Source organism: Kogia breviceps, chromosome X, assembly GCF_026419965.1.
Source record: "Kogia breviceps isolate mKogBre1 chromosome X, mKogBre1 haplotype 1, whole genome shotgun sequence".
In the NCBI taxonomy this organism is placed as follows: domain Eukaryota; kingdom Metazoa; phylum Chordata; class Mammalia; order Artiodactyla; family Physeteridae; genus Kogia; species Kogia breviceps.
The window spans coordinates 102,435,070-102,723,427 of NC_081330.1; the positions used below are offsets into that span (position 1 = coordinate 102,435,070).

The following is a 288,358-nucleotide window of genomic DNA, read 5'->3' on the forward strand; positions in this document are numbered from 1 at the left end:
GAGTGCAGCCTCTAGGCTTGCCCAGCCAGGAGCCCAGACAGTGACTCTGCAAAACCTTGGAACCCCGTGCACAGACTCGCCTGCCTTTGGAGCCCAGCATACAGCCCCCTGGATGGCTGAGCAGATTTCCCGTTGTGTAAGCTGTCGAACTACAAGAGTAGCTATTTCCTGATCTTTCAGTTCTTCCATGTGCTATCAGTTCCTTCCTCACAATTGCAGAGATTTGCTGGGTATGCTATAAATACTAAAAATGGTGCTATAAATATTTTCCTTACTTCAAGGCCTGGCCTTTGTTATACATACTAAAGATTCTTTCGTTGCTCAAACGATAGGTTGAAAAGAGGACAACGTCCTTATCCTCTGCTTAAATGGTAAGGGGTCAGGAGAGCATGACATGGGTATCGCTGGCCATGATATCCAATTCTACTTGGTTTGTGGTTTTTACATCCTTCCAGAGTTGAATTTAATTTATCCCTGCTCCTGCCACAAGACTGACAAAGCTGTGGTGGCTGCAACAGGCGAGATGGAAGAGCAGGGTACACAACTGGTTCCAGAAGACGAAAGTCCATCTTTATGTTTCCTTTCCTAGAGGCCCTGGTGCTGGGAATGTCCTTCCTCTAGTTTCAGTGGTGGGGGTCCAAGGTTTCAAGGTGAATATTTCATTGTCCGTGGTATTGCTGAGTGTCAGTGTGGAAATAATACACACAGCTAGAAGACTTTGACCTCACACTTGACCTTAGATAATTCAGTTACCTGGAGTTTTTTCTCAGTTATAAAATGGAGAGAATAAGTCTTTTGGGGTCTCTCTGCATTATAAACCTCACAACAAACAAAAAGCCCCCCAAAGATTGTGAATGGGCATTTTGAAAACTTTTAAGTAGCTACACTAACACAGTAATACATCAGGCTCTGCCTAATTCCTCCTCCTTCTAAAAACTATGGAATTTGAAGTCTCCCTGGTGTTAAGAAGTCTAAATTCTGTTTGCGTCTGTTTATATCTGTATGACAACTAATACCAATGTGGGTAACTGCTGCAGTGAAGGGACCCATATAATTTCTCCAAGGACAATTTTATTTTCACCAATAAGCGATAGGAGGCCTTATCAGTGACTCTTATTTTGCAAATGCACATTTTCATCTTAAGCAAAAGCTAGGATTGAGTGAGGTTTAGTTGAAGGCTATCACCCTCGATAAACACCATCAAAAAGTGTTTGTTTTTTTTTTTGTTTGTTTTGTTTTGTTTTTTTCTTGGCTTCTTTCCTGGGTACCTCTTTAGGACCCTTCTTCCTTACTCCCTCCTCTTTCCCAAATGTATGCTGAGTATCTGTTCTGTGATGTTGGTGGTATTAGGCACTTATATAAAGTAATCCTTTAATTTTCAGCAGAGTTTGAGTTTGCTAATATAGCCTCCATTGCATAGATGAGGAGACATGCTTCTTGAAGTACAAGGTCCCATAACCGAAATATGGAAAAGAAGATATTCCAGTGTGTGTCTTCTGACTCTAAATGTGTTGCTGTTTCTATGACACGTGCATATCCTTTAATGCACTTTTGAAATTGAGGAAATTGTAGATAGTTGATTCTACTTTGGGTTAAATGGGAGACTTAAATCTCCTTTCTTAGCGGTCTTGCACATCACAGCTCTTCTAATGAACTACTGCCCATGGAGTCGTTTCACACTACAGTTTGATTTACCTGATTTATTTATTTCAAAGATAAACTCATTCATTCATGCAGTTGAGTATTTGAGGGCCTGTGACTTAAAAGGGGGTGATTTGTGTTAGAATACAACGGGATGAAGTAGATAATGAGCACATTGACTGGGACATGTAGTATTAACCTTATAGGCAAAGGAAATGACACGCAGCCCTCGTTTTGGATGTGACTGCAGTGGAAACTCTGAGAAAGGCATGGCTTATAACACGAGAAACTCTGATAAATTGTATTTGATGAGTAAAAAGAAGGAAAATGAGTGAGATCTTTTGAAGAGGAAGAGACCACTTCTGGTAGGGATTGTTTCACATTATGGGAAAAGAAGGAGATGAGGGTAGAACGGGTTTTCATTGTTAAAACGTGAGGGGAAAATTGTAGACCCTTAATAAATCCTAGTATTTTAAAAAGCATCTCCTCTATTAATTCATTCAGCAAATGGTTATTGAGCATCTACTTTGTGCTCTGCGTTTTCTATGTAGTGGGAACTTAGAGGCTAATTTAAAACGTCTCCGTTTTCACAGCGAGAGGGTTAAGCCTAGAGAAGAGAGGAAATACAGACATAAACATAGATAAACATACCACATCTCGTAGAGATAAATTTAAAGATAAAGCAGGGGAAGGTGGTAGAGAGTGATAGACGGTGCTCATTGGGGTGTGGTAAGTCTGAGAAGGACTCTCCAAAGAAGTGACATTTGAGCGATACCTGAATACAGTGAACCGTATGAACATCTAGGAAAAGAACGTTGCAGACAGAAGGAAGAGCAAATTCAAAAAGCTCTGAAATGGGGTATTTCTCATTCTCTATGGAGACTTTAGATTTTTCTTCCAAGTGTACTGGGGAGCCTCCTGAGCATTGTAATTGGGGAGGAGTGTGGCCTGATTTTGATGTTTAAAAGATGACTCTGGTTTACTGTGTGGAAAATACCCTACAGTGTGAAGAGAATTGCAGTCGGAAAGCAAGGTAAGAGGCCCTTGCTATTGTGTGGCAAGATGTGGTGGCTCAGAGAAGAGCAGTAAGGGTAGAGATGGTGAGAGGTGCTCCCTTTGGGAATATATCGTGAAGTTATATCAAACTTCAGCATGGAATTAGAGAAGTCAAGGCTAGCCTGAGCAATTGGCTGAGCGGTGGTGCCATTTACCAAAATGGGGAATATGGCAAGAAGAGCAAATTGAGAAGTAGAAATTTATGTGTTCTTGGGATAATGCCCTTTCTTTCTTTCATTCATCGAAGTATACTTGATTTATAGTTTTGGGTGTACAGCAAAGTGATTCAGTTCTACATGCATATACTCTTTTTCAGATTCTTTTCCATTATAGGTTAGTACAAGATATTGAGTATAGTTCCCTGTGCTCTACCGTAGGCCCTTGTTGTTTATTTTTTTATTTTTAGTAGTGCATATCTGTTACTCCCTAACTCCTGATTAATCCCTCCCTGCCCCTTTCCCCTTTGATAGCCATAAATTTGCTTTCTATGTCTGTGAATCTACTTCTGTTTTGTGAATAAGTTAATTTGTGTCGTATTTTAGATTTCACATATAAGTGATAAAGAAGATGTGGAATTAATACACACACACACACACACACACACACACACACACACACACACACACAATGGAATATTACTCTGCCATAAAAAAGAACGAAATAATGCCATTTGCAGCAACATGGATGGAACTAGAGATGATCATACTAAGTGAAGTAAGTCAAACAGAGAAAGACAAATATCATAGGATATTGCTTATATGTGGAAGATAATGCTTTCTTTTAAATTCCTATTATACATGCTAGTAGAGGTGTCATATGGGCAACTGATTATAACAATCTGGAGTTCACCACTGAAGATAAAAATTGGGGAGGGGGGTCACACCTAGAGGGGTGGGATAGGGAGGGTGGGAGAGAGACGCAAGAGGGAGGGGATATGGGAATATATGTATACATGTAGCTGATTCGCTCTGTTATACAGCAGAAACTAACACAACATTATAAAACAGTTATAATCCAATAAAGATGTTAAAAAAAAATAAAAGTATCTACAAAAATTTTTTTTAATGAGGAGGGGGGGTCAGTCGATATATAGGGATAGTAGACAAAATCATGCTCTTCTATTGAATTACCAGGGGAGTTAGTCCCAAGACTGAGCTCTGGGTGAATCCAGCACTGAGGTCAGAAATAGGAGACTTTTGAAATTCAAGTTTCAAACTGAGAAGGAGCAGAACAAACAGGAATTGTGGTGTCAGAAGAACAGAGAAATGGGGGGTCCAGAAAGCAGTGAGTTACTTATCAGGTCCAGTGCTCTTGAATAAGATGAACATATTAATTGCATTTTGCCATGACACCTTATTGGTGACCTCGACAAGAAAGTTTCACTAGCAAAGTAGAACAAAATTCTGATTGGAATGAATTCAAGAGCCCCTGAGAGATGAAGACATGGAAGCAATCTTTTTTTTTTTTTTTTTTTTTTTTTGCAGTACGCGGGCCTCTCACTGTCGTGGCCTCTCCCGTTGCGGAGCGCAGGCTCCGGACGTGCAGGCTCAGCGGCCGTGGCTCACGGGCCCAGCTGCTCCGCGGCACGTGGGATCTTCCAGGACCGGGGCACGAACTCGTGTCCCCTACATCGGTAGGCGGACTCTCAACCGCTGCGCCACCAGGGAAGCCCGGAAGCAATGATTTATAAACGACTCTTTTTGGTAATCGTTCTACAAAGTGGAGCAGAAAATATAGAATGGTAGCTGCAGAGAAGAATTACGTCAAGAGAATTTTTATTTTGTTTTCTTTGGTTCTTTCGGATGATGTGAGTTATGAGAGCCTTTTTTGGTTTTGGTTTGTTTGTTTGCTTTTTAATGACAGGAATTATCCCCCGAAAGACAGAGCAATAATGTAAGGAAAATAAGGGGGCAAATACGGGACAAGTATTTATTTTGGCAAAGTGTTGGGATCCAGTGCACAAAGGAAAGGCTTTGCCTCAGTAGAATGAAGAGTTCATCCTTTGTCTCCGAGGGGATAGAGAATACGGGTACAGATGTCACTGGCCTGGTAGATGTGGCGATGGGAGGAAAAGACGGTTCTCTTCTAAATTTTTAAATTTTATCAGTGAAGTACAAAGCAATGCTTTGAGAAGGAGAAATGGAAACAGGGTGTTGGACAATTGATGACAGAAATAAGATGATCATTGGAAAAATGGGAAAATATATTGACGAGGGAAATGGGGCAGAACTTTCAGCTAGTGTTGAAGGCTCACTTGAGATTCATGCCGTATGTAACCAGTCAGTGTGGTATGTGTTTTTTCTCTAGCCATATTTAACTCTTTGGGTGCAAGTACAAGAATGGCAGAGGTTCAGATTTCACCAGGACTGGGGTTTTCTCAGAAGAATCTAAGAGCGGGGGAGAGAGGCAAAGGAGTTAAAAGTAGACTCAAAGAAGGGATAGTAGAGGCCGGCGGAGTCTACGCTGGGAAAGTAAGGAACTGAAAGCAAGGCACAGTTAATGCCGAAAGAGTGGTAAGGGTCCCTGGATTTGGAAACGTGCTGGAATTGAAGAACCGGAGGTTTGGGGATATGAAAAGGGGTGATCAGCTAGGTCAGAGGCAGGGATCGGAAGGTGGAATAATTGAAATTGAGATTTGAGGTTGGTGTAATTATTGCCCCAAACAGAGTCTAGGGTCTGACTGTAGGGATTGGTGTCTCTAGTGAGATGAGGACAAGACGAATGGCGCTAATGCCAGGGTTTGAATGGATAGTCTTTGTGAATATTTAAATCGAGAACGTTGATGAGAGTAGTCCCAGGGGGCAAGTCAGGAATTCAGACACTACGTAGGGTAGGTGTGGGGCGCGGCAAAGCGTTGCCGCAAAGCAGGATAGGAAAAGCTGAGTCATCCATCCTGTAGCCAGTGCGCATGCGTTAGAATATGCTAACAAGGTGTTGAAGCAGTAACCAGTCCGAAGGTGACGCGTGGCCTTGCCTTCGATATGAACCAGTCAGAGACTTGCACAGTACCCCGAATCTTATATAGGCAGCTGCCGTTAAGGCTGCGGGGTCTTCCTTCCATCTTTCCATGACCAAGCTGTACTCCGTGATACGAGAAGAATCTAGCGTGTGGTGACTGTTATTCTGCTGGTCAGACGCAGCTCGCCATAGGTAGGTACTGTAACCTCAGTGAAAATGGGGAAGTGGGTGAAAAGGGAGTAGTTGATTGCAGTGAGGATGTTGGTGAATGCTACACCCTGATGGCTGTGTTCCCTTCTCACGGGGGTGGAGTATATACACATACTTCGATTTATAGACAAATTCCTTCATTACTGGAAACAGAAGTGTGCTGCAAATCTGTGCTACAGATCTTTCCGGCTACAAATTTCCTGTCCCAGACAATTTTACCTGTTATTTTGGAAATGTAAAGAAGTTGCTTGATTTCTTATTTTACATTTATGAGTGAGTTTCAAATCGCTGTTCGTGAAATGCAAAGATTAATCTTAACGTGAATAATCTTACCTAAATGGGTGGATATTTGACGGTGCTGTGTAGTTTTGTTCGCACAGACCTATTTTGCCCACTAGATTTGCCAAGAACTTGAAGCTCCCTGTTATTCTGCGCCTGTGTTATATGATATGGAAGCACTCTTTCACAGTGCATTTTTATGAATGTGGTAAAAAAATTTTAAGTATGTTCAGTTGGGAAGCATGACAAAAGAGCATAGCTAACGTTTCAGCTGTAATTTTGGTAAGTAGTTTTCAGTCTGTTCTGGGGGCTTGATGCAGTCCTCATGAGGGGGATAACCATTTCATTATGAAATGGGGCTAACATTATTTGGGCTACCGATTTCAAGTTTTGCTTAAGGTAGTAATCGTCATAATTGATTCATTATAATTTTAATACAGGTAGAGCTCTCTGACTCCTTTTTCTCAGCACAGTTATTTGGAAATTTATCCCATTTGGTAGCCGACCTAACTAGATCATACTTTTTTTTTTTTTTTTTTTTTTTGTGGTACGCGGGCCTCTCACTGTTGTAGCCTCTCCCGTTGCGGAGCACAGGCTCCGGGCATGCAGGCTCAGCAGCCATGGCTCACGGGCCCAGCCGCTCGGCGGCACGTGGGATCTTCCCTGACTGGGGCACGAACCCGTGTCCCCTGCATCGGCAGGCGGACTCCCAACCACTGCGCCACCAGGGAAGGCCCTAGATCATACTTTTAAAAAGTCATTCTTCTGTTTTTTAATGGTTTTACTTTTACAAATAATTGATACACAATGTAGTATTCACAACATTATAAAAAATGTGAGGAGTATAGGTGAATATTGATTTCATAATTGATAAAATTTATAGAATATGGATGAACCCAAGCAGAAGGTCACTGAGAAATATTTATAAGCATGAGGTGTTAAATTGACAGATGTAGAATCAGAGTTGTACATACACGGTGGGGTGGACACTCACCGTGAATTCTGACTGATATTAAAGTGAGAGCGAGAAATAGCCAAGTAAGTAGTAAATAGAAAACTGTCTGAACATCTTCCCGTGCATCATCTCCATTTTGGCTGATTTTTATCACTTTGTGTATAGGAGTCTGAACAGAATCACATTTCCATCCCTTGCTGAGGAACAGCCTCTCAAGGATGTCTGGTATCCTGTAGCCCTTGCGTAGAATGAGATCTTTCAAGGCTATTGTTCCCTAAGGATCTTCAAGAGTGTCGTGTTCAGGAAGCTTCTTTCTAAAACTCCCATCTTCAAGTAAGACGTTGGGGTCAGTTGAAGGTTCGTCATTTACTAGCTTTTTTCCACAACTTGGCCTTCAGGTACCATGCACCATACCTCATCTCCACCGACTGGGTTTAGAAGGATTCTGTGGTTTCTGGGGTTTCCTCTCCCAGTTTCCTTCCTCTCTGGATAATTTTATCTTCTCCATTTTCTCTAGCCCGATGCTGTACTTTACCTCTGAAGGGAGCTGGGTTACTTTCTTCATGTAGACTGTATCCTGGGCTGGTGGCCACTCACAGCCAACCTCACACAGTTTCATGATGAGCTCTTCATCAATGCCCAGGTTTCCAAAAGCAGCAACCCACTTGAAGGATTCACGAATCGCTTTCGGTACTTCTCTGTGAACAGGAGGATCCGTGAGTGAATCCTTCCTGCTTGACTTCTTGTCTTCGTGAGGCAGACTGGCTGGATGTGACAGTCTTCTGGCTGGATGTGGAGCCTTCTTTGGAGGTTCCGGGTAGACCTTGGCAGGATGTTTTGTTGCGAAGCTCTGTGGGGGACTTCGTTCTTTTCCTGGGGCCCTGACGATAAGCCCATGTGTCCTCCAGCTTCCCGTCAGGATCGAGCACTTCTGGCACCCTTAATAAGAGGTCTGCAGGTAGACCTTCCTCCAGATTCGGGTGGAGAGCCAAGGGATGCTTGGTCAGGTGGGCTTCGATGTTCTCCACGAATGCCTTCCGTGCTAGCTGGGCTGGCGAGAGCGTGGAAAGCAGGTCTGCTTCCTCGGGCAGCTTTTTCTGACTCTTTTCGGGGGCATGCTGGGAAACTCTGTGAGCAATCCCGGGGAGGAGGCCCTCCTTAGGGCTGCGAGTGATCATATCTTCGCAAGGTGGGCAGCCCTTCTGGAAGTCGTCCAGCAGCTCTTTCACAAATATCCACCGCCGGCTGTCCAGGGAGGTGGGGAACTTCGGGAGCATCTTCTTGTGCTTTGTGAAACACTTGGAGGGGAACTTGTCTTTGTGCCAGGGCTTGCAGGTCATGTCCAGGGGCATCGGTTCCAGTGGCCCCGGTCCTAGCAGCCACTTCTTGTCCACCATGGTTCCCCTGGCCTCTGGGGAGGGGGGGCGGGGACCACTGCTTCAATAGTTTGCTGTTCCGGCCTCTCCGGTTGCTAGGAGACCGTGGAGCCAGGTGCAGCCAGGTTCCTCCCGGAGGTGAGGCGGGCCAACGCAGGTGCCCTGTGAAGCCTGCATTTCTCCCAGGATGGGCGGTGGGTGCAAGCACATTCCTTTTTGTTGTAGTTACTGTTCCGGTGTATGGACATGGTGCCATTTATTTGTCCGTTCACCTTTTGATGGACATCTGGGTTGTTTACAGTTTGAGGCTATTATAAATAAAGCTGCCACAAATATCTGTGTTCCTGTTTTTGTATGTCCACGTACATACTTTCATTTCTCTTGGGTCAACTTTAGCTGTGAGTGGCATGGTGGGAGCAGGTGATGGTTTAGGTTGTAGACCACCCCCAAACTTTTCCAAAGTGGTGGTGCTAGTTAATATTCCTTCTAGTTGTATGTGAGAATGGCGCTTTGTCTACATACTCCCTAACACTCGGTAAGGTTAGTCATGTTCATTGTGGCTGCTCTAATAGGTGTGTAGTGGCACCTCATTGTGGTTTTAATTTGCATTTCCCTAAGGACTACTGGTGTTGAACATCTGTTCACGTGCTTATTTGCCATTCATGTGTCTCCTTTGGTGAAGAATCTGTTCAAACTTCTGCACTTTTCAAAATTGTTCTGCTTGACGTCTCTTGTTTTGAGGATTCTTTGTGTATTCTGGATGCAATATGATTTGTACATCTTTTTCTCCCTCTGTGGTTTGTCTTTCCATTGTCTTAACACCGTCTTTCAGAGGGCAGTTGTTACATTTGATGAAGTCCAGTATATCAGTTTGTTCTTTTTATGGATTGTCTTTTTGTGTTGTATATAAGAAAACTGCCTACCCGTAGGTCATGAAGACTTTTTTCATTCTGCTGAAATTCGTGTGATCTTAGGTTTTACGTTGAGATCTGTCATCTATTTCAGTTTAACTTTTTAGATGATGAATGATATGGATCAAAGTTATTATTTTTAGTTTTATTTTTTGCCTGTGGATATCCAGTAGTTCCAGAACTTTTTTTTGCAAAGAGGAGCTTTTCTCCACTGAATTACTTTTGTAGCTTTGTGAGTGTACGTTGTCCCTATTTTTGTGGGTCCATTTCTAGACACACGTTTCTGTTTCATTGAATCTTCTGTCTTTACACCAGTTCTGCTCTGGGTTGATTATATTTTACAGTAAGAAGTTTAACATTAGGCTGTATTCGTCCTCCAACTTCTTTATTCTTTTACAAAGTTGTCTTAACTCTTGTAGGTCTTTTGAATTTCTGTAGGAATTTTAGAATCAATTTGTCAGTGTCTTAAAAAACAAACCTGTGGGGATTTTGATTAGGAATTTATGGAATCTACAAATAACTTTTGAGATAATTGACAGCGTAACAATATTGAGTTTCCTGACCCATGACAAAGGTACATCTCTTCATTTACGTTATGTATTCTTTCATTTATCGGAGCAGTATTTTGTAGTTGTCAGGGTATAGGTCTTTCACGTCTTTTTTTTTTGTTCGGCCTCTCTGAACTTCTGTTTCATCTCTTTTTGCCTTTAATTTCTACTATGGGAAGATATAAAGTTTGTTCTTGCTGAACTATCAAGAACGCCCTTGTTTTATTACTTAAATAATTAAATGGAAAGAGCATGACAGTGAAAATTTATATCATTTCCAGACTTGCAAAAGACACCACAACCAAGCTGACGTGTTGTGTAAAGCACGTTGGACTTTAATAAAAGAAACAAATCAGCCACTATAACTTATAATTGGAAGCGTACTAGAATAATGACAAACCAAACGTTTTATGAGTTTTAGGAGTTAAAGAATTACGTCGTTGAAACTCAGCTTTAAACTCTCAGGAGAGGCACGAATTATTTCCTGTAATAAATGCACTAATACTTGGTCTAGGGAACGATATCAAAGGATAAACTATCATTCCCGATTTCACGAAGGAGAAACATTTCACAATGGTACCTTGGTACCATTAACGAATCCACCTGGGATTAGTTCCAGGACTCCCCTCGGATACCCAAAGGCACAGATGTTCAAGTCCCTTATATAAAATGGTGCAGTATTTACATATAACCTATGTACATTCCTGTATACTTTAAATCATCTCTAGATTACTTATAATACCACTTGCGAAGTAAATGCTATGTAAGTACTCGCCGGCGTGCCGCAAATTCATGTTTTGCCTTTGGGGATTTTTTGGAATTTTCTTTCTCCAAATATTTTCCATCTGAAGTTGGTTGAGTCCCTGGATGCAGAACCCAAAGATAAGGAGGGCCGACTGTACTACGCCATTTTATACAAGGGACTTGAGCGTCCACGGATTTTGGTACCTGCGGGGGTCCGGGAACCAATCTCCTTCAGCTACTGGAGGACAGACGACCGTATTCTTCTTATGGACTCTGTTCTTTCTAGCTCATCTCCTCTGCTCCACACGGATGTAGAGTCTTCCTTTTTTAACTAAGAGCTTTATTGAGATATAATTTGCATATTAACAATACACTCATTTAAAGTGTACAATTTGATGGGTTTTAGTGTATTAACAGGATTGTGCAACCATCGAAACAGTTTTGACACATACTCATGAACCTCAAGAGGAACGGCATACCCATTAGCAGTCACCTCGTCCATCCCCCAGCCACCTCAGCCCTTGACAGCCACTAATCTACCTTCTGTCTCTTTAGATTTACCTCTTCTGGACATTTTATATGAATGGAATCGTAGAATATGTGGTCATTTTTGACTGGCTTCTTTCCTTTAGCATACTGTTTTCAGGTTTCATCCATGGTGAAGCATGTATATGTACTTCATTTCTTTTTATTGCCAAATACTAATCGATTATGTAGATATACCATATTTAACTTATCCGTTCGTCCGTTGAGGAACATTTGGGTTTTTCCCCTTTGTTGTTGTTGTGAAGAATGTTGCTATGAACCTCGTGTACAGAGCTTTTTTTTCTATTCAGTCTTTTGAAATGTATTCATCTATTTTCCCCGCTTTAGTGAGGTACAAATTGATAATGTAAAATTTCATATTTTTAAGGTATACAGCTTGGTAATCTGATAACCATACACATAGTGAGACAGTCACCACGGTCAAGCTAATTAACATATTCATCGCCTCAGATAGTTACCATCTATTGTTGTGGGTATTGAGCACACTTAAGATCTACCCTCTCAGAAAATTTCAAACATACAGTATTGTTAACTATATTCACTGGGGTGTACATTAGATCTCCAGAATTTATTCATCTTAAATGACTGAAAATTTGTACCCCTTGACCCAACAACCTTCCCATCTCCCCCTCCCCCCAGCCTCTGACAACCAACTCTGCTACTACTATTCTCTGCTTCTAGGAGTTTGACTCTTTTAGATTCAACATATAAGTGAAATCATGCAGTATTTGTTTTTCTGCATCTGGATGATTTCACATAGCATGATGTCCTCCAGATTCATCCATGTTGTTAAAAGCAGGGTTTTCTTCTGTTTCAAGGCTGAGTAATATTCGTGCGTGTGTGCCTGTGTGTGTGTGTGTGTATACCTCATATTTTCTTTATCTGTTCGTCTCCGAACAGATATTTAATTTGTTTCCGTATCTTGGGTATTGTGAATAATGCTGCAGTGAACGTTGGAGTGAGTATATCTCAATATCCTGGTTTCATTTCCTTTGGATGTGTACCCCAAAATGAGATTGCTGGATCATCAGGTAGTTCTATTTTTTAATATTTTGAGGAATCTCCACACTGTTTTAAAGAATGGCTATCCCCTGTTCTTGGATCGGAAGAATCAACATTGTGAAAATGACTCTATTATCCAAAGCAATCTACGGATTCAATGCAACCCCTATCAAACTACCAATGGCATTTTTCACAGAAGTGAAACAAAGAATTTCACAATTTGTAGGGAAACACAAAAGACCCCGAAGAGCCAAAGCAATCTTGAGAAAGAAAAACGGAGCTGGAGGAATCAGGCTCCCTGACTTTGGACTGTTCTACAAAGCTACAGTAATCGAGACAGTATGGTACTGGCACAAAAACAGATATATAGATCAATGGAACAGGATAGAAAGCCCAGAGATAAACCCACACACATATGGTCACCTTACTTTTTGATAAAGGAGGCAAGAATATACCGTGGAGGAAAGACAGCCTCTCCAATCGGTGGTGCTGGGAAAACTGGACAGCTCCATGTAAAAGAAGGAAATGAGAACACTCCCTAACACCATACACAAAAATAAACTCAAAATGGATTAAAGGCCTAAATGTAAGGCCAGACACTATTAAACTGTTAGAGGAAAACATAGGCAGAACACTCTATGACATAAATCAGAGCAAGATCCTTTTTGATCCACCTCCTAGAGAAATGGAAAGCAAAACAAAAATACACAAATGGGACCTAATGAGACTGACAAGCTTTTGCACAGGAAAGGAAACCATCAACGAGACCAAAAGACAACCCTCAGAATGGGAGGAAATATTTGCAAATGAAGCAACGGACAAAGGTTTAATCTCCAGAATTTACAAGCAGCTCATGCAGCTCCATTTCAAATAAAGAACCCAGTCCAAAAATGGGCAGATGACCTAAGTAGACATTTCTCCAAAGAAGATATACAGATGGCCAACAAACACATGAGAAGAATGCTCAACATCACTCATCATTAGAGAAACGCCAATCAAAACTACAATGAGGTATCACCTCACACCTGTCAGAATGGCCATCATCAGAAAATGTACAAACAACAAATGCTGGAGAGGGTGTGGAGAAAAGGGAACCCTCTTGCCCTGTTGGTGGGAATGTAAATTGATACAGCCCCTAGGAGAACAGTATGGAGGTTCCTTAAAAAACTAAAAATAGAACTACCGTATGACCCAGCAATCCCAGTACAGGGTATATACCCTGAGAAAACCATAATTCCAAATGAGTCATGTACCACAGTGTTCACTGCAGCTCTGTTTACGACAGCCAGGACATGGAAGCATCCTAAGTGTCCGCCGACAGATGAATGGATAAAGAAGATGTGGCACATATATACAATGGACTATTACTCAGCCATAAAGAGAGACGAAATTGAGTTATTTGTAGTGAGGTGGATGGACCTAGTGTCTGTCATACAGAGTGAAGTAAGTCAGAAAGAGAAAGACAAATACCGTATGCTAAGACGTATACATATATGGGATCTACAAAAAAACCAAACAAGGTCCTGAAGAACCTAGGGTCAGGACAGGAGTAAAGACGCAGATGTAGAGAATGGACCTGAGGACACGGGGAGGGGGAAGGGTAAGCTGGCACAAAGTGAGAGAGTGGCATGGACTTACATATGCTACCAAATGTAAAATAGGTAGCTAGTGGGAAGCAGCCGCAAAGCACAGGGAGATCAGCTCGGGCTGCGGTTGTGACCCCCTAGAGGGGTGGGTTAGGGAGGGTGGGAGGGAGGGAGACGCAAGAGGGAAGAGATATGGGGATATATGTATGTGTGTAGCTGATTCACTTTGTTATAAAGGAGAAACTAACACACCATTGTAAAGCAGTTATACTCCAATAAAGATGTTAAAAATTTAAAAAGAATGGCTATCCCAATTTACTTTGCCACCAACAGTGCACAAGGGTTCCATTTTCTCTACATCCTCCACAACATCCTCCTCTTTTGGCTTTTTGATAATAGCTATTCTGAAAGGTGTGAGATGATATCTCACTGCGGTTTTGATTTGCCTTTGTTTCCCTGGTGGATTAGTGAGGTCAAGCGCCCTTTCCTACCTTTTGGCCATTTGTATCTCTTCTTTGTAGAAATTTCGGTCTTCTGCCCATTTTTTAATTGAGGGCTGTTTTTCTTTGGCTGTTGAGTTGTATGACTTACTTATAAATATTGGGTATTGAAGCCTTATGAGGTATACGGTTTGAAAATACTTCCCCCCATTCTGCAGATCGCCTTTTCACTCTGTTGATTGTTCCCTTGGCTTTGCAGAAGCTTTTGCTTTTGATACAATTTCGCTTGTCCGCTTTTGCTTTTGTTGCCTGTGCTTTTGCTGACCTATCCACAAAATAACTGCCCAGATCAACGTCAGGAAGCTTTTTCCCCGTGTTTTCTTCTGGTAGTTTTACAGTTTCAGGTTTAATGTTTAAATCTTAATCCATCTTGAGGTTTTTTTTTTTTTTTTTTTTTTTTTTTTAATATGGGGTGAGATCATCTCAGTCTTCTGCATGTAGACATCCAGTTTTCCCAGTGCCATGTATTGAAGAGAGTATCTTTTCCCCGTTGGGTGTTCTTATAGCAGCCTTGTCAAAGATCAGTTGACGATAGATGTATGGATTTATTTCTGGGCTCTCTGTTCTGTTCCTTTGGTCTCTATGTCTCTTTTTAATGCCAGTATCATGCTATTTTCATTACTGTAGCCTTGCCGTATATTTTGAAATCAGGAAGTGTGATTCTTATTTCTCAGGCTTGCTTTGGCTACTTGGGGTCTTCAACTTGTTAAGATTTGTTTTGCGACCTAACGTGATCTATCCTGGAGAAGGTTCTGTATACACCCGAGAAGAACGTGTGTTCTTCTCCTCTTGGATGCTAACTACTGTATATGTCTGTTATGTCAGTTTGGTCTATAGTGTTCTCACATCCGCTGTTTCCTTCTTGATTTTCTGTCTGGATGTTCTATCTACTTTCATAAGTAGAAGTCTCCTATGATTGAAGTCTCCTACTATTACTGTCCTGCTGTCAGTTTCTGCCTTTAGATCTGTCAGTATTTTTTCCAACTTAATGGTTGCATGATTGACAAGTAAAAATTTTGTATATTTAAGACATACAACATGAAGATCTATCAATATCTGCTTTATGTATTTAGGCGTGTATATATTTATAAATGTTATATCACCCTGTTGCATTGACCCTTTTATCATTATGCAGTGATCTTCTTTGTCTCCAAAGACAGTTTTAGACTCAAAGTCTATTTTGTCTGATATAAGTGTAGTTTACCCTTGCCAGGCTGGAGAGGCTGAGCCAAGCTGGACAGGGCTAATATGAGAGCATCCCTTTGGGGGCCCCAGCCTGTAACCCCACCTTTTAAAACTATGGTGCTGCTCCACCAGGGTCAAGGACAGGAACGTGGCACTCTCCATGCTCCTACTACACTCCACCTGGCACCAGCGTCACATGAAAAAAAAAAAAAAAAAAAAAAAGAGCCAGTGCCTAGAATTGCCTCTCTTTTTCTCTCCTACAGCAACCTAAACATATGTCCAATAAATACATATCCATGTCAACCAGCTCTTGTGGGAGTAATAAGTTGACATGAGCAAAAGCTAATACATGAGTTTCATGCTAAGGAGGCTTGAGAGGCTAATAGGCTTTTCTGGTTTTTTTTTTTTTTTCCCTCAACTAATATGTTGACCTGTACCTGTGAATCCATACGGCTCACGTATGCCACAGAATCTAACAGGAGGAAGGACGTGCAATGCAAAAAAAAATTTAAAATGGAGGAGGAACAAACGAGGCTGTCAGAGGAGATATGGGTATGGATTTATCGCAGTATTTTTGGGTGGCTGTCAGTGGATCAGCTCAGAATTCAGTTCAAGATTCGGTATCTGGGCATTGTCCTATGTAGGCCCTCCTTACGTAGCTCTCAGAGCTTGTAGCCCTCCAAAGAAGCTCATGATCCAAAAGATTTCTCAAAACAGCTTGTGTATAATGATAAGAAATGCTTTGTGCGCTCCCTTTTTTAAAAGCGTATATATACATTTAGAAAATAATAGACAATCTAGAGCTGTTGCCTTAACCTTTGGGGTCCTCTTCTCATGTGTAAAATGAAGTGGTTGGAGCAGATTATCTGGCTTTGTGAACCAAGATAATTTCTTTTGTTCATTCGGGTTTTTTTCTAAATTGAAGTATAGTTGCTGTACAGTATTACATATGTTATAGATGTACAGTGTAGTGATTCACAGTTTTTAACGGACCGAGATAATTTAAATCTGGAAGATTTTTTCATAAATATCTGAAAAATCTGGGTGTGAGGAGACTATATTAAAGTGTCATCTTAATGATCTCTAACCAGAAACAAAGAGCTTTACCCTTTCATTCAGAACAACATGAAGTTCTTTTACCTTGGAGATAAGCAGACTTTTTAGGAGCTTGGATCCATGCGTTTAGAAAATAATTTACTCCTCTGTATTAAAGAGTTCCTGGTTTCCAGGCAGGGGTGCAGCTGCCTCCCAAAGTATAAGCCTTTTGCCCCATTGTCACCCAAGATTAGTGCTCTAAGGAAAGAGTTGTTTGCTCTCCTTTTAAACAGTCACCTTATTGTTTCTTTCTTTCTTCCACCCCCCCACACCCCCACCCCCCCCACACCCCCAATCCAAACAGTAATTGAATGAGGCACTCATTTATCTGGAGTTTAATTGTCCGTTGCCATCTTGCCTCCAAGAGTTTTAAATGTTCAAATGGGTTACTGAAACAGCACTTTCTGTTAGGGAAAAAGGTTACATTGACTGCCCCCTCCCTCTCAGAACATATTAACTCTATGTATTAAGGGACTGGCTGGAGTTTTTTTTCCTAGTCAACACCAAGAATGGCGTGGATCAGTGAACACCTCGATAGGCTTGAGAGCAAAAGTATTATACAGCCCTTAATATATATTTTAATATTTATCAACTATTGCTTGTCAGTGTTGTATCCCAGTATCTCTGATTCTTTCACTTACCCATGTAAATGGACCAACCAAATTCAATGGAAAATTTGAACAAAAAGCACTTTTTATTGAAATATAATTGATGTACAATATTATTTAAGTTACAGGTGTACAATATAGTGATTCACAATTTTTAAAGGTTATACTCCATCTACAGTTATTATAGAATATTGGCTGTATTCCCTCTGTACAATATATCCTTGTAGCTTCTTTTATACATAATAGTTTGTACCTCCTACTCCTCTATCCCTATGTTTCTCCTCCCCCCCTTCCCTGTCCCCGCTGGTAAACACTAGTGTCACTAGTGTGTCCTCTCTGTCTGTGAGTCTGCTTCTGTTTTGTTATGTTCACTAATTTGTAATTTTTAGACTCTCTGTATAAGCAATATCATACAGTATGTGTCTTTATCTGACTTATTTCACATAGCATACCCTCTGAGTCTATCCATGTTGCCCCAGATGGCAAACTTTCATTCTTTTTTATGGCTGAGTAACATTCCATTGTATGAGTGTATGTATGTATGCGTACGCACACGCACGCACACACACACACACACACACACACACTACATCTTCTTTATCTGTTCATCTGTTGATGGACACTTAGGTTGCTTCCATATCTTGGCAATTGTAAATAGGTCTGCTATGAACATTGGAATGCATGAATCTTTTCGAATTAGTGGGTTTTGTTTTTGTTTTTTTTTTACCCTATGTCCCAGCAATTCCCAGTGGAATTGCTGGGTCATATGGTAGTTCTATTTTTAGTTTTCTGAGAAACCTCCATACCGTTTTCCACAGTAGCTGCACCAATTTACATTCCCTCCCACAGTGTACAAGAGTTCCCTCTTCTCCATATCCTTGACAACATTTGTTATTTGTGTTCTTTTTGATGATAGCCATTCTGACAGGCATGAGGTGATACCTCATTGTGGTTTTGATTTTCATTTCCCGGATGATTAGTGCTGTTGAGCACCTTTTCCTATCGGCCATCTGCATTTTCTCTTTGGAAAAATGCCTATTCAGGTCTTCTGCCTGTTTTTTTTTTTTTTTTTGGTTTGTTTATTTTGTTTCTGTTTTTCAGTTTTTTGCCTGTGCGGCACGTGGGATCTTAGTTCCCCGACCAGGGATCGAACCCGCGTCCCCTGCGTTGGAAGTGTAGAGTCTTAACTGCTGGACCACCGGGGAAGTCCCTTCTGTCTGTTTTTTAGTTGGGTTTTTTTTTTAATGTTGAGTTGTATGAGCTATTTATATATTTTAGATATTAACCCCTTATCAGTCATATGATTTGGCAAATATTTTCTCATTCAGTAGGTTGTCTTTTTGTTTTGTCGACAGTTTCCTTTGCTGTACGAAAGCTTTTAAGTTTAATTAGGTCCCTTTTTAAAAAATTTTTATTTCCTTAGGTTTAGGAGACAGATCAAAAAATATTGCTGTGATTTCTGTCGGAGAGTGTGAGCAAGAAGGAATTTGAATTATCACCAGTAGAATGGTAGACTACATACATTTTAACGTTATGAAACTGTCTTTAGAAGCAAGAAAATACGATCTAATTAATTGTCAAGCACTAATAAATGTTTCTGGTTTTTTAAAAAATTAAATTTATTTATTCATTTATGTTTGGCTGTGTTTGGTCTTTGTTGCTGTGCGCGGGCTTTCTCCAGTTGCGGCGAGCGGGGGCTGCTCTTTGTTGCGGTGCGCGGGCTTCTCATGGCGGTGGCTTCTCTTGTTGTGGAGCACGGGCTCTAGGCGCTCGGGCTTCAGTAGTTGTGGCTCGCGGGCTCTGGAGCGCAGGCTCAGTCGTCGTGGCGCATGGGCTTGGTTGCTCCGCGGCATGTGGGATCTTCCCGGACCAGGGCGGGAACCCGTGTCCCCTGCATTGGCGGGCGGATTCTTCACCACTGCGCCACCGGGGAAGTCCCAGTGTTTCTGTTTTTAAATACGCTCCTCGGTTCCTGGTCCCCGCTGACCCCCTAGCCTGGCATTGCTGCCCAGATCTTGATTTCCTTAGAGAGTGAGTAGAGATGGGGGCTAGAAGGAATCCTAACAGATCCTGAGGAAGAAAACCAGTGAATGTTCCTTCTGGTTTTGCCACTGGTATGCGGAGTGCATGCATTTATACACACAGAAGAGTGCCCGGAGTCTTCACTTAGAGTCATTCTGTGTCTGATTGCTTTTTAAAGGAATCTGTGTAGCTACATTCACAGATTCACTCTTTTGTTATCTGAAAGGAGAAAATGAATGCAGTAGTGCAATTAAGAGCTCACATGTTAGGTGTGAAAAGAAGAAGTGCCGATGGTGGTACTTGGTTTGTTGCACGTGTTAGAGCGTGTTTGATCTTATTTCTGAGAATAGCGTTTAAATAATAAGGTTGGTCATTTCATTTCATAGTTATTTGGTTTTTACATGGGTTTGGACATCTACATTAAGAATCTCAAAGCGCTTTTTAAAATATATTTTCTTGGCCGCTGCGCCGCGCAGCACGTGCGTGCGGTCTTAGCTCCCCGACCAGGGATCAGACCCACGCCCCTTGCGTTGGAGGCACGGAGTCTTAACCACTGGACCACCAGGGAAGTCCCTCAGAGCATTTTAAAAAGTAGGTTCATTGGCTCACTCGTATTGGGGAATGAATTAGGGACAGCCAGTTGTCAACCATCCCCTGAAAAAGATGTTCACATAAAAGTAGCAAAAATTGGGAGTTCCCTGGCTCCCCGGTGGTTAGGACTCAGTGCTTTCACTGCCGAGGGCGTGAGTTCAGTCCCTGGTCGGGGAACTAAGATCCCGCAAGGCACACAGCAAGGCCGGGGGGGTGGGGGAGCAGAAATTGTAGAAGGGGGAAAAGACTAAAGAAAATACACAGTGACTGCGTAGGGGACAAGGATGTAAAAAACTGGGGTATTGTGTGATGTTGGGACAATGCAGATCGCTGGACTTTTGTATTACATTTACTTTATCACAGGTCCCTTGGTTAAGAAAATCTTTGCACGCGGTCACTTCTCTCTCAGTGTGCCTTCTTCAGACAGTGACCCCCCCAGGCGAGTCTTTAAAGGAGCAGTTGCACAAATTAGTTACATTCAAGGACTTTGATTTCTTCGGTTTAGCCCAAGGCTCTTTAACCTCAGCAGCAGAGTATGTCTGAGACTGGTGCACTCAAGGAGTGTGTCACCCCAAGACAAAAAAGCAGAGTGCCGTGCATCCATCGCTTCCTGTGCCACTGCCCGCGTTCTAGGTCTTAATACCTTCGACCCGTGGCCAGGGCTCCTCATCTGGTTGACTTCCCTTTAGTCTCTTTCTCACCCCTCCAGTAAATCCTCCATGCTGACTCTAATTGTGCAGCTTTCCAGAACCAAGACCCAGCATGGCATTCTTCCTTCATTGGATTTCTGCAGCTAGAAAAAAAAAACCCAGCTTCTCAGCTGGCCATTGAAAACCTCCCACAGTCTTCCCCTGACCTGCCTTTTCTACTCTGTCTTCTTTACTCCCTGCGTTCTTACACAACTCCATGCTGTTGTAGCTACCGTTTCTGAATGCATCCTGCTCTCATCCACTTTCTGGGTCAAGCTCAAGCTTGCTCCTCAGCCTTGCTGCTAACCCCATCCCTTTACTGCCATTCTGACCGTGGAGTCCTGCCCGTCCTCCATGACCTCGTTCACATAATTCCCTGGAGAACCCGCCCAGATGTCTGCAGTTGGAAGCAACCTACCTTTGGCTTATATTCCCAGAACGGCTCGCACATTTTTCAGAAAGCTCTTCAACAGCTGGCCTTTTCGTCAGTTAACTACCACTGCCTCCCTCTCGCCAGATGATGAGCGCCTTCGGGGCAAAGTCTGTGCTGTAAGCATCATTGTGTCCCTGTTAGTACCTAGCACAGCATGGATATTTGATGGGGATTCAGGAAACATTTGGTGACAACCTAAGATGAGATTACAGGAAGAATATCACACAAGTAATATCCAGGAGGTAATACTGAACATCCTGTTTGTTAGTTTTAATGGTACCTTTATCTCTGGCCCCATCTGTAAGACTTAGGCAATAAAGAACTTGGTAGGTAAAACACTTCTATCCCCTTTACTGAAGATTGTCATTCTAGCTACTTATGCGAAGTCTTTATTAGAAGGGTCAAAGTCAAATAGCAGAAACAGTTGAGATTGGCATTTTAAATAGAATTTGGTGTTCCCCAGGTGTAACGAAGATTTCTAGTATGTGATTATTGAAAGTCAGTTCTCCTACCATTGTGTAATATATTTTTTAGCTCATTGGTCAGATGTTCCTCCTTGTTTGTTTTTAGAACCCTCTCCCTCCCGTACCATGGCAAACAGGCCAGAGGGAGGGTTAGTAAAGAGTACTGGTAACTGTCACTTAGGTATCTTTTTATCATGTTCTGAGCACTTTACTGTATTTTTAGGTGGTTTAAACTTTCTAAAATCTCTTCAAGGAAGGACTTGTTTCCCTTCTGTGAATGATGAATATCAGGCTCAAAGAGCTTAACGTTTCTCGTCTCAGCTCTAGCAGTCAGCAAATGGCAGAACCAGGTTCCAATCCAGATTTTCTGACTCAGAATAGCCCACTACTTGACCTTGGACGAGGGAATGAGGAAGAGTTGGTCTGTAGAAATATCATCTGCAGTCCATCCCCAGACCCGGCCGATAGTCCCAGAATATATCTAACCTCGAAAAAAATCCTTGTAATGACTAGGTTTCCCTGTATAACCAAGCTTATCTCTTTGTGTTTCAGCAATACCTGTATTACACTAAAAAATACCTGTGACCATTTTCCAAGATTTAGTGGGGTCTGTTCTCTGGAAGAAGGAAAAAATTATACCAGCGCTTATTAGAGCTCCAGAAAGGGGAAGATGGAGTTAATGCAAGTCTTTTTGTAAATTATCAAATTATCTTGACCTTCAAGAAAAGTTCAGAAGGAGCTTCCTTCATTCTCTCTTTCTATTATTTTCCGTTTTCACCACCTTTTTCTCAACACCAAAGAAATGTTTCTGCGGAGCCCCACTCTTGAGAGCAGCCTGTCCAGGTCCTTAGCTCCGCCTTCTCCCGTGTTCAGAGCCATCCATATCTTTGCCTTCATGATCCTCCAATTCAGTATTTATTAGGGAGCCTTTCCTTGGCTCTCTTTTTGTTCTTCTCCTCACGGGACCAGCAGGTCATGAGATGCCCTCTCTCTATGTCTGCCAACGTAGCTGTACTTCCCAAGTCCAGATTGGGCTGTGTGGTGTGGCAAATACAAGCATGCTCTTCGAGATAAGGGAAAAGGATATTAAAATTGAGATTGTCCCAGATCCTTTGGATGTATGGCACCATACCCATCTGTGTATGCTTTGTGTTCCTTTATTCTGTAGCTGTAACTTAACCTTCACATGAGAGCAGAGGAGAGGGACTTGGATACCCCCACTCCTGACTAGATATGCAATTTAATTCCGTTACTTCTTCTTATTCACAACACCTCTCCACAGATTCCCTTGGAAAATAGAGACTGGCTAATGTAGACGTGTTTCACGGATATGTCATCACTCTCTTTAGAGTGACCTCACTCCAAATTCTTGCACATGGCATTCAATACATATTATTGTTGAATGAATGAACGGACGAATTAAATATTGTTGAACGAATGAATGAACGAATTGAAATGAAGCTGAGTTTATTTTAACTGCAGCACACAGGTGCTCTTTGTGGTTAATATTCTTCTGTTGTCCATTCGCTGATCTTGGCATGCGCGGCCGCAAAGGTGAGGCAAAAGCTAACCCAGACTCTGAATTTTCCTGATAGTGTCTCTGGTGAGGTTGGGCTACTTAGTGACCTTAGTGAGATGTAAAAATCTCAAATGCTTCTGATCTGCATCTCTCTCCCTCATCCGCACTGATGACTCAGCCCCGGTTTTATGTGATGGAGACCCCTGGGATGTTGGGAATTTCCCCACTCTGCATCTTTATCACTGCAGGCTTACACCAAGACTCAAGGTGCTTTTGTTTTATGACTTAAATCTGTATTATCCAGATGCTGACCTGTTTTTCTCTTCACTAAGTGAACTCAGACTTGCCCTGAAACTCAAGATATGACCCTAGAAATGTAAAAGGAGCCTTTATGAGAGGCAAAAACACATCTTCATTCTGCTGCCTGCCCAGCAAATTCGTTAGCGCGTTCCCACGTCTAAAAGGAGGGTAAATGCGGAAGGTAGATGATTCACTGTGAAGTGTAAAGTTAATTAAAGTCGTTGGCAGATGTTATATGACAACAGGGGACTCCGTGGAGTCTTAGTACCTACTCAGTACCTTTCATATGTCTTGTGGTTGGGTGGTCAGACATGACGCAGCCTACACTTGAGTTGTCTCTTGCTCCTTTTCATTTCTTCCAGTGGTCATGCAAGATTGTTAATGTTGTTTTCAAAGAAATTCTAGATCGGTTACTTACACCGCTGAATCAGGCTAGCTGGAGATCACGATCCTTTTGCTTTCCCTTGTCAGTGATGTCACGACTGGGCCCGAGGCTCACGGTTTTCGGTGTTTGCCATCTCAGGACGTCTTTATCCCACGTTCCTTCCTTAGGTCTTTGTGTGAGTCTCACGTGATGGTGAGGATATGGCCGAGACGAAGGGAAGCCGTAGGGGCTCAGGAGTGGGCATTCCAAGCTGAGCGAGGAGCATAAACAATGGTGTCAGGGAGGAACAGCACAGGATGCTTGGGAAACTGCAAACAGTTGCGCGACTTCTGTAATAAGTCCAGAAATGGGAGGAGATGAAGCCGGACAGGTCGGCAAGGCCAGGTGGGGAGGGACAGGGCCAGGCGGGGAGGGACAAGGTCACAGTGCAGTGCTGTGTTGGGGCCTCCTCATCTGGTACAGGAGTCCCCCAGGGGTGAGCCAGGAGCGATGCTGTTAGACTTACACTTACCAAAAAAAATAATAATAAAAAAAAATTAATTTAAAAAGCACCAGGGAATTCGCTGGCTGTCCAGTGGTTAGGACTCCATGTTCCCACTGCAGGGGGCCCGGGTTCTGTTCCTGGTCGGGGAGCTAAGATCCCGCAAGCCGCGCGGTGCAGCAAAAAAAGAAAAAACAATTACACTTACGTGCGTGACTCAGGCAGTTGTGTGTGTGTGTGTGTGGGGGGGGACTTTGAAAAGCACAGGCCTGGAAGAAGGAAGTCCGATGGGGAGGGAGCATGGAAGCCCAGGAAAGAGATGATAAGGGCCTACTACAGGAGGGTAATAGAAATGGGGAGGATGGGCTGAATCTGAGGGATATTTGAGGGGGTGGAGGGGCGGGCGGGGGGCGCCTGTTTGGCTGGCTGGTTGGGTGGATCTGGGCAGGGAAGGAACGACCCCCAGTTCTGGCGGGTACAGGGCGGGACCGCGGCTGTTGGCAGCTGGGACCGACAGCTCAGGAGGGGCAGCGGCAGGGCCGTCCTTCAATTCAGCAGGATTGACAGAGGGGCTTCCTCGAGGTCAGGTAGCTGGAAGACGGTGAACGGGGCGCAGGAGGCGTTGGGTTTGAGGTTCTGCTGACATACCCACGGACAAATGTCTGACGGTGGGGAGCGGAACTTTGAAGCTGGCAGGAGGGGTGTGGGCCAGAGATAACAGGTCTGGGCGTCACCAGCTCACGGCTGGTATCCGAAACCGAGAGTCCATTTATCTACCCAGGGAGCACGTGGCAGAAGGAGAGCAATGGGCTCGGTAAAACTCCAGAAGGTGTAAACATTGAAATGTTTATATAATTCCCTTTACCGTTTAATAGGTAATCATCCGTGCGCATTATATGAAACCCAAAGGGTCTGAAAGGCACGTAGAGAACAGTGAGTCTTTCTCCAGCCTTGTCCCCTGGCTGTAGTGCTCCCAGCGCTGGGGGCTGCCTGCCCCCTTTATTGGTCTCTTGTGTATTGTTTCACAGGTATTCTCTACATATGCAAATATTTGCAAATATGTTTGTGGTTGTTGGGATTATTTCACACAGTGCCGTCTGGTGTTCATTCTGGTCGAGCCGCGGTCCTGGGGACCCACCCATGGGCCGATGTCTTGACAGTCAGTGAGAACTAGACCTCTGAGGCTTGCAGGAGAGGTGTCAGCCAGAGATAACAGAGGTATAAGGCATCAGCTCACAGGTGGCAGTTGAAACAGTGAGAGTGGATTATCTAGTCACGGAGTGCTTATTTCCTCCTAGAAATGCAGCAGAGAGGGGGAAGAGAGGAGTGCGCGACGGAAAGAAAAAGGGGGAGAGAGGGTGTGAACCCGAGGATGAGTGAAGAAGAGGAGAGAGGGACGTTATTGCTTTTAAGAAAATAAATTGTTAGAGGGGAAAAAAAGAGAACGGTTCATGTTGTGTTTTGTTCCAGGTAGCCAAGGGGGGTGGGGGAAATAAAGCATTATGATAAAACGGAAAGCATAGGGCTTTGGGAAGAGGTGGAGGGACAGACGCCACGGAGACACACTTTCTCTGCTTGTTTAATTTCCTTAAGACTGAACATTCTGGGAAGTCTCGCGAAGCCTTGCAAACTAGAGGCCTCTCAGTAGTATGCACTGAAAATACATGGGACGTTTTCCTTCTAGAAACATTCTAGCGACATCCTCCTGCATTTGAATGAAGCGGCCTCATGATGTCAGAAAGCAGGGCGCTCCAGCTCGGAGGACGTTCTGGGCAGTGGCTTGCTGGCCTCTAGCGGCCAGGAAGGAACCTCGCCGCTGCCGGCTCCGCCTGGCTTCACTGTGACTTCAGCGAGGAGAGGGGGATGTGGACAGGGGTTTATGCGAAGGGTCTTATTTACTAACCACGTGGAGGGCTTCTTGGCAATACCGGAGACTGTTGGCTTCTTTATCCAAACCCCCATTTACCTGGATAACAAACTTGCTTTGGCCCAGAACAGCTTATGGAGGCAGCATTTAGGCCCAGACTCCAATTCCTTGTTTCTGAGATGTAGGCAGTATTCTAAAGAGAGCGCTTTCCAGTTTCTCTGGTGAAAGGTGCCGAAGTAGATGGCAGGGAAGATAGGTTTGGAGCAGACTCGTGAGCACGGGAGGAAGAAAGTCAAACGGAAATAACGTAAACCAAACAAGTGTGTGAACTACAGAGGAGGATATACATAGACAGCATTATTTGGGGGAAAACTCAGTGATCGTGTGGCCTCCGTCATAGTTTCTTGAGCAGCCTTTGCAACTTCTCCAAGCTTCAGCTTGCCCGTCTGGGAATAACGGTACGTCCCGTGTGTGTGCGTCGCCGAGCTTACACGAGTCGAAAGGCGAAGGGCTTACTTGACCTTTCACCGTGCAGGAGTGACACTCATGAAAGTTTTAATAAATTTAGCTATGAGCATCCTTTTACTGCTTTAGTAGTAGTATTCTCTAGGAGATACAGTCCCATCTTCAGTTTTAGGACAGACCGGGAGAATCTTTCCCTAAATGGAACTTCTGCTTGACAGTTTATACAGGTCTTCAAGTACATGTTGATCCCACTTAATTAAGGCAGCGCCTAAAATTCCTCATAAAGTGCTCCTCGAATAGATGGAATGCTCCTTCTTCTAAGGGGAAGGATGTACTTGAATGGCCTCTTGACAGGAAGGTGCTACAGAAGGGATCTAAGTGGGCTTTGAGGGGGTTGACAAAATGGACTTCTTAGCCCCTGCAGGCCTAAAATTTTAAATCGCACGGCTCTCCGACCTGCTTATTGCCTGCAAATTCATGCGCGGAGGTAGACAGGCAGCAGAGGAGACCGAGAGACACACCTCCGCACAAGCCCGTGGTTGACCCCGCCTTCCACTCTGGAGGGAAACTCCATTCTTTCCTCCTCAGAGAGGGGCACTCCGGTCCCTCCCCTTTCACACAGGGGTGCTCCTGCAGTGGCACAGAGGATGCCCGTGACAGCAGCCCCCCTCCCAGCGTCCCGCGCCAAAGCATGCTTTCCGAGTGGAGGAAAGGTGGGCATCGGGCCGAAGGAAATCAGACGAGTAAGACTTTGCAGGATGACTGGAAAAACGAAGAGACCTAAGTAAATGACTGATGGTGGAACCTGGCAGGGATGATTTAGATGTCAGTCTGATCTTTGCATGATATAAACGTTATAACTTCTAGTGTCCTGGCAGAAAACAATACCAATAATGTCACATAATCTGTCAGTGCTGTCTGATGGCAATAGCGGTAATAGAACGCTGTGATTAGTGTGCAGAGGGAGAAACTATACATGCTTGTATTGTGACACAGAACCCGCATATACTTCGTTCTCCTTTATGGAAGGGTAGACTAACAAGTTGGTGATTTGACTGTAGTAAACAATGATGATGGACTGTGAATTCCTGAGGAGAATCCATCACTATAAATCGGCAAGCATTTCAGTGCAGAAGACCTTAGAGGCTGGAATTACAGGGCAGAGTCACAGTAATATCAAAAGAGCTCATATTATTGAGCACTTAACCGAACACGGGATGCTGTGCCACGTGCTTTCCGTGCGTTATCTCATTTATTTGCTCCTTGGGACCTGTAGCACGTGTTCATATTTGGCAGCTGTGGATACTGGGGTTCTTTGGAGAATTTCTTTCTTTCCCTTCATACATATAACTTAGCACAGTTCACAAGGATATATTTATTTGTTTGGGTACTTGATTGGCGTCCAACATTACAATGGCAATGTAGGTGAAGCCTTTTCTTGTGCCATGTAGCTGGGTCCATTTTCCTGGCTGGGGAGGTGGGGGAAGCAACACAGGCGTTGGCACCGAGTTTCACCCCCTGCTCAGAGCGGCGCTAGCCTGGGTTTTGCTGCCCGCAGACTGAGGACCCGTCTACCCCTCCCGATTCCCAAGTGCTGCCTCTGAATCCTCACTGCACTGCAGTCTAGTGGCCTCTCCCTCCCCCACCTCCACCCTCACCCTCAAGAAGAAGAGCTTCCTCTTCAGCAGCCGTTCTTCTCATACGTTCAAGTCCAAGAAGAACATCCCTGAAGGAGCTCATCAGTACGAACACCTAAAACCTGCAGAAGCACCATAGGAAGTGAGAACATGAAGGGAACTGTCATGTTGTCCTCAGGAAGAGGACCCCAGTCAGTGGATGACAGTTAACACTGTGGGTTTCTTCAACCAGATCAGAACTGTGCGCTGAAACAAGCTGTCTAGTCACGGCTGCAGGTCCAAGATCGGAAAGCCATTCGGAAGATGGTGCTAATTTTGACACCGGGCACAAGCTCTGCTCCGAAATAGATTGACCCTTTGATGATTTGAGTTCAGGATGAACTTGACCGGGCAACTCTTTTTCCTTCTAAGACTGGTGTCGCATTTCCCCCAAGTCTTATATCGTGTGGTAAAGACCGATTAAAAAAAAAAAAAAGCTGCCGTTCAGAGTTTACTGCCCATCTTTCTTACCGGCACTGTGATTCTGTGATGCAGCTGCCAGAAAAGGCCCACCGTAACGTGTCCTTTAAGTATTTTATCTTATTGGTTCAAGAGTTCAATTTGATTGATAGATGAGAGTTGGCACCACTTCAGCAATTCATTGAGAAGCTTGCATTGAAAGACTGATTTTTTTTTTTAACATCTTTATTGGAGTATAACTGCTTTACAATGGTGTGTTAGTTCCTCCTTTACAACAAAGTGAATCAGTTATACATACACATATGTTCCCATATCTCTTCCCTCTAGCGTCTCCCTGCCTCCCACCCTCCCTATCCCACCCCTCTAGGTGGTCACAGAGCACCGAGCTGATCTCCCTGTGCTATGCGGCTGCTTCCCACTAGCTATCTGTTTTACGTTCGGTAGTGTATATGTGTCCCTGCCACTCTCTCACTTCGTCACAGCTTACCCTTCCCCCTCCCCATATCCTCAGGTCCATGCTCTAGTAGTTCTGTGTTTTATTCCCGTCCTACCACTAATCTCTTCTTGACATTTTTTTTTCTTAGATTCCATATATATGTGGTAGCATGCGGTATTTGTTTTTCTCCTTCTGACTTACTTCACTCTGTATGAAAGACTCCAGGTCTATCCACCTCACTACAAATAACTCAGTTTCATTTCTTTTCGTGGCTGAGTCATATTCCATTGTATATATGTGCCACATCGTCTTTATCCATTCATCTGTTGATGGACACTTTGGTTGCTTCCATGTCCTGGCTATCGTAAATAGAGCTGCAGTGAACATTGTGGTACCTGGCTCTTTTTGAATTATGGTTTTCTCAGGGTATATGCCCAGTAGTGGGATTGCGGGGTTGTATGGTCGTTCTATTTGTAGTTTTTTAAGGAACCCCCATACTGTTCTCCGTAGTGGCTGCATCAATTTACATTCTCACCAGCAGTGCAAGAGGGTTCCCTTTTCTCCATTCCCTCTCCAGCATTTGTTGTTTCTAGAGTTTTTGATGATGGCCAGTCTGACCGGTGTGAGATGATATCTCATTGTAGTTTTGATTTGCATTTCTCTAATGATGAGTGATGTTGAGCATTCTTTCATGTGTTGGTTGGCAATCTGTATATCTTCTTTGGAGAAATGTCTGTTTAGGTCTTCTGCCCATCTTTGGATTGGGTTGTTTGTTTTGTTGTTATTGAGCTGCCTGAGTTGCTTATAAATTTTGGAGATTAATCCTTTGTCAGTTGCTTCATTTGCAACTATTTTCTCCCATTCTGAGGGTTGTCTTTTGGTCTTGTTTCTGGTGTCCTCTGCTGTGCAAAAGCTTTTAAGTTCCATTAGGTCCCATTTGTTTATTTTTGTTTTCATTTCCATTTCTCTAGGAGATGGGTCAAAAAGGATCTTGCTGCGATGTATGTCCTAGAGTGTTCTGCCTATGTTTTCCTCTAAGAGTCTGAGAGTGTCTGTCCTTACATTTAGGTCGTTAACCCATTTTGAGTTTATTTTTTGTGTGTGGTGTTAGGGAGTGTTCTCATTTCATACTTTTACAGGTAGCTGTCCAGTTTTCCCAGCACCACTTATTGAAGAGGCTGTCTTTTCTCCACTGTATATCCTTGCCTCCTTTATCAAAAAATAAGGTGACCATATGTGTGTGGGTTTATCTCTGGGCTCTCTATCCTGTTCCATTGATCTGTATTTCTGGTTTTGTGCCAATACCATATTGTCTTGAGGACTGTAGCCTTGTAGTGTAGTCTGAAGTCGGGGAGCCTGATTCCTCCAGCTCCGTTTTTCTTTCTCAAGATTGCTTTGGCTGTTCGGGGTCTTTTGTGTTTCCATACAAATTGTGAAATGTTTTGTTCTCATTCTGTAAAAAATGCCAGTGGTAGTTTGATAGGGATTGCATTGCATCTGTAGATTGCTTTGCATAGTAGAGTCATTTTCACAGTGTTGATTCTTCCAATCCAAGAACATGGTATATTTCTCCACCTATTTGTATCATCTTTAATTTCTGTCATCAGTGTCTTATACTTTTCTGCATACAGGTCTTTTGTCTCCTTAGGTAGGTTTATTCCTCGATAGTTTGAAAGACAGGTTTCTTTCACACCGTTACCCTCTTGCTTCATGTACTGCTCGAGTTACCTTATTGTTAATCTGTCCTAGACTTGTGTCAGAGATTGAATTGCATCCCCCCCCGGTCCCCCTGCAACATCATATGTTGCAGTCCTAACCCCCAGTACCTCAGAATGTGACCTTATTTGAAAATAGGTTACTTGCAGATGTACTGAAGTTAAGATGAGGTCGTGCAGGTAGACGTGCACAAAGGGAGAATATCCTGTGGACGTGAAGACAGAGAGCAGTGTGATGTGTCTGCAAGTCCAGGAGGGAAGCCATAGTAGATCCTTCCCTCACAGCTCTCACAAGGAACCAACCCGTCCCATACCTCGATTTTGAACTTCCAGCCTCCAGAATTGTGAGACGATGCATTTCTGTTTCTCTAAGCCATCTGGTTTCTGGTACGTTGTGTCCTGGCAGCCCTAGCTAATACAACTGGTGATACAAACTTTGAGAAAACAAAGACACCCATTGTCTGTGTTTACTGATAAGAGTATTCCCAAGGTAGGCTGGCTTCAAAGCAAGAACTGAAGAGCATAGCTGACTTTGATGTACTCTAAGACCTGTTGTTTCACGAGATCACACTTGGCTGTAATACGGGGTGACTAAACCTGTACTTTTATTAGTTTACCCATTGTTCCTTTGCTGAAGAAGTTGATTGACTCTGTTTCAGGTGACAACATAATGGATAATGAGCATTTCGGCCAGTAATTTATTAGTCTCCAAAAGTTTCCAAACCAAATTTCCTAACAATGCAGTCACACAATCAGAGAGGTTTTTATTGCACTTCAATTTAGACATTAAAGAGAGACATGTTTACGTTTGCTTAACATTTAGAACGTTGTAATACTTTTTTTTTTTTTTTTTTTCCCGGTGCGGGCCTCTCACTGTTGTGGCCGCTTCCGTTGAGGAGCACAGGCTCCGGACGCGCAGGCTCAGTGGCCATGGCTCACGGGCCCAGCCGCTCCGCGGCATGTGGGATCTTCCCGGACCGGGGCACGAACACTGCGTCCCCTGCATTGGCAGGCGGACTCTCAACCACTGCGCCACCAGGGAAGCCCTATTATTTTGTATTTTATTTCCAAGTTTGTATGGCAGTGCTTTTGTAGATAAGAATCTACCCATTTATCTCTATCTGTCTACATATCTATCTTAAAAAAAATCCATGCTTGCCATTTTAATAATCATCATATGGCATGTGTGGTGTGGGAGCAACCAAAATTTTTTCCTAAAATTCCTTTTTTAATTTTATAATCTTTATGTTAGATTTGCATCAATATAAACCTATCTACATTGTTAGGAGGGCATATATGTATATGTCAGAAATGCTATCTTTTACATCTTCTAAGGATCATCTTACAGGTTTTTATTTTGAAATGCCTCATTGAAATTAATTTTAACATATGAAGAGTTTGGTTAAGAGAAAAAAAAAAATCTTCCAAAAGATGATCACAAACATAGTTTGTCAAACAAGAGCTTGTCTTAGTGTCAAAGCTACTATTTTTATTCATGTTGTAGTGTGGGAGTCCACAAGCTTTATGCCAATGAAGGTAAATTAAGGAAAACCACAGTAAAAGTCATGAAGGTGTGGAAAACTCCTAGCACAGCTAAGTGTTTATTTATAGAAGAAGGATAAGTAAAATACCTTCCTTCGTGTTGGTAATATACAAAGGCTGAATTGAGCCCTCATAGGAGGGTTCTTCTTTTTACCTGTTGTTTGTTTTTGTTTTTTGTTTTTGTTTTTCTTTGTGGCACCCGAGCCTCTCACTGTTGTGGCCTCTCCCGTTGCAGAGCACAGGCTCCGGACGCGCAGGCTCGGCGGCCATGGCTCACGGGCCCAGCCGCTCCGCGGCACGTGGGATCTTCCCGGACTGGGGCACGAACCCGTATACCCGCCTGCATTCGGCAGGCGGACTCTCGACCACTGCGCCACCAGGGAAGCCCCTTTTTAACTGTTTTTGTGTCCAGAGCCAACTTAACTTTATTTCAGTTGAGATGAAAAGGATCTTCCCCTTTCATAAGAAAACACCTGCTTTTCATTTGGGTCCTAGGACTTGGTAAAACTCCGGCTAACTGTTTTTAGAATATATATATTGAGGCACAACAGGTGTACTGGAAGATGTGCCAGACGGAAGAAGCTTTAAATTCCCCTACGTTCTCTATTTCAGAGCTGTGGTTTTTGTCTTCACTCGTGGACCTCCTTGATGGCTTTGGTGAAGATTAGATTCGATGGTACTTTGTGTTATTTATTTTTATTATCCCACTAGACTATAAAGAAAATGGTTGTTTAGAAAACTCCATTTTTTAAAAAACTCAATTTTAATAAAGTCTCAAACACATATGGAGTTTAAAGGAAAAACTTTTCATCTAACTTACATCATTATTTGTGGCGGTGAGGAGTGGGTTATCAGTTGTGAAAAAAGAGAAAAGCCCTGCCTGAAACATTCCACGATGAATGTTGAGGCTAATCCAAGGTTCCCTGTCAGCCATTCTGTAGGGTTCCATTGATCACTTAGGAGCAGGAAAGCGGGCGTCTGGATACTGTTTCTAATGCTACTGCCTCTCGGGACTTCCGTGGTGGTCCAGTGGTCAAGACTCTGCCCTTCCAGTGCAGGGGGGCGCGGGTTCGGTCCCCGGTTGGGGAACTAGGATCCTGTATGCTGTGTGGCGTGGCCGAAAAATAAAAAGAAAAATAATTAGAAGAAAAGAATCTTACTGCCTCCCAACTTTAAATACACCTCGTTAATCACCTTTATTTTTCCAGAAGAAATTAACTTACAGTTTTCAACTAGCGTTGCATTTTCATATTCGTTTTTAATATTTCCGGCGTTCTCAAACACAAGGGTCCTCACTTTTCTCCGCGTGTTTTCAGAATAGAAATCCTCTCTCTCCTCATGTCTAAGCTTCGAACCACACGTCATCGTATCCCAAAGACAGATGCATTCCTAGTTAGACCCAAATCAAAAGAAGTTTGTTAGTAACTTGACACTTACAGTGTCCTTTATTATCTTGAAAAAGTACCTTATCACCAGATACACCAAAACACTGATGTTAACATGCCTTATTTGCATGTTAACATGCAACAAGGCCGCCCCCCGCCCCGCCCCCGGCACCAAGAGTAGGACGAAAACTGGAAGTGGAGAGAAAGGGAGAGGATGACATCTTCCTGACTTGGCTAAGGAGCCAAACTTGGAGGAGTCGCAGGAAAGCCGTCTGTCTTTGACTCCTGTCTCCCTTTCCATGTATCTCCCAGTGCCCTAAGCCAGAGTTTCTTGTTCCCCAACTCACACGCCCCTGGCGCCTCCACATCAGAAGGCCTCTGTTCTCAGTATCTGTGGTCTTTGCTCCTCGTACCTAATCACGCTCACGGGGTGGCTAGTGCTTGCTACCTTGTGCAGTTCATCTGTGGTGCTTTCATCTTCAGGCCTTTAGAAGGAAAGCAGAAAGTTGTGGATAATGCTGCCATCATGGGTCTTCGTTTGAACGTGGGCGGTTCCTTGTGCCACAGTGTTTGTTTTGGCAGCCAGATGGATCTTAGTCTTCTTCAGACTGCGAGTAGATGTGGAGACTTTACAGGGCTGCCAGCTCACGAAGTGTTTCCTGTTAGGCGTGTAGAGTCCTCGCTCAGGTGACTTCCTCGTTACCCTAGACAAGCAAATCTGCGCTCACCGTGACATTCATGACAACGAAGGGAAAAGGTTTTCTAGTATGGCAGAGGCCACAGGGACAATTCTACTGGTGATTTTAAGTCTGCCAAGCGCTGCTGAGTTTTCCTTATTATTCTCTTGGCCTTCTCTCTGAGTGGCGAGGTTAAACTAGAAGTGGAGCTCCTTAATCATAACATCACTACCTCATCAGCGGAAACGAGTCAGGCCCGAAGAGTATGAGTCCTAGACATTTGTTTCCAAGCAGCCTCGGTGGTGGTGCCGCCCTGTCAGCGTAGCAGCCCAGCCGGAGAAGTCCTGGCCTGGACGGTAAGTTAAACAAGGAGGCCGCTGGGCCGAGGGGGCTCGAAGGCCACTGTGGAAGCCGACTGAAGTCTAAGCCTGCGTATGCCTCGAGGCTACTAAATCGAAACCTAAGGGCAACCGACCACACACAACGAGCCAGCTAGGCTTTAAGCTGGTTAACCCATCGAAGCATTTCCTTTTCTCTGCTTCCACGCTTCTCTTGTATGATCTTTCAGCAGCGCGCCCCTAACAACTTCCGGTTTGGCACTGTGCCATTGGAATCGGTTTTTGCTCAGAAAGGCCCTTAAAACTTTTAATATACCTCAGTTTATCGTTTGACGACACCGAACGCCGAACGCCTTCAGACGGGGACGTTTCTTTCCTCCCGCGCATTCAGTTCAGTGAGCAGATTGGATTTCTGCTACGGTAGAGTTCTGGCAAACGGGGAAAATAATCCTCTCCCGTTTACAGTCTTTCTATGTTTTGCATTATGTCTTCGATGTACCAGGGCGTAAAAGGCTTCCAACAGTAATAGGGACATTACGTGAGGTGGCAGTAATTTTACTGAAGCGAGTGCATTGAAATTCACTGGAGGTTTTTCTCATTATCAAATTCTGTGCCAAATGAATATTCCATAAATCCAAATGGATTACCGCTGGGATATACACTTGTTATGGAACCACATTACATCTTTGGGTCTACATCAGAAATAGTAAGCCTTGTTTGCCATCGAAAATGTCTTTAAATGTTCTTTTTTAAACTTTTTAAACCATTTTTAATTGAAGTATAGTTAATTTACAATGTTGTGTTAGTTTCAAGTGTACAGCAAAGTGATTCAGTTACATATATATATATATATATATATATATATACACATATTCTTTTTCAGATTCTTTTCCCTTATAGCTTATTACAAGATATTGAGTATATGGTTCCCTGTGCTGTACCGTGGGTCCTTGTTTGTTATCTATTTGATACATAGTAGTGTATGTCTGTTAATCCCAACCTCCTAATTTATCCCACCCCACACCCCCATCCCCTTTGGTAACCATAAGTTTGTCTTCTATGTCTGTGAGTTTATTTCTGTTTTGTAAATAAGTTCATTTGTATCATTTTTGTAGATTCCACGTATAAATGATATCATATGATAGTTGTCTTTCTTTGTCTGACTTAATTTGATAATCTCTAGGTCCATCCACGTCGCTGCAAATGGCATTATTTCATTCTTTCTTGTGGCTGGGTAGTGTTCCATCGTGTGTGTGTGTGTGTGTGTGTGTGTGTGTGTGTGTGTGTGTGTGTGTGTGTGTATAGACATACACGCATACCACACCTTCTTTATCCATTCCTCTGCCGATGAACATGTAGTTTGCTTCTGTGTCTTGGCTGCTGTGAACATTGGGGTGCAAGTATCTTTTCAAACTAGAGTTTTGTCTGGATATATGCCCGGAAGTGGAATTGGGGGATCATATGGCAACCCTATTTTCAGTTGTTTTTTTTTTTGAGGAACCTCCATACTCTTTTCCATAGTGGCTGCAGCAATTTACGTTCCCACCCACAGTGCAAGAGGGTTCCCTTTTCTGCACACCCTCTCCAGCATTTGTAGTTTGTAGACTCTTTAATGACGGCCATTCTGACCGGTGTGAGGTGGCACCTGCTTGTAGTTTTGATTTGCGTTTCTCCAATAATCGGGGATGTTGATCATCTTTTCATGTGCCTCTTGGCCATCTATATGTCTTCTATGGGAGAAGTGTCTGTGTTTAGGTCTGTTCTTCCCGGAATGTGCGTCTTAACTATCTAGGGCCCATTTTCCCAAAGCACACAATGCCTCATCCTGTTTTTTTTTTTCATCCTGTTTAACTCCCCTCAGGGTGCACTGTCGGTGGGTGACTGCAGTGGGTTGTGTCTTAAACCTGGTATAATGGATGATGAGCTACACTCTTTGTTCTTTTGTTGTTGTTGTTCACGGTCTCTTCCTCAGAATAAAATACACTGTAAGAAAAAGAATTGCCAATAGATGTTTGTTGAGAACAGCGGCTATTACTGTTTTGCTAATCTACGCACTCAGTGCATAGCAGTAAATATTTATCGAGTGGATGAGACTCAGAGGATCAAGTGAAGTGCTCATCGTCATTGAAGTGGACCAGAATTTGCCACCCCAAAATGTGCCTCTGTGGCGTAAGGGTTGTCTTGAGCCGATGATTTTTTAAGAGACGGCAGGGGCGGGAGAATCTCAGAAAACAGAGTAGAAGTTGTCCTTTTGTCAGAGACATTTACCTTTGTAAGGGAAGTCTCCATTTGTAGGGGTGTCTCCCTCACTGTACCAGGACGAGGAGGATAAACTAAGTCTCTAGAAACGCTCGTGAAAGGAGACGACGACGACGACGGCATGGACTGAAGTCTGCATAGCAGCCTTACCCTTGCTTACTGTGCTTTTCCTGATAGCCTCCCCGAACGGGCTCCCCTGGCCCTCCGGTAACTTCTTTTGTCTCTAGCTGGAGATGGTATTTTAAGGTGGTGGCTTGGGCCATGTCGGGGAGTTATTCAGTTCTCCTGGGTCTCTCCCGTGTATACAGGAGGTCTCCATGTTATTAAACTTCTGTCTGTTTGTCTCCTGTTAATCTGTCTTGTATGATGTGGGGGGTTCTCAGCCACGAACCTAAAAGGGTGGAGGGGAAATTAATTTCCTCCCCTACATACGTCACTTAGCTTTGAGAAACCTTGTCTTGGGAACCATTAACTTTTGGATCCTCTCTCTACACCGCCTTGGGTCCGCAACATAAATGGAGCTGGGGCAGCCGTCTCATCATCACAGGAGTCAACCAGGAGAAGAAAAGTCAAATGGGGACAGGATGCTGGTTCTGAAATTGTCCAGTTTCCGGATCAGGGCCAACCGTGTACCTACCTTCAGACTCTCTGTTATGGGAGAAAAATAAACGTCATCTTTGCTTAAGCCGTTGTAAGACAGGTTGTATGCTGCTTGCAGCTTGACATACCGATGGACTCACCTTTCCCCAGGAGAGCCGCAGCTCTTGTTTAAGCTGCTCACACGGAGAGGAGAGGAGAGGAGAGGAGAGGAGAGGAGAGAGGAGTCTGGAGCACTGGCTTGGAACAACCAACCAAACAGCTCCTACGTGGTCAGGACCAAATGATTTCACCTGACAGTTAGGGAACTGGAGGGCTCCTTGCCCTGTGTGCTTTTGAGGTCAGGAGGCAGGCGGGGAGGAAGGGAGGGAGGGAGGAAGGGATGGAGATATTCTAGATCAAAGTTTAGGACTCCTCTCTAAAGACTGAGACTTAAAAACTCCCAGGTGTATTCCAAAATCTCCAGTGCAGCGCTAGATTGACCAAGTGTTGACTCAACACAGAGCCCGGAGGAGTACGGAGAGGAAGAGACGTGAGGGCGGTTAAATGCAAGGGGATGTGGAGTTGTCCTGGAGACGCGGAATTTTCTCTCCGGCTGAGTGGCTTGATTGGCGTGGGTGCCATCGGGGTTGAGACAGTGAGGGGTGATGTCCCAGTGCGGGTCAGAAGCAGGAAGGAGTGCGAGCCACCGGTGAGCCGGACAAGCTGGTGTCCCTCGGCGCCTGAGAGCCCCAGGAAGCCGGCTTCATCATTCGTACGCATGAGGTGCGTCCACGTGCACGTGTGCGTCGCGCTGAGGACTGGCTCCACCTGGAACCGCACAGCTTTTCACAGGGATCTGGGACCCGAAGCGTGGTGCAGACTCCTGGTCTGGTCAGCCCGACGGACTACGGAAAGCAGGGGAGCGGTCATTCCAGCCACAAAGGGGGTGCTGCCCAGAGATACACAGCCAAGGCTCAATTATGGAACTAACACCAGTCGCGGACGACTGTAACCTTTTGGTGCAGGTGAAGCTTTGGATTCCTACCCTGCTCTTTTCCCTGTGTCCCTTGAACTTGGGATTGGTGTCTGCAGGGTGGTAAACGTGTTAACTAGGTGCTGGTTACGATTGCTCCTGCCTCCTGTTTTAACCAGAACTGGGGGGTGTTCAGGGTCCCTCCTCCGTTTCTACGGCCAGTAACGTGTGGATTCTGTGGTACTGGCAGAGCTCACGTGGACCCACGGGGCCACAGGTTGAGAGAAGACCTTAAAGGCAAATCTCCCGTTTTCCACGTGAATAAACTGAGGCCCAGAACTGTTACAGAGCTGATTTGAGCGCAGACCAACAGCGTGCGTCTGTGCGGCGCTGTGCTTACATCACATTCTGCCTCTCCTGGCAGCAAGGGATCCCTGTTCAGCGTCGTCTAAGAGGCCCCTCGTTGGACTGCACCAACCCACGGTTGTAGGAAGCCTTGGTGACGTATGGGATTGTCATACTCCTTGTCATTGCGAGTGACCCCTTGGGAGGCAGCAGTGATGGGAGTGGGTCAGTTAGCTGAAAGGAGGTGGCTTGGCAATGCAGTCATTTGGAAAGCCATCTCATTTCGCTTGCTGCTAACTTCAGGTAAGAAGCATGTGCACAATCACCTAAGACAGGAGGACCGCTTAACATTTTTTCCAGGTGCTTAAATATCAGCACCGAGTGGTGGTGACCTCTTTGTCGTGCCTGTGAGAAAACACACAATCACATGTGTTACTGAGCTATTAAACGGGATTGTGTTATAAGGGTTTCAAAATAAATTGGATATTTTAGTTTCTCACTTAGGTTGTTTCTCTTCAGTTTTCAAATATGATTATTTAAAACAATAATAGATTTGTGATCCTTGTTCTGATGAACAGCAAAATCGCTCAAGTGCTGAAAGAAAATGATTTCCCACCAAACAAAATTTTTATTTAACCAATTAAATAATTTCCCCATGTTATACTAAGAGAAGAAAAGAGAGGTAGAAAATAACTTTGAGGTTTTTAACGTGAGCAACTCAAGAGGATGAGTTCCTGTCATTAGGAGTACCATAATAGTTATGGAAGATGATTACAGGCGTACCTCATTTCGTTGTGTTCTCTTTTTACGGGGCTTCCCAGATACTGCGTTTTTCACAGATTGAAGTGATGTGGCAACCCTGCATCGAGCAAGTCTGTCGGCGCCATTTTTCCAACCGCGTTTGCTCACTTCCTGTCTCTGTGTCATCTCTCGGTAATTCTGACCATCTTTCGTACTTTTTCATTATTGTTATTATCTTTGTGATACTGATCTGTGATCAGGGATCTCTGATGTTGCTACTGTGACCTGCTGAAGGTTCAGTTGATGGTTGGCATTTTTTTTTTTTTTAGCAGTCACGTATTTTTAATGAAGGTACGTACACTGTGTCTTAGACGTAATGCTGTTGCCTACTGAATAGACTCCAGCATAGTGTAAACATAACTTTCATATGCATGAGGAAACCGAAAAATGTGTGTGAGTGACTTTATTGCAATATTGGCTTTATTGCAGAGGTCTGGAACTGAACCTGCAACATCTTCGAGGTATGCCTGTGTTTGTGAAAAAGACTGCAGTAATATCCTCCCACTGTCCATACCCATGAGCACATCCCTCCCGCGCCGGCTCTGTGCTTGCCCGCGTGACTTACTTTGGTTAAGGAGACCATAGCAAATGTGACATAAACGGAGACTTGAAAAGTGCTTGCCCTCTTTTGCTGCTCTCGGGAACCCTGTAATCACCACCATGACTCCACGAGAATAATTTCCACGTAGATGATGAGGGACACATGGCCAAGTCATCCCCTGCCTCACCTGACACAGAGCCGACAATCAGACACGTGAAGGAGGGAGGCCATCTGGAACTAACCAGAGAAAGAAAATGTGAGATAAGATCTGAAGCCTAATAGGAGTTAGCCAGCAGGTCTCTCTCTCTCTCTCTCTGCCAGCCAGTGCCCAATATCAATCAAGCCAGGAGCTGCCTCTCAAAGAAGGTGGGCTGGTGTCAGACGTGTAACAGGACCCTCCTCAGGAGAATAATAGTTAACGTATAGTGCCCGCACTGAAGGATCCCGGTAGATAACCTTTGATCAAGTGGTCACCTGGCACAGTCATGTGTGTAATACTCATGTGATAAACTGTATTCAGCATTTGAAGCTGTAGTAAAATGATAGCTCAAAATTAACTTAAATCTGAGATAACTTTATTTCTTCCTTAATAAAACCACAGGGTCATGCTATAAAGAATTTAAATATGCGTGAATCTGAACAATTTCTTTTATCACGGTGAGCATGCAAGTGTCTACAAGATGAGCACTCTTAAAATTAGGGCCAGATGGCTTCAATTAGCTGGTTCCAAGTTTCTTTTAACTCTTGATGTCTTGGAATAGAATCTCGAGTGAAGAAGTCCTATATGTGGCAATATCTTAACACATTTATTTCTCTCCCAAGAGGCCTAGTTACTACTACAGATGTGAATAATTCTAAACAGCGGTACATGATTTACGTAGCTTCTGTATTTGTAAACTGGGAAAGGGAAGAAAAACAAAAAATATGGAGTCATTTTTCACATCATTAATTGTTGACTCTTAGTAAAAGTTACATATGGCCAGAAATATACATGGGATACAAGAACAGTAAGAAAAAGACCTGCATCTTATTCCACTTAATCATCCCACATATAACAAATAATTGTAACTTTTATTGATATGTCATAAAACCAACTCTTTCACTCCCTTTCAAGTCCTCAACTTCATTTTCTTTCTTTTTAAGGGAACTTTATTTATTTATTTATAAACGTCTTTCCTGGAGCACAGTTGCTTTACAGTGGTGTGTTAGTTTCTGCTATATACCAAAGTGAATCAGCTCTACCTATACATATATCCCCATATCCCCTCCCTCCCACCTCCCCCATCATCCCACCTCCCCCATCATCCCACCTCCCCCATCATCCCACCCCCACCATCATCCCACCCCCACCATCATCCCACCCCCACCATCATCCCACCCCCACCATCATCCCACCCCCACCATCATCCCACCCTCACCATCATCCCACCCTCACCATCATCCCACCCTCACCATCATCCCACCCTTCTAGGTGGACACAAAGCACCGAGCTGATCTCCCTGTGCTATGTGGCTGCTTCCCACTTGCTAGCTATTTTACATTTGGTAGTGTATATATGGAACTTTACTTTTATTTATTTATTTATTTATTTATGGCTGCGTTGGGTCTTTGTTGCCGCATGTACGCTTTCTCTAGTTGCGGCGAGCGGGGGCTACTCTTCGTTGCGGTGCGCGGGCTTCACTTTGCGGTGGGTGGCTTCGTTGCGGAGCACGGGCTCTCGGTGCGCCGGCTGCAGTCGTTGTGGCTCGCAGGCTCTAGAGCGCAGGCTCAGTCGTTGTGGTGCACGGGCTTCGTTGCTCCGCGGCATGTGGGATCTTCCGGGACCAGGGCTCGAACCCGTGTCCCCTGCATTGGCGGGCGGATTCGTAACCACTGCGCCACCAGGGAAGCCGTCAACTTTATTCTTCAATCCCTGCTGTTAGCTTCATGCTTGGGACTTGCCAGCTTAATGACTTTATAACCATAGTCTTCTCAGAAGGAATTGTGATTAATTTTGGTAGATTGTGTAGTGGGTTACCACCGCCTTTCTTTCGTCTCCCCTACCGTTTGATTCAGCCAGGCCATAAAGCTTGTGAAGGATATGTTTGCTGTTTCTTCTTTGGCCTCTTCAGCACTCGATACAGTATTTGGTAGGAGCTTAGTAAATGATGGTTGACTACTCAGATGAAGTACCTAATCTGTCCCTTCTCTTCCCTGACTTCCGCTGAGTCCTCGGTAAGTTTGGGCAAATACGACTGAGACATGCTCAGAATCTGCGAGGGGGTGTGAATAGGGATGCTTTAATGTCTCTGCACTTGGCCTCCATATTTTCCTGGCTGTAATTCCATGACGAGTGACAGTCCCCTGGAGATCTGGACAGCATGCTTTCTTCTTGCTATCCCTCGCGCTCTCTCTGTGAATCCCCATCCATCCTGTGCACCAGGGCCAGGGCTGAATAACGTGGGTAGCTTTACCTGGGTCGATTTTGCAAATGGTAAGGAATTTGTTGCTTCCGTGATTTGGACGGAGCAGTTCGGGTGGTTTCATGCACACATTCAAAACTGTGCCCATGTAACCATTGGAAAGAGTTAGCAAGGAAGGAGGCAAGCCTGGGAGAGATGGAATGCACTTACATTTTTCACTTCCCTCTGCATAAATACGTTTCATAAGTACATTTTCTAAAATTTCTCTGGAGCCTTCCTCTTTCACTGGATTGTTTAGAAGTGTGGTGTTTAATTTCCAAATGATTGGAGATTTTCCTTTCTGTGAATGATTTCCAGTTTAATTCCATTACGATCGGGGATTTTAATTCTTTGACATTTGTTCATGTTTTAGTTATGACCCAGGATGTGGCCTGTCTTAGCGAAGATTCCCTGTGTGCTTGAGAGGAACGGGTATTCTGTTGTTGTTGGGTAGAATGCTCTGTAGGTGTCAGGTGGATCCCATTTGTTGATGTTGTTCAGTTCTTTTATACACTTGCTGATTTTTTTTATCCAGCAGTTCTACCTACCGGTTACTGAAAGAGAGGTGTTGAAACTCTCAGCTATAATGTGGATTTGCCTATTTCTCTTCTCTTTCAGTCATGTCAGTCTTGGTTTTGTGTATTTTGCAGCTGTGTTGTTTGGGGGTATACATGTATGTAGGATTGCTACATCCTCCTGGTAGACTGATCTTTTTATCATTATATAACGTCCCACTTTATCCCTGGTGATTTTTTCTTTTTTCCTCTGAAGTCTACTTTATCTGATATTGGTAGGTCACTTCTGCTTTCTTTTGAATGGTGTTGGTATGATGTATCATTTTGCATCCTTTTATTTTTAACCTACCTCTCTCATTATATTGGAAGTGAATTTCTTGTAGGCAGCATGTATTGGGGTTTGAGGAAATTATAATTATTCTTTTTTCTGCTCTTCCTTCCTGTTCATAATCTCTCAGTCTCCTATTTTCCCATTGTACTTTATTTGTACTTAGCGGTATAGCAGTTTATCACATTTTGTCTTATGGACGTATTCGAATGTGATTATAGAAGCAGTTTCTTATGTATTTGAATGCGATTATAGAAGCCGTTTCTTATACCTTTGATCCCCCATATGGAAGACAGGCAAAGTTTGGTGACCTGAGTTCAGTATAGTACTATTTTTAAAGTCGCTGTGCTCTGTTACCTGGTTTTCTTTCATTGAAGTGCAGTTGACTTACAATGTTGTGTTAGTTTCTGGTGTACAGCAAAGTGATTCAGTTATACATACATATATATATACACACACACACACACACATCCTTTTTCATATTCATTTCCGTTATGGTTTATCACAGGATACTGAATATAGTTCTGTGTGCTATATATACATCAGGACCTTGTTGTTTATCTCTCTTACCTGTTAATGGGAAACTTAAAGTGTAAAATCCACGACAGAAATGAGATTTTACATTTTGAAAAATCTCATCCTTAGTTTACTTTAGGAAGGCATGTTGATGTTTGGTTGCTACCCATAAAAATGCTTATGTAAAAGATTTAAAACTTTATTTTTAATTCCATCAAAGGGAAATATTATATCAGAGAGTCATAGTCTCGAATTCTGAAATCTGGGAAGTCTAAACTTAAGCAAATGCAAACTAGAGTGTATTGGACATGAGAACTTCTTGGGTGAATTAACGTAAGATTGTTAGAGGATGAAGAACTGTGGTCAAGGAGGGGAGTAGGTGGGAAGAAGCAAGTGAGAACCCCTTTCATTGCCAATTCATACCCCTTCTCTGCAACAAATCCAACATTCTTACTCCCTAATTTAATGTCAATGCTAACATTGCCCCTCATATGTGTGTGTATATATATATATATATATATATATATATATATATAAAATTTTTTTGGAATGTAGTTGATTTACAAGGCTGTGTTAGTTTCAGGTGTACAGCCCTCATCTATTGATAATAGCAAAATATAGGGATTTCCGTTGGCTCATAAAATAATAGCCTCATTGATGAGAACTCATCATTTTCACAGAAGCGTTTTAGTAACATGTGGACTGTGGTTACATCAGGGAACATTTTGCTTTTCGTTCAAGGGTTACAAACTCCACCGCCCGCCTGCGTCAGGGAGGTCATTTAAATGTGTGAAATGGGTCAAGGGTTTACCAAGGAATGTTGAGGACTCTGGTAAAGTAGCAAGCGCACGCCGCATATAAAGGCGTGCCATTTAAAACATTTAAAAAATATTATGGGGCTTCCCTGGTGGCGCAGCGGTTGAGAGTCCGCCTGCCGATGCAGGGGACGCGGGTTCGAGCCCCGGTCTGGGAAGATCCCACGTGCCGCGGAGCGGCTGGGCCCGTGAGCCATGGCTGCTGAGCCTGCGCGTCCGGAGCCTGCGCTCCGCGACGGGAGAGGCCACAGCGTTGGCGTATCGCAAAAAAAAAAATTATGAAGGACTTACAAACCATGTCTCCTGGCCAAGCCACCTTTGTGCGACCTCCAGTTAAATTACTTAGCCATGTCAATGGAGAAGAAAACTAGTCTGTCTTTATCATGTTCAGGGTGCCTTTACCTCACGTGTAACTTTCTCGTTTTGGAGTCATGTGGAATCTCTGGATATGGAATCATCATATGGGGAGATTTTACAGTACGCGGTGACATGATAAGACATGATGCTATGCCTCAGGAATTTCTGGCCCCTAGTATCTTAAAATCAATAGGCAGATGAAAAGTATCAGGGTTCCAGAAAGGTCTAAATAAATAGTCATTTTTACTTTAAAACTTATATTGTATATGAACATGTATAATCTTTCTTTAAAATTAAGAATGGGACTTCCCTGGCGGTCCAGTGGTTAAGACTCCATGCTCCCCCTGCAGTGGGGGGTACACGTTTGATCCCTGATCGGAGAGCTAAGATCCCACATGCTGCGTGATGTGGTCAAAAAAAAACCAAAAACAAAAACCAAAAACCCCCAAAACTTAGGCTAAAACAGCAATTATTTTTAAAAATTAAATTAAGAATGGCATCAATAATTCAATAATATATTTTGCTCTAGATCAGGGGCCAGCAAAATTTTTCTGTAAAGGTTCAGATAGTAAATATTTTAGGCTTGCAGGCCACGTGATCTCTGTCACGAGTAGTAAATTCTCTCATGGTAGTACAAAAGTAGCCACAGACAATATATGTGTGTGACTGTCTTCCAGTAAAAGTTACTTATGGACTTTGTGATATTTTCCAAGAAAAACATTGGGGTACTAGTTTTTTTAAAAACAAATGGGTAAAACCATTAATAGTTACCCAAACCTTTAATGCTCAGCCAAAATTAAGTTGATATGAATCTAGTTTCTGGAGTCTGAAGTGAGCTCAATTTACTATCAAAATCCCACAGGATACTTTCCAGTTGTTTTGGAAAGAAGGCAATATCATGCCTCAGAGCCAGCCCAGTGGCGTACAATGACCAGGCAGTGGGAGTGTCTGGCCACGTGGGAAGGCTTATGACTGGCGCTGTTTTGCTGTGCATAGTGATGGTAAAATGCAGACAGATTGGAGTCCGGTTTTTTTATTATTCTTGAAATTGTCTGTAGTCAGTGAACCCTATTGTCGGCTGTACTCATTGCCTACACCAAGGGGCAGACTGCTCCCGCTGGCCCATCCTTGCAGTGCCACATGGGGCCAGCCTCCATGATGTTTGCCCCCATGGTATCATTGGAGGGCTGTAGGAAAGCCTCAGACAGGTCTACCAGAAAACACCTGAAATTCTGCCATTCATAACAGAAAGAATAATGGTACAAGTGGAGAATTACCATTCATTGACTGTCTACCATGTGCCAGAAGCTGTGTGTTAAATGCTTTATTTAAATTTGAAAGAAGAGGAAATGGAGTTTCTGAGAGGCGAAATAACTTATCGGAGGCCACAGAAGGGGAAGGGGGCCAGATTCGGGGGGATTCGGGACTGGGTGCCGGGAGTGAGTAGGGTGGAGAAGGCGATGTGAGAAACCTCAGGAAGGAGGATGCGTAAAGTCATGAGAAGAAATGGTCATGAAGAACCTAGGGGCAGGAAAAAAAAAAAAAAAAGAAAGAACCTAGGGGCAGGAGGGGAATAAAGACGCAGACCTACTAGAGAATGGACTTGAGGACGCGGGGAAGGGGCAGGGGAAGCTGGGACGAAGTGAGAGAGTGGCATGGACATATATATACAACTACCAAACGTAAAACAGATGGCTAGTGGGAAGCGGCCGGCATAGCACAGGGAGATCAGCTCGGTGCTTTGTGACCACCTAGAGGGGTGGGATAGGGAGGGGTGACCTGGAGGGAGACGCCAGAGGGAGGGGATATGGGGATATATGTATACATCTAGCTGATTCCCTTTGTTATAAAGCAGAAACTAACACACCACTGTAAAGCAATTATACTCCGGTAAAGACGTTAAAAAAAAAAGAAATGTATGTGAACAAACAGCTCATGAGATGGGAACTTGAAGTGGCTATTAAAAATTGGTGGGGGGGGGGCGGGGGAAGAAAAAAGTCGTGACAAGAGAGAGTTGCATGAGAAGAATATGAAAGGGTAGGGTTGAAATGAACGAGTGTGTCACACGTTTCCCATGGCTGCCTTTGTTCCCCAGTGTGTCCTTTCTCCTCATCTTGAGCAGTTTATGTACAGCTAACAATATGCAGAATGCTTCCAGATTGCTGCTATCACAGGAGCCAGGGGTTTTCTGTGTCAGCTGAGCCTGCGGAATGCTCACTTGTTCAGTTTGTCAGCTATGCTGCAAACAAAGACTGTGAACCACGTGACCAACCGTCATATCGAATTGCTCGAGAAGTTAAAACTTACTCCGTACACGTTCATAAAGAAGCTTAAGTAATCATTCAAGCCTTCTTCCTAGCACTTTGACACAATATTAAGAAACAACAACAACGCTGAAACAACATTCACAAGCATCACCATGTTGTAGAATCATTAGTTACCGTAGTTTGATTGTTATATGAGGTCACCTTTTCTAACCCCTAAAAACTATTTGACACCTTTTGAAAAGTGAGGTGATTGCCTAAGAGGTAAAGGTGGTTTGGGTCTCATAGAAAGATTTCAGCATTTAACCAGGCTCAGGGCCTTCCTCGTTCAAAAGAGGTGTGTCTTATGTCGGCAACCCAGATCTTTTTCCTGCGACTCTGTGAACATGTTAAGTATGGCCATAGCTGTCATGTAGTAAAAGACCTCGACTAAGATGAATGCTAGGAGCACCTCTAGCGAGAGAAAGAAAACGAAAAGAGTAGGAAAAAAATAAGATGAAAAGCATGTCTACAATTGGTAAGAAGGGAAGGGAGAGGCAGGGAAGTTATCGTCCTGTTCACTGACATTGAAAGCAAATGTAAAATGGACAGAAAGTTTTAAACTTAGGAGACTGAAAGTGGTCCTGCCACTTCAGTGTGCATCTCTATCACCTGGAGGGATTGTTAAAACACAGATCACAAGTCCTCACCCTGAAAGTCTCTGATTCAGAAGGTCTGGGGCAAAGCCTGGTAATCTGCATTTTTAGCAAGTTTCCAGGTAATGCTGATGATGCAGGTGTGTGGGGACCACCCTTTGAGAACTATTGGACCAGTGCAATGCTGCTTTACTCTTTTCAAACTAACTACTCCTGATAGCAGAGGAGAGCAGGCAACCACGGGCTGCACGTGTGAATCCTGCATCTACCAACTCACCAATTGTATGCCCTTGGCCTAGGTACTGGTCTGCTCTGTGACTTTTGCATTCTACTCTGTGACATATCCCTGGTTTGGTTTTTTTCATATCAGAATGACACCCCCTTAAATCTTTCGAGTAAAATGTTAAGTTCTAGGGTACGGCACTGATCTTCAAACCCCACAGCACCCTAGAATCACCAAGGAGGCTCGAAAAAATACTGATGGCTGGTACCCATCCCCAGAGACTCTAAACGTATTAAGTATAGGGTTAGCTTGGGAAGAGGCATTTTAAGGAAGTGGTTGGTGTAGTTATAACAAACAGTACATGGTATAGATCAGTGAAAATACACAAGCCGAGGCTACATGCATCTACGTGGAGAAATAAATAAACCCTCAAAAAGGCAACAGGAAATAATCACATTCTGGCACAATACTACTTCTGTAAGGATCAAACACATTGAAAACAATTCCACATACGTAGATGGCAAAAGTGTGAGAACTTGGACAGGAAACCTAACCTACACCCCCAAGGTGATATTTACCTCTTGTTAGGAAGGGGCTTGGAGGGTGCCATTGAAGCGGCATACAAAAGAAACTTCTGGTGCAAGAATATTTAATTACTTTTAAAAAAAGAACGGGAGCAAGTGTGACCAAATGTTTACATCGAATACATCTAGGTGGGAGTTAGATGAGTCATTTTTATATCATTATGTGCATTTCTGTGGTGTATTTGCAAGTCATAGCAAGGGAAGCTACGTCTTCTATGCTCAGGGAGTGTGTCGGTTGTGGGCCCTGCTGTGTGGTAGTGAAGAAGACGAAAGACAAAAAAAAAAATTCTCATTGCACTGAGAATTCTCACGTATACTTGACACGGGGCCCTTTTGTTCGAGGAGAGCCTTGTAGGATGAGAGCTGTCAGAACACATTTGGGAAGCACTGCTTTGTTGAATGGTGGACACCGTCATCCAACGTTGGGTGTCATTATACGTCACCCCCAATGAGCGAAGACACAGACTTAAGCTTGTGAAGGATGGACTGTCATAGTCATGCTTGGGCTCCCACCCCTGCTTGATAGTAGGAATCAGGCGATTTAGATCTGCAGGTAGTTCAGAGTCAGGAGGTAGGTCACGGGTCCTCAGTGTTGCACCCACGTTCAGAGATTGTCTAGGATTCTTGGAAAAGGATTCCTGGGAATCAGCATATAGTTACAGTCGGGGCTGAGATTCATCACAGCCATGCCGTAAGGGTACAGAGCCAGATCCTAAGGGGACAAACACAGGCGGAGTCTGGAGGAATCCATGTGTGCGCCTCCCATGAGGGGCCACACACGACATCCTCTTCCCCCCAGAAGTTAAAATGCAGCATATCACGTGGGCGATGCTTTTGCCCAGGGAAGCCCTTTGAGACTCAGTTTAGGGTTGTTTTTGGTTTTTTACCGGAGGCTGGTCACATAGGCACACCTCGGCCCATCATGTAGCAGAAGTCCAGACTTCCGGAAGGAAAGTAGATGTCAGAATAAAAGACGTGGTTTGTATACGGTCCAGGCCCAGTAAAAAATTCGTATCAGTTTAGGGAGTGTTAAGTACCACCCCCCCCCACCCGCCGCCCCCCGAAATCGAAGCTCCCAGACACCAGCCGAGGGCCAAGTTTGCAAACAGGCCTTTCTGAGGGTACCAGTCTCAGGACTGCTTATGTTCTTGTGTCTGCAGAGGACAGTTGGCGGAAATCTCAGATACTACCATCGCTAGTATTAAGGAACCCTACGGGATAGAATGATGGGGTGAAACCAACAAGGTGAAGCCTATTAAGGGAAAACAAGAGCTTTGCCTTAAAATTCCAAAAGGTCAATTCCGAGTACTGGCTGGAGGAGACCCAGCTTGACAGCAAGGAATGTGAAAAAACCCCCAGGGGGTTTTGCTGCTCAATATCAATTAACAGTGTTAACTGAGCCATTGGAAAAACGAATGGAAACTTATTCTGAGTTAATGGGCGTGTCCTGTCCAGGTCAATGGATGGAGAACTCCCGTGGTATTCTGAAGCGGCCAGACATCATCTGGAGCAGGCATGCGCTTCTAAGGCTTTTATTCTAATGCATGGATGAATAAATAAAAGATGTGCAGGAGTTAGTGCGGGCTGCTGGAGTGACACATGTGTGAGCAGCCTTATCATTTTTGAAATGAGGCTTTGAAAATTTTGAAACGAGTCTGGGAGATTCTCTTTTGCTGCATTTGGCAGAGTTGAGACCAGTGGAGGCGGCTCTAGGAGACAGATAGGGAGACAATATCAGAAGGAATGAGAACAGCCCAGCTATGGAATTCGCGGACTCGGGCAAGCATGTCTTCCCCAGTAATGGAAATGTACACACAGCTGGATGAACATGTGTCTCTAGACTGGATGAGACACTGACACTGAAGATGATCTGTTAGAGTCTCTTTCTACCCTACACTGCTTGACCCTGTGGTCCTATTACTTTAGACGTTTCCACTGTGCCCGTGGCTCGGTGGCTGCTGAATGGACAGTCAAAGGAAGAACAGGAGTCATGTCCTTTGCCCAGTGTCTCAGTCTCATTTTGAGTGTTGCTGCGGGAACCCCGGGGATGCTCTCAAGCCCTGGGGGCTCATTTCATAACATTGCCTCATACAGGCGGGCCCTAAAAGTTTTGGAGACAAAACTTTTCACTGGCAAGATTCATGCTTGAAATTTCGCCTCTAGAATTAATCTTTGAAGGATTCTGTGACAGACATCAAGACACTACCTCAGGGAAGGACTCTGTTAAATTTGAGATGCCATTTCAACATACACCAGGAAGTTCCTTAGTCCCAAGTGACCAGAGCTCCTCACGTTTTACCATTAAACATTGATTTTTCTGCATCTTACTAATATGTCAACTTTCACAAAACACCCACTAAAAATAAATACCCCTGGGTGAAGGAGCGCTTTAGCTAATCTCATGTAAATCAGGGTTCTCTAAATGTTTCATATTATGTAAAAAAACATTGATTTCTATCAGGAAAAATTCAGTTGTATCAGTAAAAAAGAAAAAAAATTGTGTCCCCACCATGCCTATATCTATTTTATTTCCTCATATACTTGACTCCCTGGACTCAAGGCTCATTCAGACTTACTTCCTTGAAACAACCAGAACCCTAGTCACAGCCAGCTCTCTGCCTGCCCCGCAGCTGTACCCTGCTAGTGCCTTTGGCCGGAGTAAAAACTCACCGCCATGCAGACGGGTCTCTCTTGGAATTCGTAGTGCAAAACCTCACGTGGGCCCTTAATGCAGCTGGGCCATCAGACTGTTCTTCCCCAATCTGGCCACTCTCCCGAAAGTATCTCTCAGACTTGAGTGTGCCGTCAGCCACCCGGGGGTCTCGATACACACACTTTCTGGTCTTGCCACTGAGTATGAGAGCCTGTGTTTCTAACAGGCCTCCAGCTAAGGTACAACACTGGTGACCCTCGAGTAGCAAAGTCCTAGATGACTATTTCATACTTTATTGTCTCTCTTCAGGCTTCTAACACTTGCTCCCCGACCCCTTCAGCCAGCTAGTGACCTGCTTCTTACCGTACCGAGCAAGTGGTAGGAATCGGAGGAGGGCATCACAGGCTCCGTCACCTCTCACCTACTGACCTGCCAGCACCTGGACCCACACATTCCGCCTTCCCGTCTGTTAACAGACATCTCAGACATACGTTGCTCAGGAGTGAACTTCTGATGTTGGCCCTACTGTCTCTTCTACCAAGTTCCTTGTGCCCGTCCCTGCTGACGTCCTTGTCATTTCTCCAGTTGCTGAAATCAAAAGCCTTGAAGTAATCCTTTCTCGTGTTTCTTTCCTTCATACCCTATGTCCAGTCCCGTTTGCTTGACCTTCAAAATGCCTCCATAGTCTGACCACTTCTCGCTACCTGTACTGTCACCACCCCCTGCAGGATATCTGGATCACCATAATCATCTGGTAAATGGCCTCCCTGCTTCTAACCTTGCCCCATTAGGGCCTATTGAAAACTAAGCAGTGAGAGTGATCTTATTAAACTTACCATATGCTATTGAATCTAAGATGCCATCAATTGTAGGAAGCAGCCTTATTTTATGTATAAGTAAGTAAAGTAAGGGACATTGCCCCGCACTAAACCGTGATGCTTTGCCTCAATAATAATCTTGTGCAAAACATCACTTGGTCTCACCAGCGTCTGTCTGCTTTGGAGATACTTCACATTTCCAGGATATGGGCCACTTTTTACTGCATCCAGGTTCGTTCATCGCTTGATGGAATGGTAGGCGACCCTTTCGGATGTATATCACGAACAAAAGAAAACCCAACTCCATCTACTCACTGATACATTTTTAAAGCACTTGCTTGGTAATTGCTCTGCAAGAAGTTATGGACTTTGAATCATTCCTCCAACAATGAACATTCATTTCACTAGTATCCAATTTTTACGCCGCTGCTGTGTTTCCCTGACTTTCTGCCGCACCTTAACTTTTTGTTTCAGTGCCAAATCATCATATAATCTTCTGGAAGGCACTTGAAAAAGCAGTTAGGCTCAACATGGGTAGGACGGACAATGCACAGAACTCGCCTAAAGGGGGAGGGAGATGAGAACTTTCCTGAACAAGTCCCTCTGTGCAGGCCATGACAACTATGCCTGAACTGCCGCTTGCCAGACAGGTATTCGAGTACAGTTTCTACAGGGATAATCCCGATAACCCCAGTGATAAAATGTAGGGAAAAGGTGATAAAATTCAGTACATCAGATCATGCCCCTCCTACACTCAGAACTCTCAAAGGCTGTCCATTGCACTTACCAGCATCCGTACCGTACCCTACAGAGTGTTAGGCGTGAGCTCCCTGGCCCCCACCACAAGCACCTGGGTCTTTGCCCTAGAGGGGGTTTGTCATTAGAATAACCAGGTGGGTGTTTGGAATCTAGCCACGAGGATACTGAGTTGAGGATATATTTAGTTTGGATTTCAGAGCTGTATTTCAGTGGTTCACAGTCCTACCTACTAGAGGTAAGCTACTGCTAGCTTTCCCACGTATGGAGTGGCTTCCAGAAATTCTCCTCATGTCCGCTGTGCTGACTCACCTGTGTTGGGACATGAGGATGCAAGGCCAAAGGCTGTTTGGTAACATAACCACGTGCTCTGGCTCCTGGCACCGGGAAGAAGGGACGGACTGGCAGAGAAACAGTTATCGAAATGGATGGTGCCAGAAGCTAGACCGTGGGAAACTTTTCTAATCACTACAGTGTAAAATTGTAGGCAGGGTGGTTTACTCACATCAGTGCTTGTCGAAACAGAAGTTCTCTCCTATCAGGAACATACATGAAACTGCAGCCATAAACGCCACCCCATACTTCAGGATTCTCAGTGTGTGTGGTGTTTGTCGGCTTTTTAAGGGTGGTAATATATTGCAGTTTCCTTTGTCATTCTACAGAAATCTTTGATTTTGTGCCTAATTTTGTATTTGTGCCTTTGGAATTCTTTTTTTTTTTTTCCTAACACCTTTATTGGAGTATAATTGCTTTACAATGGTGTGTGAGTTTCTCCGGTATAACAAAGTGAATCAGCTCTATGTATACATATATCCCCATATCTCCTCCCTCTTGCGTCTCCCTCCCTCCCACCCTCCCTATCATCCCACCCCTCTAGGTGGTCACAAAGCAGCGAGCTGATCTCCCTGTGCCATGCGGCTGCTTCCCACTAGCCATCTGTTTTACAACTGGTAGTGTATGTATGTCCATGCCACTCTCTCACTTTGTCCCAGCTCACCCTTCCCCCTCCCCGAGTCCTCAAGTCCATTCTCTATGTCTGTGTCTTTATTCCTGTCCTACTCCTAGGTTCTTCAGAACCTTTTTTTTTTTTTTTTTTAGATTCCATATATATGTGTTAGCATATGGTATTTGTTTTTCTCTTTCTGACTTCCTTCACTCTGTAGGACAGACTTTTAGGTCCACCCACCTCACTACAAAGAATTCGATTTCGTTTCTTTTTATGACAGAGTAATATTCCATTGTATATATGTGCCACATCTCCTTTATCCATTCCTCTGTCAGTGGACACGTAGGTTGCTTCCATGTCCTGGCTGTTGTAAATGGAGCTGCAATGAAGATTGTGGTACATGACTCTTTATGAATTACGGTTTTCTCAGGGTATATGCCCAGTAGTGGGATTGCTGGGTCCTATGGTAGTTCTATTTGTAGTTTTTTAAGGAACCTCCATACTGGTCTCCATAGTGGCTGTACCAGCGTACATTCCCACCAACAGTGCAAGAGGGGGTTCCGTTTTCTCCACACCCTCTCCAGCATTTATTGTTTGTAGACTTTTTGATGATGGCCATTCTGACTGGTGTGAGGTGATACCTCCTCGTAGTTTTGATTTGCATTGCTCTAATGATTAGTGATGTTGAGCATCTTGTCATGTGTTTGTCGGCCATCTGTATCTCTCCTTTGGAGAAATGTCTGTTTAGGTCTTCTACCCACTTTTGGATTGGGTTGTTTGTTTTTTGATATTGAGCTGCATGAGTTGCTTGTATATTTTAGAGATTAATCCTTTGTCAGTTGCATCGTTTGCAAATATTTTTCTCCCATTCTGAGGGTTGTCTTTTGGTCTTGTTTATGGTTTCCTTTTGCTGTGCAAAAGCTTTTACGTTTCATTAGGTCCCCTTTGTTTATTTGTGTTTTTATTTCCATTTCTCTAGGAGGCGGGTCGGAAAGAATCTTGCCGTGATTTATGTCATAGAATGTTCTGTCTACGTTTTTTTCCCTCTAAGAGTTTGATAGTGTCTGGCCTTACATTTAGGTCTTTAAGCCGTTTAGAGTTTATTTTCGTGTATGATGTTAGGGAGTGTTCTCATTTCACTCTTTTACATGCAGATGTCCAGTTTTCCCAGCTCCAGTTTTGAAGAGGCTGTCTTTTCTCCATTGTATATTCTTGCCTCCTTTATCAAAGATAGGGTGACCATACATGTGTGTGGGTTTATCGCTGGGCGTTCTATCCTGTTCCATTGATCTGTATTTTCTGTTTTTGTGCCATTACCATACTGTCTTGATTGCTGTAGCTCTGTAGTACAGTCCGAAGTCAGGGAGCCTGAGGCCTCCAGCTCCATTTTCCTCTTTCAAGACTGCTTTGCCTATTCGGGGTCTTTTGTGTTTCCATACAAATTGTGAAATTTTTTGTTCTAGTTCTGTGAAAAAAATGCCATTAGTAGTTTGTAGGGACTGCATTGAATCTGTAGATTGCTTTGGGTAGTAGAGTCATTTTCACAGTGTTGATTCTTCCAATCCAACAACACAGTGTATCTCTCCATCTGTTTGTATCGTCTTTAATTTCTTTCATCAGTGTCTTATAGTTTTCTGCATACAGGTCTTTTGTCTACGTGGGTAGGTTTATTCCTAGGTATTTTATTCTTTCCATTGCAGTGGTAAATGGGAGTGTTTCCTTAATTTCTCTTTCAGATTTTTTCAGCATTCGTGTATAGGAATGCAGGAGATTTCTGTGCCTTAATCTTGTGTCCTGCTACTTTACCAAATTCATGGTTTAGCTCTAGTAGTTTTCTGGTACCATCTTTAGGTTTCTCTAGGTATAGTATCATGTCATCTGCAAACAGTGACAGCTTTACATCTTGCTTTCCGATTTGGATTCCTTTTATTTCTTTTTCTTGGCTGATTGCTGTGGCGAAAACTTCCAAAACTGTGTTGAATAGTAGTGGTGAGAGTGGGCAACCTTGTCTTGTTCCTGATCTTAGTGGAAATGGTTTCAGTTTTTCACCATTGAGGACGATGTTGGCTGTGGGTTTGTCATATATGGCCTTTAGTATGTTGAGGTAAGTTCCCTCTGTGCCTACTTTCTGGAGGGTTTTTTTTTTTTTTTTTCCCATAAATGGGTGTTGAATTTTGTCGAAAGCTTTGTCTGCATCTATTGAGATAATCATACGGTTTTTCTCCTTCAGTTTGTTAATATGGTGTATCACATTGATATTGATATTGTTTTGCGTATATTTGAAGAATCCTTGCATTCCTGGGATAAACCCCACTTGATCGCGGTGTTACGATCCTTTTAATGTGCTGTTGGATTCTGTTTGCTAGTATTTTGTTGAGGATTTTTGCATCTATGTTCATCAGTGATATTGGCCTGTAGTTTTCTTTCTTTGTGACATCTTTGTCTGGTTTTGGTATCAGGGTGACGGTGGCCTCGTAGAATGAGTTTGGGAGTGTTCCTCCCTCTGCTATCGTTTGGAAGAGTTTCAGAAGGACAGGTGTTATCTCTTCTCTAGATGTTTGATAGAATTTGCCTGTGAAGCCATCTGGTCCTGGGCTTCTGTCTGTTGGAAGATTTTTAATCCCAGTTTCAATTTGAGTGCTTGTGCTTGGTCTGTTGATGTTTTCTGTTTCTTCCTGGTTCAGTCTCGGAAGGTTGTGCTTTTCCAAGAATTTGTCCATTTCTTCCAGGTTGTCCATCTTTTTTGGCATAGAGTTGCTTGCAGTAATCTCTCATGATCCTTTGTGTTTCCGCAGTGTCAGTTGTTACTTCTCCTTTTTCATTTCTAATTCTCTTGATTTGAGTCTTCTCCCTTTTTCTCTTGTTGAGTCTGGCTAATGGTTTATCAATTTCGTTTATCTTCTCAAAGGACCAGCTTTTCATTTTACTGATTTTTGCTATCATTTCCTTCATTTCTTTTTCATTTATTTCTGATCTGTTCTTTATGATTGCTTTCCTTCTGCTAGCTTTGGGGGTTTTTTTAAAAAATTCTTCTTTCTCTAATTGTTTTTGGTGTTAGGTTAGGTTGTTTATTTGAGATGTTTCTTGTTTCTTGAGGTAGGATTGTATTGCTGTAAACTTCCCTCTTAGAACTGCTTTTGCTGCATCCCACAGGTTTTGGGTCGTCGTGTTTTCATTGTCATTTGTTTCTTGGTATTTTTTTATATCCTCTTTGATTTCTTCATGATCTCTTGGTTATTTAGTCGCGTCTTGTTTAGCCTCCATGTGTTTGTATTTTTACGGTATTTTTCCTGGAATTGATATCTAGTCTCATAGCACTGTGGTCGGAAAAGCTACTTGATGTGAACAACCAAACCGAAAAAGAAATCCTGCAATGATAAAAAGCGCTAAAAAGTGTACTAAGGGAAAAAAAAAATAAGAGAGGATAAAGGACAGACAGAACCCTAGGACAAACGGTAAAAGCAAAGCTATACAGACAAAAATCACACAAAGAAGCGTACACTTACATACTGACAAAAAGAGAAGAAGGAAAAAAAAATGTATATATACATATATATAAACACAGAGAGCAACCAAAGCAATAAACAAATATACCAATGATAATAAGCTCTAAATGCTAAACTGACATAAACATACAACCAGAGACAAATTAGATGCAGAAAGCAAACCTCAAGTCTACAGTTGCTCCCAAAGTCTACCACCTCAATTTTGGGGATGATTTGTTGTCTATTCAGGTATTCCACAGATGCAGGGTACATCAAGGTGATTGTGGAGATTTAATCTGCTGCTGCTGAGGCTGCTGGGAGAGATTTCCCTTTCTCGTCTTTGTTCGCACAGCTCCTGGGGTTCAGCTTTGGCTTAGCCCCGCCTCTGCGTGTAGGTCAGCTGAGGGCATCTTTTGGGAAGTCTGAGGTCTTCTGCCCACATTCAGTAGGTGTTCTGTAGGAGTGTTCCACACATGGGTGTATTTTTTTTTTTGATGTATTTGTGGAGACGAAGGTGATCCCCACACCTTACTCCTCCACCATTTTGAAGGTCCCTCCTAATTCTTTCTTTTAATTGTGCAAGATTCAGGCCCCATGAAACCTAGATCTGTCCGTGCTTTGACGTCTATACCATCACCCTTGGGCCCCAGTCCCCACACCCTTGCCCTGAGCTCCTGCCATGCTGGCCTCCTCACCATTCCCCAGACAATTCTGTCGTTCCCTGGTCTCTGCACTGGTCCCCCTGCCTGGAGCCCTCTTCCGCCAAACACCCACATTGCTTGCTTCTTCCCCTTTCAGAAGTCTTTTCTCAACATTCATATTCACAGGGAACTATACTCAATATCCTGAGATAAACTATAATGGAAAAGAGTGTATTTTTAAAATGTCTATGTATAACTGAATCACTTTGCTGTACAGCAGAAACTAACAAAACATTGTAAGTCAACTATACTTCCGTGAAGAAGAAAGAAAAAAATAATTCACCTTCTCCGTCAGGCCCTCCCTGTCCTGTCCTCTCCTTTTGAATATGAAGTCCATGTCTATACACACTCCTGAAACTTCTTATTCCACTTCCGTTGTCTCCTTTCTGTAGCATCTTTCACACTCTAAAGTAGATCGATTGATAATGATTGATCAAGCAATAGATAGATGATAGACACGATCAACAATCAGGTTATTATGCTTCAAGCTAATTGCCTGCCCCTCCACAAGAATGTACTCAATAAATATTTGGTAAATGGACGAAACACTTCTTATATCAAAACCTGTGAATCATTTACTTAGGTCTCACACGCACACACACACACACACACGACACACACACACACGACACATACACACACTCACACACACACGACACACACACACTCACACACACACACACAAAATGCTCTTCTAAACCAAAAGGATAACAACTTATAGGACCTTAAGTGAAATGAAAATCAAGATGGAGTCACTGTTGCTAAGAGAGCTCTCTAAAATGGAGCCGGGAAGCCATTAAGGAAGTGTGACTTATGCATGTCTCAGCCTGGATGGAATCTGATCTTTTGGCCTGATGAAGCCTCCCAGAACACCGGCCAGAAACTCAAGATACGTATCCGACCGTGACCCTAAAATAACTCGTGGCAGTCTATCTATTATCGGACCCCTACCCTAAAACAACTTGTGTTCCTTAAGGGCAAATATTTTCTGACTCAAGTCAGAGTCAGTCACCGTTCTCTCCAGGCAACCTTTAACCAACCATCGTGTGGCTTTTTGTCTCTATAAGCCCCTGACTCTTTCTCTTCCCCAGAGCATTCTTTAGGGGTTACCCAAATGTGGGGGTCTCCCGAATTGCAATTCTTAAGACCCCCGGATAAACACTTTTCTTATCTGCAGCCTCCTGCATTATTGTTATTATTATTATTTTTGGTTGACACCCTTTACTGTGCCTTGTAGAAATTTAATATCAGCATGATACTCTGTGCCCCAAAATGTGAAAGTGTGGAGAAAATGCGACTCTTTGATTGAAAAGGCCCAGGGAAATATTGTGGGGTTTAGTTGTAGTTGGTGGACGCATATTCTTTTTGGGTTGTGTGAGGATTTTTCTTTTAAGACGATTTTTTTTTAGAGCAGTTTTAGGTTCGCAGAAAAATTGAGAAAGGTACAGACTTTTCCCATATACCCCCTGCCCAGAGGTTGCAGGTTCTTAACTACAGAAAAAAGGAGAGGATGATTTTTGTAGTTGAATGACTGCAGGACAAAAGACAAAAGCTGCCTTTGAAATAAAGCTTCTCAGACACATGGCTCTCGGTTCAGGAAACCAGAGAATTCTATGGTGGTCATTATTTAGAACAGTAAGGAAAATGAGTACGGAGGAAAATATGGAATGCCCTGAGCATCGGATACAAGCCAAACATTGGAAATGATTGTTTATTAACTTCTTTTCTGCCTGAGTTTGTTTAGCTTTTTTTTTTTTCTTCTTCTTCTTCTTCTTCTTTTCTCGCCTGAGAAGTGAGGATCATTTTTCCACACCTGCATGATAGGGTAGCATCCAGGGCTCCATTTCCATCGCAGTGCAGGAGGGGATGGCGGCAGGATCCTGACAGGTGTTAATTTCGCTTCTGCCTCAGAACTTCACGTTTCAGGAAAAATCTTCCTCCTTGTCAACAGCAAATTAAGTTAGAGTTAATAGCTGTGTTTCTTGTGTCTTCCCCTGGCTGTGGGCAGCTTCGAGCAACTTCTGTCACTGTGTGAGAGGCTGGACGAGAGACCACGCTTCTCCTTCTCGCTGAAACGAAAGATTCAGTCGTAATGTTTTCTGCTTGGCTTAGCACATACCCTGGCATGCTTACATATTTTGCACGGCGATTCTAGGGGAATTTTAATGTCAAGAGCAGGCATCCCCTATGAGGATCAGTTGTCGGGGTGGTTTGTTCTTCACTTATAGTTTACAGAGCTGTTTGTAGCTTTGGTTCATGTCTGATACTGAGCCTTGCCAGTTGTCAGAGAGCTGTCGCTTTCTGTTCACAGCGTGATGGACTGGCAGGAGGGGGGCCTCCAATGGGCGCGGATGGCTTGTGGGGGCCGAGGGAGGGGCCACACGTGCCAGGGCCTATGAGGGCTTATGAGGTGTGTTACTTTGTTATCCAAGTGAATAAGACGCTAGTCTTACTGCCATCGTCCTGGCGCCCACACAGCAGGCTGAGGGACCCTGTTGAAACCAGAATCAGATCGTGTCACTCCACGGCTTCGCACGTTCCCTTGGGTTCCCATTTCACTCAGAGGAAAGACAGAGTCTTCACAATGGCCCCCAAAGCCCTCCTCGATCGGGCCCATGCCCGCCTCTTACCTCCCCAGCCTCTTCTGTTATCCTCCACCGCCCTCGCTCCATCCACTTGGGCCACACTGGTCTTCTTGCTGGGCCTAGGACACATCAAACCCATACCCTCCTCTGGTCCCTTGCATTTGCTGTCTCTTCTGCCTGGAATTCTCTTCCCCCAGATTTCCTCAAGGCACCCTCCCTCATCTTCCACAGATCTCTGCTTAGAAGTCATCTTGTCACGGAGACTTACCCTGGCCGCTACATTTCAATTAGCACCCTCCAGACACCGCCCTCACACATATATACCTAACTTTTCTCTTCTCTGCTTTCATTGTCCCATAGCCCTCTGTCATCATTTACCATTCTAGATGATCTTTCTTGATTGTCGTATCGTCTGTCCGTCTTTCCTACCGTGTATACGGCGTAAGCTCCAAGAAGGCGTTGAATTTTACCTCGATATGATGTTCACTGCTCTAGTCCAAGCCCCTGGAATAGCACTTGGAATATAGCCAGGTTGAGCATCCATTACTGGTTTGCCAGGACCCGTCCCAGTTATGCCTGAGGTCCGGGTGTGATTATTAACGGCACTCCCTTCACTGTGCAAAGTGTTAGATGATTAGATTTATGGTCACTGTACACAGAGGAGAGGCTCAGTAACTATATCTTAATTGAGAGGCTGCTGCCTCAGGGGTAGAGCCTTTTCTAGTTGTGGTTCAGGCAAATAGTCAGGACTGGGGAAAAAAAAAAATCAGAGCACTCACCAGGATAAAGCAGCTGAGGCTCAGAAATGGTGGTATAGAAGAGCAGCTGGCAGCTGGAAGGTCAGTCTTTGGGCTACAGTCCATCAGTCTCTGATATTCAGGAGCAGGGTTCCAGTTTCCTACGAAGAGCACAGTGGAGTCCCTGCTCCTGCAAGAAGCCTTGGGGACTAGAAAGTTGACCAGAGCAGAAATGTAGAATAGCATCCAAAACAGAAATCTAGCTTTAGAAACCGGGGTAGCAGCCAGGTAATCACACGCTCAGTTGAAAACGCAGCTAATGAAAAGGATCCTGGGGACTTCCCTGGCGGTCCAGCGGTTAAGACTTTGTCTTCCCACACGTGGGGTGCGGCTTCGATCCCTGGTCAGGGAGCTAAGATCCCACGTGCCTCGTGGTCAAAAAACATAAAACAGAAGCACTATTGTAAGAAATTCAATAAGGACTTTTACTTTTTTTTAGTATTTATTTACTTATTTAATTTTATTTATTTTTGGCCGCATCGGGTCTTCGTTGCTGCACGTGGGCTCTCCTCTGGTTGCGACGAGCGGGGGCCACTCTTTCTCACGGTGCGCGGGCTTCTCGTCGCGGCGGCTTGTCTTGTTGCGGAGCACGGGCTCTAGGCCCGTGGGCTTCAGTAGCCGTGGCACGTGGGCTCGGTGGCCGTGGCTCGTGGGCTCAGTAGTTGTGGCTCGTGGGCTCTAGGGCGCAGGCTCAGTAGTTGTGGCGCACGGGCTTGGTTGCTCCGCCGCACGTGGGATCTTCCCGGATGGGGGATGGAACCTGTGTCTCCTGCACTGGCGGGCGGATTCTTAACCACTGTGCCACCAGGGGAAGCCCTCAATAAAGACTTTTAAAATGGTCCACATCAAAAAAATAAAATAAAATAAAAAAGAAGGGAAGAAAAGAAGGATCCTTAATGCTTTATTCTCTTGAATGAACCCTTTGAAGCCTTTACGTATATTCACAATCCTCCTTTTCTTAATGAAGACTGTGGCTCCCCTTCTGTTTGCCTTGTTAGTCTGTGACTTTCCCTTGTTTCAGAATATGTTCTTGAATATCTTTTAAAATGTATCTTTCACTTTGATTTCTCTTATTCCCTGTGTTCGTTTTCTGTGGCTGACCTGGCAGCTGGCCACAAGCTCTTAGCAGCTCAAAACAACACAAGTGTATCATCTCACGGTTCTGCAGGTCAAAAGTGTGGGTTGGATCGGCGGGTTTTTCTACTCTGGGTCCCACAAAGCTGAAATCAAGGCATTGGCTGGCCCGGGCACTTACATGTGGAGGCTCTGAGAGCTGTTCCCCTGCCAGGCACATTCAGGTTTGTAGAGGGATTCGGTTCCATGCTGCTTTAGGACTGACGCCCCCATGTCCTTGCCGGCTGTTGTCTGGGAGTCGTTTGGAGCTCCTGGAAGCTGCCCACATTCCTTGGTTTGTGGTCCCTTTTGACCTTCAAAGCCAGCAAGAGTGGGTCGACTTCCTCTCCCAATTGGAATCTCCCTGACCCGTTCCTCCCTGGCATCTCTCCTCCATTCTCCTCTGCTGCTGCATCTCTCTGGCTGACTTTTCAGCCATCCTCTTTTGTTCCTCTGGATTCATTTGTTTATAATGGGCCCACACAGATGACAACCCAGAATATCCTCCCTATTATATAAGGTTAACTGATTAATCGCTGTTAATCAGTTATCGATGAACTGGTAATTTGTAATAGACTGTAATAACTGTAATAAACAGATTAATTACATCTGCAAAGCCCCTTCACAGCAGTACCTAGATTAGTATTGGGTTGAATAACCAGGAAAGGGGACTCTTTGGGGGAGTCACCTTTAAGAATTCTGCCCGTCACACTCCTCACGCTTTTGAAAATGTATATTCGAATCTCTCCTCAAGATGTTTACTGTCAGGCACTTGAGGTGTTTTTACTTGTGAGTGTGAGTGCCTCCCTGCCCTGCAGCTCCCCAAACGATGCCTGCGAAGGCGGTAAAATGGGTGGGTGGGCAGAATCTTGGGCTGGACTTAAAAAGTAAACTCATTTGGTGAGAGCTGATTTGTGAGAGTCCTCCTCCGGCTTCTGGCTGGTACCCGGTAGCTTCATTCCTTCCTACCAGCAGAGTGTTTAGTAAATAGCGACATTCGATGCCGACAGTATGTCTCCAAGTCTCTGATTTCCAAGGCAGGGGAAATGGGTAGGAGGGTGTGCACAGGGCTTAGAAAACTCCAGCACGGGAGCATAATTATCAAAACGGCGCACCCGGGAAGTGGCGGTGGGAGGATCCCACGGAACCGAACCGAGGCCCACCAGATAGATAGATGTGAGTTGTGACAAGGGACACGTGGGTGATGATTCTGAAACTGCCGCCGTAACTCCTCTCTGGAGCTAGGATAGGTCAAAGGCGGTGGTTCTCCAAGTGTGAGTCCTAGACCAATCAGCGTCCCCTGGGAACTTGTTGGGGGCGTCCGTTCTTGGGCCCCATTCCCGACCTGTTGAATCAGAAACGCTAGGGGTGGGGCCCAGGTGTCCGTGTTTTAACATGCCCTCCAGGTGATTCTGATGCAGGCTGGAAGGAGTCCAACAGTGATTTCCAAGGGATTCCAAGTGGTTCCCCTTTCTGCAGATGAGGCGGCTGCTCTCAAGGTAGTGGAGAGAAAGGAAACGGGCTTGCTCCCTGGTTGGGGTCCCCTTCTGTTTAGCCATCACGCTGCACAAGAAACGGAAAGAGACGCAGTATCTGCAGGGGGTAAGGGTGTAAGGTTAAAATATCACGGACATTCTCAGTTACCTTTCATGCATAACACCGTGTTAGTGATTTTCTGAGAAGACGTGAGCACAGAATCCTTTCCTCTAGGAATTTATATGCAAGACGCAGTTCCTTAACATCGTATTTCAACATTTCCTCTAGAACGGGAGTTTTGGTTGCCCGGAACCTCTGGGAACATTTTCCCGCCTCAGTCATCTAGGGCTATACTTAGTGCCCAGGGGCCAGGATATTTAAAATTTGAAAAACATTCCCCAGGCGATTCTGATCAAGTTCAGCGTTTCTCTGGCCCTGGTGAAAGCCACGGAGGAAAGAGTGTTCACGTCAGGGTTCCAGCCTGAGCTGAAGGTATTCCTGAGTCGTTCAAGTGAGGCCCTTCGTGCCTGTCAGCTTCTCACTCACGACCCAGGGTGTGGAGGGCCGCGTTACCGATTATTTGGCTGCTAAATGGCTGGTGCCGAATACAAGTCAGGGTCTAAACGGCAACAGTGAGCCCTGTCTCTCTACAGTGAGCTTCTCCTTTGGTTGAACTTGGATGTGGGGCTGGCAAGTTGCCCAGACCATCAGAGAGTGAAAGAATTTATTGTGAGTAAATGCTTGAGGCGGAGGGAGTGGAAGAGGTCAAGGACAAGGTTGAACTCAGACGCGGGCTTGGCTCCATAAAGAGAGGAGGCGTGGGCCATGTTAAAGGAATTGAGGCTTTTGTCCTCTTTTTCGTTCTTTGCTAAATGCTGATCGACTCCCTTTTCACTGAGGCGCGGTACGCGTTGGCTTTGGTTTTCCTCCGTTTGGTTTTTCGGTCGGCCTGGAAGCTCCATGACCAAAAGAAATGGCTTTTCTTGAAGTTTTGACATACCCGAGTAGCAACTCCTGAAACTTGTTCCTTGAGAGCTGCCTGCCCCCCAGCTCTGCCATTTCCAAGCTCTGTAAGCTTGGGCAAGTCACTTAGCACCTCAGCGTCTCATCTGCAACATACAGATAGAATGGTTCTTAGCTCACTGGGTGACTTTAAGGGCTGAATGAGCTCGTAAATGGCAAGTGCTTACGACCGCGCCCCCACATAGAATAGGCGCACGGGCAGATATGAAAATTCTTATTGCTGTTGTGGTGGCTGTTTGCCCTGCCCTGGATCTCTTACTTCTCACACTTCCCGTCCTTCACCCAGTATGTACCACGTGCCTGGTGGCCATATCTAGGGGAGAGGACAGACGCCGTGGATTGGAGGTGAAATAGTTCCCCAAAGGCCACATCCCACCTGCATTCATAGTACCTCCTTGTCTTCTCTGACTGACCCTGAGTTCCGTGATGAAATGGTAGGAGAGTGAAAGAATAGCCAAGAATTACTTTAATGACCTGAAAATGTGGCCTTTTAAAAAGCATCTAGAAATGTAAACAGTAGAAACTAGCACAAACAAATTTTAAATCATTCCAACAAAACGTACAGACCGTGTCAGTCAGAATAGGCAAGGTCTTGGGCAGGGAAGCCCAGCATTGTAAGAATGTATGACAACAAGGGCTTATTCCTTGCTCACATAACCAGTCTGTCCTGGGGAAGCTGGGCCCCTCCTCCATAGCTCTCTTCTCTGGCCCACTTGGGCTGTGAGGGCGGCCAGCACCTGGAGGGTTGCTGTATTGTCACTATGGCACATGAAGAAGGTCACGAGGGACTTCCCTGGGGGTCCAGTGGTTAAGACTCCGGGCTCCCAATGCAGGGGGCTGGGGTTTGATGCCACATGCTGCACCTAAGAGCCCGCACACATGCTGCCACTAACGGTCCCGCCCGCCGCAACGAAGATCCCATGTGCCGCGCTAAGACCCGGCGCAGCCAAATAAATAAATAGATAAAAGAAATATTTTTTAAAAAAAAGAAAAAGAAAAAAGAAAAGTAAAGCTTAAAAATAGGATAAACAACAACAACAAAAAAGGAAAACGGTCACGAGGCACATCATGTGCTCGCTCTTAAAGCTGCAGCCCAGAAATCAGCCACTTTTCCTCACGTTCCTTTGGCTAAAGCAAGTCAGCTGTCTATGCTTAACTTCCACAGGGTACGTTTAATCTTTGAAGCAATATCCTACAGACCATAAACATTGTAAACTATTGCTTCAAAAGAAAGAATGAAATATATTTCATATTTAACAGTGTAAGGACACAAATGAACCTGAAGTGAATCATCTCAACCGCGAGTGCAAATTATATCAAGTCATTTTTTTCAGTCTTAACTCCCTTTTGTTTTGGCCACACTGTGTGGCATGCGGGTTCTCAGTTCTTCGACCGGGGATCAAACCCGTGCCCCTGCATTGGGAGCGTGGAGTCTTAACCACTGGACCACCAGGGAAGTCCTTCATGTAATATTTACATGCTTAGTATACTTTTTCAAAACCATCACCATAAAAACAACAACAACAACACAACAACCATCACCATCAGCAGAATGATACAATTTTCAGACATTTCGGTTGTCTAAGAAAGAACTGCATAAAAAGATCAGTCTCCTTCCGATTTTAGGACAATAGAGAGATAAGTGGAATTTTTCTCCCTGACTTATTTGTATTATCCTACATTTGTAGATATATAACTCCTAAAGTGTGTTTTTCTGTAATGTCTTTTGTTCCTGGTGTTCAGTGTATGCATATATGTATTCCAATTGCTTTAATTCAAAGAAACTACTTAAAGTTTAACGAAGGAAATATCTTCTTGAGAAAGTCTATCAAGTTTACTAGGTTGTAAGCATGGACTAGAGCCGTTGGTAATTCCAGCTGTATAATTCAGTGTCTGCATTTGAAGCCAACTCTGAATTATCCACAGCCATGAAATGAGAATAATAATAAACAATGTCTTAAATTACTAAGTTTTATATACTTATTTGATCCTTTCACTGCTCAGAAGGAGGTGCTATTATCCCCCCCCCCGCCATTTTACAATTTTAGTGATTGAGGAGAGGCTAAGAGACTTAACCAGGGTGACACAGTAAGTGGCAGAGAGAGCATGCAAATCCTAGTCTCCCTGGGCACCGGAGTCGGTGCTCCTAATACCACTCTATGCTCAGGCACTGACCAAGCCCCCCCCGCCCCCCCCCCCGCGCCCCCAAAGTGAAATCAGACCATTCTGATTATCCAACTGAACTTATCCACATGGAATCCCTGAATATATAAAACACAAACAGGATTACTTAGGGCCAGATAAAAATACATCCCAATGAGTTAAGAGTAGGTATAATTTACGCAAAAGCATAATGATCACCTACCCGCACTAGTAGAATGAGTCCAATACAACGATATCTATGTTTAAAGTATGTAAGTAGGGAGTAGCGGGCTATTGTAGGCTGAACCGATGAAAAAACAGTTGTGCTTCTAGATGAGCAGCTGAATTCTTAATATTAAAGGAAAAACAGCTATTTAAAAAATTGGGTTAAACCGGGAGGTATGTCAAAGGCTTCTTTAGTAAAAGTAGAGATGAACAGCAAGGAATGTGCAAATAGCTTCAACTCACCTGTTAACCCATGAACCTCCAGGCCTGCCAAGAGACTTAGAGTGGCCAAACGTGTCATGATAGGCTTTTAGTTTTCAACAGGATCAGGGAGAAATCACATTTTAACTCCAATTAATTCCAACATCCTGTTAATTGAATACCTTGGCAAGCTGGTTAATGAGACCGTGGACGGAAGAACATAAGATCATTTGTTTTTTTACTGTGGCTTTTCAGTTTACATTTCCTTCATAAAGGAAAGCTGCTAAATTACATTGGAAAAATCTGTATTTGTGACCAGAAAATAAATTGCTATTACAGTAACTTTGCTGCGGTAGGTAGGCTACAGTATAAAGGGCATTTATTTTTAGGTAGCTTGCTGGTGTTCAAAAATGTTCTATTTGGAAGGCTAGCTTGGTTAGCCGCTATGCAGAAGAGAGTTAAGATAACATGCCTGAGACTGCTTTCCTAAGAACGGTCTGTGAGTGAGGTTGGACCTTGCCTGGCATCTGGGAACTTGGATGTTGGGAGGGTTCCCACCAGTCCCAGAACTGATAAGGGTGACTCACTGTGTCCAAGTGGCTTGTGCAGTGTAGTTCCTGCTGAACTCTGCTTTCCTTCTGGGGGGAGTTCTGACTGACAGAGGGTACCTCCGTGACCAGCCCCCAATGAAAAGCCCAAATGCTGAGTCTCTAATGGGCGTCCCAGGGCAGTAACATCACACACGTGTTGCTGCATTTTTGTTGCTGGGGGAAGAGTGCGCTCTGAGTGACCCCTCATGGGAGGAGTGAAACCAAGTAGGACCCTGTGGGCCCTCCCTGGTAGAAAAGCGTCTCCGTGTCCCCCGTTTCTTGTCTGTAGGCAAAGGCTGTAGTCTCCTAGACCTTTCGTGAGTTCCAAAGAGCAGACTCAAACATTTGCTAATTAGGGAAGTGAGGGGATGCAGAAACAAAGGAAAAGCAGTCAAGCAAGAAAAATAATGACAGCTTAAACAGTAGTTCAGCAATAAAACAGAGTCTTAGTTCCTCCTCAAGAGACCCACATAATAATCTGACGTATATCTTTGAGTTGTTCTGCAAAAACTAAGACTCCCCACCCAGGCGGAAGGTGGTGACTACACGCTGACCACAGGCAAGTAGACCTCAGACTGATTGGAACCAGAAGTTTGATTTACCGAAACATCACCCTGTTACCTCAGCACCAACCAATCAGAAGAAAGTCTTGCATCCTGCAGCCCTCGCCCCAAATGTTGCCTTCAAACCGCCCGCCACCCCCCACCCCCCACCCCCGCCCGGCCCCACCCCACCGAGAGCCACCAAGGAGTTCTGATCTTTTGAGCGTGAGCTGCCCATTCTCCTTGCTTGGTGTCCTGCAAATAAATGCTGTACTTTCCTTTACCACACCTGGTGTCGGTAGACTGGCTGTGCCGCGCAGTGGGCACGCGGACCCAGATTTGGTTTAGTAACAGGAAGGGAGTAAAAGGAAGCCCGCCCGTGGATTCCTCTAGAGTCTGCTTGCGTCTTTTCCCCTTGTGATCTGGCTGTCTATCCATACTGTATCACCGTAATAAATCTGAAGCCATGTGTGCCACTACATGCTGAGTCCCGTGAGTCCTTCCAGTGAATCTGAATGTGGGGATGGTCTTGGAAACCCTTCAGCACAGCTACTTTCCACAGGCATTTTACGTCCACAGGCTTTAGTTTGAAAAGCAGTGCTAAGTACATGTGTTTCATCAGAAGGTTGTAGAGAGAGGATGTCTCGCCCCTGTTCTGACCAGATAAATAAAACAAACTCCAAATATATTTGCAATCTTTGATTTCAATACATCAGCCCGCAACAAACATTTTACACAGTAAGAAGCTCTGGAAGAGAATCAGGAAGGCAGTGAGTGCACACAGCAGAAACAATAGTTCACTTTTAAAGAAAAGTAAGCAGAAATGTCATTGTTCCTTTAGCCTTGGGGCACAATTATTCTTTGTTCTGAGAATTGTGAAAAAAAGAAAAAAACCCAAGAAGCCATATGAAGATCTCCTGTGGACTTTAAAAAATATCAGCCAAGGGAGAAAGTGGGCAGAGATAGAGGGATCATGCTATTAACAAATGTTGTCCTTTTTGTTTGTTTGTTATTTTGTGATGTTTTTTCCTTCTTCTAAAAATGTTTTGCGCTTTGTGAATGTTGTCTTTTAAAATTGCAATAACATTACCTTCACTACAATATCAGTATGTGTTTTATCTACTCTTCCTTTTAGATACTGGAGGGCTGTTAAGTATTTGTGAACAAAGGAAGAAAAAACATTCACACAGTATGTTTTGAAATGGAATTGAAAACAAAAGAAAAGAACAAAGCAGAGCATTCACTGAGATCATCACATGAAAAGAAAAGATGCCTGACAGGATTAAAATGCCAATGCTTGGCATCAGGTAAAACTAAAATGTCAATTTCATAATAAATATGTCATGAAGAGATCCCGTAACACAGTATGAAATGTTAGAAAACGACGATGCAGTGCGATGTACATCTTCGGAGCATCACTGTAGTTTTTTTTTTTTCTCATCCTTTAAAGCAATGTGATTTTTCAGAATGCATAAAATACAATGTTATGACAGCATTTAACACGTTTCATATAGTTTCACAGGGTATTTCCAGAATTTGAGTAATAACTTAAGAAAGCTATTTCATCTACTGAGAGTATGGTTCGAAACTCTCTTCCTTTCCTCTACGATGCCCGTAACATTTATGCATCTTTGGCATCGGGCCTCCCTTGTTTTTCCGCTCGCCACCCACTGACTACTTTGTAATTAACTTTACTGTTTTCTCCACAAACTGAAGATTTCTTAATGGAAGAAATGGTAAAAGACTGGCCTTAAGGGGCAATGGGTTTTGCCAGTAAGTTTCAAGAGGATAAGGTTAGAAAGAAGAAAGATAGTGAGAGTAATAAATAGTTTGAGGACTAGAGATGGCATGGAGTTACTCTAATTGCAATGTGAAGCCTATTGAAATGATCTGTCGTTAAAATAGAAGTGATGTGACAAATAACTGTGTCTATCAAAGAACTTTAATATCGTCTCGAAAAGGATTATTTTCCAATACTCTCAGTCCAGTTAGAATATATAAACCATTTGCAGCAAAGACATTTTTATTTCCGTTCCATTCCTCATAATAAAGGTGAGTAGATTTGGCTTCACAGAATTATTTCTAAGACTGTAAACTCCTTTAAGGAAGGGAAGTGAATCCATTATTCCTTACTTATATTTTTCTCCCCACACCCTCAGGCTCTTCTCAATGCTTAACTTCATAAAAGGAATTTGGAGAAAAGTGGAGGGGGTGATGGGGGCAGTTTGCTCCTTTTGTCGCTAGGTCGACTTGAAGAAAAATGCACTGTAGAAGAGTTGTGAGTTTGGTGTTTGCTTTTAACTTTTTATTTTATACTGGAGTATAGCTGATTAACAATGTTGTCTTAGTTTCGGGTGTACAACAGTGATTCACTTATACATATTACATGGACCTGTTCTTCTTTTTCAAATTTTTCTTCCCAGTTAGGTTGTTACAAAATATTGAGCAGAGTTCCCTGTGCTACACAGCAGGTCCTTGTCGGTCATCCATCTTAAATATAGCAGTGTGTACCTGTCAAGACCTTCCTGGGGACTGTTGCCCAGGAGACAGCCTCTCAGTAGTTCTGAGGGAACTGCTCTGAAGAGGAAGAGGAAGAAGCCTAGTTTATATATGATTTTTGGCTAGGGAATCTGTGCAGTCAAGCATGCATCTCGGTAAAAGATGACCGCTATTCACAAAGAGCGGGTATCTCAGGTTAATGATTTTCGTGCTTTTCTGTGTATGGGTCTAACTATCTAAGGGGCTTGTTTTTTTCCAAAGCACAGAGTGCCTCATCCTGGTTTTCATCCTGAATTCTTCTCGGGGTACACTGTCAGTCAGTAACGACTTAGAGCTGGCTGCTGAGCAATGCTCTTTGTTCTTCTTTGTTTACAGCTATGTTATAAAAAATTAATTTTACTTTGTAATTCATAATTGAGAGGTGGACTGCAGCTCTATCTGATTTCAGTTCTAGAATTTCCACTGGGTTCTATTTATAGTTCGTACTTCTTTGCTGAGAGTCCCTGTCTGTCTATTCATTGTGAGGGTATTTGTATTTACTTCCCCGAGCATAATTAAAATAGCTCCTTTAATATCCTTGCCTAATAATTTGGACAACTGAGTCATCTTAGGGTTGGTCTCTGTTGGTTAACTTTTCTCCTAAAAATTGGGCCACGTTCTCCTGTTTTGTTGTATAATTTTGGATTTTACCCTGGATATTGTGAATGTGGTGCCATGGAGACTCTGGATTCTGCTATAGTCTCCTGAAGAGTTAGTTGATTTTGATATTTTGCTTGTTTGTTTCTTTTTAAATCGGGTATAATATCATTTGGCTGGTTTCAGACTTCATGGTCTGAATCTCCTGAGGTGGCAACATCTCAGATTTCAGCTCTCTTAGATTTAGCTGTGTTAATTTGAGCCTGCCCTAGCACCTGTGCAGTTCAGGGCTCAGCCACAGAATTGAGCAAAATTTGCAGAGAGAAATCGATGCACTCCCCCTCTTGTCTCCTTTCCATTGTCACCCCCTTGCTTTCCAGTGGCTGTGGTTGCCCTGCATTCTATCCTCTATCTCTTCAGGCCAGAAATTCTGCAGATTGTCTTGAGTTTTAGCCACTCCAGGTAGAGATATGTTTGTTGTCTCCTCAGCCTAATGGATGGAAAACCGGTACTGTGCTCTGTTCCTTCTTCCCGAGTTTCGAATTCCCTCCAAGATCTACTGTTTTTGTTTATTCTCCTATGCCTCCCAGTCACTGCTTGTTTTATATTATTTTTTGTTTTTTGTTTTTTTTCCCCCAGCATCTTAAATTGTTTCCTGTGGCAGGGTTGGATCCAGTAGAGCTACTCAGCTATACTAATAGCAAAACTGATGGCTCTATGTGATTTCAGATATGACAACTATAAAATGAACTCTGTGACTGTAAAAGTTTCTATGGTGTTTCCGCTAGTGGGATATTATAATAAAAATAATCAACCTAGCTATTAAAAGTGAGCCTACTAGATACAACTTCCCTATAAGCTATTTAAATATTTTAGAAAGAGAATTTTCAAAAGCAAGTAAAATAAAAATAAGAAGTAAATAGGACAATAATTACTTGGAAATTCATATTATACGTTAAGGATATTTGAAGGAAGAATAAGTGGCATTACAGAAGACATATGGTGAGAAGTAAACACAAAGGCTGTGACCTTGATTCTAAGTCATTATAGATCAAGACATTGGACTTCAGTATAGGTTTTCTCCCTCAAAGTCTGATGTGGGTTGGCAGGGGCTCTCTTCCATCTAGTGACTCCGGGATCCAGGTTCCCACCACCTTGTGATGTTGCCACGTAAACACGTGGCTTGCGTGACCTCTGCTATGGGGAGAGAAACAGCCCAGAGAGTTGCTTGCACACAGACTTTTTATAGCCGGACTTGGAAACGGCGTGCCATTATTGTCTACATTCCATTTGGCAAGAACTCAGTGAAATGGTCCCGGTCCGTCTGCAAGGGAGGTTGGGAATGTTGTCTTTCTGTGTGTCGAAGAAGAGGAAACGGTATGGTGAACGCATGGCACCGTATGTGCAACGCTCTCCTTTTAATCGAGGCTACAAGAGGGGGAAAAAAAAAAAAAGATATGGTCTTTAGTCCATATTTCTCTTCTTAATGGGAGAGAAAGTTGCTGCTTCTTGCATATTACAAGAATATTCATAGGATCAAGATTACCACAGAAAAGTATTTATGCAGTTGATCCAAAAGGAGCAAAGGGGCCCACTTACAGTAAAGAGTAATATCTCTAGTTATAGACAGACTGGTATTTGCGTGCGGGGGCGGTGTTTTATAAGATGTTCTTTCTGCTCCCTTTTCTCGGTAGTTTTAGCAACCTGCTCTATAGTATAAGGGCAATACGGAGTCTGTAGTTCTTGTACCATAAGAGATATAGGATATGTAGCTCTTATACACAAGAAGGTAATCTACAGCCTATATGGAGGGTAGGAGCACTGAGAGCTTGCCACTGAGGCTTGGTGCAGCTGAGGCTACCCTCATGCTGATTGTCCTTCAACCCCAGGGAGGCTGGTGGGCTGGGCTTTGACCTGTCTCTCCTGGGGCTCTCTGCCCCGACAATGTGGGAGTGGCCTCCGTGTAATCCATTCAGGAATCCCAAAGCTTGAAAAGTTCTCCATGGATTACTGATTCTCCCTTCAAAAGTATTCCCTACGTCAGATTTGGGACTTCTGGTGCATGGTTTGTTTTATTGTTACAGTTGGGTTTTAATTCTTTTTTTTTTTTTTTAACTTAGACTGTCTTAGCTGATCTTTCATAGTTTCTCTGGTGGGGTTCTTCATATTATTGTAACGAACTTTAACCTCTTTCCTCGGTTTTACTAAGTAAACGTTTAACACAGTTTTTTTTTTTCTTAGCTCCTTTCATACCTATATACAGAGAGGGAGAGAAGTGGAGCGAGAAACCAAAAGGTGTAGGAATAGATGGCACTTTCTGTATACGATACAGGATTTTTGTGCAGAAATGATCAAAAACTATTTTCTGGAAGAGCCAATATCTCTGTCACAATCATTGGATGAAGAAATTATTGTATTATTTTAATACATGATGTAATATTTTCTGGAATTTATAATATATATGATAATATATTTCTAGAATTATAATACATTAATGTATTATTGTATATTAATACAGTATATATATCATATTTTCTAGAATTTATACAATATAAAGTATATGGAAAATGCCCCAAAAAAATCAGAAAGAAAAAAATTGCCCGCAGTCCCATCATTCAGTCACTGTTTCCAATTTAGAAAATGTATGCACTGAGAACTTGATGATATTTGAGAGGAGACAGAGGGCAAGTCCGTTACAAAATCATGAACAGCTGGGTTAGCTGAGGAGGCAGTCCGTAGAAATGGAGAGAATGGAAGATCTGAGACAGTGATATTAGAAGAGCATGAAGCAACTAAATGAATGAAGAGGCGTCAGAGAGGAAAAATTCTTCCTCCACCCTTCTGAGTTCTCCTGGCTGGTCTAAGAATTAATCTGACATGAGACAGATTAACAGCAGAAAAATCAAACAAAAATGTAGTAACATGTAGACGTGGGAGAGACCCAGGAAAATTGAGTAACTTGCCAAAATGTCTGAAGCCCTCACCTTAAATACCATCTTCAGCTAAAGACAAAGGAGGGCGCTGGGGGCAGTGGCTTGGAACTTCAACGGGGAGGAAGGCAGTTCACACAGAGATGGAAAAGCAAATGTTTGCTAAACAGATGTTTGCTGGGCCTTGCAGAGGTGATGCAGAAACAGAGTGGACCGTGATCTCTAGGCCCTGCTGAGTTTCCCCAATACATCTAGCCTGTGTTCTTTAGATATCTCTAGTGATAGCTCTATTCTGGGAACAGGACTTCTGTCGAAATTCTTTTAGGCAGTGAGGTGGAAGGTCAAAGATTCTTCCTGAGTCTTTGGGGCCTTGATGGTTTTCAGCTTGAAATAATCCGCATGTCAAAGAGACACATTCTGGTGTGGCGAATTTTGTTCCCCTGTAGAGTAAAAGTGTTATAAAGGTATACTGTTAATATTTTTAAGGGGAAGAAGCCACAAACAAAATCTCTCAGATCAAGAGAAAGCCCTAGTGCTAGTTCCCTGATAGAAAAAAAAAAAAAAAAAAAAAAAAGCTAGAGATAGCTCATAAGCCCCCAATGTGCAAAAACTAATGTCAGCCCAAAGACTGATAACATTAGCCCTAAAAGCCCTGTGGGACTTCAGAGTAGCCAGAATGCTCCAGAAATAAAAACAGGATGAGGTCAAACTAATTCATCTAATTTATGGCCCACGTTGGGCAAGAGCAATCTGGCAACTTCCTCACTGGATGCAAGAAAAATAAATTATTCTGTTTTATATTTACTTTGGTTATATATTTTATATGTAAGTCTAGCATCTTTTTTCAAATAAGAACTGCCCTTCCGTTTAGGATTGATAACAGAGAAAATCAAGCTGGGGTTTTCTTTCTTATTGAGCTTACAACCGAACAAGAAATGACTGTGAAAGCTCAAGAACTTACAGAATAGACTCATGAAATAAGTTACAGAGGCGTGTAACTGAGAAAAGGAAGGGAAGAAGAGTGAGATGGAGATAAGAGCAAGGAGGGAAAGAGGGAAGACAGAAGAGATGGAGGATTTTTTTTCTTAAGTTTTAAATAGATTTTTGTTGTTGTTGTTGTTGTTTAAGAAATGAGCCACGTACGCCACAAGTTCTCAGGTTCAATCTGAGACTCTCCATTACCAAAATTCTTAAATTGCTTTTAAAAGTGAAATAACTGTTTAATTCTTCACAGTTTAGGCGTTCTAGGCATCCCTGTTGAGAACACTGACCTGATTAGTTTTTCAGTTTGCTTCTGGAAATTAGTTCTTTATTCTGTAATTAAGCCACGTGTCGTAGACTGAATAATGAACCCCAAAGATATTCACATCGCAATCCCTGGAACCCGTGAACATATTACCTAACGTAGTAAAAGGGTCTTCGCGCAGATGTGATTACTCTCAGGATCTTGAGGAGGGGAGATGAGCCTGCGTTATTCAAGTGGGCCTTAAATGTGATCGCAAGGGTTCTTACGGGGGAGAGAGGAGGCAGGAGATTTGGCAACAGAAGAGGGGATGCAAGAATGGAAGCAAAAGGTTGGAGTGATGTGAGGAAGGGGATGAAAGGGACCACTAGCCAAGTGATATAGGAGACTTCTGAAGCTTGGAGAAGTCAAGGAGACAAATTCTCCCCTGAAGTCTCCAGAAAGAACACACCCTTGCCAACACCTTGATTTTAGACTTTTGCAGATTTTAGACATTTCTGGCCTCAAGAACTATAAGAAAATAAATCTATGTTGTTTTATGTCAGTAAATTGTGGTAATTTGTTAGAGCAACAATAGGAAACGAATACAGCAAGTTGGTTTGAATGGATCTGAAAGTCAAAACAAAACAAAACAAAACAAAACAAGGCTCTATGTAATGTGTGTGTGCATGTACACATGCATATATATGTTCATATTCATATATAAATATATAAACTTGTATATTAAAAAGCTATTGATATATATCCATATATAAAAAAAGGCTATTCGCATATATATACACACACACATATATGTATGAAATCAAGTATCTGACATGTTAGACTTTTAATAAAAATGGAAAATACAACACATTCCTCTGGAATCATGTGAAGGTGATGTGCATAATCACTATACCACTTTTACTACACTTTTTACTACACTTCCTCTTTACTACACTTCCAGAAAACCGAGAAGCAATTCCTGTCCTGCTTGTGACTATCGTGAAACACAGATGAGGTTTAAATGTGGCAGAAGCTCTTCTTCACCGACCTCCTCCTGAAGGAGTTGTGGATGAATTGATGATCATTTTAACTGGAAAACGTACTAACCCATGTCCACATCACAATGAATACTCTTGGGCAATAATACCCATGCCTCCTTCTGTCCCACCAGTTAAGTGGTCTGCTCTTCGTTGGGTTTGTTCCCAAACCTATTTATTTCAAGTACACATCCGTAACTTGATCACAAATATTGTAATTCTGTATGTACAATTTAAATTCCATAATTTGACTAGACATTTCATAAACGCATGACATATAAATTGGAATTCATGAAATTCCAATTGTTGTGTTCATGAAAATACTTGGGAAAGATTTAATGCAGATGAAGGGCTCGTAAAATTGCTGTTAAAATAGGTATGGGGGAGACAACTTTAAAGTTTTGGGGAAAAAAAAATCATAAAATCTAGGATTCTGTACTTAGACCGCTTCACAAATGCCTTTAGTTTCTTACAAGCTCTTCTCTAAGGACGCCCAGAAGTGGAAATTAGAGATGATGTTGTGCTGGTTAAGAGTGTAAACTTGGAAGACAGACAACGTGTGTTTTAATCTTATCTCTACCATTTACTGACTGTGTAATCTTAGGCAAGTTTCTTACCCTCAAACATAAAATGAGGATGATGATAATCGCTGCCTCAAAAAGACACTGGGAGGACTAAAAGTACATGACACATTGTAAGTGCTCAAATGTTATTATTAATACTGTTACTGCTACTATGCGTATGGTTTATTCAAGAATGACTACGGGGACCATCTATTGATGGAGCCATACTCAAAGAAGACCCCTGGGCTTTAAGTCAAAAGACTGATAAATAAATGTACATATAGCTTTATGTTAAAATGAAGTTTTCAATTCTCCGCTTTAGCCAGCTTTGCCAATTACCAAACCAATTCCGATCCTAATTGCTTTTGATGAGGGAATTCTCCTACAAGTTGGTTTCTTTTTCTGCAAATTATTAGCTTAAAAACACAAGAATAAGGCCCAAATCCTATGAAAATACAAAGCTCCCATGACAGATCAGTATCAGTTCACTCAACCCTTCCTTCCATAGTTGTTTAAAGATTAAAAGTTTAACACAGTAAAGCCATGTGCCTGTGGCCCATGGCATCCTGTACCAGTCCGGCTCCACCCTTCTGCCCCTGTTCAACATGCATCTTACAAAACAAGGGCCAAGGTCATTTCAAGCTGAGGTTGCCTTCTGTAGCTGGTGCAGGATCCCGTTACACCTTGCTTTCAAACATCTCAGTGTTGCATCTCTCTTGTTATCTTACCTTAAAAAAAAATCATACTGAAGTAAATGGTGTCAGAACTATCCTGAGACCTAGCCTATTGTATTGCCCTGGGTCACCCAGAGGGGTCTACCCACGAGAAATGAGGGAAATTAATCACTACCTCCCGACAAAGTAAACAGAATTTCCTTTTTCTTATTCAGGATCATATTAATAACTACTTCTGGTTAGACTATAAAGGGCTCAAGTGAAGAGGGCAATGGAATCCCAGGTTGCTTCTGGTAGAATCATCTCAATGTTTTAGTAATTAGCAATTGGGCTTTTCTCCAATGTCTTGTATGGAAAATTTGTAACTATTGGGGGGAAAATGTTCCCTATTTTGGGGGTCAGATTGGGAGAAGATACCCCAAAGTCTACAGCTGTTGATCCAAAGGGAAGACAAATAAGAAGGAAACAAATATCATCCAGTAATATTTATTAAGGTAGGGCTCTGTTGGGCTTCTTCCCAAAGGTAAAAAGAGACTCGGCCCCTCTTCTCCCGGTGCTAATAGATTTAAGAAAATCAACTCAGATTGTGATGAAACAAAAGACGTATTAGAGCTGAAGACAAAATGGCCAACAAACACTCAGACCAAACAGAGAGCAAATACAGAAAGCTGGATATATGTTTGACTATAGGATTTCAGAATTCAATCAAACGTCTTAGATTAAGAATCGTAACTCTTAGCCTTAAAAGGGATGCTCATGATTTAGAGGCAAGAGCACAACATGAGGTTTCAGAAGACCTGAATTCTAGTCCCAACTCCATTCTGTATTGAGGTGAAGACGCTTAACCTCTCAGAGCTGAGGGAATTAAGATCAGACACTTCTTGGGTTCTAATCTAGTCCTTGACCCTTAGCAGCCATGACCTTGGGCCCAGTGCTTAACCTTCCCTAGCCTTGGATTGGCTATTTGCAAAACAGGGATAATAATAGAACTAAACTGTAGTAGGTAGAAGTGATGATTACATGGAATAAACATATGTAAAGAGCATAGCACTGTGGCCAGCATAAAAGTACTCAACAAATATTAGCTGGAATTTACTTATTCACTTGTTTTGGGAGATGGTTAGAGAGACTGGCAGGAAGGAATGAGTGTGTCAGAATCGGTGGCGTTAGCTCATTGAAAGGGAGCTTTTTTTTTTTTTTTTAAATTATTTACAATTTTTCAGCCTCTAAAGAAATGCTGGTACCCTAAGGCATAGTCCTGGGTGACCACACCCTAGTCAAATCTCTCCTAACAGATCTTGCTCTTTTGCATGAAGATCCAGGGTCTGTGACTGCCTTCTGTGTAGCACTCATTCTGTTTAACCAGAAACTAGACAATTAGCCTGGGGAATAAAAGAGTATGCAGAAGTGCAATGTATATTTATAGTAATTGTTTTAGCTTTTATTCCAGTATCGACAATGCCATATTAATAGTATCCTTTTCCAACAATTGAGAACTGTTTAGCCACCAAAAAGATGATCCAAATGTAATGCGCTTAGGGCTTAGAGAGTGCCTGTTTGGGACCTCCAGGAAGTCAACTCTGAGACAATCAGGATAACAAGAGGTTTGGGGGAAGGACGGAGAAGTAACGTCTCTGAAAGGTAAATGGCGGGGGTGGGGGGTGGGGCTGAGGGGGAAGGCTTGGGCAGAGAAATCCTTGATCCTGAGATGCTGATTTGACACTTCTGAAAGGAAAGTGAAGAGCTTCAGACCGAAATGCAGATGTCATCAAGTTTCAGCCAACCCAAGAGGGAGCTCCAGAGCAAAGATTGCTCCTTAGAGGAGTCCCACATTGGGCAGGAAGGGCCAGGTACCAGTGACCCACCATGCTCATTCACATGCGTAGCCTCTGCCCCCACCTCCAAAGTTGAGGTGCATCCTGAAGGTGATATAGCTGGAGGCTGCCCGCTAAGCCTACTGTCTGTAGCTGAGCAACAGTTTTCTTTCTTTTTTTTTTTTTGCGGTACGCGGGCCTCTCACTGTTGTGGCCTCTCCCGTTGCGGAGCACAGGCTCCGGACGCGCAGGCTCGGCGGCCATGGCTCACGGGCCCCGCCGCTCCGCGGCATGTGGGATCTTCCCGGACCGGGGCACGAACCCGTGTCCCCTTGCATTGGCAGGCGGACTCTCAACCACTGCGCCACCAGGGAAGCCCCCAGTTTTCTTTCTTGAAGGAAGATCTGAGAGGCATACCTGAATGGCTGCCAAAGAGAGTTCCCATAATATACACACCCTCAATATATTTTATTAGAATACAGATTTTTCTATTTTTATACCTTACATCATTTAATGTTTTGTAATTTAAATCTTTATATCTGTTCTTGAAAATTTTTTGACCCAACTCTTGAGTAGTTAAATTGAAATAGCAAATTACGAATTATAGTAAAGGACTTTAAAATATATATTTAAAAATTGATTTATTTTATTTTTAGAGGCAACTAAGTAAATATTCATTCCTGTGTTCCCAAGTATACCGATAAAGTTGGCATTTAAAACGCTGAGGTACCTAACCATAAAATTTCATTTATATTTTGTATTGAATTAAAATTCGTACTTTTGAAGTCACATTTTTGATATTGCAAGCACACGTTAGATGCAAAAACAGCATTCTCTTTTAGTTTTCAGGTTCTTTGAGGCTAGGCATTGTATCCATATTGCCAAGTATTTTCCAAGAGGTTCTGTAGCCCGATTATAATGAACAGAGAATCACCTCATTTCTTGAATGTGATGAAGGATTATTTAAAATAGACCTTTAACATTAGTGAGATACATAAAACATTCATTGAAAATGAAATATGGTTTTTACTTAACCTTTTAGTGAATTTAGGAGGATGATAGACTATGCTTTTGGATCACTCTGTGATATAATGAAAGTTGTAAACAAAATGAGCCATGGACATTAGAAATGAAAAGCTGTACTCTCTCCATCATGACAGTAAACCAGAGGATATGCTTTCATATATATTTTTACAGACATGTATGGACAGACAGATTGAATTCTGTAGATATACGTTAGAATTTCCAGTGTACTTTAAGACCTTTTTAAAAATGTGAATATTGGCTCCCTGGATTAGCTAAAGATTTAAATAAGTTAACCTGCTGCACATACATGGCAGTCATAGTTATTATGTAACTAACTTTGGTATTCTGCAGCCAAAAGAAATTCCTGTATTCTGATGAGACTCTGTAAATATGGAGAGAAAAAAATGTTTATTTATTTATCATCTCCTAATTATATCACATTTTGCTGAGTATTTTCCAATATTTTACTATAAAAATTTTCAATGATACAGAAAAGTGGGAAGGATTGTACAGTGAACACTCACCAAAGAGATTCTACAAATAACATTTAACTTTACTTGCTTTTATCTGTCCATCTATCCATTACTTCATCCTTGCAGCAGTCCAAATGATTTTCAACACATTTGAAAGTAGATCGTACATATCAGTATATTCCCCCTAAAATACATTAGAATTCATTAGAGTTTAATATTTGGTTGTATTTTTTTTTTCTTTTGAGGTAAAATTTCGATCCAACATAATGCAAATGTCTTGAGTGTGCCATTCAGTGAGGTTCCACAGATGCACAGATCTGTGCACCCAGAATACAGAATGTTAATATCATCCCGTAAAGTTTTCTCATGCCTGCGTACTACTTCCCAGTCAATCTTCCAACACCCCCACAGGGAAATACCATTGTCTTTTTTTCCCACCATAGATGAGTTTTGCCTGCTCTAGAAATTCATGTAAATGGTATCATACACATTCTTTCTTTTCCTTTCTTTTCTTATTTTTTGGTTTTGTTTTGTTTTTGGTTTTGTATTTTTTTAATTCATTTTTATTGGAGTATAGTTGATTTACAGCGTTGTGTTTGTTTCTGCTGTACAGCAAAGTCAATCAGTTATACATATACATGTATTCACTCTTTTTTTAGATTTTATTCCGCTATAGGTCATTACAGAGTATTGAGTAGAGTTCCCTGTGCTGTACAATAGGTTCTTACTAGCTTTCTATTTTATATATAGTAGTGTATATATGTCAATCCCAGTCTCCCAATTGATCCACCCCCCCCCTTCCCCCTTGGTAACCATAAGTTTGTTTTCTACGTCTTTGACTATTTCTGTTTTGTAAATAGGTACGTTTGTACCGTGTTTTTAGATTCCACATGTAAGCAATACCATATGATATTTGTTTTTCCCTGTCTGGCTTGCTTCACTCAGTATGATAATCTCCAGGTCCATCCATGTTGCTGCAAATGGCATTATTTCATTCTTTTTAATGGCTGAGTAATATTCCATTGTATATATGTATATATGAGGAGTACAGGGTGCCACCCTTCTGTGCAGGTTACTTTCTGTTTTGCCTTCTGCAAACCAGTTGCTGTACTTTCCTCCTAGGCTCTGAAGCTCCCCCTCTGTCTAGGCTGATCTCCCTGCTGGTGAGGAGAATTCCCAGAGTGCAGGAACCTTTCCTCCTTCACAGCTCCCTCCCTGGGGCACAGGGCCCATCCCAATTCCTTTATATTTCTTTTTCCTTTGTCCTACCCAGTTATGTGGAGGTTTTCTTGCCCTTTCAGAAGACTGAGGTCTTCTGTCGGCATTCAGTAGATGTTCTGTGTGAATCGTTCTACTTATAGATGTAATTTTAATGTTTTTGTAGGAGAAGGTGAGTTCCACATCGTACTCCGCCACCGTCTTGATCCCCTTCAGCATTAAATTTTTAAATGTCTGGTAGAATTCAACTGTGAAGCCATCTTGTCCTGGGCTTTTCTTCTTTGGGAGATTTTAGATTACTGATCCAGTCTCCTTAGTAGTAATTGGATTGTTCAGTTTCTATTTTCTTCCTGATTCAGTCATGGTAGATTTTATTTTTCCAATATTTATTCCATTTCTTCTAGGTTGTCCTGTTTGTTGGCATATAGTTACAGTAGCTTCTTATGATTCTTTGTATTTCTGTGGTATCTGTTGTAATGTCTCCATTTTCATTTATAATTGTGTTGATTTGGATCTTCTCTCTTTTTTCCTTGTTTAGTCTAGCTAAACGTATACCAGTTTTGTTTATACTTTCAAAAAAATTACTCTTAGTTTGCTTAATTGTTTGTATTGTTTTCCTGTTCTCAGTTTTATTTATTTCTGCTCTAATATTATTTTCCATTATCTGCAAACTTTGGGCTTAGCTTTCTTCTTTTTCTAGTTCCTTAAGGCATAGAGTTAGGTTGTTTATTTGAAAATTTTCTAGTTTCTTAATGTAGGCGTTTATTGCTATGAACATCCTCTTAGAACTGCTTTCACTATATCCCACAAATTTTGATATGCTGTGTTTCCATTTTCATTTGTCTCAAGTTACTTTTTATTTCCTCGGCAATTTCTTTGATCCATTGGATGTTCAGGAAAGTGTTTTTAAACTTCCATGTATGTGTGAATTTTCCAGTTTTCCTCCTGTTATTAATTTCTAGTTTCATACAATTGTGGTCAGAGTAGATATTTGGTATGATTTCAGTCTTGAATTTTCTAAGACTGGCTAAACATACGGTGTGTTTAGCCAGAAAAATGTTCCATACATGCTTGAGAAGAATGTGTATTCTGTTGTCAGATAGAATGTTCAGTATTTATCTGTTAGGTTCATTTGCTGTATGTTGTTCTCATCCCCTGGTTCCTTATGGGTTCTCTGTTTGGACGATCTATCCATTGTTGAGAGTGGGTAATTAAAGTTGCAATTGTTGTTGTTTATTTCTTCCTTTAACTCTGTTAGTTCTTGCTTTATATACTTAGGTACACCAATGTTGGATGTATAAATATTTAAAATTGTTATATGTTCTTTGTCTCTTTTTACCATTTTTACTGTAAAGTCAATTAGGTATTCCTGTTTTTTCTGGATACCATTTGCTGAGTTATCTTCTTCTATCCCTTAACTCTTAGTGTGTTTGTAAGGCTAAAGTGAGTCTCTTGTAAGCAGCATATCACTGGATCTTGTACGTATTTTTTTTTAATTTTAACATCTTTATTAGAGTATAATTGCTTTACAATGATGTGTCAGTTTCTACTTTATAAAAAAGTGAATCAGGGCTTCCTTGGTGGTGCAGTGCTTGGGAGTCCGCCTGCCGATGAAGGGGACATGGGTTCGTGCCCTGGTCCCGGAGGATCCCACATGCCACGGAGTGGCTGGGCCCGTGACCCGTGGCCGCTGAGCCTGTGTGTCCGGAGCCTGTGCTCCGCAATGGGAGAGGCCACAGCAGTGAGAGGCCTGCATACCACAAAAAAAAAAAAAAAAAGTGAATCAGTTATACATATAAATGTGCCCATATCTCTTCCCTCATGCATCTACCTCCCTCCCACCCTCCCTATCCCACCCCTCTAGGTGGTCACAAAGCACCGAGCTGATCTTCCTGTGCTATGCGGCTGCTTCCCACTAGCTACCTATTTTACGTTTGGTAGTGTGTATATGTCCATGCCACTCTCTCACTTTGTCCCAGCTTCCCCTTCCCCCTCCCCTTATCCTCAAGTCCATTCTCTAGTAGGAGGTCTGCATCTTTATTCCCGTCTTGCCCCTATGTTCTCCTGACCATTTTCTTTTTTTTTTTAAGATTCCATATATATGTCTTAGCATACAGTATTTGTTTTTCTCTTTCTGACATACTTTACTCTGTATGACAGTCTCTAGGTCCATCCACCTCACTACAAATAACTCAGTTTCGTTTCTTTTTATGGCTCAGTAATATTCCATTGTATATATGTGCCACATCATCTTTATCCATTCATCTGTTGATGGACACTTAGGTTGCTTCCATGTCCTGGCTGTTGTAAATAGTGCTGCAGTGAACATTGTGGTATATGACTATTTTTGAATTATGCTTTTCTCAGGGTATATGCCCGGTAGTGGGATTGCTGGGTCATATGGTAGTTCTATTTTTAGTTTTTTAAGGAACCTCCATGCTGTTCTCCATAGTGGCTGTATCAATTTACATTCCCACCAGCAGTGCAAGAGTGTTCCCTTTTCTCCACACCCTCTCCAGCATTTACTGTTTGTAGATTTTTTGATGATGGCCATTCTGACAGGTGTGAGGTGGTACCTCATTGCAGTTTTGATTTGCATTTCTCTAATGATTAGTGATGTTGAGCATCCTTTCATGTGTTTGTTGGCAGTCAGTATATCTTCTTTGGAGAAATGTCTATTTAGGTCTTCTGCCTATTTTTGGATTGGGTTGTTTGTTTTTTTTGATATTGAGCTGCATGAGCTGCCTATAAATTTTGGAGATTAATCCTTTGTCAGTTGCTTCATTTGCAAATATTTTCTCCCATTCTGAGGGTGGTCTTTTTGCCTTGTTTATGGTTTCCTTTGCTGTGCAAAAGCTTTTAAGTCTCATTTGGTCCCATTTGTTTTTATTTTTACTTCCATTTCTCTAGGAGGTGGGTCAAAAACGATCTTGCTGTGATTTATGTCATAGAGTGTTCTGCCTATGTTTTCCTCTATGGGTTTTATAGTGTCTGGCCTTACATTTAGGTCTTTAATCCATTTTGAGTTTATTTTTATATGTGGTGTTAGGGAGTGTTTTAATTTCAATTCTTTAACATGTAGCTGTCCATTTTTCCCAGCACCACTTATTGACGAGGCTGTCTTTTCTCCATTGTATATTCTTGCCTCCTTTATCAAAATAATGTGACCATGTGTGTGGGGGTTTCTCTCTGGGCTTTCTATCCTGTTCCATTGATCTATATTTCTGTTTTTGTGCCAGTACCATACTGTCTTGATTACTGTAGATTTGTAGTATAGTCTGAAGTGGGGGAGCCTGATTCCTCCAGCTCCATTTTTCTTTTTCAAGATTGCTTTGGCTATTCGGGGTCTTTTGTGTTTCCATACAAATTGTGAAATATTTTGTTCTAGTTCTGTGAAAAATGGCACTGGTAGTTTGATAGGGATTGCATTGAATCTGTAGATTGCTTTGCGTAGTGTAGTCATTTTCACAGTGTTAATTCTTCCCATCCAAGAACATGGTATATCTCTCCATCTGCTTGTATCATCTTTAATTTCTTTCATCAGTGTCTTATAGTTTTCTTCATACAGGTCTTTTGTCTCCTTAGGTAGGATTATTCCTTGGTATTTTATTCTTTTTGTTGCAGTGGCAAATGGGAGTGTTTCCTTAATTTCCCTTTCAGATTTTTCATCATTAGTGTGTAGGAATGAAAGAGATTTCTGTGCCTTAATTTTGTATCCTGCTACTTTACCAAATTCACAGATTAGCTCTAGTAGTTTTCTGGTAGCATCTTCAGGATCCTCTAGGTATAGTATCATGTCATCTGCAAACAGTGACAGTTTTACTTCTTCTTTTCTAATTCGGATTCCTTTTATTTCTTTTTCTTCTCTGATTGCTGTGGCTAGAACTTCCAAAACTATGTTGAATAAGAGTGGTGAGAGTGGGCAACCTTGTCTTCTTCCTGATCTTAGTGGAAATGGTTTCATGTTCTCACCATTGAGGATGATGTTGGCTGTTTGTTTGTCATATATGGCCTTTATTATGTTGAGGTAAATTCTCTCTGTGCCTACTTTCTGCGAGGTTTTTATCATAAATGGGTGTTGAATTTTGTCAAAAGCTTTTTCTGCATCTATTGAGATGATCATATGGTTTTTATTCTTCGGTTTGTTAATATGGTGTATCACATTGATTGATTTGCATATATTCAAGAATCCTTGCATTGTTGTGATAAACCCCACTTGATCATGATGTATGATCCTTTTAATGTGCTGTTGGATTCTGTTTGCTAGTATTTTGTGAGGATTTTTGCATCTGTGTTCATCAGTGATATTGGCCTGTAGTTTTCTTTCTTTGTGACGTCTTTGTCTGGTTTTGGTATCAGGGTGACGGTGGCCTCATAGAATGAGTTTGGGACTGTTCCTCTCTCTGCTATATTTTGGAAGAGTTTGAAAAGGATAGGTGTTAGCTCTTCTCTAAATGTTTGATAGAATTCGCCTGTGAAGCCATCTTGCCCTGGGCTTTTGTTTTTTGGAAGGTTTTTAATCACAGTTTCAATTTCAGTGCTTGTGATTGGTCTGTTCATATTTTCTCTTTCTTCCTGGTTCAGTCTCAGAAGGCTGTCTTTTTCTAAGAATTTGTCCATTTCTTCGAGGTTGTCCATTTTATTGGCATAGAGTTGCTTGTAGTAATCTCTCATGATCCTTTGTATTTCTGCAATGTCAGCTGTTACTTCTTTTTCATTTCTATTTCTCTTGATTTGAGTCTTCTCCCTTTTTTTCTTGATGAGTCTGGCTAATGGTTTATCAATTTTGTTTATCTTCTCAAAGAACCAGCTTTTAGTTTTATTGATCTTTGCTATTGTTTCCTTCATTTCTTTTTCATTTATTTCTGATCTGATCTTTATGATTCCTTTCCTTCTGCTAACTTTGGGGTTTTTTTTTTTTTTTTCTTCTTTCTCTAATTGCTTTAGGTGTAAGTTTAGGTTGTTTACTTGAATTGTTTCTTGCTTCTTAAGGTAGGCTTATATAGCTATAACCTTCCCTCTTAGAATTGCTTTTGCTGCATCCCATACGTTTTGGGACATTGTATTTTCATTGTTATTTGTTTCTAGGTATTTTTGGATTTCCTCTTTGATTTCTTCAGTGATCTCTTGGTTATTAAGTAGTGTGTTGTTTAGCCTCCATGTGTTTATATTTCTTACAGATTTTTTCCTGGAATTGATACCTATTCTCATAGCGTTGTGGTCAGAAAAGATACTTGATATGATTTCAATTTTCTTAAGTTTACCAAGGCTTGATTTGTGACCCAAGATATGATCTATCCTGGAGAATCTTCCATGAACACTTGAGAAGAATGTGTATTCTGTTATTTTTGCATGGAATGCCCTATAAATATCAATTAAGTCCATCTTGTTTAACATATCATTTAAAGCTTGTGTTTCCTTATTTATTTTCATTTTGGATCATCTGTCTATTGATGAAAGTGGGGTGTTAGTCCCCTACTATGATTGTGTTACTGTCGATTTCCCCTTTTATGGCTGTTATGTATTGAGGTGCTCCTATGTTGGGTGCATAAATATTTACAATTGTTATATCTTCTTCTTGGATTGATCCTGTGATTTTTATGTAGTGTCCTTCTTTGTCTCTTGTAATAGTCTTTGTTTTAAAGTCTATTTTGTCTAATATGAGAATTGCTACTCCAGCTTTGTTTGATTTCCATTTGCATGGAATATCTTTTTCCATCCCATCACTTTCAGTCTGTATGTGTCCCTAGGTCTGAAGTGGGTCTCTGGAAGATAGCATATATGCAGGTCTTGTTTTTGTATCCATTCAGCCAGTCTGTGTCTTTTGGTGGGAGCATTTAATCCATTTAATTTAAGGTAGTTATCGATATGTATGTTCCTATTCGCATTTTCTTAATTGTTTTGGGTTTGTTATTGTAGGTCTTTTCCTTCTTTTGTGTTTCCTGCCTAGAGAAGTTCCTTTAGCATTTGTTGTAAAGCTGGTTTGGTGTTGCTGAACTCTCTTAGCTTTTGCTTGTCTATAAAGGTGTTAATTTCTCCATCAAATCTGAATGAGATCCTTGTTGGGTAGAGTAATCTTAGTTATGAGTTGTTGTCTGTCATCACTTTAAATATGTCCTGCGACTCCCTTCTAGCTTGCAGAGTTTCTGCTGAAAGATCAGCTGTTAACCTTATGGGGATTCCCTCATGTGTTACTTGCTGCTTTTCCCTTATTGCTTTTAATATTTTTTCTTGGTAGTTAATTTTTGGTAGTGTGATTAGTATGTGTCTTGGCATGTTGCTCCTTGGATTTATCCTGTTTGGGACTTTCTGTGCTTCCTGGACTTGATTAAGTATTTACTTTCCCATATTAGGGAAGATTTCAACTATAATCTCTTCAAATATTTTCTCAGTCCCTTTCTTTTTCTCTCCTTCTTCTGGGACCCCTATAATTCGAATGTTGGTGCATTTAATGTCCCAGAAGTCTCTGAGACTGTCCTCAATTCTTTTCCTTCTTTTTTCTTTGTTCTGCTCTTCTGCAGTAGTTATTTCCACTATTTTATCTTCCAGGTCACTTATCCGTTCTTCTACCTCAGTTATTCTGCTATTGATCCCTTCTAGAGAATTTTAAATTTCATTTATTGTGTTGTTCATCCCTTTTTCTTTTTGCTCTTTAGTTCTTCTAGGTCCTTGTTAAACGTTTCTTGTATTTTCTCTATTCTATTTCCAAGATTTTGGATCATCTTTACTATCATTATTCTGAATTCTTTTTCAGGTAGACTGCCTATTTCCTCTTCATTTGTTAGGTCTGGTGGGTTTTTGCCTTGCTCCTTTATCTGCTGTGTGTTTCCCTGTCTTCTCATTTTGCTTAACTTACTGTGTTTTGCGTCTCCTTTCCGCAGGCTGCAGGTTCATAGTTCCCGTTGTTTTTGGTGTCTGTCCCCAGTGGCTAAGGTTGGTTCAGTGGGTTGTGTAGGCTTCCTGGTGGAGGGGGCTAGTACTTATATTCTGGTGAATGAGGCTGGATCTTGTCTTTCTGGTGGGCAGATCCACTTCTGGTGGTATGTTTTGGGGTGTCTGGCTGTATTATGATTTTTGGCAGCCTCTGTGCTAATGGATGGGGTTGTGTTCCTGTCTTGCTAGTTGTTTGGCATAGGGTGTCCTGCCCTGTAGCTTGCTCATCATTTAGTTGAGCTCTGGCTCTTGGCGTTGTGATGGAGATCTCTGGGAGATTTTCACCGTTTGATATTATGTGGAGCTGGGAGGTCTCTTGTGGACCAGTGTCCTAAACTTGGCTCTCCCACCTCCGTGGCACAGCCCTGATGCCTGGCTGGAGCACCAAGAGCCTGTCCTCCACATGGCTCAGAATAAAAGGGAGAATAAAAAGAAAGAAGAAGATAAAATAAAATAAAGTAAAATAAAAGTTATTAAAATAAAAAATAATTATTAAGAAAAAAAGTTTTTTCAAGTAATTAAAAAAAATGGACAGACAGGACCCTAGGATGAGTGATAAAAGCAAAGCTATACAAACAAAATCACACACAGAAGCATACACATACACCCTCACAAAAAGAAAAAAAGGGAAAAAAAAAATATATATATATCATTGCTCCTGAAGTCCACCTCCTCAATTTGGGATGATTCCTTTTCTATGCAGGTATTCCACCGATGCAGGGTACATCAAGTTGATTGTGGAGATTTCATCTGCTGCTCCTGAGGCTGCTGGGAGAGATTTCCCTTTCGCTTCTTTGTTCGCACAGCTTCTGGTGTTCAGCTGTGTATTTGAACTCGCCTCTGCGTGTAGGTTGCTTGAGGGCATCTGTTTTTCGCTCAGACAGGATGGGGTTAAAGGAGCAGCTGATCTGGGGGCTCTGGCTCACTCAGGGTATGGGGGAGGGAGGGGCATGGATGCGGGGTGACCCTGTGGTGGCAGAGGCTGGCGTGATGTTACACCAGCCTGAGGCATGCTTTGTGTCCTCCCGGGGAAGTTGTCCCTGGATCACGGGATCCTGGCAGTGGCGGGCTGCACAGGCTCCCAGGAGGGGAGGTGTGGATAGTGACCTGTGCTCGCACACAGGCTTCTTGGTGGCGGCAGCAGCCTGAGCGTGTCATGCCCGTCTCTGGGTTCCGCGCTGATAGCCGCAGCTCGCGCCCGTCTCTGGAACTCCTTTAAGCAGCGCTATTAATCCCCTCTCCTCGTGCTCCAGGAAACAACAAGGCAAGAAAAAGTCTATTGTCTGTTTGGCAGCTCCAGACCTTTTCCCGGACTCCCTCCCAGCTAGCTGTGGTGCACTAGCCCCCTTCAGGCTGTGTTCACGCTGCCAACCGCAGTCCTCTCCCTGGGATCTGACCAGAGCCGGAGCCTCAGCTCCCAGCCCCCGCCCGTCCTGGCGGGTGAGCAGACAAGCCTCTCGGGCTGGTGAGTGCTGGTCGGCATTGATCCTCTGTGTTGGAATCGCTCCGCTTTGCCTTCTGCACTCCTGTGGCTGCGCTCTCTTCTGTGGCTCTGAAGCTCCCCTCTCCGCCACCCGCAGTATCCGCCCATGAAGGGGCTTCCTAGCGTGTGGAAACCTTTCCTCCTTCACAGCTCCCTCCGGAGGTTCAGGTCCTGTCCCTGTTCTTTTGTCTCTGTTTTTTCTTTTGCCCTACCTGGGAACGTGGGGAGTTTCTTGCCTTTTGGTAGGTCTGAGGTCTTCTGCCAGTGCTCAGTAGGTGTTCTGTAGGAGTTGTTCCACGTGTAGATGTATTTCTGATGTATTTGTGCAGAGGAAGGTGCTCTCCGCATCTTACTCTTCTGCCATCTTAAGCCTCCTCTCTGGATCTTCTTTTTTAATCCATTCATTTATTTTATGTCTTGTGATTGGATAATTAAATCCATTTACATTTAAAGTAATTATTGATAGGTAAAGACTTGCTATTGTCATTTTTAAATTGTTTTCTGGCTGTTATGTAGATCCATTGTTCCTGCTGTCTTTGTGTGTGTGTGTGTGTGTGTTTTGATGTCTTTTGGTATCTGTATGCTTTGAACTCTTTATCATGTTCTTTTGTGTAAGGTTTTTTCCTTGTGGTCACCATGAGGCTCACATGAAATAGCTTAAAATTATAACACCCTGTGTTACACTGATAACAACTTAACTTCAACTGAATTTCTAAGCTTTCCAATTTTATTTCTGTTTCCCCTCACATTTTTGGTTATTGATATTACAGTTTACATATTATTATATTGTATAACTAATAACAGATTATTATAGTTATGGTAATTTTTACATTTGTTTTTTAGCTTTTAAACTAGAGTTGTAAGTGAATTATGCACCACCATTATCATGTTAAAGAATCTAACTTTGACTATATATTTACCATGATCAGTGAGTTTTACTCTACCTTCTTATGTTTTTATGATGTTTATTATTGTCCTTTTACTTTCACTCAAAGAACTTCCTTTAGCATTTCTTGTAAGGCAGGTCTAGTGGTGATGAACTCCCTCAGCTTTTGTTTGTTTGAGAAAGTCTTTATCCCTCCTTCATTTCTGAAGGACAGCTTTGCTGGGTATAGGAATCTTGGTTAACAGGGTTGGTTTTTTTTTTTCCTTACAATGTTTTGAATATATTATGCTATTCTCTCCTGACCTGAAACGTTTCTGTTGAGAAATCCATTGATAGTGTTATGGGGGTTCCCTTGTACATAACTTCTTTTGCTGCTTTCAAAATTCCGCCTTTGTGTTTGACGTTTGACAATTTAATTATAATGTTTTTTGGAGTAGCTCTCTTTGAGTTCAACCTAGTTGGGATCCTTTAAAGACTCATGGATCTGGATGTCCATTTCTCTCCCCTGGTTTGGGAATTTTTTCAGTCAGTATTGCTTTATATATACTTTCTGGCTCTTTGTCTTTTTCTTCCCCTTCTGGAATTCCTATATTGTGGATATTGTTTCTTTTCATTGTGTCCCATATGTCCCGTCAACTTTCTTTACTCTTTTTATTCTTTTTTCTCCTCTGACTGGATAATTTCAATAGTCCTGTATTTTCAGTCACTGATTCCTTCTTTGGTATGGTTGATCTGCCTTTGAAGCTCCCTACTGAATTATTCAGTTTTTTCATTATATTTTTTATATTTTTTAGCTCTAGGATTTGTTTTTATTTTTTGTTTTTGATGGTTTTTATTTCTTTGAAGTTTTATTTTTGTTCATGCATTGTTTTACTGATTTCATTGAGTTGTCTGTGTGTTCTTGTAGTTCACTAAACTTCTTTAAAAGGATTATTCTGAACTCTTTGTCTGACAGTTTGTAATTTAAATTTCTTTAGGGTAAGTAATTGGAGTTTTTCTTAGTTTCCTTTGGTTTCATATTTACTTGTTTTTTTATGATCTTTGATTCCTTACATTGGTATCTGCACAGTTGAGTAAGTGGTTTCCTCTTCCAGACTTAACAGGTTTGCTTTGTCAGAGACAGTTCTTCACCAGTCAGCTGTTGGGTTCCTGTACACGTCTGCTGGTAACATCCTTGGGCCACTGGGGATTGCTGGGTCTATTTTGGGGGAGGCCACTACATGAGCTCCAAGGTTGGGGGTGTGTGTTGCTGGCTGAGAACTGTTGGATAGGACTGTTGGCTTTGTACCCTGCCCACATGAGGCTGTAGGATGGGCTCCACAGTTGTCTGAGTTTTCTTGTCAGGCTTCCTAGATGGTGGGGACTGGGTACTATACTGAGCAGTAAGGTGGAGCTATGAATTAATATTAAAGGTTAGCAACTCTGGAAATCAGATTCTTCCCCCTCCTCAGGGTTTGTTTTTGCTACTTGTTTTAGTTGTTGTTTGTTGTTTTAGTAACATTTTAAACTCATTTTGTAAAGTCTGTATTCTTTGTCATATGTGGTTGAAGTCATATGTGGCTGAAGTCTGTACTCTTTGTTGTGATAGAAGTCTCATTTCTGTTATTGTAGTGGTCAGCTAGTGACTTGACAGTTCCTTAAATGCCTAGAATGCCCCCCCCAAAAGTGTCCTAGTTTTGGCAGATGGGCTCTTTGTGTTGGAGGAAACCTTCAACTGTCAGCCAAATAATACACAACTCTATCATAACCTTCACTTCTTGCTTATGGAGAACCTGAAGATCAGACAAAGGTGAGAGTTTAAAGCCTCTCAGATTTTTAAAAGATAGATAGATTGATTGATTTTTGGCTGTGTTGGGTCTTTGTTGCTGTGTGTGGGCTTTCTTTAGTTGTGGTGAATAGGGGCTACTCTTTGTTGCAGTGCGTGGGCTTCTCATTGCGGTGGCTTCTCTTGTTGCGGAGTACGGGCTCTAGGTGCGCTGGGCTTCAGTAGTTGTGGCACGTGGGCTCAGTAGTTGTGGCACATGGGCTTAGTTGCTCCACGGCATGTGGAATCTTCCCGGACCAGGGCTTGAATCCGTGCCCCCTGCATTGGCAGGCGGATTCTTAACCACTGCGCCACCAGGGAAGCCCCAGCCTCTCAGATTTTTTAGAGCATGTACACAGCTTTGGATATGTGCTTGGCCATCTGTTAATAGATTCCTAAGACTATGTGGGAGGTTTTCAAAGTCCTTTTTCTCTTCATTCCCTAGCCTTTCCTCCCAAGTTTTTCAGTTTGTCTATTGTTTATCCCAACTGTTACTCCTTGTCCAGCAGGTAGCAGCTAATGCTTTTACCTTTTAAGTATTTTTGAATGTCCCCACCCCACCCTGGTAGCTGCCTCCATCTTGGGAAAGTTCCAAGTGAGGTGAAATAAACATAAGCCCTTTGAGCTGGTACTTCAGGAAGCCAAAATAAAGAGCTAAACAACCAACCTCAATGCTTTGAGAATAAGGTTCATTTTTCTCCTTCTGGTACTAGGAGCCTATACCTGGAATGTGAGCTGTTGTCTTCCAAGATGCCACTGAGAAGGGAAGCAGGGGATAAGGACAGGGTAAGTTAAAGTTTTTTTCTTGATTGGTTGCTATAAACTTTGTTTCCGGAGTTCTCATGAAGTTGATTCTGACAGTTTTGGGCAGTTTATTTGCTGCTTTTGTGGAAGAACAGGCTTTTGGAGTACCCTGTCCATACTATTTTCATTGAAATTACTCATGCTTATTTTAAAATATGGTCTGTGGATACAATCAAACTATCATTTCCACAAATGCAAAAGGACTGAGTATTGAAAATGTAGCCAAAATTATGGTGATGATGGAAATGATGTAACCAAAGAATCAGAACTATTAACATTACATGGTGCTCTCCTCTGACAAAATTTTGATAGTGTTTGTTGGTGGCCAGTGCAGTATGCTAGGAGCAGTTGGACCAGAAAGAACATTTTGAACCCTAAGCAGTGTGTTAGTGGAGGAGATTCTGTAGATTGCTTTTTTGTGTGTGTGGAAAAATGAGGGACTAAGAAATTGGACATCAATAGGAGACGTTATAGTGGTTTTCCCAGGAGATGTTATAGTGGGTTTCCAGTTATGTTCATCAAATTCTAATGTTTGCAGAGGGAACTTGGACTGACTTGAAGTAAGGGGGATTGACAAGGAAGGTCACAGATGGTGAGGTTCGAAACTTCCCACTTCTGTAGTCAACCACAATAGACTCATCTGTTTAATATATTAGGGCTCTATGAAAAAAACTTTCAAACTTAGTTTCCATTGTTAAAAACTTATAAAAATCACAACATAGCCTGATATAAAGGACTACATGATAAAGATGACTGATTATAAACACCATAGAACTTTGGGCAAAAAGAATCTCTGTGAGATGGGGTAGAATTAGGGTTGCACTAAATTAGATTAGGAAGTTATCCCAGTCTAATCACCAGGGAGAAGGGCTATAGGCACCATGGCTTGCTAATCCCATTAGTGTCTAACACAAGGTAGGTACTTTTGTAAATATCTATCATCTGAGCTATGGAAGGAAATAAGGTTGGAGAAGCCTTTGGGGCCAGATTATAGCAGGTTTTGATCTAAAGGAAAAAAAAGTAGTAGATAAAGTAAATAAAATTCCTGAGAACAAAATGTCATCATACAAAGTTTAAGGAAATGGCATGTGATAAGAACTTTAGGACGAAGACAAGCATTAAGGGGACCAGCCAGAAAGGTACTGATGGTTTGGTCAATTTATAGTATTAGAAGAGTCCTCACTTTTAGGTATTTGGTGTATTTGTGGAAGGGAGTTAAAAGCATTAAACATAATTTTGGCCCTCAAAGAGCTTCAGGTATGTAGAAAAGGCTTAGAATGAGTAGGTGATTTCAAGGAGGGCCAAGAGATGGAAGAGCAGCTCTGGAACTTCTAGCTTGAAGTTTTTGGAAATTCTTTAAAAAAGGAAAAGGGGCAAGTCCATATGGCCACAGATAAGTATGAAATTTTAAAAACTGATCTATTATGATCAAAGTGAGAATAGTGTTCTCTTTAAGGAGGGGGCAGAGTAAGAGGGAGCCTTCTGGCATGCTGGAAATGTCTTGATCCAGGTGTTGGGTTTCATGGATGTGTTAAGATGTAATTTTTAGAAATTGCTATATGTTTTTATTTTTACTTATTTATTTATTTATATTTTTTTGCGGTACGCGGGCCTCTCACTGTTGTGGCCTCTCCCTTTGCGGAGCACAGGCTCCGGACGCACAGGCTCAGCGGCCAGGGCTCACGGGCCCAGCCGCTCCGCGGCATGCAGGATCCTCCCGGACTGGGGCACGAACCCGTGTCCCCTGCATCGGCAGGCGGACTCTCAACCACTGTGCCACCAGGGAAGCCCTGCTATACCTTTCTATGACATTTTGGACAATTCTCTGAAAACTTATGCCTATAAAATGTATATTTAGACTTATAATTTATACTTAAAATTCTTCCTTGGATATAAGTATACAGTTTAAATTTTTTTATACCATAAAGCTCAAGTCATATTTACATTTGCTTGGTTAATGACATGGCACATCAGCTTTTAGTCTTTGAGGTAACTGCACTTAGGGAGACGCCCTGTGGTCACATATGTTTCTATCCTTTGCTTTCCTTTCTCATTTTCTCCTGTCAAATGCAAGCTATTCTGCTAAGGAGGAAAAACCCAGCTCCTTTGTATCTGCAGACAACATTATTCCCAGTAATTGACAAACTACACTATAGCAGGGAACTCAATGTATTCCTTTGGAGCAAGTGTTCCCATTTTGTATCATTCCAGCAACATTCACAACTAGTACAGATGGTTCTTTCTTATGCTGAGAACAGCCTGAAGTTTTCACCAGGTAATTTTTTTTTTTTTTTTTTTTTTTTTTTGCAGTACGCGGGCCTCTCACTGCTGTGGCCTCTCCCGTTGCGGAGCACAGGGTCCGGACGCGCAGGCCCAGCGGCCATGGCTCACGGGCTCAGTCGCTCCGCGGCATGTGGGATCCTCCCGGACCAGGGCACGAACCCGTGACCCCTGCATCGGCAGGCGGATTCTCAACCACTGCGCCACCAGGGAAGCCCTCACCAGGTAATTTTTAATTTCTTTACTGACCAATATTCCCTAAATTCATAAGAAAAAATGTAATAATTTTACCATGTTAAAAAGATCACAATTAATAAGAGCTTATACAGCATGTTTATCACCTAACCATAATATAGTTAACACATGGCAGAAGAAATTGCTTGGGTTTAAAAATAGCTTTATTTAGCATACCAAAAACACAGAAACATAAGAAAAACCTTACCTAGAATAAACATAAAAATAGTTAAATACCATAATTTAATGTAAACCAAGTGTTTAAAAATGTGTAATATTATAAAATACATGCTATTTACACAGAATCAAGTTAAAGCTACCTCCACAGTTATCCTATCAGATCATCAGTCTTGAAGTCATCAGTAACAATGAATCAAACACAGCATCTGTATTTGTACTGGTCAATAGGAAAACAAGAAATCATTTAATTTACTTTAAACAGATACATTTCATTGTAACATTCACAGCAGGGAGGCAGAAAAGTGCCAGTTCTAGGATTCCAGACACAAGCAGTGTGTGTGGAGGCCTGGAAACGGGTCCACTGGAAGACCCAGAAGCCCATTCTTTCATCTAAATGCACATTGGTTGATTCAATTTAGTTACTGCTTAAGGAAGGTACTAAATATATCTGTAAAAATAAACCTTTATTAAAAATAATCAAAGGTGAGTGTAATAGGTAAGAAAGGCCAAAGCATAAAAAATATATGTGATTCCAGATAAGCCCCTTTAATTATAACAAATGTTAAGAAACGCAGTATATAAAACCAGACTGGGGTAGCAAAAGGGTTTCTAAAAATGTCAAACCCAAACCAATATCAAACAAAACAAAGTAACCGAAGAGACTGTTTCTTCAAGAAAGTATTTATTTTGTTTATCTTAAAAATTTACTTATCCTGTCCTTATCACCTGAATGCTGCCAGGAGACCTGTGGCTGATGCCAATTATCACTGTGGAGCAGTGTGGTCTGTGACCAACAGTCTAAAAAGCTGTAGTCATTGATCAGTTTAATCATTCGGCTTTTCCTTCAACGATCAACATTCATTCTTATACTGAAATTCGGGTATCTCTAAGAGGCAGCATGAAGTCCAATACCAGGAGTTTAGAATGTAAAATAAAATTGCAAGAATACATACTTAGTAATAGAACATCCTGCTTCTTTGTCTAATCCTGTAATTCTCAAACTTTTGGTCTCCAGACCCTTTCATACTCAACATTTGTTGGGGATCTGGACACCAAAGAGCTTTTGTTTATGGAGTTTATATCTACCAGTATTTGCCATCTAAGAAAGTAAAACTGAAAAAATTTTTACGTATTTATTCATTTAAAAAGTAAAAAGTCCATTACATGCTAACATAAATAACACTAAAACAAACAAAAAAAATTCATGGGAAGATGGCTTTTACATTTTTAACTACTTTTTGAGAGAGAGAGTGGAAAGACAACTGATGTCTTGGTTATTATTATGAGAATACTTTTGATCCTACATATCCCCTCAAAGGGTCTCAAGGACACCCAGGGGTTCATTGGCCACACTTTGAAAACTGCTGGTTTAATCTAAGGAAGGCCTGTTATTAATGACAAAAAAGAAGTCCACACAAAAGGAGCCTTACTTTTGCTTTAGAAATAAACCAAAATACATACCTACACACATGCACACAAATCACTGGCTCAAACACTCCCACTCTCAGCTTTAAATAGAAGCTACAGATCACCATGTACTCATGATCAAATTCAAAATAATATTGTCATTTCTGCTGAGACCAGGTTCAAGATTTATTCATTTTTAGTCCATGAAAGCTATAAAACCTATTATCTAAACCTAGACTTCTTAGTTCCCTTTCCAACATTTGCTTAATCCTGTTTGTGCTGAGCTGGCAGTCGTCATTAAGTAGGCCCAGCATCCGTAGAGACCAGAGAATGACAGATGTTTAACTAAGAGCCCACACACTCAGATTAGGAACACGTTAGCCATTTGTAGAGCCGCCTACTCTACTTCCTCACTATGTGAAAACTCAGAGACATTTTAGGGAAATGGGGAAAAAATTCTCCCTTCATAGGAGCAATGAGAACAATGCTATGACCTTTCACCTAGAGAGCTCTTCGCGTTCATGCACACCATCTCATTAGATGCTTTTAAAGCCCCAGGAGAAAGGCAGGGCAAAAGATACTATTGCTGTTTCAGAGGGGAGGAATTTGAGGGTCAGATGTGGGTCTTTGCCAAGGTAGCCTGGCCAAGTGTATGGCAGAGCGGAATTTGAATTCAGGTCATCTGACTCCTTATTTTAGGGTCCTCCTGCCTTGGGTCTGGGGGAGTCTGGGTGGGCTGGAGATGGAGGCAGCAGGGTATGACACTTCCAAAACCTGCATTCCTTCTGCCTGCTCAACCATTTTATCCAACACTACGCAGTCATGGGAGGGGCACAGACATTTCCCTGACCGATATAGTGAATTTTCCATCAGTGCATGTATAACTTTTATTTTTCCTTTCTGAGCCAGTTTATGTTGGTAGTTCATTCACAGCCTGTTCCCCCGCTCCAAGGGAAAAGTAAAAATCCTGCAGTTAAAAAAAATCTGATGAAAATACAAAATGAAATAGCAATAATGAGGTCTGTGTGCAGGTATAACTAGATTTATTGTGCATCTGGCACAGCACAGACTTTGCAATCTTCTTCCACCAACTGGAGAACAATATAAAAATCACAGTTCTTAATTTAATGGAAAATTGCCTCCTAATCATCTTGAGACAAAGGCTTCACTGTATATAAAAACATTAAGAAGGGCTTCCCTGGTGGCGCAGTGGTTGAGAATCCGCCTGCCGATGCAGGGGACACGGGTTCGTGCCCCGGTACGGGAAGATCCCACATGCCGCGGAGCGGCTGGGCCTGTGAGCCATGGCCGCTGAGCCTGCGCGTCCAGAGCCTGTGCCCCGCAACGGGAGAGGCCACAACAGTGAGAGGCCCGCGTACCACAAAAAAAAAAAAAAAAAAAAAAAAAAAAAAAAAAAAAAAAAAAAAAAAAAAAAACATTAAGAAAATAATTTCAGGAATTTTAACTAAATTCTTAGGTGCTTGAAGATTCTGTGGTGGTAGGAGAAGGAGTAGAGTAAAGGGCAAAGAAACAACGAGAAAAAAATACTGTCGCCAATGGGCAAAGGGGAAATCTGCATGTGTTCCCTGTCATTAATACATGTATCTACTTGAGAAATTATTCTTTTGCCAGGAAATCCACTCCATCAAGATGTTAGCACAAATAGCATGAGACATGCAAAGATACTGAGCAAATACTGTTTAATTTTTGTGGGGGAGGCAGTCAATAACAGCAACAAAAATCCCTCCTAGGAAACCAGCCAAATGCCACTAAGGACCCATGATTTTCTTGCTGTCCACTGAAATAAGCAAGGTGTTGTTTATTGTGCCTTCCTTCTCTGTCACCTTCTGAGACGTTCCTAAAGTCAAGACTGACTGCATACATTTTTTTTTTTCCTTTTAAGGTAGTTGAAGAAGGTTAACAAAAGCCTGTAAGAATTAGAAAACATGCGAAGTTCATCTTATTTTCAAAATTCAACAGCATGTCGCTACCTGTTACACAACTCGTTGGTGCCTTCTCCCCCACCCCGGTTTTGGTGAGTAATGTTCTAACTTTACAGGTGATTTAGATAGATGTTAGTGACTTTTTAAGACAGTTGCCCATACACTGGGCTGATGTACAAACACATATATGTGCATGTACATATATACATAAACGTATATGCATACACACATGTACATCTCCTCACATGAAGACCTCCACTAGTATTTTTCCCTCTTAACATATTTCCATTAGCAAAAATGAGCATGGATAATGAATTTATAGTAGGAAACAAAACTAATGAAAATCAAATCAGAGGATGTGAAGTGGTATGCTGTCAGAATCCAATAAGTCAAATGCACATTTATGTAGTGGTAAAGTGCTAGAAAGTTCTTTCATTAGTATTTTAAAAATGATTATAATAAAAAGAAGTGTGCAGTTTCATTTGATGGTGGTGACCACAGGCACCATAGCAATGGCACTGGCTGAGTTGGAGTTGATGATGTCCTCATACTCTGGGGGTGGATCTAAATGAGGTTCTGTTTCACTCCTCCGCAGGTTCACCTGACCAGTGGCTTCCTCGTAGGTCGGTGGGGGATCGCAGTTGGACAGGCGAGTGGAGACGGAATCTGAGCGCCCAACTACATATTCCAAAAAGCCTGGCGACAGTCCGCTGCTATCAAAGACTTCATCTGGTGGTGGAGGCGGAGTGATAATATTGAGGTGCTGAGGGAAAGGAATATGGCCTTCAGTCACCGTCTGTCTGCGAGTTTTGTTTCTTAGGAAGCATCTCCAGATTAGGAAAATGACAAGGAGGATAATGAAGAGGCCAAAGATTAATGGAAAGGTAAGGTAAAATTGAAACCAGTCACTTCCTCTGTTACTCTCTCCTTGTTGTGCTTTTGTGTAAGTGTTCCAAAACTCCTTCTGAAAATACAAGACGAAATGAATTGAAAATCAGTGTAAGCAAAAGATAGGAGATAGCAAATGAACACATATCTGGGTTCTATTAACATGATGAAAGCAAAACCCAAAACCAGACTCGCCGGTTCAGATGACCTACAGCCTATATTTTCCCTGACAAGAAATTACAAATCATGGTGCTCACTCTGGACCCTCCCCTAAAATGGTCAGTCAGAACCAAAAGTCTTCAAGACTTGGTGTTATTTGTAGTTTCAGTTATGACATATTAGAAGGGGAAAAAAAGCATAAGGGATTTTCCTTTTTCCAAATATACCACAGAAGGGGAAAAAAAGCATAAGGGATTTTCCTTTTTCCAAATATACCACATAATCTTCCCTTTAAAATATAAGTTAAATACCATTTTCCAGGTCCAATTACGAGGTTCTCATTCACGGACCCCATCACCATTGTGCTATTTCTGGCTGTTGTAGGCTCTTACTGTTCAAATGCTTCACAGATGAATGCCTTGTTTTCTAATGGTTCTGTTTGGGATCCTCTTCTACCAGATATTCCTCCCCAGCCCCAAAGTACACAGCTCTAATGCATCTAAGTGAGTCCCTAGCATATAAACATTCAATAAGTAGTAGTGATTATAATGAATTCTTGTATATCATAATCAAGCCTCTGCTTCACATTGACTGATTCATCTATATCCCAAACCTTGGTACAACCACCACCCCCAGTGCTATTGACTTCGCACTACAGGTCACTGATACTATTTAAATATCTGGCAGAAAGTAAGACGGTGGTCACTATATAAAGCTGCTTGTTTTATAATACTATATTTTATTAGTCATAAAGACTTTTAAAATACTCTGGGTATAACAAATGACCCACAGTCATCAATGTTCCACTCCTGAACTCAATCTCCTGTAAGGTACATTATTATTCCAACGTTCTGTGATTCTAAGATAAAATTTCAGTATGCTATAAGAAATATGGTATTTACTAAAGGCTATGTATAGATGAAAATACACAAGGTGCAAAATTAAAACAAGCCAAGAGTAGAGAGTATAATCCCAAATCATACAGCATTTATTTTAGGACAATAACCCCAAACTGGAAATTATATTTTTATTAGTGAAACAATCACTTGATAAGCACAGGTTGAAAACTCATGAAACACAGATACGTGAAGCTTTTTTTAAACAATAAAACTGTACGCTATAACTTTTTGTATAACTGTTACTTTTAGGGTTGCCAACTGCATTACAGAAAATGTATATTACATAAACATTTACTAATGCAGAAACATCTAAAAAAGAAAACGAATCATCTGCAGTTAATTACATTGCAAAGTTATAATCACTATTAACATTTTTGGTTTACATCTACTCTTAGTTCCAACTCACATTCGAATCCTTACACACATACACATTCTTTAGAAATTTGGAATCAAACTGTACTAAACCACAATAAACTTTTTAATAATGTACTTACAGAGACCTACCAAGTATCTGATTTGTAGTCGATTTTCTTTACCTATATAGATGAGGATTTCTCCTCTCTTCCTAACCACAAAACACAAAAAGTATGTGATTTCAGATAATTATCTAATGCTAATCTTAGATAAACACAATAAAATGTGGCTTTTTAATCTTGTCCAGTCACGTTGGGATAATCAAGCATCAGTGATGCACATGAAAATGATTTTTTTTCATGCTTGGCTTGTGCGATTCAATTTCTGTGGTTTCAGAAATGAATCTACAGACTAGAAAGTTTTTTTTTCTTTGGGAGAAAAAAACTTTAAAACAAAGTCACACTTTTATTTTCCAGGGTTAAAAATAAAGCTTAGGCAAAAATGGAACTACAACACTGATTTTTACTTTACCTACAGCAACTCAATTCCTACGCCACAGCCAATAATGAAGGTATAAAATTATCATCCCTACTTGCAGATGAGGAAATGGAGGCTCAGAGATGTTACCGAATAATAAAACCAAGGTCAGTGAACGCACAAATGCTGGGGCTGGGATTTGAATGCCACAGGCCTGGTGTCAGAGCATACCAAAAAGCAGTCTGCCCTGATGTATAAGGTATTCTAAACCTGGACACACTTTCCTAGAAAATTCAGTCTTCTCATCATGTTAAATGTGGAGTTGAAAGCAAGTAACATTGATCTGAATAAAAGGTACTGACAGATGTATTTCTTGGGAAACTAGCCTTACTTTGTCTTTGAGGCAAGAGAACTGGAGAAATAGTCACATGAAATCAAGTAAAATACTATAACTGCCATTCAAACAAATAAACCCAGTTTACGTCTCTCTAAGCTCTTTAGATTATTCTCTGTCTTACGGAAAACAGCGAGAAGATATTTCAGAAAGAGCAAATAAATGATTTCAAGACTTGGTAAAAAACCTTAAACTTTACTGCAGAAGGTATTCATATGGATTAAGACTTGCCCCACCAGGTGAGTGGCAAGCAGCCTGCTTTATGAAGAAGGTATGATTGATCTCCAATGTGACGTAACACAGGTTTTGTTTTGTTCCTTCTTTCCATGATGGCTTTTACTTTTGTCATTTCTTAACCCTGGGTCTGGATCTTTCAGATTACATGTAAGGATCAAATTTAACTTGCATGGAAAATAATTAATAATTTATAACTAAATGTAATATAATAATAATGATATAATATATTACAATGTGATATTATAACTAATAAAAATATTATTTAAAAAGACTTGGTAAAACAGTGCTTTAGAGGGAATGAAAATTTGTTTAATGAAGAAAAAATTTTAATGAATAAGATTAAAGGGATTCAGTAGTTTTAGATAAGGCTAAAATTACACAGATAATAAATGTAATCTGAAGGGACAAGACAGGTCTCTCAATCATTTCAGATATGGAAAAACCCTTGCATCCCTGGGATAAATCCCACTTAATGGTGGTGTATGATCCTTTTAATGTATTGTTGGATTCAGTTTGCCAGTATTTTGTTGAGGATTTTTTGCATCTATGTTCATCAGTGACACTGGCGTGTAATTTTCTTTTTTTGTAGTATCTTTGCCTGGTTTTGGTATCAGGGTGATGGTGGCCTCATAGATATGAGTTTGGGAGTGTTCCTTCCTCTGCAATTTTTTGGAAGAGTTGGAGAAGGGTAGGTGTTAACTCTTCTCTAAATGTTTGATAGAATTTGACTGTGAAGCCATCTGGTCCTGGACTTCTGTTTCTTGGGAGTTTTAAAATCACAGTTTCAATTTCAGTGCTTGTGATTGGTCTGTTTGTATTTTCTACTTCTTCCTGGTTCAGTCATGGGAGATTGTGCCTTTCTAAGAATCTATCCACCTCATTGGCATAGAGTTGCTTGTAGTAATCTTTCATGATTGTATTTCTGTGGCATGTGCCGTAACTTCTCCTTTTTCATTTCTAATTTTATTGATTTGAGCCCTCTCCCTTTTTTTCTTGATGAATCTGGCTAAAGGTTTATCAGTTTTGTTTATCTTTTCAAAGAACCAGTTTTAGTTTCATTGATCTTTTATTGTTTTCTTCATCTCTATTTATTTTTACTCTGATATTTATGATTTCTTTCCCTCTACTAACTTTGGGGGTTTTTTGTTCTTCTTCCTCTATTTGCTTTGGGTGTAAGGTTAGGTTGTTTATTTGAGATTTTTCCTGAGGTAAGATTGTATTGCTATAAACTTCCCTCTTAGAACTGCTTTTGCTGCGTCCCATAGGTTTTAGATTGTCATGCTTTCCTTTTCATTTGTCTCTAGGTATTGATTTCTTCAGTGATCCACTGGTTATTTAGTAGCATATTTTTTAGCCTCCATGTGCTTGTGGTTTTTTACACATTTTTCCTTGTAGTTGATTTCTAATCTCATAGCATTGTGGTCGGAAAAGATACTTGATACGATTTCAATTTTTTAAAATTTACCAGTGCTTGTTTTGTGACCCAAGGTATGATCTAACCTGGAGAATGTTTCATGTGCACTTGAGAAGAAAGTGTATTCTGTTGTTTTTGGATGGAATGTCCTATAAATATCAATTAAGTCCATCTCGTGTAATGTATCATTTAAAGCTTGTGTTTCCTTATTTATTTTCATTTTGGATGATCTGTCCATTGGTGAAAGTGGGGTGTTAAAGTCCCCTACTATGATTGTGTTACTGTCGATTTCCCCTTTTACGGCTGTTAGTATTTGCCTTATATATTGAGGTGCTCCTACGTTGGGTGCATAAATATTTACAATTGTTATATCTTCTTCTCGGATCCATCCCTTGATCATTATGTAGTGTCCTTCTTTGTCTCTTGTAACAGTCTTTGTTTTAAAGTCTGTCTGATATGAGTATTGCTACTGCAGCTGTCTTTTGATTTCCATTTGCATGGAATATCTTTTTCCATCCCCTCACTTTCAGTCTGAATGTGTCCCTAGAGCTGAGGTGGGTCTCCCGTAGACGGCCTATATACGGGTCTTGTTTTTGGATCCATTCAGCTAGTCTTCTGGTTGGAGCATTTAGTTCTTTACATTTAAGGTAATTTTGATATGTATGTTCTTATTGCCATTTTGTCAGTTGTTTTGGATTTTGTGGTGAAGGTCTTTTTTCTTCCCTTCCTCTTTTGGTCTCTCCTCTTGTGATTTGATGACTATATCTATCTTCAGTGTTGTGTTAGGATTCCTTTTTCTTTGTGTGTATCTATCTATTGTACATTTTTGGTGTGTGGTTCCCATGAGGTTTTGATATAGCAGTCTATATGTAAACAAGGTTGTTTTAAAAGTTACTGGTGTTTAATTTCAAATGCATTTCCAATATCCTGCATCTGTACTCTCCTCTTCTCATGATTGCTGGTTGTGATATCATATTTGTGTAGTTTGAGATACAACCGAGAGCTAGGGCAGGGTTGAATGATAAGGTTCATCTCCTTCCTACACGAGGCTACTCCTTCAAGACTGAGAGAGGTGGTTGTTTCATCTACTATATAGAAACCAATACAAAGAGTCAAGGGAAATGAGGAATATGTTGCAAAAAGATAGAAAAAAATCCTTAATGAAACTGAGGTAAGTGACTTATCTGATGGAACTCACCCAGTGAAGGAATAATGGCTCAAACTTCCCTAACCTGGGGAAGGAAACAGACAGCTAGATTGGGAAGCCTAGGGAGTTCCAAACTAACAAGATGAACCCAAAGAGACGCACCCCAAGATACATTATAATTAAAAAGATTAAGGAGGGACTTTTAAAAGCAGCAAGAGGGCTTCCCTGGTGGCGCAGTGGTTGAGAATCCGCCTGCCGATGCAGGAGACAGGGGTTCATGCCCTGGTCCGGGAGGATCCCACATGCCGCAGAGCAACTAAGCCCGTGAGCCATGGGCCTGCGCGTCCGGAGCCTGTGCTCCGCAATGGGAGAGGCCACAGCGGGGAGAGGCCCGCGTACCGCAAAAAATAAATAAATAAAAAAATAAAAGCAGCAAGAGAAAAACAATTTTGTACCATACAAGGGAACCCCATAAGACTGTCAGTAGGTTTTTTTTTTTTAGCCGAAATGCTGCAGGCCAGAAGGGAGTGGCATGATATAGTCAGTCAAAATGCTGAAAGAAAAACTTCCAACCAAGAATACTCTCTCCATCTATGTATTGAGAGTTATTCAGAGTTGGAGACAGAAAGAGTTTTCTGGACAAGCAAAAGGTAAAGGAGTTCATCATCAGCCTTACAAGAAATGTGAAAGGTAAATCTCACTGGTAAATATATAGTAAAATGGTGGGTTAAAGCTAGTATGAATGTTAAAGGACAAAAATAACTAACTACAGACATTATAGTTGACCCTTGAACAACACAGGGGTTAAGTGTGCTGACCCTCCACCCACTTGAAAATTCGCATATACCAGTTCCACATCCGTGGAGTCAACCAACTGTACATTGTGTAGTACTATAGTACATATTTAGTGAAAAAAATCCATGTGTAAGTGGGCCTGGGCAGTTCAAACCCATGTTATTCAAGGGGCAACAGTATGTAAGGGATATACAAGATAAAGAGATGTAAAATGCGATATGAAAAACAATGTGAAGGGGGGAGGAGTAGAACGTAGAACTTCAGAATGTGTTCAAAGTTAAAACATAGACTGTTAAGTTGTTATAAGTTGCTATATGTAAGCCTCATGGTAGACACAAAGCAAAAACCTATAGTAGACACACAAAGCAAAAGAAATCTAAGCATACTACTAAAGAAAATCAAGTCACAAAGGAAAAGAACAACAGAAGAAATAAGAAATGAATAGAGAACTATAAAACAGTAAGAAAACAATGAACAAAACAGCAATAAGTATATACCTATAATTCATTACTTTAAATGTAAATGGACTAAAGTCTGTAATCAAAAGACAGAGTGGCTGCATGCATTAAAAAAAGAACCTATCCCTATGCTGCCTTCAAGAGACACACCTTGCATGTAAGGACACACAGACTGAAAGTGAAGGGATGGAAAAAGATACTCCATGCAAATAGGAACCAAAAGAAAGCTGGGGTCGCTATACTTACACCAGACAAAATAGACTTTAAAACGAAGACTGTAATAAGAGAGAAAGAAGGGCATGACATAAAGGGGTCAGTCCAACAGGAGTACATACCATTTGTAAATATTTATGCACCCAGCATAGGAGCACCTCAATATCTAAAGCAAAGATTAACAGCCCTAAAGAGAGAAATATTGATAGTAGGGGACTTTTATACCTCACTTTCATCAATGGATAGATCAACCAGACAGAGGAAACATCAGCCTTAAATGATACATTAGAACAGATGGACTTGATATATATATATATGTGTATATATATATATATATATATATGTATATATATATCATTCCATCCAAAAGCAACAGAATACACATTCTTATTAAGTGCACATATAATTTCTTCCAGAATAGTTCCTATGTTAGGCCACAAAACAAACCTTAATATATTAAGAAGATTGAAAGCTGCTATCAAGCATCTTTTCCAACCACAGTGGGATGAAACTAGAAGTCCGTTACAAGAAGAAAACTGGAAAATGCAGAAATATGTCGAGATTAAACAACATGTGAACAACCAATGGGTCAACGAAGAAATCAAAGAAAAAAAATTCCTGGGACAAATGAAACAGTACCAAAACGTATGGGATGCAGCAAAAGCAGTTCTAAAGGGAAGTTAATTGCAATAAATTCCTACATCAAGAAACAAAAATTGTAAACAACCTAATTTTATACCTCAGTGAACTAGAAAAACTAAGGCCAAAGTTAGTAGAAGGAAGGAAATAAAACAAAGATCAGAGTGGAAATATATGAAGTAGGGACTAAAAAGACAATAGAAAAATCAGTGAAACTGAGAGCTGGTTCTTTGAAAAGCTACACAAAGGTGACAAGCCTTTAGACTCACCAAGAAAAAGGGAGGACTAAAATAAAATCAGAGATGAAACAGGAGACATAACAACTGATACCACAGAAACACAAAGTATGTATAATTGTTCTCTACTATGTAGTAGTAGTCTCTACTATGAACAATCTGCCAACAAATCTGACAACCTCGAAGAAATGGTTAAATTCCTAGAAACGTACAAACAGCAAGACAGGATCATAAAAAAATAGAAAATCTGAACAGACCAATGACTAGTAATTAAATTAGAGATTATTAAACAAAAAACCTCCCAGCAAAAGACAAGGACCAAACAGTTTCACTGGTGAAGCATACAACACATTCAAAGAAGAGTTAGTGCCAATCCTTCTCAAAGGCTTCCAAACAAAGGAGAGGGAACACTTTCAAACTCATTTTACAAGGTGAGCATAACCCTGACTCCAAAACCAGACAAGGATGCTACAAGAATCCCTGATGAACACAGATGCAAAAATCCTCAACAAAATATGAGCAAACTGATTTCAACAATATATGAAAAGGATCACACACCATGATCTAAACAACTCAGATAGGTAACCCCATCTGAGAAAGGGCACTGCTTACCTGAGGTCTGTTGAGCTGCGATGTGCTTTCACATACTGCCTCTGTTGCATGTTGCTTGCGTATCATGGCTGCTATAAGAACTCAACAATATACCCAGAGCAGTGTGATCAAGAGCATATGGTCTAATGTGATTAGACCACTAACTGTAGAGGCTTTAATTGACCATGAATGTGTGTGAGGATACTCCATACCTCAACGGCAAGGAGAACTTAGGAAGGTGGACTGGATCACCAGGCTATTGTCACTGACCAAGGAGAGGCTCTGGGTTAAAGGCAGGATGCAAGGATTCCTATAGGTAAGGAAGATAGGAGAAGACTTCTTGTTAAAATTGAGTTGGTGGATCATGCTTGGACTGTGAGCTTTAACCCAGAACAGTGAAATAGCCTCCTGACAGGAAACTGATGGCACCACAAAAGGGAAAATACAACAGAGGCCTACAGTCTCTGTGTCACTGCTTCACTCACTACTATTGCTCTTCGCCTCCCAGACCTGATGAGATAATCATCCCTGCCATGACGTTGCTAAACAATTAATGGACAAATATTTATAAATGTCCTGTCCTGAACACCTGGTGCCAGCACCTCCTAACAACTCTAAGGAGGTGTACCAGCTCCTGGATAAAGGTAAAACCCCATGGAAGCTTCCAGGGCATTACTCAGTGCCAGCATACCAACACGCCAAGATTGTGGTATTATGCTCCAGAGTTTTACCAGAGACCTTGGGCATATCATTCTAGTGGAGGCACACCCTGGCAGGGAAAGCAGCTGCCCACAAAAAGGGCTCACAGTGATGTCACTCAGAATTTTCCAATAATAATACTTAAGACTGAGGCAATAGGAAAAAATCAAGAAGTACAATAGAAACAGATCAGAAGCTACACCTTAACTAAATTCAAACCTTTCTTAAAGATTTTATGCAGCAGGAAGAAGAAGGGGAAGCTAACTGGCCATTGCAGGTTTTCATGTCTTTTGGGGGGAACAAGCTCTGAACTGTGTTACTCATGGCTGCCAAAATGTGTTAACTGGTTGGTATCTCTGAAACTCCTAAAATCTATAACCTGCTCCTCTCCTCTATGATACCACAGATCCTGAGCCCCTCAGCTTTCCCCTGAATGAGGCAGAATGGAGAAACATGCCTCATGAGACATTCCTGCCACCAAAAGAAAAGCTGATGAGATTATCGGGGCCTCTATTGAGGAGGAGGAGGGAGAAGAGAAAGCAAAGGTTCCTAGAGCCACCAATACCTGTACCAGGGCCGTCCCTCTCCTTACTTGGATATTTATTGCCTAGCAGCATCCCCATCCTTCCACCACAGTGATCACTGCTAAGTATCACAGTGAATGGAAAACATTAAGACGAGAACCATCTCCTGCTGCACAAAATTGGCACAGTCCAATGGGTTGATGGTTTCCATGACCACAGTGACCCAAATGACCCCTTCTTCATTTCTAACCCTGAATGGGCCCCCTTTGACCCTGAGTCCAGAGAATTCTTTTTACAGGGTGCATCCCAATTATTGGGTGGGTGGGGTGCTACTACCTTTTATTGGGATTCCTGAAATGATCCAAAGGGCACTAAAACTCCTAGGAGAAAACTTAAAATCTTTCTCTGTCCCTTGAAGATGTAAATCTTAGCTCCTGGGGAGATTATATTTCAAAGACACAGTTACTGAAACACTGCTCATAATCACCGAAGACTGAAGAAAAAGAGGGTGGGGGGATGCTTTTAATAATGCAACTGCCTTAGAATCTCCATTGCACAAAATCTAGTCCATAGCCTCCATAATATTACTTGTCAAAGACAAATACAAATCTTTAAAGTCTTCTCCAAAAATATTAGTAAAAAGCTTTAGCCACCGGAGCAGGTAATCCAAACTTGTTCCATCTGCCAGACACAATTTGGATTCAATCATTATACAAAAGTGAGTTTTGTACTGTTGTGTCTTATTCATGGCTAAAATTTGGAATGGAAGCTATAAGGTCTCTGTGGGTGTCTATGGATGCATGTTATGTATATGTGACCTTTTTTCTACCTCTGGGTTATACTGCCAAAATTTATTTGTTTAAAAAAGCTCTATAACATCACCTCACACCAGTCAGAATGGCCATCAAAAATCATACAAACAGAACAGACGAACCAAGATGGTGGAGTAGAAGGACACGCACTCACTCCCTCTTGTAAGAACGCCAGAGTCACAGCTAGCTGCTGGACAATCATCAACAGGAGGACACAGGAGCCCACCAGAAAGGGTACCCCACATCCAAAGGCAAAGGAGAAGCCACAATGAGATGGTAGGAGGGGCACAATCACAGTAAAATCAAATCCCATGACTGCTGGGTGGGTGACTCACAGACTGGGGAACACTTTATATCACAAAAGTCCACCCACTGGAGTGAAGGTTCTGAGCCCCACATCAGGCTTCCCAACCTGGGGGTCCGGCAACAGGAGGAGGGATTCCTAGAGAATCAGACTTTGAAGCCTAGTGGGATTTGACTGCAGGACTTCAACAGGACTGGGGGAAACAGAGACTCCACTCTTGGAGGGCACACACAAAGTAGTGTGCTCATCAGGACCCAGGGGGAGGGAGCAGTGACCCCATAGGAGACTGAACCAGACCTACCTGCTAGTGTTGCAGGGTCTCGTGCAGAGGCACAGGGTGGCTGTGGCTCACCGTGGGGACAAGGACACTGGCAGCAGAAGTTCTGGGAAGTACTCCTTGGCCTGAGCCCTCCTGGGAGTCTGTCACTGGCCCCACCGAAGAGCCCAGGTAGGCTCCAGTGTTGGGTCACCTCAGGCCAAAGAACCAACAAGGAGGGAACCCAGCCCCACCCATCAGCAGTCAAGCAGATTAGAGTTTTACTGAGCTCTGCCCGAGCAACACTCAGCTCTACCCACCACCAGTCCCTCCCATCAGGAAACTTACACAAGCCTCTTAGATAGCCTCATCCACCAGAGGGCAGAGAGCAGAAGCAAGAAGAACTACAATCCTGCAGGCTCTGGAACAAAACCCACATTCACAGAAAGATAGACAAGATGAAAAGGCAGAGGGCCATGTACCAGATGAAGGAACAAAATAAAACCCCAGAAAAACCACTAAATGAAGTGGAGATAAGCAACCTTCCAGAGAAAGAATTCAGAATAATGATAGTGAAGATGATCCAGGACCTCAGAAAAAGAATGGAGGCAAAGATCGAGACGACACAAGAAATGTTTAACAAAGACCTACAAGAATTAAAGAACAAACAAACAGAGATGAACAGTACAATAACTGAAATGAAAACTACTCATCAAGAAAAAGAGGGAGAGGACTCAAATCAATAAAATTAGAAATGAAAAAGAAGTTACAACAGACACCACAAAAATACAAAGCATCCTAAGAGACTACTGCAAGCAACTCTATGCCAATAAAATGGACAACCTGGAAGAAATGGACACATTCCTGGAAAGGTATAACCTTCCAAGACTAAGCCAGGAAGAAATAGAAAATATGCACAGACCAAGCACAAGTAATGAAATTGAAACTGTGATTTAAAATCTTCCAACAAACAAAAGTCCAGGACCAGATGGCTTCACAGGTGAATACTATCAAACATTTAGAGAAGAGCTAACACCCATCCTACTCAAACTCTTCCAAAAAACTGCAGAGGAAGGAACACTCCCAAACTCATTCTATGAAGCCACCATCACCCTGATACCAAAACCAAAGATACTACAAAAAAAGAAAATTACAGACCAATATCACTGACGAATATAGATGCAAAAATCCTCAACAAAATAGTAGCAAACAAAATCCAACAACACATTAAAAGGATCATACACCATGATCAAGGGGGATTTATCCCAGGGATGCAAGGATTCTTCAATATATGCAAATCAATCAACGTGATACACCATATTAACAAATTGAAGAATAAAAACCATAGATCTCAATAGATGCAGAAAAAGCCTATGACAAAAAAAAACTCTCCAGAAACTGGGCATAGAGGGAAACTACCTCAACATAATAAAGGCCATATACAACAAACCCACAGCAAACATCATTCTCAGTGGTGAAAAACAAAGCATTTCCTCTAAGATCATGAACAAGACAAGGATGTCCACTGTCACCACTATTATTCAACATAGTTTTGGAAGTCTTAGCCACAGCAATCAGAGGAGAGAAAGAAATAAAAGGAATCCAAATCGGAAAAGAAGTAAAACTGTCACTGTTTACAGATGACATGATACTATACCTAGAGAATCCTAAAGATGCTACCAGAAAACTACTAGAGCTAATCAATGAATTTGGTAAAGTAGCAGGATACAAAACTAATGCACAGAAATCTCTTGCATTCCTATACATTAATGATGAAAATATGAAAGAGAAATTAAGGAAGCACTCCCATTTACCACTGCAACAAAAAGAATAAAATACCTAGGAATAAACCTACCTAAGGAGACAAAAGACCTGTATGCTGAAAACTATAAGACACTGATGAAAGAAATTAAAGATGATACAAACAGACGGAGAGATATTCCATGCTCTTGGATTGGAAGAATCAGTATTGTGAAAATGACTATACTACCCAAAGCAATCTACAGATTCAATGCAATCCCTATCAAATTACCAACGGCATTGTTTTACAGGACTAGAACAAAAAATCTTAAAATTTGTATGGAGACACAAAAGACCCCGAATAACCAAAGCAGTCTTGAGGGAAAGAAACGGAGCTGGAGGAATCTGACTCCCTGACTTCAGACTATACTACAAAGCTACAGTAATGAAGACAATATGGTATTGGCACAGAAACAGAAACATAGATCAATGGAAGAAGACTGAAAGCCCAGGGAGAAACCCACGCACCTATGGTCAACTAATTTATGACAAAGGAGGCAAGGATATACAATGGAGTAAAGACAGTCTCTTCAATAAGTTGTGCTGGGAAAACTGGACAGCTACATGTAAAAGAATGAAAGTAGAACACTCCCTAACACCAAACACAAAAATAAACTCAAAATGGATTAGAGACCTAAATGTAAGACAGGACACTATAAAACTCTTAGAGGACAACATGGGAAGAACACTCTCTGACATAAATCACAGCAAGGTCTTTTTTGATCCACCTCCTACAGTAATGGAAATAAAAACAACAATAAACAAATGAGACCTAATGAAACTTAAAAGCTTTTGCACAGCAAACGAAACCATAAACAAAAGGAAAAGACAGCCCTCAGAAAGGGAGAAAATACTTGCAAATGAAGCAACAAAGGATTAATCTCCATAATATATAAACAGCTCATGCAGCTCAACATTAAAGAAACAAACAACCCAATCCAAAAATGGGCAGAAGAACTAAATAGACATTTCTCCAAAGAAGACATACAGATGGCCAAGAAGCACATGACAAGCTGCTCAACAGCACTAATTATTGGAGAAATGCAAATCTAAACTACAATGAGGTATCACCTCACACCAGTTAGAATGGGCATCATCAGAAAATCTGCAACCAACAAATGCTGGAGAGGGTGTGGAGAAAAGGGAACCCTCTTGCACTGTTGGTGGGAATGTAAATTGATACAGCCACTATGGAGAACAGTATGGAGGTTCCTTAAAAAACTACAAATAGATTACCATATGACCCAGCAATCCCACTACTGGGCATATACCCAGAGAAAACCATAATTCAAAAAGACACATGCACCCCAATGTTCATTGCAGCACTATTTACAATAGCCAGGTCATGGAAGCAACCTAAATGCCCATCAAAAGATGAATGGATAAAGAAGATGTGGTACATATATACAATGGAATATTACTCAGCCATAAAAAGGAACGAAATTAGGTCATTTGTTGAGATGTGGACAGACCTAGAGTCTGTCATACAGAGTGAAGTATGTCAGAAAGAGAAAAACAAATATTGTACATTGACACATGTATGTGGAACCTAGAAAAATGGTACAGATGAACGGCTTTGCAGGGCAGAAGTTGAAACACAGATGTAGAGAACAAATGTATGGACACCAAGGGGGGAAAGCCGTGGGGGCGTGGGGGTGGTGTGATGAACTGGGCAATTGGGATCGACATGTATACACTGATGTGTATAAAACTGATGACTAATAGCCAACTGTATAAAAAAGTAAATATAATAAAATTTAAAAAAACAAAAAATCATACAAACAATAAATACAGGCGAGGCTGTGGAGAAAAGGGAGCCCTGTTACACTGTTGGTGGGAATGTAAATTGGTACAGCCACTATGGAGAACAGTATGGAGGTTCCTTAAAAATTACAAATAGAACTACCATGCGACCCCGCAATCCCACTCCTGGGCATATACCCTGAGAAAACTGTAATTCAAAAAGAGACATGCACCACAATGTTCATTGCAGCACTATTTACAATAGACAGGACATGGAAGCAACCTAGGTGTCCATGGGCCTAGGAACGGATAAAGAAGATGTGGTACATACATATAACAATATTATTCAGCCATTAAATAGAATGAAATAATGCCATTTGCAGCAACATGGGTGGACCTAGAGATTATCATACTAAGTGAAGTAAGTCAGACGGGGAAAGACAAATACCATATGATATCACTCATATGTGGAATCTAAAAAAAATGGTACAAATGAACTTATGTACAAAACAGAAACAGACTCACAGACTTTGAAAACAAAATTATGGTTACCAAAGGGGAAAGGTGGGGGGAGGGATAAATTAGGAGTCTGGGATAAATGTATACATACTGCTATATATAAAATAATTGACAACAACCTACTGTATAGCACAGGGAACGCTACTCAGTATTCTGTAATAACCTATATGGGCAAATAATCTGAAAAAGTATGGACATCTGTATATGTATAACTGATTCAGTTTGCTGTACACCTGAAAGTAAGACAACATTGTAAATCAACTCTACTCGAATATAAAAAAAAAATTTTTAAAGCTCACATTCTCTCTCTTAAAAATCTGTCATTATGGCTAGCTTTCTAAATGTTTCATGAGTAATCTGAATATGATTGTTAAGAAGAGGTAAATTAGGACTTCCCTGGTGGTGCTGTGGTTAGGAATCTGCCCGCCAATGCAGGGGACATGAGTTAGAGCCCTGGTCCAGGAAGATCCCACATGCCGTGGAGCAACTAAGCACATGCGCCACAACTACTGAGCCTGTGTTCTAGAGCCTGCTAGCCATAGAGCCTGCTAGCCACACTACTGAGCCTGCGCTCTAAAGCCTGTGAGCCACAACTACTGAAGCCCGTGTGCCTAGAGCCCGTGCTCCACAACAAGAGAAGCCACCGCAATGAGGAGCCCGTGCACCACAATGAAGAGTAGCCCCCGCTCGCTGCAACTAGAGAAAGCCTGCATGTAGCACCAAAGACCCAATGCAGCCAAAGCCAAATAAATAATTTATTTTTAAAAAAGAAAATGGAAAAATATAAAAATAAATTTTAAAAATAAATTAAATAGACATAAGTGGGATAAACATAAAGTGAACTTTTTCTACAGTAATTATGTTTTATGGTATGTCTACTTAAAAAGTTACTCAAATCCTTGACAAGACCAATGTCATGAAGTCTTTCCCCTATATTTTCTTCTACAAGTTTTATAGTTTCATGTCTTATGTTAAAGTCTTTAATCCATTTTGAGTTGATTTTTGCATTTCATGCAATATAAGGTCCCAGATTCATTCTTATGCATGTAGATATCTGCCTTTCCCAACACCATTTGGTGAACAGACTATCCATTTCCCAGTTTTGGCACCCTTGTTGAAGATTATTTGACCATATACATGTGGGCTTATTTCTATTCAGTCCTAATGGTCTATATGTCTGTCTTTATGCCAGTACCATACTCCTTTTATTACTGTAGATTTGTAATATTTTTCAAAATCAGGAAGTGTGAGGCCTCCAGCTCTGTTCTTTTTACTCAAGATTGTTTTGGCTATTGGAGTCCTTTGTGGTTCCATGTGAATTTAAGAAAAATTAATACTAATCCTTCTCAAACTCTTCCAAGAAACTGAAGAGGAGGAAACACTTCTAAACTCATTTTACGTGGCCAGTATTACACTACCTCCAAAGTCAGAAAAAGAAATTACAAGAAAAGGAAACTACAGGCCAGTATCTCTGATGAATATAGATGCAAAAAAACTCAACAAAATACAAGGCAAATGAAATATAACAGCACATTAAAGGGATCATATATCATGACCAAGTGGGATTTATCCCTGGGATACAAGGATAGTTGAATGTATGAAAATCAATGTGACCCAAAACATTGCTGAAAGAAATTTAAAAAGAAACAAATAAATGAAAAGACATACCATTTCATGGATTAGAAGACTTAATATTGCTAAAATATCCATACTACCCAAAGCAATCCACAGATTCAATGTAATCCCTATCAAAATCCCAAAGGCATTTTTTTTCACAGAAATAAACGTATCTATCTTAACAAAAAGAGAGCAAATCCAGATAATGTTAATGAGAATTCTACTAAACCTTCTAAGAACAAAAACCCTATGATACGGAAACTATTCCAGAGCATATAAAAATGGAGAAAATTTCCCAATTTGTTTTACAAGGGCAGAATAATCCTAACACCAAAGCAGGACACGGATGTTACTCACACATATTTTTTAAAAAATCTACATGTTACAGTATGAACACAGATGAAAAATCATAAGTAGAAATATTAGCAAGAGTAATGTCAACATCATGGTGAAATAAGAGATTTATTGTTTTCGTCCCCCTTCAACAACAATTTGGCATCCATTCATGGACAACAGTACCTTTGTGGGAGCTGTGGGATGATGCAGCTCCATATGCTAAATGTCCCAGAAGGAGTCTCAACCACCCACACACTGGGTAAAGGGCATATTGACTTGGTCCCAGGTATGGCTCCTGGGGTAGCCTGTGAACCAGTTCCAGCTTCTCTTGGCCACAGTCCAGGAGCTCCTGGAAAACACTGTCTTAGACAATCACCCACAGATGTGAGAACCTTTGTGGAAGTCCAGGTTTCCAGAGGAAAAGTTCCAACACTCCACTGGAAAAAATAATACAAATTTCAGACACATTGGAGAGGAATACTGAATTGTGAGCTTCATGACTGGGGGTCAAGAAGAAGCTGAGAGAGTGTTAGATAGGCCTCTTAGAGGGTATTAAAGGGACATGGATCCTAATATTTGTGTCTTGGACTCCATCAAGAAGCCTGCCCAGGGCTTCCCTAGTGACACAGTGGTTGAGAGTCCGCCTGCCGATGCAGGGGACATGGGTTTGTGCCCTGGTCTGGGAGGATCCCACATGCCGCGGAGCGGCTAGGTCCACGAGCCATGGCCGCTGAGCCTGTGCTCCGCAAAGGGAGAGGCCATGACAGTGAGAGGCCCGCGTACCACACACACACACACACAAAAAAGCCTGCCCACAAGCACTGGTTATGCCTTGCTCATGGATGACCCCAACTGACCCGTGGTTACCCTCAGTACTCAGCATGCCTCCTCTACACACCCCCCCCCACACACACACTTTGGTCAGCTCCCTGTGTGTGCTCCCAGTGGTGGTGGCAGGGTGAGCTTTGGAAAATGGCTAGTGAGCACGTGCAGAAAATCGCCCAAATCTGCAGGCTAGGGAAACACCACAAACTTGAGATTTAGTGCCACTTTTTGGAAAACAAAAGTGAGACCGTCAACACCTGGACTGGTGCAGTGCAGGAACAAGAGAAGGCATAAGAGAAAGCTTAAGACTTCTGCCACAAGAGGGAGGAAAAAGTGTGGAGCAGCTATACCCATAGAAGGTCTGAGAAAGCCTCAGAATCACTACCAGGGTTCAGAGCAGGTATTTCTCTCCTGAAGGCAATTAGTAAAGACTGTAGGAGGTGACTACTGCTTCAAATGAAAAGACAGCAATGCAAAACTTCAAGGAACATGAAAAACATCAAGGAGACATGACATGACCAAAGGATCACAATAGTCATCAGTAACCAACCCCAAAGACGCAAGGGAAAAACCTGTGTTAGATACAAAAAAAGACTATAATAGAGGAATCAAAGCATACCACTACAAAAAGTCATCAAATCACAAAGAAAGACAGCAAGAGAGGAAAAAAAGAACAAAGGATGTACAAAACAGAAAACAATGAACAAAATGGCAATAGTAAGTCCTTACCTATCAATAATTATTTTAAACATAAAAGGATTAAATTCTCCAATCAAAAGACATAGGATGGCTGAATGGATAAAAAAACAAGATCCAATGATAAGTTGCCTACAAGAGAATTACTTTAGCTTTAAGGACATACATATATAGAGAGAGTGTAGGGGTGGAAAAAGGTATTTCTAGCAAATATAACCAAAAGAAAGCAGAGGTAGCTATGCATCTATCACACAAAATAGACTTAAAGCTAAATATGGCAAAAGACACAAAGTCATTATGATAAAGGAGTCAATTCATCAAGAAGATATAACAAGTGTAAATATTTAGGCACCCAACACAGAATGCCTAAGTAATATAAAGCACATACTAAGAAGTAAAAGGAGAAATAAACAGCAATACATTAATAGTTGGGGGCCTTTAATACTCCACTCTCAACACAGATCATCCAGACAGAGAATCAATGAGGAAAGGTTGGACTTTACTGTACTTTAGGTCAAAGGGGTCAAATAGATATATACAGATCATCCCATCCAACAGCAGGAGAATACACACATTCTTCTCAAGCACATGAGAAACATTCTCCAGGATAGATCACATGATAAGTCTCAGAAAAAGTCTTAGCAAACTTAAGAAGACTGAAATCATACCAAGTAGCTTTCCTGAGCACAATGGTATGAAACTAGAAGTCAGTAATGGAAGGAAAGCTGGAAAAATCACCAATATGTGGAAATTAAAAAAACATACTCCTGAACAACCAAAGGGTCACAGAACAATTCAAAAGGGAAATAGAATATTATCTTGAGGCAAACAAAAATGGAAACACAGCATATGAAAACAAATGGGATGCACAAACAACCGTTCTAAGAGGGAAATGCATAGTGACAAATGCATACATCAAGAAAAAAAGTTAATGAAGTTGACAACCTTTGGCTAGACTAAGAAAAAAAAGACTCAAAATCAGAAATGAAAGAGGAGACATTACAACTGATATCGCAGAAATACAAAGGATCATAAGAGATCCTATAAACAACTATACACCAACAAACTGGAACCTAGAAGAAATGGATAAATTCTGAGAAACATGCAACTACCAAGATTTTATCAGGAAGAAAAAGAAAATCTGAACAGAACAATAATGAGTAGGGTAATTGAATCACTAATGAAAAAGATCTCCCAAAGAAAAGCCAGGACCAGATGGTTTCCCTGGTGAATTCTACCAAACATTTTAAAAAGAATTAACACTAATCCTTCTCAAACACTTCCAAAAAATTGGAGAGGAGGGAACACTCCAAAAATCATTTTTACAAGGCTAGCATTACCCTAATACCAAAGCCAGATAAGGACACTACAAGAAAAAAAACTACAGGTCAATATTCCTGTTCAGTATAGATGCAAATATCCTCAACATAACCTTTGCAAACTGAACTGAGCAGCACATTAAAAAGGTCATGTTCTATGATCAAGTGGGATTTATCAATCATTGGGATGGAAGGATAGTTTAACATATGCAAATCAAAAACTGATCCACTAATTAATAGAATGGAAGATAAAAATCATCACCTTGATGAAGAAAAATAATTCAATAAAATACAACATTCTTTCATGATAAAAATTCTGAAATTGGGTATAGAGAGAAGACACCTCAACATAACACAAGCCATATAGAGCAAGTCCACAGCTAACATCATCCACAATGATGAAAAGTTGAAAGCTTTTCTTCTAAGATCAGGAACAAGACAAGAATCCTGCTCTCACCACTCCTATTCAACATAGTACTGGAAGTCCCAGCCATAGCAATCAGGCAAGAAAGAGAAAAGGCATCCATATTGCAAAGGAAGAAGTCAGAATGTCTTTGCAGATGATATGATTTTATATACAGAAAGTCCTAAAGACTCCACCAAAAACCTGTTATAACTAATCAAGAAATTCAGGAAAGTTGCAGGATACAAAATTAACGTAAACAGTTGTATTTTCTATACACTAACAAGACATCTGAAAAATAAAGAAAACAATCTTATTCACAATAAAATCAAAAGCAATAAAATAAGAATAAACTGAACCAAGAAGGTGAAAGATATGTACACTGAAAATTTTAAGACTGATAAAAAAAATGGAAGACCCAATAAAATGAAAGATATACTGTGTTCACTGAGGAAAAGAATTGATATGGTTAAAAGGTCCATACTAGCCAAAGCCACCTATAGATGCAGTACAATTCCTATCAAAATTTCAATGGGATTTTTTACAGAAATAGAAAAACAATCCTAAAATTCCTAAGGAGGCACAAAACACCCCAAATAACCAAAGGAATCTTGAGAAATAAGAACAAAGCTGGAGGCATCATACTTCCTGATTTTGAACTATAATACAAAGCTTTAGTAATCAAAACAGTATGGTACTGGCATAAAAATCACACATAGTCTGATGGAACATAATCAAGAGCTCCGATATAAACCCATACATATAGGGCCAACTAATATTTGACAAGGGAGCCAAGAATATTCAATGAGGAAAGGACAATCTCTTTGTTAAATGGTGTTGGGAAAACTAGATAACCACATTCAGAAGAATAAAACTAGACTCCTATCTTACACCCCTCAAAAAATTAACTCAAAAAGGATTAAAGACTTAAACATGACATCTGAAGTCATACAACTCCTAGAAGATAACATAGGAGAAAACTTCTTTGCTTTTGGTCCTGGCAACAATTTTGTGGATATGACACTAAATGTACAAGCAGCAAAAGCAAAAATAAGTAAGTAGGACTACATCAAACTAAAAAAAGGTCTGTATGGCAAAAGAAACGATCAATAAAGCAAACAGGTAAAACATATATCTGATAAAAATATCCTAAATATATAAAGAACTCACAATTCACTAGCAAAAAAGACAACCTAATTAAAAAGTGGTCAAGGCACATGAATAGACATTTTTCCAAAAAAGACATACAAATGGGCAACAGGTACATACAAAGGTGTTCAGCATCACTAATTATCTGGGAAATGCTAATCAAAACCACGACGAGGTATCACCTCACACCTATTAGAATGGCTATCATTAAAAATAAAAGAGATAGGGGCTTCCCTGGTGGAGCAGTGGTTGAGAGTCTGCCTGCCGATGCAGGGGACACGGGTTCGTGTCCCGGTCCGGGAAGATCCCACATGCTGTGGAGTGGCTGGGCCCATGAGCCATGGCCGCTGAGCCTGTGTGTCCGGAGCCTATGCTCCGCAATGGGAGAGGCCACAACAGTGAGAGGCCCGCGTACCACCAAAAAAAAAAAAGAGAGATAAAAAGTGTTGGCAAGGATGTAGAGAAAACAGATCCCTTGTGTACTGTTGTTGGGAATGTAAATTGATACACCCAGTATGAAAAACAGTAGGGGCACTCCTCAAAAATTAAAAGTAGAACTACCATATGACCTTGCAATCCCTTCTCTGGGTATTTATCTAAAAGAAATGAAAACAGGATCTCAAAGAGATATCTGCATCTCCATGTTCAATGCAACATTATTCACAAGAGCCCACATATGAAAATAACCTAAGTGTCTATCAGTGGATGAATGGATAAAGATGTGTGAGATATATATATATATATATATATATATATATATATATATATATATATAAACACATACACAATGGAGTATTATTCAGCCATGGGAAAGAAGGAAATCCTGATGTTTTTAACAACTAGAATGAACCTTGAAGGTATTATGCTAAGTAAAATAAGTTAGACAAATATTGTATTCTATCACTTATATGTGGCATTTAAAAAAGCAAAACTCACAGAGTAAAATGGTGGTTACTGGAGGCTTGGGGTGGGGGAAAGGGGGAGATGTTAATCAAAGGGTACAAACTTTGGGGATCTAATGTACAGCATGGTCATTATAGTTAACAATATTGTATTATATACTTGGATGTCGCTAAGATTCTAAATCTTAAATATTCTGACTACCAAAAAGAAATGGTAATTATGTGAAGTGATGGAGGTTTCAGCTTAGGCTTTGGTGGCAATCACTTCACAATATATGTGTATCAAATCAACACACTGTACATCTTAATATTATACAATGTTATAGCTCAAAAAATTATACTAAAACAAATCAAGCAACCAAATATCATTCCAGGAATAATAATTCCACATAGGGAGATCTATTAATCTAATTTAGAGTGTTGGTATAATTAAAGGAGATAAATGTATGATAATAGTATTTGGATGTAGTTAGCATTTTAAAAATATTTCTTGCTTATTGTGTCCCCTTCTACAGAACCCTCTATTTTCTCCTTCTGAAATTTCTATTGGTGGCTATTAGTTATTGTACAAGTTTCTTCTATGACTCTTAATTATTTCTCTGACAGAGATTCAATCTACTATACTGTCATTATCAAAAATTTGAGGTTCAGCAACTATGTTAAATTTTCAACCCTTGTACTGAGTAGGAGTACTCAGTACTCCTACTTTTTGTAGGAGTACTACAAAAAGTAGGAGTACTGAGTACTCCTACTTTTTGTACTAAATTATTAGTAGAAATTGTACAAAAAAAAGAAAACAAAGGCAGAGGTTTTATAACCACAGCATGCATGCCTGGCACTGCTAACTATATGAAGTCATACCTGTGTCTATGGAGAAGCCAGCCTAAGGCACAGTTCTCATAATCACTGACAAGGGCAAGCCTGCCACATAGGTACTACACTATGCCAGTTTTCAAGGCCCCAGATTGTTACTGAGAAGTAATAAACATTAACACTTGCATAATTTAATAAGCTAATATACTTCAGATAAAGTTGAAGACTCCATGTATTTAATCCCTGCCCAATCCCGTTTTTCACTTCTTCCTGGGAGGCAACCGCTATGATGCATTACAGAACATGTTTTTATCCACATTTTTACCATACACATGCACCCACAGACACCAGAGCCCCAAACCGCCTCCTCACCTCACCGCACATAACCACACTGTTTATAAGGGGAAAGTAGAGGTTTACTAAGGACAACTGCATGTCCTGCATAGGGGACCAGAGGAAGTCACCCTCACATCTATGGGGAAGACAGGCTAAGGCTCAGTTTCCCTTAACACTGGAGCGCAGGGTGAGCTTTTCAAAGAGGGACTCTGCCGTGTTGGCTTCCAGGGCCCCCATCTTGCTAACCCAGAATTAACCATTAAATTTCAAATAAAGTGAAGACCCCCTTTATTTCAATCCCTGCCCAATCCCATTCCCTTCACTCTTGCCCCTGATCAACCCCAATCATGATTTTCAGGCCATGTTTTTATACTTTAACTATGTAGAGACATCACATTCACCAGGGCCGCAGGCCACACCCACATTGTTTATTAAGGGAAGACGGATTTTGTGTTTTCCAGGGTCCCATGGAATACCTTCTCCCTCCCTCTGTGGAGATCCTGAGCTACATGTGGACCAGGCATGGGTAGCTGGAGAGACACCTGGATACTTGTTTTAAAACTTAAAAGGTAAGAGAGTTGCACACATGAATCAACCAGGCAATTGTTCTTATTTGATCCCTTCCACCCTTGATCCTTTTTCCTTTCAGTGGACTCTGTAGTAGGGATAAAGAGAAAAATGTCATTTACTACCCTAGGAGAGCTATTTACTGTAAATACAGTGGAGGCTGGTAAAAGTGTGTTGATAAAAAGACTAGTATATTAGCTTAGGTTCTCTTGGTAACAAATAACAAAAACGAAATCAAAGTTGGATATAAGAAACCCAAGGGCAGAAATACAGCCAGGCTCAGGAAAGGTCTAGGAAGCAGCTACATCATTTCCAGTAATGTGATCGCTGAACTGCCTTTCAACAAAGGGCGTCTTCCTAAGTAAACATTTAGAATCTAGTCTGGAGATTCAAAATGAACTCTGCTGCTGGTTGGAATTTAAAAATGTATATATATATATATATATACACACACACACACACGCACACATATATACATATGATACAAAGGAAAGAAAACATATACAAGTGGATGTTTTATTATTACAACATGCATGCCAGGCATTGGTGACCATGGGAAGTCACCCCCGTGTTTCTGAGCAAGACAGCCTAACACTCATTTTTCCATTATCACTGTTGCCCAGAGTGAACTTGTCAAAGAGATACTCCACTATTCAGACTTCCAAACCCCTCCACCCCCCATCTTGCTACTCATACTTAACCATTAGTATCTGCAAAATTAATGAACATAAACATTTCAGGTGAAACTGAAGACTCCCTTTATTTTAACCCCTGCACAATCCCATTCCCTTCACTTCTTCCCCAGAGGCAACTGCAATCATGAGTTTCAGGCTATGGTGCTATATTTTTACTATGCACATGCACGCACATTCAGGGACCCCTACCTCACCCCACCCCACCCCAGTCTACCCCCATATACCCACATTATTTATAAGGGGAAGATTGATTTTGTGTTTTCCAGGGCCCCGTGGAACACCTTCTCCTTCCCACTGTGGAGATCCTGAGCTGCATATGGTTGGGGTATGGCTGTGTTCAGAGACTCCTGGATACCTGTTTTAAAACTTAAAAAATGAGATTTGCCCACATTAATCAACCAGAGACCTTTTTTTCTTTAGGAACCAATGACTTTATTGGAAGAAATGGGAAAACTGGAAGAAAACAACCTAAGTGAACTTCTTCTGCAAGGGCACTATTGCCATCTGCATGGCAGGCACGGTGACCAGGGCTCTGGTCACCCCGTGGCTCTGGGGAAGTCCAGTCCAGGCTCAGTTCTTCTTGTCGCTGTCGTCCAGGGTGAGCTTGTCAACGAGGCGCCCTACCAGGTCGACGTCCGGGGCCCCCATCATGCTCAGGGTGGTGACGTGAGCCTCCAGCTCTCTGATGAACGCCACCTGCTGGCTGAGGTAGTGAGTTGCCAGGAAGTGATGCGGGTGGGGGTCGCTCTTGTCGGTGGCCAGCTGGTGCAGGTGGAACAGGCTCCGGTTCCCGCGCTTCTCCAGGAACAAGGCGCACTTCATGGCCTTGAGGCCGCTCTTCCACTCGTCGCTGACTGGCTTCCTGATGTTGATGGAAGTTGAGGCGGCCCCGCGCTGGTTCTGCAGGCGCATCAGGCCCTGGGCCCGCCCGCTGTGCTCGTGGGAGCGGCGCAGGCAGAAACCGGTGAAGTGCTTCAAGGCCACGTCGTGGCGGTGGAGGTAAAAGGCCGCGTCCAGGCACTTGAAGGAGGCGTGGAGCTCCAGGGTGAAATGGCTGCTGACGGCGGCCTCGCAGTTGGGGTGGTAGTTCTGGCGCACCTGCGAGGGCGGCGTGGGCAGCATGGCAGGCGGCGTGGGCAGCGCGGGCAGCATGGCGGGCGTGAAGGCCAAGGTGAAGGTGAAGCCACGGGGCCCGCGGTAGCTGCCTCGGAGCATTGTTCCCATGTGGTCAAAGAGGGCGGCCGCTCTGGGATGGACCGGAAGGCAGGTCCATTACCCGGGTTTGGAAAGCGGGAAAGGAGGTTCCGGTTCCGTTATGGGGGGATGGGAGGGTGGATGTGCACGGAGGGCGGGGCACGAACGCTGTGTCCCAGGTTCCATCCAGGCCTCGGTGGAGGCAGGCTGACTGCGTTGAGCACCTGGCATCTATTAATCTTTAAATTTTGCAATAATATTTCTATCTTCCAAGGACTTTCTCTTGTTCTCTAATTGCTCCTTCTTATAGCACCCTGTTCTCATTTTATAAACCCACTGTCTTCCTTAAAATTCTGAGAATATGAATTTGGATTTATTCTGCTTCCTGCATTACATTTGCTTTTTCTCCAGAAATAGTTGTGTTTGTTCATCATGATCTTCTCTTTTACTTTCCTCAACGTCTGGCAAGCCTTTCTGTTCATTTAAACTTAGGAAGAAAGGACTTATTTGATTAGCCTCGGTAATTAGCATGGATCAGCTCTAGAGTTGTGACATCCATTTCACTTATAGTCTCCTCCTTGGAATGGGAGGGCAGAGCGTGTCAATTATTCAGTGGCCTCCTTTGTGGGAACATGGCATGGAGCTCTCAGGTAGGCTGGAGACCCTCACTGTTGCCAAAAGAAAGATATAATTTCTCACATCAGAAGACAAATGTTTTTCCCTTCGAGGTAGCTGTGTCCTGATGTTTCCCTTCTGTGCAGGTCTACAGGTATCTTAAGCTCATTCACTGTCTTTGGAGTGCAGTTTTGGGAGATTAAAGATGGTCAAATGGCACAGGTGCTTATGCCCAATGGAAGCAGGGGTGGGGGAGGCTCAGGGCAGGATGAAACGTACTGTTCACAGATCAGCTCTTTCATCTCACTGCTGACCTAGGACTCTGTACAATGCTTCAGTTTTGGTGACTGTTCCTGAAGTATGTCTGAATGGCCTCAGTTTTCTACTGCAGATGTTTCAAATTCTCTGAATTAACTAATTTTGACTGCATCTGCCGTTTCCTATCTTCCAAGAATTCCTCATATTTCTGGTGTGCTAATGGTACCCTTTAGGGGGTGTGTGTGTGTGTGTGTGTGTGTGTGTAGATGTTTTTGGTGTGTTTAACCACTACCATGATTCAATTATCATGTTTTAAAAATTTCTAAAACTGTAAATAATTTTATGAATAGGTAGTATAGTCACATGGTTCAAAGTCACACTGGTCTCCTTTCTGCAGGCAACCAGTACGGTATTACTTCTTATAAATCAGGAGGAGAAAAGGCAAAGAGGAAGAAATAATACTCATGAAACAGAAGAGAAGAAACTTTTAAATATATTCTTTAGAAGCACATTCTTCTCAAGTACACATAGAATATTTACCAAGATAATTCATATTCTGGGCCATAACCAAGTCTCAATAAATTTCAAAGGATAAAAATCACACAAGATTAGAAAAGAAAAAACATGTAAAATCAAAAATCTAACCATCTCCCTTAAGGAACAAGAAAAAGATGAGCAATAAATACCCAAATCAAGCAGAAGTCAGGAACAATCAAGAAAGGAAAATTCAGTGAAATAGAAAATAAACCAAAAATAGAGAAAATAAATAAAACCAAACACAGACTCTTTAGGATTAAAAAACAGATAAATTTCTAGACTGATCAGGAAAAAAAGAGAGAAGGCAAATTACCAATATCAAGAATGAGTGAGAAGACATTACTACAGATTATGAAAAGGGAACAGTATTGCTGTGATTAGTCATGGAAATGACTAGACTAGAACAGAATCATGATTAGACTAATTATGATTCACCTCTAGCACCTGGGTATGTTATTACTCCCCCAAATTGGGGTTCTCTTAACAAGGAAGAAGGGGGTAAAATGGTTCTTAGATCAACTATCTGCCACACAGATTGCAACTTAGAATACATTAATTCAGGCAATTACTTTCTTTTCTCACCAAGAATGTTGGTGGTAGGACAATTCAGACCAAACTGCAATGAGCACAGGATTTCCAGTATAATGGAAATGAGTAATACAAGAGGTGGTAGAGTGGAGAAGGCAAACAGAATGGCATACACTAGAACAAAGTATCTCTTTATAGTAAGTTGAAGAGATACTACAATTCCTAGTAAATAATTATTTATCTCTGTTTCGTCTAAAGCTTACCCTGGGTTTTTTTTTTTTCTTTTTCTTTTTTTGAAGTATAGTTGATTTACAGTGTTGTGTTAGTTTCTGGCTTTTAATACTTTAAAATACAAAACAGCAAAATGGAACAGTTTTAATGAAAAACTAATATAAATTCTAGATTTGTGGGGAATTATTGTTCTTACTACTTTATCTCATTTTAGTTATTAGTATGTACCTGGATCTTTATAATGTAATCTGTCTTTCAAAGTAATAAAAATGAATCTCTATAGAATTGAAAAGTTTCACTAACTTTAAATAGAATTCTTTATCATCTCTTATTACCTCTTCAGACATTACTCTAGAATTATAATGAAACCTCATTAGTTTATTTAGCTTAAAGACAGCTCCCTTGAAAATGATCTCACCATTAAACCAAACAAGTTCAAAACTGTCTAAGACTTCAGGTTGCCACTCCTCAGTAACAGGAAATTTCAGCCAACCTCTATATTCTTTCCCACTGGCCCTATTATATTGCAAGTTCTATTAGGTTTTCTTTTTCTTTTCTTCCTGCCTTGTGCTCCAACTGTGTCAGCTACATGGTATGATGTTCAGAAGTACCTGATTAGGAATCAAAAGCCACGAGTTCCAACTCCAGTCAGAAATCTGGCGCATCATTGGTCTTTTTGGCACTCACAATATTTGTCTACAGATGCAAAGAATGTCACCCACTTTGCCTGTTCTAACGCATTTTAAAACAGTAAAAATAAAAATACAGCTAAGAGTATGAACCAGCCACCAGTTTCTCCATTGCAATCGTATCTGGGCTTGAATAAGCATTTTGTGATGTGCCTTTACTAATGGCGTAATAAGAACTGGCATAAGAAGCCTAGAGGTAAATTGTTCCACTGTGAAGCCCCAGCATAACCATCACCCATTAAATTAGGACGGAATTGTGTTCAACGCAGAGGGAGGGGAGGGCAGGGCAGGGAGACCTGGGTCCTACTTGGGGCTGCACCAATCAATATCTTGCTGTGGGGAAATGAGCAAACTGACAACTTCTCTGAGGCTGTTATTTCCTTCTTTGTGAAATGCAGAGCTTGACCTATTTGGTTTTCTTGGACCCTATCAGTTATAACAATGATTGGTGCCTAGTCCATGAGTCTTTCTTCAATGACAGAATGGAAAGAAAAATCAGGCTTTAGTGTATTCATGATGAGCAGTGATTGGTATCAAATATTAGCTTTGGGAATGGGGTAATATTTTAACATTCAAATAGTAATGGCTATGTTAAGTTATGGCATTAGTGCAACCCTCTGAAGCATACAATTCAAGAAAAGGCGGAGCCCTCTTTGCTCTGCAGGTGGCTGTGTGTGCACTAGGGGAAGAGATGCCCTGTTTCAGCTTGATGGTACTTAAGACATATGGCTGACAATATAGGGCTACTGCAAAGTTCTAATTTCCTTTGCCACTGATTTTATTGTACCTTGGAAGTGGCTAAACTGAATCTTCTTTTTTAATCAATAGTCACTTTATTTATTTATTACATCTTTATTGGAGTATAATTGCTTTACAATGGTGTGTTAGTTTCTGCTGTATAACAAAGTGAATCAGCTATACGTATACATATACCCCCCCATATCGTCTCCCTCTTGTGTCTCCCTCCCACTCTCCCTATCCCACTAAACTGAATCTTATTTCTACAGTTGCTGATATTCCAACCATGAGAACCATGGTCAGAAGTCTTGCCCTGGGGGAGCTGCACCCTAACACTAGAGAAACTGTGCCCTAACACTGGGGGAAAGGACCAGTTACCACCCTCAATATTAAATCCGCAGCCACCCACTGTAACAGAAATTGATTTACAGTAGTGGCCCCATCCAGATGGGAATCTCTGAGGAGTACACAGGGGTGGCGATTGGCTGCTGTATTTTATCAAATATAGCATGAATTGAAAAGCACACTTTTTTCTGTATTAAAAAAGAAAAAAACATGCTTTCAACCACGTCATTGTAAGCTGCACCTCAATTTCACAGAAGTTAAAATGTGAATAAATGATTAGAGAATTGATGAAATATGATAAAACATATTGGGTTTTGTCATCCACTTGCCTTAGTATATCTATCAAAGTAGCTACTTTTTTAAACTATTCATAATTGTTTAAACTTTTTGGTAATTTATTTGTGGCCCTAACGGTCCACAGTATTATGCATAAAGATAGAAAACATTAATTGAAAAGAACCTGGCATTTTCTGTTGGATATTGTATCATTTTACAACACTTCAGCCTCATCCTAGAATGGGTGGTTTCTGACTTTTTTCTTCTTTTACTTCTTTGGAGAGAGAGGTTTAATGTATTAGGCTAAGAAATATAATTCCTTGGGTAACAGGTAAACCCCTGTTCTCTGAATTCATAGCTAACCTCCTCCTAGCATGCCACGGGAGGCATGTGACACCATCTTTCAGATGAAATAATAGGTGCGTTAAACATTTACCAAGCAAAGTTGCTGATTTAGGGTTCTACTCAAATCCCAATTTGAATGTGAAAGTTTCATTCTCATCAATTCCACTGACTGAATGCCACTCACTATTGGATAACGTGAGCCGTTCCTAACAGTGACAGTACTGCCTAGCAAGCAATCAGGCACTCCAAAGCAGTGGCTGACGGGGCCACTAGGATCACCACGGCACATGCTAGGTTGGTTGGTCACACTTTCATAAATTCAAAGTTACTGTTTAGACCCTAAGACCCTGAACTACTAAGCCACACGTAGGGTACCTGCAAGAGGAGAACACTAACAACCATTCCCCAAGTGGACATCTGCTTAAGTGGTAGAATGGCCGATGTGCCCCACTCCTGCCCCCTGTGCCCACAGGAAGGGCAGGGTGGATATGAGGAAAAGCAAGGTGGGGAACAGGGTCAGCAATAGAGCAGACTCCTTCCAGGGATTAAAATGAAGGTGTAAGTACTTCCCATAAGTTAGGTGGATACTGTGCAAAATGTTAGCTATGTTGCTGCTACTCTGACCTAGAGGGCTGTTTGCCAGGCAGAGGGCCTCAACAACGAGGAAGTGAGGTGTGCATACCAGGATAGGAGCCAGCTGGGGAAGGGGGCAAAAGAGGCCAGTGCAGAGTCCTATTCTTGGAACTGTGTTGTGGGGAGGCTTCTTCTAGGAGCCTTTGAAGAACACTGTGCATCTCCCACCCAACTTATAATTAGGCCCACCAAAGAATTAGTGACAGCCAAGAGGGGGTGACAGCAATACCAGTTAAGTTAAAGACATCTTTCCCCTTTCCGCTTCATTCTCCCAGGTCCTCAAAATACCAGAGGAGAGAGAAATGGGAAGGGGCAAGGGTTAAAGAGCAGATCATGACCCTTTCCTTACTCCACGATCTTCAGGTCAAGGTCTAGGAGAAGTTGAAGGAGCAGAGGAGGAAAAGGTGAGCGCCTAAAGCGAATCCAACACTCACGTTTCAAGTGGAAGAGAATGGATAGGAATTTTTATGCCCCAAAGTGCCTAGAAAGGTATGACATTTGCCTGTCTTCAAGGAACAAGAGTCTAGACTGTCAAACTAGAGTGGTCATGCAAGGCAGGGTCTTTTCAGACACCTGATTCATCACTATGTGACCTTGAACTCTGGTGGGATATTCCCATGGAACCCTTGAATTTCCACCAGCTCTATTAGGAGAACTCCTTCTGGCAAACTAATTCTAATGAGTACTGATCAGTTCTGAAATTCCACATGTGTCTTGAGGGTAATCATGGGTAAATAGCAGCATATTTGGAGGTTAAACAGGGCATCACCAACTGGATATTGCTGCCTAAGATACAGAGTTATATTAAATCTATGGTGCAGATAATTCTACAAATGACCAAAAAAATGGACCCCTCAGACCCACCAGTACCCAGTCTCTGAGGGGAGGTCTGAAAAAAAGATTAATTGGCATTAAGACAGGAAACGTGCTGAGGTAACTTCAGGTCAAGGTTAACAGACTGCTGGCATGGGCAGGAGAGACCCACACTGGAGCAAGTCCACTGCTTTGTTAATATGCAGGCTGAAACCCTCCAAATTAAGTTACTACCATAACCTGAAAAGAATAACTGAAACTACATAGGATTTATAATCTACAAAATGGCCCAACTGCCAGAGAATAAAGTTCACCACAAATTTAAAATCAACACCGACAATATAATCAATAAAAACTTACCTTAAATGATCATATAATGGACAAGGTGCTGTCAGACCTTCCTGATCTTTCTGGTAGCTCAGAATACCAATTCCACAAAATAACAGACTTTGGTCCTGTTTAACTTACTCTCAAGAGATCCAAAAGAAACACTGACAAAGCGCATGGGAGCCCCAGGAAATACCCCTTGTGGCTGAAAGGGAACTTCATATTTGGCTCCTCTAAGAGGGTCTGGGATGAGTCCAGGGAAGGTGTGGAAAGATTTGGATGGAAATGCATAGAGTATGACTGGGAGACAGCCACACTGATGCCCCCTGTTTGCCCCCTATATGTCTATGCCCAGACTCGACTCCCTACCTTCCTAAATTCCCTCAGCTCTCAAAGGGCAAAGCTCTGAATCAGTGGCTCAAGTGCCATCAGTGGATCATGAGAAGCTAAGTGAAATAGGAGTTCCCCTAACAATGTCAAAGAATCCAAGTTTCTGCCTGCAGGTGTGACCAGTAATCTCCAGGGAACTAGTGACCAACTGTTAAATACCTCAGACACTGAGCACTTCTTGTTGATCACCGTCTTCACCCACAAGTGTCTACATGCTATGTACATCCTGCCGTGGGCACTGAATTCAGAGATCCCCTATGTAGCTTTTGTAGAATATCCTAGTATGAAGGGGCACTGCATATCTCTTCCTTTAATTTCTCTTTTAATAATTTCCACACAAGACAAATTTAAGGCAACACTTTGGAATGAGAGGTATTATCCAAAAAGGAATAGCTGGACTTAGACTAAAATCCTTGGACTCAGTTTCTAAATTGCAGACACAGCTTGGGGGAGGAGTGGAGCATGGAGTGCACAGAGCATGGGATAGCCCGGGACAGGACAATCATCCACACCCCCAGAAATACTACCCACTGCAAAGCTTTTTGAGTATTCCAACTAAGCAGTTTTAGTTAAACCATTTGCTTTACAATTTAACAAAATGTAATCTGCTGATCACCTACATTAGAATCCCCAGGACTGCTCATTAAAGCAGATTCCCTGGCCCTATGGAGACCTGTGGACCCTGGACTGTGCATTCTTAAAATAATTTTTTTTAAATTTTGGAGTAATTTTAGATCTACAGCAAAATCGCAAAGATAGTACAGAGCATCCCTCTGTACCCCTCACCCAGTATCCCCTCATGTTAGCATCTTACATTAGGATGGCACATATGTTATAATTAATTAACTAATATTGGTCCATTACTATTAACAATGGATTTGGATTTCACTGGTTTTCCCACTAATGACCTTTTTGTTCCAGAATCCAATCCACATTGCACTTAATCGTCATATATCTTTAGTCTCATCTGTTCTGTGACAGTTTCTCAGTCTTTTCTTCTTTTTCATGACCTTGACAGTTTTGAGGGGTCATGTATTTTGTAGAATATATCTCAACTTGGATGTCTTGGGTAATTTTCTCATAATTCCATCGGGGTTATTGGTTTGGGGGGAAAATATCACAGAGATGAAGTCCCTTCTCATAACATGCTATATATGACTTATCACTGATGATGCTAACTTTGATCATCCTGTCAAGGTAGTGGTTTGCCAGGTTTCTCCACTGGCAAAGTAAGTAGAGAAGTAAGGTATTTCCCCCCACTTTCCATATTATAATCTTTGGAAGCAGATCATTAAGACCAAGCAACCCTCAAGAGAGACAGAGAATTAAGCTCTGCCTCCTGGAGGGGGGAGTATTTACATACACAGTTCGGAATTCTTGTGTACTGTAGATTTGCCTCTTCTCACCTGTTTATTCATTTATTTGTATCATTATGGACTCAAGCATTTATTATATACTTTAGGTCATAATCCAATACTACATCGCTTATTTTGTTATTCAAATTGTTCTGGCTTTGGCCACTGAGAGCTCCTTCAGGTGGGCTCCTGTGCCTCTTGGACATGCTCTCATTTGCTCTTTGAGTACTTCCTTACTTTCTGTTACTACAGTACACTTCAGCTCATCTTGTATTCTCCCTGCTCCAGCCCTCGAATCAGCCATTTCCCCCAAAGAGTCCTGATTTCTCTTGCTGTGGTATAGTATGAGAGACCCAGATCTGGGCATTGAGGGGGACTGTGCAGTTTTGAGAAGCAACCAAGCCGATTCTTAATGCACTCTCAAGTTTGAGGACAGCCATTTTGGAAAGTCAAGCACAAATAAACTAGAAATAATTTGCCAAGAAAAGTTCTGAAATAGTTGTTTTAAAGAATTACTACTATTTTCTTCATGTTAGTTCAAGATTAAAACTTCCAAAATGCAAAGTACCCTGGGGGACCTGTCGAGAGGAAAAGAGAAAACAATGGTAGAGATCGAATAATGATTCTGAAATAAAGTGATTATAATTCAGCACCTAAAAACTAGAATAAAATATATTTATCAAAGGCTTTCTCTGTGCCAGGCACTAAGCTAAGTGCACAGCTCCAAACCTAATGCTGAGGGTGTAATTTCTCCTTTTTAAAAGGTACAGAAATTGAGAAATTGAAGCCTAGAAAGGTGAAATGTTTGCACAAAGCAATACAGTCAGTAGGTGGCAGAGCTGAGACACCAAATCAGGTCCATGTGATCTTCCAAGCAGAGGATTTGCGCACGGCATTCCGTTAACTACAGCTTATGTGAGTATGCAGGCTGTTTCTCCCAGATCTCAAATGCCAGGAGGGAGGGTCAGCTTATTCACTGTTGTATGTCCTGTCTCTGTTATACAGTAGGTACTCAGCAGATAACATCTGAATAAATCTGACCAAATTTCTACATTGGTGAAGAGGAGGACCATGAAGTATAACACATTTTCTTCTACTGTACCTTATAATTAGACTTATGATCCAAATTAGGTAAGAAATTACCAAAAAAAAATTTTTACTGAAAGCATACTTCTAACTTCACACACTTCACATTTGGGGATGATGAAAATTAAGTATGAGTAAAACTGTCCTGAGTGATAAATTTTAGTAAACAAAAAGATAGTATGTAGTCTAAGACTAGAAAGCAAATGCCAAAAGTCAATAATTTTCTTCACTGTCTGGATTAATCAAGTGAACTTCAAAGATGATACTATGTTATTCAAATGCTTCTTAACACAGAACAGATCCTTCTTAACATATAACAAACAATATTCTGAAATAGATGTTCTGAAAAAGATCAAGGATCAGAATACCATTTCTATTATACTTACTAGACCACAATCCCCGGATTACACCTTTTTGTAAATGGTATGGTTTCAACGGCATAAGCAAACTCAGATGACAGGCCTTAAACCATAAAGAAGGAAAGGAACCTAACACCAACATAATAAAAAATACATTTTAAATTAAGTCCACATCTATCAGCTAACTTGTGAACAAGTTTCAGATCACTACTTCCTATGAATTAAATGTACTTCATAATATGCCAATCCATTCGTTCATTCCTTCATCAAATATTTAATTCCCATTATGTGCCAGCACTGTCTCATATGCTAAAGTCCATAGCTATGAACAAAACAGAAGAGAAACACTGCTGTCATAGAGCTAACAGTTCTGGGGGGAGAGCAACAATAAACAAATACAACAAACAGATGTCAAATGGTGGTAAGTGCTGGGAAGAAAAGTAATTCCCAGAAGGGGCAAGAGGTTGCCATTTAAAGTAGGATACTTCCTCACAGAGAAAGTGAACTTGACGGGGAGTAATGAGGGAGCTCAGAAACATCCATGTGGAGGAGGAAAGAGCAAGTGCCAAAGCCCTGAGGCAGGACACGTGCTATGTGTGTGTAAGGAGCCACAAGGAATCCACAGAAAAGTGATTAAGGGGTGATGTGTCATAGGAGATGAGATAAAGAAGTACCTGCAGCCATAGTGGAGGTGTGGAGTGGAGAGGGATGAGGACTGATCGTTTAGTGCCTTGTAGGTGATTCTGAGCACTTGGATGTGTACTGAGGAAGACAGGAAGCCGTTACAGAGAAGACACTTTACAGGATCACTCTAGCCTGCTCTTTTGAGAATGACCTATGAGGAGGGGGCCAAGAAATCATACGAATGAGAGTGACGGTGACTTGGATGTAAAGTGGTAACAAGTAGAGAGGTTGAGAGGAGGCTCTATTCTGAATATACTTTCATGTTAGAACCAACACTGTTGGCAGATGGAGTAGGGATATGGAAAAGAAGAGTCAGGGATGGCAACAAGGTTTGGGGCTTAGCAAAGAGATGGATGGATGTGTTACTACCGCATACTGGGATCAGAAAGGCTGTGGCAGAAGTAGATTTGGAGGGAAGGGACACAAATTTGTCTACGTTTAGTTTGAGAAATGTATCCAATTCCAAGAGGAAATGTTGAGTAGGCAGTTAGTCACCCAGGTCTGCAGTTCAAGGTAACACTCCAGGATATATATTTGGAAGTTATTAGCATTTCAAGCCACAAACTAGGAAAGCTCACCAGGGGAGTGAGTACAGACAGAGCAGAGTTTCAAGAAATGAGGTGATTGCTGAAGGGAGATATAGGGTGAGGAGAGTTTTTTTCCCCTAAGAGGTGTGTAGGCTAATGAGAATGATTCTATAGAGAGGAGAGGTGATGCTGGAAAGTGCAGAGAATTGCTTGAGCAATTGCTGAAAGAGTTTCTTCTTCTATCTGCTTCAAAGATTGCTGAAATGCAGCATCCTGTCTCTGAGGGCATGAAAGGATACAGAGAAGCACTGACACGCATAAGGGCCAGAGAGTGAAGCAATAAAAACATCATTCACCTTGAAAGCAATAAAAGAGGTTGGTAAGGTAGTAAGGTATACAGTTAACACATAAAAATCAGTAGCCTACAAAACACATATCTGACAACGGATTTGTATCTAGAATATACAGAAAACTCTCAAAACTCAAAAATACAAGAAAACAAACAATCCAATTAGAAAATAACCAAAAGACAGGAAAGGAGATTTCACAGAAGAGAATATATAAATGGAAAATAAGCATATGAAAAGATGTTCAACATTACTGGCCATTAAGGAAATGGAAATTAAAACCACAATGTGATATCACTACACATCTATGAGAATGACTAAAAAAGGAAACACAGTAACAGCACCAAGTGCTGGCAAGTATGAAGAGAAACTGGATCACTCCAACACTGCTGGTGGGAATTTAAAACGGTAATTTATGCAATGATAACTTAGTCTGTCAGTATCCTAAAGAACTATACATATACTTAGCATACAGCAATTATACCCCAGAGAAATAAAAACTTATGTTCACACAAAAACCTGTACACAAATATTCACAGCAGCTTTATTTAAAATAGCCCCAAACTGGAAACAACCCAGATGTCCCTCAATGAGCAAATGGTTCAACAAACTGTGATATATCCATACCATGGAATACTACTCAGCAATAAAAAAGAATGAACTATTGATATACACACAACTCGGATGAACTCAAGAGCATTATGTTTAGTGTAAACAGGCAATATTAAAAGGTTCCATATATATGATTCCATTTATATAACATTCTTGCAATGACAGAATTACAGAGGTGGGGAACAGATTAGTGATTACCACAGGTTAGGGATGGTGGTGTGGGGGGGTGCGACTATTAAGCAAGATTTTGTGCAAATGAAAGAATTCTGCATCTTAACTGTAGTGGTGGTTACAGGAGTCTACACAAGTGATAAAATGGCACAGAACTATACACACGGATTGTAACAATGCCAGTTTCCAGGTTTTGATACTGTACTACAATTATGTAAGATGTAATGACTGGGGGAAACTGGGTAAAGGCTACATGGAACCTCTCTGGTATTAATCTTTGCAATTTTCTGAGAATCTATAATTATCTCAAAAGTTTTAAAAAATCTAATGCATCCTTGCAAGTATAACTTGGACCACAGGATTTCTTAGAACTCAAGTCAAAATAAATATATGGTTTATTAATTTAAAAAAATCACTAACCTAGTACATGAGTGTTCACAGCAGCTTCATTTGTAATAACCCCACACTGGAAACAACCCAAATGTCCATATACATATAATGATATACTACTCAGCAATAAAAATGAATAACTATTGATATGTGCACTATGGACATCTGAACATAATCATGCAGAGTAAAAGAAGTCAGACAAAAGAGTGCATAATGTATGATTTCACTTATAGAAAACTCTAGAAAATATAAACTAATCTACAGTGACAGAAGTCAGATGAATCATTGCCTTGGGGTGCTCCTGATCATGGGGAGAGGTGGGAAGGAGGAATTACAATGGGGCAAGAAGGACCTTTTGGGAATGATGAATCTGTTCACTATCTTGACTGTGGTAATGGTTTCATAGGTGTATGCATATGTTAAAACTTACTAAGTTGTATACTTTATATATGTGTGGTTAATTGTATGTCAATTATAACTCAATAAGGTTTAAAAAAATCAGTAGCTTACATATTCACAAATAATAACCAGTTAGAATATATCATGGAAAAGAACCTATTTACAATAGCAACAAAGAAATAGTTAGGAACCAACCTAAGAACCGTGCAAAACTTATATGATGAAAACAATAAAACATTCTTGAAAGAGAGAAATACTGATTTCAACAAATAGAAATCTCTTCTTGTAGAGGGTGATTTAATATCTTAAAGATGTCAGTTCCCCCTAAATTAATTTAAAAACTGAAAGAAATCCCAATAAAAATACTGACAAATGAATTTTTTCTGTGCAAGACAAATTAATACTAAAATTTATATGGAAAAACAGGCATGTAAGAATAGCTCACAAAACACTGAAAAAGAAGAGCTTATAAGGAGAACTAGTTCTAATTTATACTAAGTATACTAAAAATCTTCTATAAATAAAACAGTGTGGCACTGGCATTTAAGCAGAAGGATGGACCAATGGACTAGAATATAAAATCCTGAAAGTGACTAGGTACATACTGAAATTAGGTATATGATAAAGGGTAATTAAATCACTGGGGCAAAGAGGGATTTCATAATAAATTGTGTTTGGACAACTGGATAGCTATGTGAAAAAAAATCAGATCCATAACTCACACCACACCCAAGAATAAACTGTAAGTGAATCAGAGATCTAAATGTAAAAACTCAAATATGTTAGAAGAAATTGGGTGAATTCCTCTATAACCAGGGCAGAAGAGGATGGTTTTCTACTATGATTAAAAATCTGGATTTAATAAAATATTTAATTTATGGCTACAATGAAAATGAAAAAAAATTGCATAAGAAAAATCCATAAGCAAAGTCAAAATATAAATGACAACTGTAAGCAAATATTTGAAATATATCACCAATAAAAGCTAGTATCTCTAATATACTTATGAAAAATTCACGGAAAAAAAGACCATAAATCTGATACAAAAATGGGCAAAAGGCAAAGACAATTCACAAGACAGATATAAAAATGGCCCATAAACACATGGCAAAATACACAACTTCACTCATAAGAGAAATGTAAATTGAAACAACACCAAGATACCACGTCACACCCAAAAGATTGAAAAGAATGTCAACACTTTAAAAATACACTCTGCTGGTCAGACTGTGAGGAAATAGGCACTCTCAAATATCTGGTGGGAATGTAAAATAGTAAAGCTTTACAGAGGGTACTCTGGCAATATCTAACAAAAGTACATATGCATCAATCCTTGACGAGCAATCCACTTCTAAGAATTTACCCTGAAGATATACTTCCAATAATGCAAAATTATTTACTACAGCATTATCTGTAATTGCAAAAATACTGGAAACTACTTAATGCCTAAATACAGTAGACTGGTTGAATAAACTGTGACACATCCTTACAAGGAAGGATTTTTTAAAATAGGATAATCTCTGTGAATACATATGGAGTGACTTCCAGAGGGGATAGATGGATGGATGAATATAAATGTTTTCCCCCTCCCTATTACGATATGGGTATTAAAATTCTGAAACCACTGTATGTGTGTTGTAGAACTGGGCAAACAGTTAATATATTGATGTTACTGAAAGTCAGGGCCCTCCTTGTGGAAGAATATCTACATCGCACCTACAAATACAGAATGGGGAAATCAAAGAACCCTGAGGGGTATTGGAATCAGAGATCAGCAGGATGAATACACAAGTCCATACACCACACACATACATTTATATGCATATATGTGTGTAATTATTTTCCTAGCTCTGTTGCTGGAAGGCCCAGAAGCAATGATACTCTGATAGCAATGAGAACACTCTAGCTCCCAGATCTTGGTTTCTAAATATTATTCCTAACTATAAGTAAGAAAGGCCCCTCAGAGAAACAGCCAATTCCAAGACTGGGGCAGAGAAAGTACAAGATTATCCTGGAACACCTTGTTGGAGTAAAAAAGTGCTAGAAAAATTGAAAGGGACATGTCAAAGAGACAGAGAAGCCAGTTTGAAGAAACTTCCATTAACCAAATTTGAGACATTTTGATCAAAACACTGACAGCAATGAATTATAACTCACTGAATAAAATGATCTATGAAAGATAGATAAAGTTCCTGCCCATAGTGGAATGCCAACTGACAAACGTACACAGGATGATGGAGTCCGAAATCCACCATTTAGCGTTATATTAAACTAGAATTTAATTGATTCAGTCAAGAACTATCAACAGCAGACATTAAAACTAGTGGGTAAGGTTGGAACTCATTTGAAAATACAAAATAAGGGAAACAACACATAAAAAAGCTGTGGACTGATTGCACTCAAGATCAACTCTAGGACTCAGTGGAAGGAGAAATTCTACTGAAAAGGAAAAATAAAGTTGATTTCTACTTGTATCTCACAAATCTTAGGACTTTTAATAAACCTGTTATACATATTTCTATGATAATCTAATAAACTGAACTTAAACTTAGCTGAGGGGGGAAATGTATGTGAGAGAAAAATGCCATGTAAGGTGGGCAGAAATCATGTCTGATTAATGTGTACGATCCACAGCCAGTGTATATTTACAAAGTTCATTTAAGTCCTGACATATTCCATAGTTCAATCTCAAAGTATTATACTTCATGTAGTACTAAGAATGCTGTTTGATGATTGTAAAAATACTAGTACCTGGAGAAAAGCCTAATGACATTTAAAGATGCTTGTTTTTAATGTTCTGGATTCAGAAGGGAAATTCAGGTTCAAAATTCTATATGCAATAAAAACATTGAACACTTAAAAAAAACCCCAAAACTAATAGGTAGAAGTTTGGTGGAGAACAGAATATTTACATAGTTTCAAAGTATCTTCCCACTAAAGTTCTTACCTTTAAAGGAGAATGATAAAGCAGGATGAAAAGTCATTAGCTTTATGAAAACCACAGTAGAATATCTAAAATTTGTATTTTTTGGAAAATCACAATATCAAAAACTAAGTTACATTTAAGTATATGAGCTAGTTTTTTATTAAAAACTGCATGCTACAAAGTACTATTTATAATATAATCTTATTGTTCTTATTAAAAATTATATACTAAAAATAGGATAGAATGATAAATACCAAAATTATAAAACTGACGGTGCTAAGAATTCAAGTGATTTTATTCATTTTATGTTTTACCACATTTTCAATTTCTCTACAATGAACATATATTAATAAGAAGAAAAAATGTGTAAAAAAACCCTGCAAGAAGTAAGCAGATACAGAAGAAAAAAGCTAGAAAGAAATTTAAAAGCCAACAGTGCTTTGTGATTGCATAATGGCATCATGGGTGATGTATTCTTTTCCCTGTTATTAACTGTGGGACTTAAGATTTAAAAACCATGATGCTAACAGCTTATCACTTTATAAACTGATTTTACTTTTGCTGTGCACACTGGAATCTAGCAATGCTGCCTCTCTGATCATCTCTTCTTGAACTCCTTCCCCTTACGCCCTGGATCCTTCTCTACCTAACAAGAGAACAAATCCTCTTTCTTTAAAACTTCTGCATCCACTGCTCCTGAGATTATCTGATGTCCCTTTATCACATCTGACATCACTTGTTTCGCATGTAGTGTTATTTTCATGGTTAGCATACAGGAATGGATCTTTATATAATGGCAACCACTGGTAATGTCATTTCCTACCATAAAGCAGTTCCAGAGAATGTATACCACTGCCTTGTGCTTTCTCATCCCTGTTCTCCTTGCATAGCACTTGGTCTAGACGAAGGAGAGGTGAAGAGGTATCTTGTCAGAGTGGGGAGGGAAGTTCTGATACGTCTCTTCTTTTGTAGAAGTAAAACGTTTTATTATTTTTTATAACATCTTTATTGGAGTATAATTGCTTTACAATGGTTAGTTTCTGCTTTATAACAAAGTGAATCAGCTGTAGGTATACATATATCTATTCCCATATCTCTTCGCTCTTGTGCCTCCCTCCCACCCCTCTAGGTGGTCACAAAGCACTGAGCTGATCTCCCTGTGCTATGTGGCTGCTTCCCACTAGCCATCTGTTTTACAACTGGTAGTGTATATATGTCAATGCCACTCTCTCACTTCGTCCCAGCTTACCCTTCCCCCGCCCTGAGTTCTCAAGTCCATTCTCTACATCTGCGTCTTTATTCCTGTCCTGCTCCTAGGTTCTTCAGAACCATTTTTTTTTTTTTAGATTCCATATATATATATATATATATATATATATATATATGTATGTTAGCATATGGTATTTGTTTTTCTCTTTCTGACTTACTTCACTCTGTATGACAGACTAGATCCATCCACCTCACTACAGATAACTCAATTTTGTTTCTTCCTATGGCTGAGTAATATTCCATTGTATATATGTGCCACATCTTCTTTATCCATTCATCTGTTGATGGACACTTAGGTTGCTTCCATGTCCTGGCTATTGTAAATAGAGCTGCAATGAACATTTTGGTACATGACTCTTTTTGAATTATGGTTTTCTCAGGGTACATGCCCAGTAGTGGGATTGAAGGGTCGTATGGTAGTTCTATTTGTAGTTTTTAAAGGAACCTCCATACTGTTCTCCATAGTGGCTGTATCAATTTACATTCCCACCAGCAGTGCAAGAGTATTCCCTTTTCTCCACACCCTCTCCAGCATTTATTGTTTCTAGAGTTTTTGATGATGGCCAATCTGACCGGTGTGAGATGATATCTCATTGTAGTTTTGATGGGCATTTCTCTAATGATGAGTGATGTTGAGCATTCTTTCATGTGTTTGTTGGCAATCTGTATATCTTCTTTGGAGAAATGTCTATTTAGGTCTTCTGCCCATTTTTGGATTGGGTTGTTTGTTTTTTTGATATTGAGCTGCATGAGCTGCTTGTAAATTTTGGAGATTAATCCTTTGTCAGTTGCTTCGTTTGCAAATATTTGCTCCCATTCTGAGGGTTGTCTTTTCGTCATTTATGGTTTCCTTTGCTGTGCAAAAGCTTTTAAGTTTCATTAGGTCCCATGTGTTTATTTTTGTTTTTATTTCCATTTCTCTAGTAGGTGGGTCAAAAAGGATCTTGCTGTGATTTATGTCATAGAGTGTTCTGCCTATGTTTTCCTCTAAGAGTTTGATAGTGTCTGGCCTTACATTTAGGTCTTTAATCCATTTTGAGTTTATTTTTGTGTATGGTGTTAGGGAGTGTTCTAATTTCTTTCCTTTACATGTAGCTGTCCAGTTTTCCCAGCACCACTTATTGAAGAGGCTGTCTTTTCTCCATTGTATATCCTTGCCTCCTTCATCATAGATTAGTTGACCATAGGTGCGTGGGTTTATCTCTGGGCTTTCTATCCTGTTCCATTGATCTATATTTCTGTTTTTGTGCTAGTACCATACTGTCTTGATTACTGTAGCTTTGTAGTACAGTGTGAAGTCCAGGAGCCTGATTCCTCCATCTCCATTTTTCTTTCTCAAGATTGCTTTGGATGTTCAGGGTCTTTTGTGTTTCCATACAAATTGTGAAATTTTTTGTTCTAGTTTTATGAAAAATGCCATTGGTAGTTTGATAGGGATTGCACTGAATCTGTAGATTGCTTGGGGTAGTATAGTCATTTTCACAATGTTGATTTTTCCAATCCAAGAACATGGTATGTCTCTCCATCTGTTTGTATCATTTTTAATTTCTTTCATCAATATCTTATAGTTTTCTGCATACAGGTCTTTTATTCAACATAGTTTTGGAAGTTTTATCCACAGCAATCAGAGAAGAAAAAGAAATAAAAGAAATCCAAATCGGAAAAGAAGTAAAGCTGTCACTGTTTGCAGATGACATGATACTATACATAGAGAATCCTAAAGATGCTACCAGAAAACTACTACAGCTAATCAATGAATGTGGTAAAGTAGCAGGATACAAAATTAATGCACAGAAATCTCTTGCATTCCTATACATTAATGATGAACAATCTGAAAGAAATTAAGGAAACACTCCCACTTACCATTGCAACAGAAATAATAAAATACCTAGGAATAAACCTACCTTAGGAGTAAAACATTTTAAAACAGCATCACTATCTGTTAGCTTCCTCTGCACTTTCTCCCTGATCAAGCACGGTATGGTCATAATGGTATCTATAACTTTCCCGAAGAAAGCCTTGTGTAAAACACGCTTCCCCCTTGCTCAGATGATCGATCTCAACTCAGCAGGGTCCTATGGCAATGGAGCCCTCAAAGACAGACCAGCACACAGGGAGGTGAAACTAGACCTCCGACCCGCAGAGTTAGGTGGCTTAGTTAGAGGCCCCGTTCAGAGTTAGTTCTTTGGGAGGGTAGTTTTTAAATGATAGCAATGCACACAATTTGGGAATGCAGGTTTCAAATATACATCACAAAGGTAGGCAAATCTGTGAACATTTTAAAAAGATTGCCAATATACTTACAGTTTTTTCATTATTTTCAAAAGCTTCTCTTGCTTCTTCAAATGTGCAGACTTCTTCTTTGCATTCACGTTCAATATTGCCCTGCCTTATCTCTTCAAAAAGTACATTAGCTCTTCGGTAGCGTTTTAATACTAAATTGGCTTTTTCTCCTGTGAGGAAAACTAAAAAGAGATATAATAATAAGCATAAAATTGTAATTTAAAAAATGTGGAAAGTCAATATACAAGATGAAATGTGCTAGATACTCTTTAGAAAACATAGCCAACACCCTAAACCTCTTTCTCTAGGTCAGCAAAGTGACATTCAGCTCTCAACCACCAATCTGCTGTCTTCCTCATCATGTGTGTCCTTTCAGTAGCAGTTGCCATGGGCAGGGACAGTGACATGATTAACGATGTTATATCCAGACTTTAGCACATTCCTGCCAACCATGGATGTTTAAATATAGCAATAATGATACCAGTACTTATAACTGTAAGAGGATGCCCCCAGGCGTTCTGCTGTTGGACAGCAGCAATGAAATCAAAATCCAGTCTGTGGACTATCAGTCTTTGTCCCCCTAACTAAAAAAAATAAAATTCCAATTGACCTAATATAAACCTAGAGAACACTTACTTGTATGAAAGGAACAGCTGACAAAATAATATCAAGAAATTAAGACAAATTTGGCCATAATTCATTCCAACGGATATTAGTAATAATTTTGTTCTAAATGCACTTAAATATATTTTGACACTTTAATATATTTAACCCCATTTCAATGTCCTTCAGAAAAAGAAAATTGTTCTGCATGACTTATAGGGACATTTCATATAAACATTCAAAATGCACATTTATGATACCCAGTAAAATAAGGCAATGGTTATATGTATACTCATGGGGAATTATTTTTTTTTACATACAGATTCATTTTAAACTATACTTCAATTACATTTTTCTAAAACTGTCCTGCTTGTTTGGAGAGATCAATTGAATGCTACCAGAATTTAATCTCTGCTAATGCAAAGAAATTAGAAAATTCCCTAATCTTAAAGACTTCTGACATGAGAGAAGGCACATTACAGATCCTTCAAGATGTATTTTTTTTAAAGTCTACAGTATTTTGCAAAAAACATTTTGAAGTAAAATGAAAAACGGTAAATGCTCTTTTAAAAATGACCACAATAGCAATGAATTTAAGGTTTACCTCATTTTAGAAATGTGTATTTCACTTCATAGAAGATACAGATTCATTACTTAGGATTCTTTAAAGTATCCAAATTGATACCAATTAGATGGCTACATTGAAAACTACAGCAGGCGTTCCACAAGTGTTTCCTTCCTTCTGTACTTCAGAAGGGTAACCATTAATAAAAATTAATCACACAGTCATAAAATATCATTAGAAGAAATCTTTACAAATAAAAAAATAAAAGGATGCTGTTGAATTGGAGAGTAATAGTAGAATTTTCTATCAGTGCTTTTCACAGTTTAGCAGCACCAGAATCCCATGCTGGACTTATTATCACACATATTGCTGGGCCTACCTCCCAGAGTCTCTGATTCCATAGGTCTGGGGTAGGGCCAAGAAGCTACATTTCTAGTAAGATCGCAGGTAACGCTGGTGCTGCTGGTCCCACTCCCACAGTTTGACACCACTACTCAAATGGGAGCTCCTTAGAAAACTAGTTCTGAGGAAGGTGTTTATGGAATGCTGGGATTAACAAATTTAAAAAAGATCTTTTACTGCATGACTTTTCAGGACCCTTAATATGCATTTAATATATATTTAAAATCTCCATAAAACGAACATGACACAGGCATGTGTCATATTTATTTGACTGTGGAGCCCTTTTTCAAGAAACATTTCACTGAATTAACAATTTCCTAGCCATTGGTTTTATTTATGCCATGACAAACAATTCTCTTCCATAAAATAGGCCAACTAATTCATGAAGACAGTAACTGATTTCTCTCGAGTCTTCTCTTTTCTAGGATAAACATATCTAGTTCCTTCATCTGTTGGTATAAAATAGACAGGAGTCTCTGTACCATCTTTACCTCATAAAATATTGTATTCTACACTCAGTGTGGTCTGACAAGTACAAAACTGATCAGGGCTATTGGCTTCCTTGTTTCTAAACACAATAGATATGTCAATAAAGTCTAACGCATCTTTGGCTTTTGGGACAGTTTTCTTGAAAATAAACCAATCAGTAATAGTGTATTTTAAACTTTTAAGAGGAAAAAAAAACCTAAATTCTCCTAAGAGAAAATGTTATATACACTATCTCCATAAAGGGGTCAAGGAAAGCAGCTAATTCTTGAAACCAGAAAGCAGGCTAATTCAGAAGGTTAAGCAACTATAAGGTAATGTACAGCAAGACACAGCTCTTCTTAATTTCAGCCTAATAAATTACCCAGAGCATTCCACAAACACCTTCTGTGTATTTTCTTGTACTGGGAGGCAACATGATATAATACTGAGAACTCTAGATGGAATAAGCTGGCAAGTAGATTTTATCTCACCTGCCAAATGTGCTCAATTAGAAGATACCACCTAGAGTTAAGAGTCCCACCAGTAGGAAAGAGATTGTTACAGATTAGTTAGTTCCATCTGCCATATATTAGGGAATAGGAAGTTGTAGCAGAGTATCTGCTGTTCCTCATCAAGGTAATTTGGAAATCTCACGGGTGATACCAGAATTGGGATTCTTTCTATATGGAAACAAAATAAAGGGAAAGGTGGCAGCTTGGACCTATAGGATAAGATCAGACTATTTCTTCTTAAAACACTGGGCAATTTCCACGATGCTAGGGCTTGTGTTTGGACTCAATGTTTGAAACTAAAGTTGATTACTTCCCTCTACCTCCTTCTCATCAAAATGTGTGAGTTATCCCACAGCTGTCTAGAGTCATGTGTATGCCTTCATCAGAGATTACATGATGCGGCAAGTATACAGACTGTAAATTTACTTTGAGAACACAACATTGAGGTATTAATCAAACATGTTCTTTTCTCATTAAAGGACATAAAGAAAAACCTAAGCGGTTTTCTTTAGATTCAGTTAGGAAACACCCTTACTAAAGAAAATATTTAAACTCTAAGACTGGTAAAGACATAAATGACTACAAAATAAGTATATTAATTCAAAAAACATAACTTCTTTTTCATAATTTCAAAATAAATAGCTCTTACCCGATTTCTCTTCAAAAGAAAATAAAAATAAATGAAATAAGATAGCTTCTCAAGTAACTGTCTAAATTACTGCCTTAAACCGAAATATGTAGTCATGTTATATATTTTTAATGCATTGCAGCATACTAAAACTGACATTTTAATGCCAAAAATCTTTATCTAGGCAAAATCATGTCCGTACATTTGCTGAAAAACAGCAGATGGTAAGGCCTGAAAATTAACAGCCCACATGGAAAATCTCTACTCCACTTATCTAATCAGTTCTCTAATCTAATCTTGGGTCTGGATTCATTGAAACAGCCGTTATTTAAAGTTGCAAATGTTTACATTTTTCTTTTAAGTGAACAAAATTCCTTCTTTAGGACATATTTACTGAACACAGACTATGTAAATGAGATCATGACATGTCACAAAGATGAGTAGGAGACTGCCTTTGACATCAAGGTTCTTCAGTGCAAGAGATAATGAAGATAAAAGAGATACAAAAACGGCTCTTTTATGCCTCCATAATTCTGTACCTAATATTTCCTCTGCCTAGCAAACTCCTATTCCATTCAGATGTAACATCCTCTAAAAACCTTCCCCAGATTCTACTCCCCACTTCGTTAGACAGAGCTGCTATAGACTCTCAGTATTTACGTATACTTCAATTATAGCAATTAACTAAACTATATTATAATTTTATTATAATTTTTGGTATGCCTATCTGGTTCCCCCTCAAGACTTGAGGGCAGGGCCCATGTATTATTAATATTTTGATCCAACATCTGTCTTTCATAATACCTAGTAAAGACCTAGGTACAGAACATGATTCAATAAGTGTGGAATAAAGGAAAAGGCAGAATGGGAGAAACTTGATATCTGAATGACTAGAAGCTGGGAAACCATGGACCATGCCTCTAATTATAAGGCAGCATCGCAAACTTAATATATGAGTATGAAATCAATACATTTATTGCAAAGTTTCTAGTGAAACAGCACTTGAATATCCTTTTGCAAGAGAAACTACCTTTTGAAATTTGTACAGTACTTCTGTTTGGGCTCCGCTTGGAGCACATTTTTTGTTGTTCTGAAAGAACAATTGGTTTGCCGTAATACTTATGTAGAGGGAGAGTAGCTGGACAACTACAGCTGTGGGAAGAGGGCACAGCCAGATGCTTTTTGGCTTGGCAAGGAACTAGCACCTTGGCTCCCCAGGGTGCTGCAGTGAATTCATGAAGAATGTGCAGGGTATTTTACATTTTTGGAGAAATGCATTGATACTAACATCTGTTGGACACCACACAAACTATGAGCTTAAGGTAATTTACAGTTTCATTATTAGATAGTTCTACATTCCTTTCCTTTGTGAAACTGGATTTTCAGCTATGATTTTTTTTTTAAAGTGCTGTGTTTGACAAGAAGTGAGAAGGTTTGAGAAGTTGTGCGGTGCCCAACAGGCACACACATCCCATTAGTAAGTAACTGCATGGCTATTTAAGATAGAAATATCGAAACAAAGCGAGTCACATGAGTTTTTTGGTTTCCTAGTACATTTATAAAAGTTATGTTTACACTATACTATAGACTATTAAGTATGCAATATCATTATGTCTTTAAAAAGCAACGTATATACCTTAATTAGAAAATACTTTATTGTTAAAAATGCTAACTATTACCTGACAACACAGGGTTGCCACAAACCTTCAATTTGTAAAAAAACCCACAATATTTGCAAAGTGCAATAAAAGGAGGTATGCCTGTGTTATTTTTTCAAATGGCTACCAAGCTGTCAAGATATAAATACCTATTAAGTTGTTTGGACCTAATTACTTAATAAATGGAACTATTAGGCATTTCTTTTGGCCTATGGCTGCTGTGAAAAAGTCATTGCAATAACTAAGGGCACCTTAAAGTCAGAAAGTTTGGGAACCTCTGACCTAGGGGTTCTAGAGGCTGATGGAGTCCTGCCACTGCTCTCCCAATTACATCTGGCACACCATGCTTGAATGGGCTGGGAAGTTCCTTCTCTGAGGAAGGCAACTGAGATCCCCTTTGAAAGTTTACAGTTACTGAAACCTGTCACATGGGTTACTGTAGCCCTGATAAGAGCCAGCCGAAAAAGAACATAGTATAGTCCCCCCCATCCAGTCACACCCCTCAATTGTAGGTTATCCTAAGATCTCCCTCAATTAGCCACTCTGGTTCTGTGAGCTTGCCTGGGAAAGAGGCCAGGGAGATGAAAATGAAACAACAGGGTCACTAGGTAGTCAGAACACCAGGCAATCAGGCCTCCTGTGTTATGGAGCGAGCCAGGTGAGTGAAATGCTGGGTAGAAAGGTGCCCTCCTCTTTTCCCAGCGCTGCTGGTAATTACTACCAGCCCAGAAAAGGCAACCTATGCCACAGTTCACAAAGTGACTCCTCTATTGTCCTTGGAATTGTCCTGGGTACCAGAAAGCCTGGTTTGAGTGCCCTGGTTTTAATGTAAGACTATACCCTGGCAACAACAGCAAGAGCATGAAGAGCAAGAGAGAATGGGGACTTCCTACAAATGCACCTAGCATTCCATTTTCTTTCTTCAGTGCAGGAGGCAGGGCATACTCCTTTATTTGTGGGAGAAGGTGAGCTTCATGTCCTACTACTCCGTCATCTTGATTGCTCCTCCCAGGGCGTACTCCTCTAGACCTAAGGTGCAAACCTAGAGTTCTTCAATTTCCCATGGGAATAGGGTTGGTCAGGGAAGGAAGACAGACGTTCTCATATTTCCAGGGGCTGTGGCTATTTAATCTGAGTAACGAATGTGATCTCATTGGTATTCCAAGCTTCTTAAAAGGTACACATCAGTTACGCATTTAGAAAGTAAGAAAAAGTTGTTAAAGCAAACAGCTATGTGAGGAAAGCAAAAACCCTATGCTTCCCTTCCTCATCCGTAAAATTGGAATAACAGCACCGACGTCATAGTTATAAATGAGGTAATGGACATAAAGTGCTTTGCTCAGAGCTTGGCAAAAAATGGAGCTCAATAAACAAGAGTGTGATTTGTTGTCACCATGACAGCTGTCATGGTGGCAGTTATTCCATTAAAGGAAAAACAAGAGATTTACCAAGATGATAAAAAAAAAATACATTTAGAAAATAAAGAATAAATGATCAAGGATAGGGTTAAGTTTCAGTGCGTCTGTATGTTTAACTCCAAGGATGCCTAGAAGTTTGCTCCCCTTGGTCAAGATTGGGATGAAATGTACTAGCTTTATAAAGTACTGTTTAAAGCCCTTGGAGGCACTCTGTACTAGCTTGTCTACACTGTTTATTGAAAATGTATAGATTGATGGTTTGCACTGATGGTATGCAGCCTAATTCCATCTGTATGACCACTGGGTATCAAAGATTCTCAGTAAACATGTGCCTTGGCTCCCCTGAGACCAAGGTTATCTTGCATGTATTTCGACTATTCACAATTAGAAGAAAAAGCATGCCCTGTGTGACTAAAAATGGCCTTAGGAGCCATCTTTCTCCTGCTGCACCATACCTTTAGCCATTATTAAAGCCTTATGAGAGTCTCATAGGTCCTTTCAATTAGCTAATGTTGAGTAGTGCCTACTTTGATGAGTCATAAATATTTTGAGGATATCATGAGATTTAAAAATTTCAGAAGTTCTTCAGAATGTAAATTAAGGACTATTTCTGGTCCTTATTTAGAAGGACTTGATTTTGTAAGAAACTCATAAGCAAGTATCCTTTATTATACCTTTTATGTTTACTTTTATTAACTTCAATTTTGATTAAATGTATGCTGATATTCTATCTTCATGAGAATTTTAATAACAGATCACAAAGAAGCTCTTAAGGACAGATTAAGAAATGAAAATCATACACATGACAGATATATATGTTCAGTGAATCATGAATGAGTAGCTACAACAAAATATACTAAATAATTTTCCATTGATACTTGGGTTATTTGATAGTTCAGGTAGCTATTCAATATTTGACATAATCACTGTGGATATTAAGGACAGTAAGACATTATTTATGCAGAAGTCACTCATAAATCCAGTCTCATAAACTTAGAAACAAAAGATGACCAAGATCATGCATTATAACTTATCTTATGTTTTACCTACAGGGGAGCCTCAGCTCCCTTAGACTGATCAAGGATCAATTTACTCAATCCTCATCCACGAGCCTGGCTATAAGACTTGAAAGCCTCATTGCCCATTAAAGCTGAGAAGTAGAAGGGACTAGGGATGGGTTGAACTAGATCAACACACTGACAGGAACAAGAAGTGAAAGCTCATAAATCTGAAGACAAGAGGAAAGATAGACAGAAGGCCCTTTGAGAGTTATTTAGAGTAGGTCCTAACCCTGCCCACACTAACAGCTCCCAAAGCTGTAGGCATCAATGATTATGTTTACGATGGTGAACCTGAGTCACCAAGAAAGGACCACATGATGTTCACGATATTGTTTAAGAAGGCAGTAAGGTATATGAACTATTTTAGAACTATTTCCATAAAAATAGTTTTTAAAAAGTTTTTTTAAACAATTTTAAAAGGTGAGCATGAGCCATCTGCAAAATGTATTTATTCAAATTGAAAGTTCATTCCTAGACAGTGTTGTGTAAATGGTGGTGTGCCACAGACTGAAACTGTAATGAGTCCACATGCTAACCAGGAAGCTGTTTCTTTTCTGAATACATCTCCAGTATCTTGTTTAGTTGTGAATTTCTCATAAAAGACTGCATAAGATGCTAAGCTGCCCACTTATCTGGGCCTTCCATTAGTCATATGAAAACTGCCTTTTGAGGCTATCTTGTTGAAGTCTGAGAAAACCAATATCCGTTCACCACTTTCACTAACCCTTTATTGAAACAAATGAAACTGCAGGCAAAGAGAAGAGTATGGTAGGGTGAAAAGGTCCCGAATTTGTAGTCAGGTATGCGGATTCCTGTCCACCTCTGGCACTAACCTGGCTGCATGATTCTGCATTTGTTGCTTAATTTATCTGGGCCTGTCTCCTAACATGTGAACCTAAGGTGTTGTATGTATATGATTTCTTAGGTCCCTTGAGTTGTAACTGTGAAGTTTTATACTCAGAAAGATTTTTGTTAAGTGGGAGTAGTGTATCACATCCAAATTCTTTGGGGATATGAACACACTATTTTTCAGCCAAGCAACCACCATCCCCCAAACCAACAAAAAAACCAAACAAACAAGAAGCAAAAATCAACAAGAAGCACACCAAATCCTGCGCTCAGATTTATATACTATAAAAGAAAATCTTATGAAGTGTCATACTCATAATTCTTTGTTTTCTTGCTTCTAAGCCATTTTGATACGATCATTTACTCAGTTGTGTGTGCATACGATGCCTTCAAGGTTTTTTTTCTGCTGAAATGGGTATTAAATAGGCATTTCTTATCACAGACTGATGGATATAACTTGCCCTAGAAAAACAAAGTCTCGCTAGAATTCTAAAGTGACACTTCACCTCCTAAAAACCAATATTTTGCAAAATACAAAGATCCTATTTGGATTATCTTCCTATTAGTTAGGGAGGTGGAAAAACCAGATTACTTCCCAATTGTATTCCACCACTGTAACCTATATGTGGAAATTAAAGGTTAATTTTTTCATAGCAGGTAGGTTTATAATTCAGAATTTGTTGTACAGTGGTGCTCATGTGCCCAAACAGGTTGTCACAAACTTACAGCTTAGTTAGGATGGCATGTAGTATATGTATTCACAGGAATTAGGAAGCTGAAACCCACTCAAGGACTGAGATATTTGAAAAATAATGTGAAGTTATAGGACTGCACTAGTGAGAGTGGGGAGTGTCTCAGGGTTTGAGAGAAGTAATTAATACCTTTAATATCCTGAACCTGCTTCTTAAGGACAATGTAGTGGTTATGATCACTACCTAAAAACTTTTTAAAAAGATATCTTTGTGCTACTGGAGGTATGCAATGAAATGCCAAATGATAACAGGCAAGTTTCCTGGAATAAGTGTGGAGAAAATGCCAGAAATACATTTCTATAAGAGAGAAAACAAAACAGGTAACATACATCTATAAAGTCAATATATTTGAAAAACAAAACAAATATGGTTCCCCCCTGCCGAATGAGTCTTGCTAACTCAATATGGTTTTCTTTTCTTTTTGTTTTTCATTTTTGTGTGTGTGCGGTACGCGGGCCTCCCACTGTTGTGGCCTCTCCCATTGCGGAGCACAGGCTCTGGACGTGCAGGCTCAGCGGCCATGGCTCACGGGCCCAGCTGCTCTGCGGCACATGTGGGATCTTCCCGGACCGGGGCACGAACCCGTGGTCCCCTGCATTGGCAGGCGGACTCTCAACCACTGCACCACCAGGGAAGTCCCTATATGGTTTTCTTAAAAGCCAAATTTTACATCAAATATTCAGATGTCTCTTGTCTAACAATTTTATGCTTTGTAAGGAATAATGAGATACAGAGAAAAGATCTAATAGATTCTCCCACAAAGTAAGGTAAAAGGCCAAATTTTCTTTGAAGGAGTTTTATAGTTCATAACACCTTATCAAAAAGAATTCTTCATGAAATAAGGATGACAGCAATCAAATTACTAGCAATTGCAATAACTGGTTTAAATGTATGGTACGGTACTCTAACACATGATATTTATAGACTAGGGGCTGTGACTTACCCACAGGAAACAAATATGGAATTAGAATGGTCTAATTTGCACAAAATTAAGCACACAATCAGGTGGAATCATGAAAACACGGGCATTCCAAAGATAGGTATTTCTCCTATCACTAGTGCCTCAACTATTATCAACAAGAATATCATTAGTCTTAGAGTTTATAGTTGTCACGACCATAAAACTTTGTTTTTAGCTTATGGATCTGATTTACACTGATTACAGTTCTGTCCCATATGAAAGAAAATGGAAACAACTATAACAATCACCATTTAATGGGGGGGAAAGGCATGTAGAGAGACTCAGCAAATATGAAATATAGTTTTAAATACATAACTCTATGTTATAATGAATGCTTCACAATCTGTCAACATAGACAGTATGGTATTATCTATGTGATAGTTAGCTGTAATCTAGATGTTAGGAGTGAATAATTGTCCTAATAGAACACATACTACATTTAATCAAAAAGCCACATTTCAGGGCTTCCCTGGTGGTGCAGTGGTTGAGAATCCGCCTGCCGATGCAGGAGACACGGGTTCGTGCCCTGGTCCGGGAAGATCCCACATGCCGCGGAGCAACTAAGCCCGTGAGCCATGGCCGCTAGGCCTGCGCGTCCGGAGCCTGTGCTCCGCAACGGGAGAGGCCACAGCAGTGAGAGGCCCGCATACCAAAAAAAAAAAAAAAAAAAGCCACATTTCAGAGGCGGTTGTTCAGATAGCATTCAAAGATAGTATTCAACTATCTTTCTCTTCTGTGCACAAACAGCAGAGCATGATGGATTTCAGAAATGGAGTCTCATTGACAAATTAGTTCCTTTGTTAATTAGCACATGGATTTCAGAAATGACTTTACGCTATAGTGAAATCAATGTTATTTATATGTGAATTTGCTCTAGAAATGATAGAATTCAAACTTTTGCTTGCTCTGTCTGAAGGGGAGGTACTACATAACCAGGATTGCTCTCTTTTCCTCCCCTTCTCTCATAGTGGCTCCTCAGAGACCCCTTTAGAAAACCTGGCGCTTCACTGAGCAACACTGGAAACCACTGAACCATCTCAATCCCTTCATTTTACTGACAAGAAAACTGAAATCCAGAGGTTAAGTGACTTATCCAAGGACACAGCTGCTTGATTGTAGGACCAGGACTACACCTTGGTTTCTAGAACCATAAGGGAAGAAAGTGTCACATACTGCGGTATGGGAAAGTCATTCTGGCTTATATATGATTTAACTCGGACTTTATGCTAACTAAAACAGCCTGTTTGTGGCCTATCAAACATGCATTGTACATCTGCCTTAATCCTTAAAGAAAAGGGTGCAGTGGCCAGAAGTAAAAAATGTCCATGTTAAAAATAAAGATGAAATGCCTCCCTTCCTGGGTCACCAATGCTGGTATGACTTCAATGATAAGACTCCCTTCCCAGGTGCCAAGGCCATACTGAGTCCCTGTGTATAGGCTGATTTGTTGTGGCTGTTATTTTGAAATCTTGAAGGAATGGATCCCTGACTTCTTTGATGTTCTTTGTTCTGACAAGATATAAAACTGTGCTGAAAACCATGCTTCTTCAGACTCATTCCTCAGAGTTATCTGAGCTGCTGTCTACTGGGCTACAGTTCTTAGTTTGGCTCAAGTAAAACTTCTTTCTATTCCTATCACAGATCAGTTTATTGATTATTTCTGTTGACAACCATATACATTTGTCCCTCGGTAGCCATGGGGGATTCATTCCAGAACCCCCTATGGATACCAAATTCTGCAGATGCTTAAGTCCCTTATGTGAAACGGCATAGTATTTGCATATAACCTATGCACATCCTCTCATATACTATAAATCATCTCTACATTACTTATAATAACTAATACAATGTAAGTGATACATAAATGGCTGGAAACACAATGTAAATTCTATGTAAATAGTTGCTGGCATGCAGCAAATTCAAGTTTCACTTTTTTGAACTTTCTGGAATTTTTACTTTTTTCCAATATTTTTGATCCATGGTTGGTTGAATCCATGGATGTGGAACCATGGATACCTGCAGACACAGAGGGCCAACTCTAGTGCTCTCCTTTAGACTTGAATTACTTCTATGAAAATCATAATATGTTAATTATGGTTTATCTCTAAAGATTTCCTTCCCTTTATTCTAAATCAGTAGTTTTCAATCTTGGGAGACATTGCACCCCAGGGAACATTTGGCAGTGTCTGGATACATTTTTGATTCTCACAACGTGGGGGGGTAGGTGCCACTGGTATGTAGCGGGGAGAGGCCCCATGACAAAGACTTACTTGGTCCCAAATGTCAATAGTCACTCCTACATGTATGCCCCAAAGAACTGAGAACAGATACTCAAACAAAAACTTGTACATCGAGCTTCACAGTAGCACTATTTAGAATAGCCAAAGGGTGGAAACAACACAAATGTCCACCAACTGATGAATGACTAATCAATCACACTGGAGTATATTCATACAATGGGATATTATTCAGCCATAAAAAGGAATAAGGTACTAATACAACATGGATAAACCTAAAAACCATTACGCTAAGTGAAAAAGCCAGACACAACAAAAGGGCACATATTTATCATTCCATTTAAATGAAATATCCAGGATAGGTAAATCCATAGAGCTAGAAATGAGATCACAGGTTGCCAGGGCCTGGGAAGGGAGAAATAGAGACTGACTGTTTAATGGGTAGAGGGTCTCCCTTGGAGGTGATGGAAATGTTTTGGTACAAGATAGTTGTACAATGTTGTGACTGTACAAATGCCACTAAACTGTACACTTTAAAATGGTCAATTCTATGTTATGTGAATTGTTTTGCCTACATTATGTGTTTTGCCTCAATTTTTTAAAAAAATGTCAATAGTGCTCAGGTTGAGAAGCCATTCTAAACTTACGTACCAAAGTTAATTTCTTCTTGAATAGGTAAAAGGCAAAGAGGATTGCATCAAAGACAAAAAGCATCAAGCACTATAATGAGTTTAAAAAAAAAAAAAAAGCAGCCTGACCCTTAAATAGTAAGCTCATTTTTTTTCTGATGGGAAAAACTTGCCAGGAAAAAATAATGGCTGTTGTCAGCCCCAAGCAGATTTGTTTCACTGTTATAAAATTATGAAGCTAGACAAGGGTTTACGATACATTGGTGACATCATCTGAACTGCAGGGGCATGAATATGCTACCATAATAGAGAGACTCTCAGATTTAATATAGGCCAGAAAATGAAATAATTGTCTTTAAATGTGTGCCTTCACTTGAACTGTAAACCTGGGAGCTGTCAAATAAAATTAGGTACTACATTACGAGACAGTCACTTTACAAGGCTTGTCAGTTTGTACACGCATTCCCTGTTTGAAAACATGGAGCTATATGCTCAGAATGAAAGTTTAGGATTTGCCTCAACTGAACAGTAGTTCAGCAGTGACTCAAAGAGCTTAGAAATTTACTGTGGTAGCTATAAACCATCTTTCCTTCCATTAAGTCTTAGTAAGCGGAGGGGACATGTTTGGATTCTTTGAACTAAAGGGGCCAAGTACATCCAGTGACCCAAAGGAATGATGCTGCTATGTTTTAATAATAATTAAAAAAAAGAGTGTAACTGGTAGCACTGTCTCTGTTTCTCTACAGCACAACAATATGTTCATGTATACTAGGACATCAAGGGCATGTTACCATTAAGCATGGAAAATGAAGATGGAAACTGGCTTTGCAGATTAAGAATTTATAGACCTAGGGTTACCTACTAGGCTAGGTAAAAGCTATCTCCAAAGATGAAATACTGAAAGAGGAGAAACAGAAAAAATGCTAAGGTATCTTTATATTTTTATGTTAATTATTCTTCACAAATAAGACCTGCCTGCCTGCTATCATTCAGCTATTCCAGATATTGTTTTCTACACAACAAAGCAAAATTAATCAGTTTGAAGATTCATGGCTAAATATTCCTATTTTGTAAAAGATGAGTAGGAACATCTTGTGGTTTGCTATTATTGAGGAAACACGATGAATTTCTTCCAGAAGCTTTGTTATTAAGGTAAAGACAGTGAAATTCGTCATCATAACTGCATATTAGAGTAATAAATACCATAAATTGCTGCTATAGCACTTAAAATATGCAGTAAGAGAAGTGTGTTCTGATAGAAAAATATCAGATGGAAAAGAGGTGTGATTTAAAGTCAAATTCTAATCAAACACTGTAACAAAAACAACAACCCCCAAATTTTTTAGCAAGACAACTCCCAAGAAATTGCTTTGTGGAATACTGAGACTTTTCTCATTTTATCGTGAAAGTACCAGTTATTGGGGGGGGGGGGGTAGGGGGAGGGGAGGGGATGAAAAGGTAGGATAAAGTTTTACTTTCCATCTGAAGATGATTACTGTACTCTCTAGTATTACGTACATAATATTTGGTAAGGCTATATATACATATTTGCAAAATCCTTATATTCTCTTCTCTGTGAAAATGTTAATTCTCTACTAAAATCTTACACATAATTTTATTTATACATGCTGTTGTTTTTTTTGTAACAGCATCTCCCCTTGTCGTCTACATGCTGTTCTGGTATTCCATGCTGTATCTTATTCTTTGTGTTATGAAGAACCACAAATATAAAAACCTATCAATCAAGAAGGGTGACTTTCACCACAGAAGTGGTGTCTTAGGCCCCTTACTTTGGGCACCTCCCACTGTGGGCTGTGTACAGCAAGCTTCTGAGTTGAACTATCTTGTTATCTAGCTTGGTGACTGCCAATTACTGCTGCTGCCTTTGAATTACTGCAGCCATGGACCACCGCTGCTCAGAGGATTTTGATATTTGAGGCACTTCACTATCTGACACATGTGTTTTAGCTGTTACCATAAATGTTGATGAACACTGAGCCATTTCTCTTTTCCTATCTGCCCACTCCCCCATGTTGTGAGAAACATATGAATATCATCGTAGTTCTAAGAAAATATTTTCTTCCATACCTTTCACAGCATCAGATAGCTCCTAAGTTTTTAATCAACTTTATACACTGCTGATGACTAGGGTGTTCAGAATACAATTTGTTGGAAGAAAAAAAAAACTGGATATGACATAAGGAGACCTAGGTTTGTCTTCTGATTCTTCATTTATAAACTGTGGACTTTATTTTATTTTTTTTGCGGTACACGGGCCTCTCACTGTTGTGGCCTCTCCCGTTGCGGAGCGCAGGCTCTGGACGCGCAGGCCCAGTGGCCATGGCTCATGGGCCCAGCCTCTCCGCGGCATGTGGGATCCTACTGGACCGGGGCATGAACCCGTGTCCCCTGCATCGGCAGGCAGACTCTCAACCACTGCACCACCAGGGAAGCCCTTAAACTGTGGACTTTAGATAAGACTTTCTCTCATGACCCTCAGTTTTATAATACATAAAATGAAGATAATAATCCCTATTTACATTATAGGGTTCTCTTACAACTCAAATAAGATAATGAAGGAGAAATATGTACAAGTTATGAAATGCTCTACAGATACTTGTTAATATCAAAATACTTATATATTCATAAAAGTCCTAAATAGTAAATTCTAGCTAAATACTAAATCCCTATATAGTAAATGGGATTTCAATGCCACATACAATGGACACAATTTGTAAGAATTTGTTTATGAATTTTTTCATATCACATAAATAAAAGAATGATTCCTCTAACATATATTTATAAATAATTTCTTCACCCAGTATCAAAGAACACTAAAAGAAATTCACCTCAATTTCACTTTAATTTTTCATCTATACTGTATGGTTTCCCAGCTGTGTTCTTTGTTTTCATGGCTCCTTAATTAATGAGGCTAGTGCCATGTCTTTGTGATATTTTCCTCTGCTGTCCCTTTGTATGACACAATGAGCTATGTTTGTGAGAATCTTTGCCAAATCCACTAAAAACTCCATTGTACACTACCAGAAAAGGAAAAAAAGAGCCCACAGAAGCACCTTTTTTTTCCACTAAGCATCCTTTTTTTCTGCAATTAACAAGTATAATCAGACAAACTAAGTAAAGCTTAGAGTATAAAGGATAGATTCTTTGAGATTCAGGATTTTAAGGATGTTTTTAAAGTGCTTAACACAGTCAAAATGCTATTACAGGCTTCCATGTGTTTGTAAGAGTAGTATTTCTTTTGAAGCACTTCTCTTATCTCATCTCCAGGTTGGAAACATGCCCATCTTTGCAGATTACAGTACCATGCTCTGTCCTTTAGCAAGAACTCTATTAATTATCTGACCATTTAAACAAATACTTGGTGGGGCGCCTTTTAAAGCAAGCACCGAATGATCTCCCTGCTAATAACCTGATGACCATTCTGAAAAGGAAGAATGAAAACAAGAAGGAATATGTTGCCCTGTCTCAGTGCAGCTTTCTTCGCCATATGGCCATGATGAAATCCAATCATCACAACATTCTCCAAATCCACTTGAAGCTTGGAGAAAGTGAGGATCAAACCATGATGAGTCACTCTGGAAGTTCTGTTGACAGCTGACTTGGAGTTAGGATGTGGTATGGATTAGTCCCAGAACTGTGACCAGTTTTTTTTATTAAGTCATTTTAAAAAAATTTCTAAACTATCAGAGATTGGTATCTTTTGTGAAGGTTGGGAAAGAACCAGAATACCCAGGGAAGCACTGGAGGAAACACACAAAAGCTGGCTCATCAAGGTTCAGGAAGATATTTTCTATCTATAATCCTTGGGGCTGCCTACCAGGGCCCATACTGACAAGCGGCGAGAAAGATGCCTAGAGCATAAAGATAAGGAAGCACTCTCTGTCACTTGCACAACCCTAGTCCCAGCCCTGCTGCCTACAGAGGCATCTGATCAAATAACTTCATTTTAACTACTGAAAGACATAACCAATGAAGATATACTTATTCAGTAAGGACAGCAATGAGCATACCACTGCACTCTTCCATAATACTTCAGAGTTCTCAACACACTTTCATATATATTATTACATTATGACAACCACAATCTCCTGAGGCTAATAGTGCAGAATGTTATTAATCCCACCTCAGAGATAAACAAACAAGTTTAGGGGAACGGTAGGATTTGATCAAGATAGTAGAGGTAGAACTTGAATTCAGGTCTTTGACCTATGTCCAGTACTCTTCTCATTATACTTACCCAACACCAAGTCTTCCTCTGAGGTCCTTTATAGCATCAGATTTTTATGGTCTGCATTGATTAGAATTATTTATGAAGTCACTGCAGTGACTGGTTATTAACAACTTAACAAAGAAATGACCTTAAATTTGTCTAATGTTCACTGCCCATATAATAGCCTTATGAGAAAGGAAAACTAAAAAGAATTCATCTAATGCTTCTTAATGCCAGGCTTAAACATTTTAGGGGCAACCAAAGCCATTTATAAGTCAACCTCACAGATGAATTTTTTACTACTATCACTGGTTGCATAGTACAATCATATTTTTGTTTATGTTATTATCAGCAAGGCTCAGAAACCATTAGCAGCATATGGATTACTTTGCTAAGAGTTGTAAAGAAGCTGGGATTAGGGCAGGTTTATATAATATCAAGTTTGAGCCTTCTCTCCCTGTACTGGAAGACGTCCAGAAAAGAGCAGGGGAAACAAAAGACCCTTTCCAGTCAGCAACATGTGATCTGTTGGTCTTTTTCTGCACAACCCTGCTTCAAATGAAACCTTTCTAACACTAACCAGAAATATGATTTAGGTGTCCACAAAAAAAACCCCCAAAACCAAAAAAAAACCAAATAAAAAACCAAATACAAGCTTTGAGTTGCAAATCTAATTTCCTGGATACAGTGGATTAATGTGGAGAGAATCTAAGTTATTTAAAAGTAAAGAGAAACTTACTTCTCCCCATGTTTTCTTGTGGTCTCTGGGAGGTCCTTGGATGATGATTCCCTGTAAAAAACACAGCACACACACACAGTCAGATTCAAGTTCCATTAAAACTTAGTTGTCAACATGAGCATTTCATTTCAGTACATTCCAATTTTGCCCCCTTACCTAAATAAAACAGATATCTAACCTGAGAGGACAGAAACACAGTATTCTGGAAGCATGGGCTCTACATCAGCTTACTATGACCTTGTTTATCTGGCATTAGTTTCTGCCCTTGCCAAATAAAAGTCATCAAATTGGTCACATAGGTTATCTCTTAGGAAGGCAGTGATATCAACAAAAAAAGGTGGACAAAGATGCCAAATGGCCCAATTTTAATAACAAGGCTAGCATGTTATTAGTTTGCCTATCCCTGGTTTCTCTTCACTGTCACTCTGTGACAAATCCAATACCATTTACAGTGTAACATTTTCCTGAATGGTGTCAAACAGCGGTACCTCTAATCAAATTATCCCTGCATCAAAGCAGCCCACAGAGTTAATACCAATAAACAGTATGAATCAAAAACTATGAGCTACTGACAACAGAAACTCTGGAGGAAAAAAATACATATTACAAATGCAGGTGTGCATGGAGGAGCAGCAATTCTGGTTCTTTATGAAAATACATACACCAAAGCTAATTTATACTATAATGCTTTATTTTCTCACAGGGTTTAATCACAGAACTACCACACATCTATTGTTCACCTGCCACATTCCCAGTATGGAGCTAAGCACCAGAGAGGCAAAATTATAAGACATAATTTATCACTACGTTAAGGAATATATAATCTACTTGAAGTCAAGCATATAGAGGAGAGTGATGTCATCAAGATGGTCACATAGATCATTCCCAACTTCAGTCCCCCTCACAAGATGACCACCTAGCAAGTATGCATAGAAAAGACTCCATTGTGAAGATGTTAGAACCTGAGGGTTAAGGCTGAAGTGCCCCGCTGGACAACAGAGACTGAGAAGGAGCACATTAGAAGGGTGAGAGGACTGGATATACCCTGACCACATCACCCTCCTCCCTGTGGGGAGAAGTGGGAATATGGATTCCATAATGGGAAAAGAGAGCCCAAGGTGGACATCCAGCTCCCCCAGCATATGGGACACTTCCCAGAAGGCCCACTCAGGTCTTGCCTCATGGAGATCACCAGAGGAATCTGCTGGGCTTGACTACTGGGGATCAGAGAGAGAAGGAGAAGCGGGGTGGGGCTTACAGCAAACAGTGCTCAGGCCCTAGCAAACAGCATTCCTGCTCATATCAGTGCCTGAGCAAAGATCCCAGCCAGCAACTCTGGCCATCTGCAGAGCTGAGCCAGTGGCCCCTTCTGGCTAGGGAGCTCAGTTGGTAGTTCTACCTGATTTGGACCCACAATCAATGGGCCAGACTGGAAATGGAGCCTGTTCTACCATCCAGCCCACGAAGGCAAGCAAATACTCAGCCTCGCCCAAGTGGTGAGCATAGCCTCCAGTCTCTCCTTCCAGGAAGCCTGGCCAGGGAACTAGAGCAGCCACAAGCTCATCATATAGCCCCACTTGGTCAGGCAGCCAAGCCAGCAGCCCTCCCCAACTGCTGAGCATAGCCACTGGCCCTGCAAAACCAGAGAGCTGGAACAGTGACCCTGGGTGACAAGGGAACCCAGCCAAGGGACTGCTAGAGAGGGAGAGCCCAGTCTACAATCCCACTCAGCCATGGATCCCAGCCTTACAACCCTGATAAGCAGAGGACCCCAGTCTACGGCCCTGCCCAATTGCTGAACACAGTCTGCAGCCTTGCCCAGGCAGGAAGCCCAGCTAGTAATCCTGTCCAACCAAGAAGCACAGCCTGCGATCCCACCCAACAAGGAAGCTCAGCCTAGCAGCAGAGCACAGTCTACTGATTAGGAACACCAGAATGCAGCCCTGCTCAACTTCAGGGCACAGTCTTCGGCCCCACCTAATCACAGAGCACAGCCTGACGCCACATCAAACCAATACATCCTGCCTGGGGCCCTACTTAAACATAAAATCCAGTCAACGGTACCACTTGGTGGTAGAGCACAGTCTGGGACTCCACACAACAAGGGGTGATTGCTAAACCCAACCCATAGCCCTGCTCAATCATGGAATCCAACCAGTGGCACCACCCTACCAGTGAACACAGCCTGGGACTTTACCCAACTGGATGTGACTGCAGAAGCCAGCTAGTGGCCCCATCTGACTGTTGAGCAAAACCAGTAGCCCCACACAAACAGGGAGATGGTCACCCAGTGGTCCTGCTTGAACATGAAGCCCAGCCAATAGGGTTACCCAACTGTGGAGCCCAGCCAGTGGCATCCCCCCAACCTCAGAGCACAAGCAATGGCCTCATCCAACTAGAGACCCCAACAGCAAGCCCTGCTGACTGTGAAGGCTACCAGCTGACCTGTCCAGTAGCCTCAAGCTATCATGACTGATGAAGGTCTTTCTCTACAGAAGTGAACCTGTAAAGTCTGGAGGAGGAGACTGTTTAAACAGTGCAAAGAATCAAGGATCATGAAGAAAAGATGTAAACATAACACCACCAAAAGAAACTAATAAAGCTCCAATAACTGACCCTAATGTAACAAAGGTCTATAAGCTGTCTGAGAAAGAATTCAGAATAATCCTCTTAAAGAATTTCAGTGAACTACAAGAACACAGACATCTAAAGAAAATTAGGAAACCAGTACACAAACAAAACAAAAAGTTCAAGAAAGAAATGGAAACTATATAAAAGAAAAAAAAACAGAAATCTTAGAGCTGAAGAATACAATGGCTGAAGAATTCAATAGAACAAAATAGCAATACCTATTAAAAATTACTTTAAACATAAATGGATTAAATTCTCCAATCAAAAGACAGAATGGCTGAATGGATAAAAAACAAGATCCCAATGATATTCTACCTACAAGAGACTCAACTTTAGTTTAAAGGACACATATAGGATGAAGTGATAGATATTCCAAGCAAGTGGTAACCGAAAGAAAGCAGGGATAGCTATATTAATATCAGACAAGGTAGACTTTATAAAGCTAAATATAGTCATGAAAAACAAAGGTCATTAAATAATGAAAATGGGGTCAATTCATCATGAAGATACAACAATTGTAAATGGTTTTGCACCCAACACTGGAGCACCTAAATATATAAAGCAAATACTAACACAAATAAAGTGAGAAAAAGCAATACAACAACACCTGTTGACTTTAATATCCCACTCTCAGCAATGGATAGATCATCCAGACAGAGAATCAATCAGGAAACAGTGGATTTAAAAAACACTACAGACTAAATGGATCAAACAGATATATACAGAACATTCCACCAACAGCAACAGAATACACATTCTTCTCAAGCACAGAGAAAATTTTTCTAGGATTGATCATATGGTAGGCCACAAAATAAGTCTCAACAAATTCAAGAAGACAGAAATTTTATCAAGCATCTTTTACAAACACTATGTAGTGAAGGCAGAAATCAATAAGTGGAAGAACACCAGTAAAATTTCAAATACATGGAAATTAAACAACACACTCCTGACCAACCAATGGACCAAAGAAGAAATCAAAAGGTAAAAAAACCAAATTCTGAGACATACAAAAATAGAGAAAAGCTTCAAGATAGCACAAGAGTAAGAAGTGGAGATCACCTTCTTCCCCACAGATACATCAGAAATACATCTACATGTGGAACAACTCCTACAGAACACCTACTGAATGCTGGCAGAAGAGCTCAGACCTCCCAAAAGGCAAGAAACTCCCCATGTACCTGGGTAGGGCAAAAGAAAATAGAAAAAACAGAGACAAAACAAGAGGGACAAGACCTGCACCAGTGGGAGGGAGCTGTGAAGGAGGAAGGGGTTCCACACACTAGGAAGCCCCTTCACTGGCGGAGACGGGAGATGGCGGGGAGGTGGGGAGGAGCTTCAGAGCCAGGAGGAGAGCACAGCAACAAGGGTGCAGAGGGCAAAGTGGAGAGGTTCCCGCACAGAGGATCGGTGCCGACCAGCACTCACCAGCCGGAGAGGGTTGTCTGCTCACCCACCGGGACAGGTGTGGGCTGGGACCTAAGGCTCTGGCTTTGGAGGTCGGGCCCCAGGGAGAACACTGGGGTTGGCTGCATAAACACAGCCTGAAGGGGGCTACTGCCCCAAAGCTAGCTGGGAGGGAGTCCGAGAAAAACGATGGACCTGCGAAGAAGCAAGGGACATTTTCTTGCCTATATATTTCATGGTGCGTGAGGAGAAAGGATTCAGAGAGCCGCTTAAAGGAGCTCCAGAGACAAGCGCGAGCTGCGGCTATCAGCGCAGACCCCAGAGATGGGCATGAAATGCTAAGGCTGCTGCTGCAGCCACCAGGAAGCCTGTGTGCAAGCACAGCTCACTCTCCACACCTCCCCTCCCGGGAGCCTGTGCAGCCCGCCACTACCAGGGTCCCGTGATCCAGGGACAACTTCCCTGGGAGAACGCATGGTGCATCTCAAGCTGGTGCAATGTCAATGCTGGTCTCTGCCGCCGCAGGCTCACCCAGCACTCCGTACCCCTCCCTCCCCCTGGCGGGAGTGAGACAGAGCCCGTGAATCAGCTGCCCCTTTAACCCCATCCTGTCTGAGTGAAGAACACAGATGCCCTTAGGCGACCTACACGCAGAGGCGGGGCCAAATCCAAAGTTTACCCCCAGGAGCTGTGTGAACAAAGAAGAGAAAGAGAAATCTCTCCCAGCAGCCTCAGGAGCAGCAGATTCAATCTCCACAATCAACTTGATGTACCCTGCATCTGTGGAATACCTGAAGAGACAACAAATCATCCCAAACTGAGACAGTGGACTTTGGGAGCAACGATATATATATATATTTCCTTTTTCTCTTTCTCTTTCTGTGAGTGTGTATGTGTATGCTTCTGTGTGTGATTTTGTCTGTATAGCTTTGCTCTTACCATTTGTCCTAGGGTACTATCTGTCTGTTTTTCTTTAATTTTCTTTTTAGCATAATTTTTAGCATGTGTTATCATTAGTGGATATGTTTTTTGGTTTGGTTGCTCTCCTCTTTCTTTCTTTCTTTCCTTCCTTCCTCCCTTCCTTTTTTTCTCTCTTTTATTCTGAGCCATGTGGATGACAGGGTCTTGGTGCTCTGGCTGGGTGCCAGGCCTGTGTCTCTGAGGTGGCAGAGCCGAGTTCAGGACATTGGTCCACCAGAAACTTCCCAGCTCCACGTAATATCAAACAGCGAAAATATCCCAGAGATCTCCATCTAAATGCCAAGACCCAGCTCCACTCAACGACCAGCAAGCTCCAGTGCTGGACACCCTATGCCAAACAACTGGCAAGACAGGAACACAACCCCACCCATTAGCAGAGAGGCTACCTAAAATCATAATAAGGTCACAGACACCCCAAAATACACCACCAGACGCAGTCCTGCCCACCAGAAAGACAAGATCCAGCCTCATCCACCAGAACACAGGCACTAGTCCCCTCCACCAGGAAGCTTAAATAACCCACTGAACCAACCTTACACACTGGGAGCATACATCAAAAACAACGGGAACTACGAACCTGCAGCCTGCAAAAAGGAGACCCCCAAAACACAGTAAGTTAAGCAAAATGAGAAGACAAAGAAACACACAGCAGATGAAGGAGCAAGGTAAAAACCCACCAGACCAAACAAATGAAGAGGAAATAGGCAGTCTATGTGAAAAAGAATTCAGAGTAATGATAGTAAAGATGATCCAAAATCTTGGGAATAGAATGGAGAAAATACAAGAAACATTTAACAAGGACCTAGAAGAACTAAAGAGCAAACAATGATGAACAACACAATAAATGAAATTAAAATTTCTTTAGAAGGAATCAATAGCAGGATAACAGAGGCAGAAGAACGGATAAGTGACCTGGAAGATAAAATAGGGGAAATAACTACTGCAGAGCAGCATAAAGGAAAAAGAATGAAGAGAACTGAGGACAGTCTCAGAGACCTCTAGAACAACATTAAATGCACCAACATTCGAATTATAGGGGTCCCAGAAGAAGAAGAGAAAAAGGGACTGAGAAAATATTTGAAGACATTATAGTTGAAAACTTCCCAAATACGGGAAAGGAAATAGTTAATCAAGTTCAGGAAATATAGAGAGTCCCAAACAGGAGAAACATGACAAAACATGTATTAATCAAACTATTGAAAATTAAATACCAAGAAAAAATATTAAAAGCAGCAAGGGAAAAACAACAAATGACGAACAAGGGAATCCCCATAAGGTTAACAGCTTATCTTTCACCAGAAACTCTGCAAGCCAGAAGGGAGTGGCAAGACATATGTAAAGGGATCAAAGGGAAAAACCTACAACCAAGATTACTCTACCCAGCAAGTATCTCATTCAGATTTGATGGAGAAACTAAAACCTTTACAGACAAGCAAAAGCTGAGAGAGTTCAGCAACACCAAACCAGCATTACAACAAATGCTAAAGGAACTTCTCTAGGCAGGAAATACAAGAGAGGGAAAAGACCTACAATAACAAACACAGAACAATTAAGAAAATGGGAAAAAGGAACATACATATCGATAACTACCTAAAATGTAAATGGATTAAATGCTCCCACCAAAAGACACAGACTGGCTGGCTGGATACAAAAACAAGACCTGTATATATGCTGTCTACAAGAGACCCACTTCAGACCTAGGGACACACAGAGACTGAAAGTGAGGGGATGGAAAAAGATATTCTATGCAAATGGAAATGAAAAGAAAGCTGGAGTAGCAATTCTCATATCAGACAAAATAGACTTTAAAATAAAGACTATTGTAAGAGACAAAGAAGGACACTACATAATGATAAAGGGGTTGATCCAAGAAGAAGACATAACAATTGTAAATATTTATGCACCCAGTATAGGAGCACCTCAATACATAAGGCAAATGCTAACAGCCATAAAAGGGGAAATCGACAGTAACACAATCATAGTAGGGGACTTTAAGACCCCACTTTCACCAATGGACAGATCATCCAAAAGAAAATAAATAAGTAACCACAAGCTTTAAATGATACATTAAACAAGATGGACTTAATTGCTATTTATAGCAATTACAACCAAAAACAACAGAATACACTTTCTTCTCAAGTGCTCATGGAACATCCTCCAGGACAGATCATATCTTGGGTCACAAATCAAGCCTTGATAAATTTAAGAAAATTGAAATCGTATCAAGTATGTTTTTCGACCACAGTGCTATGAAACTAAATATCAAGTACAGGAAAAAATCTGTAAAAAAATACAAACACATGGAGGCTAAACAATACACTACATAATAAGCAAGAGATCACTGAAGAAATCAAAGAGGAAATCAAAAAATACCTAGAAACAAATGACAATGAAAACACGATGACCCAAAACCTATGGGATGCAACAAAAGCAGTTCTAAGAGGGAAGTTCGCAGCAATACAATCCTACCTCAAGAAACAAGAAACATCTTGAATAAACAACCTAACCTTATACCTAAAGCAATTAGAGAAAGAAGAACAAACCCCCCCCCAAGTTAGCAGAAGAAAAAAAATCATAAAGATCAGATCAGAAATAAAAGAAAAAGAAATGAAGGAAACAATAGCAGAGATCAATAAAACTAAAAGTTGGTTCTTTGAGAAGATAAACAAAATTGATAAACCATTAGCCAGACTCATCAACAAAAAAAGGGAGAAGACTCAAATCAAGAGAAATAGAAATGAAAAAGAAGTAACAGCTGACATTGCAGAAATACAAAGGATCATGAGATTACTACAAGCAACTCTATGCCAATAAAATGGACAACCTCGAAGAAATGGACAAATTCTTAGAAAAAGACAGCCTTCTGAGACTGAACCAGGAAGAAAGAGAAAATATGAACAGACCAATCACAAGCACTGAAATTGAAACTGTGATTAAAAACCTTCCAAAAAACAAAAGCCCAGGGCAAGATGGCTTCACAGGCGAATTCTATCAAACATTTAGAGAAGAGCTAACACCTATCCTTCTGAAACTCTTCCAAAATATAGCAGAGGGAGGAACAGTCCCAAACTCATTCTATGAGGCCACCGTCACCCTGATACCGAAACCAGACAAAGATGTCACAAAGAAAGAAAAATACAGGCCAATATCACTGATGAACATAGATGCAAAAATCCTCAACAACATACTAGCAAACAGATTCCAACAGCACATTAAAAGGATGATACACCATGAACAAGTGGGGCTTATCCCAAGAATGCAAGGATTCTTGAATATATGCAAATCAATCAATGTGATACACCATATTAACAAGCTGAAGAATAAAAACCATATGATCATCTCAATAGATGCAGAAAAAGCTTTTGACAAAATTCAACACCCATTTATGATAAAAACCTCGCAGAAAGTAAGCAAGAGGGAACTTACCTCAACATAATAAAGGCCATATATGACAAACAAACAGCCAACATCATCCTCAATGGTGAGAATATGAAACCATTTCCACTAAGATCAGGAAGAAGACAAGGTTGCCCACTCTCACCACTCTTATTCAACATAGTTTTGGAACTTCTAGCCACGGCAATCAGAGAAGAAAAAGAAATTAAAGGAATCCGAATTGGAAAAGAAGTAAAACTGCCACTGTTTGCAGATGACATGATACTATACCTAGAGGATCCTAAAGATGCTACCAGACAACTACTAGAGCTAATCAGTGAATATGGTAAAGTAGCAGGATACAAAATTAATGCACAGAAATCTCTTGCATTCCTATACCCTAATGATGAAAAATCTGAAAGGGAAATTAAGGAAACACTCCCATTTACCACTGCAACAAAAAGAATAAAATACCAAGGAATAATCCTACCTAAGGAGACAAAAGACCTGTATGAAGAAAACTATAAGACACTGATGAAAGAAATTAAAGATGATACAAGCAGATGGAGAGATATACCATGTTCTTGGATTGGAAGAATCAACACTGTGAAAATGAGTATACTACCCAGAGCAATCTACAGATTCAATGCAATCCCTACAAACTACTAATGGCATTTTTCACAGAACTAGAACAAAATATTTCACAATTTGTAAGGAAACATAAAAGACCCTGAAAAGCCAAAGCAATCTTGAGAAAGAACAATGGAGCTGGAGGAATCAGGCTCCCCAACTTCAGGCTATACTACAAATCTACAGTAATCAAGACAGTATGGTACTGGCACAAAAACAGAAATATAGATCAATGGAACAGGATAGAAAGCCCAGAGAGAAACCCATGCACACATGGTCACCTTATTTTGATAAAGGAGGCAAGAATATACAATGGAGAAAAGACAGCCTCTTCAATAAGTGGTGCTGGGAAAACTGGACAGCTACATGTTAAAAAATTGAAATTAGAACACTCTCTAACACCACATATAAAAATAAACTCAAAATGGATTAAAGACCTAAGTGTAAGGCCAGACACTATTAAACTGTTAGAGGAAAACATAGGCAGAACACTCTATGACATAAACCACAGCAAGATCCTTTTTGATCCACCTCCTAGAGAAATGGAAATAAAAACAAAAATAAACAAATGGGACCTAATGAGACTTAAAAGCCTTTGCACAGCAAAGGAAACCATAAACAAGATGAAAAGACCACCCTCAGAATGGGAGAAAATATTTGCAAACGAAGCAACCGGCAAAGGATTAATCTCCAAAATTTACAGGTAGCTCATGCAGCTCAATATCAAGAAAACAAACAACCCAATCCAAAAATAGGCAGAAGACCTAAATAGACATTTCTCCATAGAATATACTGATTGCCAACAAACACGTGAAAGGATGCTCAACATCATTAATCATTAGAGAAATGCAAATCAAAACTGCAATGAGGTACCACCTCATACCTGTCAGGATGGCCATCATCAAGAAATCTACAAACAATAAATGCTGGAGAGGGTGTGGAGAAAAGGGAACCCTCTTGCACTCTTGTTGGGAATGTACACTGATACAGCCTCTATGGAGAACAGTATGGAGCTTCCTTAAAAAACTACAAATAGAACTACCATAGGACCCAGCAATCCCATTACTGGGCATAAACCCTGAGAAAACCATAATTCCAAAAGAGTCATGTACCACAGTGTTCATGGCAGCTCTATTTACAATAGCCAGGACATGGAAGCAACCTAAGTGTCCATTGACAGATGAATGGATAAAGAAGATGTGGCATATATATACAATGGAATATTACACAGCCATAAAAAGAAACGAAATTGAGTTATTTGTAGTGAGGTGGATGTACCTGGAGTCAGTCATACAGAGTGAAGTAAGTCAGAAGGAGAAAAACAAATACAGTATGCTAACACATATATATGGAATCTAAGAGAAAAAATGTTGTGAGGAGACTAGGGGTAGGATGGGAATAAAACATAGACCTACCAGAGCATGGACTTAAGGATATGGGGAGGGAGAAGGGTAAGCTGTGATAAAGTGAGAGAGTGGCATGGACATATATACACTACCATACATAGGGTGGATAGCTAGTGGGAAGCAGCCACATGGCACAGGGAGATCAGGTAGGTGGTTTCTGACCACCTAGAGGGGTGGGATAGGAAGGGTGGGAGGGAGGGAGATGCAAGATGGGAGAGATATGGGAACATGTGTATATGTAGAACTGATTCACTTTGTTGTAAAGTAGAAACTAACACACCATTGTGAAGCAATTATACTCTAGTAAAGATGTTAAAAAAAAAAAGATGTGGCACATATGTACAATGGAATATTACTCAGCCATAAAAAGAATCAAAATTGAGTTATTTGTAGTGAGGTGGATGGACCTAGAGTCTGTCATACAGAGTGAAGTAAGTCAGAAACAGAAAAACAAATACTGTATGCTAACATACATATATGGAATCTAAAAAAGAAAAAAAAATGGTCATGAAAAACCTAGGGAGGACGGGAATAAAGACGCAGACCTACTAGAGAATGGACTTGAGGACACGGGGAGGGGGAAGGGTAAGCTGGGACAAAGTGAGAGAGTGGCATGGACATATATACACTACCAAATATAAAACCGATAGCTAGTGGGAAGTAGCCCCATAGCACAGGGAGATCAGCTTGGTGCTTTGTGACTACCTAGAGGACTGGGATAGGGAGGGTGGGAGGGAGGGAGATGCAAGAGGGAAGAGATATGGGGATATATGTATATGTATAGCTGATTCACTTTGTTGTAAAGTAGAAACTAACACACCATTGTAAAGCAATTATACTCCAATAAAGATGTTTTTTAAAAGGTACTAAAAATAAATGAAACAAAAAAAACAAGAACAAAGAAAACAAAAATAGAAACACAACACAAGAAAACCAATGTGATGCAGCAAAGCATCTCATTGCTTTTGAGAGGAATGAGTTCTAAGAGGAAGTTTATAGCAGTAAACTTTTAAGAGAAAAGAAGGATCTCAAAAGAACAACCGAACTTTAACCCTCAAGGAATTAGTAAAAGAAGAACAAACTAAGCCCAAAGTTCGTAGAGGAAGGAAATACTAAATATCAGAGCAGAAATGAATGAAATAAAGAATAGGAAAACAATAGAAAAGATTAACGAAACTAAAAGTTGTTTCATTGAAAAGATGAACAAAATTTACAAATTTTTAGCTAGACCAAGAACGAAAAAGGACCCAAATAAATCAGATCAGAAACGAAAGAGGAGACATTACAACTAATACCACAAAAAAACAAAGGATCATGAGACTACTATGAACAATTATACACCAACAAATTAAACAACCTAGAAGTACTAGCATATGAAAAATACAAAACAAAACAGATAGACCAAAAGAACAAAATCCAGAATCCGGAAATAACCCCAAGCATATAAGATCAACTAATATTTGACAAGGGAGCCAAGGGAGCCACTCACTGGGGAAAAGACAGTCTGTTCAATAAACGATTCTGGGAACACTAGATATTCAGATGCAAATAAATGTAAGTGGACCACCTACCTTACGCCATAGACAAAAATAAACTTGAAATGAATTAAAGACTTAAATGTAAGACTTGAAATCATAAAAGTCCTAGAAGAAAACAAAGGGAAACAACACAGGCAAGAAAAAGCACAAATAAATGAGACTACACCAAACTAAAACGCTTCTGCATAGCAAAAGAAATGATCAACAAAATGAAGAGGTAACCAAAGGAATGGGAGAGTTTATTTGCAAACCACATATCCAATAAAGGGTTAATATCCAAAATATACAATGAACTTACACAACTTAACAGCCAAAAAACAACCAAATTTAAAAATGGGCAATAAATCTAAGTAGACATTTTTCAAAAGAAAACATACAAATAAATGGCCAACAGGTATATGAAAAGGTGCTCAACATCACTAATCTTGAGAGAAATGCAAATCAAAACCACAATGATACATCACACCTCACACCTGTTACTATGTCTATTATCAAAGACAAGAGATAATAAATGCAAGTGAGAACATGGAGAAAGGGGAACCCTTGGACACTGTTGGTGGGAATGCAACCTAGTACAGCCACCGTGGAAAGGAGTATGGAAGTTCCTCAAGAAAATAAAAAAAGAAATACCATGTGATCCAGCAATTCCTCTTTGAGGTATATAGCTGAAGGAAATGAAATCACTATCTGGAAGAGATTTCTGTACCACTGTGTTCACTGCAGCATCATTTACAATAGTCAAGACATGGAAACACCTAAATGCCTACCAACAGATGAATGGATAAACACACACACACACACACACACACACACACACACACACACACAATGGAATATTATTCAGCCATAAAACAGGAAATTCTGCCACTTGTGACAAGATGGATGAATCTTAATGCATTAGGCTAAGTGAAATAAGTCAGATACTGAAAGACAAATACTGTATAATCTCACTTATATGTGTAATCTGAAGAGAACCAAACTCATAAAAATATAGAGTAGCCTGGTGGTTGCCAGGAGTGGGGGCAGGGAGTGGTGGTGAGAATGGGTGAAGATGGTCAAAAGGTACAAACTTCTGATTTTAAGATAAGTTCTGGGGATGTAATATAGAGCATTATGATTATAGTTATCAATACTTACTGTATATTTGAAAGATGCTAAGCAAGTAGACCTTAAAAGTTCTCAACATCTCAACACACCACACAAAAAATTATAACTATGTGAGGTGATGGACCTGCTAACTAACCTTATTGTGGTGGTGGATATGTTAAGTAACATTATTGTGGCAATCATTTCACAATATATCTATGTATCAAATCATCACATTGTACACCTCAAACTTACACAATGTTATATATCAATTATAACTCAAATAAAGCTGGGAAAGAAAGAAATTAAGCATATATGAAATAGAGACAATCAATCAGGGAATAAATATGCGACTGAAACCTGAGAACTAGTTGTGTAACACTGGAAAATTTTCTATCTCAAGTTCTTTGCAAAAGGAGGGAGCAGAACTAGATGAGTGTTTCCCAAATTGTGTCCACAGGATGTTAAATGGTGCATTATTCAGAAATAGGGCTCTGATCAAATAAATGTAAGACATGCTGTCTTAAGGTTAAACAGGTTTCTTTATTATAAAACTTTTCAGAGCCTTAAACATGCTAATAAGCAATGTGACAAATATAGTCTCTCAATGTATTTGGCTATACAATCAATCCATTTTGTGAGCAATCAGTATTTCTCAGGAGTTCTGTTCTTGGGAGCTCAGTTTGGGAAACTGGACAAGATAACTGCTAAAACCTCTTGCAGCTCTGAAATTTCATTACTTTCTAACAAGGCATTAATTGTATGGAACAAAATTAACATAAGGTGAATAAAGAAAAAAGTCAAGGGGGCTTGATTCTCAGAGAATTTTGGAGCCAAAAGGAACTTGAGAAATCATCTAATGATTTCTCATCACCTCACCTTTTATTTAAAGCAGCAGACCCACTCTCAATAAATCTTACGCAGAACACTAATGTATAAAATGGGTTAGGGCCAAAGTTTTCAGGTTGAATTGAAGTGGAGGGCTGTAGTCCTACTCACTGGGATTTCCCCTTGAGGTGGCCTAGAAACACCTCGTTGGAAAGCAAGAGTTTAGAGAGCCCTGACCCTTCAGATGAAGCTATTCTGGGAAGGCTTTAGGAAAGAGCTGGAACTCTCATACATATTCACAGGAAGGTCCTTCACCCTTCCCAGTATCATCTCAATTTTCACTGTCACCCCTCCAAATCAGATAAGTAAAATAAGCATTATGTAAAGAGAATTATAAAACCTTTTTGACTCCAAGAAAAACCATAAGAAAGTTAATACACTAAAATGCAATCCCTACACAAACAAGATGCTATGAAAGAGTTAAGCCAGAGAGTGACATGGCTAAATTTGGGTTTTAAGAAGTTCTCTGTGGTGGCAGCAGGGAAAGGAGATTTGGCTGGCAAGGCTTCTTGTATTTTATTTCTTGTTTATTCCTTAATATTTAATAGTCTTTTTGAAAACAATCAAGCCATTCTCAGTTGTGTTAGGGGAACCACTAAGGAAAGGGTTGTCAGGCATAGGCCAGGATTTTCAAGAGGACTTGCCTCTCCAGAGGTCAACATGGTGGAAGGAACAGGCTTCAGAGGAAGCTCTCTTCAAGGTGAAGACAAAACCAAGGAGGTAAAGATTAATATTACCCGTCAGGTGACTCACCTAGTCTTCCAGTAGTAAACTTGCAAAGATCCGAATCTTGTTTTAAAGAAGACAGTTTCCTTACAGAGGTATGGAGCTTAAGGCCTACTGCCAATATTGCCCCCAAAACTCTGTATTCCCCCAGTCCCAGGTTACTACCCTGCTTCTTCTCCTGTTGCCAGGGTTTAGCTTTTTCTTTCTACTCTGATCCCCTCTTGCTTTACTCTCTTCTTTCGGCTGCTGCTGCGTGCGTGCGTGCGTGCGTGCGTGCGTGTGTGTGTGTGTGTGTGTGTGTGTATCTAAGTCTGTATACCTCTCTAAGCAGTATTCATGAATCTTGACTCTTAGTCAGATCCTCATCCCAAACTAAATATCACTTCTAAAGTAATGGCACCACACTTAAAAACAACAACAAAGCAGCTTTTAGCCAGACATTAGGAAATCTAAATATAAATCACTGTTCCATGGACTTACCTAGCCTGGCATTAAACATTCTCGACAAGCAGGTTCCACCTTCATCAGCAGTCACCCTACATTGCAGCCAAAGGGGCCTCTACTCATCCCTTAAGTATGCTTTAAACTGTTCCAGCTCTATTCCTCTGCGCTTTTTCTCTGCAATGTCCATACCTACTAAGATTCAATTCGTCCTTCACTATCAGTAGCGTGGCCTTTCCTCATCTCATGAACAGGAAGTAATCTTTGTTTCCTTTGAACTCTCATACAATATGGAACTTAGGTGCTATGTCTAGGAGATGTGCATACCTTACAGTATCCATCAGACTGTCCAGTTTTCAGAGGGTAAGCAATTTGTCTTCAACATTTGTGTCTAGGTTGTACAGGACACCAGATCATTCCCAATGAGGGCTCTAGGGGCCGGACTTAGAGGAGGCTCTCATACCTGGTATACTCAGGACACACTGTTTGCCTAAGTTTCCCTTAGTATACAGCAATGCATCAAACTCCAGTCATTTACATACCACCTTAATCAATTTTATGATTTTTGCTAAATGCATTTATTGTCTACACTTAATGTTTCCTTCAATTAAGCCATTTTTTTTCAACTTCAGTATCCACTGTAGCCTTGTCCTATAAAATACTATGTGAAATCATGGGTTCAAACGTTATCTTTTTCTAATGCATATAAAAATACATAACTATTAAAGTTATAGAACTTTTTCAAGGTTCCCTCTAGTTATCTTGCATATCACAAGCGGTATACTTTGTGGAACACCGTTCACTCCTGTCTTCAATCAATTAAAAAAATACTGGGGGTCTTTCACTTGCCAGGCACTGTTCTATTCTTTAAAAGGGCATTTGTTCTCAACTGGAGGCAATTTTCTCCCCAAAAGACGTGTAGCAATGTCTAGAGATATTTTTGCTTGTCACAACTGAGGAGGGGTGCTACTAACCTCTAGTGGGTTGAGGCCAGGGATACTGGTAAACATCCTACAGTTCACAGAACAGTCCCCCACAACAAAGAATTACCTGGTCCAAAATGTCAACAGTGTCAAAGTTAAGAAACCCTGCTTCAGAGAAACATGGCAAACAAAAGAGACAAATTCTCTGTTTTTTTGGAGCTTACAATCCAGTAACAACGTTACGGATGCTACTGTCTTCCAGTACATTCAAGTAACATTCATCAGTCTACAGTTTTTAGGATTTCTTCTCTGTGGTGTGAATTTCTTATATACGGAAGGCATGCTGGTACTGAGCAAATTTCCAGAACTGTGGCCTCTTAAATAATGGCAGGTTACGTACATCCCGACAAGAGTTCCCCCACCAGGTCAGAGTGTGGGCTTTGCCACCACATGTACCAGGGTTTGATGCCTGCCTTGCCAACCACTAGCTATGTGGCCTTGTGCAAGTTATTTAACTCTCTAAGTCTCAGTTTCTCCATCCATAATGGAGTTATTATTGGTAGCCCTGATTTCACAGACTTTAAGGGAAGATTAAATGAGAACAGCTAGAACAGTTCTTGATAACAATAAACCAACAGTGAGCAGGACCTGTGAGGATCATAACAAAGACTTCCTTTTCCCAAAATGTCTTGGTTCAATGTAGTTCTGGTGGTCAATCTGGTTCACTACATTAAGTGTAAATATTACTACTTAAGACAGAGGGTAGAATAATATATATTTTATGACCTGACTTTTTAAAAATAAAATTTGATTTTAAAGTTTTAGCTTCAGTTGCATGTCCTATTTAAGTTTGAAATGTGTGCCCTCAGTTCTTTAAGAGCCTCCTTTGCCGTTTTTGATGTCCTTACACACGCCTGCCTCTCTCTTCCCAGCCTTCCAGTGACAATCACAGCCTGTAAACTCCTAATCCCAGTAGTGATTCTTCTTCCAGTAATCCTCTGAGATTCAATTATATCTAGCTCTTTATTAGTTCTGAAACACTGCAGGGTACATTTTAATTTGTAGAGAAGCACTTCAATGATAGTTTTATTTTTTAGCTACATGGCTCTCTCATGGTTGATTAGGTAGGTCAACACTTCAATGTCCTCCACTGTGGAGGACACAGATATGCACTTGCATTAATTTCTGGCCACCTTACTAAAGGCTTTGCCAGTCCTAGTCTCCTGCTCTTCCCCAAGCCCCAAAGTCCTTCCAATTTTTAAGAGTAAGAGGGCCTAAGGGCCCTGTGGCATACTCCAGAGACAGATGAAGTCCATTGTCTCCTAACGGTGTCTCTTAAAGCCTCAGCTCTCTTCAGCTGCCAAAGGGCCCTTCTGTAAGAGATGGGTTTATTCTACTAGGTTTCTCAGAGCTTCCTCTCTGTACCTTCTCCACTTCCACATCCTTCAAATAATAAAGATTCAACTGGTATATGATGAATATCTACAACAGTAAGACCGTTTCACATACATCATCTTATCAGTGCTCACAACAACCTTATGAGATAGGTACAACAATATGTCTTGATAACTGATAAAACTAAATTTCAAAGAAACTGACTCACTCATGTTCACATCATCAGTAAGCAGGGGCATCCCAGGCTTGTTGTTTTTAACTCATCAAAACATCTGCATCACAACTGCTTCTAAGTGTACACAGCTCAATGACTTCACAAACACACCTGTCTAACTGGCATCCAGATTAAGACTCAGAACACATTCCACAGGATTTTAACCTAGGGGTTCTGACACCAAGTCTAGCACTCTTTAAATCATGTATGTAGTCATTCAACAAATATTTACTTACTGCTTACTAAACGTCAGACATTTGGTAAGCACTGCGGACTTGATGGTGAATAAGACAGACTTGATCCCTGCCTTAATAGAGCTTAGAGTCTATAAGGGGCCAAAATAATTAAAAAAACAAAACAAACAAAAAAACCCCATACATCAGGACTTCCCTGGTGGCTCAGTGGATAAGAGTTCGCATGCCACAACTAAGGAGCCCTCGAGCCACAACTAAGGAGCCCACCTGCTGCAACTAAGACCCAGCACAACCAAATAATAATAAAATAAATATTACAAAAAAAACTATACATAAAGGAACTTATGTTATTAAAGGAATTTAAAGAAGCTCAGTATGGCTTCAGCATGGCAAACGGGAGAGAAGAGAGGTTGGAGAAAGAGATAAACAGTCAAATCATACAAGGATTTACTGGTTGAAAAATAGTTTGGATTCTAAATGTAGTGGAAGACCGCTAAACAATACCCCTGCATTCATAAAACAAGAGCTTGCTTAATTCTTCAATTACTCTAATTGAAAAAATTACTCTAACCTTTGGGTACTTACTCCACGCCATTCACTTCACTAGGCCCATCAACCTCAATGTGTAAATATAATAACTGACATAAAGGCTTTGTTTCGGTCTGTTCTCCAGTTATCCTCAGATTTGGGTAGAGTAATATGTAGCCAATTCAGCACAATCATTTCTTCAATTCAGCAAATATATCCTATGTGACTACTCAAATACATATTGTGTTTCTACCACATGCCTGGGGAGACAGCAGTAAATAAAAAAGACAAAAATCCCTGCCCTCGTGAAAGTTACAACCTAGAAGCGATACTGTGCTTGTTTATTGAAACAAGCAAAACATATAGCATACTAAATCGTGACAAACAGTGGTGCATACTAAGGATAAAAAAATAAAGCAGGAAAGGAAGACGGGGATTATTAAAATGACTATCTGTGTAAACAAGCACTTCTTTTTGAATACTTGTCTTTTAGTAGTTTATCAATGACACAACTGTTGGTGGTGTATACCAGGGGTCAGCAAACTTTTTCCATAAAGGGCCAGAGAATAAATATTTCGAGCTTTGCGGGCCAACTGGTCTCTGCTACAACGATTCGACTTTGTTGTAGCACAAAAGCAAGCACAGAAATGCATTTGTGTGTGTCTGTGTTCTAGTAAAACTTTATTTATGGATACTGAAATTAGAACTCTATATCATTTTCATGTTTCACGAAATTTCCTTTTAAAATTTTTCAACTGTTTAAAAATGTAAAAATGATTCTCAGTTCACGGGCCACACAAAACAGGAAGCAAGCCATTATTTGCCAACCCCAGGAGTATACTGTGAAATGGCTTACTGAATTTCCATTAATCAACAAGTCAAAAGAAATACAAGTAGGCCCAGGATAAATATTATTGAAATAGAAAGATCTAGCACTATCAATAACAACAGTTAGAAAATTCTCTAATAACTTTTAAGTTAGAGATATTAATTTTATATGATAGTGGGACTAATATTTCAAGTACAGAATAAAATATTAAAGACAATGGTGTAACTATCTAAATAAATCATGCTAATGCTATAGAAGTACCTCAGTGAATAAAAAGAAGTCATCACAACGTACATCAAATAATCTAGATGCCCTATAAATCACTTGAAGTCATCGGTATTTCCTAACAGAAACCATTTATTTCATCCACAGTAATGTTTCAATTATCACTTCCACCCCAATAAAATACAAAGCCATATATCCAGCCTTGACCTTTCCCCTAACTTCCATAATTCCAAATGCCTCAGAGAAATCTACACCTGGATACTGTGCCACCACCTGAAACATCACGGATCTAAAACCAAGTATTTTCTCCACCACATATATAAAGTAGCTTCCCCTCTAAATCCCATAACTATATTATTGATATCGTTATTATCTCATTCAACCCAAGTGTTGTGGGATTGACATTTTAAGATATTTAAAGTTTTATTTCTCCCAAAAGTTCATTTTTTTCCTTTTCTTTCACCCTTACCTACTACTGCCTCCACAAGTAGCTAAGCCAATCTGTGCTCACTGCTTCAAATGAAAGATAAGCTTGGGTCAGAAAAAGAGAAAAAAAAATTCCTAACTTTGTCTTCCAAGGTACAGCAGAGACAATATGACTGAAGAATGTAACGAGAGCATGGGTTCCCCCTTCAATCCCATCCATTCATTCCCCCATCCCAGGCTAGAAAGGCTCCCTTAGGTTAAAGGGAGGAGAGAAGTCAGTGGGCCATAGGACAGAAGGGCCAGATCTGCAGGGACCAAACAGGTGAGTAATGCTGGGCCATTTCAGTGAGGGGCATTACTTGAATGCCCAAGAGTCCCTTAGGAGTGGTTTTAGCATCAAGAGACCACAAGTGCAAGCATATGGACAGAATCTTTCCTGGTGGTGCATGGTGAGGGCTTCTCTCGGATGGTGCTCATCCCCTTGCTGATGACCTCCCTGCTAGAAGGATGCCTACCTATGCCTAAGGCTTTATTCAGTCCCCATCTAATCTGCCATGTAGATAGCCCACTCTGCAACTCCCCTGGACCATAAATCCTGAAGAAGAACAGACCCCCGATCACTCCTTGGTGGTCATGGTGGTCATGGTGGTTACGGTGATCAGGGCAAGCCCTGTACTCTGAATTAGCAAGGTGAGGAAAGTGGGGGTGGAGGGGTAGGCACCTGTAACTGCTAAACTGATTTCTTACACCATAAATGAGTTTTGCGTGTGTTTTGATCTTCATTTAGATGAAATCATAGTGTATACTTTGGGAGTTAGCTTCTTCCACTCAACTTCATGTTTGTGAACATCTATACTGTTGCATGTGGTTGTAGTACATTAATCCTCACTACCCACCCCCGATTAGTTATACATTCCTATTTATTCATTCTATCACTGACGGAAATTTGGGTTGTTTCCAGTTTAGGGGAAGTAGTAAAACACACCCCTGTTACATGGTTTACAGCAGTGGCAGTATCCTTGGCTCAATCTAACATAAACAATCAGTAAGACCTACTCACTCTTCCTTTGCTGTATCTCTAATACCTGATCCCAGTCTTTCCACACTCACTACTTCAAAATGTAATCTTATTTCTTCAAGTTGATAGTAAGCTTTCCAAGGACAAAAAATATCTTAATTCTTTGGATCTTTCACAGGATATATACTTAGTATATATTCAAGGAATAATTATTGTACATGTATAACCACTACTATCAAAGTGACCACTAACAACTTTTAATGTAGAAATGCAAGTGGCATTCTGACATCTTGACTCATAAGGTCTTGGGATTTTTTTTTTTTTTTTTTTTTTGTGGTATGCAGGCCTCTCACTGCTGTGGCCTCTCCCGTTGTGGGGCACAGGCTCCGGACGCACAGGCCCAGCGGCCATGGCCCACGGGCCCAGCCGCTCCGCGGCACGTGGGATCCTCCCGGACCGGGGCACGAACCCGTATCCCCTGCATCGGCAGGCGGACTCTCAACCACTGCGCCACCAGGGAAGCCCTGGTCTTGGGATTTTTAAAGCACCCTATTTTGTGTATCTCTCAGCAAATTAAATGTCCCTAAGACATCACCTAAATACCAAAAGAGCCTGGCATTAAATACATACCTTTCCTCATCTTTAGTAAGGAGCTCAGAGGGAGGTGATAACAAAAGAAATCGGAGTGAAAGGAAGAAATAGGTGCCAGTAATATATTTGAAGGTAGGACACTATCAACTCACAGCTTCAGTATCATCAGGAGAAACTGAGAACCCAGGCTTTCAGCATAGCAACCCATGAGAACAATAACAACAGGAGACAATAACACAGTGCTTTGTCATCAGATCATTATGTATATTCCTTTAATCTTTGTAATCTTATGAGTTAGGTATAGTACTAGCATTAGCACAAGAGGTTCAGATAAGGAATCTGATGCAGAATAACTAAGCAATTTGTCCAGGGTCATAGAGTGTGCAAAGTGGCAGAGCTCAAACTCTAACCCAGGCAATCTGGCTTACATGTTCTTGACTGGGAGAGGGGGATTGATTCCTCCAAATGGGGTGAGAGTTCTACAATTTAAACAAAAAATCAGATTGAGCTACCTGTGAGTATACCTAAGTGTGGATTTTAAAGATGCTTTACATATGTAAATAAAACTTTTCAGCCATTAAAAAGAATGAGAGGAGGAATTATGATAAAGAGACAAGGAGGAAACTTCTTGGGGTGAGAAGTTATTCATTATCTTGATTGTGATGACAATTTCATGGGTGTATACACACACACAAAATTAACCAGTTGTACACTTTAATTATGTGCATGTACGTCAACTGTATGTCAATTATACCTCAGTAAAACTATATGCAAAAATGATGAAATAGATCTATAGATGAGCCAGTCATAAAAAAATGGATGCCCACTATATATTGAGTGGAGAAAAAAATTATGACAGTATTCATTATAATTCATTAAATACATTTAAACGTGTAAAAACATTATACACACATATATGTATATAAATAAATAAATGAGAAAATAAATGTTACCTGTGGGGTTTTTCTTTTTTCTAGTCTGTGGTAATATAAGGAGCTTTCAGTGAGGCCTCTGTCAACAGGTAGGTGACTGAGCCACCTTGAAGCAGATCCTCCAGCCCCATTCGAGCTGTCACATGATTGCAGGCCCCAGCTAACATGTTGTTACCAACCTGGTGAGAGACCCTGAGCTAAAACCACCCAGCTTTGTTACTGCTGGATCACTAACTCTCAGAAACTGTGGGAGATAATTATTATTTTAAACTGCTAAGTTTTGGGGTAATTTGTTATGTAGCAGTAGATAAATAATACAGTACTTATTCATTTATATAAAATATTATTAAAATAAAGCATAAATACATAAAAGTGTACAAATCATAAGTATATTCCTTGTTGAATTTTCATAAAGTGAGCACAACCCATGTAACCAGTACCCAGACAAGAACCCCGAACAGAATACTGGCACCCCAGAAGCCCCCCCCCAACCCCCACCTCCTGTCTAGTCACTACCTCACAACAAGGGTAGCTACCAGCCTGATTTCTTACATCACAGATGAAGTTTGAGTGTTTTTGAACTTCATATAAGTAGAATCACAGTGTATACTCTTCTGGATCTAGCTTCTTCTGCTCAACATAATGTTTATAAGATTCATCCATATTGTTCTATGTAGTTATGGTTCATTCGTTCTCACTACCAATTCCATGTTAGCTATATATCCCCGTTAATGTATTCATTTTACTACTGATGGACATTTGGGTTTTCTCAAGTTTAGGTCTACTACAAATAGTGCCATGAACATTCTTGTACATGTTTTTTTATGAATGTATGTAACTGTTTTTGCATCTATGTCTAAAAATGGAATTAATGGATTCATAGGCATGCCTATATTCAGCTCTACTCATTACTTGACCAACACTTTTCCAGTGTGGTTGGACCAATACACATTACCAGCAGCACTAGAGCAGAGTTCCAGTTGCTCCACATTTTCACAGACTCTTGGTATTGTCTTTTTCATCTTTCCTACTCTGGTGGGTGTTAATGGTATCATATCATATATTTTCCTGATGAGTGATGAAGCTGAACACCTTTTCGAACATTAATTGGCCATTTGGACATTTTATGTGAAGTGCCTGATTCAAATCTTTTGCCCATTTAAGCAAATATTACTTTTAAGATGAGCAAAATGCCATAATTTTCTAAACTAATAGATTCTCTGTGGTATTGTAAAAACAAGTACCTTTGAGCAGAAGAGAGTCATCAAAAATAAAAGGGAAGTTAGAACTAACAGCAGGAATATGGTTAGGTACCTCTTCTAAATCTAGAAATGTTCTGAAAAGAGAAACAAGAAAAGCAGTAAGTCAGAAAGAACCTTCAACGTGGAAATGAGACAAAAAGGGAGAGGCTATTATGAAGATGATGCATGTGGGTAGGATGGGAAGTGCAGCACACACAGGACATAACTCAAGAACCATGTTGGCCATAGTCACTGTCCAGAAAAGCTTTTCTGAGGAAAACAAGGGGCAGAGATGGGCGTTACCCCTATTATATAGTACTATATAATTCAGAGCAGTTCAATGCTAGTAGGGAAAACAGTAAATATCTGCAAGTGGAAAAGTGTATCACCTACAAGTGTGGTCCCATTACATCACACTTCTCAGAGAGAAAAAAATGGTAATTTATATATATCCTTGAATAGCCAATAAATACATATCACCTTCTTTTAACCTCACAAGCCCACATTAGGTTTTACTTTCTTTTTCTCTTTTATGTGTTACCAGAATGCACTATGGCATTAGTTGCTTATTTTTAGTTTACTGATTAAATTTTAATACGACTCTTCAGATAGCAGAACAATCACTTAAAGAAAGTTAATACTGCTGGACAAGATCAATGCATAATGGACACCATGTGTGAGTGAAAAAGTAGAAGAATAAACAATGTGGCTTTGGTTGTATTACCTTAGGCAAACCACAGCACAAAATCTTAGCCCTAAATGCAACAATACTGGTGCTTTAAATGTGATCATATAAGTAATTCAGGTTTATAATTTTTTAAAATAAATGAGGTCAAATATACTAAATAACTTAAAGAGCTCAACATTTACAATTCAATCAGAAAAAAATCCTTTCTCACATTTTTAACATTCCCACTATCCTACTGTGTATGCACATGACAAAAATGGCATTGAACTATCATAACAAATAGTATGTTGAACAAATCTGATATACCTCTAAGGCTTTAGAAGGAAGAGCTCTTTCTATGACATGTAATAAGTTGCATCACTATTTAACAAAGCATATCACTGTAGTGAATATGTTCAAGGATATTACAGTAAAGCAACTGGGAGAACCAAAATTTAATGGTTTGACACAGACCATTAAACATTAAATTAAAACATTAACCTCAATTCTAAAGAAGGTTTATTTTGCAGGATGACTTTCCTAATAAGATTTATAGCTTCTTCAGTAAAAACTATTTCTGAGTAAAGGTCCATTTCCTATAAGTATCATTCAAATTTTTTTAAAGGAAATTTGTCTCAAGAACAAAATTAAGTTCATAATGCTACCCAACAATAAGAATCACATGCTATAAAGGCTCGTGTCAGGAAAAACTAAAAAAATGGTTTTTTCCTTTGCAAACTAGTATCTTCTCCTGCAGAAGTAGCCCACACAAACTCACAAGGATAGATTTCTAGGAGAAGCTATTATACTGATGTCATTGGGCAACACTGACCACATAGGTTAAAAAAAATAAAAATCTCAAGATGATGGGGAATGTTAGGCTTGAATTGTCTGTTGCTATTATTTTTAAAATTCTACAACTCAATCTAATTGAACTGGAGAGCTATGAATTCCCAGACAAAAAGCAGAAGAGAAATGAAACCAAGGTCCTGGAGAATCCACAAACTAGAAAATGAGCTTAATCACATTTGACTACAAATCACCAATCCCCAAAGGGAGATTTAATTTCATAATCATGCCCTATTTTGTTTAATGCTGGCAGGGATCATGCATATCTTGTTTCTATATCCTCACACTCATCACTCTACTTGACACACACTAGACATGCAAAATTTATTGAATAAAAAATTTATTGAATAAATAAAATATTGTATTTTAACAAGTTGAGCTCATGATACTCCATTTTGTGTCCAACTTTTTTCATTCATACATAATAATCTTCCTATGAAATTAAGTATTTCATAAACATGATTCTTGATGGCTACATTATATTCATGTACCATAATTTAATCATTCCCTAAATGTTCTACCATTCAGAAATAAACTTTGTCCCAGAGATAAACCCACGCACATATGGTCACCTTATCTTTGATAAAGGAGGCAAGAATATACAGTGCAGAAAAGATAGCCTCTTCAATAAGTGGTGCTGGGAAAAGTGGACAGCTACATGTAAAAGTATGAGATTAGAACACTCCCTAACACCACACACAAAAATAAACTCAAAATGGATTAAAGACCTAAATGTAAAAGGCCAGACACTATCAAACTCTTAGAGGAAAACATAGGCAGAACGCTCTATGACATAAATCACAGCAAGATCCTTTTTGACCCACCTACTAGAGAAATGGAAATAAAAACAAAAATAAACAAATGGGACCTAATGAAACTTAAAAGTTTCTGCACAGCAAAGGAAACCATAAACAAGACGAAAAGACAACCCTCAGAATGGGAGAAAAAGTTGCAAATGAAGCAACTCACAATGGATTAATCTCCAAAATTTATAAGCAACTCATGCAGCTCAATAACAAAAAAACAAACAACCCAATCCAAAAATGGGCAGAAGACCTTAATAGACATTTCTCCAAAGAAGATATACAGATTGCCAACAAACACATGAAAGAATGCTCAACATCATTAATCATTAGAGAAATGCAAATGAAAACTACAATGAGATATCATCTCACACCAGTCAGAATGGCCATCATCAAAAAATTTAGAAACAATAAATGCTGGAGAGGGTGTGGAGAAAAGGGAACCCTCTTGCACTGTTGGTGGGAATGTACATTAATACAGCCACCATGGAGAACAGTATGGAGGTTCCTTAAAAAACTACAAATGGAACTACCATATGACCCAGCAATCCCACTACTGGGCATGTACCCTGAGAAAACCATAATTCCAAAAGAGTCATGTACCACAGTGTTCACTGCAGCTCTATTTACAATAGCCAGGACATGGAAGCAACCTAAGTGTCCATCGACAGATGAATGGATAAAGAAGATGTGGCACATATATACAATGGACTATTACTCAGCCATAAAAAGAAACGAAATTGAGTTATTTGTAGTGAGGTGGATGGACCTGGAGTCTGTCATACAGAGTGAAGTCAGAAGGAGAAAAACAAATACTGTATGCTAACACATATATATGGAATCTAAGGGAAAAAAAAGGTCATGAAGAACCTAGGGGTAAGATGGGAATAAAGACACAGACCTACTAGAGAATGGATTTGAGGATATGGGGAGGGGGAAGGGTAAGCTGTGATGAAGTGAGGGAGTGGCATGGACATATATACACTACCAAACATAAAATAGCTAGCTAGTGGGAAGCAGCCACATAGCACAGGGAGATCAGCTAGGTGCTTTGTGACCACCTAGAGGGGTGGGATAGGGAGGGAGGGAGACGCAAGAGGGAGGAGATATGGGGACACATGTATATGTATAACTGATTCACTTTGTTATAAAACAGAAACTAACACACCATTGTAAAGCAATTATACTCCAATAAAGATGTTAAAAAAAAAGACAAGAAATAACAAAGCAAAAACAAAAAAAGAAATAAACTTTGTTACATTCATACAATAAAAAATTATGCAGCCATTAAGAACTGAATCTATTTTTTGCTGTTATAAATAATGTAGCAGTGTATATTTTTAAATATAAACTGTTATTCTCATTTCTGATTATTGCCTTGGGACAGATAAATGGGAGAACCTGGATTTAGATATCTAGAGATAGAGCTATCTTATCCTTTGGGGCAAACCAGCATATATTACTAGGAAAATCAGAGGGAGTTATCAACTCTTCACACATTTGTAAATTAATTTAATCAGCTTGCCTCTTAATACCTAGCTGAAATAGACTACAAAAATTGAAGTTTTCCCATGGTAAAACAGAGGTAGATGGTATGGCAATGAAAGAGTTGGATCATATAGGGTGGGCATGGGAGAAGTGATACTGATCAAGGACCGTGCACTGTGCTAGTCCTTTGTTCTTGTTACTTAGTGAGTTGTGAAAAGTATCTGGGACTTGGTTTCCTCTTCTGTAAAAGGTTTCCTGGTGAAATGAACTGAGACTTGAGAAGCTTGACAGGAAAGGGCAGATATAACTTGTGCATACCTTGAGGTATTCACTGCAGGGGTTATTGTAGGCATATGATGATTTGTTGCTTTACCTGTCATGCTATCTTATCTAAAAGTTCAATTGTTATATACTTCAGTAGATCACCTACCTTGGCATCCTACATCACCACCAAGTCATAATAAATAACAAAAGCAAAACAGACACCATTTTCACACATTAAACTTAACATTTCAGTATCAAATTAATTTTATTTACTCATACCCTACCTAGTTCTGGAAAGAATTAAAGATGATCTATATAAAGTCAGATAATAAAAGAAGATAAAATAAAATTTAAAAACAAAAAGCATTTGAGGAAAATGTGACAAAGGGAAAAATCAAGAATAGAAGAGTTTCAGGATAATATAGCCTCAAGAGAGAGAACTGAGATCTGTATACAAAAAATTTGCTGAAAGGTCCTGTATCTTTGTTAAAGAAAGAGATAAACCTCTTAGTAGCCAATGCCAAGAGAAAAACACTATTAGTTACATAAGCCATGGCATCCCTATGATAAAAACAAACCAATTGCCTAGAAGCCTTATCACTTATGATTTTGAGATTAGAGAGAAAAATTATCCCTAGTGTCATACTGTAATGAACAATATCTTCAACATCCATATAGTAAATACCATAAGGTGCTTTTTTTTTAAAACTTTTTGGCTGCACCACATGGCATGTGGGATCTTAGTTTCCCAACCAGGGATTGAACCGGTGCCCCCTTGCAACAGAAGCACAGCATCTCAACTGCTGGAGCGCCAGGGAAGTCCCTACTATAAGGCATTTTACAACACAATTTCAATAGTTTCTTTGTTATAAGTAGGCCAATGGCAAGATAGCACAGAAGCAGTGTACTCTACATTTGGATAATATATTTAGAAATGGACCCACTCAAATGGCTTCCTAAAACTTCCTAGATACAATTAAAAACACACCAGGCCCAGAGGAATGCCCATGCCAAAGGAAACTCACTGCACCTGGCTGATTCTGACAAATATCCTGATGGCCACTCTATAAACAAATCCTAAATGATCTGACTCACTCTGCTGGCCCTTAGCCAAAAAAGAGTGGCAGCCCTGAAAAAAATGCCGTTAAGCAAACCCATGGGCCAAGAGAATTCAGAATATCATTCTACACTAAATAATTAAGGATGAGGGACTATAGTTCATCTGGGGGTAGCATTGGGTTCCTAAGAATTACTACACCTCGGAAATACATTGTGAATGCCTGTCAAGTGAGTTTACCAAATCAGTACAGCCCTGGGATCAACTGGCCAAAACAAAAGAGGATGTTTGTTACAATATAATCATGGCTAAAAAGCAACCCCCAAATCTATACTGGAGTCCAACTGCCTGGGGACAACACACCGAAGATTCTGGTATTGGGTGGGGGAACATTTTTCTGGACTATTGTCATGTCAGTACTCAATTTTCAAGTGGGTTCAAATTTCTCTATAAATCCTTTATTTCCCTTAGTTACATACCTTTTCATTAGAGTTGAGGTTGAGGGAGCAGAGGGTACAGAGGGGGGTCTGTTTGAAGATTTTTTTTGCCCCTCCAACACTGCGTCAAGAAGAATCTTTATATCATTTTACTTGATCTGCACATTAGAAACCCTATGAATTCAGTAAGGCGAATAATATCATACTTGTCTTACAGATGAGAAAACCAAAGCTTGGTTTGGTTGTAACCAAACTGTGCAGAGTTGCTGCTTGGTAGACTCTGTAGCACATCCTAGATCTGCTTCTCACTTTAATGCTGTCCCCACTATAGTAGTGAACCAAGAATGGAAAATTTTCAGCTCTCAGCTTAATTTCATATGTCCTACAGTGGATTTTCTAATACTAAAATGGACATTTTTGTGACTTGCAATTAAAAGCAACAAACACAACTACATGCAAAGCTGCATCAAAGGTCTGAAGACAAGGGTGACATTCTAGGCTGAGTACTGGTCCCTGTTAATTGTTTCTCCACTCCAACAAGAATCCTACAAATCAAGTCAAGCCAGCTCCCTACAAATGCTATATACTTTCCCACTTCCAAGCCTTTGTTCATACCATTCCTCTTCATTTAAATATGATGTCCCTTCCTTTTGGCATATTTGAATCCAAAAGCCATTATTAATGACAGTATAATTTCCTGCCTCCTTAGAAATGCATCTCTATCAGCCCAGCAGGACATAATCTCTCTGTCCTCCGAATTTCTATAGCATTCAAATCTGTAGTACTCATTTGTCAAATATTACTCTCTCTTGTTTGTTCACCAATTTTCAGTGTATTATCTCCCCCAGATCACAAGCTGCTTGAGGGATGAGGCCATCCCTTGGCCTTTCTGCACCCAGGTGACACAGAGAAAAAACACTCAATAACTGATGGCTAAGACACCAAGTCCCCTGAACAGCCTAAACAAACCAGCTGCTGACTTCACTTTCTTTCATTATAAACTCAACCAATCTTTTAATTTTCCATTTTCCCCTTTACCTTTCTTTTTCTACTTTAACTGTTCGTAACACAAAACCAAATTATATGTTTTACCATTGCACTGACTACCGATTTTTGCATGACATGTATGGGAAATATTTTCTACTCAATGATATATACATAGGGCAGACAACTTGGAACACACATAAATTTTCATCACTACTTCATAATCCATTATATGAATAGTTATCATTTATGTAACCAGTGCTTTAGTGGTGTTCATTTAGGATGGTTCTGTTTCTTCATTATAAATAATGTTGATATGTACCCACCTATATTTTTATGCACATCTTATTGTTTTCTGAGATTAAATTCCTAGGTTGGTTGATACATATTGCTAACTTGCCCTCCAGAAAGTTTGAAACAATTTCATTTTTACCACCAGTATACGAGGATGCTTGTTTACAGAAAGTGGTTGCCTCAGGTTGGCTTTAGGGACGTTGACAGTGAAGGAAGGAGGGAGGAAGAAAGGGAACTAGATTAGGGAGGATTAGGCCTTTAAAAAAAGATCCAAAATAAATAAAATAGTAGACATAGAAGTTTTCATCATACTGGCTTCTCTACTTTTCAGTATGCCTAACCTTTTATAATTAAAAAAAAAACTTTTCAAGACTATTTCTCACACCTGTCAACAATGAGTATGAGCATTTTGTTTTCCAGATTTGTGAATTCGATAGATTAAAAATGGTATCTCATTGCTTTAGTTTACAATTCCTTGATCACAATCAGGTTGAATAGATTATATATAATGTATATATGAGCTAGCTGTATTTCTTCTTTTATAAACCTATAGTTTTTGGTTAAAATTTTGTGCTCTCTGCTCTTTGGGGGCATTTACGCTGTTTTTAACTGCAAAAGCATGGATGAAGAACATTTTCTCTCAAAAATAAAACTTCTACCCAAAAGAACTACCTTCTAAGTAAGATCTTTACATGTGTGGCCCTTATTTGATCTCTTCCTCCTTATATATGTGGCCTTCGAAGGAAAAAAACTTGTCCACTACCAAAATGGATATAAATTTCCTAGAAGCAACTTAAAGACTGCTTCAGAAAACCTCCAGAAAACCTCCTGCCTTTCCTAGAACAACTAAAGGGAAGGACTGTGGAGGAAAGCTTGGTCTCTGAGGAAAGGGATTTGTCTAATAGATATGACTGTAGTGTTTCCCTGTTGCTGCCGTAAGGAAGGACAAGGGAATTTATGGCTGACAAAAACATGTATTTGGATAAAGAAAGAGACATTACAATTCACAACTATCTAGAGAACACAGTAAGGAATGCAAATAAAGTCACAAATCACAGGAAGGAGTGCCCTAAGAAGGCAGTAGAGAACAGGAGTGGGGGCAGCAGCAGCAAGGAGTAGAGGGTCCTAAGGGTTCCCAGATGCCCTCAGCTTCATTCCAACCAGTTTAAAGAAGAGGACACCCAGAAACTATTTGTTTATACAGAAATTAAATATACTCACACTACAAATAAGGGGACCCATTAAGTGCTGCAGCCCCTCCCTCTGTCAAATGCAATTCATAAAAGGAGAATAGAATTGAAGGGACATCTAGAAATCACAGAACCCTAGGAAGCAGACAGACTATTTATGGAGTCCATTGCTTACAGGGAAATGGTTTCGATACTACTGGGGCCAAGTTCATAGAACCACATTCTCTTGTACTACTGCTTATTTCCATCTCTGACCATAACCTTCATCTTGAAAATGGCCAAAGTAAGTTTAATTTGAAACCAAGAGCTAGACCACACTTTTAAAATAGATGCAAAGAATCTGAAGAAATAGCAAAGAAACAGATTTTGTTCTTGAGATTTAAGATGGTAAGCCTACTACTAAAATATGTTCAATATGTAACATAATTGGTTGGACATGTGCCAGGACATTTTTGAGGGAGACCCCAATCATCAACAGGAAATTGTAGACTACCTACACAAATGCCATCCACAATGCCTTTGTCCCCCAGCCTTTCTGTAGGAGGAGGGCTGGAAAAGTTCTCAGACTCCCTTGTAACTAAGGGTGTACATGTGACCTAGTTCTAGCCAATGTGATGTAAGGGGAGAGTCTTGTTTTCAAGAGGACATACCTCTGCAAACCCTTCTGCCATTTGCCGTCTTTCTTCCTGCATGGAATACGGATGTGAGGTGTGGAGTATAGCCATTGTACAATCATGCGAATGAGAACCACATGCTAAACTTAATGGGTTGGAAAAACAGAAAGGTATGTGTCCTTGAAGACATCCACCCTGAATAGCCTACCTCCAAACTAATTTTGTGAGATAACTACACTCTTATCTAAGCCTCTATTAATTGCATTTCTGCTAATTGCAGCCAAACTCATTCCTACTAATATACCAAGGGTAAACAAACAAACTGTAATTGAGCTCCCCACTGTGGTATAAAGAGGCAGATACACATCAAAAATGAAATTAAAATTATAGATGCTATAAAAGTAAAGGATACATTAATGGAAGAATGGTCAGGTTAGTGGTAACCGGAAAAGATATGAAGCCTTCACAGACCAGGCAACACTTGAGAGTCCTGAAAAATGACTTGTCTGCCAGGGGCAGGAGGGAAAGTCTACACATCAAGCAACCTAGGACATTGCAACACAACAGACTTCCCATTCTTCTAACAAAAATGTATCAGGATCTACCACAGACAAGCCTCGTGCCAGGAGTCTGATTACCAAAATAACATAAAACCTGCCTTCATGTTGCTTAGTCTAATTGACTTTTTTCAAGCTATCTCAATAAAACAAGTAGTCACAACTCAGTGGCTGCATAACTGTATCACAGATATACTGATGTGTTTGGCCTATAAGAAGTCTGGTTTTCCAAGTCTTCCAAACTAAAACCTACACTTTGTTCCTTATCACCGAGGAATCGCCTCCCTCCTAGAACAACGGGAAAGACATCGTGTTGTCACTTGTTTTCATTAAAAATCTCCGTGCAATTATGAAGCTGGCAAATACCCCCAGGAGATCAAATCAGTCTATTTTGTAACTCACAGCTTCAAAGACTCTGGAGACAATCAGGATCCAAGTACTTAAGAAAATTACCTCACCATCTATTCACCTCCTTGGAAACTGCTTCTGAAACATCTGCAATGTCTTGCTTTAGCTACCAAGGAACAGCAATCTTAAGGAAGGTTCCTCCTACATACCAATTTATTGATAGCTACTAATTTGAGGAGAAAATTCTCTTTGGAAAAGCATTTCACCAAACTTCATAATAAGCGTTATAGGATTCTAAAACCTCATGCAGTTTATTCTAAAACAGATTTTCTTCCTGTCCTTCTTATCACACAGACACTGTGAAACACAAGGAAAGTCCCGTGAAAATATAGCCCCTTACCACCCGTTGAACTGAAGCATTCATCTACCTCAGAGATGGGTAAGACAAAGGGACATAAAATGATGTGGTCTGGTACAGAACCAATAGGAATGTAACTGGGTGCTCAGAAGAATTAAATATAAATCCATTAAATTATAAGTGAATCTTTCAGAATCATCTGGAAAAAAATTGAATCCTGCTGGCAACATGCATGAATATCCATAAAAACATTCTTAGGCCTTACCTTGTTATTCTGGTCTATAATTGTTTTCACATTTTGAGTGCTCACTCATGCAATTCAGGCCTCAAAGCAGCTCTGGGGCACTGGATTTCAACCCCAGGAAAGGGGTGCATACAGGGGGATCCATAGCTACAGGTCACTAGAGCCAACAGCAAGATAGCTACCACAGCCCCTTCAAAGTCCTAAGCCTTCTCAGGATTCACCAATCTGCCTACAGCACTGAGTAAATGAAGACGTAGGTCAGAGAATTGAATGAGTTTCTGAGTTATGATGCTGAATACTTGGATTAATCTTAGGAAATAGCTCCATACTGTATCTCTTTTACAATAACCACACTGACAAGTCAATGCCAAATCTCTCATTTTAGTGACAGGCCAACATGGCTGCTTTGATCTCATTCCCATTCAATAGTGAGCCTGTGATTTACCATAATGCTATCAAGACCCCACATAATCTCTTACATGTGAATTTACAAGAGGGTAATGACCCAAAAGTATTGTGTGTTTTTTTTTTTTTTTTTTTTTTTTGTGGTACGCGGGCCTCTCACTGTTGTGGTCTCTCCCATTGCGGAGCACAGGCTCCGGACGCGCAGGCTCAGCGGCCATGGCTCACGGGCCCAGCCGCTCTGCGGCATGTGGGATCTTCCCAGACCGGGGCACGAACCCGTGTCCTCTGCATTGGCAGGCGAACTCGCAACCACTGCGCCACCAGGGAAGCCCCGTGAGTTATATTTTGATGAATTTTATACTTTGTATGTGTGCAGACATACATGCAGAACACTTTAACCCCATCATTAGAGAAACCTTAATTCTTTGCTCTTCTATCATTGTAAATTCCTTGATGATTTCTATAAGCCTCCTAATTACTGTATGCATTCTTAAGGTGTCCAAGTTAATAATCTCATTTACTCTGGCTGTCATATAAGGTAGAAACTACAAAACGAACTTTATTTAATTATCTACCTCACTATTCCCTACAGTCCTTCAGCAAATGAGTTAGAAGAAATAACCATTACAGGGACTTCCTCCCAAATGCTTCATTTATATAGCAATATATAACAAAGTATATCATGGACAAAGTAATCTTATTTAAAATGGCTTGAAATATATCAGCTGTGTATCTACATGAATACAAGAAGAAAAATATACAAATATATTTCTCTAATTTTCTTATTTCTGAGATAATCAAAATGTTCACTCTTAACTAATTTATTAATGGTGAGTAATTTATTATGGTGAAATAACATTTACTGAATACCTACTACAAGCATTATACTAAGCAGAGTAGAATCTAGCATTTGACTTAAAACAGCTCTAAATAGGTTTTTTAAAAAACTCCAGGCTTGGTGAAAAGTTATTCTATTTTCAATACAACTTAGTGAGGTGGGATCATATAGGTTGCTCATAGCCCTTAAAGGATTCTGCTTATCTCTAAAATGTCTCTGCCCCCTACTCCCTTTTGTATGGAAAACAAGAGGCTAGGACATCACAGGATTCTGTCTTGCCAACATTCACTAAAGGAACACATGGTCTTGGTTTCTAAGAGGTTATTCAGTAAAGCAAATTGGTATTTTGCCCTCATGGAAATATTCCTCAAAACTTTCCATTTCTGGGCTTCCCTGGTGGCGCAGTGGTTGAGAATCCGCCTGCCAATGCAGGAGACACGGGTTCGTGCCCTGGTCCGGGAAGATCCCACATGCCGCGGAGCGGCTAGGCCCGTGAGCCATGGCCGCCGAGCCTGCGCGTCCGGAGCCTGTGCTCCGCAACGGGAGAGGCCACAACAGTGAGAGGCCCGCATACCGCAAAAAAAAAAAAAAACAACTTTCCATTTCTGGATATGATAAACTCAGAACCTATAGGACTCTCTCCGTCCCCCACACACATACACACAAAAAACAACCACAAAACCTAGGTATTGTAGAAAGAGAAATGAACTTAAGGTACTGGACAGTGAGCAAAAGCATACAGACTCTCACAGGGAACTCAGAACTGCTGGGAGGAATAGAGACAGGGAACTATATAAATAAGTTTTAGTCACCACGGCTTTTAGCCTGGGGCTAAGTGCAGCATTTGTGATGAACAGCAGCTAGTGGAGGACAGGGCACACATAGAAAAAACCCGACATTATCCTGGCATAGGGAACCAGAAAAGGTGAGTTGGGAAAATGCTGAAGAAGTGAGGGAATCCTGGAAGGAAGACAGCCAGAGAGGGAACCCCCAAACTCTGTATTCAATTACATCTGTAATTGAATCCTAACTATGATGGTATGGAATAAATGCAAAGCAAAAGAACAAATTTTGAACTGAGACTGTAACTGCCACCCAGAAGGTGCTGATGAGTGGAGGGAAGCAGACAGACACTGGCAGACTGTGCACTCAGTTGAAGGAGAGGAGATAATGTGCCTTTTAGTCTGGATTTAGGTGAAGTCCAAGTGCTCACAGCAGAAGTATAAGCATGTGTGAAAAACCCAGTCAATTCAGACCCGAAAAACCAGATAAAAAGAATCCACGAAATCATGAGCATTGAAGAGAAAGATCCAAAGAGTAGATTCCTAATCCCCGATTACCCACATCTCTGACTAAACCCTGAACAACACTTGCACAGGCTAGACTATTAACAGCCCATCCAAAAACAGCAGATCTGAACAAAGACAAGAGCTACTACACAAGAGTTAGCTGTTCAAGCCCAGCCAAGAAAACTGGCTGCTAAAATAAAGAAATAGTACTTACTGGATAAAAATAACATAGTCCAGAATCTCCTCAACTTAACATTCATAACATCCAAGATATAATCCCAAAGTACCCAGCATACAAAGAATCAAGAAAATATCACACACACACACACACACACACACACACACACACACACACACACACACAAAATATAACACATTATCAGGAGAAAAGAAAATCATTCTAGTCCAACTCCAAGATGAACCAGAACTAACAGACAAGGATGTTAAAGTGGCTATCCTCAATGAAATACAAGAAGACATGTTTTCAATTCATAAAAACCTGACTTCCGACCTTGGTATAGAAGGACTTTGGAATTTATCACTCCCATTCTCACAGCAAGAAAAAAGGTGAACAAACTGAAAGTCAACAACTCTTTCTAGATCCAGCAGAGCACTGAGCTCACAGGGCAAAACACTGCCCCCAAAACTAGAGAGACAGACTGGAGCATACAGAAAATCCAACTTACCAAAGCAGAGGCCCAGGAACAGAAAACTCCAGAACCAGTACCACAGTAGAAAACCTAAACTGTAGTTGACTGCTAGAAGCTCAGTGTGGACAAGTTTGAGAGTTAAAAACTTCAGGGGGGCTTGATCTTGTGTGTGTGTGTGCGTGTGTGTGTGTATGTGTGTGTGAGAGAGTTAAAAAACTTCAGGGGGGCTTGATCTTGTGTGTGCGTGTGCGCGTGGTACGCAGGCCTCTCACTGTTGTGGCCTCTCCCGTTGCGGAGCACAGGTTCCGGACGCGCAGGCCCAGCAGCCATGGCTCACAGGGCCCACCCGCTCCGCGGCATGTGGGATCCTCCCGGACTGGGGCATGAACCCGTGTCCCCTGCATCGGCAGGCGGACTCTCAACCACTGCACCACCAGGGAAGCCCAGGGCTTGATGTTAGGGGGACCCTCATACTTTTGTGAGTTTTACCATCAGGAGCCCTGCCAAGTTCTCACAGTGAAGATCAGAGAAAAATTCCCTCAGGCTTCCAGAAGCAAAGTAGCCACTTTGTAATATGCCCAGAACATTGTCTACATCTTAACAAGGTCTGCCCTCAAGAGAAACTATTTAACAGAGACTAATCAACCTTGGGGAAGTGAAATACTCAAACTGGCTCAAAATACCCAAATATCCAGTTTGTTCTAACCCCCTTTAGCCTTCCACACGGGGGAAGGAAATCATCCAATTCCAGCCCCCATCTAGCCTTCCTATTTCACCTAAGGGTGGAAAACAAATGCTGAGAAGCAGTCATTAAGGTCACAGCCCAGGGGTACAGGCTCACTAAAAGACTGAGACCCAGTTTTAGGATTATAAAACACTTCCTCTCTGCCCACACCTTCCCACTACATCAGTAGAACTCTTGTATAATGACAGGGGAATAAAACTGAACGAATACCTCATCCCAGACCTTATTTAAGAACAAGTCCCTAGGAGACCCTGAAGACAACAGGGGAATGAAAAACAAAGACACCAGTGGAAGGTTTATCCTCTGTCACCTACAGCTACAGTACATACTACACACAGTCTAACTTCTAGCCAGATAAACATCAAACTTCACACTAAAGGCCTATTTACCTCAGTTCCTATTACTCAGTACATGATGTCCAGTTTTCAACAAAAAATTTCAAAGCATAATAAAACAAAACAACCTAGTTAGATAAGACAAAGAAAGCATGAGAACTAGACTCAATTATGGCAGAGATGTTGGAATGATCAACTGATGAAAACTTCAGCAGAGAAAACTGGAAGTCTCAGCAGAGAAACAGAAACAATAAAAATGAAATTTTAGAACAACAAAAATATATAATTTCTGAAAAAAATCACTAGATTGACTAACATCCAAATGGATATGACAGAGGAATGAGTAAGTGAACTTAAAGACAAATCAACAGAAATTACAGAAGGTGAAGAATAGAGAGAAAAAATTAAACAAAATGAACAGAAGCTAAGAGACCTGTTAAATGATATTATACAGTCATAAATAAATGTAAATAGAATACCTGATGAAGATGAGAGAGAAAAAATATTTGAAGAAATACTGGATAAAAATTTCCCAAAACTGACGAAAGAAATTCACAGACACAAAACACGTGAATCAAAGCAGGATAAACACAGAGAAACCCAGCCAAAGTACATAATAAACCATTGTAAGGCAAAGATAAAGAGCAAACCTTGAAAGCATCCAGAGAAAAATGACATATCACCATCAAGAGAACAATGATCTGATTAATGCTTAATTTCTCATCAGAAACCATGGAAGACAGAAAGACTGGAACATCTTTAAAGTCTTGCGGGGGCGGGGGGGGAAGAAATGTTAACCCAGAATTCTGTATCCAGCAAACATATTCCTGAAGAGTGAAAACAAACTAAAGATACTTTCAGATAAAAGAAAACTAAAAGCATTTGTCACTGGAACATCACTGTAAGAAGTGCATTTGCTGGCAGCAGACTTGCACTGTAAGAAATGCTAGAAGTTATTTAGATGTAAGGCAAATGATACTAGATGGAATTGGGACACTCAAAAATGAATAAAGAGCATCAGAAGTGATAAATGGAGGAATAAATACAGAGGACTATATTTTGCTTTTTTCCTCTGAATTTCTTTATAAATCAAATAACTGTCTAAAACTAAAATGGTAAGTGTCTTGTGGAGTGCGTGTGTGTGTGTGTATATGTGTGTGTTTACATGTAACAACTATAACAAAAAGAACAGAGGTGTGGACCTATAAGTTTGTAAGATTTCGATGTTTTACTTGAAGTAGTACATTATTAACTAATGTACTAAGTAGTACATTATTAACTAAGTAAGTGAACTGTGAAAAGTTATTTTTGTATATTATAATCCCTAGGGCAGCCGCTATAAAAATAGTATGAAAAAGAATAGCTAAAATATCAGAAGACAAAATAAAAGAGAATTCTGAAAACATATTCAAATCCTCTACAAACAAGGCAGGATGAAGAGAGGAAGGAAAAACAGAGAAGATGTACAGAAAATAAAGAAAAAAAATTAGGCCTAAGCCCAATCATGTCAATAATTACATTAAAGATCATTGAACTAAACACTCCAATTAAGAAGCAGAAATTGTCAGAAGGCAAAAATAAAACTAACTACACAAGTCTACACTGTTTACAAGACACTCATTTTAAATATAAATACACAGACAGGTTAAAAATGAGCAGATGAAAAACATACCTTGCAAAGAGTAATAAGCAAAAGGCTGGAATGGCCATTAACATCACAAGACAAATTTCAAAACCAAATGTATTACCAGAGATAAAGGAGAATGATAAAAGAGTCAATAATGATGAAAGAATCAATTCAACAGGAAGGGATCAACCCAAATATGTATGCATCCCATAACAGAGCTTCAAAATATATGAAACAAGAATTGACAGAATTAAAGGGAGAAACAGACAATTCTCCAATCACAGTTGATGACTTTAACACTCCTGTCTCAGTAATGGATTGAACTAGAAAAAAGAAGAACAATCAGCAAAGCCAAGAAGACATGCACAACATTAACAGCCACTTTGACCTAATATATATTTATAGAATGATATACCCCAAAATGGCAGAATACACATTCTTTTCAGATTTACATGGGATAGTTACCAGGAGAGATCATATTCTAGGTTATAAAACAAGCCTCAATAATTTTTGTCTTAAAAAACCAAACCTGAAATCATATGGAGTATGTTCTCTGACCACAAAAGAATCAAATTAGAATACCATTTTAGGGCACACAGGACCACCCTCAAGTTTGTGATTCACCACGAAAGAGTCAACAGTAGGTTATACTCATGGCTAAGATTTATCACAGTCTAGGGTACAGAGTAAAAGCAGGAGGAAAAAGATATGCATTGGGTAGAACCCAGAGAGGTCACAGACCTTTTTATACATACTCTCTCTAGAAGCAAAATATAGGGATATATGCAAAATACCTCTGCCCAGGGAAGAGCAGAAAGAGCAACTGAGTCTCAGCTTTCATGGCTTGTACGAAAGGCTGGTCATACAGGCATATCTTGCTACTTGACCGCCATGGTAATTGAAACTCAGGACCCCAACAATGAAACTAGGTACACTTCATCAATCTAGATGTTTGTACAAAGCAGTTCTGACAAACAGGTACAGCACGGTCTATTGCTCCTGGTGTTCAAAACTAAATCAACCATTAACATAAAAACATGCAGAGGGCCACATTCCCAGGGGTTAACCAAGAGTCAATCATGGTTCCAGGTTCCCTTAGAGACATGAAGGAGTCAGCAACCAGATCCCCTGTGTTAACATTTTCCTCACAAATACCAATATGTAAACCAGGAAAACACTACATATTTGGAAAGTAAACAATAAAACTCTAAATAATCACTGGATCAAAAAATAAATTACAGGGCTTCCCTGGTGGCACAGTGGTTGAGAGTCCACCTGCTGATGCAGGGGACACGGGTTCGTGCCCCGGTCTGGGAAGATCCCACATACCACGGAGCGGCTGGGCCCATGAGCCATGGCCGCTGAGCCTGCGCTCTGCAACGGGAGAGGCCACAACAGTGAGGGGCCCGCGTACCAAAAAAAAATAATAAATAATACAATAAATAAATAAATAAATCACATATATGCTAACTTCTCTTATGAAAGGGATCTGATAAATTGAAGGAGTATTACTGTATTAGAATAAAAATTATAGTAGTATGTAGTGAAATGTATGTGACTGCATTTGGACAAAAAGCTTTCAACAAAGGGAAACACACACAAAAAATAAATTACAAGAGAAATTAGACAATATTTTGAACTAAATGGTAATGAAAATACAACATAAAATCTGTGGAATGCAGTTAAAGTTGTGCTTATGAGGAAAGTTATAGCCTTAAATGTCTATATTAATAAAGATCATAATGCAAAATCAACAAGTACTATATAGAAAAATTTTCAAAAATATATAAATAGAAATTACCCTCCATGTTGTCTTCCATTTTTCCCAGATCTAATGCCAGAATAGAAATGTTTGTAGGTGCTTGTAGGGTGAAACATTTGGTTTCTTTGGAAACCAAAATATCACAAAATCTATGAGCAAGAGGGAACCACTTCCTAAGAATGTACCATTTAAAGTACACCCTAGGGCTTCCCTGGTGGCGCAGTGGTTGGGAGTTCACCTGCCGATGCAGGGGACACAGGTTCGTGCCCCAGTCTGGGAGGATCCCGCATGCCGCGGAGCGGCTAGGCCCGTGGGCCATGGCCACTGAGCCTGCGCATCCGGAGCCTGTGCTCTGCAGCGGGAGAGGCCACAGCAGTGAGAGGCCCGTGTACCGCAAAAAAAAAAAAAAAAAAAAAAGTACACCCTAACCCTAACCCTGGTGGTCCAGTGGTAAAGAATCCACCTTCCAAAGCAGGGGATGTTGGTTCAATCCCTCATCCGGGAACTAAGGTCCCACATGTCACGGGGCAACTAAGGCCACGCGCCACAACTACTGAGCTCACGCACCTCAACTAGAGCCTGTGTGCCGCAAACTACAGAGCCCATGTGCCCTGGAACCCGCATGCCACAACTAGAGAACCTGCACGCCACAACTAGAGAGAAGCCTGCATGCCGCAATGAAGAGCCTGCTCGCTGCAATGAAAAGATCCCATGTGCTGCAACAAAGATCCCACGTGCCGCAACTAAGACCCGACGCAGCCAAAAAAAAAAGTAAAAAAAATAAAAATAAAATAAATAAATAAAGTACACCATTCTGAGTAGGCCCAAACACTGTGATTATTCTTTGTTTCCTACTACACTTAGAGAGATGTAGAGGCTGGGGGCGGGGGGAAGGGAGGGGCAGGTGTTAGAGGTCAGCTTCAGTATTTGTGTGGTCCTTCCAGTTGTATAAAAAGACTTTCTGATGAGCAGATTTTAGTATTTTTGTTGGCCTGGCAATGTGAGAAAAGGGTAATTCCAATAGGGGCCTCACTCTGCCCAGAGACAAGTACAAAGGCTCAAAGGGTAACCCATGGTACATATAGGAGCCGAGTGTTTGGCCAGTGAGAGCCCCACTGCCCCACTGTGTCACACAGTCAAACATTCCCAAAGCAGCAACTCAATGGCTCACAGGGCCACCAGTATTACTAGTACAGCTATTAGGTTGGCTTGCCACACTTCCGCAGATTAGTCTGGTAAGGAGACAATGAGGTCAAATGGATTCAGACAATTTATTACTTAAACACACAGCACAAGAAAAATCAGCAGGGTGTCAGTGTACCAAGCCCTTAATCCCACATGCTGACATCAAACAGGAAGGGCCAGATGACAGATGTTCAAGCGATGTGTCACGCTGCTGTCAAGGAGCCACCTCTAAACTAAATCCAAGCAGTTTTACAGACTTACAGAGACACCTCAAGGGTACAAGGTGGAGACCCCTGCATTCAGCTGAATGAGGAGATGGATGAGAAATGGACTTATGCCAGTTTCCCACAAGGTACGTTAGGAGAAACCACCTAGTGACAGCTCCTCAACAAGCTGCTTATCTCCTCTTGCTCCAGGAGGAATCACAGGGCATTTCGCCAAGACTTGAGTCAGAATGTGGTGAAGCACTGCCCATGTGGCCTGAATGAAGACGTGCAAGGTGGGCAGGGTGCTGCACAGAAAAGCTTTTCTATAATATGCTGATTTTGTGTGCTTTTACTAGAGTGATATTCAATGCCAAGATTTCTGAAGCAGTCACTAAGAGGTGATACTGAGCATTTCAGCTGGGCCCTGAATTAACTGAAAGAAAGTCATGGAGGACAGTAAGTGTGAAGTTTTTAACAGAATATTCTCTGTCACCTACCCATATAGGCTAATGGAATTAACCACTCCAAATACAAACACCCTTGAAGCAGGGGGCCTATTTGTGGGAGATATGTGTAGTGCACAATGAAGGAAGCTGTGGACCAGCTATATGACTTCCCTAACCACTCACTCTTGGTCCTACAGAAGGATACTCTCAGGGTCTTGTAATACTCTGTGGAATTAATGCTGCTACTTCTGGTCAAACAGAATAAAGTCAGATCAAAGGCCAAACACTGATGCACAGTTTTGCTAAGAGAGCTCTCTCTCTAGTAAGTTTAGAAAATGAACACTATGGTTATATACCCTTAAAATAAACAGTGAACTTAATCATTACAGGTAGCTTAAAAATACTGATTGTGATCAGTGATCACATACTGTATGAAACAACTAACAAATTATTTAATATTCTCATTTTTTCAAGAAATGTAGAGAACAAAGGTATTTAATTATGTTTGTGTCCCAACTCCTTACAAACAAATTTTCATCGTACAGTGAAATAACATATACTATAAAAATGATAATAACATCAAACAACTTTCACCTTTCACCAGACAATCTAACACTACATTTACCTTTTTTTTTAAACATTTTTATTGGAGTATAATTGCTTTACAATGGTGTGTTAGTTTCTGCTTTATAACAAAGTGAATCAGTTATACATATACACATGTTCCCATATCTCTTCCCTCTTGCGTCTCCCTCCCTCCCACCCTCCCTATCCCACCCCTCTAGGTGGTCAGGTCACAAAGCACCGAGCTGATCTCCCTGTGCTATGTGGCTGCTTCCCACTAGCTATCTATCTTACATTTGGTAGTGTATATATGTCCATATATACACTACCACTCTCTTACTTCAAGAAAATTAGTTTGAATTACGTTTCTTCAAATACAGATATGGACAGACAGACAGTAGATGGGGTCACATAACAACTAAGATTTACCTATGCCAAAGTGGAGGCTAGATTTGCATTAACTTTTGGTCATCTTATAGTAAACATTTTGTAATAAAAAGAATAAAATACTCCTTATAAATTTCTCTTTAATATGACTAAATGTAGGAAGGAAATGCTTAAGATTCCTTTGCCAACATTATACACAGACAGCGTCTGACTTGATTAAGGCTGTTTGAAGACATTTCATATACAGTTTTAGACAAATGGGTCCCACACAAATGTGATGAAGGAAAAAAGAGAAGCAAAACCACATGCCATTGTAGTAATGTAACAGGAAAAAACATAACACTATCAGCTGAAGTCCAGTGACTCTAGCACAAGAAGGGGAAACCATGAATATAGGCCCAGAGAAATAGGTAAGAGTTAACCGCACTGTGTCACTGGGCAGGCCTCCTGTGAGGACTGCAAGTAACAGGAAAAATAATCCACAAAACAATTTATGGTCTATTATCCAGCCAGGAAAGAAACAGACAATGGGGGAAAAAATCTACACAAACCTTGAGAGAGTTCTGTGGATGTGATAATCAGAATACCTTCTCTCACACACATCATGCTTGAGAAAGCAATATAATGAGAAAGAGGCCTCACTCTCCTATCATCCCTGCTTGCATCAGCAAGGAGGAATAGAAGGTCAGTGGCACAGAAAAGCACCAAAAGACAAAACTTGTTTGGAGGGAGTGATGTAGACCACTGTTAGCCCCTTAGGTTAGGGGGTCTTAATTCTAGGTCAAGACTGATTTCTCCAAAGCAGTGGCTAAGGGAACCCCATGTGGTCACATTCGTGATTATACTGAGGCTGCTTCTTACCCAGAGGTCTCTGTCGTGAATAAAGAGCTTCCTCCCCTTCAACAATATGAGTCACAAAGGAGAAGTAGCAGATATATACATGGGATAGTGGGCAGGGCGGGAAAGTTCTAAGACATTTTAGTTTAAGGTAGACAGTCATTTACATGACCCTGGATCGTCAAGGAAAAATTCTGCCTAAAAAATTCTGATATAGCTGTGGGAATTGTCACTGTGCAGAATGTAGCTGGTTATGAAAATTAACGGCATTATCCAAGGGCAAGGGCCAAAGTCAAGGAAGGAGTTTCAAGGAAGGAGTTTTAAGGAGTGAATAAGTGAGAAGTCAAGTAAGATGAAGTAGGTAAATGAAGCCTTCTACTGGAAGTGGAGCTCATCATAGGATATCAACTACTCTTTGAGGGATACAAAAGAAAAAAACATCCATTAAAACCCATCTTTTCTTCACCAGAAGACTAGATCTAACACTCAAATACTTATATTTATCATCATGTTTTAATAGAAGGGTGCACTGGATAATCTCATTAATTCAACAATATTTGAATGAATAATCTCATTAATTCAAATATTTTTGAGCACCTACCACATGCCTGCCACTGTGTTAAGCACAAAGAGATTACCCTTTCTAACAAATTTACATAGTATCCTCTCATTCATTCGTTCATTCATCAATTCATTCAACAATCATTAGGCACCTAATGCTTTCTAGACCATAATGTTTGATGCTTGAAATGCATGCATAGTAAGTGTTCAATATATATTTTCTCTTCCTGAACACAAGAGTTTTACTGTATAAAGCTGAGAATGGAAAGAGGCAGCCCAAAAGCATGCTTCATGCACTGAGGCCTCCTGATAAAAGCTCCAAGATTTAGTGTCAGAGAGCTGGACTAGAATTCCAGCTCTACCACATACCCCAAAGTGACCTTGAGCTCTTAACCTCTCTGAACTGCAGTGTCCTCAGTATACAGTGGGGGTAAATGTCATATCCCCTCTACAAGGCAACAGAAATAATAAAAGTAAAATATCTGGTACAACACAGAAGGGTTGTCATTGCTGTTATTATAATTATTAAGGAAGATAATCTGTGCGGTCAGGAGTTGCTTGAGAGATGAGAAGAAAAAATAATGTGGGCAACCTTCTGAATAATGAACTCATTATAGTCCCGTGAAGGACAGGGTTGCTAAGAGTGTGTTTGGGTCCCAGAGGAAAAAACAAAATCCTATTTGGGAGGATTTACCCCAGGGCCCTTCCTGGTCTTCTGAAGACCCTGATTATCTTCTTCCTCTTACCAGCCCTGATGAAGTAAACTAGAGGCCACCCACTCTAGTGGCAAGGAGTCCCAGGGTGTTCAGAATCCTTCCTAACCCTAACCAGGCAGAGACCAAGTAGTCAAAGACAACAGAGATGTTCTGACCCCTGGCTAATGAGGCTGAGATTCTGGCAGAGAACTAGCACCAGTTCATTAGTTAAGAACTGAAATGCAAATGAGGAATTCAGACAGAAAAAGCAGAAGCCAACTCAGAAAGGTTAGGCATAAACAACCTTTTAAGAAAGTAAGGAGGTCAGACTTTAGGGGTGGGTGGGGCTTTCTAGAAGCACTGTGAAGGGTGGTACCTATAGGCTGGAGGCTTTCAGTATCTGTGGATGGGCAGATCTTCGTTAAGCACTGGTAAGAAATGACTCAGGAGACCAGTAAAAAGGATATGATTACAGTATTAGGAAAGAAGTAATGAACCCTGAACTAGGACAACAGAGTGGGGATGGACTATTGAAAACTTTGCAAAGGTCAATTCTGTAAACTAGGTGAACATTCAGAGTTAAGAGAATGAAATATAAAGAAGATGCTAATAATAAATATTAATGTCTACCATTTGCATTTTAAGTTAAAGGAACTTTAAAATACGAGGAACACTAAATTTTGTATAGTTCATATTAATGCAACAAAAACATTTGTATTTTCAGACTAACTGCTTATGAGCCTAAAGAATTTTATTTTTACTCCTCTATATAATAATATTTTCTTGATAAATCCTAGAGAAAATGTGAGTGAAATACTGAAGTATGATAAAATTACACAGGAAAGTAAATATACTCTTGCCAAAATCATTATTCTGGTCCCATGAGTAATACTAACACAGAGGAAAAAACGAGGACTATATTCCATTAACTTTTTTTCTGCAGTGACAGCAAATTTTAAACTAGGCATGTGTTTCTAACTTTGCCAGCTTTCTCCCTGAAGCAAACGTGTCAGAGAGGATTACTGTGGCAAGTTAGTCATATGGATTTTTTTTTTTTTTTTTTTTTTACAAAATGGTAATGCATAACATTAGAAACCAAACCACAAAGAACAGGCTCTCTAGAGCCAGTCTGGAGCACATATACAGAACATACAGTGCTTTGAGTAACAAGGTTTTGTCACTCAAAAAGGAGGAGTTTGGTTACCTAGGATTCCAGGAAATAACACATATCTTCTAAGACACAAAGAAGGGAAAAAACAGAATGCAAGGAACTTATTCCAAGGCAGGAATATAAAATGGAATACATTTTCCTAAAGAAATCCTAGATTCTAAATTCTGAGGCACTGAAAAAACATACCTAAGAAGCTCAAATTGTTATTTAAATTCTGGCCCATTTAACTGCCAAGACTTTCAAGAAGATAATGAATGCTATCAAAAATTCATCATGGGGCCTCCCTGGTGGCACAGTGGTTGAGAGTCCGCCTGCTGATGCAGGGGACATGGGTTCGCGCCCCGGTCCGGGAAGATGCCACATGCCGCAGAGCGGCTGGGGACGTGCCATGGCCGCTGAGCCTGCACGTCCAGAGCCTGTGCTCCACAACGGGAGAGGCCACAACAGTGAGAGGCCTGCTTACCACAAAAAAGAAAAAAAAAATCATCATAACTATGTGAATGAGCTTGTAAAGAAGTACACCAGCTATTTCTATGCAATAATAGAGAAAGCAAAGCAACCACTGAGCATTTTTAAGAGCTCTGATTATCTCTGCCTTGTGGAACTTAATTCGACTCTCACTTCATTATGCTCAATAACATTCTTGAGAAATATTTATGTTTCTGCTCTACAAAGGGTAAAGCATACACCTTTCACAGCAAAGGTGTTCAATAAATGCTAAATAAAAGTTTGACATGTTGTATAAAGCCATTTCTTTAAGAGACTAAAAGTCAACTTGCACTGACAATATCATTTCAAGGTTTTCAGGATAACCCAATCACTTTGCCATTGTAGGAAAGGTATGGCAATACCAAGAGGTTGTCTTCTAAACCCTGTGAAAAGGGAAAAAAATTTTAAAAAAAACACCAGAGTCTGATATGGCAGGAATGTTGGAATTATCAGACCAAGAAATTAAAAATACTAAGAATAACATGCTATAGGCTTTAATGGAAAAAGTAAACAACATGCAAGAAAAGATGGATAATGTAACCAGAGAGATGGACATTCTAAGAAAGTATCAAAAAGAAATGCTACCAATCAAAAACGCTGTAACTGAAATAAAGAATGCCTTTGATGGGCTCATTAGTAGAATGGACACAGCTGACTAAAGAATCTCTAAGCTTGAAAATATGACAATAAAAACTTACCAACACTGAAAAGAATATCCAAGAACTCTGAGAAAACTACAAAAGATGTAACATATGTGTTACAGAAAGAGGAAACAGAGTAAAGAAGAGAAGCAATATCTAAAGCAAAAGTGAGTGAGAATTTCCCCAAAAGTGTCAGATACCAAACCACAGATCCAGGAAACTCAGAAAACACCAAGCAGGATAAATGCTTAAAAACAAAACAAAACAAAGAAACAGGGCTTCCCTGGTGGCACAGTGGTTAACAATACGCCTGCCAATGCAGGGTACATGGGTTCGAGCCCTGGTCCAGGAAGATCCCACATGCCGCGGAGCAACTAAGCCTATGTGCCACAGCTACTGAGCCTGCAGGCCTCAACTACTGAGCCCATGAGCCTACAGCCCATGTTCTGCAACAAGAGGAGTCACTGCAATGAGAAGCCCGCGCAGAGCAACGAAGAGTAGCCCCCACTTGCTGCAACTAGAGAAACCCCATGTGCAGCAATGAAGACCCAATGCAGCCAAAAAAAACCCAACTTAATTAATTAACTAAAAAACACAAAACCAAAAAGTTAAAAAAAAACAAAAACAGGTCAGGGAAGATGGTGGAGGAGTAAGACGCAGAGTTCACCTTCCTCCCCACAGATACATCAGAAATACATCTACACGTGGAACTGCTCCTAAAGAACACCCACTGATTGCTGGCAGAAGACCTCAGGCCTCCCAAAAGGCAAGAAACTCCTCATGTACCTGGGGAGGGCAAAAGAAAAGAGAAAAAACAGAGACAAAAGAATAGGGACAGGACCTGTACCAGTGGGAGGGAGCTGTGAAGGAGGAAACTTTTCCACACACTAGAAGCCCCTTCACGGGCGGAGACTGTGGGTGGCGGAGGGGGAAGCTTCAGAGCCACGGAGGAGAGCGCAGCAACAGAGGTGTGGAGGGCAAAACAGAGAGATTCCCGCACAGAGGATTGGTGCCAACCGGCACTCACCAGCCTGAGAGGCTTGTCTGCTCACCCGCCGGGGAGGGCGGGGGCTGGGAGCTGAGCCTCCGGCTTCGGATGGAAGCCTGGAGAGGACTAGGGTTGGCTGTGTGAACACAGCCTGAAGGGGTTAGCGCACCATGGCTAGCCTGGAGAGAGTCCGGGAGAAGTCTTGAGCTGCCGAAGAGGCAAGAGACCTTTTCTTCTCTCTTTGTTTCCTGGTGCGAGAGGAGAGGGGATTAAGAGCGCTGCTTAAAGGAGCTCCAGAGAGCCACGGCTAACAGCACGGACACTAGAGATGGGCATGAGATGCTAAGGCTGCTGCTGCCACCACCAAGAAGCCTGTGTGCGAGCACAGGTCACTCTCCACACCTCCCCTCCTGGGAGCCTGTGCAGCCCGCCACTGCCAGGGTCCCGTGATCCAGGGACAGCTTCCCCAGGAGAATGCACGGCACGCCTCAGGCTGGTGCAATGTCATGCTGGCCAATGCCGCCGCAGGCTCGCCCCTCATTCTGTGCCCCTCCCTCCCCCAGGCCTGAGTGAGCCAGAGCCCCCGAATCAGCTGCTCCTTTAACCCTCTCCTGTCTGAGCGAAGAACAGACGCCCTCGCGATCTACACACAGAGGCAGGTACAAATCCAAGGCTGAACCACTGGAGTTGTGCAAACAACAACGAGAAAGGGAAATCTCTCCCAGCAGCCTCAGGAGCAGCGGATTAAATCTCCACAATCAACTTGATATGCCCTGCATCTGTGGAATACCTGAATAGACAATGAATCATCCCAAATTGAGGAGGTAGACTTTGGGGGCAAGATAGATTATTTCTTCCCCTTTTCCTCTTATTGTGAGTGTGTATGTGTATGCTTCTGTGTGAGATTTTGTCTGTATAGCTTTGCTTTTAGCATTTGTCCTAGGGTTCAGACAGTCTGGGTTTTTTTTTCATTTCTTTTTTTTTTTACTTAAAAAATTTTTTTCCTTAGTAATTATTTTTTATTTCAATGACTATTTTACATTATCGTACTTTATTTTATCCTCTTTCTTTCTTTCTTCTTTCTTCTCTTTCTATCTTCCTTTCATTTCTTTCTTTCTATTTTTCCTCCCTTTTATTCTGAGCCGGGTGGATGAAAGGCTCTTGGTGCTCCAGCCAGGAGTCAGTGCTGTGCCTCTGAGGTGGGAGAGTCAACTTCAGGACACTGGTCCACAAGAGACCTTCCAGCTCCATGTGATATAAAATGGCGAAAATCTCCCAAAGATCTCCATCTCAACACCAAGACCCAGCTCCACTCAACGACCAGCAAGCTCCAGTGCTGGACACCCTATGCCAAACAACTGGCAAGACAGAAACACAACCCCACCCATTAGCAGAGTGGCTACCTAAAATCATAATAAGGTCACAGACACCACAAAACACACCACCAGACGCAGTCCTGCCCACCAGAAAGACAAGATCCAGCCTCATCCACCAGAACACAGGCACCAGTCCGCTCCACCAGGAAGCCTACACAACCCACTGAACCAACCTTAGCCACTGGGGGCAGACACCAAAAACAACGGGAACTACGAACCTGCAGCCTGCAAAAAGGAGACCCCAAACACAGTAAGATAAGCAAAATGAAAAGACAGAAAAACACAGCAGATGAAGGAGCAAGGTAAAAACCCACCAGACCTAACAAATGAAGAGGAAATAGGCAGTCTACCTGAAAAAGAATTCAGAATAATGATAGTAAAGATGATCCAAAATCTTGGAAACAGAATAGAGAAAATGCAAGAAACATTTAACAAGGACCTAGAAGAATTAAAGAGCAAACAAGCAATGATGAACAACAGAATAAATGGAATTTAAAATACTCTGGAAGGGATCAATAGCAGAATAACTGAGGCAGAAGAATGGATAAGAGACCTGGAAGATAAAATAGCAGAAATAACTACTGCAGAGCAGAATAAAGAAAAAAGAATGAAAAGAACTGAGAAGACTTTCAGAGAACTCTGGGACAACATTAAATGCACCAACATTTGAATTATAGGGGTCCCAGAAGAAGATGAGAAAAAGAAAGGGACTAATACAATATTAGAAGAGATTATAGTTGAAAACTTCCCTAATATGGGAAAGGAAATAGTTAATCAAGTCAGGAAGCACAGAGCATCCCATACAGGATAAATCCAAGGAGAAACATGCCAAGACACATATTAAACAAACTATCAAAAATTAAATACAAAGAAAGTATATTAGACGCAGCAAGGGAAAAATGAAACACAAGGGAATCCCCATAAGGTTAACAGCTTATCTTTCAGGAGAAACTCTGCAAGCCAGAAGGGAGTGGCAGGACATATTTAAAGTGATGAAGGAAAAAAACCTACAACCAAGATTACTTTACCCAGCAAGGATATCATTCAGATTTGATGGAGAAATTAAAACCTTTACAGACAAGCAAAAGCTGAGAGAGTTCAGCACCACCAAACCAGCTTTATAACAAATGCTAAAGGAACTTCACTAGGCAAGAAACACAAGAGAAGGAAAAGACCTACAACAACAAACCCCAAATAATTAAGTAAATGGGAACAGGAACATACATATAGATAATTACCTTATATGTAAATGGATTAAATGCTCCCACCAAAAGACAAAGACTGACTGAATTAATTAAAAAACAAGACCCGTATATATGCTGTCTACAAGAGACCCACTTCAGACCTAGGGACACATACAGACTGAAAGTGAGGGGATGGAAAAAGATATTCCATGCAAATGGAAATCAGAAGAAAGCTGGAGTAACAATTCTCATATCAGACAAAATAGACTTTAAAATAAAGACTATTACAAGAGACAAGGACACTACATAATGATCAAGGGATCGATCCAAGAAGAAGATATAACAATTGTAAATATTTATGCACCCAACATAGGAGCACCTCAATACATAAGGCAAATACTAACAGCCATAAAAGGGGAAATTGACAGTAACACATTCATAGTAGGGGACTTTAACACCCCACTTTCACCAATAGACAGATCATCCAAAATGAAAATAAATAAGGAAACACAAGCTTTAAATGATACATTAAACAAGATGGACTTAATTGATATTGATAGGACATTCCATCCAAAAACAACAGAATACACATTTTTCTCAAGTGCTCATGGAACATTCTCCAGGATAGATCATATCTTGGGTCACCAATCTAGGCTTGGTAAATTTAAGAAAACTGAAATCGTATCAAGTATCTTTTCCAAACACAACGCGATGAGACTAGATATCAATTACAGGAAAAGATCTGTAAAAAATACAAACACATGGAGGCTAAACAATACACTACTTAATAATGAAGTGATCACTGAAGAAATCAAAGAGAAAATCAAAAACTACCTAGGGGCTTCCCTGGTGGCGCAGTGGTTGAGAATCCGCCTGCCGATGCAGGAGACACGGGTTCGTGCCCTGGTCCGGGAAGATCCCACATGCCGCGGAGCAACTAAGCCCGTGAGCCATGGCCGCTAGGCCTGCGCGTCCGGAGCCTGTGCTCCGCAACGGGAGAGGCCACAACAGTGAGAGGCCCGCATACCGCAAAAAAAAAAAAAAAAAAAAAAAAAAAAAAAAAAACAAAAAAAAACAAAAAAAACTACCTAGAAACAAATGACAATGAAAACACGATGACCCAAAACCTATGGGATGCAGCAAAAGCAGTTCTAAGAGGGAAGTCTGTAGCAATACAACCCTACCTTAAGAAACAGGGAACATCTCAAATAAACAACCTAACCTTGCACCTAAAGCAATTAGAGAAAGAAGAAGAAAAAAAAAAAAACCCAAAGTTAGCAGAAGGAAAGAAATCATAAAGATTAGATCAGAAATAAATGAAAAACAAATGAAGGAAACAATAGCAAAGATCAATAAAACTAAAAGCTGGTGCTTTGAGAAGATGAACAAAATTGATAAACCATGAGCCAGACTCAACAAAAGAAAAACGGAGAAGACTCAAATGAATAGAATTAGAAATGAAAAAGGAGAAGTAAAAACTAACACTGCAGAAATACAAAATATCATGAGAGATTACTACAAGGAACTCTATGCTAATAAAACGGACAACCTGGAAGAAATGGACAAATTCTTAGAAATGCACAACCTTCGGAGACTGAACCAGGAAGAAACAGAAAACACGAACAGACCAATCACAAGCAGTAAAATTGAAAATGTGATTACAAATCTTCCAACAAACAAAAGCCCAGGACCAGATGGCTGCAGATGCAAATTCTATCAAACATCTAGAGAAGAGATAACACCTATCCTTCTGAAACTCTTCCAAAATATAGCAGAGGGAGGAACACTCCCAAACTCATTCTACGAGGCCACCATCACCCTGATACCAAAACCAGACAAAGATGTCACAAAGAAAGAAAACTACAGGCCAATATCACTGATGAACATAGATGCAAAAATCCTCAACAAAATACTAGCAAACAGAATCCAACAGCACATTAAAAGAATCATACACCATGATCAAGTGGGGTTTATTCCAGGAAGGTAAGGATTCTTCAGTATATGCAAATCAATCAATGTGGTACACCATATTAACAAACTGAAGGAGAAAAACCATATGATCATCTCAATAGATGCAGAGAAAGCTTTCGACAAAATTCAACACCCATTTATGATAAAAACCTCGCAGAAAGTAGGCATAGAGGAAACATTCCTCAACATAGTAAAGGCCATATATGACAAAACCCACAGCCAACATCGTCATCAATGGTGAAAATTGAAACCATTTCCACTAAGATCAGGAACAATACAAGGTTGCCCACTCTCACCACTCTTATTCAACATAGTTTTGGAAGTTCTAGCCACAGCAATCAGAGAAGAAAAATAAATAAAGGGAATCCAAATAGTAAAAGAAGAAGTAAAAGCTGTCATTGTTTGGAGATGATATGATACTATACCTAGAGAATCCTAAAGATGCTACCAGAAAACTACTAGAGCTAATCAATGAATTTGGTAAAGTAGCAGGATACAAAATTAATGCACAGAAATCTCTGGCATTCTTAAACACTAATGATAAAAAATCTGAAAATGAAATTAAGAAAACACTCCCATTTACCACTGCAACAAAAAGAATAAAATATCTAGGAATAAACCTACCTAAGGAAACAAAAGACCTGTATGCAGAAAATTATAAGAAAATGATGAAAGAAATTAAAGATGATACAAATAGATGGAGAGATATACCATGCTCTTGGATTGGAAGAATCAACATTGTGAAAATGACTCTACTACCCAAAGCAATCTACAGATTCAGTGCAATCCCAATCAAACTACCAATGGCATTTTTTAAAGAACTAGAACAAAAAATTTCACAATTTGTATGGAAACACAAAAGGCCCCGAATAGCCAAAGCAATCTTGAGAACGAAAAATGGAGCTGGAGGAATCAGGCTCCCTGACTTCAGACTATACTACAAAGCTACAGTAATCAAGACAGTATGGTAATAGCACAAAAACAGAAATATAGATCAATGGAACAGGATAGAAAGCCCAGAGATAAACCCACACACATATGGTCACCTTATCTTTGATAAAGGAGGCAAGAATGTACAGTGCAGAAAAGACAGCCTCTTCAATAAGTGGTGCTGGGAAAACTGGACGGGTATATGTAAAAGTATGCAATTAGAACACTCCCTAACACCATACACAAAAATAAACTCAAAATGGATTAAAGACCTAAATGTAAGTCCAGATACTATAAAACTCTAGGCGGAAAACATAGGCAGAACACTCTATGACATACACCACAGAAAGATCCTTTTTGACCCACCTCCTAGAGAAATGGAAATAAAAACAAAAATAAACAAATGGCACCTAATGAAACCTAAAAGCTTTTGCACAGCAAAGGAAACCATAAACAAGATCAAAAGACAACCATCAGAATGGGAGAAAATATTTACAAATGAAGCAACTGACAAAGGATTAGTCTCCAAGATTTACAAGCAGCTCATGCAGCTCAATAACAAAAAAACAACCCAATCCAAAAATGGACAGAACACCTAAATAGACATTTCTCCAAAGAAGATATACAGATTGCCTACAAACATGTGAAAGAATGCTCAACATCATTAATTATTAGAGAAATGCAAATGAAAACTACAATGAGATATCATCTCACACCGGTCAGAATGGCCATCATCAAAAAATCTAGAAACAATAAATGCTGGAGAGGGTGTGGAGAAAAGGGAACACTCTTGCACTGCTGGTGGGAATGTAAATTGATACAGCCAGTATGGAGAACAGTATGGAGGTTCCTTAAAAAACTACAAATAGAACTATCATACGACCCTGCAATCCCACTCCTGGGCATATACCCTGAGAAAACCAAAATTCAAAAGGAGTCATATACCAAAATGTTCAATGCAGCTCTATTTACAATAGCCAGGACATGGAAGCAACCTAAGTGTCCATCAACAGATGAATGGATAAAGAAGATGTGGCATATATATACAATGGAATATTACTCAGCCATAAAAAGAAACGAAATTGAGTTATTTGTAGTGAGTTCGATGGACCTGGAGTCTGTCATACAGAGTGAAGTAAGCCAGAAGGAGGAAAACAAATACTGTATGCTAACACACATATATGGAATCTAAGAAAAAAAATGTCATGAAGAGCCTAGGGGTAGGACGGGAATAAAGACACAGACCTACTAGAGCATGGACTTGAGGATATGGGGAGGGGGAAAGGTAAGCTGTGACAAAGTGAGAGCAGCATGGACATATATACACTACCAAACGTAGGGGGGATAGTTAGTGGGAAGCAGCCGCATGTCACAGGGAGATCAGCTAGGTGGTTTGTGACCACCTTGAGGGGTGGGATAGGGAGGGTGGGAGGGAAGGAGATGCAAGAGGAAAGAGATATGGGAACATATGTATATGTATAACTGATTCACTTTGTTGTAAATCAAAAACTAACACACCATTGTAAAGCAATTATACTCCAATAAAAATGTTAAAAAATAATAAAAAAAATAAAATAAATAAAATAAAATTGTAAAAACAAAAACCAAGAAACAAACAAAAAGCTATGTCTAGGCATGTTATATTCAAATTGCGAAAAATCAAGACAAAAAAATCTGGAAAGAAGCCGAAGGGGGAGAAAAAGAACTTACCTATAGAGGAACAAAGGTAAGTTGATCCTTGAATAACCTGGGTTTGAACTGCCCAGGCTCACTTATATGCAGATATTTTTCAATAGTAAATACTGAAATACTACACTGCCCATGGTTGGTTGATTTTGCAGATGCAGAGGATGCAGATGCAGAGGCATGACTGTAAGTTATATTCACTTAGATTAACCCCCACATTGTGCAAGGCTTAACTGTACATCTGACTTTCCCTCAGAAACCAAGCAAGCAAGAAGGGAGTAAAGGGAAGTATTTACAGTGTTGAGATTTTAAAAATCCACCAATTCAGAATTTTGTACCCTGAGAAATTATCTTTCAAAAGGGAAGGAGAAATAAAGACTTTCTCAGACAAACAAAAACTGAGGAAACCTTTAGCCAGTAGATGTGCCTGACAAGATATGTTAAAAGAAGTTCTTCAGAGAGAAGGAAAATAATATAGGTCAGAAATAAAGATCTACATAAAGAAAGGAAGACCATCAATAAATGAATAACTACAGCTTCCCTGGTGGCGCAGTGGTTGAGAATCTGCCTGCCAATGCAGGGGACGCGGGTTCATGCCCCGGTCTTGGAGGATCTCACGTGCCGTGGAGCGGCTGGGCCCATGAGCCATGGCCGCTGGGCCTGCACTTCCGGAGCCTATGCTCCGCAACGGGAGAGGCCACAACAGTGAGAGGCCTATGTACCACACACACAAAAAAAGAATAACTAAAGGTAATATAAAAACTTTTATTTTTCTTATTCTTAAATGATCTAAAAGATAACAATTTGTTGAACATAATAGCAACAATATATTCAATTATGAATGCTTATATATGTAATATGTTTTTGTATAAGTGAAATGAATGATAATAATGATACAAGGAATAGGAGGGAGGAATTTGGAATATTTTGTTATTATATAGTACTTGTATTACCCATGAAGTGATACAGTATCATTTGAAAGTCGAATTGGATTAGTTGGAAATGTATATTTAGCAAATGCTAGGGCAACCATTAAAAAGTTTTTTTAAAAAGCATAATTGATAAACTAACAAATGAGAGAAAATGGACTCGTATAAAGTGCTCAATTAAAACCACAAAAAGGCAGAAAAAGTATGAAAGACAAAAACAGGAACAAAGAACAGGGCAACAAATAGAAAACAGTAACAAATATGGTAGTTATTAATCCAACTATATCAATAATCCCTTTAAAATGTCAATGATCTAAATATACCAATGAAAAGACAGATTGTCAAAGAGGATGAAAAGTACAAAACCCAAATATATGTTGTCTACAACAGGGGTCCCCAACTCCCAGGCCACAGACCAGTACTGGTCCGTGGCCTATTAGGAACCAGGCCACACAGCAGGAGGTGAGTGGTGGGCAAGTGAGCAAAGCTGCATCTGCTGCTCCTCGTCACTCGCATTACCACTTGAACCGTCATCCCCGTCCTACCCCTGTCCGTGGAAAAACTGTCTTCCACGAAACCAGTCCCTGATACCAAAAAGGTTGGGGACCGCTGGTCTACAAGAAACTCATTTTATTATTTTTTTAACTTTTTACTTTATATTGGAGTATTGCTGATTAACAATGTTGTGATAGTTTGAGGTGCACGGCAAAATGACTCAGCCATACATATGCATGTATCCATTCTCCCCCAAACTCCCCTCCCATCTAGGCTGCAACATTGAACAGAGTTCCCTGTGCTATACAGAAGGTCTTTGTTGGTTATCTACTTTAAAGATAGCAGTTTGTACCTGTCAATCCCAAACTCCCTAACTAACCCTTTCCCCCACTCTTCCCCCCACCCTGGGGAACTGTATATTCTTTCTCTAAGTCTGTTTCTGTTTTGTAAATAAGTTCATTTGTATCATTTCTTTTTAGATTCCACATATATGCGATATCATAGGGTGTTTCTCTTTCTCTGTCTGACTTACTTCACTCAGTATGACAGTCTCTAGCTCCATCCACGTTGCTGCAAATGGCATTATTCAGAAACCCATTTTAAATATAAAGACACATATAGATGAAAAGTAAAGGCATAGAGAAAGATATATCATGCTAGTAATTAATCAAAAGAAAGCAGAAGCAGCTGTATCAATTTCAGACAGAGCTACTTCAGGGCAAGGAAAGTTGTCAGCGATAAGAGGATAATACCATAACATAATGATAAAGGGGTAGATCCTCCAAGAAGACATAACAATCCTCAATGTGCATGCACATAAAAACAAAGTGTTAAAATATATTTGACAAAACCTGACAGAACTGCAAGGAAAAGTAGATGAATCCCCTATTATAGTCGCAGACTTTTACACTCCTCTAACGGAAATGGACAGATCCAGAAGGCAGAAATTCAGTAGGTACATAGTCAAACCCTATAGCACCATCAATCAATTGGATATAATTGATACCTAAAGACTACTTCATCCAACAACAGCAGAATTCACAATTTTCTCTAGCTTGATGGAATATGCACCAAAATAAACCACATTCTGGAACATAAAACACAACCTTAACAAATTTAAAAGAATAGAAATCATACAGTGTCTGCTCTCAGACCACAATGGAATTACACTAGAAATCAATTAACAGTAATAACTGCAAAATCCCAAAATATATTCTGATTAAACAACTCACTTCTAAACAACACATGGGTCAATGAAGAACTCTCAAAATAAATTTTAAAATATTTTGAACTAAATGAAAATGAAAATGCAACTTACCAGACACTATGGAATGCAGTGAAAGCAGTGCTTAAAGGGAAATTTATAGCATTGAATGCATATATTAAAAAAGAAGAAAGATCTAAAATTAACAATCTAAGGTTCCACCTTAGGAAGTGAGAAAAGAGCAAATTAAATTCAAAGTAAGCAAAAGAAGAGAAGTAATAAAAATTATAGCAGATATCAATGAAACTGAAAACAAGAAATCAACAGAGAAAGTAAAACCTAAACCTGATTCTTTGAAAAGATCTTTAAAATTGGTAAACTTATCGCCAAGCTAAGAAAAAAAAAAAGACGCATTACAATATGATAAATGAAATAAAAGACATCACAACAGATCGCATGGAGACATTAAAAGGTTAATAAAAAATTATTATAAACAAATCCATGCCCACAAATTTTATAACCTAGATTAAACAAAACAATTCCCTGAAAGAGTCCATCTGCCAAAACTTACACAAGAATAGACAGTATGAATAGGCCTATATATATTAAAGAAATTAAATCAAAAATTAATAACCTTCCAAAACAGAAAGCAACAGGCCCAGATGGGCTCACTTGAGAATTCTATCAAACCCCTAAGGAGAAATTATATCAATTTTCTACAATCTCTTCCAGAAGATAGAAACCAAACCAAGGGAATACTTCCTAACTCATGAGGCTAGAATTACCCTAATACCAAAACCAAAGACATTGTAGGAAAATAAAACTACAGACTAGTATCTCTCATGAACATACATGCAAAAATCCTCAAGAAAAGATTAGCAAATCAGATGCAACAATGTATAAAAAAGATTACACACCATAACCAAGAGAGATTTATCCCATGTATGCAAGGCTGATTCAACATTTGAAAATCAATTAATGTAATCCATCATATCAATAGGCTAAAGAAGAAAAATAACATGATCTTATCAGTAGATGCAGAAAAAGGACATGACAAAATCCAACACCTATTCATGATTAAGAACACTCAGAAAATTAAGAATAGAGGGGAACTTCCTCAATGTGTTAAGGATATCTACAAACAACCTACAGCTAACATCATACTTAATAAGAAGAAACTCCAAGCTTTCCAACTAAGATAAGGAACAAAGAAATAATGTCCCCTTTCACCACTCCTTTCCAAGTTATACAGACTGGTAAGTAAGAAATCAAATGTTCACAGATGGCATTATCATCAATGTAGAAAATCCAAAAGAATCAACAACAACAACAAAAAACCTCCTGGAACTAATAAGCAATGATAGAAATGTTGCAAGATACAATATTAATATGCAAAAGTTAATCAATTTCCTATATACCAGCAATAAATAAGTGGAATTTGAAATTAAAAATATATTACCATTTACATTAGCACTCCCCCCCCAAATGAATTACTTATGTATAAATCTAAAAAATTTGTACAAAATCTATATGAGGAAAATTCCTCATAATTGTGACAAAAGATATCAAAGAACTAAATAAATGGAGAATTATTCCATGTTCATGGAAAGACTCAATAGTGTCAAGATTTCAGTTTTTCCCAAGTTGATCAATAGATTCAACATAATCTCAGTCAAAAACAAGCAAGTTATTTTGTGGATATCAACAAACTTATTCCAAAATTTATATGGAGAGGCAAAAGACCTAAAGGAGTCAACTCAACACTGAAGGAGAACAATGTCAGAAGACTGACTAGACCCCATTTACAGAATTACAATAAAGGTACAGTAATCAAGAGACTGTGGTATTGAGAAAGAACACAAATAGATCAATGAAATAAAACAGACAGCCCAGAAAAAAGACCCAAATAAATATGGTCAAATGATTGTTAACAAAGGAACAAAGGCAACATAATGGGGCAAAGATAGTCTTTTCACCAAATGGTGCTATAACAACTGAACATCCACCTACAAAGAAAAAAAAATGAATCTAGACACAGACTTTACACGCTTCACAAAATTTAACTCAAAATGGATCAAAGACCAAATGTAAAATACAAAACTATAAAACTCCTGGAAGATAACATAGGAGAAAACCTAATTGGCCTTGGATATGGCAATGACTTTTAAATACAGCACTAAAAGCATGATCTGTGGAAGAAATAAATTGATAAGCTGGATTTCATTAAAATTAAAAACTTCTGCTCTGTGAAAGACAATGTTAAAAGGATGAGAAGACAAGCCACAGTCTGAGAGGAAATACTTGCAAAATAGACATCGGATAAAGGAGTGTTATCCAAAATATACCAAAAAACTCTTAAAACTCAGTAAGAAAATTAACAACCTGATTTTAAAAATGGGCAAAAGATCTGAACAGACACCTCAAGAAAGAATACAGATGGCAAGTAAGTATATGAAAAGATGTTTAATATCTTATACCATTGGTGAATTCCAAATTAAAGCAATGAGATATTACTATGCACCTATTAGAATGACCAAAATCCAAAACAATGAAAAAACCAAATGCCAGTGAAGATGTGGAGCAACAGGAATTCTCATCCATTGTAGGTGGAGATGCAAAATGGTACAGCCACTTTGGAATACAAACTGGCAGTTTCTTACAAAGTTAAACATACTCTTATCATATGATCCAGCAATTGTGTCCACAAAAAAACCTACACATAGATGTTTACAGCAGCTTTATTCACAATTGCCAAAACTTGGAAGCAACCAAGATGTCCTTCAGTAAGTTAATGGATAAATAAATTGTGATACATCCAGACAACTGAATATTATTCAGCACTGAAAAGAAATGGGCTATCAAGCCATGAAAAGACATGGAGGAAAGTAATGCATATTGCTACAAGAAAGAAGCCAATGTAAAAAGTTCACATACTGTGGAATTCCAATGATATGACATTCTAGAAAAGGTATGGAAACAGTACGAAGACCAGGGTTGCCAGGGATCAACAGGCAGAGCACAGAGGATTTTTAAGGCAGCAAAACTATTCTGTATGATGTTACAGTGGTAGATGCATGTCATTAAACATTTATCCAAACCCACACAATGTACAACACCAAGAGTGAACTCTAACGTAAACTATGGACTTTAGGTGATAATGATGTGTCAGTGCAGGTTCACTGCTTATAACAAAGGTACCACTATGTTGCAGGATATTCATAGTGGAAGAGTTCATGTGTGTTTGGGGGTATATGGGAACTCTGTATTTTCTGCTCAATTTTGCTGTGAATCTAAAATGCTCTAAAAAACCATTAATGTCTTTAAAGCAAAGGAGTAACCCCTTCTCTTTCCTTGTAATGATCTGCTCCATTCCCTGTCCACCCATGCCACTCTCCTGAATTCCACCTGGATATCAAACAGTCACCTCAGACTCAGCATGCCTAGTACTGAATTCTTGGTCTTCCTTCTCTCAAATTTTCTTTTCCAACAATCTTCCATATCTCACTAAATGGCTACTCCATCCTTCTAGTTGTTCAGATCAAAATCCTCGGTGTCATCCCTGACTCTCATGCTTTGTCACATTTCCCTTCCAATTCCACTTCCAATAAGTGAGCAGGAAATCTGATCACTTATCATACCTCCAGCATTATACTGTCTTGGTCCATGCCACCACAACCTCTCCTAGAATTGGTCTCTTCTGTTCTTGCTCCCTTTACAATCTATTCTCCACAAAGCACTCAGATTGATCCTTGCAAAAAAGAAATCAGATCACATCACTTCACTCTTCAAACGCTGCATGGCTTTCCTTCTCACTCAATAACCTTACAATGTCCTCTCACAATGAGCTGAATAGCCCTACATGCTCTTCCCACCCTCCAATACACCTTCTTACTTATCTGACCCTGTTTCTTATTATTCATCCCCACTCATTCATGCTACTCTAACCACAAGGACTGTTTTGTGATTCCTAGCAAAAAGGTCTCAAAAAGGTACCACCTCACGACCTCTATACTTGTGTTCTCTGTGCCCAGAAAGCTCTTCCTCCAAATAAATGGTTTTCTCATCTCTTAAAAGTCTTTGCTGACAGCGAAGTCTTCCCTGATCACCACCCTCCAACAGACTCTATTCACCTATTGGTGAATACCTATAGATACTCCACTATTCACTTTCCTTACTTTGTATTTCTCCAAAGAATGCAACACTTTATAACTTTACATACATACACACATATACGTATACATGTATGTGTGTATATATACACACACACACACACACACACACACAGAGCGCGTGCACATGCACACTTATATTTTATTTATTTATTTTATTATCTTCCTCCCTCAAATAGGATGTGAGCTCCTTGAGGACAGAAATTTCCAATAAAATACAAATATTTTATTCACTGCTGTATATTAGTTCTTAGAACAATGCCTGGCAATTGAGAGGCACACAAACATTTGTTAAATAATAATCATATAAATACTTATGATATGTCATCTTATGGCAAGGGCTGGGGCAACAGCATTACAGCACAGCATGTCTAGACTTAATTTCAAAAAATTCTTCTAAATGAGAAAAGTTGTGAAAAAACACAACTGTGTAACCATTAGAGGTAGCTGGAGTAGCTGAACTGACTAGTTTATTTACCAGCATTACTAACCTTGAAAAATCCATAGAGTTCATGGACTATTTAAGTTCCACTGAACAGTAGTATGCAAACAACCTCCCTTAAGGAGTGTTCCTTCAACTTCTCCCCTCTCTACCTTTAGATTTATTTTTCTTCACTCATTCTTTTCCCCTCTATTCTCTTGGTGCCTGATTCTATTCCCTCCTGCCCTCTGGATCCAGTTCTCTATTTCATCAATTATATCCCCTTAGCATTACACCTTCAAACACTCCAGCAGGCTTTTTACCTCTTTTTACACATTCCTATTTTCTTGATCCCTTACAATTCTCAAACTCCAGTTTTATTCTTCCCTTCTCACTTCATCAACAATTTACCAAAAACTTGGTTTATCTTCACTGCTTCTACTTCCTGACCATCATTGTTCAAAGAAGTGGTTCTTAACCAGGGTGTACATGAAAATCTCCTGGAATTTTTTCATGCCCAGGTTCCACACTCTGAAATTCTGACTTGAAGAGTTTGCATTGGGGGGAAGGGTACTAAACCTAAGTATGCTGGTGAAAACAACTCCCTAACAGAGTCTAATGCACACCCCAGATTAAGGACCATCACCTCAAATACCTGCCATATGTTTTTTCTGGTCATAATAATGATAATATTCCACCAACTGAGGAGTATAATTAAATCAACCCTCTGTATCTGACACACATGAAAAACAAAAAGGCTCCTGGTCACCAAATCCAACTGTGTGTGTTCTCTTAGTTTTATCCTTTCCAAACTTAACAAGCTATTTGATACCACCAGCTTTAAGCACACGCTCGTCTCTTCGATAACTTTTTGGCCTTTTATTTTTTTGGTCTCCTTTCCTCCCTGCCAATTTGTCTTAATCCATCTAGATCAGTGCCTCTCAATGTGATCCAAGGGTCAGCAGCATCACTATCATTTAGAAACTTGTAAGAAATGAAAACTCCTCAGGCCCCATCCCAGATATCAGAAACTCTAGGGATGGGGCCCAGAAATCTACGTATTCTTGTGATTATTATGTGTGCTGATGTTTGGGAACCACTGTGCTAAGCCACCTGTTTTAGAAATATGGGAGGAATCTACAATCACAGGACTGAAGGTCGAACAGAGTAGATGTCAATATATCCATATTTTGAAGTTAACTGCTAGTGAAATTATAGTACTTGTCATAAGAAATGGCAATTAGAAATAATGATAGCTACCATTAGGGCAATTAGTATGTGCTAGATATTGTGATAAGCTGTTAATACACTTGATTTCACTTATCAGGTGTTATAATTATCATTTTTACAGATGAGGAAACTGACGCTTAGAGAAAGATTTTTAACATCTTGCCTCCAAATTTCATGCCCTTGACCACCATATTATTGTCTCCTGCAAAGAGTGGGAAAGAAGGAGTCTTGGACAGAATCCTAAGAAGACTCAGTGGAAGTGACTGAGGTTGACTGGTCAAAGAATGAGAGGAAAAACCAGAAATAAGGGAGGAAGTCTAGGTGAGGAAAGTTTTAAGTAGGAAGCCTTAATCACAGTAGTTGGGATTTTTTTTTTCAGTGAATCTACAGACCACAGAGGATGTAGAACGTTTTTAGAAAATGTTTTATGGCGGCTACTCATTCTCTCTGATTCCCAAGTTTTACTGACAAAAAACAGACACTAACTTGGAGTGTTTTGGGGGGAACAGTGGTTAATATTATATATATTTTTAAAAAGTGACATGAAGAAAAAGAGCTTTCACATACAGGTGGAGAGGGGATAAATTAAGTGAGGGGAGAAACCTTACAAGTTTACTAAGAGCCAGAAAAGGTTTTCTGCTTTGCAGGCACAGAAGCCTGGAGTAACCAAGTAGTCAATCCTGACTCATTTTTAAAACTAAAGTATCAATTTTCTTCACTTATAAGTTCAGTAAACATTTGCTCATGGTATTGTCTCCAATGGGTAAATCCACCTACAAAAAGCTAGGTGTAGGGGTGATGAACTTGAGTGGTAAGGAGCAAGAAGAACGCGATCCCTGTTATAAGCTAGAGGTGACTACAAGGCCAGTGATGTTGGTGGAGTTAAGAGAACTGGCTGGCAGAAAAAGGACAAGCCTGTTGAGGGCACTCTAAAGTGAAGAGACTCATTAGCCAAATACTCAAATCACCTTAAGGTTTAGGAGGAGTATAATGCAATTGACTAGTCTCTCTAATTGGTCTAATAGGTTACAGCTTCTTTAGTTACATTAGCTTTCATAAGATACCATCTGGCCAGCTTAATCGGCTTACAAATTTCCTAAATTCCAGCAGCACCCTATCTGTGTCTTTCTACAAATGATTAATCTTCATTTCATGTTGACTTTTCACTTGTTTCAGTGTCAGAAGTTGAACTTTTAAAAGAATTGGCTTTTTCCTGATGTCTATTTTGTCTATATCCACAAAGCTTTTGCACCTCGTTTAGAAGGATAATCCACAGACTAATACATGGGAACATATTTCCATACTTGTTTCTTACTCATATTCCAAATAATGTTGTTCAAATACTAAATATAATTTCAGCATTCTGAATTTCTTCCATTACCCCATGAACTTTACGTGATACGAATTACTACCTTTCCAACAGCACTTATTAACATCTAACTGTATTCATTAGGCACTTAGTACCTACCCAGCAGCCCTAGGTACTGGGATAACACAGAAGACTGAGGTTCCAGTAGCAAGAGAGAAATAAGGCCAGTAGTACCAGTTTAGCAGAAAAGGGGGGTGACTAATTCATTCCGATGGATCTGGCAATTTTTCCAAGTGGTGAATTGGGCTGAGTCTGAAGGGATGAATAGGAGTTCATTAGCCACTGGAAAAGGGAAGTATCCCTAACACCTCCCTCCCCAAATCTGGTAATGTTAGTGGCATTTAACTTAAAATAACAGTAAAAGAAAGAATAAAATGACAATAACACAAGAAGAAACCGTGCTCACTTCATGATTTGGGAGTTGGAGGGGGGACTGAGCCTTTAAACACACTTTAGATCTGAAAGTAAATGTTTATAAAACAGGATTCACAATCGAGGGAAAGGGGTGGAGGAGGAAGAAGTTCAGTTTGTTTTACTGTATTAAGTTAAACAAATGAGTAAAAATATCAACATCTATGCTTGGGAACACATACTACTTTCCATAAAGATCCTAAGCTTGAAAATGAAAGCCTCAGAACCTTATCTAAAATTACAATATTTGCCCTGTTGTTTTATATCCCCAATATCATTTTTAAGGGTTCTAAAGTGAATCTGCTGAAGAACTTAGCAGCATCTACACACACACACACACACACACACACACACACAATAATCCACTCTTGATTGAAACAATCAACCACACCCTAACCAACTTCCACTTACTCTGACTTACACACCTCCACATCCTTTAAAGTTTGGCTTAATTTATACTATGACTATCTCAAAGCATTAATTTAGCTCTAAGTTTTGACACTCCACCTCTTCATCCTTCCGTTCAATTATTTCCTCTTAAATTCCATTAGTTTCGCCTTTCTCCTTAAGAGACACTTAGAAAATACATCAACAGCACAATTACAAAACCAATGGCTGCAGCCAGTCTGAACACACACACTAATTTCCACTCATATCCCTCTCAAGGCTGTTTCTACCACTGATCAAAATCAGCGGACCAGGAAGGAGGAAAAAGCTGAGCCAGGAGGGTTGTTCCTTTCCTTCCACTCCCCCCAAGCCTGCCCCCCCCGCTCCCCCTTCCCCCAGGGCCGCACCGCGACCTCGTGCGCCCCCCTCCACCGACCCGCCCCCGCTGTCACCAGCCACTGCCTAGAAAACAGTCATAGCCTTTGTTAAAACGTCCATGAGCATAATGTACCAGAAGACGGACACATTCCCGGGGGCGGGTGAAGAAAGTCACACGAATGCCACTCCCTCCTTGGCACAAGCTTGGGGCGACAGCCCACCTCCTCCAAATCCTCTCCCCCCGCGACGCGGAATGTTCCTGGCAACTCTGCACTCCGAGACGGCAGCGCGGGGGAAGGGACAGGCCCGGGACGCCCGCCGCTCAGGGGCACAAGCGGGGGTACTGAACTTGAAGCTGGGACACCCTCCAGCGCCCTTGGCGAGGCTCCCGGTTCTGCCAAGCCTGAGTCCGGACTTCCAGCCTCTGGAGCCCTTTCCTTCAATCTCTCCTCACACATACCTTCTCCCGCTCCCGCCACCACGCACTCAGCTCCCCACACGGCCGGGGCCGGACACTGTCCGGCAGCGCGGCCAGCCCCGCTGCCGCACGTCTGGCAGGTTTCTCCTTATGGGGCCGACGTCTCCCCGGGCCGCCACCCGCACACGCTCCGAACCCTCCCCGGACGCCCGCCCGAACCACGTTCCCGGGCTGCGAGCCCCGCGCCGCCACCGAACTCACCGCGCTACTACTCCGCGCTCTGCCGGCCGCCAACCGCGCCTGCGCCTTCCCGACGCCGCCGAGCCCAGGAGGAGCCAGGAGCCGACGGGAAGGGCGGTGGGAAGCGGCGGGGGCGGGGCCAGGGCGGAGTTAGGAAGGGAGGGGAGGGGCCAGGCAGGGTGGGCAACAGAGGGGCGGGGCCTCCACCGCCTAGGTTCGGCGGACTTAGCGCTCAGGGCACCGCGTTAGAGCTTTCCACTCTTGAGATCTGTTATAAATAACACTGGCAAGAGAAGTCGTCGAGGCCTCTGGGCGCACCCCACGCACATTCACACTCCAGAAAGCCCAGCTTGGCGCGGGGCCAAGCTAGCCAGCCCCCTGCGTCAGCACGCTTCTCCCTGGACCCACCCTAGATCCTCGCGAGCCTTTCACCCTTTTACATGCCTACCTCCCCACATACTATTCCGCCCACTGGCCTCTCTCCTCATCGCGTGCTGTCCTCAGCCCATGGTAAGCGGCATGGAAAATTCTCACCCACAAACCGCCTGTGCAGGGCACCCGAGTTAACATGTCTCTGCTGTGTGAGCCCAGACGTGGTTGGTGACATTCCAACCGTTGCCCACTGTTACAGTTCAGCCCTTTCCCTGAGAACAAACTCTTCTGCTGTTCTGGCCTTTTGCTGACAACATCTGCTTTTTCTTAAAAAAAAAAAAAAAAAAAAAAAAGTCTTGAACAAACCTACCCGAATATCTTGGGGAGAAGAACACATGTTGTCAAATAAGACCCATTATTGACCCTGCTTTTTACGGAGCTACCTCAGAATTTGAGCCTTCTTAAAAGCCCCTCTGAGAAACAGAATATTCAGCCTGTGCTGTCCTGTGAATTTTGCTCTATTGGTTTCAGGTTTTCTGGCAGTTAGCATTTTAAGAAGCCTAACTTGATTATTATTCCATGCTGCATGCGTGCTTAGTTTTAAGTTCTCTACTTTTCTGTTTAAAATCTGGTAAGCTGTGGTATCTCACATGCCTTCAGATCAGCTATTAAAATAAACACACCTGAGTGAATCCAAAGTGAATTGGCCTGTGGGCCTGAAGTGATTTATTCCAAATTACTTTTCCTTTCTTCTTTTTACCTTAGTTATGATGGAACTAAGAAACATTTGGCTTATTAAGAATAATAGAATTGCCACAGGGCCACACCAATAGTCCTTCCCAGCAAGTATTTTGACCGAAAAGGGAAGGGAACATTTTTGGGGAGAGACTGGCCCTTAGAGATCTGAATATCCTGAAATTCTTCCCATTAACGTTTGTGATTCTTTCGTTTGTGTTTTACAAACCAGACTTTCTGAACTCATTTCTGTTTTGCTTTTGTCAAATAAGCATAGGGGGACTGCAGTAAGAACAGACTGCAAAAGGGTATGTATACTGGTAAATGTAGACACAGACTCTGTAGGCTGAATAAATCTGTAAGTGCCTGGAAGTAGGACCTTGTCCTAGTTACTTCACTGGTAAAATGTTTTACATACAGAAGGTGCTAAAAGAAAAAACAACAATAACACTGTGTTAATAAAGATAATTTTTGCATCTTTAATAGATGCAGATATGTTTGTTCACTTTCATTTGATTACGGATTTATTTTCTTATTTTATGTCTGAATTTGTCTGAATATTTTGACTGAAGAGACGAAAACTAAAATGAAGTAGCTTAGGCAAAAAGAGAAAGTTATTGTGTAACCCAAGTTGCGAAAGGGTAAGTCTATGATTGGCCTTAAGAATAAATGGAACCAGTAACTGAATGCTTCAAGTTCCAGATTAGGCTCTCAATCCTGCCTTTCTTGGAAGGGGTCACTCTTCAGAACCTCCAAGTCATGTTCTGTACACTTGGAACCATGGCTTCGGACAAATTGTGGGCTCACATCTACCAAGCTGTCAGCAGACAGAAAGTACCTCTCTTCCCGAAGTTTCAATTTTTAGAACACCAGATAAAGAGCATGATTGGGTGAGGCTGAGTCATATAACCATTCTTGGAGAGAAAGTGCAGGTGGGACATAAGAATGGTACCCCCCAGTAGAACCTCAGAGTTGGAGGAAAAAAATGAAGAGAAAATTTCTAAATGAAAACAAAAGGTAGAAGGAGATGCTGTCTTCAGAAGAGAAGTGCTAGAGAGACCAAAAAAAAAAAAGTTCAATGTTCACCATGGAACAACTGTTTTTAAGGAATACAGCCTTGGAATTATCTTTGATCTCTCTCTCTTTTATTCAAGTACTAACCAGTCTTCTCTGTCTCTGTATTGGTTTTCTATGGCTGCTGTTAAAAAAAACACCACAAACTTCATAGCTTAAAACAACACAAATGTATTACAGCTGTAGAGGTCAGAAGTCTGAAAAGCGTCACACTGGGCTAAAATCAAGGTGCCAGATGGATTGAGTTCCTTTATGGAGGTTCTAAGGGAGAATGATTTTTATTGACTTTTCCACTTTCCAGACACTACCCACATGCCCTGGATCATGGCCCTTTCCTTTCCATTGCTGTAAGGCCAGCAATGACATTACTCTCTCACACTGACAATTCTGCTTACCTCTTCCACATTTAAGAACCCTTGTGATTATATCTGTCCCACTCAGATAATCCAAAACAATCTTCTTATTTTAAGGTCAGTTTTTTAGCAACCTCAATTCCATCTGAAACTTTAATTCCCCTTTGCCATTTAACATATTTCCACAGGTTCTGGCTAGTAGCACATGGACATGGTGGGGGCATTATTAACCCTACCATAGTCGTTATTTTCATAAAAAAAAACAGAGCCTAAGGCATTGGTTCCCAAACTGGGACACTTCTAACAGATGCTGATGTCTGGATACCACCCCCGGATATTATGATTTAATTGGCCTGGAGTCCATTGGCCCTTACACACACACACACACACACACACACACACACACACACACACACACACACGCGCGCGCGCGCGCGCGCGCGCGCGCGATTGAATCAGGATGGACCCTCTCACCCATGCTGGCCCAATCAGAGAACTTGCCTGAGGATTTAGAATGGGGAGGGGAAATTAGTAACACTGGGTGTCTGGAGCTACAATATCAATTTAGGACCTATGGCATCAGGAGAAAGATAAAAAATAAGTCAAAAAAGGGAAGAGACACAAGGAGAAAGGAGGTAAACAGAGTGGAAGCAAGCCTGGATTCTCAGTGGCTGTCCGCCTCCTGGTTACAGTGGCATTCTTACCCTTGGCTGCTATGAGGCACCCCTGCATTCTCATAAGAAAATCTTATTTTGCTGAAGCTAGCTCAAATTGGTTTCTCTTGCATAAACCCCCAAATGTTCTCATTAATACACGCTGTGAGCTTAATTTTCCCCCAATTGCTTACTTATGAGATGCCTCTTGTTTAAGAAATGAAGCAAATTTCAGAACCAAACTGTCAGAGTTGGTATTCCAGAGCTGTCTACTTCACTAGTACCCCACCTCCTGGTTACCCTCCTTCCATTTAATAGTTACTCAAAGGCCCAGAAGGGGACTCACAAGTTATCTCAGCCTTTTTCTCATTCAATCGTCCAGTCTCTGCAAGACACACCAGGTGGATGTAGTTCTAGTTCTCTGCTTGACTGCTGGCAAGTAAATATTAATGAGGTGCAAATCAAATCTCTGGCCTCCTCTTCTCCTAATCTTCAGTCCCATAGTTAAAACTGACTAATGGATCTTTCCTCCTCAATTGATGAGAAATGAAACTCAGTTTTTCTTCCAAATTCTGCTTTTGTCCTGCAATTTCTTTCCTTGTTAATGAAACCCCTATGCACCCCATCACACATTAGAAATGGGAAAGTCACTCATGACCCCTTCTTTTCCAGCCTCAGTTGTCTACTCATTCTACCTCCTGCATGTCTCACATATTAATGCCTCTTTCCTGCATCACTTCAGGTTAATCATCAATCACCTGACCTAAGATGCTCTACCAAATGTTTCCCTGTCTTTAGTTTCTCCCAAATCCAATCCACCCTGCTCAATTCTGCCAGATATGTTAATAAACACAAACAGGATCAAGCCACTGTACTTCTTAAAAACATTTTATGACTCCCAGGCACTTTAACAAAAAATACAAACTCCGTAAGCACAATCAAATTTTCTAATTACTGGCACTAGTGCTCCTTTGCAAACTCATTCCCTCTACCCTCTACCTAAGCTGCTCTCTGTATTTGTCTTATACTTTCAAGCTGCTAGGACTTCTCGATTCTCTCTGTATGGTAGACACATTCTTAAAGACCCAGCTCCAAAGACACCCACAGTGTAAAGTCTTTCTGGTGCCACTCCATGCAAAGTTATTGCTACTCCCCTTGCTCTCCTAGTACCAGCATCCCCCTCTTCTTTATGCCTGAATCTTTCTCTTCACCCAGACCTCTGAGGCAGGGGAACAATGTAGCTCTGGCATTAATTACAAAGCCTGACACATACAAAGTTAGAAAAAATTCTTGTGGGAAAAAAAGAAGGAACACAAGGAAATAAGATTCCGTGCTGTCTTCTGTTCATAACTTGCCAGATCCTTTTTTCATCCCTTAATCATTTCACTCATTAGTTCTCCAACTTCCAATGTAATAGCTTGCACCCAGCACTTGTTTCAAGAATTGGCTTAAACACTCATGTCCAGAATGAGTGGAGGGGTGCATAACATGTTGTGCCCCTACTCTGATAAATCCTTTCCTTTAGGACTTTTCATCACTTATGTGGTTAATCCCTACTGATGATATAATTTAGTTTTTCCTGACTTTGTTGTATTGTTCCATTTCTAACTCCCATGTGGTTGGGAAACTGCAAGAAAGCAGAGTTTAATTTTTGTATTTCTTTTGTATCATCTCAAACAATCTTGGAAAACATACAGGTAGCATGGAAGACCATATGATGGGCCATAGAACTAAGGTCAATAAACTTAAACAGAGTATGCACTCTGACTACAATGAGATTAAATTAGAAATAAGTACAATAGGGACTTCCCTGGTGGTCCAGTGACTAAGACTGGCACTCCCAATGCAGGGGGCACGGGTTCAATCCATGGTCAGGGAACTAGATCCCACATGCTGCAACTAAGAGTTCACATGCCGCAACTAAAGACCCTGCATGCCGCAACTAAAAGATCTCACATGCCACAATGAAGATTCCGCACAAGGCAACTAACCGCAACTAAGACCTGGCACAGCCAAATAAATAAGTAAATTAAAAATAATAAAATATAAAATTATCAAAACATTAAAAAAGAAATAAGTATAACAGATATTTAGACAAAATCCATATATTTGGAAATAAAAATAATATAAAAGTCAATCATGTTTTATATGCTAGCACACAATTAGAAAATAAAACTGGAATCAGTTTAATTTATAATAACATCAGAAACTATAAAGTGGTTAGAAATAAATTTCACAAAGGATATGCAAGACCTCTTAATTATTAACTACAAAAAACTGCTGATAGAAATTCAGACAGACCTAACTAAATGGAAAGATACACCATGTTCATGTATTGGAAAACTCAATGTTAAGATATATTTCTCCCAGTTTTGATTTTAGACTCATCACATTCCCAATCATAATCCCAGCAGACCTAAAAAATAATCACACTGATTATAAAAGGCATATAGGAAAATAAAGCCATATAGGAATGTAAAGGAAGAATCCAAATTATCCAAAGCAATTTTGAAAAAGAAAAACAAACTTAGAGGACCTAAAATAACTGACTTTTAAGACCTACTATAACATCATAGACAGCCTGGCATACAGACCAATAGAAATATCAGTAGATTAAATAGGGAGCCCAGAACTGTCCCACTTATATGGTCATTTGATTTCTGACAAAGTAGCCAAGGCAATCTGTTAGGGACAGAAGAGCATTTTCCATGAATAATGCTGGAAGAACAGGGTACCCATATGCAAAGAAAATGAAACTTGATTCCTACCTCACACAATAAAAACTTAATTTGAGATAGAACACAGATCTAAATGTACAAAGTAAAACTATAAATCTTTTATATGGGGGACTTCCCTGGTGGCACAGTGGTTAAGAATCCACCTGCCAATGCAGGGGACACGGGTTCGAGCCCTGGTCCAGGAAGATACCACATGCCGTGGAGCAACTAAGCCTGTGCGCCACAACTACTGAGACTGCACTCTAGAGCCCACGAGCCACAACTACTGAGCCTGCAAGCCACTACTACTGAAGCCCACGCACCTAGAGCCCGTGCCCTGCAACAAGAGAAGCCACCACAATGAGAAGCCCGCGCACCGCAATGAAGAGTAGCCCCACTTGCCGCAACTAGAGAAAGCCTGTGGGCAGCAATGAAGACCCAATGCAGCCAAAATTAAATTAATTAATTAATTTTTAAAAATAAAGTAAAATAAAATAAATCATTTATGTGGAAACAGAATATTTTTGTGACTTGGAGGTAGGCAAAGATTTCTAAGACAGAACAAAGAAAGCAATAACCGTAAACCAAAAACCATAAAATGAAAATTTAAAACTTTTGTTCATCAAATGATATCATTTAGAAAATTAATGAAAAACCTTCAGACTGGGAGAAAACTCTGCATAACATATATCTCACAAAATACTGGCATCAATATACAAACAGAATTTCTGAAACTCAATAATAAAAAGAAAAAAGCAATTTAAAAATGAACAAAAAAGTTGAGTAGAAGTCTCACAAAGGAAGAGATACGAATGGTCAATGAGCACATGACAATGTGTCCAACATCATCAGTCATCAGGGAAATGCAAAATAAAACCACAATTAGCTCACAAAATATACCCACCAGTTTGGCAAAAATTGAAAAGATCAACACCACCAAATGTTAGTGAAGATAAGGAGCCATCAGAACATTCATACATTGTTGGTGGGAGTGAAACACCATACAACTACTTTGGAGAAAGATCTGGCAGTTTCTTCTAAAATTAGACATATGCCCACTCTATAACCAAACAATTCCCCTCATCAGTATTTACTCAAGAGAAATGATAACAAATGTGTACAAAAAAGACTAGTATGAAAAGGTTTTGAACAGATTTATTTACAGTAGTCTGAAATTGGAAACAGAGTTGCCCATCAGTAAGACAATGAATAAACAAACTGAGATCTTCACACAATGAGGTATAACTCAACAACAAAAAAAATAAATATAAAGAAATGAACTACTGAAACAAGTAACAGTGTGGATGAATCTGAAAAACAAGTGCTGAGTGAAGAAAGCCTTACATGAAAGAGTATATAGGAACAAAATGAAAAGACAACCCACAGAATGGGAGAAAATATTTGCAAACGAAATGACCAACAAGGGATTAATCTCCAAAATATACAAACAGCTCATGCAGCTCATTATCTAAAACACAAAAACCCAATCATAAAAAGGGCAGAAGACCTAAATAGACATTTCTCCAAAGAAGATATACTGACTGCCAACAAACACATGAAAGCATGCTCAACATGACTAATCATTAGAGAAATGCTAATCAAAACTACAATGAGGTATCACCTCACACCGGTCAGAATGGCCATCATCAAAAAATCTACAAACAATAAATGCTGGAGAGGGTGTGGAGAAAAGGGAACCCTCTTGCACTGTTGGTGGGAAAGTAAATTGATACAGCCACTATGGAGAACAGCATGGAGGTTCCTTAAAAAACTAAAAATAGAACTACCATATGACCCAGCAATCCTACTACTGGGCATATACCCTGAGAAAACCATAATTCAAAAAGAGTCATGTACCACAATGTTCAATGCAGCACTATTTACAACAGCCAGGACATGGAAGCAACCTAAGTGTCCATCAACAGATGAATAGATAAAGAAGATGTGGCATATATATATACAATGGAATATTACTCAGCCATAAAAAGAAACGAAACTGAGTTATTTGTACTGAGGTGGATGGACCTAGAGACTGTCATATAGAGTAAAGTATGTCAAAAAGAGAAAAACAAATACTGTATGCTAAGACATATATATGGAATCTAAAAAAAAAAGAAAGAAAATGGTCAGAAGAACGTAGGGGCAAGATGGGAATAAAGAAGCAGACCTACTAGAGAATGGACTTGAGGATAAGGGGAGGGGGAAGGGGAAGCTGGGACAAAGTGAGAGAGTTGCATGGACATATACATACTACCAAACGTAAAATAGGTAGCTAGTGGGAAGCAGCCGCATAGCACAGGGAGATCAGCTCGGTGCTTTGTGACTACCTAGAGGGGTGGGATAAGGAGGGTGGGAGGGAGGGAAACGCAAGCGGGAAGAGATATGGGGATATATGTATATGTATAGCTGATTCACTTTGTTATAAAGCAGAAACTAACACACCATTGTAAAGCAATTATACTCCAATAAAGGTGTTAAAAAAAAAAAAAACTAAAAATAGAGCTACCATATGATCCAGTAATCTCACTCCTGGGCATATATCTAGAGAAAAACATGGTTTGAAAGGATACATGCACATCAATTTTCATTGCAGCACTGTTTACAATAGCCAAGACATGGAAGCAACTTAAATGTCCATCGACAGATGAATGCATAAAGAAGATGTGGCACATATATACAATGGAATATTACTCAGCCATTAAAAAGAATGAAATAATGCCATTTGCAGCAACATGGATGGACCTGGAGATTATCATACTGAGTGAAGCAAGCCAGACAGGGAAAAACAAATATCATATGGTATTGCTTACATGTGGAATCTAAAAACACGGTACAAACGTACCTATTTACAAAACAGAAATAGTCAAAGATGTAGAAAACAAACTTATGGTTACCAAGGGGGAAGGGGGGGGGTGGATCAATTGGGAGACTGGGATTGACATATATACACTACTATATATAAAATAGAAAGCTAGTAAGAACCTATTGTACAGCACAGGGAACTCTACTCAATACTCTGTAATGACCTATAGCGGAATAAAATCTAAAAAAAAGAGTGAATACATGTATATGTATAACTGATTGACTTTGCTGTACAGCAGAAACAAACACAATGCTGTAAATCAACTATACTCCAATAAAAATGAATTAAAAAAATACAAAACCAAAAACAAAACAAAACCAAAAAATAAGAAAAGAAAGGAAAAGAAAGAATGTGTATGATACCATTTACATGAATTTCTAGAGCAGGCAAAACTCATCTATGGTGGGAAAAAAAGACAATGGTATTTCCCTGTGGGGGTGTTGGGAGATTGACTGGGAAGTAGTACGCAGGCATGGGAAAACTTTACGGGATGATATTAACATTCTGTATTCTGGGTGCACAGATCTGTGCATCTGTGGAACCTCACTGAATGGCACACTCAAGACATTTGCATTATGTTGGATCGAAATTTTACCTCAAAAGAAAAAAAAAATACAACCAAATATTAAACTCTAATGAATTCTAATGTATTTTAGGGGGAATATACTGATATGTACGATCTACTTTCAAATGTGTTGAAAATCATTTGGACTGCTGCAAGGATGAAGTAATGGATAGATGGACAGATAAAAGCAAGTAAAGTTAAATGTTATTTGTAGAATCTCTTTGGTGAGTGTTCACTGTACAATCCTTCCCACTTTTCTGTATCATTGAAAATTTTTATAGTAAAATATTGGAAAATACTCAGCAAAATGTGATATAATTAGGAGATGATAAATAAATAAACATTTTTTTCTCTCCATATTTACAGAGTCTCATCAGAATACAGGAATTTCTTTTGGCTGCAGAATACCAAAGTTAGTTACATAATAACTATGACTGCCATGTATGTGCAGCAGGTTAACTTATTTAAATCTTTAGCTAATCCAGGGAGCCAATATTCACATTTTTAAAAAGGTCTTAAAGTACACTGGAAATTCTAACGTATATCTACAGAATTCAATCTGTCTGTCCATACATGTCTGTAAAAATATATATGAAAGCATATCCTCTGGTTTACTGTCATGATGGAGAGAGTACAGCTTTTCATTTCTAATGTCCATGGCTCATTTTGTTTACAACTTTCATTATATCACAGAGTGATCCAAAAGCATAGTCTATCATCCTCCTAAATTCACTAAAAGGTTAAGTAAAAACCATATTTCATTTTCAATGAATGTTTTATGTATCTCACTAATGTTAAAGGTCTATTTTAAATAATCCTTCATCACATTCAAGAAATGAGGTGATTCTCTGTTCATTATAATCGGGCTACAGAACCTCTTGGAAAATACTTGGCAATATGGATACAATGCCTAGCCTCAAAGAACCTGAAAACTAAAAGAGAATGCTGTTTTTGCATCTAACGTGTGCTTGCAATATCAAAAATGTGACTTCAAAAGTACGAATTTTAATTCAATACAAAATATAAATGAAATTTTATGGTTAGGTACCTCAGCGTTTTAAATGCCAACTTTATCGGTATACTTGGGAACACAGGAATGAATATTTACTTAGTTGCCTCTAAAAATAAAATAAATCAATTTTTAAATATATATTTTAAAGTCCTTTACTATAATTCGTAATTTGCTATTTCAATTTAACTACTCAAGAGTTGGGTCAAAAAATTTTCAAGAACAGATATAAAGATTTAAATTACAAAACATTAAATGATGTAAGGTATAAAAATAGAAAAATTTGTATTCTAATAAAATATATTGAGGGTGTGTATATTATGGGAACTCTCTTTGGCAGCCATTCAGGTATGCCTCTCAGATCTTCCTTCAAGAAAGAAAACTGGGGGCTTCCCTGGTGGCGCAGTGGTTGATAGTCCGCCTGCCAATGCAAGGGGACACGGGTTCGTGCCCCGGTCCGGGAAGATCCCACGTGCCGCGGAGCGGCTGGGCCCGTGAGCCATGGCCGCCGAGCCTGCGCGTCCGGAGCCTGTGCTCCGCAACGGGAGAGGCCACAACAGTGAGAGGCCCGCGTACCGCAAAAAAAAAAAAAGAAAGAAAACTGTTGCTCAGCTACAGACAGTAGGCTTAGCGGGCAGCCTCCAGCTATATCACCTTCAGGATGCACCTCAACTTTGGAGGTGGGGGCAGAGGCTACGCATGTGAATGAGCATGGTGGGTCACTGGTACCTGGCCCTTCCTGCCCAATGTGGGACTCCTCTAAGGAGCAATCTTTGCTCTGGAGCTCCCTCTTGGGTTGGCTGAAACTTGATGACATCTGCATTTCGGTCTGAAGCTCTTCACTTTCCTTTCAGAAGTGTCAAATCAGCATCTCAGGATCAAGGATTTCTCTGCCCAAGCCTTCCCCCTCAGCCCCACCCCCCACCCCCGCCATTTACCTTTCAGAGACGTTACTTCTCCGTCCTTCCCCCAAACCTCTTGTTATCCTGATTGTCTCAGAGTTGACTTCCTGGAGGTCCCAAACAGGCACTCTCTAAGCCCTAAGCGCATTACATTTGGATCATCTTTTTGGTGGCTAAACAGTTCTCAATTGTTGGAAAAGGATACTATTAATATGGCATTGTCGATACTGGAATAAAAGCTAAAACAATTACTATAAATATACATTGCACTTCTGCATACTCTTTTATTCCCCAGGCTAATTGTCTAGTTTCTGGTTAAACAGAATGAGTGCTACACAGAAGGCAGTCACAGACCCTGGATCTTCATGCAAAAGAACAAGATCTGTTAGGAGAGATTTGACTAGGGTGTGGTCACCCAGGACTATGCCTTAGGGTACCAGCATTTCTTTAGAGGCTGAAAAATTGTAAATAATTTTTAAAAAAGCTCCCTTTCAATGAGCTAACGCCACCGATTCTGACACACTCATTCCTTCCTGCCAGTCTCTCTAACCATCTCCCAAAACAAGTGAATAAGTAAATTCCAGCTAATATTTGTTGAGTACTTTTATGCTGGCCACAGTGCTATGCTCTTTACATATGTTTATTCCATGTAATCATCACTTCTACCTACTACAGTTTAGTTCTATTATTATCCCTGTTTTGCAAATAGCCAATCCAAGGCTAGGGAAGGTTAAGCACTGGGCCCAAGGTCATGGCTGCTAAGGGTCAAGGACTAGATTAGAACCCAAGAAGTGTCTGATCTTAATTCCCTCAGCTCTGAGAGGTTAAGCGTCTTCACCTCAATACAGAATGGAGTTGGGACTAGAATTCAGGTCTTCTGAAACCTCATGTTGTGCTCTTGCCTCTAAATCATGAGCATCCCTTTTAAGGCTAAGAGTTACGATTCTTAATCTAAGACGTTTGATTGAATTCTGAAATCCTATAGTCAAACATATATCCAGCTTTCAGACTCAAAAATCGATACAACATTCAGTGATTCTGTATTTGCTCTCTGTTTGGTCTGAGTGTTTGTTGGCCATTTTGTCTTCAGCTCTAATACGTCTTTTGTTTCATCACAATCTGAGTTGATTTTCTTAAATCTATTAGCACCGGGAGAAGAGGGGCCGAGTCTCTTTTTACCTTTGGGAAGAAGCCCAACAGAGCCCTACCTTAATAAATATTACTGGATGATATTTGTTTCCTTCTTATTTGTCTTCCCTTTGGATCAACAGCTGTAGACTTTGGGGTATCTTCTCCCAATCTGACCCCCAAAATAGGGAACATTTTCCCCCCAATAGTTACAAATTTTCCATACAAGACATTGGAGAAAAGCCCAATTGCTAATTACTAAAACATTGAGATGATTCTACCAGAAGCAACCTGGGATTCCATTGCCCTCTTCACTTGAGCCCTTTATAGTCTAACCAGAAGTAGTTATTAATATGATCCTGAATAAGAAAAAGGAAATTCTGTTTACTTTGTCGGGAGGTAGTGATTAATTTCCCTCATTTCTCGTGGGTAGACCCCTCTGGGTGACCCAGGGCAATACAATAGGCTCGGTCTCAGGATAGTTCTGACACCATTTACTTGAGTATGATTTTTTTTTAAGGTAAGATAACAAGAGAGATGCAACACTGAGATGTTTGAAAGCAAGGTGTAACGGGATCCTGCACCAGCTACAGAAGGCAACCTCAGCTTGAAATGACCTTGGCCCTTGTTTTGTAAGATGCATGTTGCACAGGGACAGAAGGGTGGAGCCGGACTGGTACAGGATGCCATGGGCCACAGGCACATGGCTTTACTGTGTTAAACTTTTAATCTTTAAACAACTATGGAAGGAAGGGTTGAGTGAACTGATACTTATCTGTCATGGGAGCTTTGTATTTTCATAGGATTGGGGCCTTATTCTTGTGTCTTTAAGCTAATAATTTGCAGAAAAAGAAACCAACTTGTAGGAGAATTCCCTCATCAAAAGCAATTAGGATCGGAATTGGTTTGGTAATTGGCAAAGCTGGCTAAAGTGGAGAATTGAAAACTTCATTTTAACATAAAGCTATATGTACATTTATTTATCAGTCTTTTGACTTAAAGCCCAGGGGTCTTCTTTGAGTATGGCTCCATCAATAGATGGTCCCCGTAGTCATTCTTGAATAAACCATACGCATAGTAGCAGTAACAGTATTAATAATAACATTTGAGCACTTACAATGTGTCATGTACTTTTAGTCCTCCCAGTGTCTTTCTGAGGCAGCGATTATCATCATCCTCATTTTACGTTTGAGGGTAAGAAACTTGCCTAAGATTACACAGTCAGTAAATGGTAGAGATAAGATTAAAACACACGTTGTCTGTCTTCCAAGTTTACACTCTTAACCAGCACAACATCATCTCTAATTTCCACTTCTGGGCGTCCTTAGAGAAGAGCTTGTAAGAAACTAAAGGCATTTGTGAAGCGGTCTAAGTACAGAATCCTAGATTTTATGATTTTTTTTTTCCCCAAAACTTTAAAGTTGTCTCCCCCATACCTATTTTAACAGCAATTTTACGAGCCCTTCATCTGCATTAAATCTTTCCCAAGTATTTTCATGAACACAACAATTGGAATTTCATGAATTCCAATTTATGTCATGCGTTTATGAAATGTCTAGTCAAATTATGGAATTTAAATTGTACATACAGAATTACAATATTTGTGATCAAGTTACGGATGTGTACTTGAAATAAATAGGTTTGGGAACAAACCCAACGAAGAGCAGACCACTTAACTGGTGGGACAGAAGGAGGCATGGGTATTATTGCCCAAGAGTATTCATTGTGCTGTGGACATGGGTTAGTACGTTTTCCAGTTAAAATGATCATCAATTCATCCACAACTCCTTCAGGAGGAGGTCGGTGAAGAAGAGCTTCTGCCACATTTAAACCTCATCTGTGTTTCACGACAGTCACAAGCAGGACAGGAATTGCTTCTCGGTTTTCTGGCTAAGAGGAAGTGTGGTAAAAGTGGTATAGTGATTATGCACATCACCTTCACGTGATTCCAGAGGAATGTGTTGTATTTTCCATTTTTATTAAAAGTCTACCATGTCAGATACTTGATTTCATACATATGTGTGTGTGTGTGTGTGTGTGTGTGTGTATATGCGAATAGCCTTTTTTTATATATGGATATATATCAATAGCTTTTTAATATACAAGTTTATATATTTATATATGAATATGAACATATATATGCATGTGTACATGCACACACACATTACATAGAGCCTTGTTTTGTTTTGTTTTGTTTTGACTTTCAGATCCATCCAAACCAACTTGCTGTATTCGTTTCCTATTGTTGCTCTAACAAATTACCACAATTTACTGACATAAAACAACATAGATTTATTTTCTTATAGTTCTGGAGGCCAGAAATGTCTAAAATCTGCAAAAGTCTAAAATCAAGGTGTTGGCAAGGGTGTGTTCTTTCTGGAGACTTCAGGGGAGAATTTGTCTCCTTGACTTCTCCAAGCTTCAGAAGTCTCCTATATCACTTGGCTAGTGGTCCCTTTCATCCCCTTCCTCACATCACTCCAACCTTTTGCTTCCATTCTTGCATCCCCTCTTCTGTTGCCAAATCTCCTGCCTCCTCTCTCCCCCGTAAGAACCCTTGCGATCACATTTAAGGCCCACTTGAATAACGCAGGCTCATCTCCCCTCCTCAAGATCCTGAGAGTAATCACATCTGCGCGAAGACCCTTTTACTATGTTAGGTAATATGTTCACGGGTTCCAGGGATTGCGATGTGAATATCTTTGGGGTTCATTATTCAGTCTACGACACGTGGCTTAATTACAGAATAAAGAACTAATTTCCAGAAGCAAACTGAAAAACTAATCAGGTCAGTGTTCTCAACAGGGATGCCTAGAATGCCTAAACTGTGAAGAATTAAACAGTTAATTTCACTTTTAAAAGCAATTTAAGAATTTTGGTAATGGAGAGTCTCAGATTGAACCTGAGAACTTGTGGCGTACGTGGCTCATTTCTTAAACAACAACAACAACAACAAAAATCTATTTAAAACTTAAGAAAAAAAATCCTCCATCTCTTCTGTCTTCCCTCTTTCCCTCCTTGCTCTTATCTCCATCTCACTCTTCTTCCCTTCCTTTTCTCAGTTACACGCCTCTGTAACTTATTTCATGAGTCTATTCTGTAAGTTCTTGAGCTTTCACAGTCATTTCTTGTTCGGTTGTGAGCTCAATAAGAAAGAAAACCCCAGCTTGATTTTCTCTGTTATCAATCCTAAACGGAAGGGCAGTTCTTATTTGAAAAAAGATGCTAGACTTACATATAAAATATATAACCAAAATAAATATAAAACAGAATATTTTTCTTGCATCCAGTGAGGAAGTTGCCAGATTGCTCTTGCCCAACGTGGGCCATAAATTAGATGAATTAGTTTGACCTCATCCTGTTTTTATTTCTGGAGCATTCTGGCTACTCTGAAGTCCCACAGGGCTTTTAGGGCTAATGTTATCAGTCTTTGGGCTGACATTAGTTTTTGCACATTGGGGGCTTATGAGCTATCTCTACCTTTTTTTTTCTATCAGGGAACTAGCACTAGGGCTTTCTCTTGATCTGAGAGATTTTGTTTGTGGCTTATCACTTCCTTTCTTTCCCTTAAAAATGTTAACAGTATACCTTTATAACACTTGTACTCTACAGGGGAACAAAATTCGCCACACCAGAATGTGTCTCTTTGACATGCGGATTATTTCAAGCTGAAAACCATCAAGGCCCCAAAGACTCAGGAAGAATCTTTGACCTTCCACCTCACTGCCTAAAAGAATTTCGACAGAAGTCCTGTTCCCAGAATAGAGCTATCACTAGAGATATCTAAAGAACACAGGCTAGATGTATTGGGGAAACTCAGCAGGGCCTAGAGATCACGGTCCACTCTGTTTCTGCATCACCTCTGCAAGGCCCAGCAAACATCTGTTTAGCAAACATTTGCTTTTCCATCTCTGTGTGAATCGCCTTCCTCCCCGTTTAAGTTCCAAGCCACTGCCCCCAGCGCCCTCCTTTGCCTTTAGCTGAAGATGGTATTTAAGGTGAGGGCTTCACACATTTTGGCAAGTTACTCAATTTTCCTGGGTCTCTCCCACGTCTACATGTTACTACATTTTTGTTTGATTTTTCTGCTGTTAATCTGTCTCATGTCAGATTAATTCTTAGACCAGCCAGGAGAACTCAGAAGGGTGGAGGAAGAATTTTTCCTCTCTGATGCCTCTTCATTCATTTAGTTGCTTCATGCTCTTCTAATATCACTGTCTCAGATCTTCCATTCTCTCCATTTCTACGGACTGCCTCCTCAGCTAACCCAGCTGTTCATGATTTTGTAACGGACTTGCCCTCTGTCTCCTCTCAAATATCATCAAGTTCTCAGTGCATACATTTTCTAAATTGGAAACAGTGACTGAATGATGGGACTGCGGGCAATTTTTTTCTTTCTGATTTTTTGGGGCATTTTCCATATACTTTATATTGTATAAATTCTAGAAAATATGATATATATACTTTATTAATATACAATAATACATTAATGTATTATAATTCTAGAAATATATTATCATATATATTATAAATTCCAGAAAATATTACATCACGTATTAAAATAGTACAATAATTTCTTCATCCAATGATTGTGACAGAGATATTGGCTCTTCCAGAAAATAGTTTTTGATCATTTCTGCACAAAAATCCTGTATCGTATACGGAAAGTGCCATCTATTCCTACACCTTTTGGTTTCTCGCTCCACTTCTCTCCCTCTCTGTATATAGGTATGAAAGGAGCTAAAAAAAAAAGTTTACTTAGTAAAACCGAGGAAAGAGGTTAAAGTTCGTTACAATAATACAAAGAACCCCACCAGAGAAGCTATGAAAGATCAGCTAAGAGAGTCTAAGTTAAAAAAAAAAAAAAAAAAGAATTAAAACCCAACTGTAACAATAAAACAAACCATGCACCAGAAGTCCCAAATCTGACGTAGGGAATACTTTTGAAGGGAGAATCAGTAATCCATGGAGAACTTTTCAAGCTTTGGGATTCCTGAATGGATTACACGGAGGCCACTCCCACATTGTCGGGGCAGAGAGCCCCAGGAGAGACAGGTCAAAGCCCAGCCCACCAGCCTCCCTGGGGTTGAAGGACAATCAGCATGAGGGTAGCCTCAGCTGCACCAAGCCTCAGTGGCAAGCTCTCAGTGCTCCTACCCTCCATATAGGCTGTAGATTTACCTTCTTGTGTATAAGAGCTACATATCCTATATCTCTTATGGTACAAGAACTACAGACTCCGTATTGCCCTTATACTATAGAGCAGGTTGCTAAAACTACCGAGAAAAGGGAGCAGAAAGAACATCTTATAAAACACCGCCCCCGCACGCAAATACCAGTCTGTCTATAACTAGAGATATTACTCTTTACTGTAAGTGGGCCCCTTTGCTCCTTTTGGATCAACTGCATAAATACTTTTCTGTGGTAATCTTGATCCTATGAATATTCTTGTAATATGCAAGAAGCAGCAACTTTCTCTCCCATTAAGAAGAGAAATATGGACTAAAGACCATATCTTTTTTTTTTTTTTCCCCCTCTTGTAGCCTCGATTAAAAGGAGAGCGTTGCACATACGGTGCCATGCGTTCACCGTACCGTTTCCTCTTCCTCGACACACAGAAAGACAACATTCCCAACCTCCCTTGCAGACGGACCGGGACCATTTCACTGAGTTCTTGCCAAATGGAATGTAGACAAAAATGGCACGCCGTTTCCAAGTCCGGCTATAAAAAGTCTGTGTGCAAGCAACTCTCTGGGCTGTTTCTCTCCCCAAAGCAGAGGTCATGCAAGCCACGTGTTTACGTGGCAACATCACAAGATGGTGGGAACCTGGATCCCGGAGTCACTAGATGGAAGAGAGCCCCTGCCAACCCACATCAGACTTTGAGGGAGAAAACCTATACTGAAGTCCAATGTCTTGATCTATAATGACTTAGACTCAAGGTCACAGCCTTTGTGTTTACTTCTCACCGTATGTCTTCTGTAATGCCACTTATTCTTCCTTCAAATATCCTTAACGTATAATATGAATTTCCAAGTAATTATTGTCCTATTTACTTCTTATTTTTATTTTACTTGCTTTTGAAAATTCTCTTTCTAAAATATTTAAATAGCTTATAGGGAAGTTGTATCTAGTAGGCTCACTTTTAATAGCTAGGTTGATTATTTTTATTATAATATCCCACTAGCGGAAACACCATAGAAACTTTTACAGTCACAGAGTTCATTTTATAGTTGTCATATCTGAAATCACATAGAGCCATCAGTTTTGCTATTAGTATAGCTGAGTAGCTCTACTGGATCCAACCCTGCCACAGGAAACAATTTAAGATGCTGGGGGAAAAAAACAAAAAAAAAAAAAAAAAAAAACAAAAAATAATATAAAACAAGCAGTGACTGGGAGGCATAGGAGAATAAACAAAAACAGTAGATCTTGGAGGGAATTCGAAACTCGGGAAGAAGGAACAGAGCACAGTACCGGTTTTCCATCCCTTAGGCTGAGGAGAAAACAAACATATCTCTACCTGGAGTGGCTAAAACTCAAGACAATCTGCAGAATTTCTGGCCTGAAGAGATAGAGGCTAGAATGCAGGGCAACCACAGCCACTGGAAAGCAAGGGGGTGACAATGGAAAGGAGACAAGAGGGGGAGTGCATCGATTTCTCTCTGCAAATTTTGCTCAATTCTGTGGCTGAGCCCTGAACTGCACAGGTGCTAGGGCAGGCTCAAATTAACACAGCTAAATCTAAGAGAGCTGAAATCTGAGATGTTGCCACCTCAGGAGATTCAGACCATGAAGTCTGAAACCAGCCAAATGATATTATACCCGATTTAAAAAGAAACAAACAAGCAAAATATCAAAATCAACTAACTCTTCAGGAGACTATAGCAGAATCCAGAGTCTCCATGGCACCACATTCACAATATCCAGGGTAAAATCCAAAATTATACAACAAAACAGGAGAACGTGGCCCAATTTTTAGGAGAAAAGTTAACCAACAGAGATCAACCCTAAGATGACTCAGTTGTCCAAATTATTAGGCAAGGATATTAAAGGAGCTATTTTAATTATGCTCGGGGAAGTAAATACAAATACCCTCACAATGAATAGACAGACAGGGACTCTCAGCAAAGAAGTACGAACTATAAATAGAACCCAGTGGAAATTCTAGAACTGAAATCAGATAGAGCTGCAGTCCACCTCTCAATTAGGAATTACAAAGTAAAATTAATTTTTTATAACATAGCTGTAAACAAAGAAGAACAAAGAGCATTGCTCAGCAGCCAGCTCTAAGTCGTTACTGACTGACAGTGTACCCCGAGAAGAATTCAGGATGAAAACCAGGATGAGGCACTCTGTGCTTTGGAAAAAAACAAGCCCCTTAGATAGTTAGACCCATACACAGAAAAGCACGAAAATCATTAACCTGAGATACCCGCTCTTTGTGAATAGCGGTCATCTTTTACCGAGATGCATGCTTGACTGCACAGATTCCCTAGCCAAAAATCATATATAAACTAGGCTTCTTCCTCTTCCTCTTCAGAGCAGTTCCCTCAGAACTACTGAGAGGCTGTCTCCTGGGCAACAGTCCCCAGGAAGGTCTTGACAGGTACACACTGCTATATTTAAGATGGATGACCGACAAGGACCTGCTGTTGTAGCACAGGGAACTCTGCTCAATATTTTGTAACAACCTAACTGGGAAGAAAAATTTGAAAAAGAAGAACAGGTCCATGTAATATGTATAACTGAATCACTGTTGTACACCCGAAACTAAGACAACATTGTTAATCAGCTATACCCCAGTATAAAATAAAAAGTTAAAAGCAAACACCAAACTCACAACTCTTCTACAGTGCATTTTTCTTCAAGTCGACCTAGCGACAAAAGGAGCAAACTGCCCCCATCACCCCCTCCACTTTTCTCCAAATTCCTTTTATGAAGTTAAGCATTGAGAAGAGCCTGAGGGTGTGGGGAGAAAAATATAAGTAAGGAATAATGGATTCACTTCCCTTCCTTAAAGGAGTTTACAGTCTTAGAAATAATTCTGTGAAGCCAAATCTACTCACCTTTATTATGAGGAATGGAACGGACATAAAAAATATCTTTGCTGCAAATGGTTTATATATTCTAACTGGACTGAGAGTATTGGAAAATAATCCTTTTCGAGACGATATTAAAGTTCTTTGATAGACACAGTTATTTGTCACATCACTTCTATTTTAACGACAGATCATTTCAATAGGCTTCACATTGCAATTAGAGTAACTCCATGCCATCTCTAGTCCTCAAACTATTCATTACTCTCACTATCTTTCTTCTTTCTAACCTCACCCTCTTGAAACTTCCTGGCAAAACCCATTGCCCCTTAAGGCCAGTCTTTTACCATTTCTTCCATTAAGAAATCTTCAGTTTGTGGAGAAAACAGTAAAGTTAATTACAAAGTAGTCAGTGGGTGGCGAGCGGAAAAACAAGGGAGGCCCGATGCCAAAGATGCATAAATGTTACGGGCATCGTAGAGGAAAGGAAGAGAGTTTCGAACCATACTCTCAGTAGATGAAATAGCTTTCTTAAATTATCACTCAAATTCTGGAAATACCCTGTGAAACTATATGAAACGTGTTAAATGCTGTCATAGCATTGTATTTTATGCATTCTGAAAAATCACATTGCTTTAAAGGATGAGGAAAAAAAAAAAACTACAGTGACGCTCCGAAGATGTACATCGCACCGCATTGTCGTTTTCTAACATTTCATACTGTGTTACGGGATCTCTTCATGACATATTTATTATGAAGTTGACATTTTAGTTTTACCTGATGCCAAGCATTGGCATTTTAATCCTGTCAGGCATCTTTTCTTTTCATGTGATGATCTCAGTGAATGCTCTGCTTTGTTCTTTTCTTTTGTTTTCAATTCCATTTCAAAACATACTGTGTGAATGTTTTTTCTTCCTTTGTTCACAAATACTTAACAGCCCTCCAGTATCTAAAAGGAAGAGTAGATAAAACACATACTGATATTGTAGTGAAGGTAATGTTATTGCAATTTTAAAAGACAACATTCACAAAGCGCAAAACATTTTTAGAAGAAGGAAAAAACATCACAAAATAACAAACAAACAAAAAGGACAACATTTGTTAAAAGCATGATCCCTCTATCTCTGCCCACTTTCTCCCTTGGCTGATATTTTTTAAAGTCCACAGGAGATCTTCATATGGCTTCTTGGGTTTTTTCTTTTTTTCACAATTCTCAGAACAAAGAATAATTGTGCCCCAAGGCTAAAGGAACAATGACATTTCTGCTTACTTTTCTTTAAAAGTGAACTATTGTTTCTGCTGTGTGCATTCACTGCCTTCCTGATTCTCTTCCAGAGCTTCTTACTGTGTAAAATGTTTGTTGCGGGCTGATGTATTGAAATCAAAGATTGCAAATATATTTGGAGTTTGTTTTATTTATCTGGTCAGAACAGGGGCGAGACATCCTCTTTCTACAACCTTCTGATGAAACACATGTACTTAGCACTGCTTTTCAAACTAAAGCCTGTGGACGTAAAATGCCTGTAGAAAGTAGCTGTGCTGAAGGGTTTCCAAGACCATCCCCACATTCAGATTCACTGGAAGGACTCACGGGACTCAGCATGTAGTGGCACACATGGCTTCAGATTTATTACGGTGATACAGTATGGATAGACAGCCAGATCACAAGGGGAAAAGACGCAAGCAGACTCTAGAGGAATCCACGGGCGGGCTTCCTTTTACTCCCTTCCTGTTACTAAACCAAATCTGGGTCCGCGTGCCCACTGCGCGGCACAGCCAGTCTACCGACACCAGGTGTGGTAAAGGAAAGTACAGCATTTATTTGCAGGACACCAAGCAAGGAGAATGGGCAGCTCATGCTCAAAAGATCAGAACTCCTTGGTGGCTCTCGGTGGGGTGGGGCCGGGCGGGGGTGGGGGGTGGGGGGTGGCGGGCGGTTTGAAGGCAACATTTGGGGCGAGGGCTGCAGGATGCAAGACTTTCTTCTGATTGGTTGGTGCTGAGGTAACAGGGTGATGTTTCGGTAAATCAAACTTCTGGTTCCAATCAGTCTGAGGTCTACTTGCCTGTGGTCAGCGTGTAGTCACCACCCTCCGCCTGGGTGGGGAGTCTTAGTTTTTGCAGAACAACTCAAAGGTATACGTCAGATTATTATGTGGGTCTCTTGAGGAAGAACTAAGACTCTGTTTTATTGCTGAACTACTGTTTAAGCTGTCATTATTTTTCTTGCTTGACTGCTTTTCCTTTGTTTCTGCATCCCCTCACTTCCCTAATTAGCAAATGTTTGAGTCTGCTCTTTGGAACTCACGAAAGGTCTAGGAGACTAAAGCCTTTGCCTACAGACAAGAAACGGGGGACACGGAGACGCTTTTCCACCAGGGAGGGCCCACAGGGTCCTACTTGGTTTCACTCCTCCCATGAGGGGTCACTCAGAGCGCACTCTTCCCCCAGCAACAAAAATGCAGCAACACGTGTGCGATGTTACTGCCCTGGGACGCCCATTAGAGACTCAGCATTTGGGCTTTTCATTGGGGGCTGGCCACGGAGGTACCCTCTGTCAGTCAGAACTCCCCCCAGAAGGAAAGCAGAGTTCAGCAGGAACTACACTGCACAAACCACTTGGACACAGTGAGTCACCCTTATCAGTTCTGGGACTGGTGGGAACCCTCCCAACATCCAAGTTCCCAGATGCCAGGCAAGGTCCAACCTCACTCACAGACCGTTCTTAGGAAAGCAGTCTCAGGCATGTTATCTTAACTCTCTTCTGCATAGCGGCTAACCAAGCTAGCCTTGCAAATAGAACATTTTTGAACACCAGCAAGCTACCTAAAAATAAATGCCCTTTATACTGTAGCCTACCTACCGCAGCAAAGTTACTGTAATAGCAATTTATTTTCTGGTCACAAATACAGATTTTTCCAATGTAATTTAGCAGCTTTCCTTTACGAAGGAAATGTAAACTGAAAAGCCACAGTAAAAAAACAAATGATCTTACGTTCTTCCGTCCACGGTCTCAGTAACCAGCTTGCCAAGGTATTCAATTAACAGGATGTTGGAATTAATTGGAGTTAAAATGTGATTTCTCCCTGATCCTGTTGAAAACTAAAAGCCTATCGTGACACGTTTGGCCACTCTAAGTCTCTTGGCAGGCCTGGAGGTTCATGGGTTAACAGGTGAGTTGAAGCTATTTGCACATTCCTTGCTGTTCATCTCTACTTTTACTAAAGAAGCCTTTGACATACCTCCCGGTTTAACCCAATTTTTTAAATAGCTGTTTTTCCTTTAATATTAAGAATTCAGCTGCTCATCTAGAAGCACAACTGTTTTTTCATCGGTTCAGCCTACAATAGCCCACTACTCCCTACTTACATACTTTAAACATAGATATCGTTGTATTGGACTCATTCTACTAGTGCGGGTAGGTGATCATTATGCTTTTGCGTAAATTATACCTACTCTTAACTCATTGGGATGTATTTTTATCTGGCCCTAAGTAATCCTGTTTGTGTTTTATATATTCAGGGATTCCATGTGGATAAGTTCAGTTGGATAATCAGAATGGTCTGATTTCACTTTGGGGGCGCGGGTGGGGGGCGGGGGGGGGGCTTGGTCAGTGCCTGAGCATAGAGTGGTATTAGGAGCACCGACTCCGGTGCCCAGGGAGACTAGGATTTGCATGCTCTCTCTGCCACTTACTGTGTCACCCTGGTTAAGTCTCTTAGCCTCTCCTCAATCTCTAAAATTGTAAAATGGGGGGTGGGGGGGGGAATAATAGCACCTCCTTCTGAGCAGTGAAAGGATCAAATAAGTATATAAAACTTAGTAATTTAAGACATTGTTTATTATTATTCTCATTTCATGGCTGTGGATAATTCAGAGTTGGCTTCAAATGCAGACACTGAATTATACAGCTGGAATTACCAACGGCTCTAGTCCATGCTTACAACCTAGTAAACTTGATAGACTTTCTCAAGAAGATATTTCCTTCGTTAAACTTTAAGTAGTTTCTTTGAATTAAAGCAATTGGAATACATATATGCATACACTGAACACCAGGAACAAAAGACATTACAGAAAAATACACTTTAGGAGTTATATATCTACAAATGTAGGATAATACAAATAAGTCAGGGAGAAAAATTCCACTTATCTCTCTATTGTCCTAAAATCGGAAGGAGACTGATCTTTTTATGCAGTTCTTTCTTAGACAACCGAAATGTCTGAAAATTGTATCATTCTGCTGATGGTGATGGTTGTTGTGTTGTTGTTGTTTTTTTTATGGTGATGGTTTTGAAAAAGTATACTAAGCATGTAAATATTACATGAAGGACTTCCCTGGTGGTCCAGTGGTTAAGACTCCACGCTCCCAATGCAGGGGCACGGGTTTGATCCCCGGTCGAAGAACTGAGAACCCGCATGCCGCACAGTGTGGCCAAAACAAAAGGGAGTTAAGACTGAAAAAAAGGACTTGATATAATTTGCACTTGCGGTTGAGATGATTCACTTCAGGTTCATTTGTGTCCTTACACTGTTAAATATGAAATATATTTCATTCTTTCTTTTGAAGCAATAGTTTACAATGTTTATGGTCTGTAGGATATTGCTTCAAAGATTAAACGTACCCTGTGGAAGTTAAGCATAGACAGCTGACTTGCTTTAGCCAAAGGAACGTGAGGAGAAGTGGCTGATTTCTGGGCTGCAGCTTTAAGAGCGAGCACATGATGTGCCTCGTGACCGTTTTCTTTTTTTGTTGTTGTTTATCCTATTTTTAAGCTTTACTTTTCTTTATTCTTTTTCTTTTTTTAAAAAAATATTTCTTTTATCTATTTATTTATTTGGCTGCGCCGGGTCTTAGCTCGGCACATGGGATATTCGTTGCGGCGGGCGGGATCGTTAGTGGCAGCATGTGTGCGGGCTCTTAGGTGCAGCATGTGGCATCAAACCCCGGACCCCTGCATTGGGAGCCCGGAGTCTTAACCACTGGACCCCCAGGGAAGTCCCTCGTGACCTTCTTCATGTGCCATAGTGACAATACAGCAACCCTCCAGGTGCTGGCCGCCCTCACAGCCCAAGTGGGCCAGAGAAGAGAGCTATGGAGGAGGGGCCCAGCTTCCCCAGGACAGACTGGTTATGTGAGCAAGGAATAAGCCCTTGTTGTCATACATTCTTACAATGCTGGGCTTCCCTGCCCAAGACCTTGCCTATTCTGACTGACACGGTCTGTACGTTTTGTTGGAATGATTTAAAATTTGTTTGTGCTAGTTTCTACTGTTTACATTTCTAGATGCTTTTTAAAAGGCCACATTTTCAGGTCATTAAAGTAATTCTTGGCTATTCTTTCACTCTCCTACCATTTCATCACGGAACTCAGGGTCAGTCAGAGAAGACAAGGAGGTACTATGAATGCAGGTGGGATGTGGCCTTTGGGGAACTATTTCACCTCCAATCCACGGCGTCTGTCCTTTCCCCTAGATATGGCCACCAGGCACGTGGTACATACCGGGTGAAGGACGGGAAGTGTGAGAAGTAAGAGATCCAGGGCAGGGCAAACAGCCACCACAACAGCAATAAGAATTTTCATATCTGCCCGTGCGCCTATTCTACGTGGGGGCGCGGTCGTAAGCACTTGCCATTTACGAGCTCATTCAGCCCTTAAAGTCACCCAGTGAGGTAAGAACCATTCTATCTGTATGTTGCAGAGGAGGCGCTGAGGTGCTAAGTGACTTGCCCAAGCTTACAGAGCTTGGAAATGGCAGAGCTGGGGGGCAGGCAGCTCTCAAGGAACAAGTTGCAGGAGCTGCTACTCGGGTATGTCAAAACTTGAAGGCAAAACATCAAGAAAAGCCATTTCTTTTGGTCATGGAGCTTCCAGGCCGACCAAAAAACCAAACGGAGGAAAACCAAAGCCAACGCGTACCGCGCCTCAGTGAAAAGGGAGTCGATCAGCATTTAGCAAAGAAAGAAAAAGAGGACAAAAGCCTCAATTCCTTTAACATGGCCCACGCCTCCTCTCTTTATGGAGCCAAGCCCGCGTCTGAGTTCAACCTTGTCCTTGACCTCTTCCACTCCCTCCGCCTCAAGCATTTATTCACAATAAATTCTTTCACTCTCTGATAGTCTGGGCAACTTGCCAGCCCCACATCCAAGTTCAACCAAAGGAGAAGCTCACTGTAGAGAGACAGGGCTCACTGTTGCCGTTTAGACCCTGACTTGTATTCGGCACCAGCCATTTAGCAGCCAAATAATCGGTAACGCGGCCCTCCACACCCTGGGTCGTGAGTGAGAAGCTGACAGGCACGAAGGGCCTCACTTGAACGACTCAGGAATACCTTCAGCTCAGGCTGGAACCCTGACGTGAACACTCTTTCCTCCGTGGCTTTCACCAGGGCCAGAGAAACGCTGAACTTGATCAGAATCGCCTGGGGAATGTTTTTCAAATTTTAAATATCCTGGCCCCTGGGCACTAAGTATAGCCCTAGATGACTGAGGCGGGAAAATGTTCCCAGAGGTTCCGGGCAACCAAAACTCCCGTTCTAGAGGAAATGTTGAAATACGACGTTAAGGAACTGCGTCTTGCATATAAATTCCTAGAGGAAAGGATTCTGTGCTCACGTCTTCTCAGAAAATCACTAACACGGTGTTATGCATGAAAGGTAACTGAGAATGTCCGTGATATTTTAACCTTACACCCTTACCCCCTGCAGATACTGCGTCTCTTTCCGTTTCTTGTGCAGCGTGATGGCTAAACAGAAGGGGACCCCAACCAGGGAGCAAGCCCGTTTCCTTTCTCTCCACTACCTTGAGAGCAGCCGCCTCATCTGCAGAAAGGGGAACCACTTGGAATCCCTTGGAAATCACTGTTGGACTCCTTCCAGCCTGCATCGGAATCACCTGGAGGGCATGTTAAAACACGGACACCTGGGCCCCACCCCTAGCGATTCTGATTCAACAGGTCGGGAATGGGGCCCAAGAACGGACGCCCCCAACAAGTTCCCAGGGGACGCTGATTGGTCTAGGACTCACACTTGGAGAACCACCGCCTTTGACCTATCCTAGCTCCAGAGAGGAGTTACGGCGGCAGTTTCAGAATCGTCACCCACGTGTCCCTTGTCACAACTCACATCTATCTATCTGGTGGGCCTCGGTTCGGTTCCGTGGGATCCTCCCACCGCCACTTCCCGGGTGCGCCGTTTTGATAATTATGCTCCCGTGCTGGAGTTTTCTAAGCCCTGTGCACACCCTCCTACCCATTTCCCCTGCCTTGGAAATCAGAGACTTGGAGACATACTGTCGGCATCGAATGTCGCTATTTACTAAACACTCTGCTGGTAGGAAGGAATGAAGCTACTGGGTACCCGCCAGAAGCCGGAGGAGGCCTCTCACAAATCAGCTCTCACCAAATGAGTTTACTTTTTGAGTCCAGCCCAAGATTCTGCCCACCCACCCATTTTACCGCCTTCGCAGGCATCGTTTGGGGAGCTGCAGGGCAGGGAGGCCCTCACACTCACAAGTAAAAACGCCTCAAGTGCCTGACAGTAAACATCTTGAGGAGAGATTCGAATATACATTTTCAAAATCGCGAGGAGTGTGACGGGCAGAATTCTTAAAGGTGACTCCCCCAAAGAGTCCCCTTTCCTGGTTATTCAACCCAATACTAATCTAGGTACTGCTGTGAAGGGGCTTTGCAGATGTAATTAATCTGTTTATTACAGTTATTACAGTCTATTACAAATTACCAGTTCATCGATAACTGATTAACAGCGATTAATCAGTTAACCTTATATAATAGGGAGGATATTCTGGGTTGTCATCTGTGTGGGCCCATTATAAACAAATGAATCCAGAGGAACAAAAGAGGATGGCTGAAGAGTCAGCCAGAGAGACGCAGCAGCGGAGGAGAATGGAGGAGAGATGCCAGGGAGGAACGGGTCAGGGAGATTCCAGTTGGGAGAGGAAGTCGACCCACTCTTGCTGGCTTTGAAGGTCAAAAGGGACCACAAACCAAGGGATGTGGGCAGCTTCCAGGAGCTCTAAACGACTCCCAGACAACAGCCGGCAAGGACATGGGGGCATCAGTCCTAAAGCAGCATGGAACCGACTCCCTCTACAAACCTGAATGTGCCTGGCAGGGGAACAGCTCTCAGAGCCTCCACATGTAAGTGCCCGGGCCAGCCAATGCCTTGATTTCAGCTCTGTGGGACCCAGAGTAGAAAAACCTGCCGATCCAACCCACACTTTTGACCTGCAGAACCGTGAGATGATACACTTGTGTTGTTTTGAGCTGCTAAGAGCTTGTGGCCAGCTGCCAGGTCAGCCACAGAAAACGAACACAGGGAATAAGAGAAATCAAAGTGAAAGATACATTTTAAAAGATATTCAAGAACATATTCTGAAACAAGGGAAAGTCACAGACTAACAAGGCAAACAGAAGGGGAGCCACAGTCTTCATTAAGAAAAGGAGGATTGTGAATATACGTAAAGGCTTCAAAGGGTCCATTCAAGAGAGTAAAGCATTAAGGATCCTTCTTTTCTTCTTTTTTATTTTATTTTATTTTTTTGATGTGGACCATTTTAAAAGTCTTTATTGAGGGCTTCCCCTGGTGGCACAGTGGTTAAGAATCCGCCCGCCAGTGCAGGAGACACAGGTTCCATCCCCCGTCCGGGAAGATCCCACGTGCCGCGGAGCAACCAAGCCCGTGCGCCACAACTACTGAGCCTGTGCCCTAGAGCCCACGAGCCACAACTACTGAGCCCACGAGCCACGGCCACCGAGCCCGTGTGCCACGGCTACCGAGCCCGCGTGCCACGGCTACTGAAGCCCACGGGCCTAGAGCCCGTGCTCCGCAACAAGACAAGCCGCCGCGACGAGAAGCCCGCGCACCGCGACAAAGAGTGGCCCCCGCTCGTCGCAACCAGAGGAGAGCCCACGTGCAGCAACGAAGACCCGATGCGGCCAAAAATAAATAAAATTAAATAAGTAAATAAATACTTTAAAAAAGTAAAATAAAAGTCCTTATTGAATTTCTTACAATACTGCTTCTGTTTTATGTTTTTTGACCACGAGGCACGTGGGATCTTAGCTCCCTGACCAGGGATCGAAGCCGCACCCCATGTGTGGGAAGACAAAGTCTTAACTGCTGGACCGCCAGGGAAGTCCCCAGGATCCTTTTCATTAGCTGCGTTTTCAACTGAGCGTGTGATTACCTGGCTGCTACCCCGGTTTCTAAAGCTAGATTTCTGTTTTGGATGCTATTCTACATTTCTGCTCTGGTCAACTTTCTAGTCCCCAAGGCTTCTTGCAGGAGCAGGGACTCCACTGTGCTCTTTGTAGGAAACTGGAACCCTGCTCCTGCATATCAGAGACTGATGGACTGTAGCCCAAAGACTGACCTTCCAGCTGCCAGCTGCTCTTCTGTACCACCATTTCTGAGCCTCAGCTGCTTTACCCTGGTGAGTGCTCTGATTTTTTTTTTTCCCCAGTCCTGACTATTTGCCTGAACCACAACTAGAAAAGGCTCTACCCCTGAGGCAGCAGCCTCTCAATTAAGATATAGTTACTGAGCCTCTCCTCTGTGTACAGTGACCATAAATCTAATCATCTAACACTTTGCACAGTGAAGGGAGTGCAGTTAATAATCACACCCGGACCACAGGCATAAATGGGACGGGTCCTGGCAAACCAGTAATGGATGCTCAACCTGGCTATATTCCAAGTGCTATTCCAGGGGCTTGGACTAGAGCAGTGAACATCATATCGAGGTAAAATTCAACGCCTTCTTGGAGCTTACGCCGTATACACGGTAGGAAAGACGGACGGACGATACGACAATCAAGAAAGATCATCTAGAATGGTAAATGATGACAGAGGGCTATGGGACAATGAAAGCAGAGAAGAGAAAAGTTAGGTATATATGTGTGAGGGCGGTGTCTGGAGGGTGCTAATTGAAATGTAGCGGCCAGGGTAAGTCTCCGTGAGAAGATGACTTCTAAGCAGAGATCTGTGGAAGATGAGGGAGGGTGCCTTGAGGAAATCTCGGGGAAGAGAATTCCAGGCAGAAGAGACAGCAAATGCAAGGGACCAGAGGAGGGTATGGGCTTGATGTGTCCTAGGCCCAGCAAGAAGACCAGTGTGGCCCAAGTGGATGGAGCGAGGGCGGTGGAGGATAACAGAAGAGGCTGGGGAGGTAAGAGGCGGGCATGGGTCCGATCGAGGAGGGCTTTGGGGGCCATCGTGAAGACTCTGTCTTTCCTCTGAGTGAAATGGGAACCCAAGGGAACGTGCGAAGCCGTGGAGTGACACGATCTGATTCTGGTTTCAACAGGGTCCCTCAGCCTGCTGTGTGGGCGCCAGGACGATGGCAGTAAGACTAGCGTCTTATTCACTTGGATAACAAAGTAACACACCTCATAAGCCCTCATAGGCCCTGGCACGTGTGGCCCCTCCCTCGGCCCCCACAAGCCATCCGCGCCCATTGGAGGCCCCCCTCCTGCCAGTCCATCACGCTGTGAACAGAAAGCGACAGCTCTCTGACAACTGGCAAGGCTCAGTATCAGACATGAACCAAAGCTACAAACAGCTCTGTAAACTAGAAGTGAAGAACAAACCACCCCGACAACTGATCCTCATAGGGGATGCCTGCTCTTGACATTAAAATTTCCCTAGAATCGCCGTGCAAAATATGTAAGCATGCCAGGGTATGTGCTAAGCCAAGCAGAAAACATTACGACTGAATCTTTCTTTCGTTTCAGCGAGAAGGAGAAGCGTGGTCTCTCGTCCAGCCTCTCACACAGTGACAGAAGTTGCTCGAAGCCGCCCACAGCCAGGGGAAGACACAAGAAACACAGCTATTAACTCTAACTTAATTTGCTGTTGACAAGGAGGAAGATTCTTCCTGAAACGTGAAGTTCTGAGGAGGAAGCGAAATTAACACCTGTCAGGATCCTGCCGCCATCCCCTCCTGCACTGCGATGGAAATGGAGCCCTGGATGCTACCCTATCATGCAGGTGTGGAAAAATGATCCTCACTTCTCAGGCGAGAAAAGAAGAAGAAGAAGAAGAATTTTTAAAAAAAAGCTAAACAAACTCAGGCAGAAAAGAAGTTAATAAACAATCATTTCCAATGTTTGGCTTGTATCCGATGCTCAGGGCATTCCATATTTTCCTCCGTACTCATTTTCCTCACTGTTCTAAATAATGACCACCATAGAATTCTCTGGTTTCCTGAACCGAGAGCCATGTGTCTGAGAAGCTTTATTTCAAAGGCAGCTTTTGTCTTTTGTCCTGCAGTCATTCAACTACAAAAATCATCCTCTCCTTTTTTCTGTAGTTAAGAACCTGCAACCTCTGGGCAGGGGGTATATGGGAAAAGACTGTACCTTTCTCAATTTTTCTGCGAACCTAAAACTGCTCTAAAAAAAAATCGTCTTAAAAGAAAAATCCTCACACAACCCAAAAAGAAGAATATGCGTCCACCAACTACAACTAAACCCTACAATATTTCCCTGGGCCTTTTCAATCAAAGAGTCGCATTTTCTCCACACTTTCACATTTTGGGGCACAGAGTATCATGCTGATATTAAATTTCTACAAGGCACAGTAAAGGGTGTCAACCAAAAATAATAATAATAATAACAATAATGCAGGAGGCTGCAGATAAGAAAAGTGTTTATCCGGGGGTCTTAAGAATTGCAATTCGGGAGACCCCCACATTTGGGTAACCCCTAAAGAACGCTCTGAGGAAGAGAAAGAGTCAGGGGCTTATAGAGACAAAAAGCCACACGATGGTTGGTTAAAGGTTGCCTGGAGAGAACGGTGACTGACTCTGACTTGAGTCAGAAAATATTTGCCCTTAAGGAACACAAGTTGTTTTAGGGTAGGGGTCCGATAATAGATAGACTGCCACGAGTTATTTTAGGGTCACGGTCGGATACGTATCTTGAGTTTCTGGCCGGTGTTCTGGGAGGCTTCATCAGGCCAAAAGATCAGATTCCATCCAGGCTGAGACATGCATAAGTCACACTTCCTTAATGGCCTCCTGGCTCCATTTTAGAGAGCTCTCTTAGCAACAGTGACTCCATCTTGATTTTCATTTCACTTAAGGTCCTAGAAGTTGTTATCCTTTTGGTTTAGAAGAGCATTTTGAGTGTGTGTGTGTGTGTGTCGTGTGTGTGTGTGTGCGTGTGTGTGCGTGTGAGACCTAAGTAAATGATTCACAGGTTTTGATATAAGAAGTGTTTTGTCCATTTAACAAATATTTATTGAGTACATTCTTGTGGAGGGGCAGGCAATTAGCTTGAAGCATAATAACCTGATTGTTGATCGTGTCTATCATCTATCTATTGCTTGATCAATCATTATCAATCGATCTAATTTAGAGTGTGAAAGATGCTACAGAAAGGAGACAACGGAAGTGGAATAAGAAGTTTCAGGAGTGTGTATAGACATGGACTTCATATTCAAAAGGAGAGGACAGGACAGGGAGGGCCTGACGGAGAAGGTGAATTATTTTTTTCTTTCTTCTTCACGGAAGTATAGTTGATTTACAATGTTTTCTTAGTTTCCGCTGTACAGCAAAGTGATTCAGTTATACATAGATATTTTAAAAATACACTCTTTTCCATTATAGTTTATCTCAGGATATTGAATATAGTCCCCTGTGAATGTGAATGTTGAGAAAAGACTTCTGAAAGGGGAAGAAGCAAGCAATGTGGGTGTTTGGCGGAAGAGGGCTCCAGGCAGGGGGACCAGTGCAGAGACCAGGGAACGACAGAATTGTCTGGGGAACGGTGAGGAGGCCAGCATGGCAGGAGCTCAGGGCAACGGTGTGGGGACTGGGGCCCAAGGGTGATGGTATAGATGTCAAAGCACGGACAGATCTAGGTTTCATGGGGCCTGAATCTTGCACAATTAAAAGAAATAATTAGGAGGGACCTTCAAAATGGTGGAGGAGTAGGGTGTGGGGATCACCTTCGTCTCCACAAATACATCAAAAAAAAAAAATACACCCATGTGTGGAACACTCCTACAGAACACCTACTGAATGTGGGCAGAAGACCTCAGACTTCCCAAAAGATGCCCTCAGCTGACCTACACGCAGAGGCAGGGCTAAGCCAAAGCTGAACCCCAGGAGCTGTGCGAACAAAGACGAGAAAGGGAAATCTCTCCCAGCAGCCGCAGCAGCAGCAGATTAAATCTCCACAATCACCTTGATGTACCCTGCATCTGTGGAATACCTGAATAGACAACAAATCATCCCCAAAATTGAGGTGGTAGACTTTGGGAGCAACTGTAGACTTGAGGTTTGCTTTCTGCATCTAATTTGTCTCAGGTTGTATGTTTATGTCAGTTTAGCATTTAGAGCTTATTAACATTGGTACATTTGTTTATTGCTTTGGTTGCTCTCTGTGTTTATATATATGTATATATACATTTTTTTTTCCTTCTTCTCTTTTTGTCAGTATGTAAGTGTACGCTTCTTTGTGTGATTTTTGTCTGTATAGCTTTGCTTTTACCGTTTGTCCTAGGGTTCTGTCTGTCCTTTATCCTCTCTTATTTTTTTTTTCCCTTAGTACACTTTTTAGCGCTTGTTATCATTGGAGGATTTCTTTTTCGGTTTGGTTGTTCACATCAAGTAGCTTTTCCGACCACAGTGCTATGAGACTAGATATCAATTCCAGGAAAAATACTGTAAAAATACAAACACATGGAGGCTAAACAAGACGCGACTAAATAACCAAGAGATCATGAAGAAATCAAAGAGGATATAAAAAAATACCAAGAAACAAATGACAATGAAAACACGACGACCCAAAACCTGTGGGATGCAGCAAAAGCAGTTCTAAGAGGGAAGTTTACAGCAATACAATCCTACCTCAAGAAACAAGAAACATCTCAAATAAACAACCTAACCTAACACCAAAAACAATTAGAGAAAGAAGAATTTTTTTAAAAAAACCCCAAAGCTAGCAGAAGGAAAGCAATCATAAAGAACAGATCAGAAATAAATGAAAAAGAAATGAAGGAAACGATAGCAAAAATCAGTAAAATGAAAAGCTGGTCCCTTGAGAAGATAAACGAAATTGATAAACCATTAGCCAGACTCAACAAGAGAAAAAGGGAGAAGACTCAAATCAAGAGAATTAGAAATGAAAAAGGAGAAGTAACAACTGACACTGCGGAAACACAAAGGATCGTGAGAGATTACTGCAAGCAACTCTATGCCAAAAAAGATGGACAACCTGGAAGAAATGGACAAATTCTTGGAAAAGCACAACCTTCCGAGACTGAACCAGGAAGAAACAGAAAACATCAACAGACCAAGCACAAGCACTCAAATTGAAACTGGGATTAAAAATCTTCCAACAGACAGAAGCCCAGGACCAGATGGCTTCACAGGCAAATTCTATCAAACATCTAGAGAAGAGATAACACCTGTCCTTCTGAAACTCTTCCAAACGATAGCAGAGGGAGGAACACTCCCAAACTCATTCTACGAGGCCACCGTCACCCTGATACCAAAACCAGACAAAGATGTCACAAAGAAAGAAAACTACAGGCCAATATCACTGATGAACATAGATGCAAAAATCCTCAACAAAATACTAGCAAACAGAATCCAACAGCACATTAAAAGGATCGTAACACTGCGATCAAGTGGGGTTTATCCCAGGAATGCAAGGATTCTTCAAATATACGCAAAACAATATCAATATCAATGTGATACACCATATTAACAAACTGAAGGAGAAAAACTGTATGATTATCTCAATAGATGCAGACAAAGCTTTCGACAAAATTCAACACCCATTTATGGAAAAAAAAAAAAAAAAAAAAAAAACCCTCCAGAAAGTAGGCACAGAGGGAACTTACCTCAACATACTAAAGGCCATATATGACAAACCCACAGCCAACATCGTCCTCAATGGTGAAAAACTGAAACCATTTCCACTAAGATCAGGAACAAGACAAGGTTGCCCACTCTCACCACTACTATTCAACACAGTTTTGGAAGTTTTTGCCACAGCAATCAGCCAAGAAAAAGAAATAAAAGGAATCCAAATCGGAAAGCAAGACGTAAAGCTGTCACTGTTTGCAGATGACATGATACTATACCTAGAGAAACCTAAAGATGGTACCAGAAAACTACTAGAGCTAAACCATGAATTTGGTAAAGTAGCAGGACACAAGATTAAGGCACAGAAATCTCCTGCATTCCTATACACGAATGCTGAAAAAATCTGAAAGAGAAATTAAGGAAACACTCCCATTTACCACTGCAACGGAAAGAATAAAATACCTAGGAATAACCCTACCCACGTAGACAAAAGACCTGTATGCAGAAAACTATAAGACACTGATGAAAGAAATTAAAGACGATACAAACAGATGGAGAGATACACTGTGTTGTTGGATTGGAAGAATCAACACTGTGAAAATGACTCTACTACCCAAAGCAATCTACAGATTCAATGCAGTCCCTACAAACTACTAATGGCATTTTTTTCACAGAACTAGAACAAAAAATTTCACAATTTGTATGGAAACACAAAAGACCCCGAATAGGCAAAGCAGTCTTGAAAGAGGAAAATGGAGCTGGAGGCCTCAGGCTCCCTGACTTCGGACTGTACTACAGAGCTACAGCAATCAAGACAGTATGGTAATGGCACAAAAACAGAAAATACAGATCAATGGAACAGGATAGAACGCCCAGCGATAAACCCATACACATGTATGGTCACCTTATCTTTGATAAAGGAGGCAAGAATATACAATGGAGAAAAGACAGCCTCTTCAAAACTGGAGCTGGGAAAACTAGACATCTGCATGTAAAAGAGTGAAATGAGAACACTCCCTAACATCATACACGAAAATAAACTCTAAACGGCTTAAAGACCTAAATGTAAGGCCAGACACTATCAAACTCTTAGAGGGAAAAAAACGTAGGCAGAACACTCTATGACATAAATCACGGCAAGATTCTTTCTGACCCGCCTCCTAGAGAAATGGAAATAAAAACACAAATAAACAAAGGGGACCTAATGAAACGTAAAAGCTTTTGCACAGCAAAAGGAAACCATAAACAAGACCAAAAGACAACCCTCAGAATGGGAGAAAAATATTTGCAAACGATGCAACTGACAAAGGATTAATCTCTAAAATATACAAGCAACTCATGCAGCTCAATATCAAAAAACAAACAACCCAATCCAAAAGTGGGTAGAAGACCTAAACAGACATTTCTCCAAAGGAGAGATACAGATGGCCGACAAACACATGACAAGATGCTCAACATCACTAATCATTAGAGCAATGCAAATCAAAACTACGAGGAGGTATCACCTCACACCAGCCAGAATGGCCATCATCAAAAAGTCTACAAACAATAAATGCTGGAGAGGGTGTGGAGAAAACGGAACCCCCTCTTGCACTGTTGGTGGGAATGTACGCTGGTACAGCCACTATGGAGACCAGTATGAAGGTTCCTTAAAAAACTACAAATAGAACTACCATAGGACCCAGCAATCCCACTACTGGGCATATACCCTGAGAAAACCGTAATTCATAAAGATTCATGTACCACAATCTTCATTGCAGCTCCATTTACAATAGCCAGGACATGGAAGCAACCTACGTGTCCACTGACAAGGGAGTGGATAAAGGAGATGTGGCACATATATACAATGGAATATTACTCTGTCATAAAAAGAAACGAAATCGAATTCTTTGTAGTGAGGTGGGTGGACCTAAAAGTCTGTCCTACAGAGTGAAGTAAGTCAGAAAGAGAAAAACAAATACCATATGCTAACACATATATATGGAATCTAAAAAAAAAAAAAAAAAAAAAAAAGGTTCTGAAGAACCTAGGAGTAGGACAGGAATAAAGACACAGACATAGAGAATGGACTTGAGGACTCGGGGAGGGGGAAGGGTGAGCTGGGACAAAGTGAGAGAGTGGCATGGACATATATACACTACCAAACATAGTGTGGATAGCTAGTGGAAAGCAGCCGCATAGCACAGGGAGATCAGCTCGGTGCTTTGTGACCACCTAGAGGGGTGGGATGATAGGGAGGGTGGGAGGGAGGGAGACGCAAGAGGGAGGAGATATGGGGATATATGTATACGTAGAGCTGATTCACTTTGTTATACCGGAGAAACTCACACACCATTGTAAAGCAATTATACTCCAATAAAGGTGTTAGGAAAAAAAAAAAAAAGAATTCCAAAGGCACAAATACAAAGTTAGGCACAAAATCAAAGATTTCTGTAGAATGACAAAGGAAACTGCAATATATTACCACCCTTAAAAAGCCGACAAACACCACACACACTGAGAATCCTGAAGTATGGGGCGGCGTTTATGGCTGCAGTTTCATGTATGTTCCTGATAGGAGAGAACTTCTGTTTCGACAAGCACTGATGTGAGTAAACCACCCTGCCTACAATTTTACACTGTAGTGATTAGAAAAGTTTCCCACGGTCTAGCTTCTGGCACCATCCATTTCGATAACTGTTTCTCTGCCAGTCCGTCCCTTCTTCCCGGTGCCAGGAGCCAGAGCACGTGGTTATGTTACCAAACAGCCTTTGGCCTTGCATCCTCATGTCCCAACACAGGTGAGTCAGCACAGCGGACATGAGGAGAATTTCTGGAAGCCACTCCGTACGTGGGAAAGCTAGCGGTAGCTTACCTCTAGTAGGTAGGACTGTGAACCACTGAAATACAGCTCTGAAATCCAAACTAAATATATCCTCAACTCAGTATCCTCGTGGCTAGATTCCAAACACCCACCTGGTTACTCTAATGACAAACCCCCTCTAGGGCAAAGACCCAGGTGCTTGTGGTGGGGGCCAGGGAGCTCACGCCTAACACTCTGTAGGGTACGGTACGGATGCTGGTAAGTGCAATGGACAGCCTTTGAGAGTTCTGAGTGTAGGAGGGGCATGATCTGATGTACTGAATTTTATCACCTTTTCCCTACATTTTATCACTGGGGTTATCGGGATTATCCCTGTAGAAACTGTACTCGAATACCTGTCTGGCAAGCGGCAGTTCAGGCATAGTTGTCATGGCCTGCACAGAGGGACTTGTTCAGGAAAGTTCTCATCTCCCTCCCCCTTTAGGCGAGTTCTGTGCATTGTCCGTCCTACCCATGTTGAGCCTAACTGCTTTTTCAAGTGCCTTCCAGAAGATTATATGATGATTTGGCACTGAAACAAAAAGTTAAGGTGCGGCAGAAAGTCAGGGAAACACAGCAGCGGCGTAAAAATTGGATACTAGTGAAATGAATGTTCATTGTTGGAGGAATGATTCAAAGTCCATAACTTCTTGCAGAGCAATTACCAAGCAAGTGCTTTAAAAATGTATCAGTGAGTAGATGGAGTTGGGTTTTCTTTTGTTCGTGATATACATCCGAAAGGGTCGCCTACCATTCCATCAAGCGATGAACGAACCTGGATGCAGTAAAAAGTGGCCCATATCCTGGAAATGTGAAGTATCTCCAAAGCAGACAGACGCTGGTGAGACCAAGTGATGTTTTGCACAAGATTATTATTGAGGCAAAGCGTCACAGTTTAGTGCGGGGCAATGTCCCTTACTTTACTTACTTATACATAAAATAAGGCTGCTTCCTACACTTGATGGCATCTTAGATTCAATAGCATATGGTAAGTTTAATAAGATCACTCTCACTGCTTAGTTTTCAATAGGCCCTAATGGGGCAAGGTTAGAAGCAGGGAGGCCATTTACCAGATGATTATGGTGATCCAGATATCCTGCAGGGGGTGGTGACAGTACAGGTAGCGAGAAGTGGTCAGACTATGGAGGCATTTTGAAGGTCAAGCAAACGGGACTGGACATAGGGTATGAAGGAAAGAAACACGAGAAAGGATTACTTCAAGGCTTTTGATTTCAGCAACTGGAGAAATGACAAGGACGTCAGCAGGGACGGGCACAAGGAACTTGGTAGAAGAGACAGTAGGGCCAACATCAGAAGTTCACTCCTGAGCAACGTATGTCTGAGATGTCTGTTAACAGACGGGAAGGCGGAATGTGTGGGTCCAGGTGCTGGCAGGTCAGTAGGTGAGAGGTGACGGAGCCTGTGATGCCCTCCTCCGATTCCTACCACTTGCTCGGTACGGTAAGAAGCAGGTCACTAGCTGGCTGAAGGGGTCGGGGAGCAAGTGTTAGAAGCCTGAAGAGAGACAATAAAGTATGAAATAGTCATCTAGGACTTTGCTACTCGAGGGTCACCAGTGTTGTACCTTAGCTGGAGGCCTGTTAGAAACACAGGCTCTCATACTCAGTGGCAAGACCAGAAAGTGTGTGTATCGAGACCCCCGGGTGGCTGACGGCACACTCAAGTCTGAGAGATACTTTCGGGAGAGTGGCCAGATTGGGGAAGAACAGTCTGATGGCCCAGCTGCATTAAGGGCCCACGTGAGGTTTTGCACTACGAATTCCAAGAGAGACCCGTCTGCATGGCGGTGAGTTTTTACTCCGGCCAAAGGCACTAGCAGGGTACAGCTGCGGGGCAGGCAGAGAGCTGGCTGTGACTAGGGTTCTGGTTGTTTCAAGGAAGTAAGTCTGAATGAGCCTTGAGTCCAGGGAGTCAAGTATATGAGGAAATAAAATAGATATAGGCATGGTGGGGACACAATTTTTTTTCTTTTTTTTTTTTACTGATACAACTGAATTTTTCCTGATAGAAATCAATGTTTTTTTTACATAATATGAAACATTTAGAGAACCCTGATTTACATGAGATTAGCTAAAGCGCTCCTTCGCCCAGGGGTATTTATTTTTAGTGGGTGTTTTGTGAAAGTTGACATATTAGTAAGATGCAGAAAAATCAATGTTTAATGGTAAAACGTGAGGAACTCTGGTCACTTGGGACTAAGGAACTTCCTGGTGTATGTTGAAATGGCATCTCAAATTTAACAGAGTCCTTCCCTGAGGTAGTGTCTTGATGTCTGTCACAGAATCCTTCAAAGATTAATTCTAGAGGCGAAATTTCAAGCATGAATCTTGCCAGTGAAAAGTTTTGTCTCCAAAACTTTTAGGGCCCGCCTGTATGAGGCAATGTTACGAAATGAGCCCCCAGGGCTTGGGAGCATCCCCGGGGTTCCCGCAGCAACACTCAAAATGAGACTGAGACACTGGGCAAAGGACATGACTCCTGTTCTTCCTTTGACTGTCCATTCAGCAGCCACCGAGCCACGGGCACAGTGGAAACGTCTAAAGTAATAGGACCACAGGGTCAAGCACTGTAGGGTAGAAAGAGACTCTAACAGATCTTCAGTGTCAGTGTCTCATCCAGTCTAGAGACACATGTTCATCCAGCTGTGTGTACATCTCCATTACTGGGGAAGACATGCTTGCCCGAGTCCGCGAATTCCATAGCTGGGCTGTTCTCATTCCTTCTGATATTGTCTCCCTATCTGTCTCCTAGAGCCGCCTCCACTGGTCTCAACTCTGCCAAATGCAGCAAAAGAGAATCTCCCAGACTCGTTTCAAAATTTTCAAAGCCTCATTTCAAAAATGATAAGGCTGCTCATACATGTGTCACTCCAGCAGCCCGCACTAACTCCTGCACATCTTTTATTTATTCATCCATGCATTAGAATAAAAGCCTTAGAAGCGCATGCCTGCTCCAGATGATGTTTGGCCGCTTCAGAATACCAGGGGAGTTCTCCATCCATTGACCTGGACAGGACACGCCCATTAACTCAGAATAAGTTTCCATTCGTTTTTCCAATGGCTCAGTTAACACTGTTAATTGATATTGAGCAGCAAAACCCCCTGGGGGTTTTTTCACATTCCTTGCTGTCAAGCTGGGTCTCCTCCAGCCAGTACTCGGAACTGACCTTTTGGACTTTTAAGGCAAAGCTCTTGTTTTCCCTTAATAGGCTTCACCTTGTTGGTTTCACCCCATCATTCTATCCCGTAGGGTTCCTTAATACTAGTGATGGTAGTATCTGAGATTTCCGCCAACTGTCCTCTGCAGACACAAGAACATAAGCAGTCCTGAGACTGGTACCCTCAGAAAGGCCTGTTTGCAAACTTGGCCCTCGGCTGGTGTCTGGGAGCTTCGATTTCGCGGGGCGGCAGGTGGGGGGGGGGGCGGTACTTAACACTCCCTAAACTGATACGGATTTTTTACTGGGCCTGGACCGTATACAAACCACGTCTTTTATTCTGACACCTACTTTCCTTCCGGAAGTCTGGACTTCTGCTACATGATGGGCCGAGGTGTGCCTATGTGACCAGCCTCCGGTAAAAAAACCAAAAACAACCCTAAACTGAGTCTCAAAGGGCTTCCCTGGGCAAAAGCATCGCCCACGTGATATGCTGCATTTTAATTTCTGGGGGGAAGAGGATGTCGTGTGTGGCCCCTCATGGGAGGCGCACACATGGATTCCTCCAGACTCCGCCTGTGTTTGTCCCCTTAGGATCTGGCTCTGTACCCTTACGGCATGGCTGTGATGAATCTCAGCCCCGACTGCAACTATATGCTGATTCCCAGGAATCCTTTTCCAAGAATCCTAGACAATCTCTGAACGTGGGTGCAACACTGAGGACCCGTGACCTACCTCCTGACTCTGAACTACCTGCAGATCTAAATCGCCTGATTCCTACTATCAAGCAGGGGTTGGAGCCCAAGCATGACTATGACAGTCCATCCTTCACAAGCTTAAGTCTGTGTCTTCGCTCATTGGGGGTGACGTATAATGACACCCAACGTTGGATGATGGTGTCCACCATTCAACAAAGCAGTGCTTCCCAAATGTGTTCTGACAGCTCTCATCCTACAAGGCTCTCCTCGAACAAAAGGGCCCCGTGTCAGGTATACATGAGAATTCTCAGTGCAATGAGAATTTTGGTTTTTTTTTTTTTTCGGTACGTGGGCCTCTCACCGCTGTGGCCTCTCCCGCGGCGGAGCGCAGGCCCAGCGGCCACGGCTCACGGGTCCAGCCGCTCCGCGGCACGTAGGATCCTCCCAGACCGGGGCACGAACCCGCGTCCCCTGCATCGGCAGGCGGACTCTCAACCACTGCGCCACCAGGGAAGTCCTAGAATTTTGGGTTTTTTTGTCTTTCCTCTTCTTCACTACCACACAGCAGGGCCCACAACCGACACACTCCCTGAGCATAGAAGACGTAGCTTCCCTTGCTATGACTTGCAAATACACCACAGAAATGCACATAATGATATAAAAATGACTCATCTAACTCCCACCTAGATGTATTCGATGTTAACATTTGCTCACACTTGCTCCCGTTCTTTTTTTAAAAGTAATTAAATATTCTTGCACCAGAAGTTTCTTTTGTATGCCGCTTCAATGGCACCCTCCAAGCCCCTTCCTAACAAGAGGTAAATATCACCTTGGGGGTGTAGGTTAGGTTTCCTGTCCAAGTTCTCACACTTTTGCCATCTACGTATGTGGAATTGTTTTCAATGTGTTTGATCCTTACAGAAGTAGTATTGTGCCAGAATGTGATTATTTCCTGTTGCCTTTTTGAGGGTTTATTTATTTCTCCCCGTAGATGCATGTAGCCTCGGCTTGTGTATTTTCACTGATCTATACCATGTACTGTTTGTTATAACTACACCAACCACTTCCTTAAAATGCCTCTTCCCAAGCTAACCCTATACTTAATACGTTTAGAGTCTCTGGGGATGGGTACCAGCCATCAGTATTTTTTCGAGCCTCCTTGGTGATTCTAGTGTGCTGTGGGGTTTCAAGATCAGTGCCGTACCCTAGAACTTAACATTTTACTCTAAAGATTTAAGGGGGTGTCATTCTGATATGAAAAAAACCAAACCGGGGATATGTCACAGAGTAGAATGCAAAACTCACAGAGCAGTCCAGTACCTAGGCCAAGGGCATACAATTGGTGAGTTGGTAGCAGGATTCACACGTGCAGCCCGTGGTTGCCTGCTCTCCTCTGCTATCAGGAGTAGTTAGTTTGAAAAGAGTAAAGCAGCACTGCACTGGTCCAATAGTTCTCAAAGGGTGGTCCCCACACACCTGCATCATCAGCATTACCTGGAAACTTGCTAAAAATGCAGATTACCAGGCCTCGCCCCAGACCTTCTGAATCAGAGACTTTCAGGGTGAGGACTTGTGATCTGTGTTTTAACAATCCCTCCAGGTGATAGAGATGCACACTGAAGTGGCAGGACCACTTTCAGTCTCCTAAGTTTAAAACTTTCTGTCCATTTTACATTTGCTTTCAACGTCAGTGAACAGGACGATAACTTCCCTGCCTCTCCCTTCCCTTCTTACCAATTGTAGACATGCTTTTCATCTTATTTTTTTCCTACTCTTTTCGTTTTCTTTCTCTCGCTAGAGGTGCTCCTAGCATTCATCTTAGTCGAGGTCTTTTACTACATGACAGCTATGGCCATACTTAACATGTTCACAGAGTCGCAGGAAAAAGATCTGGGTTGCCGACATAAGACACACCTCTTTTGAACGAGGAAGGCCCTGAGCCTGGTTAAATGCTGAAATCTTTCTATGAGACCCAAACCACCTTTACCTCTTAGGCAATCACCTCACTTTTCAAAAGGTGTCAAATAGTTTTTAGGGGTTAGAAAAGGTGACCTCATATAACAATCAAACTACGGTAACTAATGATTCTACAACATGGTGATGCTTGTGAATGTTGTTTCAGTGTTGTTGTTGTTTCTTAATATTGTGTCAAAGTGCTAGGAAGAAGGCTTGAATGATTACTTAAGCTTCTTTATGAACGTGTACGGAGTAAGTTCTACTTCTCGAGCAATTCGATATGACGGTTGGTCACGTGGTTCACAGTCTTTGTTTGCAGCATAGCTGACAAACTGAACAAGTGAGCATTCCGCAGGCTCAGCTGACACAGAAAACCCCTGGCTCCTGTGATAGCAGCAATCTGGAAGCATTCTGCATATTGTTAGCTGTACATAAACTGCTCAAGATGAGGAGAAAGGACACACTGGGGAACAAAGGCAGCCATGGGAAACGTGTGACACACTCGTTCATTTCAACCCTACCCTTTCATATTCTTCTCATGCAACTCTCTCTTGTCACGACTTTTTTCTTCCCCCGCCCCCCCCCACCAATTTTTAATAGCCACTTCAAGTTCCCATCTCATGAGCTGTTTGTTCACATACATTTCTTTTTTTTTTTAACGTCTTTACCGGAGTATAATTGCTTTACAGTGGTGTGTTAGTTTCTGCTTTATAACAAAGGGAATCAGCTAGATGTATACATATATCCCCATATCCCCTCCCTCTGGCGTCTCCCTCCAGGTCACCCCTCCCTATCCCACCCCTCTAGGTGGTCACAAAGCACCCAGCTGATCTCCCTGTGCTATGCCGGCCGCTTCCCACTAGCCATCTGTTTTACGTTTGGTAGTTGTATATATATGTCCATGCCACTCTCTCACTTCGTCCCAGCTTACCCTTCCCCCTCCCTGCTTCTTCAAGTCCATTCTCTAGTAGGTCTGCGTCTTTATTCCCGTCCTGCCCCTAGGTTCTTTCTTTTTTTTTTTTTCCTGCCCCTAGGTTCTTCATGACCATTTCTTCTCATGACTTTACGCATCCTCCTTCCTGAGGTTTCTCACATCGCCTTCTCCACCCTACTCACTCCCGGCACCCAGTCCCGAATCCCCCCGAATCTGGCCCCCTTCCCCTTCTGTGGCCTCTGATAAGTTATTTCGCCTCTCAGAAACTCCATTTCCTCTTCTTTCAAATTTAAATAAAGCATTTAACACACAGCTTCTGGCACATGGTAGACAGTCAATGAATGGTAATTCTCCACTTGTACCATTATTCTTTCTGTTATGAATGGCAGAATTTCAGGTGTTTTCTGGTAGACCTGTCTGAGGCTTTCCTACAGCCCTCCAATGATACCATGGGGGCAAACATCATGGAGGCTGGCCCCATGTGGCACTGCAAGGATGGGCCAGCGGGAGCAGTCTGCCCCTTGGTGTAGGCAATGAGTACAGCCGACAATACGGTTCACTGACTACAGACAATTTCAAGAATAATAAAAAAACCGGACTCCAATCTGTCTGCATTTTACCATCACTATGCACAGCAAAACAGCGCCAGTCATAAGCCTTCCCACGTGGCCAGACACTCCCACTGCCTGGTCATTGTACGCCACTGGGCTGGCTCTGAGGCATGATATTGCCTTCTTTCCAAAACAACTGGAAAGTATCCTGTGGGATTTTGATAGTAAATTGAACTCACTTCAGACTCCAGAAACTAGATTCATATCAACTTAATTTTGGCTGAGCATTAAAGGTTTGGGTAACTATTAATGGTTTTACCCATTTGTTTTTAAAAAAACTAGTACCCCAATGTTTTTCTTGGAAAATATCACAAAGTCCATAAGTAACTTTTACTGGAAGACAGTCCCACACATATATTGTCTGTGGCTACTTTTGTACTACCATGAGAGCATTTACTACTCGTGACAGAGATCACGTGGCCTGCAAGCCTAAAATATTTACTATCTGAACCTTTACAGAAAAATTTTGCTGGCCCCTGATCTAGAGCAAAATATATTATTGAATTATTGATGTCATTCTTAATTTAATTTTTAAAAATAATTGTTATTCTTGTGTTTGTTTTTGCTAACTGTTTTAATTATTTACTGTTTTAGCCTAAGTTTTGGGGTTTTTTTTTGTTTGTGTGTTTGTTTGTTTTTTGACCGCAGCATGTGGGATCTTAGCTCTCCGATCAGGGATCAAACGTGTACCACCCCCCCCTGCAGGGGGAGCATGGAGTCTTAACCACCAGACCGCCAGGGAAGTCCCATTCTTAATTTTAAAGAAAGATTATATATGTTCATATACAATATAAGTTTTAAAGTAAAAATGACTATTTACTTAGACCTTTTTGGAACCCTGATATTTTTCATCTGCCTATTGATTTTAAGATCCTAGGGGCCAGAAATTCCTGAGGCATCGCATCATGTCTTATCATGTCACCGCGTACTGTAAAATCTCCCCATATGATGATTCCACATCCAGAGATTCCACATGACTCCAAAACGAGAAAGTTACACGTGAGGTAAAGGCACCCTGAACGTGATAAAGACAGACTAGTTTTCTTCTCCATTGAAATGGCTAAGTAATTTAACTGGAGGTTGCACAAAGGTGGCTTGGCCAGGAGACATGGTTTGTAAGTCCTTCATAATATTTTTTTTTTTTTTTTTTTTTTTTTTTTTTTTTTTTTTTTTGCGGTACGCAGGCCTCTCACCCGGGCGGCCTCTCCCGTCGCGCAGGCTCAGCGGCCACGGCTCACGGGCCCAGCTGCTCCGCGGCACGTGGGATCTTCCCGGACCGGGGCACGAACCCGCGTCCCCTGCATTGGCAGGCAGACTCTCAACCGCTGCGCCACCAGGGAAGCCCCATAATATTTTTAAAATGTTTTAAATGGCACGCCTTTATATGCGGCGTGCGCTTGCTACTTTACCAGAGTCCTCAACATTCCTTGGTAAACCCTTGACCCATTTCACACATTTAAATGACCTCCCTGACGCAGGCGGGCGGTGGAGTTTGTAACCCTTGAACGAAAAGCAAAATGTTCCCTGATGTAACCACAGTCTACATGTTACTAAAATGCTTCTGCGAAAATTATGAGTTCTCATCAATGAGGCTATTATTTTATGAGCCAACGGAAATCCCTATATTTTGCTATTATCAATAGATGAGGGCTGTACACCTGAAACTAACACAGCCTTGTAAATCAACTACATTCCAAAAAAAATTTTTTTAAAATATATATATATATATATATATATATATATATATGTATACATATGAGGGGCAATGTTAGCATTGACATTAAATTAGGGAGTAAGAATGTTGGATTTGTTGCAGAGAAGGGGTATGAATTGGCAATGAAAGGGGTTCTCACTTGCTTCTTCCCACCTACTCCCCTCCTTGACCACAGTTCTTCATCCTCTAACAATCTTACGTTAATTCACCCAAGAAGTTCTCATGTCCAATACACTCTAGTTTGTATTTGCTTAAGTTTAGACTTCCCAGATTTCAGAATTCGAGACTATGACTCTCTGATATAATATTTCCCTTTGATGGAATTAAAAATAAAGTTTTAAATCTTTTACATAAGCATTTTTATGGGTATCAACCAAACATCAACATGCCTTCCTAAAGTAAACTAAGGATGAGATTTTTCAAAATGTAAAATCTCATTTCTTTCGTGGATTTTACACTTTAAGTTTCCCATTAACGAGTAAGAGAGATAAACAACAAGGTCCTGATGTATATATAGCACACAGAACTATATTCGGTATCCTGTGATAAACCATAATGGAAATGAATATGAAAAAGGATGTGTGTGTGTGTATATATATATATATATATATATATATATATATGTATAACTGAATCACTTTGCTGTACACCAGAAACTAACACAACATTGTAAGTCAACTGCACTTCAATGAAAGAAAACCAGGTAACAGAGCACAGCGACTTTAAAAATAGTACTATTCTGAACTCAGGTCACCAAAATTTGCCTGTCTTCCATATGGGGGATCAAAGGTATAAGAAACAGCTTCTATAATCGCATTCAAATACATAAGAAACTGCTTCTATAATCACATTCGAATACGTCCATAAGACAAAATGTGATAAACTGCTATACCACTAAGTACAAATAAAGTACAATGGGAAAACAGGAGACTGAGAGATTATGAACAGGAAGGAAGAGCAGAAAAAAGAATAATTATAATTTCCCCAAACCCCAATACATGCTGCCTACAAGAAATTCACTTCCAATATAATGAGAGAGGTAGGTTAAAAATAAAAGGATGCAAAATGATACATCATACCAACACCATTCCAAAGAAAGCAGAAGTGACCTACCAATATCAGATAAAGTAGACTTCAGAGGAAAAAAGAAAAAATCACCAGGGATAAAGTGGGACATTATATAATGATAAAAAGATCAGTCTACCAGGAGGATGTAGCAATCCTACATACATGTATACCCCCAAACAACACAGCTGCAAAATACACAAAACCAAGACTGACATGACTGAAAGAGAAGAGAAATAGGCAAATCCACATTATAGCTGAGAGTTTCAACACCTCTCTTTCAGTAACCGGTAGGTAGAACTGCTGGATAAAAAATATCAGCAAGTGTATAAAAGAACTGAACAACATCAACAAATGGGATCCACCTGACACCTACAGAGCATTCTACCCAACAACAGCAGAATACCCGTTCCTCTCAAGCACACAGGGAATCTTCGCTAAGACAGGCCACATCCTGGGTCATAACTAAAACATGAACAAATGTCAAAGAATTAAAATCCCTGATCGTAATGGAATTAAACTGGAAATCATTCACAGAAAGGAAAATATCCAATCATTTGGAAATTAAACACCACACTTCTAAACAATCCAGTGAAAGAGGAAGTCTCCAGAGAAATTTTAGAAAATGTACTTATGAAACGTATTTATGCAGAGGGAAGTGAAAAATGTAAGTGCATTCCATCTCTCCCAGGCTTGCCTCCTTCCTTGCTAACTCTTTCCAATGATTACATGGGCACAGTTTTGAATGTGTGCATGAAACCACCCGAACTGCTCTGTCCAAATCACGGAAGCAACAAATTCCTTACCATTTGCAAAATCGACCCAGGTAAAGATACCCACGTTATTCAGCCCTGGCCCTGGTGCACAGGATGGATGGGGATTCACAGAGAGAGCGCGAGGGATAGCAAGAAGAAAGCATGCTGTCCAGATCTCCAGGGGACTGTCACTCGTCATGGAATTACAGCCAGGAAAATATGGAGGCCAAGTGCAGAGACATTAAAGCATCCCTATTCACACCCCCTCGCAGATTCTGAGCATGTCTCAGTCATATTCGCCCAAACTTACCGAGGACTCAGAGGAAGTCAGGGAAGAGAAGGGACAGATTAGGTACTTCATCTGAGTAGTCAACCATCATTTACTAAGCTCCTACCAAATACTGTATCGAGTGCTGAAGAGGCCAAAGAAGAAACAGCAAACATATCCTTCACAAGCTTTATGGCCTGGCTGAATCAAACGGTAGGGGAGAGGAAAGAAAGGCAGTGGTAACCCACTACACAATCTACCAAAATTAATCACAATTCCTTCTGAGAAGACTATGGTTATAAAGTCATTAAGCTGGCAAGTCCCAAGCATGAAGCTAACAGCAGGGATTGAAGAATAAAGTTGACGGCTTCCCTGGTGGCGCAGTGGTTACGAATCCGCCCGCCAATGCAGGGGACACGGGTTCGAGCCCTGGCCCCGGAAGATCCCACATGCCGCGAAGCAACGAAGCCCGTGCGCCACAACGAGTGAGCCTGTGCCCTAGAGCCCGCGAGCCACAACGACTGCAGCCCACGCGCCGAGAGCCCGTGCTCCGCAACGAAGCCACCCACCGCAAAGTGAAGCCCGCGCACCGCAACGAAGAGTAGCCCCCGCTCGCCGCAACTAGAGAAAGCCTACATGCGGCAACAAAGACCCAACGCAGCCAAAAATAAATAAATAAAAGTGAAGTTCCATATATACACTACCAAATGTAAAATAGCTAGCAAGTGGGAAGCAGCCACATAGCACAGGGAGATCAGCTCGGTGCTTTGTGTCCACCTAGAAGGGTGGGATGATAGGGGAGGTGGGATGATGGGGGAGGTGGGATGATGGGGGAGGTGGGATTGGGGGGGGAGGTGGGATTGGGGGGTGAGGTGGGATTGGGGGGGGGAGGTGGGAGGGAGGCTTAAGAGGGAGGGGATATGGGGATATATGTATAGGTAGAGCTGATTCACTTTGGTATATAGCAGAAACTAACACACCACTGTAAAGCAACTGTGCTCCAGGAAAGACGTTTATAAATAAATAAATAAAGTTCCCTTAAAAAAAAAAGAAAAAAGAAAGAAAATGAAGTTGAGGACTTGAAAGGGAGTGAAAGAGTTGGTTTTATGACATATCAATAAAAGTTACAATTATTTGTTATATGTGGGATGATTAAGTGGAATAAGATGCAGGTCTTTTTCTTACTGTTCTTGTATCCCATGTATATTTCTGGCCATATGTAACTTTTACTAAGAGTCAACAATTAATGATGTGAAAAATGACTCCATATTTTTTGTTTTTCTTCCCTTTCCCAGTTTACAAGTACAGAAGCTACGTAAATCATGTACCGCTGTTTAGAATTATTCACATCTGTAGTAGTAACTAGGCCTCTTGGGAGAGAAATAAATGTGTTAAGATATTGCCACATATAGGACTTCTTCACTCGAGATTCTATTCCAAGACATCAAGAGTTAAAAGAAACTTGGAACCAGCTAATTGAAGCCATCTGGCCCTAATTTTAAGAGTGCTCATCTTGTAGACACTTGCATGCTCACCGTGATAAAAGAAATTGTTCAGATTCACACATATTTAAATTCTTTATAGCATGATCCTGTGGTTTTATTAAGGAAGAAATAAAGTTATCTCAGCTTTAAGTTAATTTTGAGCTATCATTTTACTACAGCTTCAAATGCTGAATACAGTTTATCACATGAGTATTACACACATGACTGTGCCAGGTGACCACTTGATCAAAGGTTATCTACCGGGATCCTTCAGTGCGGGCATTATACGTTAACTATTATTCTCCTGAGGAGGGTCCTGTTACACGTCTGACACCAGCCCACCTTCTTTGAGAGGCAGCTCCTGGCTTGATTGATATTGGGCACTGGTTGGCAGATAGAGAGAGAGAGAGAGACCTGCTGGCTAACTCCTATTAGGCTTCAGATCTTATCTCACATTTTCTTTCTCTGGTTAGTTCCAGATGGCCTCCCTCCTTCACGTGTCTGATTGTCGGCTCTGTGTCAGGTGAGGCAGGGGATGACTTGGCCATGTGTCCCTCATCATCTACGTGGAAATTATTCACGTGGAATCATGGTGGTGATTACAGGGTTCCCGAGAGCAGCAAAAGAGGGCAAGCACTTTTCAAGTCTCCGTTTATGTCACATTTGCTATGGTCCCCTTAACCAAAGTAAGTCACGCGGGCAAGCACGGAGCCGGCGCGGGAGGGACGTGCTCATGGGTATGGACAGTGGGAGGATATTACTGCAGTCTTTTTCACAAACACAGGCATACCTCGAAGATGCTGCAGGTTCAGTTCCAGACCTCTGCAATAAAGCCAATATTGCAATAAAGTCACTCACACACATTTTTCGGTTTCCTCATGCATGTGAAAGTTATGTTTACACTACGCTGGAGTCTATTCAGCAGGCAACAGCATTACGTCTAAGACACAGTGTACAGACCTTCATTAAAAATACGTGACTGCTAAAAAAAAAAAAAATGCCAACCATCAACTGAACCTTCAGCAGGTCACAGTAGCAACATCAGAGATCCCTGATCACAGATCAGTATCACAAAGATAATAACAATAATGAAAAAGTACGAAAGATGGTCAGAATTACCAAGAGATGACACAGAGACAGGAAGTGAGCAAACGCGGTTGGAAAAATGGCGCCGACAGACTTGCTCGTTGCAGGGTTGCCACATCACTTCAATCTGTGAAAAATGCAGTATCTGGGAAGCCCCGTAAAAAGAGAACACAATGAAATGAGGTATGCCTGTAATCATCTTCCATAACTATTATGGTACTCCTAATGACAGGAACTCATCTTCTTGAGTTGCTCAAGTTAAAAACCTCAAAGTTATTTTCTACCTCTCTTTTCTTCTCTTAGTATAACATGGGGAAATTATTTAATTGGTTAAATAAAAATTTTGTTTGGTGGGAAATCATTTTCTTTCAGCACTTGAGTGATTTTGCTGTTCATCAGAACAAGGATCACAAATCTATTATTGTTTTAAATAATCATATTTGAAAACTGAAGAGAAACAACCTAAGTGAGAAACTAAAATATCCAATTTATTTTGAAACCCTTATAACACAATCCCGTTTAATAGCTCAGTAACACATGTGATTGTGTGTTTTCTCACAGGCACGACAAAGAGGTCACCACCACTCGGTGCTGATATTTAAGCACCTGGAAAAAATGTTAAGCGGTCCTCCTGTCTTAGGTGATTGTGCACATGCTTCTTATCTGAAGTTAGCAGCAAGCGAAATGAGATGGCTTTCCAAATGACTGCATTGCCAAGGCACCTCCTTTCAGCTAACTGACCCACTCCCGTCACTGCTGCCTCCCAAGGGGTCACTCACAATGACAAGGAGTATGACAATCCCATACGTCACCAAGGCTTCCTACAACCGTGGGTTGGTGCAGTCCAACGAGGGGCCTCTTAGACGACGCTGAACAGGGATCCCTTGCTGCCAGGAGAGGCAGAATGTGATGTAAGCACAGCGCCGCAGAGACGCACGCTGTTGGTCTGCGCTCAAATCAGCTCTGTAACAGTTCTGGGCCTCAGTTTATTCACGTGGAAAACGGGAGATTTGCCTTTAAGGTCTTCTCTCAACCTGTGGCCCCGTGGGTCCACGTGAGCTCTGCCAGTACCACAGAATCCACACGTTACTGGCCGTAGAAACGGAGGAGGGACCCTGAACACCCCCCAGTTCTGGTTAAAACAGGAGGCAGGAGCAATCGTAACCAGCACCTAGTTAACACGTTTACCACCCTGCAGACACCAATCCCAAGTTCAAGGGACACAGGGAAAAGAGCAGGGTAGGAATCCAAAGCTTCACCTGCACCAAAAGGTTACAGTCGTCCGCGACTGGTGTTAGTTCCATAATTGAGCCTTGGCTGTGTATCTCTGGGCAGCACCCCCTTTGTGGCTGGAATGACCGCTCCCCTGCTTTCCGTAGTCCGTCGGGCTGACCAGACCAGGAGTCTGCACCACGCTTCGGGTCCCAGATCCCTGTGAAAAGCTGTGCGGTTCCAGGTGGAGCCAGTCCTCAGCGCGACGCGCACGTGCACGTGGACGCACCTCACGCGTACGAATGATGAAGCCGGCTTCCTGGGGCTCTCAGGCACCGAGGGACACCAGCTTGTCCGGCTCACCGGTGGCTCGCACTCCTTCCTGCTTCTGACCCGCACTGGGACATCACCCCTCACTGTCTCAACCCCGATGGCACCCACGCCAATCAAGCCACTCAGCCGGAGAGAAAATTCCGCGTCTCCAGGCCAACTCCACATCCTCTTGCATTTAACCGCCCTCACGTCTCTTCCTCTCCGTACTCCTCCGGGCTCTGTGTTGAGTCAACACTTGGTCAATCTAGCGCTGCACTGGAGATTTTGGAATACACCTGGGAGTTTTTAAGTCTCAGTCTTTAGAGAGGAGTCCTAAACTTTGATCTAGAATATCTCCATCCCTTCCTCCCTCCCTCCCTGCCTGCCTCCTGACCTCAAAAGCACATAGGGCAAGGAGCCCTCCAGTTCCCTGTCAGGTGAAACCATTTGGTCCTGACCACGTAGGAGCTGTATGGTTGGTTGTTCCAAGCCAGTGCTCCAGACTCGACCCCTCCCCTCCCCTCCCCTCCCCTCCCCTTCCCTCCCCTCCTCCCCTCCCCTCCTCTCCTCTCCTCTCCTCTCCATGTGAGCAGCTTAAACAAGAGCTGCGGCTCTCCTGGGGAAAGGCGAGTCCATCGGTATGTCAAGCTGCAAGCAGCATACAACCTGTCTTACAACGCCTTAAGCAAAGATGATGTTTATTTTTCTCCCATAACAGAGAGTCTGAAGGTAGGTACGCGGTTGGCCCTGATCCGGAAACTGGACAATTTCAGAACCAGCATCCTGTCCCCATTTGACTTTTCTTCTCCTGGTTGACTCCTGTGATGATGAGACGGCTGCCCCAGCTCCATTTATGTTGCGGACCCAAGGCGGTGTAGAGAGAGGATCCAAAAGTTAATGGTTCCCAAGACAAGGTTTCTCAAAGCTAAGTGACGTATGTAGGGGAGGAAATTAATTTCCCCTCCACCCTTTTAGGTTCGTGGCTGAGAACCCCCCACATCATACAAGACAGATTAACAGGAGACAAACAGACAGAAGTTTAATAACATGGAGACCTCCTGTATACACGGGAGAGACCCAGGAGAACTGAATAACTCCCCGACATGGCCCAAGCCACCACCTTAAAATACCATCTCCAGCTAGAGACAAAAGAAGTTACCGGAGGGCCAGGGGAGCCCGTTCGGGGAGGCTATCAGGAAAAGCACAGTAAGCAAGGGTAAGGCTGCTATGCAGACTTCAGTCCATGCCGTCGTCGTCGTCGTCTCCTTTCACGAGCGTTTCTAGAGACTTAGTTTATCCTCCTCTTCCTGGTACAGTGAGGGAGACACCCCTACAAATGGAGACTTCCCTTACAAAGGTAAATGTCTCTGACAAAAGGACAACTTCTACTCTGTTTTCTGAGATTCTCCCGCCCCTGCCGTCTCTTAAAAAATCATCGGCTCAAGACAACCCGTACGCCACAGAGGCACATTTTGGGGTGGCAAATTCTGGTCCACTTCAATGACGATGAGCACTTCACTTGATCCTCTGAGTCTCATCCACTCGATAAATATTTACTGCTATGCGCTGAGTGCGTAGATTAGCAAAACAGTAATAGCCGCTGTTCTCAACAAGCATCTATTGGCAATTCTTTTTCTTACAGTGTATTTTATTCTGAGGAAGAGACCGTGAACAACAACAAAAAAAAGAACAAAGAGTGTAGCTCATCATCCATTATACCAGGTTTAAGACACAACCCACTGCAGTCACCCACCGACAGTGCACCCTGAGGGGAGTTAAACAGGATGAAAAAAAAACAGGATGAGGCATTGTGTGCTTTGGGAAAATGGGCCCTAGATAGTTAAGACGCACATCCGGGAAGAACAGACCTAAACACAGACACTTCTCCCATAGAAGACATACAGATGGCCAAGAGGCACATGAAAAGATGATCAACATCCCCGATTATTGGAGAAACGCAAATCAAAACTACAAGCAGGTGCCACCTCACACCGGTCAGAATGGCCATCATTAAAGAGTCTACAAACTACAAATGCTGGAGAGGGTGTGCAGAAAAGGGAACCCTCTTGCACTGTGGGTGGGAACGTAAATTGCTGCAGCCACTATGGAAAAGAGTATGGAGGTTCCTCAAAAAAAAAAAAAAAACTGAAAATAGGGTTGCCATATGATCCGCCAATTCCACTCCCGGGCATATATCCAGACAAAACTCTAGTTTGAAAAGATACTTGCACCCCAATGTTCACAGCAGCCAAGACACAGAAGCAAACTACATGTTCATCGACAGAGGAATGGATAAAGAAGGTGTGGTATGCGTGTATGTCTATACACACACACACACACACACACACACACACACACACACACACACACACGATGGAACACTACCCAGCCACAAGAAAGAATGAAATAATGCCATTTGCAGCGACGTGGATGGACCTAGAGATTATCAAATTAAGTCAGACAAA

The 288,358-nt window shown here is 40.9% G+C and overlaps 1 protein-coding gene and 2 pseudogenes across 1 annotated transcript; 1 reads left to right on the forward strand and 2 right to left on the reverse strand.

Annotated features, from left to right (window-relative positions):
• Positions 1–20,895: 20,895 nt before the first annotated feature.
• Positions 20,896–28,719, forward strand: LOC131748173 (MOB kinase activator 1A pseudogene; annotated as a pseudogene).
• A 71,904-nt stretch (positions 28,720–100,623) lies between these two features.
• Positions 100,624–232,613, reverse strand: PRRG1 (proline rich and Gla domain 1). The gene is made up of 4 exons (XM_059050015.2): positions 232,547–232,613; positions 164,140–164,190; positions 146,448–146,608; positions 100,624–101,847 (listed from the first exon to the last, which is right to left on the reverse strand). Exons 2-4 carry the CDS (start codon positions 164,147–164,149, stop codon positions 101,362–101,364), a joined length of 657 nt encoding a protein of 218 aa, XP_058905998.1. The 5' UTR covers positions 164,150–164,190; positions 232,547–232,613; the 3' UTR covers positions 100,624–101,361.
• LOC136793451 (ferritin heavy chain pseudogene) lies at positions 126,670–127,323 on the reverse strand (annotated as a pseudogene).
• Positions 232,614–288,358: the final 55,745 nt, after the last annotated feature.

Excerpts from the sequence above, each read along its gene's own strand:
- PRRG1 (XM_059050015.2), bottom strand. Across the intron at positions 101,848-146,447 it reads TTGAAAATAATGAAAAAACT|AAGGAGTTTTGGAACACTTA; the intron begins GTAAGTATATTG and ends TTGTATTTTCAG.